The sequence below is a fragment of the Pleurodeles waltl genome, chromosome 8 (genome assembly GCF_031143425.1).
Source record: "Pleurodeles waltl isolate 20211129_DDA chromosome 8, aPleWal1.hap1.20221129, whole genome shotgun sequence".
Classification (NCBI taxonomy): Eukaryota; Metazoa; Chordata; class Amphibia; order Caudata; family Salamandridae; genus Pleurodeles; species Pleurodeles waltl.
Genome location: NC_090447.1, coordinates 1118717359 through 1119005716, shown reverse-complemented (window position 1 = coordinate 1119005716; position 288358 = coordinate 1118717359).

The following is a 288358-nucleotide window of genomic DNA, read 5'->3' as shown; positions in this document are numbered from 1 at the left end:
AAAAAACACTTGAAACAGATAAAATAAATGTGGTGCAAAACAAACGTGATGAGTGCTCTAATCTCAGCCCGAGCTTCTTCCCTATGAATGAGAGAAAGGGTGGAGGTAAGGATGGATGAGTGAAAGGGAGGAAGGATGGATGAATGGATTGATAGATGTGTGAACAGGTAGATGAATGAATTATGAAAGAAAGAATGGATGGATGAGTGAGTGAAAGCATGGATGAGTAAGCTAAAGGGTAAATGGATGGATGAAAAGATTGAAAGGGTTGTTGAATGGATGACTGAATGGATGATGAGCGAAAGGATGGATATAAGGATGGGTGAGTGAAAGAATGGATGAATGAGTGAGGAGAGAGAGATGCCTGGATCAAAGGATGGATAGATGGATGAGTGAAAGGGCGAATGGATGGACGAGTGAGTGAAAGGATGGATGGGTGAAAAGGTAAATGGATGGATGAATGGATGTGTGAGTGAAATGGTGGATGGATGGATGGGTGAGTGAAAAGGTGGCTGGATAGATGCATAGATGAATGTGTGATGGATGTTAGGATGGGTGAATGAAAGGGAGGATAGATGGCTGAGTGAAAGGATGAATATATGAGTGAGTGGAAAGATGGATTGATGAGTGAAAGGTTAAATGGATAGATCGACAAGTGAATGGCTGGCTGGATGGGTGGACTGAGTGAAAGGGTGGATGGATGGATGAGTGAAAGGATGGATGTAAGGAAGGATGAGTGAAAGGATGAATGAGTGAAAGGAAGGGTAGATGGATGGCTGGATGAAGGGGGGACAGATGAATGGTTGAAGTGGTGAATTGATGGAGGAAAAAGTGAAAGGGAAGATGATGGATGAGTGAGTGAAAGGATGACGACAGACGAGTGGATTGATGAGTGAAAAAGTGAATGAATGGATGAGTGAAAAATAGGATTGATGAATGGATGAATGGTGTGAATAGATGAGTGAAAGGGTGGATAGAGAAGTGAAAGAGTGGATGATGAATCGAAGAAAGGGGCATGGATAAACAAAAGGGTGGATGATTGAGTGAAAGGATGGATATGTTTAATGTAGCAGCGTCATTAACCCCCCACCCCCTTACCAGCTAGAGTAGGGATAGTGTTGTGATAGGCCTCTTCTGTCTGCAATGTGGCACACATAGGCCCATAACTGATGTGAAAGGATGGATGGATGGATATGTGAGTGAAGTAGTGGATGAGTGGTTTAGTAAATGGGTGGAAGGATAGATGCATGGATGGATGAGTGAACAGAAGGATGTAATGATGAATGAGTGAAAGGAAGAAAGGATGGACAAATGGATGGATGGATGGATTGGGATAAGGTGGATGAATGAATGACAGGAGAATGGATGGATGAGTGAGTGACTGAAAGGATGGAAGATGAGCAAAAGGGTAAATGGATGGTGGATGGATGAGTGGAGTAAAAGCTGAATGGATGGAAAGGTTGAAAGGGTTGATGGATGGATGAATGAATGGATGTATGCATGTATGAATGAGTGAAAGGATGGATGCAAGAAAGGATGAGTGAAAGGATACATGAATGAGTGAATGAAAGGATAGACTGATGGCTTGATGAGCGTGGTCAGATGGATGAGTGAAAGGAGGGATGGATGGATGAGTGAATGAAAGGATAGGTGAGTGATGGGGTAACTGGATGGATGTGTGAATGAAATGGTGGCTGGATGGAGAGTAAAATGTGAATGATGAGTGAAAGGTTGGATGGATGAGTGAAACGATGGATGGATGGATGGCTGAGAGAAAGCATGGATGGATGAGTGAGTGAAAGGATGGATTGATAAATGAAAGGATAAATAGATGGATCGATGAGTGGATGGCTTGATGGATGGATGGACTGACTGAAAGTGTAGATGGATGAGTGAAAGGATGAATGGATGGATGGAAGGATGAGTGAAAAGATAGATAGAAGGATAATGTGTGAAAGGATGGATGAGTGAAAGGGAGGATAGATGGATGGCTGAATGAAAGGATGGACAGATGATGGGTGAAAGGGTGAATACCTGAATAAGTGAAAGGATGGATGATGGATGAGTGAATTCATGAGTGAACGGATGGATGAGTGAAAGGGAGGCTGGATGGATAAATGGAGTGATGATGGATGAGTGAAAGGGTGATAGATGAGTGAAGGAGTGGAAGGATGAATAGATAAAAGGGGATAGATAAATGTAAGGTTGGGTGACTGAGTGAAAGAATGGATATTTTTGATGTATAGGTTTAAAGATAAATGGACAGTTTTGAATATGGATGGGTGGACAGATGGACGGAATGGCGAGAGACTGAATGTTGGATGAAAGACTGAATGGATGACAGAATGCAAAGTGAAATGGTGATTATCTTGGGTGGTTGGAAGGATGAAAAGATAAATGGATATATGCTTGGATGGAAGAGGCAAGCAAGCTCTTCTGTTGAGGGTATTGAAAGACTTCATTTACTTGCTTGGTGCCATAAGAGCTTTAGTACAAAATGGGGCTATTTTCATTTTGTGGCTACTCCCTTGGCTTACTGTACATAAAGATCCCCACATCTCAAGGGAGATCTCTCTGCTGTGAAGAGAGTCATCACTCCCTTCTCATCATTGAAGTTTGTTGAGCACACATCATGTTTTGTGTGAATGCCTGCCAATTATTTTTTGATCAGAGAAAACAGGCTCCTAATGTGAGAATATGTTTTCTCTTAGCAACATCTAGAATGCCCTTATGTGCCGGAAGCTTTGTCCTTCCACTTGGGGGCCATTCAACATTTTCGTGCAGGCACAAATTAGTGTCAGTAGTCCTGCCCTAATTAAGGCAAAATGGCCGCCTCTGCAACCCAGAGGTCCTAATGAAGTCAGACTGCTTGGTCAATGATTAGTACTGCCTAAGCCAGCAGAGGCTCTGCCAACAGTAATCTAGTGATTTCTACAACTCTAAATAGTGCAGATGAACCAGTGAATTTCACGAGGTGGGAGGACCATTGGTTTATGACATTCCTCTCACTCTTCTAAGCCATAAATAAGACCCTGAGGGAACTATTTAGAGTTTGGCAGACACTACACCATTATGAAAGGCATAGAGGGGCACAGCCTGACACATTTAGTGTTCTCCAGACAGTTAGAGATCTCTGTTCCTTTACAGGAGCAACTTCCACACTGGCTCCTCTGAAAGCAGTAAAGATGTGATGTGTGGGCATAATGTTCAATGCTTCTGCACAGCAAAGTTTTGTGATTTTCAAAAATACACTCCCAAAATAATTGGCCCTGACACAGTGGTAGTTTTCTCGCTGCACATGGTGGTCATCTATGTGTTTTTCCTGTTCACAACTGGAAGGAAATTTGTGCGTCAGAACATCCACCCTAAAAACGTCACTCAGGCCATCAGTCATAGTTATCCTCACCTTGTGAAAGCATGACAGTTCTCCTACCTCTAAATAAAGTGAGGACAATTAGATTTTGACATACACAGTACTGCATCACATTTGTGCAGAGTAATATCAAAATATTTCCCTAATCTTCAAGTTTGGATAAGTTATTATTAGTTGCTAAAAAGACAAAGTACACACATTGCCATTATTACTAGAAATCTACAAAATGTTAGTAATGTATCATCACTTCCTTTTCAAATTATGTTTTTGTACTTACAAAACTCATTTACAAAATTTACAAAGGCAGTACAATGTTTGCCTCTTTTGTTTTGGAGGCAAGAATGCACCACAGGTATTTCTGTAATTTGTGTCCCATCCCTGACTTACATGTAATGTACACTTGTATTTCAAGGCATAGTTCCCAAATTCGTGAAGTTTCTGAGTAGGCTCCAGGCGTAAAATGGGCTTCCTGAAAGGAACCAGGCGTATGTGGGTTACACTTAAGCAAGGACTAAACAAGGTAACCATGGAGGTTTAACTCACACCTTAGAAGTCAGATATATCAACTCACCAAATACAAACTGTGAATTAGGCCCACGCTGTGCAGGTTTTTGTCCGCTGCTCAACACCCTCAGGATGCGGTTCCCACAACTTCTTAAGTGTCCAACTTAAATTAAGCATGCGCGTGGAGCACGCATTTCAAACAATGCAATATGCTACCTTGTTCTTTATATCACAAAATGATCTGTCACTTGTCATAATACCGTTTAATAATATACCAAACATCACAACAAACTATCATCATTACTAACACTCTTAACAGTCTGGTCCGCTTGCTATTGTCAATGCCTTCAAACAGTTTTTTCCATGTAGATCTAATCTATGGCATACTTTATCATTCTGAAGCAAAAATGTGCTGCCCCCACCTTTACCTAACTAATATTTGTGAGAGTTGAACTATATAAATATGATCCATCACATGAACAATTAACGATGTAAGCCTTTGGCTAATAATTAAGCTTTTGTTTTTCTTCAGCTTCATGTCAATTGTAAATTTTATTCACACCTAAGGCCGTCATCATATACTTGAATTTTTGTGTGGGTGGCTAATCGCCACTATCAGTGAATCTATTAGTCGTCTGTGGATCCCAGAAACGCCTGCTGGCATATCAGTTGGCTGAAGAACACGAGTATATATTGTGAAATGCTCTTGTACTACCACGCTGGTTGTTCATAAGTCTTTTCAGCACATAAATCACATAAATGTACATTACTATGGTAAGCCAGACGGAGTCTTATCACATCTGCGGAAGAGAAAGTGAAACTGAGTTTCACTGAAATTCAACAAATGCTGTGAAATAGAAGGGTTAACATTTCGGTCCAACATTGAGAGTAGGATGATTAAAGGAGTCAATTATGAGGGCAGAATAATCGAAAAGGATGAAAAGGATGAAGGTAGGGGGAGTTGGATAGTAAACAAAATATACACTGGGACTATTGTGAGGAGACACGCATTTCTTTTACCAGGAATAAAGTCTAAGTCATCAGTCTACTCGTACACAATTACAGCTAAATGAACCTTGCCACGGCCGAGGCTTGCATGGCTTCCTAATATTCACGGAGTTACATAGCATCCACCGAGAGATATTGGTATCAAAGAGCCCGAGCAATGCCTTGTTCCTAGATGATACGTTGAGCACCTGTAGAATAGGTAAATGCCCTCCCCGCCCCCAATGCATAAGAACCCTAAATTATGAGCTGCTTTGAAAAATTAGGGTTTTGAATAGCGATTATTAACTAGGCTTTCACTAGATCTCCCAATCTGGCGCTGGATTTTGTTAAAGTAGCAATCGTTGTGAAAGTGACAAGAGACTTAAGATCAAAATCGCTGCCAATAGAACAGTGAGTCAATTCAGGTAGATGAATAATGTGCTGGGATTTGCTATCGCTATTCCCTGTTAAGGTCTAAATGTGTATTAACAAATTCCATAACAACTACGGGCAATAACTAATAGAGTAAATCTACACAGAAAATAGGTGATTGTATTACACCAAGAACATTAAATCAAGACGGGACTTGTCATCATCATTGTGTTAAAACACATTTTAGAGTCATATCAATTGATTGTTGCTGATAAGGCTCGTCTGCTTTCCTTTCCACTTTCTCAATATGTCATACTTTGAGACATAAGAGACATTACATTTGCAGTTGTGTTGGTCTTTTTATAGGTATTTTTAGCACCTATTTTCTGTATTTGTCAGGTAATAAATTAATACACTTTTACTCAACAGTCCTTCCTTTTAAACTAGGAAGCGGCAGTCACAGGAGACCCTTGCTTACAATGCTCGAAGTAACAGAGCAGAGAAAGGAAGGCTTTCATCTTAATCAACGTCTATAAAAGAAAAGCTTACACATCAGGGAATTAGTATGGAGCTTGTAGAAGCTATATTAAGAGGCACTGCGGGCTAGAACACAATACACATAAATTATTCTTATGGAAGAGCTTATAATTGTATAATACGTGGGGTCTGATTACACAGACCACTGTGCTTTGAAGGCAATGTGTAGGGATTCCACGAGTGGCTAATTGGAAAGCAAGGCTATTGTTAAGGACATTATATTCACCTGTATGAATGTATGTAGTGTAGAAAATATCTTGAACAATTTCACTGCCGAATGCATGCATATATTTTATTTTGTAGCAGGTGGGCATGACTCTTTAGTCATGAGCTTTAATTAGATATTTGTTTGGAAAAGAACATTGGGTGCCCAATTACATAATATATATAAGGTGGTGTATGAGGCATTGTGCCCCCATTTTCTGCCCTGGGGCACTTTGGTACTACCGTTGGAGTCAGAGAAATGTGTGTGCCACCTTCTGTTAAATGTATTATGTCAGCACCAATTGTGCACTGGATATTTCCCAGAAGGGTGTTCATTGGAGTGTATTGTGGTGTGACTTAGCAATAGGGACTGAAAAGACCAAGTGGCGGTGGTGGGAGGATTGGACCTAAGAAACTTAAATGACAGTAACTCAGTGAGTTGGAGTCATACTAGAGGAAGAAGGGTAAGCAGACTTCAAATGGAGCTAAACATACATTTGCTGTTTCTGGAACTGGATTGCAGTTAAAGGGGGGCTCTATGACTTCAGAGTGAATAAAAAGAGGTAAACAAGTGAATTATACAAGAGACAGACTAATAGAGGTAGGATAACATTTGGAAATATTGGGCCCGATTTAGAAACTGGTGGATGGGTTACTCCATCACAGCAGTGACTGATATCTAAATCTCATAGGATATAATGGAATTTAGAAATTGACTGAAGGATATCCATCACAATTGTGACAGAGTAACTCGTCCACCAATATCTAAATCAGTCCCATAGTCTCTGAAATCTTTATTTACCACAGGGGCACAGGTGGAGGCAATCAGTGCTAAACTCAGAAATAGAATGAGGGGGGGCTTGCCAGTTCACATATCCAAATAATTAAGGATCTGTAAAGGTTTACCATGATTTCTTTGACACTTTCAAAGGCAAAACAAAAGAAGGCATCTTTGTGGTGATAGGTTGATTGAAAGGCAAAAGCTTACATAAACATTTTAATGAAACATCTTTCACGTATTGGTAGTCTTCACTGGCCATAATACTACAGAATCATTATAAGGGAAGCTTTCCTGGTATGATCCACAGACATAAATTTTGGTTGTCTGTAAATCACTTTCAAGAGCAAATCAGTGATAGTTGGTCAATTTACGATGAAAGATTCCAAAATATCTGAGGAAAGCACCCAGATTTCGATTGGGGTATAAGGTAGTTAGCAGGGGCACCAAGGATAGACCTTCAATGTTCTTTGAATTCAGTCCTTCTGGGTTGAGAGGAAGAAAGAAAGCTTAAGGAGAAAAGGGCTGTGTTTTCAGTATGAATTGGAAGTGTTCAACAATTATCTTCCTGCCACAATGCAACGCGTGTGGTGGGTATACAAGGTTGTAGTGCAAAGGATGGCTGTCAGGATAGAATAACTTAAGAGAGAAATGGACTAAAAAGGATAATACAGTAGTTGGAAGTTGGTACTATTAGGGCAAATATAGAATCACCTAAATCAGCACGGGCTCTATCTTCCCCTCTCATTGTTCGTAAGCTTAGTATAATGTTCTATCTGAATATCTGAAGAAAAAGCTAATTTCCTCTCAGAGAGTTTTGCGTGACATCCAGACTATCATTTAGAGATGCCTGCAAGAACTCTCAAATACAAACCGGAAATCCACTAGGTAGCACATTCAGGTTTATGCCCAAAAACTGAAAAATAGATTGTCAACAGAAGGAAGTACATTGAGCTGACTAATTAGCTCTAGTGCACATTAATTTTCCCTTTTTAGGACTGGTCTCAGTGGAGTGAAAGAGTATGTTTTGGGTAAAGCTCATCTCTCATACCCTGAAGATAATTTGCTGAACTACTTTATTGAGAAAAGCAGGTACTTTGCCATGCACGTGTTTTGAATTGCTATATAAGATGAGGAAAGAAAAGGGTTTACGTGCCTAACTTTTAAAAGAATATATCAAATTAGGCCTTAGTATGTTGCTAATCCACTCAGACAACAAGCTTCTAATTAAATTCTTAGCTAAGGATATTTTCACCTTTAAATTATCCTTAATATTGGTTGTGCTTAAGAAACCAAATGCATTATTTGAATGGTGGGCACAAGTATTCAATGATGCTTTCCTCATTAGTGGTAAAGATGTAATTATTTCTAGAAGCTGGTTAACTGCATCAGTGGTGAAGGCACAAGCATTGCTAGAGTTGGTTAGCTGCTTCACCTAGCTGCTCAAAAAGTTGTGTGTGTTACTGAAGCCAGAAATGTGTGAAGGTCTTAAACACAGTTTTTGTTTCTGTATAGTGAGCTGGACACAGCCAGATTACAATGAAGATTCCCACAGGTCAAGGTGGACACATTTAAGGTAACAATGAAGTAGCAATTAGTATTAAATAAGTTGGCTAAGGTCCAGGCACAGTTGATGACAGGAGAGTTGATGTTTTCCACCTTTGGCATATATATATGGAAGACTGGAAAGGGAGCCAGAGGGTTTAATGCACAAGAAGCATACCCCCAACAGAACAATTGAAACAAAGTTAATCTGAATGTGTGGAATTAATTTACAACTCGCTTTTCAAATGTCTCACTGGTGCAAACAGGTCAAGAGAAAACTACACAGGTATGATTTGCAGCATTTCTTGTTGTGCAAGTATCAGAAATTAATGATGGCGTATAATGGTGGCTGGGATGGTGGAAATAGATTGACTGACAACTCATAATATTGAAGTTATGGAGGTGTTTAAAAACCTAAGTTTCATAAATACTGTATGGGCAGGTGGGTGATAGAAAAATGTAGTGTGACATCTGGACAGTGGAACAAACCCCTAAACAAGAACATATCAAACAGCGTTCACCTATCAGTTTAGCTAAAGGGATTCATTTTATCTTGTCTTAATCTTAGCATTCTGTTTTCAGACAATTTCATGTGAGGAGGCAAGAACGGAATAGCGAATGTCTTGTCTTTTAAATTGAATGCATTCAAGGAGCTTGTGGCAGAAGTAGACCAAGACATGAGAGTTTGAAACTCTTGATTGAACCTCATGAATATAAACGTATAAGATAGGTAGATAAGATTTGAGCATAAATTACTCTACATAGTAGTTCACAACGTGGTGGGGCACGCTCAAGAGTCAGTAAGTTGATCCCATATAACAGCGAAGTAACTCTGAGACAGTAATGGAGGCCATGAATAAGGGTTGCTTGCGCTCTTTTCTTGCTTATTTTATCCCACTGTGCTCACATCTTGACCACATTTGACAGTCTAAGTGTAAATGCGCATGTGGTACCCAGGCAGAATTAGGAGACAGCTAGCTCCTTATTACGTAGCTTAGGGGCCATTCTGGCAAACTCTGTCAACTACTGCTAGCCCAGGTGTATTCATAAAAATTATTAATGAGTGTTCATGTATTCTGAATAAGGGGTTTGTGTAAAAAATATAATAATGTAGAAAAATAATGCACACATTTGAAAATGTGATTCCAAAGAGTGGCCACCAATGTTCACAAAGTATACTTACTAGTAGATTAATATTGCGAAATGTTGAATATATGTTTGTTTAATGTAGCAATATGTCATATTAAAAGTTATGCATTATGCTCTAGCTTTCTTAATTGTAGGCCTTAATTTAGCGAGTGTCTTGACCTACTTGCCAGGCCTCATGTGAAAGCTGTATTTCTCAACATTTAATAAATGGCTGTCCTAGAGAGTTAAACTGTGATTTTCATTTTGCATTGTGCAAATGTGCTCACAACGGAAGGTTCTCATGAGAACCAAGTGCTAGAAGATGCTGTTCTTGCTAATGTAACATTTTATGTTTTGTGAGACTGACTTTCAAAGGAGGAGAACAATGGAGGTACTGACTGGATTAGAAGCTGCAACAATATTGTTACCTGACAAGCCAGATGATGAGGACATTGCAGGACAACCAATCAACAACATGTGAACGGAGTAATGGTAGAATTCATAGATTTGGAGTTTTAGTTTTATTGGACAAAATGTGAACATGCGATTAAATGACCAATAGGGATTTGGGAAGTAGTTTTAGTAGTTTTTAATTTAGTGACACTGCACTGAGAAAGAACCCAGCATTCTGCATTTTGCCACACAGTCATTGCCCATTTCCTTGCTGACCGAAAGGTCAACATTTTCTTGTGCGTCTTGACAAAAGACGTGTTTAACTTTAATGCTTAAAGACTTTGCGTTTTCTGAATTTTGATGCTGACTCATGATTGCCTTGCTGATCGACTGATGTCCTGAGGACGAAGACTGACTCTGCTTGCTGATCCACACTGAGGATAGGTATTATGAATGAGACTGTTGACTATTATCCATATTTGCTTTCCCTTTCAAGGTACCAGCTACACTATTTTGATAGAGCCATAGTGAGATGTTTTTCCAAATTTGTGTTGCTAAATTGTTTTGCATGAAGCTCAACATGCTGATACTAATCTGGTGTTAGTTAAGGATTCTCTCTAATGAATTTGTGTTAAATATTTGACGAATTACTGTGCTAAATTCGAATTTATGTAATCACTCTGACACAGTTGATTTTGTTACTAATTTGCACTGTAACCTTAGAATGTGTTGTAGTACAATCCTTGACTAGATTATGTTTCCTCCGCCGCTTTCGACAGCCAGTATGGTTTCTGTATGTGTTTCATTTTGATATTGAGATTAATCTGCAAGACATTAGCATTGTCAATATAGGGAAATAAATGTTCTAACTTTTACCAAAAGGTGTGGTTATTCATGACTGAAAGGTCATGGTGAGTGATAATTACTGACTCCATTGATTATTGATGTTATTGATTGTTGTTGATTATTGACATTGTGTATTGGTTATTGATTATGTACTGGAGCTATGGTAAGAACATCTTAATTGCGAGTCAAAAGGTTCATTGACCTATTCGCGTCCCCATGTAAGTTTACTTGTCAAGGTCAGACACGCTAACAGAGATGGTAGCAGACTGATGGTTAGTCTCACTAAGAGCTTATCGTAGACGTCCGGTACAGAATAACAGGTGTTAACAGTGTTGGTAAAGAGAGGTGAAGGTTGTCTCTTTAGAAGCCCATGGTAGATGTCCAGAGATAGTAACAGAGGTGAAGGTTCATTACTATTGAGATTTGGATTTTATTCTTCAATGATGATAATTGCAGAGAAAATGATGTTCCCTTAGGTCCAGAAATGACTTTCCCAGAAACCTGGATCCTGCTAATGGTTGTTTGAGGGTGTTCTCTGCATTCTATTGACAGTGTGCATGAGGTAGGTTGTGCTTGCACAGCTTATGCAAATCGCAGGTGATTTGTGAGGCTTGTGAGGGTTTAGGGAGTTTGCGTACTCCAAATGAAGTTGTAGAAGGAGTGTGCGTTCTCCGCAGTGTGGGAGTAGGGAAGTCATCAAACTTCATATGTGTGTGGCGCTTTGTGCTAAAAAATTGTCCACATGGTTGTTGATGTACAGACTCTGCGCCAGGCATAATGTATGCAAAGGGGGCGTTCCCCAGTTAGGGGGGCTGGAAAAATGGCACAAGGAAATCTCAGAGATTTTCTTGCACCAGCTTAGTCAGCATTTTTAACTCTTGCTTAGAGCATTGAAAACAATGGACCCCTATGTACTTTGCAGGAGTAGCGCCAACATTTTAGCACTACTCCTGCAGAGTGCATCAATAGCATCAGGAATTCTGACCTTATTGCCCCCTACCCTGTGCAATGGTGTGCTGTATATTAAATACGGGACACACCTGGTGCGGTAGGGGGGTGCTATTGGGCGCAAGGAAAGCAGCGCCACTTTTCTTAAATCAGCCCTCCATTGTCTTGGTAGTGCTGCTTCTTTTAAAGAACTTTGCATTCTCAAGGCTAACAGACCAAGACTTTAAAAAACTTTGAACCTTATCAGAAGTAAATCTCTGACCATTTCCATGGTGGAAAAGAGTTAAGAGGGAGGGGCTGTGAATTGCCACAGGTGCACATCATGGAGGACGCTGACAAACGTTTAATGATTCTCCATGGCTTGAACGGGTTTTTTACATGTGATTTTATGCTGTTGCAGTTAACTACCCCATAGGAGTATATGGATTCAAACAAGGTTTCACATGCTCAAATGACATTTGTGAATTGGGGCTTAATAGTGCTACACTCAAAAGATCTAGACCAATACATATCTAGGGTTTCTACCTACTGCAGTTTCCCTGTGTTTTTGAGAAAATATTGAAATGTTCACTTCTGCAGAATAAGTCATAAAAAATTCATGAAACTCTTTTGCCAAATATTCGTTGTCCAATGGACTACCGATAAATATGCTTCCCTGCCCCACACCTATGTGTTTCATATAGTGAAATGATCTAAATAAATGTGGTTTTGCTATGTTTCTCTACAGGTTGTGTATTTTCCAATACAGAAGATGAGGTAAACCATAATGGTTAATCAATCGAAAAGGTATCTGATTGAGAAATACTAATTCACAGTCTGCAGTGACATGGCCCATTGCAAAATACACATTACATTTGCCAGAGCAGGAAGACAAATGTAAATTTGACCATTATCTGTTATTTCTGGTGAGACAAACATAATAATATCCATTAATTGTACAGCATATTCTGTATAGCTTTTCAAGAACCCTCATCGCTTAGTAAAGCAAACAGATATGAACAGAGAATGATCTAATGAAAATATCTTATTTGTTAAAGTTCAATACTGCATTTCCTTGTGAAGAAGGTAAGTTTGTGTAAACCATGGCATTGGGAAGTGTTTCTGTAATACCCAAACAATGAGGGCCTATTCACAAAGATAAATGTACACATTTAGATTTACTGTTATGTGAACTTACTCTTGCACTTAGGTGTAAATCTGCACTTTTTCACTATTCACCATTTCCAAGAGTAGATTTACACCAAAGTGCAGACTTACATCCACATGTTTAGTTCAGGGTTTGGGACATTCAGGACAGCATTTATAAATTTAAAGCTATTGCTAGTAGCTTTTCACACACAGGCGAGATCTCAACCATTGAGGTGGAGACATCACCTAGGGCAAGAAGAGGAAAAAATAATAATTGTTGTAATTATTAAAACAAATATTTTAAATATTCAATATAAAACAAAAATGTAAGTTAATTGAATATTAGCATTACCTAGAACTAATAAAATAAAGAATTACAGGACAGTAACTCATCAAATTAAACATTCATTAAATAATTACATTTTTTAAATGTGATAATTTAATTTATACTTATTTTTTAAAACAAAAGTTTGAAATACACCCTCATTTGCATTATATATAATTAATATTTTTATGACATTTAATTATGTTTTATATTAATGTAAACTATTATAATTTTTATTAGAAGTATGAAAGTTTGAATTAGTCATTTAAAAATCCAAGTTAATAATTGTTATAATTAATAAATTGTTGTATCTTTAATTCAGCTTAACTATTCACACTAAAAACAATGTTGCATAGATTTAGTTTAAGAGCTGAAATGATTAAATCTAATTTAGTGTGCTGTTGTTATTAGGTTTCAGTCTGGTCTGCAATCTTAGGTCCAGAGTTAACCAAGACCTTTTGTTTAAAAAAAATAAAAATATAGATGCTATGCATTCTTACACACAGGAATTTTCAGTAACTTCTGATCATCCATTGGTCTGCTGTAGAGTCATTCACATTTTGTTTCTACCAACCAAAGCATATAGCATAGGGCCCGTGTTCAGCTCTCTTCAGGCATTGACTTAACTGACTGCATTCTGCTCTTCCACAATGTGCACATCAGCACCTCAGTGTTAGGGACTGCTAGTAGAATGGGTTCTTTCACATACAAGATGCATTTTGGCTTTTAGGCAACACTTGTTTTCATATAATGTGTGTCTTCATATTAAAACCATTCACCACCATAATAAGACCTGGGAAAGCCAAAAGGCTAGTCATAAACACTGTACTGACTGGCTTTGCCAATACTTGTTTTCCATTAGAGTGAGTGGCAATGTGCTAGACCTATGCCAACTACTGTTTTGAGAACTTTCAGCTGTAGTAACTATTAAAGTGTAGTTTGGTCATAGCAATGGGCTTCATATTTTGGAGGAGGGTGTTTGAGTTTGCATGTAGCTCTCTAAACCCCTCCTTATCCCTCGTCTAAAACCCACCCATTTAGAACTAAGGACCTCATTATGACTTTGGCAGTCTTTTCCAAAGAATCCCTAAGCTGCTGCAGCCAACAGACCGCCAGTGCTATTTGTCTGCTGACCGTCATATTAGGAGTTGAGTTAGGACTTCCACCCATTTATGGGTGGAAGTCCGACTCCGTTGGTCTGGCTGATGGAGTTGAAAAGGCCGTTGCATCACCAGCACAGCCACACCAGCAAGACTCCACACACCGTATTATGAGCTGTAATACGGCTTGATGGAGGCTTGCTGGTGTGGTGGTGCTGGTGGTGCAAAACCGCCAGGACCCATCACCTCCTGGACGACCAGCTCACCGGAAAAGGTAAGGTGATCGCCCAAAAAGGTGGGGGATGTGTTGGGTGCATGTGTGTGGTGTGCGCGTGTATGTGTGCGAATGGGGGTGCCTGTGCACATATATGTGTGTGCAAAAGGGGGTGTCTGAGTGCGTGTATGTGTGTGAATGGGGGTGTAAGAGTGCATGTTTATGAGCGAGTGAGTGGGGGTGCATGTGTGGAAGTGTGTGAGTGACTAGAGTGTCTGTGTGAAGTGTGCAGATAAGGGGGGTGTATATGTCAGTGTGAGAGCGGGTGAGGGTGTTGGAATGGCTGTGTACAGTTGGGGGTGTTTGTGAGTGCATGTGTGCGTGTGTGAGTGAATGTTTGTGGATATGGGCAGGTGAATGAGTGTTTGTGGATGGGGATATGGGGGGTATTTGTGGGTACATGTGCGATTGAGTGCGTCAGTGCGATTGAGCGGATGGAAGTGGTGAGTGGGTGTATATGTGTGCATATGTTTGTGTAAGTGGACGGGAGGAGGGTGCATGTTTGTGTGAGTGAACGGGGACAGTGGGTGAGCACGTGTATGCGGTGCAGGGGAGAGCGGGTGAGTGCGAATATGCAGTGCAGTGGGTATGGGGAGAGAATGTATGTATGTGGTGCAGGGGGAGAGGGTGTGAAGGTATGTATTTGCTGGGGGGGTCTGGGGAGGGGGTGCGAATGTTTGCAGAGGGGGTGTGTATGTGTGAGTGGGGGGGTGTGCATGTCAGTGTGAGAGCGGGGGGGTTGTTAGAATGGATTTGCACAGTTGCGGGGTGTTTTAAGTGTGTGGATGGGTGGCGGGGTGTTTGTAAGTGTGTAGACGGGTGGAGGGGAGTTTGAAAGTGTGTGAGGCGGTGTCTGCATGTGTGTGGACATGTTGGGGTGAGTGTGCTGGTGACAGGAATGAAGATTCCTGTCTCCAGGTGCGTTACAACCTCGGTTTATGTGGTGAGGTGACAGCCACAGAAAGCCTAGCGGTTTGCAGCATTGTAATACGGCTGACTGGGCTGGCGGATCTCACAGCTGGGTGCGTTGGTGCAACAGCACTGGCGGGCCAGGCGGTGTTGTAGTGGTTTGGCTTCTGCCAAACCCCACAACCGATAATGCAGCGGACTTTACCGCCGGGTTCGCAACGGTAAGACTGCCACAGCGAGGCTGGAGGTCTGATGACTGCCGGCCTTGTAATGAGGGCCTTAGTTTTCCACATTTTTCAGCCACTCCCCTGGTCTCTTCCACATTAACATCCAAAATGCACACATAGGTGGGAAGAGATCTTTGACACATGGTGGAGACCTTTGCACAGGTAAGAAAGAGAAGCAGAGGCAGAGGTCCGAATCCAAAGTTTTTGAATATTATTCTGTTGTACCTGAGTGTGTGAAGTACATGTACAATACTACTTTACGTACTATGTACTACTTTATGTAGCCCACATACTGTAGTAGCTGTTTTCTCATGACATCTCAGTTTGGAAAGATGTTCAGAACTTGCCCATTACATTCCTTAACTCTCCTCAGTCATATTACAGAAACATTACACTGATGAGAATAAATAGGACAAAGTCTGTTCACAATCTTTACTGTTTCTGGCATAGGCAGTTGATTAAAGTGATTTTTTCTAGAGTACATACAACAGAAGGCTTTTTGTGCTATGGCAAAATGGAGAAACCATCTTGTGAATGCCTATGAAAACACATAGGCCCTCATTGTGACATTGGCAGCAAATGCCGCCTACCGCACAGCGACGGCCGCCAACATACCGTCCATGGCATTATGACCATAGACAGAATTCTGCCAGAAGGCTGGTGGAATTCCATCTACCGTCATGGTGGGAGACGGCAGTAAGGTGGCACTGCTGCCAGCACCAGCGCCACGCCAGCAAAACACCGCCTATGGTATTGTGTTCCATGATACGGCCTGGCGGTGTTTTGCTGGCGGACGCTGCTGATGGCAGCAGCACCACGTCCCGTCTCCTGCCGGAGGACCCCCTGCAAGGAGGTAAGTCGGGTTCTCCAACAGCAGAGGGGGTGGTGGTGTTGTGTGGGTTTGTGGGTGTGTGTGTGACCTTGTGTGAATGTGTGCTTGCGTGTGTACTGCATGTGTGCATGAGTGGGTGTGAGTTTACGTGCATGTTATGTTGTGAGATTGCATGTGTGTCTGGATGTATGTTCATGAGTGTTGCTGTGAGTGTGAATGAATGTGTGAAGGCTTGGGTGAGTGTGTGTATGTGTGTGTGCATGGGTGTGTATGTATGTGCGTGTAAGTGTGTAAATGTGCAGGGGGGTCAGGAGAGGGAGGGAGAGAGTGGAGGAGGACTCTGGGGAGCAGGAGGGGGTGGGGGAGACCCCTATTAGTACTAGGGAAGGAATTCCCTGGCACTGATAGTGCCTACCACCATGGTTTCAGTGGATGTACAAAAACCACTCAAACCATGGCGGTGGGCGGGGTCATAATGCCAGGGGCAGCCTCCAGCCCGGCATTCATTACCGCCGTGGCAGTCGGTGTGGTACATGGGCGGTTTGGTTTTAATGTCATAATAGTGAAGGTAGGTACCGCCAGCCTGTTGGCGTTAATACCTCCACTATACCAATGACCGCCAGGGTCGTAATGACCCCCATACTGCTTATATAAGTTTAAGTAAGTTAAAGGTATTTTAAGAAAAAGCTATGAAACCACATTGTTTTTAAAACAATCAGCAAAAACTAATTTGAGAAGTATTTGCTACCTAGTATTAAAAACGAATCAAACTGATGGTTGTCACTGTGTAGTTATAATTAGGACCTGGTTTCCATAGGAAATTATTTTTTTGTTTTGCTAATAGCTTTGGTGCTGTTAGGCAAATCTTCACAAAACTTTCCATAAAAAGTCTTATTCCTCTCACCTCAATCATGGAAAGCTTCAGGTTGGTCCATCAAGTGGGAGCCTCGAAAAGGGGGGAGTTCCAAAAATGCATTGTACCCATGCAATTTCCCATCGGAATTTTAAACAGTGCTAAACTGGCTGAAAGGAATTACAACAAATTTAGCAGAATGATAGATCTTTACCCAGAAAGTGTATTTTTTAATTTGGTATAAATCCATTCACTATTTTTGAGAACTTAAGGTTCCAAATGTATAGATATTTCAGGCTGCTGTAATACTGTGGGACTGGCAGATCAAAACGTATGATTTGATTGGCTGACATAAACATCTACAAAGATGTTTAGCAGCCATTTTAAAACTTGGGGACTCAATCCTCCTCTTGTCATAGGACTAAAAAAGAAAAAAGAGAGAACACATGGGGGGCAGGGCCTCTTTGGCCTTTCTCCGTGGCTAGCAGGCTGTTGCCATTTTAGATTCAGCTACTTAAAGTTGACATTTCCTTTCTCCTTTTGGTAATAACCTTTGCCACACTTTTTTGTGTGGATGTGTTGTATGTTCATTTCTGTAGTCTGTACAGCTAGTTCCAGGGTCGCACATTTGAGAACATGATGTCACTTGTTTTCCTTCTAGGTGTGCTTCATAGGAGACAAATCATTTCAGTCAGATAATATGAATAAGCTGCTCTGCGTCTTTCTCTCACAGTGTGAGAAGAAAGCTTCTTTATGTTATAAACAACTTCCATGCTGATATTCAGTGAGAGGAGCATTTCCGTGCTGGGACTATCACAGAACCTTTGCGAGCTGCAAGTGAGATGCAACACTGGTGACTCAAACCTCCATCCTGCAAAGGAGGATAACGTATACTGACTTCAAGACACCTAACAGCAAGGTATGGGGTTTAGACCATCCCAACTGATCTCACAGAGGGCCCTCCATCTTTGTTCTCTTTAGTATAGTTTTCGATACAGATAGGAGTACACTAACCTTAGCATTAGCAAAAACTGCCATGGTTGAGTTGTTTATCTTATTCACCATTTTAAAAATGTTGATTAGCCTAGTATGTCTCATCTTGTTAATAATCACAGCAGATGCTTTTTATACAAGAATGAAACAATTTCAATAAAGTGCTTTTAATATCTTTTTTGTGTTTTACTTGGGTATGCAAGAGTAACTAACAAAGTGGTTAGCTCTGTTTCCACTTATTCCCTGGGAATCAGAGTGTCATGTTTGGGGTTGGCAACAACATCTTTCCCTGTTCTGTTTGGGGGTTGGATGTGGTACTGTGAGCAAGCTGAGATATGACAACACTTACTGATAGTATATGTGGACCGAGTCTCTGTATTGTGAAGTTCTTGTCGCTCTAATACACATTCCTGTAATATTTGTAGGAACGGTATAACATGCCGCCACCTACATTTTTAGATCAGGCACTTACTTAACTGGCCACATGAGTAGTTTTCCAGCATTTTCTAAGACTCCCTTTCACCTTTACATGGAGGCTTCTTTGGAGAATGGGATATATCCTCATCAGCTTCATAGCAAGCACCTATTTATGTTGGTAGGTTTTTTGCCTTTCTTTGAATACCATTCATTAAACATGGTGCTAGCAATTGTTAACCCTATTAACTGTAGGTGGGCAACAACTGCACATTTGTTTGCACATGGGCTTGCCATTGGCAGGGGAGATGTTACCTTCCTGGTTGAAGGACAACAATCTTATAAATGTAAAGTATTTTATTTCTGGGTTCATTTTCCTGCAGCTGATGCTAACGCAAACATTTCACACATACTCTGAAGCTGCATTACCAGGTCAATATAGACCTCATGAATATTTAGGAATACCATTGCCATTTTAGGAACTACGGAACTGGTTCCAAGGTGCTATTCCACATGCACTACAAAATGTAATACTCGGTCCCCTCAGCAATGATGGGGTGACCTGGCCAGTTTTAGCTGGCTACACACTGTGTACAGGTTTTGGACCATTAAATAATGCTGATCTCTGTGGTCTTTGCATAATTTGCATAGTTAGGCTGTATAGACATTTAATACTGTTCATTATGCATACAATAACAACAACCATAGCAAGGGCTGTTCAAGCTGTGCAGACACAGTTGGCTGTGCCTGCAGTTAGTCCAGTTACTATTAATGTCATTATGGGTAAAATACCCAGAAAACCGTAGGAAAATACGTTTTGGATTGTTCAAAAATCAAATCAGCTTGAAGAAGTGTTTCCCCATAGGGACCCCAAGATAAATGTAGGTTTCTCACAATGTGCCTATTACTTAGTATGGTTCCTCCAATTGAAGACTGCACCACTTGGGGTACAGTCTTTGCTGCCATATCTACTATAACTTCCGATACCCCATAAATTGCTGTTTATGCCTAAAGTGCTAAAACAAATTCAAAATTAAAAGTAGCTCCTACCCTGAAATTGAGGATTAATTTTTTGGGCAATTTTGCAACAGTATCCTCAATGAACTTAACTAATATTAAAGGTTTGGTAGCATCATTGGCAATACACCAATATCTTGTGGCAGTCATTCCTGCAGATCAGGAATGTTAGCTACCTAAAATAATTTATGAGACCTACGCTTCATTAAGTCATGAAATTTGGGAACCAGGCCTCGTAAGTCACAACTTAAAACAAAATCTGATTCAGATACCACCAAGCAGACATCTGTGTCTCCTAAAAAGTGCTGGGATAAAACAAATAAAAAAGAAAAACAGAAAACACAGATTGTATCATCACAACTGGAGGCCACTGAAAAACATTATAAATTGCATAACCATGACACAGTTAAACAGCCTGATAGGTATCAATATTCTGATACACATCCTTCTCATCCCTATCAAGATTCAGACAGTAAGTTAGGGAGAGTGGGATGAAGCAATCACAGACAGCAAGACCTACCAATGATTTCATTCAAGTTGAAACTCCAGATCAGCGGCTTAGCCCTCCAGACAGACTTTCTGATTTGGATATCCAAATAGAGGTTGATATACTGCATACTAGTGAATAATATTCTGGTCACACTTGTCTAATGCTTATGATATTCTCTGTCCGAAGTAGATTAGCCACCTGAGTTTGTTAGAGAAGTCCCACAAGGGGAGGAAGTAATTTTACCATCCTTCTCTAGTTGTGTTCCTGAGTAGGTTCAAGAAGCGTATGCCACAAAAATGGGCTCTTGTGCAAGCCTGTGAATTATATCACAATCAAGCAGGCTGGGCAAAACACGTCCCTTATCATGTGATACAAATAATCTCCAGCTCTAAGTGCAACTACAGTACCCTATTAAACATGAAGCAAAATGCCCTGCTAGGGAAATTCTAACAAAATTAGAATATCAAGGTGCCCCTGAACCTTGTGCCTTTCAAATGAATAATCTTGCTATTTCCAGTAGCTAAACCAGATCATTCCTATTGCATAGTCTTAGACTAGAAGCATTTAAATAGTCATACACACACCTTTGCAATACAAAACGCACACAGTGCAGCATTGATGAACAATATTGCTCATTAAAAATACAAAACAACATTGAACATCTCTAATGTTTTTTTTCTGTCCAAATGTAGCAACTGAAAGCAGAGATTTGATGGTGCTCCCATCCTAAGGTAACAGCGAAAATGCTGTCAACTTCTTCTTGAGTATAAGAACAGTCCAGGACAGTTTGCTGCCTGTGTGACATCAATTGTACAAGAGATTGACTCAGAAGCATTGTGATACGTTGATGATATTTAAACACAAAATTGGCCAGAGTGGATTGCATATTCCCAGGATTTGCAGACCATGGATTTTAATTTGACTTCCAAAAATCAAAAATTGCTTTTCTTAGTGTCCTATTCTTAGGATACAAATGATCAACTGAAGGCAGAAGCCTTGCACCACACGTGTGCTCTTCTACAACCCCCAACATACATACTATATTATGCACAAATGGATAAACTGTTGTACGACCTAATTCATCAAGCTTTTTCAGACAAACATTGGACCACAGAACACACTAATATTCTCACACCATTGCAAACTGACATGGTTGCATTCAAATGCTTACACACTTTTGTTAACAAAACAAATATAGTCATCTGCATCATTGCAGGTTACACTGGATTTACATATGTCACTTGTAATGAAGGTGAAATAGTACCAACTGCATATAAGTCACATTTATACTCTAATGCAGAAATTAGTTTTACATCAATTAAAACAATTCCGAATGGAGTCTGTTCTGAAGGAACTTCCATTGGTCAGGGGAAGTGCATGATTGTGGTTTCTCCCAATTTCTCCAGTATGAACATGAATACCCTGTGTCGACTGACATTTTGCCTCAGTGTAATTTTGTAACATATACTGATGTTTCAGCCCAGCCCGAGGTTGGCATAAACATAAGTACTCAGCAGCATGCACAGCAGTGAAAGGTGTCATAAAAGATGTAAAATTGAAGGCACAAACAACACAGAAAGATTGGGTGACTGTACTGCTCATCTGGCTGAATTGAAAGCTTGGGTTATGATACTGCAGAAAATGGATCCTGAATTCCTGACACTTTTAGTGTGTGATTCCTATTACTGTGTCCATTCATATAATGATGATTTACATTATTGGCACCTGAATGGATTCAGAGCCTCTAAAAGCATAAATCACTTAGGGAAAGGTGGTAGTACGAAAAGATGCTCTACCAAGGGTTCATGTAATACATACATTGAGTCATCAGTGTGCTAAAATACACATTGTAGTGAATTCACTGGCCGATGAAGCTGCTAAGGTGGCCATTCAAACTGTGCAAGTAGCTGAGATTACTCATTCCCATATGAAAGTTGATGATGCCATCATGGCTGCAGTCACTGCTTTGGGCAGTGGCACACCATTACCAAAAACATTTCCATCAAAATACCGCTATCTGTTCAGACCCCAAAATGTTCCTTTTGCCTGCATGGTGATCAATTGATACCCAATCAGGACCGCTGGTTAAAGCTAATAATAGCCACCCATGAAAGATTAGCATCTGCCTACACTGGTGTGGTGGCTAGAGATTCTCTAATACAGAAACACTAATGGTGGCTGGGTCTATACAAATATACTAAACAATATGTCCTCACTTGTGACATTTGCCAACAAATTAAAGGTTCCACCACTGCCCGCCCACCGCAGACACCCCTTCTAGTCTCTAATAAAAGACTATGATGTGTCTGTTTAGATCATTGTAGACCACTCCATTCAGATGGTGCCTTTAAATTTATTTTATTGTTTGTTGACCATTCTCTTGATTTATATGGGTGTGGCCAGAGCAATCGGCAGAACACTTGCAAGTCTTCATTGGTACATATGAAGCAGCAGCATTCCACTCAGACCAGGGACCAGTGTTTGCTGCTAAGCCTTATCAAGACACAACGGGGACCCTGGGTGTGGCTATGCATTATTCCTCTCCCAATTATCCTGAGGGAAACTTGATAGTGGAAAGGAAGATCTATGACTTAAAGATGTCCCTAACATCTAGAGTGTTATGTTTAGATCTAAGTTGGATCCATCACATGTATTGTGTCCAGAGAGCTTTAAAAAATCTGCCCAGAAGATTTTTGGGTAGTCGGACCCTATATGAAATCCTCTTTGGGGTACAGATTTATTTTCCAGAATTAGATAACCCTGGCACAGAGGTGGCTGTGCACTTTTACATAAATGAACATTTTGATGTCTGACAGGAATTACAAGCTTTCTGAGATGAGCAATCCATTGTTAATTCTAAACTTTCTACCACTGACTAAATCAAGGAGCAACCAAAAACTTCTGGCTGGATTCCTAAAGGTGGGGATGTGGTCTGGGAAAGGATTACTGAACTGAAGGAGTTTGGACCATCGTACACAGCTCTGGTGCCCGTTCTTGCTGTTCAAGGTACTCAAACTGTGGTTTTGCTACCACTTGCTGGCTTTAAAAAGAACCAACACTGTTCAATTGATTTAGTAAACCTCCATCATGTGTCCAGTCCTAAACCGTAGGCCACAGGGATATCTGGGCAGTTCTTTTTATCCTCTCCTTGCTCTACAAAAGATCCCTCTACATACATTGGGCAGTCCAAGTATATTTCTTCCCTGGAGAGGGTCTTCTGATGCTGAACATGCGTTCATGCCTGTTTCTACTGCTAACACAAGATATGTTTCTGACAGATGTAGACAATGCTTCTCTGTTACTATTGGTCACAAAACAAGCAGTGGCACAGCCAATATGTCTCGCTTTTGAAAGTCATTGCCTGCACTTGTGGATTTGCAATGTTTGCTGCAAATGCTGAAAGGCATCTGAAAATGTAAAAATATGTGTTTTTAATGTTAAACAAAATTGGCAAAAATAATATTAAAAAAGCAAATTGGGCAGCCCCAGAGCAATGATGTAGACGTATGCAAGCCTCATCACGTATGTATGCATTATGACACCGCAGAGCCCTTTTCTTTTTTACCTTTAATTTGCCATGTCTTGACACCCATCTTGAAGCAGTGAAATAAGAGATAAACATGTGTAAAAGTGCACTAGAAAGAGAGGAACAGCACAGCAGCAAGCTGCAGGCATGCAGCTCTCCAAAAAAGAAAAAACTCCCCAGACCCACTAAAACACCTTAAAATGCAATGGGATCAAGATGTGGGAAGCCTAGATGACGAAGAATGGGGAGAAGCACTGGCATCCTGTGGGGATCCGCTCCAGGTTTTGTTTGATACAACGAAAGGTCCTCCACAGAGCATACATATCATGTACTGTCAGAGACAAGATGGGCATGGTGCCCAACGGCTTGTGCCTTAGAGGATGTGGACTGGAGGGGACCTACATACACATTCTCTGGGAATGTCTGGAAATCAGGCACTGCTGGTCCTCTGTGTTGCATGCTTAAATGACTTCTGTGGAGAAGATTTGTCTCCCTCAATTAAATGGTGTCTGTGTCTACTAAATATATGAGAAGACACAGGTCTTAGGAGATTGGAGATCTATTGATAACTTTGGGCATGGTCACAGTGATTGCGAAGAGAAATATCACCATACTATGGGGGTTGCCACAAGCACCACTACTGAGAGGCTATAAGTGAGATATGGACTGGTGCATGCTGGCAGAAAGGGTAACTTATGAAAGCCGGGGGTGCCCACAGAGATGGAAGAAAGTGTGGAGGAAATGGAATGAGTACAAGGGCGGACTATGCACGGCTCTCCCCGTAATACCTTATCATAAGTTTGCTTCAAAGGACACTAAGCACACCGGTACCTACCTGAAGGAGCTCAACTTGGACATGGCACTTCCACTGGGTGGTGGTGATTGTGTCTTAAGAACTTATATTTCATTTGTGCCATTTAATTCTAGACAGCATTTGAAATGTACTGTGTATTTTTGCCAAGTTTCTAATAAAATGAATTAAAAAAACAAAAAAACAAGAAGTTGCTCGCCACCTAGTGGAGTAGAGGTGAGCAATACAATTTCGCTTGAAGGGTGCTGACCACACAAATCAAAGCAGGGAAGGGTGAGGAAGCAATGGAAGAGGGTAGAGAGCAACAAGAAAACACATAAACTCCCATGGAGAGACGATAGGTTTGGCTAGATTCACACATAAATAATTAGACTATTCCTGTTTTTGATAGAATGTTGGGGCTTGTAGCAATTCGTTGAAGTGTATTAAATTAAGTATTCGAACTGTAATGCTGCATGCAGTGGGTGCTGGGTCAGTGAGCATGTGGGGTGGGGACAAAGGTGGGGTTAAAAAAAAACAAAATATTCTCTATGTGTTTTTTTTTTAGTCTTTCACCGTCAGGCTATGCAGCTTAAGTTAAAAATAAATTTCAAAAAGTTGTTGCTCAGTGAGAAATGCATTATAGTGCATTATAAAGCCTCTATTCACTGCAAAGGCCTGTGTGTTATCAGAGAGCCACGAAATTAAATCTTGGTTGCCACAGTGGAGAATAGTGACTTGCATATTTTTCATGCTACAAGATCGCAGCCTGTTACATTAAGCACCGAAAGCATGTAAGTCATTATCTTCAACTTGCATTACACACAGCACAAGACAAACCACTACAAAAATGCACAAAAAATGTTTAAGATAAAATGGTGCTTTTAAAATATAGATTTTAGTAATACCCAAACTGTATGTAATGTATTTTTTTACATAACTGTCCCTTCAACACCTCGTCAGGACATTAAGTGCTATATAAATACAATTACAATTAAAAGCATGTGCTGCACAGCTCAGTTCACTCTGCATTACCACGCAAAAAGAATACATCTTTATCATCACAAAACTTTGAGTGATTCAATCAATTAAAGTTAGTATGGGCTCCCAAGCATCCTTTACATTTGCAGATTACGCTTTACATTTGCAGTTTACTCGTTGTGCACCTTTGCATTCTTTCCTGCAAGCAATCACCCTGGCAGGAACGCGTGTCTAGCTGTCTGCCCGGCTTCGGTTTCACAGCACAAGAGACTCACTGAATGACACTTCAGCTGAAACATTCAAACTGTCAGAATTAACCATCTCTGGAGGGTTATCTTTTTGTGAAAAGTAGGGGAACAGTGTTTCATAAATCAAGTATGAGCACATTGTGTCCCTCTAATCCCACCCACAGCAACCTCTGACCTGTGGTCTTATTTAACCCAGTATAAAACCAAGTCCATTCATTCTAAGAAAAAAACAGGACTGGATCAACAAGTCACACATGGACCTGGGAAACTTGACAGGTCTGCTTTAATGTGATAACACAACAGGCATGCAAATATACTATTTGCATTTGTTTGCATCTTGAAGCCACATCTATTGGCTTTGTCCGTGCTTGTTACAACTGCAAACAAACTGATTTTCAGCCAGATCCACTGGATTTTTTTTCTCGTTTGCTGTGCTTGATTTATTCAACAATTTGAAAAAAACACTTCACAAAAACCAAACATCTTGCTTGCTCCATTGACATCTCAAGTGACAGTACTTGATAAGCAGCCAATCGCTAACGTCCATGGACCACGTGGGTTAGTTTGATAATATGCTAATGGTGGAGCTTTGTCTTGAAAGTGGAGGTCTACTAAAACAAGAATTTGCAATGCAATGGGTTTCGTGTTTGCTTGAGTTAGAGCTATTAGCGTTGTAAGTTCCTAAGTGGAAATTTCTTGGCACACAAACTGAAAATAAAAAGTAAAAAAGTTGACATTAGCAAGCCGATTCAAAGGGCCGCAGTGAGCGCAAAGGAGAGAGACAAAAGGAAAAATGAGTTCGCTCGCAGTCAAAGTTATTAGCAAAAGTGCAATTGTCCATGTAACAGGGTTGATGGCCAAGGTGGTAACAAAACCGCCATAAGGAGGGACAAAGGTGAAGCAGTTACCAATAAAAAAAAAGGATTTTTGAAAGGCAAGCCCACGAATGAGTGATAGTGATGGGTGTGTGGTGGGCATGGTTAAAAGCCCAGATACATACCAAAAAGTTGGAAAAGCAGCGCTTGCGCTCTGCTATGCTCAACCTAATGATATGTTATCAACCACCTTTAGTCATCTACAGATTCTCCTTTGCCTCATACCACTCCTATTTTCACACAGACTGCTTCTGGTTACTTTGCTGACACTGACAATTTTTTCTTCATATTCTTCACACACTTCCTTGCATGGTGCTCCTGCACAATGGTTTTGGTTTAAAAAGACCGCTTTGATTCCTCCATGTTATTACCTTTGGATTGGTCTTTCCTTGTTCTTTCTTTTCACCTGGAAGATTGTACTGTAGAATGGAAACTATCTCCCTGAACGTTCTTCTCCACAACTGGTAGCTCATGTACATAAGCCCCATTCTTCCTCATATAAGGTCCAAAGAGATTGTCCCTTGTGAACATTACTGCATTTCCCATCCAAGTTTTTATTGTTTGGGCTACAATCCCATACAACATTTTTGGTCCCACAGAAATTTTACAAATCCTAAATGTTTTCAGAAATGAATTCATCATCCCTGGTCTGTCTCTGGTGATTGGGATGTCAAAACAGTCTCTAACATGTTAGCTGAACTAGAATCTCAAACAGTATTTGAAAATGAGGATTTGTATTCGAATTGTGTAAACTATGGTGAAATGTTTTGTTACATTTATTATGTTCATCATTACAAATATAGAGCAGCTGCACAAAGTGCTGCTTTTAACTATACACAATAGGAACACTGCTTACACCGCCTGCAGGGAGTCCCCAACAATGCTTGAAAAAGTTTACCTATTTTTCTCATCATGTCCCAACAATCACCATTTTGTTTTATTATACACTAACACCATCAGCAGCTAAAACAAATATAGTGGTACAAACACAATTGCTTTATTCTGATTTCTTTGTTTCCCAGTTGACACTGAGGGGGTAATAAGTATTGGAAAGAAAACATTAATTTAAAACCAATTTGAGGTAGAAGACACTGGCAGTTCCAGGGCATTGATGCCTTGTTCAGTGCTTGTTCGACTCCCAGACAGATGATATTTTTAAACAAAACTGTTCAGCAGACTATGGGGGTCAATACGACCCTGGCGATCAGCGATAATGTGGCGGTAAGAACCTCCAACAGGCTTGCAGTACTTACCTCAACATTATGACATTGGCTGGTTGGCTGAAGCCGACCAGCCAATGTACCACTCTGACCACCACAGCAGTAACAGCTGCTGGGCTGGAGATAGTCATCCCCAGCCCGGCAGCTGCCATTGTGCCGCCTGCAGGGATTATAACCCCGCCTACTGCCATGGTTTTCGTGGACATTCGTAATGCCATGAAAACCATGGTGGTAGACTATATCAGTGACAGTGAATTATTTCCCTGTCACAGAGAGGGGTCTCCCCCCACCTTTCCAGTTACCCACCCACCCCCCTACCTCTCCAAACACCCCCAACATCCATACCCCCTTCACACACACACACACACACACACACACACACGCATACACACACTCATTCACACATACATACATGCATGCATACATCCAATCACAGACACATCCTCACACACTTCCAAACATACACGCAGACACGCATTCACATTTCACAACATATATGCACTCACACGTCTGTACATGCACACACGCATTCAACACTCAACACACACCCGCATTCACGCACATACATACATTCACACACACACACAACACACCCCACCCCCCTCTCCTGTTGGAGACCCGACTTACCTGGATCCAGGGGGTCCTCTGGCAGGAGGTGGGACGGGGCGCTGCTACCACCAGTAGCGCCCACCAGCAGAACACAGCCAGGCCGTATTATTTGTCATGATACGGCTGACGGCGGTCTACTGGTGTGGCGCTGCTGGTGGTAGCAGCGCCACCTTACCACCATCCGCCAGGATGGCCACAGCCGGATTTCTGTCATTCTTGTGGCAGAAATCCGGCTGTGGTCATATTATGGCAGATGGCTGGTAGCCGAGGCAACGGTCTTTTGGCGGCCGTCGCCGCAGTGGTAGGCGATTTTTACCGCCATTGTTAAAATGAGAGCCTATGTGCCTTGGATTGGCTAACACTAAAAATGTAAACACACTTAGCATTCTAGCAATTTCATGATTAATTAAATGGCAGCAGTATGTTAACTGAATTTTTTTCAGTTTGAATTGGTTACAAATCTCTGGGGCAGGTTGAGGAAAGAGAATGTCGTATTCCCACAAATCTTGTCATTCTTGATTAACTGGAAACTCTGTCTCCATTTTAACTGAGTGTTACATAGCCATCAAAGCAAGGAACTAACATACTTTCATACAAAAATATGTGGTATATAGAAAGATCCCTAGTTTACCCAAAAAACTGTGCTGTAAAGAGTCAGACCCCTGTTCATAAATCTATGTATCTACAAAATAGACCTAGCTCCCCAAAACAGTGGAGTACTCTATGAATAGGGGTTATTGGGGCTGGATCAGGCCAGATTTTATAATCCAGGATGTGACAGAAGATTATATATTATCAGTTGTATTTAGGTACTACAATTCATTGGCTTTTTGGTATGAAAATGTTGGTCCATTGTAAGTATTAAGCATCAAATAGCACAATGGGCCCTGGACTAAAATATTGAGAGCTCCTCTCTGTATGGTATTGATTATCTTTTTCCTTTCTTATCTTGTGCTTCTATTGGACACTGTGCTTATATCTAATTATTATTTAAAGATTAAGTAAATCAATGTAATATAGTGCTCCGGTGATGGGTTTTGTTCTTACATAATATAGCACACTATCAACACATTATTAGACAACTATAAGCAGGCCCGTTAATTCATTATCCTTGCCTGTAAGCTTCAGTGTATTGAAATTATTAAACATCAAACTGCATATTGGTTCTTTAGAACAGAATATTGATAATAGTTCCATTCACCCACACTAAATGGGATAGAACAATAGTCTGTGCCTACAGTTATAGTCATTTTTCTATTGACTGCTATTGCCTGGTATTGTGTGGCTTGAAAGAGCACATTTTACTTGGATGTGATCTAGATTCCATGTTGGAAACATCTTATGGTGTATTGCGCCACCATCATGAAAAACATAATTCTGTATAGTGTTGCATGAATAGCTCATGATTTTGATGATTTCAATATCCCCCATTTAAAGCACAACTGGTGACTATTATTTCCACATTTTAAAATAGGTTTTGAAACTTTGATACATATTTTGTGGAGCTTGGGGCTAACTTTTTTCAACAAGGTACATTTGTATATGATTTACAATGTTTGATCAGGTTATATTGTAGAAGCGTCAAATTGGTTAGCACATTGTAATACAAGGTATAGTGGGAGTGCAATTGATTGTACCTGTTCATGGCTTGTGTTTCGAAAGTTGCATTTAACCCTGGAAAATACTGAAAATCATACAAACCAGGGAATGCATTAATTTGGGAAACTATAAAAGAAACTCGTTTCAAATTAGCTAAAAAGCTCTGATTTTGAATGTTTTGAATGATATAAATATATATTTAGCTTTGAAGTAGTAAAAGAGATTTCTTAGTTTTTTTTTTTTACCTCTTTACTTAATTGATGAAAATGAACTGCGATGCTCCATTGTCCGATAATATGAAGTAAGTGTTGCTGGCTCAATCAAGCGGTATTGGTATAACCAGTTTCTGTTTATATTTGGAATTGTGTATTTTAATGCAGAATATTTACATGTGTTTTATGGGCTATGAATTATATAAACTGTCTGTTATTTGTATATTCATTGTAGCCACTAAGAAGTTCATTATGAATGAAACATGTTGGCTGCAGGTGATGATTCATGCTTGTATCTCATGGAAGTTTGCTATAATACATGAACATTTTCTTTGAATGAAGGAATTTAAAAATTTGACACTTAAGCATCCAATTTATTGATAATTCTCTTATAATGGACATAGGTTTTCCTTTGAGTCAACAATAGTAATTGCATTAAGACTTTGGGGAGTGCTGGGTTGCATATTTAACATATACAGTTGAAGGGAATTTCATGTCCTCATTAAGGGGTTGGGGTAGAGGTTGTGGTAGTCGTCCCTTCCTTTGAATTTTTTGTCAATTTGGGCATTTTGGTCATAGCTGTTCATGCTGTTGTTAAGAGTGTTTTAACTACCATATATACATTTTTTGTTCAGCTAAGATGGAACTAGATGGCATATACTCCTTCCACTGCAGATAATCCTCAATATCAGATCAATGGTCTATGTGGGGAATGCATGTGTAAACAGTATATGACTTAATTGAAAATATACTTCAGTGTTTAAGGTAGAAGGGGAGGGTTCACAATATTTTTAGATAAGGCTTTAAAATTAAAGATATAAAGTTATGCTCTACCAATTTAGTGGAGATGATGGTAGTTAAGCCTGATTTGTTTCTTATGCTCACTCTGTAGTGTTTATTAGTCTAGCCACTGTGGAGAATGGTGGAAACATTATGCTGAAGATAAAAAGCCAACCTATGTGGTCTCTTGATGTACTTTAAAAAGTCTAGAATCTAAAGCAGTGTAGTACACCAAAAGGATTAAGAGGACTAATAACACAATAAAATTGTTTAAGGTGGTTAATAAGTTCTCTAAACCACACTGAGGTGGCCCCTCCACAAGAGCGGAGGAGCGTTCCCCGCAAAAAAAATGCCCCAAAAATGCCACCAGAACTGAAAAATAAAATGGTAATAAACTTTATTTTTTACCATTTTATTTTTCAGTACCACGTCCTGAATAGAGTGTCAGGACGGGGCAGGGCAATTGCTGTGAAGGCCAGCCTGACATATTTACTTTAACCTTCTCTAACCTGGCTGTCTTAAGACAGCTGGGTAAGAGAAAGCACAGTCCTCCAGTGCTCTTGTGAGCGCTGAGACAGGCTTCTCCCTCCAATCCTGAAGCTTATTTCATGCTGGTTACCAGCATGAAAATAGCACCAGGATTTGTTAGTGCAGTTTCTGGATCCTGAGTCGGAGCTTCCAGGAGTGCAACGAGAGAAGAAGAGGACGCCATGAGGAAAGCAGGACGCCGTCAGGTATGTGCCTTTTAAAAAAAGAAATATGATTATTGTACCCCCCTCGGTAAATACGAGCCAACCGCCACTGAAACCACAGTGCTGTGAAGTTTCATCAGAAGAAGGTCAAGAGATCTGTATGACACTACCATGCCACTTTCTCACCAACATCAAGTTGAGCCATGATTCTTTCCTTTGAAGGTCTTACTACTCGGCTCAAAACAGCATTATATCTGGTGAGCGCTCATTTTGCAATTAACTAAGCAGTAAAGATATAATTTAAAATGAATTCCTATTAACCCTCATTCAGCCAAATGTTTGGAATGGTTATAAATACCGTTGTTTCTTTTCACACAAATAAAATTAACCATTCCTTTTAGAAGGTGCTAGTTTCCCGAGGAATGGAAAAATACTAGAATCAAGACTCTTTCAAAAATACCATTAACCCCTCGGGTGCCTTGGACGAGGTCACCTCGTCCTACACCCGGGAACTGAGGGGAGCGCTAGTGCTCCCTCCCTGTGCTCCCCACCCACCCACCCAAGGCAGGGATGGAAGGGGAAGCCCTTCCCCTTCCACCCCTGACCCCCCCACTCCCCCTGTGACATCAGCGCACATCACGCGCTGACAATCACAGAGGGCCTCCTCCCAGAGTGCCCAGCGTGATCGAAAGAGAAATGCAAAGCATTTCTCTTTCGATCACGTGGGGGAGGCCCAGAGAGGCTTCAAAGGGAAGGAAAGGAATTTCATTCCCTTTGAAGTCTCTCTGAGCATTTCAAAAGCCGGATTGCTATCAATCCGGCTTTTGAAACGCCCACTTTTTTATTTTTATGAAATGGACATAAGGGCAAGGGTCGCTCCTAGGGGGGGCATTTTTTTGGAAGGCCTTTTCTGCCCGACCTGGGGGCAGATCGGCCTATTATTAGGCCTATCTGCCCCCAGAGGGGGCAGAAACCTCTAGGCACCAGGGATCTTTTTTCTTTTTTTTTTTTTTGTTTTGTTTTTTTTGGAGGTGGGGAGAAACCCCTTAGGCAAGGGTCACCTTTAAATTATATTTAGGCCATTTCTGCCCCCCTTGGGGCAGATTGGCCTATTTTTATGAGGCCAATCTGCCCCCAAGCGGGACAGAAACCTCTAGACACCAGGGAGTATTTTTTTTTTAACGTAAATTTCACGCAAGGGGAGCGACCCTCTAGGCAAGGGTTGCTCCCCTGGGGAGGAAATTTATTTTAGGCCATTTGACCCCCTTGGGGGCAGATCAGCCTATTTTGATTAGGCCAATATGCCCCCAAGGGGGGCAGAAACCAATAGGCACCGTTTAAAAAAAAAAAAAAATGTTTCACAGATGGGGAGCGACCCCTTGGACAAGGGCCACTCCCCTGGAGGGGAAAATTGTATTTAGGCGATTTCTGCCCCCTTTGGGGGCAGATCGGCCGATTTTTGCTACGCCAATCTGCCCCCAGAGGGGACAGAAACCACTAGGCACCGGGGATTTTTTTTCTGTGCCAATGTCACGCAGGGGAAGTGACCCCGTAGGCAAGGGTCACTCCCAGGGGGAGGGGGGTTGGGGGGGTGGTGGGGCAAATTTATTTTAGGCCATTTCTGCCCCCCCAGGGGCAGATCGGACTATTATTAGGCCGATCTGCCCCCAGGGGTGGCAGAAACCTCTAGACACCAGGGCAAAAAAAAAAATTTTTTTTTTTTGTTTGTTTGTTTGTTTTTTAGAGATGGGGAGCGACCCATTAGGCAAGGGTCGCTCCCCTGGGGGGACAAATTGTATTTAGACCATTTCTGCCCCTCTTGGGGGCAGATCGGCCGATTTTAGGTCAATCTGCCCCCAAGGGGGCAGAAACCACTAGGCACCGGGGATTTTTTCTTTGGCGCCAATGTCACGCAGGGGGAGCGACCCCGTAGGCAAGGGTCGCAACAGGGGGGGGGGTTGGGCGGTGTGGGGGGCAAATTTATTTTAGGCCATTTCTGCCCCCCCCGGGGCAGATCGGCCTATTGTTATTAGGCCGATCTGCTCCGGGGGGGGGGCAGAAACCTCTAGGCGCCAGGGCAAATGTTATTTATGTTTTTTTGTTTGTTTGTTTTTTTAGAGATGGGGTGCGACCCATTAGGCAAGGGTCGCTCCCCTGGAGGACAAATTGTATTTAGACCATTTCTGCCCTCCTTGGGGGCAGATTGGCCGATTTTCGGTCAATCTGTCCCCAAGGGGGCAGAAACCACTGGGCACCGGGGATTTTTTTTTTTGCCGCCACTGTCACGCTAGGGGAGCGACCCCGTAGGCAAGGGTCGCTCCCGGGGAGGGGTTGAGGGGGTGGGGGCCAAATTTATTTTAGGCCATTTCTGTCCCCCCGGGGCCGGCTGAGCTAGAGGCCAAAATTCACAGGTGGGCACTTTGCAAAAAACACCTCTGTTTTCTGTGAAAAAATGTGATGTGTCCACGTTGTGTTTTGGGCCATTTCCTTTCGTGGGCGCTAGGCCTACCCACACAAGTGAGGTACCAGTTTATCAAGAGACTTGGGAGAACACTGGGTGGAAGGAAATGTGTGGCTCCTCTCAGATTCTAGAACTTTCTGTCACCAAAATGAGAGAAAAAAAATGTTTTGGGCCACATTTTGATGTTTGCAAAGGATTCTGGGTAACAGAACCTGGTCAGTGCCCCACAAGTCACCCCATCTTGGATTCCCCTGGGTTTCTAGTTTTCACAAATGCACTGGTTTGCTAGGTTTCCCCAGGTGCCGGCTGAGCTAGAGGCCAAAATCCACAGGTAGGCACTGTTTTCTATGAAAAAATGTGATGTGTCCACGTTGTGTTTTGGGCGCATTTCCTGTCACGGGCGCTAGGCCTACCCACACAAGTGAGGTATAATTTTTATCGGGAGACTTGGGGGAACGCTGGGTTGAAGCAAATTTGTGGCTCCTCTCAGATTCCAGAACTTTCTGTCACCAAAATGTGAGGGAAAAGTGTTTTTTAGCCAAATTTTGAGGTTTGCAAAGGATTCTGGGTAACAGAACCTGGTCAGAGCCCCACAAGTCACCCAATCTTCGATTCCCCTAGGTCTCTAGTTTTAAAAAATGAACAGGTTTGGTAGGTTTTCCTAGGTGCCGGCTGAGGTAGAGGCCAAAAGCTACAGGTAGGCACTTTACAAAAAACACCTCTGTTTTCTTTCAAAAAATGTGATGTGTCCACGTTGTGTTTTGGGGCATTTCCTGTCACGGGCGCTAGGCCTACCCACACAAGTGAGGTATCATTTTTATCTGGAGACTTGGGGGAACGCTGGGTGGAAGGAAATTTGTGGCTCCTCTCAGATTCCAGAACTTTCTGTCACCAAAATGTGAGGAAAAAGTGTTTTTTTAGCCAAATTTTGATGTTTGCAAAGGATTCTGGGTAACAGAACCTGGTCAGAGTCCCACAAGTCACCCCTTCTTGGATTCCCCTAGGTCTCTAGTTTTCAAAAATGCACAGGTTTGGTAGGTTTCCCTAGGTGCCGGCTGAGCTAGAGGCCAAACTCTACAGGTAGGCACTTTGCAAAAAACACCTCTGTTTTCTGTCAAAAATTGTGATGTGTCCGCGTTGTGTTTAGGGGCATTTCCTGTCGCGGCGCTAGGCCTACCCACACAAGTGAGGTATCATTTTTATTGGGAGACTTGGGGGAACGCTGGGTGGAAGGAAATTTGTGGCTCCTCTCAGATTCCAGAACTTTCTGTCACCAAAATGTGAGAAAAATTTGTTTTTTTAGCCAAATTTTGAGGTTTGCAAAGGATTCTGGATAACAGAACCTGGTCAGAGCCCCACAAGTCACCCCATCTGGGATTCCCCTGGGTTTCTAGTTTTCACAAATACACTGGTTTGCTAGGGTTCCCCAGGTGCCGGCTGAGCTAGAGGCCAAAATCCACAGGTAGGCACTGTTTTCTATGAAAAAATGTGATGTGTCCACGTTGTGTTTTGGGTGCATTTCCTGTCGCGGGCGCTAGGCCTACCCACACAAGTGAGGTATAATTTTTATCGGGAGACTTGGGGGGACGCTGGGTGGAAGGAAATTTGTGGCTCCTCTCAGATTCCAGAACTTTCTGTCACCAAAATGTGAGGAAAAAGTGTTTTTTTAGCCAAATTTTGAGGTTTGCAAAGGATTCTGGGTAACAGAACCTGGTCAGAGCCCCACAAGTCACCCCATCTTGGATTCCCCTAGGTCTCTAGTTTTAAAAAATGCACAGGTTTGGTAGGTTTTCCTAGGTGCCGGCTGAGGTAGAGGCCAAAAGCTACAGGTAGGCACTTTACAAAAAACACCTCTGTTTTCTTTCAAAAAATGTGATGTGTCCACGTTGTGTTTTGGGGCATTTCCTGTCACGGGCGCTAGGCCTACCCACACAAGTGAGGTATCATTTTTATCGGGAGACTCGGGGGAACGCTGGGTGGAAGGAAATTTGTGGCTCCTCTCAGATTCCAGAACTTTCCGTCACCAAAATGTGAGGAAAAAGTGTTTTTTTAGCCAAATTTTGATGTTTGCAAAGGATTCTGGGTAACAGAACCTGGTCAGAGTCCCACAAGTCACCCCATCCTGGATTCCCCTAGGTCTCTAGTTTTCAAAAATGCACAGGTTTGGTAGGTTTCCCCAGGTGCCGGCTGAGCTAGAGGCCAAAATCTACAGTTAGGCACTTTGCAAAAAACACCTCTGTTTTCTGTCAAAAATTATGATGTGTCCGCGTTGTGTTTAGGGGCATTTCCTGTCGCGGCGCTAGGCCTACCCACACAAGTGAGGTATCATTTTTATCGGGAGACTTGGGGGAACGCTGGGTGGAAGGAAATTTGTGGCTCCTCTCAGATTCCAGAACTTTCTGTCACCAAAATGTGAGAAAATTTTGTTTTTTTAGCCAATTTTTGAGGTTTGCAAAGGATTCTGGATAACAGAACCTGGTCAGAGCCCCACAAGTCACCCCATCTTGGATTCCCCTAGGTCTCTAGCTTTCAAAAATGCACAGGTTTGGTAGGTTTCCCTAGGTGCCGGCTGAGCTAGAGGCCAAAATCTACAGGTAGGCACTTTGCAAAAAACACCTCTGTTTTCTTTAAAAAAATGTGATGTGTCCACGTTGTGTTTTGGGGCATTTCTTGTCGCGGGCTCTAGGCCTACCCACACAAGTGAGGTATCATTTTTATTGGGAGACTTGGGGGAACATAGAATAGCAAAACAAGTGTTATTGCCCCTTGTCTTTCCCTACATTTTTTCCTTCCAAATATAAGAGAGTGTGTAAAAAAGACGTCTATTTGAGAAATGCCCTGTAATTCACATGCTAGTATGGTCACCCCGGAATTCAGAGATGTGCAAATAACCACTGCTCCTCAACACCTTATCTTGTGCCAATTTTGGAAATACAAAGGTAGTATGGTCACCCCGGAATTCAGAGATGTGCAAATAACCACTGCTCCTCAACACCTTATCTTGTGCCCATTTTGGAAATACAAAGGTTTTCTTGATAGCTATTTTTCACTCTTTATATTTCAGCAAATGAATTGCTGTATACCCGGTATAGAATGAAAACGCACTGCGGGGTGCAGCTCATTTATTGGCTCTAGGTACCTAGGGTTCTTCATGAACCTACAAGCCCTATATATTCCCGCAGCCAGAGGAGACCAGCAGACGTAACGGTATATTGCTTTCGAAAATCTGACATTGCAGGAAAAAGTTACAGAGTAAAACGTAGCGAAGAATTGCTGTTTTTTTCACCTCAATTTCAATATTTTTCTTTTTCAGTTGTTATTTTCTGTAGGAAACCCTTGTAGGATCTACACAAATGACCCCTTGCTGAATTTATAATTTTGTCTACTTTTCAGGAATGTTTAGGTTTCTGGGATCCAGCATTGGTTTCACGCCCATTTCTGTCACTGACTGGAAGGAGGCTGAAAGCACAAAATTTTTTAAAAATGGGGTATGTCCCAGTAAAATGCCAAATTTGTGTTGAGAAATTGGGTTTTCTGATTCAAGTCTGCCTGTCCCCGAAAGCTGGGAAGCTGGTGATTTTAGCACCGCAAACCCTTTGTTGATGCCATTTTCAGGGAAAAAACCACAAGCCTTCTTCAGCAGCCACTTTTTCCCATTTTTTTTTAAAAAAAACAAAATTTTCGCTGTATTTTGGCTAATTTCTTGGCCTCCCTCAGGGGAACCCAAAAAGTCTGGGTACCTCTAGAATCCCTAGGATGTTGGAAAAAAAGGACGCAAATTTGGCTTGGCTAGCTTATGTGGACAAAAAGTTATGAGGGCCTAAGTGCGAACTGCCCCAAATAGCCAAAAAAAGGCCTGGCACAGGAGGGGGAAAAGGCCTGGCAGCGAAGGGGTTAATGACAAAGCTGATCTTGCGGATCATCAGGCAGGCTTTAAGGCTTTAACATGGCGCTGGGATTAGCATATTAGTTATCACGTACATACTAATATTCATGCAAGACAATGGATAAATTAAATTCTTGGTCTTTTGTGGTTTATCAGTCACCTTTGCCTTTGATACTGTGTCCCTTCTGGTGCTTTAGGAAAAGACATCAGGATCGAAGATGAAACGCACAAGTGGCTGACGTCATTTCCTGGAGCGTCATAGGCAGTGATGTTCTCACGGCGTAGATCAGAGTTCGAGAATCTAGTATGTGACGTGCTTTATTGCGGATGATTGCGGATTGCCTGATTGCGGTGCTGTTTAATGTGGCACTATCTCCTTCATACATTACTGCTTTAAGACTCATGGGACTGCCCTCAGGAGGGACCTCATCAGATCCCACAAGTTTGTTTGCAATAGATTCAAAACAGATTTTAATACCTTTCCCCGGATGAAATGTACACAGCAAAGGAACAAAGGGACGACACAATTCATTTTCAATGAACAACTTTTAATTCTGGGAGAAACAGAAACTCCTGTTTTCATTAGCAGAAGAAATGCAGCTGTGATGAGAGCATAGTACTTTCGCCTGTCTATGCGTCTTAGGCTTTCTAATGATGTATTTGTATTTTTTTTATTTCTGTTACCTGAAATAGCATTTTCAAAATGTTTCTTTTGGTATTCTCTGTAACTTGGAGTGCCTTGAGATGGAGGACGCTTGCAAGGGCTACTATGTCCTTGTTAACCTATCCCCCCACATGGACTTGCAATTTTAGCATGTAATTTTACCAAAATCGATTTTATGCAAAACTACATGTGAATATTGCTCAAAAATTCATGCAATTTTCCCAAATGCAACATTTTCACTTGCAATAAAATCACATTTGGACATGGAACTGTGCCGAAGAGTGTAACATGGAAAAAGACTGGCAAAATTACAAACACACGACTCTCAAAGTCCTGGATTCCCGTTTAGGAGTCATTCACTTGTTTAACAAGCTTACTGTGACCAAAATGAGGATGAACTTGACTGGAGAAAGTACACATCAAATGTCTGTTTTAGACACTATTATTTGCATAGAAATGTTATTTGACATCATAATATTTTTTTCATGCAGTGGCATAACTGCAATTGATGTCTCCCCCACAAAATGTGAGGATGGGGCTCTTAGTCTCCCACATCTCCCACATATTCATTGGCACCCCAATGTCCAGGAGGACTACCCCAATACGAGCCCAATTTATGAAAGAGTTTAAGACACACTTCTTTAAAGAACCCTATATCAAATAACTTAACAGTTCACAAACCAGCTACCTCTCCTATCACTCATTAGCTTTATGCTTGTCTTTTACTCTGTGCAGTGATTTGTTGCATTTTGGCTAGGTTTATGCTACAGACATTTCACATACAGGCATACATGCATGCAAACACACAGATGTAGACTTGAGCACCTCCACCCCCTCAAATGAGGGGATGGAAACTCCAACAATTTATGGGTGAAGCCCACAAATCTTTAGCACTGCAATACACAGCCTACTCATAACTGTATTTTAACAAAGATGCTTTGATGTCCTGCTCCATTTCACACTCAAACCACTCGAGTCCTGCTCCTGCCAAACTCACACATGACCTGATTCTCCTCTTGTGTTACACCCACTCCTCCAACCCTTCCCCTGACCCTTCCCCCAACCCAAGCTAGTCCCTTCTCCTCCCTAAGACCCACCTTTCCCTTCCCCCAGGACCTCCATCCCTACCTCCCACCAAAACCCTGTAGCAGTCAGACCACCCATGTCATTAGTGATAGCCACCAAGAGCACCCCCAGAATGCTCCCGCCTAGCTACCATCAAAGCTATACCAAAGAAAAGAGAAAAGAGCATTTCTGACACAAAGTGCCAGCAAGAAAAAAGGGAAAGATATAAAGAGACACCAAACACTAAACAATAATACATCCATACAAATAATTAACACCTAACTAAACCTCCCCAAAGCCCCCATTCAATTTAATTCCAAGCATAAAGACAGAAATCACAAAAAAGACAATTCATCAAAAATGGAAAATGGAAAAATCTAAGCTACTGGAGCTCTCGACTCCCTTGGAGAGATCATTAAAATATTCTTTAGTTTTAACCTCTGATATGTATATCTAAGTCTTACCCTTGAAATTGAACTTCAGTCAGGCAGGGTACCCCAAGAATGCTTCACCCCCTAGATCCTGAAAAGATTTAATGAGTTGTCTGAGCCATCACCGCCTTTCCATTGTGATGTGACAAAAATCATAGCAAACAAAAAAGTTTGCACTTTGTAGCTCCGTTTGGCATCAGGACAGGTTTTTTTTTTAAATCACTGGTCTGAATAGAAAGTTCCCAAAGTATTCTAAGATAGGTCTAGGTCTAGCAGTTTTCCTCTCCTGTTGCTTCTTAAGCATTAGTGGGAAGAGATGAACTTATTGAATCTCCAAGTTCTTGACTGCTCTAGGAAGTCCCCCTTCAGGAGATCCAGCAGAAAGGCTCTGATGTCACTGCCATCCACTCATTCTGCAAGCCCCAAAAATCTCATGTTATAATGTCTTTGCCAGTTCTCAAAGTCTTCCATTTTCCAGAGTTTGTCTGTTAACTGAGAATCATGAGCATTGGCTTAACCTTTAATAGCAACCACATCCAGCTCCAGTGCAGAAGTCTGGTCTTCTAATGAGGAAGCTCCTATTCCAGTGCAACGTTTATTAACCTTTTAGATAGCCCCTTGTTCTTTTTTGTAGCAAGCATGTACCAGTAACTATCATTATGAGTTTCTTCCTGATGGTGCTTTATAAAGATAAAGATGGACCTGAGAGAGGGTTCCTCGATTCCCATTGTGGGGGTCGAATGTTCTCACTCTAGTAGAGGCAATGTCTGTAACTGAAGTTGATCATCAGGGGGAATCTGCTGAGTTGCGGAACAATCCCACTTCAAGGCCCAAAAGTTGTGGGTCCCTTTTCCCTCCTCAACTCTGCTGGATTGATTGCCCTCGTTCAGCTTCTTTAGGCATTTTACTCATTAAGTTGTAGCAGTAAGGCCGTCAGGTGCGTTGACGAGCTGGTCTCTGAAACCAAAGACTGCAGATCATCATCTAGGTATACGATCCAGAGAAGTCTGAGCCATCTGTGAGTGAGATAAATTTGTCAACCACATCAAGAGGAGCCTTCATGATTTTCCATCCTCCAGCTTTTACCCCAAGGGAGCAAAAATCAGTCTCAGAAGAGGCAAATATCGTAAGCCCCTCAGATGCCACTCCTGATTCAATACTTCTTCTCGCATTATCAAGCTCCAGCTCAAAGGGGGTGTTAGAAATGGGGTATCTAGTTGGCAGAGGTATACCCCCTTGTCCAAGAAGGGACCACAATCTAAGTCAGGGTAATCACACACAATACAAATTATCCCGTGCCCACCCCCTAATAGGTTGGCACTGAGCAGTCAGGCTTAACTTAGGAGGCAACGTGTAAGTACTTGTGCAATAAATCATACAGTAATACAGTGAAAACACCACAAACATACACCACACAGGTTTAGAAAAAGAGATCATATTTGTATGAATAAAATAAGGTAAAAACGACAAAGATCCAGTAAGCACAATTTGAAATATCCCTTTTGCAAGATTTGAAATAGTTTTAATTCTTTGAAATAAACTGTTGTCTCTTTGTTACACACAGGACCTGGTATGTGTAAAAAATAATGACGTGCAGAGACCGCAGAGGAGATGCATGGAAAAATAAGGTGTGCGTCGGATTTTCCGGCATGACACAGACGATGTGTTGTTTCTTTTCATGCTACAAGTGGCTTACATAGTTTTTCGGTGCGCAGTCTTTGTTCCTCACTGCGATGCAAGGATATTTGGACGCCCAGTGACGATGCAGGGAAAATCCTTGCCGTGCTGGAAGAAGGCACAGGTTCTGCATCGATCCGGTAGGCGATGCATCAAATCTTTTATCGCACCGTAGGCGCTGCGTTGAATTTCCATTCAGGAAGTCAGGCTACATCATTACGGTCAGATGTGTGGCGATTCCTCAGTTGCAACGCTGGCTTTGCATCGTTTCCGGCAGGCGTTGTGTAAATTTTCGACGCACAAGGAAGTTCTTTGTAGACTTGAAGTCTTTTTGGCCCTGAGACTCCAGAAAACAGGGGCAAGCTCAATCCAAGCCCTTGGAGAGCACCTTTGGGAAAGTCAGGGTCTTTCTCAGCAAAGTCAGAGGCCAGCAGGGCAGCAGGGCAGCAGGGCAGCAGGGCAACAGGAGTGCAGCAGTACTTCACAGCAAAGCAGTCCAGATGAGTCCTTTGGGCAGCCAGGCAGTTCCTCTTGACAGAATGGAGGTGTAGGTCCAGAAGTGTTTGAGTTGGTGGGGTCAGGATCACAGTTTATATACACACAAATACCTTTGAAGTGGGTGAGACTTCAAAGAGTGGTTTTGAAGTGCACAGGTTTCCCTTTCAGTACAGTACTGTCTGCCAGGGTCCCACCAGGGGGTTTGGCAGTTTATTATGTGAGGGAAGGCCACTAGCCTTTGAAATGTAAGTCTCAGGCCCTCCACCCTTCCAGCCCAGGATGACCCATTCAATATGCAGATGAGTGCAGGTGTGACTGAGTGTCCTGTGTTTGTGGTTGTCTGGGTGCATTGCACAAGGGAGCTGTCAACCAGCCCAGCCCAGATGTTGAATGGAGACAGGCTGTAAGGCACAGGTGTTTTTTAAGTCCACAGAAATGCTCACTTTCTAAAAGTGGCATTTCTAAAATATTTATATAAAATCCAAACTCACCAATAAGCAGGATTTTCTATTAACATTCTGGTTACCCCTTTCAGATCAGAATCTACCACTAAAAAAGTATATGAGGGCAGTCCTAATGCTAGCCTGTAAAAGGAGCAGGCCTCACAGCAGTGGAAAACACATTTAGGGGGTTTTCGCTATCAGGACATATAAAACACATATGTACATGTCCTGCCTTTTACCTACATAATACCCTTCCCTCTGGGTTTTCTAAGGCCTACCTTAGGGGTGACTTATATGTAGAAAATGGGGAGTTTAAGGCTTGGCAAATACTTTTGAATACCAAGGCGAAGAGACAGTGAAACTGCACATACAGACCTTGCAATGGCAGGCCTGAGACATGGTTAAGGGACTACGTATGTGGGTGACACAATCAGTGCTGGAGGCCCACTAGTAGCTTTCAATGTACAGGTACAGGGCACATGTAGTGCACTTTACTAGGGACTTATAAGTAAATCAAATGTGCCAGTTGTGATTGAACCAATGTTACCATGTTGAAGGGAGAGAGCAAATGCACTTTAGCACTGGTCAGCAGTGGTAAAGTGCACAGAGTCCTAAAACCAGCAAAAACAGTGTCAGAAAAGTGGAGGGACACAGTGAAAAAGTTGGGGGATGACCATCCTAAGACTGTTAGGTCTAATGAATGGTATGAGTATCAGCTGTAGGTGTCTCTGAGTCCCCTTCACTAACCTGTATAAAAGGCTGTAAAGTATCTGCACGTTCTTGTCCCCAAAAGGCTTAAGGAGCCACAGAAAATCCAGAATCTCCAGAGGGTCTAGATGCCTCTCTTTCATGAAGGCACTGCCTCGAGCGTCCCTTGAGGAAATTGGGCCTGTCTCCTGATCAGAGGCAAGAGCTCTGCAAATGTTAGTAGAACCAGATGCAGCCTCCTTTTACCCTTCCTTTGCCTCACTCCCAACCAGCACCACCATCAGTGTCGCCAAATGCAAAGGTTGCAACTAAAAAGTCTGGCATTGAGCGCTGTGGCTGATAGTGTGGCGTCCTTGCTGAATAATTTCCTGCACTGGATCCTTTTTTGCTGCTGCTACTTGAACTTGAGCTTCAGGGTCCTTGCAAGAGCTCACCTCCACTTTCTGCACTCTTGCACTACCAAATTCTGCTTTCAGGCGCTCATGTCCTGCTAGCCGCTGTAAAGGCGCTGCGCTTCTTTTTTTTGGGTGGCATCGTCTTTCCACAAGCACAAAGTTGGAGACTACCAAAACTCGGACCTCTCAGTCTCGGATAGCCTGCTGATTTTGTCCCAGCCATGAGCAAGCGTAATTCTGCATGCCGTGCTGGCTGGGACCACCCTTCCTCTTTCACACCGCAACTGACACAAGCAGCTGGAGCTAGGAGGGAGCCCTTCAACAGACACATGGCAGTGGTCTAGTTGTGTCTACACTGCTGATTCCTTTGGAAACGTAGGTTTTTTCCTTGGGCATTTACTCTTCTGAGGGATATGGCATACATGTGTTCTGGGTAAATACATTTATTAATGGTGTTATGTGACATTATCTAAGAAACCATATCAGTCCCAGTCAATATCCAGACAAGGGCCTTATCAGTAGAAGTACTAGACAGCTCTTCCTGTGATTGAAGACTGAAGGTGTATGCTGCATTCTTTTCATTCACTTACTCTGAACTACTTTGTCCCTGTGTGACGCTCTTCTTTAGAGTTGTATACACTCATTTTACTCTGGGGACATATCTTCAGGGGAGATTGAGGGATCAACCTTCAAATCAATTGCATCTCGTTCACTCAAGAGTTAGGTTTATTACTAACAGATTGGAAGGCCCACCCCTGGCATGGATTTGGATATTAATCCAACATAAACTGCTCTCATTTGGATCCCACAGAAAATGATTTCTTTGATCCTTGAATCCTTCAAGCCACTTTGATCTAAAATAGATTGTAGTTTTTATTCAAATGCAATCATTTCTAGGGAAGAATTGGCATCTCCTAGCACAACGTTTGGGCGCTAGGAGAGCACTCTGCTATATTTTCTCAACACATGCAGTCACGACCTACTGCGTTGAGAAAGCTGCAGCTTGAGTAGAAAATCCACTCAAGTGGTAACAAAACCAACTTTATCTGCAGCTCACTCTGGTGCCCCGCATGGTGCAGTTCACACTGATTTCTCAGCACAGAACAAGCTCCCAGCATTTCTTGTTTATGTAGCTGACTTCCTCCTGTTTATGTACTAATCTTTTCTTCTGCTTGGTTGTGCTGTCAAACTCCCTTAAATTTATTATATCCTGTGGACTGATACTGTAAGACTAAGGCACTAGGGGGCAGATTTATGAAAAGTGGTTCTACACCTAGTGCAGCGCTACTTTTCTTGCACCACTTAGCGCCCCCCTAACGCCACCATGTGTGTAGTCAAGGATACTAGCATCATATTTTTTTACGCTAATCTGGTGCTTTGCAGGAGTAGCGTAAAAAAATATGACGCTAATCCTGCAAAGCGCTCTGAGGCCCATTGTAACCAATGGGAGCTTCTTTTTAACGCCTGAGATGAAAATGATGCAAAGAAATCTCGTGGATTTCATTGCGCCATTATGTCAGAACCCCTAGCACCGAAACGCTTGGTGCAAGCATAATGTGGTGCAAGGGTTTACAAAGTGGAGCAATGCAAGCATTGCACCACTTTGTAATTATGGTGCAGTGATTTTGGCCTTTCAATGCCATATTAGTGTAAAAAAATGACGCTAATGGGGCATTAGAATGCTGCTAGGCCCACATAAATCAGGGCCTCGATTAGGTAGTCTACTGTAAAGATTGCAGAGTCTGCAGACCCAAGCAAGCTCTTTCTGTTTCTTGTTCATGCTAAAATGACAAGACAATGGCCAAGGTTTTGGTGAACCCTTCCCCAATGTTGTGTTGTATTATCCCAGCAGTTCTGATGACAGTGCAGAATGCCAGAAAGGTAGCATTAGGACTGTCCCATTTTCCAAAATTGTCAACCAAAACCAAATTATATGTCCTTCATTGAACAACTTATTCTACCCCTTCATTACACTTCAAATGACTCACAGTCATCATCCTATTTCTGCCCATCAATTACGGCTGGTTTGACTACTGGCTTTTCTAGCATTGTTAACTAGCGAAATGCCCAAAGTTATATTTTAGATGGGAGAGGAGATACTGGAGACTCAACAGTAAGCAGATGCAGCACGGTTCAATTCAGCACTGCAGTGTTGGCTGTGCAATGTGTATCTGCTTTTGTTAATGTAGCATTTTACAAAGCTTTCAATGGATTGCAAACCAAAATAAAAACAAGGTGTCTTTCTCTTCTCTCCCAGTACCCACTCAGCCATCTCCTCTTGTACTGCCCTCCTTTATTTGGTCCTAACTTCTGTCCAGATTGAAAAAAAAACATTTTTGACATGAGCCCACTGTTACGGCCTGGACAAGTGGTTCATACTTCATATGGCTTCAACGATTTTCGCCTGTTCAAATTTGACATTCATCATCTTCAGTTTCAGCTAAAGTGACTTACAAAGCCTAAGCTACATCATCATTGAACCGCCCCTCCCTCCCAGTATTCTATAGCAAAACCTCTACCTCACACACCTAGACTTTTCCCTGTACCTTAGCCTGCTGCAGCAGACTAAGGGCCTGATTGAGAGTTTGGCAGAGGCGTTTACTCCTTCAGAAATGTGACAGATATCCCATCTGCCATATTACGAATTGTAATATGGTGAATGGAAATCTGTCATCTTTGAGAGAGAGCAACCCTTCAGCCAAACTCTAGTCCAAATCAGTCCTTAAGTCAAGTTTCCTTTCCTTTTCCTTCCCTTACTGCCAAGTTAATGTATGTTATTTAAATAATTTGTGTTTGAGGGAGAGGCAAGGAAGTAAAGTGGGATTAAATGTCTGTGATTTCATGTTTTGTGGTTGGGACACACTGTTACAAGCATGCCCAAAATATCTATATATTCCGTTCCTATCCCTATACTGCAGTCCATTGTTTCTCCTACCATCTAATTAAGCCAGACAGGATATTTATTATCCGCATGATATGCATGACATGTGTGACATATAATCACCATCTGCTTTTTTTGTAGTCAGGCTAGAATTAAAAAGCATTTGGAGAAAAGCAGGGCCCTTGGAATCAACAATAATTTCTGTTCATTTTATCTGACCCAGCTGCAGACTGCAGAGAGTAGCAAATTAGGAGTGTACCCAATGAGCTAGCTAGCACGCTTCAAGTCATTTAGCACAACAGCACTAGAATAGAATACTTGTACTCCATAGGGGATGATGCATCATTCTTTTTATTTTTTGCATGCAAATGGCCTCATTATGACTTGGTGGTCTTTTGGCAAGACCGCCACGGTGACGGCTGTCAAAATACCGCCATGTTGGCAGTCATCTGACCACCATATTACAATCCACACCGTGAAGACTGACAAAAAACAGCCAAAATACCGAAACTGCCAGGACACTGTTGGGTGGGAAGGAGGCAGTTCCACCACCACCACTGCCAGCCCAACACAAATCCGCCCACCGGATTAAAACACACAAATCACTACTGTGGTTCTTCCATGGCGTAAAACCATTGGCAGTGCAAGCCGATGCAGTCAGAAACTGCCACTGACAGAACACAACACTACAATGGACGGATTGAATACCCCACAACTAACACACATCAGCACTCCAGACACACCTACACACACCACTATATAACACTCCCCCACACAATCCACAGTCCTTTGCAAAAAAAAACTCAATATTGAGAAACAGAGAGCAGGCACATACACAGAGAGAGCACCCTAACACTATAGGCACACGCACATCACACGCATCACACACTATGTAAATCAACACAATACACACACAACGATGACACATATTTCACGACAACTGCCCATCCCTCAAAACTCATCACCCATACACTATCAATCACCTAACACTGCACCCTTCCATACACAACACCCCCTCTCACCGTCAACACAATCACAACCATGTCCCCACAAAGGCACCCACGATTCACTGACGATGAGTTGAAGGGCATGGTGCATGAAATTGGCAGGGTAGAGCCACTACTGTTTAGAGCACAGGTCCAGCTAACATCAATTGCCAGGAAAATGAGTTATGGCAAAGAATAGTCGACGCATCCAACTCAGTGGGCTGCCATCCATGCACAAGGGATGACATCATGAACAGGTGGAATGACCTATGAGGGAGGTGCGTTCCATGGCATCAAGACACCAGATAGCTATGCACAAGATTGGCGGCAGGCCCTCACCTTCTCCCCCAGAGTTCACATCTTGGGTGGAGAAGGTCTTGAAGATACTGCATCCAGAGGGCCTAAATGAAATACCTGGTTGACTGGAGTCTGGTAAGTACCCACAACATCAATGTCACACAATTGTTGTGTCCTGCATGCCTCCTCACCACCCAAATATCCCTTAATTCACTGATTGTTCCCCTACATCTACCTGCCAATAACCCAGTGTCCCTCTCCTGAATGCCACCACTCCACACAGTCCTCTGCTCATTCAGCCCTTGGCAAGGGCACAGATACCACAGCTTAATCCTTCAGTATGACTCATACAATGCACCAAATAATTTATGTGAAAACCTACAATGTGCCCATCACGTCATATTTCATGCATCTATGAGTATTGTACTACCTACACCAACTAGATTGTACGACTGAGGACCAGTACATGGCCATGACAGTAATGCAATGACACACCACAATGGCGACCAAGGCTGAACTCAGCTACTGCTCAGTGACAATTCCAAATGGACATTGACCCATATCCCCAAGCCCATAATGGACTGACCCTGTTTTGGAAAGTAAGATGCCAGATGGGACATCATGGTGCACCCACTCACACCAACAAGGCCCCGTACAACATCAGACTGGCCTACCTGAACCATTGCATCTCTTTCCATAACCACGCCAGACCCCTCCGCTCCGCCCAGCAGGTGCTAGCTGCCATCCCACGCATCCATAAAACTACCGCCGGAGGAAGATTTTTTGAATACCTCGCAGCCAAGAGCTGAAACAACCTGCCCACGCACACCAGAGAAAGCCCATCTCTCACCATCTTCAGGAAGAACCTCAAAACATGGCTCTTCGATGAGGCCCAGACCCACCCCCAGCACATTAAGACCCTCACTGGTGAGTAGTTGCACTTTACAAAAACTGATTGATTTATTGATTGAATGTGCAGCCAAATTGTGTGACAACTATCAAGCCTGAATAATCACAAGGTACCAGAGTCGAATAGTTATGGCAAGTATCAGATAGTAATATAACCCATCAGCAGTGTCATATGTGCTAATCATTAATGACAGCACCCAACATGGAGTCTGGTACTCATGTCACAGACTTGTATGTATTACCAAGCTATGCTGTGCAGCATCTGTCATTGTCATTGCAGGGAATCATCGTAAGCCACTGTCTGCATCTCACAAAGAGGGAACCAAACACACTTACTCAACTGTACTCTGTGTCTCACTCCATCCACAAGTAACCCTGCCATTGCCACCATGGAGAGGATTCCAGACGCTGCCAGCCCTCCTCAGGAGGAAGGCCCCAGTGGAGACAACACTCCTGGATGTCTGGTGACGACCTAACTGGCCCATCCAGAATACCTGATCAATCAACGACTCCTAGCCTCACACTGCCAACATCAATCCCTCCCACCCTGTTGCTCGACATCACAGCCCAGAAAGCGTCCCAAACCTATGTCCCAAGGACTGTTCAATTTATTGTGTGCCCCACAGTACAGGGACCTGAGTCGGACCTTAAAACCCAAGACAATGATGGTCCTACTAACACTGGGAGTGGGCAACAGTAATGTACATTGACAGATGGCAGAGAGTGTGGTTAAAATACATAGTAACACCAGTCAAAAGTCTGTTGCATCATCTGCAATTAGAGCAAGACAAAAAGTACCATGAGGATGGAAGGCAAGATGACAGAGTAAGCACACATACAGGTAATCAACTCCATCGCTTTTGTAGTATGACTCCCATTCAAGGTCACCCAGATTGGATCTATACAGCACCAGGCTCTGGCCCTTCACAAGATCCATTGAACAGGCTATCTGTCATGTACCCCTCTCTGAACTGTACTTAATCACTATTTACTACTGACAAAGTATACTTCAAGCCTTAGGTAGCAGAACCTCAGATGAAAGCCACACCCAGTAGATGGGAGGAGATGGGAATAGGAGAATGCAGGTAATTCTGACCTAAACAGGTGAGTTCATTTGTGAAAAGAATGTTGGAATCAGTTGTAACAAAACATGTTAGAGGTGAACCACTAATACTGTAGACCTTGCATTATAACTGTCTGCTTCCACTACTTACACATAGGCATTAGACATCATTACACCACCACATATGCCAAAGGTCAGGAGGTGTAATATCAACTACCCACTTCTAATTGTGCACAGACAAGACTTGAAAAGGCCCACCCCACATACCTGTATATCACTGGAAGTACTGATTGATGAGCTCTGTCCTACAGTCAGCTGCTCCTTCTTCCTCTGGCTTTTCATCACCTTCCATGTCACCATGTGCAGCCACACGTACAGCTGCCTCACCATCATCAGGTAGCAATGGTATCTGACGCCTCAGGTCTAGATTGTTGAACATGCAGCAGGCTACGATGATTTGGCAAACCTTGTGGGGCGAGAGGGTTAGACTGGGACCCCGAAAAATGGGATTCACATATTTGGGAATCTATTGATTGTTCAAATTCCAGTGATGAAGAAGTTAAAAAAGATGGGGGCCAGTATGAGCCAGACAAGCCAAAATTGGTTTGCCCACAGCCAATATTTAGACAAAAAATACATGGCACTCCACAGAATCCGGCTGGATTTGAGATGCACTCCCTAGAAGATTGCACTCAGCAAGAAGTAAATTATATTATAGACAGATTCAAGCAGAGATCTGGGGAAACATTATTTACATGGATGGTGTAATTATTTGGCACAGGAGCTTCTGGAGTAATGTTAGATATAGAAAACGCTCCTACGTTTGGTACTCTTAGCACCGACCCCATAGTATAGGAGCAGTTCAGGGGTTAACAGGGTAACCAACAGATCAACCTACTGTAGCTAGTAGTTGTGGGGTGTAACCAAAAGTAGCCTACAGGATTGGATTGGCCACCAAATGGCAAGCCCTGGTACACCTTAAGAGATGCAATGCAAAGAATTAGGGAGGAGGGAATGAAAACTGGTATTTTCCTGAGTGATGCTCTCCATCTGTTAGACGGACCACTCTCTGTATCAGTGTGAAATAAAATCACTTGCCTTGCTCCTTCAGCTTACAAGCACGTAATATTGACTCTCTTAATTAATCAGACCAGACAGGCAATGAAAGATGTGCTGGAGGCAGTTTGCGAGTTGGGAGAGCTTGGAGATTGGATAAACATGAAAGAGTCGCACAGATAATAACAGAGTATCTATGAGAGAAATGTTTATGGCATTACTGAAGGATGGTGTCAAGAAGCAGATTGATGGGATGGATACTAAAAGCTTGTGGGAGATGTACCGCAAGAGAGGGCTTGACAGAAAGGAAGGCAGCAGGAAAGATAACAAGCAAGATAATAAACAAGTGAATCAGGGCCAGCCACAGATGCAGGAGGATGGAAAAGAAAGGGAAAGCAATGTTTCTTCACAAGGGACAGAGGAGGAAGATTTGGAGAGTGAGTGGTTAACTGCTGAGAGCAGGGAATGAGAGTAATCTAGTTGCAGATATGAAAACATATATCCAGACCTGACTCGGGCAAAAGTTGACAGGTTTAAAGCAGATTAGGAAACAGGCCAAGCTCTGGGACAGGGATGGGCTTGTAAAGATAGCACACCCATTGTTGATTTAGAAATACACTGGAAGCACAAAAATGTTCAAAGGGTCCAAGCATTAGTCGACACTGGAGCGGAGGCCTCTTTAATTTATGGAAATCCAAAAATGTTTACTGGTCAGTCTTGTGCCATCACTGGGTTTGATGGAAAACAAACCCCTGCCGTGCAGACTACTGTTCAGATAAAAATAGGAAGAACACCAAAAAGATAATATACTGTTTTGATTGTGCCCCTCCTGGAATATATACTAGGAATTGACATTCTAAAGGGGATGTCTTTATCCTTGGATGATGTTTGTTATCAATTTGGATCAAAGAGATACATTTCAGTGGCAGCAATGAGGGTGGGACATCTGATGATGTTGTGAAGGTGCCCCCCGCAACCAAGGTGATTAGTTTGAAATAGTACCATATTCCAGGAGGGCATGAGGAAATAAGTAAGACTATTCGGGAGTTGAGTGAGGCTGTTGTGATAGCTCCAGTCACCAATGAATGGAATTATCCTCTGTGGCCCATGCGCTGACCATACGAGCGCTATAGAATGACAGTTGATTATGCAAGTTGAATAAATATACACCCCCTGTGACTGCCGTGGTTCCCTACACCATCACTTTGCTTGAAAGAATACAAAAACATAATGGGACCTGGTATGAAACCATTGATATTGCTTACGCTTTCATTTATATACCATTGGCCCCTGAGAATCAGGAGCAATTTGCCTTTTCACATGGAGTAAGACAATTCCGGATGTTAAGAATTCCTCAAGGCTGTGTACATAGCCACACCATCTGTCACTGGCTGGTGGCAGAACACCTGACATTCCAGGGGTGCAATTGACCCATTACATTGATGATGTGATGATTCAGGGAGAGACACAAGAACAGGTGCAGACTCAGTTGGACCGGGTTGTGGAACTCTTGTAGAGCAAAGGGTGGATGAATAATCCAGATAAGACACAGGGACCCTCTTAAAATGTGAAGTTTCTGGGAATTAATTGTCATCAGGGACATAGAGAAGTGTCACTGCAGGCAAAACAAAGGATCTTAGAATTTGCCACTCCCAGCACAAAGCAGGAGACACAGCGATTCATTGAAGTTTTTGGAGACAGCATATCCCTCACTTGAGTCAGATTTTGGTCCCTTTGTACAAAGTGACATGAAAGAAACATGAGTTTGAATGAAAAGAACAGCAGCAGAGTGTGTTTGACTTGCCAAAGAAGGCAATTCAACCGGCTTTAGATTTATGGCCAGTATAGGAAGGAGACATTTAGTTGCATGTAACCGTTCAGGGTCAATATGCAAATTGGAGCATGTGTCAAAAACAAAGAAGAATGAGGGTACCCCTGGTCTTCTGGACTAAAAAAGTTACCTGATGCTGGAGAGAGATATACTCCCTTTGAGAAACAGTTACTTGTTTGTTACTGGGCTCTAGTGGATACTGAGCAAATTACCCTAGGTCATAATGTAATTCTGAGACCTGATATTCCAATAATGCAGTGGGTGGTGAGTTCACCTAAAACTCACCGCACAGGACATGCACAAGAAGCTAGTATTATATGTTGGAAATGGTACATACAGGGCAGGGCCAGAGTGGGACCAGCAGGGACAGCAGCTTTACATGAACAGGTGCACCAAGCCCCTGTGCAGGATGGTGGGAGGGTGCACGAGGTACCACAGATAAAAGAGTCACCAATGAGATGGAGTGAACCATTTGAATTCTTGTCCCCTGAGGATAGGCAGCATGTAAGGTTTTCCAATGGTTCAGCCAAGTATGTTGGAGCCAAAAGACATTTGAAAGCAGTGTCATAAAACCTAGTCACCAAGAAGTTGTTATCTACTACAGGAGAAGGGAAGAGTAGTCAATATGCAGAATTGTATGCTGTGTATCAGGCACTGAACGAAGATTTACCTGGGACTTGTCAGATTTGTACTGATTCTTGGTCTACCGCCAATGGGTTAGCCACCTGGATTCCCACATGGCATGCACACAGCTGTCAAATACATTCAAAGGAGGTGTGGGGCAAAGAGTTGTGGCAAGAAATTTGGGAAATACTAGAGCACAGTACCATTACTGTGTATCGTGTAGATTCCCACTGCTCCACCAATTCACTAAAATGATGGTTCAATTCCCTTGCAGATGACAAAGCCAAAATCTCAGAGGCAGAAGTGGCGACACATGATTCTGACTTGGTGGGGATGTCTAAGTTGATGCACCAAAAATGTGGACATCTGGGAGAGCAGAGATTAGAGGGATGCACATTCTCCTAGTATTGTTAAAAACTGTGATCATGCAATGTCCTATTTGTCAACATACACAACAGGGATCTGTCCCGTAAACAGTCACAGGTCAGTTGGGGAGAGAGAAATTACCGGGGCAGATATGGCAAATTGATTACATTGGGCCACTACCGATTAGTCGCAGGTGTCAATATGCTTGCACAGTAGTGGACACTTATTCTGGTTACCTGATTGCCGTCCCTTGTAAATGTGCCACTCAGTACAACACCACCAGTACTCTAGACTTAGGGGGTCATTCTGACCCTGGCGGTCATGGACCGCCAGGGCCAACGACCGCGGAAGCACCGCCAACAGGCTGGCGGTGCTCCCATGGGCATTCTGACCGCGGCGGTACAGCCGCAGTCAGAAACGGAAAACCGGCGGTGTCCCGCCGGTTTCCCGCTGCCCTGGGGTATCCTCCATGGCGGCGCTGCAGGCAGCGCCGCCATGGGGATTCCAACCCCCTTACCGCCAGCCTGGCTCTGGCGGTTTTGACCGCCAGAACCTGAATGGCGTAACGGGTGTCGCGGGGCCTCTGGGGGCCCCTGCAGTGCCCATGCCACTGGACACTGAAAATCGCCAGTGGCTGAAAATCGCGACGGGTGCAACTGCACCCGTCGCACCCCTTCCACTCCGCCGGCTCCATTCGGAGCCGGCATCCTCATGGAAGGGGTTTCCCGCTGGGCTGGCGGGCGGCCTTCTGGCAGTCACCCGCCAGCCCTGCGGGAAACTCAGAATTACCGCGGCGGTCTTTTGACCGCGCAGCGGTATTCTGCCGGCGGGACTTTGGCGGGCGGCCTCCGCCGCCCGTCAAAGTCAGAATGACCCCCTTAATGTTATATTACAGAGTCCCACTCCAAGTCCAGAGTGACAAAAGGTCACACTTCAAAAAAAAAATTGGTACAAGATTGTTGTTTAAAACACAATATTGAGTGGATTCATCACATTCCATACTATCCACAGGCAGCAGGACTTATTGAGAGAATGAGTGGCTTGCTGAAAGCTCAATTACAAAAGCTATCTGATGGAACTTTGAAAAACCGGAGAGGGCATTTAAATAAAGCCCTCCAAATTTTAAATACCAGACTACGACACATGCCGAAACACCTCTAATGCAGATGTTAACCCTAGAATTACAGATACAGCCCCAAGTGACAACTAACACCACCATGTTTTGGGAAATAAAACCAGGAGACTTAGCTCCTTACCCAGCCACACTATAATCTGAAGGTCTTGATCTACATGCCTTAAAGGCTTACACATTGAAACCAAGAGACATGGCACTCTGTGAAACAGGTGTTGGAATACAGAGTTCCCGGGAGCATTTCAGATTGATTGCTCCCAGATCTGGGTTGGCACTCAAAGGCATTTAGGTCTTTGGGGGGTGATCGATGCAGTCTACCAAGGAGAAATTAAAACTATTCCCCTGAATAGTGGAGACACTCACTTGATAATACAATCTAGAGATAGAATTGCTCAGGATGTCATAATTCTAGTGTATGGAGGAATAATGAAGAACGCAACTGCCCCAGCCCTTCTTACAGTGCATGGGGAGGAAGTTTTTGGCTCAACGGACAAAAACCCTGGTGCTAAGGTGTGGGTAGAATCCCCAAATCATCCTCTAGAACCAGCAGAAATCATAGCTAAGGGCAAGGATAATGTTTTATTGATCATGAAACCTCGAAAGGAGAGGTGGGAGCATATACCAGCTGACAAATGTTATTTGCGTGAATTATCATACTTGTCTCTTTTACAGATCATACTGCGAGGTGTCTGTGTGCGAGCTGTGCTACGTGGTCTCCCTTTGGCGTGTGCATGTAGGGTCGGGCGGGACCAAAAGGCCTTAGCTCCGAAATGATTGACCGATCACGCCGATCAGCACCTTTATTGCACTTAACCAAAAATGTTTGGACTCATCTTGCATGGGTCATACTCAACAGGTTGGATTTCTGAATGGCAACCATGCAAAGTATGGTAGGTGACATATCCACATGTGTGGTGGCCATTCCTACTCTTTTTACTTAAAATTTTGAATGCCACTAACAAAGATGGACACGTTCAGGAAGGATATGTGTTATCCCATTTTGGTCCCTATGAGTACTATAGATTTTGTCAAGAAGTAACGGATGAAAAGTGGGACAACTTGACCCAAATGATTACTTACAATATAACCACGGGCGATGTATGTTATGAAATGACCTGTGATTCTCACAAAATTGGCAAATTTACTCAACTGCGCCTAGAGGCTACAACGGAGTCTCCTCGGCAGATCCTGTGGGAACAACAAACTCTATGTCACTACCTAACTGATGAACATTGCAAATACATGAATAATTACATGTCTTGTCTTCACATTGTGACTGCTACTAGTCACATCAAGCATGTCAAACTACCTGTGGGATGATTATTCTCTTGTGGAAATACCACCTTTACATACAGTCCTGCTAATAAAACTGGTGGACTGTGTACCTTTACACAATTAGGATTCATGATGTTTCTATTTCATTCTGTACATACTCGCTATCCAATGGTAACAGTTCAATTAGGTGAGAGTTGTGATTCTGAAATTCAATTATAATCTAAATTAGAATATATGAGCTTAAGTCTTTCTATTGTAGGAGTTCCAGGATTAGATGTGTATAATACTTGAGTTATTAACAAGTTAACATGTTTAATGGTTAAGAAAATCAACAATACTTCCATTACTTTAGTGGAATTATTGTTAGACATACGAGGTACTAGAAAGGCTGCATTGCAGAACAGGGCAGCTATTGATAATTTACTGTTAAACCACAATCATGCTTGCTCAGAGTTTGAAGACATCTATCACATTTCAATTAATCTATCAGACCATTCAAAATCCATTCAGTCCTGTATTGGCACTTTACATGAATTGGTGAAAGGAGTAAAACAAGATGTGGACAAAGGGTGGTGGGACTGGTTATTTAATTTACTGGCCGATTTTGGGTAATTACGCAATATTTCAAGTAAGATACTTGTAGTGATTTATATTATAATAACACTATGTTGCTGTGTACAATGCATACCTAACCTGCTTACAATGTTTAAACCAAAAAGGGTTAATTTTAGACCAGTATGTTATGGGAGTCACTGGTCAAAGGGTGGAGTGTAATGCTATCTGCATTTAACAACTGGTTCCATCTTGACCACTGACTCCATTTTGTGCTTAGCTTAGCTTCAAACACCGTCACATTGGTGGTGCAGGTATTTTTCCACGGACAACTTGCTAACATGTTTTAGCTTTTTCTCACCAGAGAAGGGAACCTAACATGGGGGAGGAATACAGATAAGGATGTACCAGGCTGAGAATGTTTATTTTAGAGTAGGGTAAGCTTGGTCTTGGAAATACACCATTAGATCTAGCCAGTCTCTATCGTGTTTTTTCAACACTGACCTGGTATGGCCAGCACTTGAATTTCACCACTTACTCAAAGGGAGTGGGGTTTGTAGAACCTTCCTCATAAGTTTGTTCATATATAAGGTGGGGAAGCTTGACAGCTGGGAGAGAAGTAACTCATCTCTGGGAATGGATGCATTCCCCAGAGAGTATTCTCATCAGGGTTGTTCTCTTTTGTCTTGGTTGTCAAGGGTTCTAAAACTTGAAGTTGGCAGACAAAGGATGGTGTTCGAGTTAAGCCCAATGGGGATGCTTTTTTAATTCTTATGCGGTGTGCATGCATGAATACATAGTCACTGTATATATGTGTATATATATATATCTATCTATCTATCTATCTATCTATCTATCTATCTATATATATATGTTATATTCATTGTTGGGGTATTGCATTTTCTTTGTTCATTATTATTCTACTCCTGTGATTATTTTAAGAGTTGCACGTGTGTTGCTCATGTTATTATTTCCGTTTAACTTGGAAAGTGGTTTAATAAATTCATTACTCAGACTAAGAGTGCTACCTTCTTTGCATTCCTTTTCACTTCATTCCTTGTCGGTCTGAAGTAAAGCAGAACAGGGCCACATTGAAACAGAGTTCCCCTGGCAGGGCTGGTTACCTCACAGGTGTCAACAGTCAAGGAAGGTTTGGCTAGCCAAAGTAACCTGTGAAAACAAAGGTATGAGTAATCGAATTGAAGGTTCAGCAAGTGGGTAGACAGTGATGACAGGTCATATTACATATTAACACATTACAGTGCTTACTTACGAACCAGCCAGACAGTGTGGTTGTACCATCATATGTGGGACATTGCTGTTCCACATAATGTAAAAGTCATGCACTGATCCCGGAAACTTAGCTGTCACTTGGGAGATGTGCTAGTCTGCCAGACACACCACTTGCACGTTGATAGAGTGGTAGTTCTTCCTGTTCTTATACACCTGTTCATTGACACTAGGAGGAAACAGGGATACATGGGTGCCATTAATGGCCCCTAGCACAAGAGGAATTTGTCTCATCTGATAAAAGTCCCCCTTCACAAAGGGCATATCCACTCTTTAGGGAAATCTGATGTAGCTGTCCAGGTGTTTCAAGAAAGCACACAGTACATCCCTCAACACCAGACTGAACATGGACTGAGACATCCCTGCTGTTAAGGGGACAGTATTCTGGAATTACCCTGTGGCCAGAAAGTGTAGCACTGACAATACTTCAATGATGGGAGGTATGCAATAGGAACTGAGATTGCCTGGCATCAGATCTGGTTCCATCTGTCGACATAGGTCCATGATGGTTGAGATTCAGACAATAGGTCTGGATGACATGCCTGTCCTCCATGGTTGCCAGGTCTACCAGTGGGCGGTACACTGTTGTTGTCTCATTTGCCTCATGGCAAGATATCTATGTATAGAGGAGAGAATGTACAATGAGTCATGCAGTAGGCACACATCAGCAGCACATGGAATAGTAGCAGACACCTAACATGTGTAGGAGTTGCGTAGCAGTGCTGAAACAATCAATACGGAGCACAGAAATGCACATCATACACTGTAATTGTAGCAAATATGCAGAAATGTGAGTCAGTTTGAGCATATGACATATGTGTGGGTGACTGTGAAGTCCTGCACTGATCACACATATGTAATAAAATTAACGCATGCTTATCTGATGCCCATGTACCTCAGAGTACCTACACAGAACTATCCACATATATTCATGCTCAACACATCATATTATCATAATTGGCCCATTCTGTATAACAAAAATGAAGTCACAACATTGGGTGACACAGACATCAGGACCATTAGGTGTCTGACGCACTTATTTAAGCACATGCATTGACTACATGAGCCCAAAATGGCAGGCACCTGACCTACTGTTCTGGACATTTGGAAGTGACCTAAGTCCTCCGGCGGAAGTCGACATGGCGGTAGGCGGTCACAACCGCTGTGCAGCTTGTCATAGGTTTACATTGCTGCCTATGGCAGACTGTGACTAATGGCGAAGACCGCCGGCAGTGACGTTCCTTTACGTGATGGACATGACCGCCATTTTCTGCAGTCTTGTTCACTTGACTCTAGACACTGTTGCTAGCATGTTCACTACATGAGCTGCTGTGTACGGCCTCTGGGAGCCATTGTGCAAAGTCCTGCAGGTGATAGAGCACTTACCTTCACACAGGAAGAGCTGGAGAAGCTGGAGGAAGAGATCCTACCCCTGAATGGACAACTATATTGGGTACCAGAGGAACCGGTGAGTCTAATACCTCTGCCACATGTGTTTGTTAATGTGTGAGACGGTGAGTCGGCTATGTGAACACTTGTTGGAGTAGATGCATGCATGTGGCATACCACACAGGGGTGTGTGCTGAGAGGTTGGGTATGTGTGCTCACTTGCTGTTACAGTTGTGCAGTGTCAACTCCTGTTGCTATGGGGCATATGTACATGACTTTCTCATTTTGTCTGTGTCATCCATACAGGTGAATGCCCATCAGAAGAAAGAGATCTGGCGTGCCATCGCCAAGCAAGTGCAGACCCTGGAGGTCCACAGCCGGCAGAACCCCTATTGTCGCAAGCAGTGGGAAGACCTGAGACGATGGGCCTGGAAGACTGCGGAGGCCCACCTGGGGATTTCCTGCCAATGAGGGAGGAGTGCCCATCAGACCATGACCCCCGCTAATGGCTAATGGTTCTGGTTGTATGGTTTTTGCTGTCTCACTGTGGCTTCAGTGACATTTTAGTAGGTGATAAACGTTTGTAGACTAGTGGGAATTAGTTTGGCCCCACCTTGGCAATGTAGGAGATGTGAATCTGGCATCATGGTTAGCTATGCGTAAGTTTTAGACTCCTTTATCAAGACATAATTCTGACTGCATGTAGAGATGCTCAAATGTCAATGCCACATGTGTTGCACAAACCTGCCATTCCTATGGATGTGAGCTGGTGTTTCACCATACCCATTGACTTTAACCTGGTCCATCCACCTGCATACGAGCGTTAGTGGCTCCAAGGTGTCTGACCACTCCCAGCTGTGCTGATCACCTGTTGTGTCAACTGGATGACTTACTTATTTGGTACAGGGTCAATACATAACTAATACTGGGTTTGGTATGGACTACATGTGAGCTGTCATCTCCATTACAACACAGTTTTGGCCTGTCTAGGACAGTACATATCTGTGTTTGTTGCTGTACACCCATTGTCTGTTCATCTCCATTCAATGGTGTATGTGAAGGTTGCAACAATAGGACATTCTACTTTGGGTGTTTGATTTGTGGATTTAGACTCATCATGCTCATCCATGTGATTGACATGTGGATATTTCTTCTCTGTCCCAATAGGTTGGTTCTAGAGGAGGTGAGTTTCTTGCCAGAGTTTGCCTTTTACAATATGCTATGTCAATGCGATGTATGGCAATGCCCGGCCAATTCCTTAGCAACCTGGGTAATATGCTATCTACATCATGTCTCAACTTGCAGTCCCCACAACCACAGACAGTCACCCATCCAGCACAGCATCACCCACAGCCTCCACCCCCTTCTCTCAAGACACATAAATGGCCACATTCAACCCAACTGACACCCAGCACACAAAAGCATTCCTCGCACACACATGCACCCAAAACATCCACCAAGGCACCTCCTCTGAGCACTCTTTCTCCCTCCACTCCCAAACCCTTTTGCCATGACTGTCCCTATGTGTCTAAGACGTTTTTCCTCTCGAAGTCGAACCTTTTCCCTACTCCTCTCCCACACTGTGTGACCCCCAAAAGATTAGTTTCCCTCCCCATGTCCACCCCTGCTGCCCCCGCTACTACCCATGCCCATTCCCCTGCTAATAATTTGGCACCTCCAAAGTTTTTCAAGCCCTCCCCTAAGCCCCCCTCCGAAGCCCAACCCACCTCCACCTCCCCTAATCCCTGAGATGCCAGCCTGCCTGCCCCTTTTATTCCTTTACCCGTGGAGGTTGATTAGCAGTCAGGAGTCAAGTAGGGGCACTCTAATATGTCATCTGTGCGTAGTGCACAATCTTGTTTGGACTGGCCTAAGGGCAAAGTATTATTTTACACAATTATTTATTTATATATTTAAATTTTTAATATACATTCACCTGGGACGCCCATTATTTGGTCCCAAAATTCCATCTTTGTCTTGCCTTTCATGCCTCATGGCTGTCATGGTCTTGCCTGCTTCCTTTTGTGTCTGAGTGTGTTTTGTGTGTTGTGGTTGTGCTACCAGTTGTGTCTGGGCTACTTGTGTGGGTGTGTGCTTTGCGTTTGTCAAGCTATGATGGTTGGGTATAGTGTGTTGAGCACGTATGTGTTTGGGACATTCAATTATGTTGATATTGTGTGTTTTGTTAGTATTGGCATTTGTTATGGGGTTTGTGGTGTACCCTTGTGTAGTTGTACTGTATGACTGCGTGTGTATGTTGATTGATATGTCCGAACCGCTGTGTGACGTGTGTGCATGGTATGATGTATGGCTCATTGTATAGCTGTGTGATTGTGTGTCTTAGTACAATGGTGTTGTTACGTTGTGATTGTATGTATTGTTAGGTGGGGGTGTTGTGGATTGATGAAGGTGCATATGGGGTGCTGGGGTTGTTGTGCAGTTATGTACTTTGCAGATGTTGTGTGTTGTTGTTCTTGACAGTGCCAGTGCTGTGTGTGTATGTCTCAGTGTGTGGTTTGGTATAGTGTGTGGGCCGTGGTGTGTACCGAGTCTGTGCGTATGTGTATTTGGGTGTGTGTGAATGTGCGTAGCACTGTAAGAGTACATGTATGTACCGCCATCGCCACCTGTACCGGATGTGTATGTTGTGTGTGGCTCACAACTGTGGCATTATGTGACAGTGACAGGTAAGTGTGTGTACTCTGGAATCATTGGGCAAAGAAGGGCAGCGGGAAGACGTCTAGTTCAAGTTCCATTGCGGCTCCCGACGAGTATTGTATTCCTGAAGTTGAGTGTCTCTGTTTATACTGTTGGTTTTCACCACGGTTTCCGTGGTGGCGCCACAGGGCGGAAACATTGGCAGCATGCAACTTCATAATCTGTCTGGAGGAAACATGATCTCCACTGGCCTGAAGGTGTCTCCCGCCGTCCGTGGCGGCCCGACTGCACTGGCATTGCTGACAGTGAATTGGCTATATTCTGTAGTGTAGCCCATCATGGCCATATTTTTGGCGGTCTTCTCCACCAGCCTGTTGGCGGTACAACCGCCAACATGGCAGTCTTGGAAACTCCAAACTTGTAATGACCCTCAAAGTGTCTGTGTGGTTTAATTGTTTTAGGAAATCCATTACCAGAAAAATAAATCACTCTTTTTTACATTACATTACTGTTGGACCTGGCCCTTTTTACAGAACTTCCAAACTTTTTGCCTCCTTCCTCCTATTTTTTCTGACCTGTTTTTGTTGGATTTAGGACTCTGGGCACTTTACCACTGCTGACCAGTGCCAAAGTGCATATGCTCTCTGTGTAAATGATGATTCTGATTGGTTTTCCACGATTGCCATATTTGTTTTACTGGTAAGCCCTTAGTAAAGTGCACTATGGGTGCCCAGGGCCTGTAAATCAAATGCTACTAGTGGGCCTACAGCACTGATTGTGCCTCCCTCATGAGTAGCCCTGTAACCATGTCTCAGACCTGCTACTGCAGTGTCAGTGTGTGCAGTTTTAAACTGTCAATTCGACCTGGCAAGTGCACCCACTTGACAGGCTCAAACCTTACGTTTTACTACACTTAAGTCACCCCTAAGATAGCCCCTAGGTAGCCCCATGGGCAGGGTGCTGTGTATTTAAAAGATAGGAGAGGCACTTGTGTGTTTTACGTGTCCCGATAGTGAAATTCTGCCAAATTCTGTTTTCACTATTGTAAGGGCTATCTTTCCCATAGGTTAACATGGAGACCGCCATTAAACATTTTTGTAGGAGCTGTTTCCCATTGGGAGCAGATAGAGATTTGGAGTTTGGGGTCTTCAAACTCACATTTTAGAAATACATCTTTTGGGAAAGGTGTTTTTTAGATTGTCTGTTTGAAAATGACACTTTTATAAAGTGAGCATTTTCTTGCTTAACCGTTCTATGCCTCTGCCTGCCTGTGGAATCCAAGTATGGGTCAGACTGACAGTTGGGCTGTGAATTCCCTCTAGACAGTGACACAAAGGGAGCTGGGGTGTAGCCTGCATATCCTCATGAGTCTCCTGGGCTACAGTGGGGAGGGAGGAGCTGACAGCTGCACCTGAAAGAGCTGTGCCTGTCCTCACACAGTGTAGTCTCTGACCCCCTGGATTGTGTCTGGGGCCAGGCCTCGGCAAGGCAGGATCTTGTGAACAACAGAAACTTTCCTTTGAGGTTTGCCTACATCAAAGGCCAGAACTGATATAAATAGTGGGCCTAAAACCTCAGACTTTTAGAACACTTCTGGATCAAGAGGAACCTCTTCCAAGGAGAAGAGCTGAAGAGATGGAGGAGGAGTACTACCCCTTTGCTGGGTTGCCCTGCAGTTGCTGCTTCTACCTTAAAGAGGACACAGACTGGACTTTGCTGTGTATCCTGCTGGTGAAGTTTTTCCAAGGGCTTGAACTAGAGCTTACCTCCTGTTTGAAGTCTCAGAGATTTCAAAGACTTCAGCTTCATCTGCCTACAGCACTGGGAACTGTGTGTTTTGTGCTGCAACTGAAGAAAAACCACCACCACACCATCAACCATGGCACTTCCTGCACCCTTCCCTGATGATGCCACAAGGAGCCTTGCCCTGCTTTCCACCACAAGCCTGGTCTCACCGACGCCGCTACCTGATGTCGTCACTGAGCCGCTGCTTGAACCATGACCTGAGAGCCCCATACTCCATATCACCTTGCTCACTCAGCAACCTTGGTATCCCCGATGACGACGCTCTATGCTGACATGGATACTTCTGCCTGCACCATGACCAGAGGACACTGCTTGTGAGGTTGACAAAGCACCGTCCTGCATCGCAGCCCTGGTACACCGAAGCCAGCGCCATCGACACCAGCATCATCAAAAGATGCCCCTCTCTGCACCGCGACCCGTGGGTGCAGCACGGAGCCCACTGTGTGTTGTACCTCTAGCTTGGGACTACTGACGACAGCGCTTCAACAAAGACAATTCTGCTGCCTGCTCCATGACCGGGAGACACCACACGTCGCACTGTCCTGCTTCACACCACAGCCCTAGTGTCACTGACACCAAAGGACGCCATCACTGAGCCACTGCCTGCACCGTAACCTGTGGGCACCGCACATCACATTGTCCTACTTTGCACCACAGCCCCGATGCCATCAACGCCAGCACTCCTGACTTTGTCATCAACTCTGAATTCGATCTGCACGTGTGTGACTTCAAAGGCCTGACGACCCCTGCACCGACCACCTGGACCGACGCCTGCCAACCCTGCACTCCAGACCTCATTGTGAGGATCACAACGCCTTACATTTCCAAGGTACTGTTTGCGGGTCTTCCAGACACCGTATCAGTTTTGTGACTCTCCGGTTGGCCTGAACTGTTGGATTTGCTGTTCACAACACCGTGATAGCACCAGACAGAGCTATCAACTTCATGGAACTATATTTTTAAGTTAGTTCTTGAAAAAATCATATCTTTATTACTGTATGTTGGATTTTTCTCGCTTTGATCTTATTTTACACAGATAAATATTGTCTATTTTTCTAAAACTGGTGTGGTGTCCTTTTGTAGTATTTTCACTGTATTACTGTGTGTTATGTGCAAATGCTATGCACATTGCTTCTGAGATAAGCCTGCATGCTCGTGCCAAGCTATCAAGGGGGTGAGTTGGGTATCCCCTTGCCTTGACTAAAGTGAGGGTCCCTAATTGGACAGGGTGTAAACTGACTGCCAACTTGAGACCCCATTTCTAGCAATTATGCTGCCTCCTTTCAGCCAATCAGTGTTTTTCTGAGGCATGTGTTGTAATCAAGTCCTTCTCTGTGGCTGATTTTCCCTATCATCACATAAAAAAATTCCAATGGCCCTAGGGAGCAGCAGCAATGTTCTTACACTGTGCCACTATGTATTTTAAAAGAAAATGCACAAACATTATTTCTAATTTGTCTTTTTTATTATTGTTTCTTCTTGATTTAGCTACTCCTGCTGGTTCACCATCACCACCGACCTGGCAGGAGTTTGAGGTCTGGATCTGGCATCAGAGGCTTGAGGCCACCAGGGCTCATTACCAGCAGCTGGTGGATGAGGAGGGATGGCACATGCTCCTGCTCCTAGACCTGTGCCCAGTTCCACCAGCCAACCAGCTATGCCTCCAGTCTCCAGGCCACACCAGTGCCATTGGCAGCATGAAGCTGCGAGTCCTGTTCCCATGCTAGCCCCCCTTCAGACCGGCTCTACCAGCACTGCATGCTGTGCGAGCTGGCACAACTGGGCCATCAGCTGGCATGCCTTGAGGCCTACATTGATAATCTAGAGATCCTCATAGAAAATTCCCTCTTTTAGCCCATTTTTAATTTTTGTTTTGGTGGGGAGAGTTGTTGTGGGTGGTGATGATGGGTATTTGGGGAGGGCATTTGTCTTATGGACATTGGACACCTAATTTGGATTTTATTTTGGATATTGGTTGGGTATGGGGAAAGATATGGGAGAGGAGTGGGTCTGTTGTGGGTGGAGAAGGTGGGTTTTACATTGCATTATTTATATTTTATGTTTTAGTAAAGGGGAAATGTTTATAATCCACTTTCTGTCCATTTGTTTTTCTATTTTACTTTTTAATCTATTTCTCTAAGTGTATGCCAGTTAGGAAGGTTTGCTGCAATCTCCTGTATTGCCTACAGAAACAATCACTTATCTCATCTGCAGTAGAAGTTAGTTACATACTAAGTAAAGTAGTTCACTTCACCCCATAGTTCTCTTACCTGAAAAGATGAAGTGATGGTTGGTGGCTGCTCCCTCTGTCAATCTTCCAAGTTGCAACACCCTAATGAAGGGTTTCCCAATGTGCATTTTTTATAGTAGTGGTAGTGCACTTACAAGGTCAGCATCAAAGTGAGGTCCTACTCCCACATGGGTGATCTCCAACTGTAAGATTAATGAAAAGGCTCACCGGCAACTAAACCGGCAACTAAACTGAAATAAAAAACTAGAGTTAATAGGTTATGCATATACATTTTTACTGAAGCCTTAAAGTCTGAGGACAAACTACTACCCCATGACACATCAAATAATACCTTATATCAAAAGCTAGCAATAGTAAATTATTCTGAGCAATGGTGAGCATGGAATTTTAAAACCAAAGTTATGAAATCCTCAAGTCAAGTAAATTGTACTCAAAGTCTGTACTCTTCAATCTAAAAGGTGAAGTTGTTTATTTACACATAACAAGGGTCTGAATAATGATGCTGACTTTGAGAATTGAGGTTCTTACTTACTTATGCATGGTTAGGTCAGTGAGGCTGGTATGGGCTACTGCGCAGGTAATAGAAAACCCCACACTGAGTTGATGTTGCATTTAACCACAGGCGCCCCACCAAGTGTGGGATCTATTTGGCATAAATTAATTCACACCTCAATAAATCACACAGTCCAAGGGAAGAAGGTTAGGGGTTTGATGAATAGATGGGAAAGAGGTTTTGGGGAAAGGCGTGATAATGACAAACAAAAAACAACAACAGTGTTCATCAGGGCGATGAGTAGCACATCATCATTGTTAATCTGTTATGGAAGGAAAGAGTATGACATAGTTTTAGCAAATGCCATGCAAACAGCACTTCTACCCCAGAGACCCAATGTATAGATGTCTAAATGTTCTGTCATCTAGGTTTGAAACAATCACATTATAGAGGAGTGAATTGAACCCACCCAGTTCCAAACAAAATGATTGTTAAAATATAAAAGGATACTGTATTGCCAAACTGGGTGGTGCATCTGCATTCTCCTCGTAATGTCTGTCATTCTTGGGTGCCTGGAGTGTTGAGCTCACCTTAGCCTTTCATTCATGCAGGAGAGGAAAATGTCTGTGGATTGTAAAACAGAAATTGTATTTCAGGGTCAAGAAGAAGGATACAAGGAAGGTAAGTTTCATGAGGAGAGCATGAAGAAGACTCAGAGGCAGGGTAAAAAATAAGGGGACTCAGAGTTTCACTTGTGCCACCAGAAAAACACACACACTCATAGTATTTTCCAAATCAAGGCACCTCTCCCCATTCCACCTAGCTGAGTATTAGGCCTCAGAGACATGGTTTCCATTTAAAGTCAACAACTCCCTTCTTTTAGCTGTTGTTGATGAGGTAGGCCTGCCCTGAGTTCTTCCATTCCCATCCTGCCTTGAGTAACTCTGTCCCTGTCCCGGCATGAGCAAGATAGACATATATTGCACTGCTGCTGACAGAACAGGTAGAGAAACAGAATTGCCGTATGTTGTGTAGATTTGTGTTTGTAAACTAAAGTGACAGATCTGGTGTCTAAAGAACCCAAAAAAGAATTAGACCATACAGGTAAATATTGGATTAGTATGTTTGTAAAGGCCAATCAACTTTAGGAAAAGTTATCACCCATTAGGCACCAAAGATCGATCACAGTTTCCTATTAATTGAACACCCTCTCTCACTGTCTGCCACCACATAAATCATCAATCGTCACATACAGTCACTCACTCCCTGTTGCAATAGTTGTTCTTCTTCCAATCCAATCATGGGCAGGTCAGGTACACAACTGAATCTTTGACACAGGTAACACTTTGGAACTTGGTATTGGTACTCTTGTTAATAAATTATCTTCTGGGGCAGCCCTGTTAAGTGTTGCAGATAAAGGATAAGCATGAGGGGAGGCAGGCATTGTCTCAATGTCATAAAGGTATTTTGGAGGCTTCTTCTCTGCACACTGGTCCAACTCTAATATGGCCATATACGTGACTAAAAATGGTGGGGCAGCATACAATTAAATACGACACAAACAATGTTCCACTAGCTCCTTTTTTTTGCAAAGAAAGAAGTTCAACGATAAATATTTATAAAGTTCTATGGTGCACTGGCATAATCAGTCCAGGAAGTAGAGTTTATCCTCAAACTCAGGTTGTTCACCCAGAAGTTGGTCAGCTAACACACTTGGGGCCAGATGCTGGAAACACTTTGCGAGTCGCAAATGGCAAAATCTGACGTTTGCGACTCGCAAATGCGTGTTTCCAATGCAGAAATGCATTTTGCGAGTCGGGACCCACTCGCAAAATGCATTTCAGAATCGCAAATAGGAAGGGGTGTTCCCTTCCTATTTGCGATTCGTAGTGGTATGCAATACCATTTGCGACCGCATATGCGGTCGCAAATGGTGTCGCAGTTACCATCCACTTGAAGTGGATGGTAACCCACTCGCAAATTGGAAGGGGTCCCCATGGGACCCCTTCCCCTTTTGTGAATGGACCCAAAACAATTTTTTCAGGGCAGGTAGTGGTCCAAGGGACCACTACCTGCCCTGAAAAAATACCGAAACTAAAGGTTTCGTTTTTTTTTTTAAGTGCAGCTCGTTTTCCTTTAAGGAAAACGGGCTACACTTAAAAAAAAAAAACTGCTTTATTTAAAAGCAGTCACGAACATGTTTGCGAGTGCCTATAGTCGGTATGAGGCCGCAATTTGCGACCCACCTCATTAATATTAATGAGGTGGGTCTCTGCGACCCCATACCGACTCGCAGACGGTGTCTGAGACACCGTTCTGCATTGCAAATTGAGACTTGCAATTTGCGAGTCGGAAGGACTAGCAAATTGCAAGTCGCAATTTGCAATTTTCCTACATCTCGCCCTTGATTCTGACCAATCACCCTCCTCCTCCCCCTTCTCCTCCACATGTGGTGTTTTGGGAATGGTGTGATCAAATGGTAGGAAATGTTGGTTCATTTTGATCATGGTCAATCTCTGTACATTTTGAGGAAAGAGACTGGTCTTTCTTACTGTAACAACTGTGCCAGCTGTACTGAACACATGCTCTGCAGTTACACTGGCTACAGGGCTAGCCAGATACTTTATTGCCAACCTGCTGAGCTCTGACCATTGGTGGATCTTCCCATGCCAACACACCAATAGGGTTTGATCCACATACACCTCTTTTTTGGTCACCCAGATACTCCTGGAACTGTTAAACACTAACTTGTTTGTCCCACAGAGACACAGTATTGACCAAGCTGCTTATTTCCAGTTTCTAGGCGTACGTTCAACCTATGGTGTACCTGTTAGGTTCCCCTTTCCTGCTTTAGATGGCTCTCCCTCTCTCTAGGAATTTTTGGGAAATGATGAGGATTATCTTAATGTATTTGAGGTTCCCATGGATATCTTGTTTGATGACTTGCTGAGATTTCCTAAGACGCTGACTCACTCAACTCCATAGACATTTAAAGAAGTAACAAATAATGACATCAAATTCTCAGGTAATTATGTTTGCAGACATGGGTTAATTTACACACTGTACTTAGAATTTAAAGGAACACACATTCGGTGCCTTTTGATCACACTTAAAACATATGGTTAATATCAAAAGATGACTGTGCAAAGTTTGTATCACTCTGGTAACATAGGGATAATACAGAAATATCACAGTGCAACGATTGCAACACTCTGGGAACATAGGGTTAATATCAAAAGATCACAGTACAATGTTTGTAACACTCTGGGAACATAGGGTTAATATAAAAAGATCACAGTGCAATGCTTGCAATACTCTTGGAACTTAGGGCTCATACCAATAACACAAGCGATTGGTTTTATCACTCTTACATCACAGCGTGAGCAAAGCAATGAAACTTTCAGGCCATTCACAGAATGTTCTGTATCCTCAGCACCAATTATGCAGATGTCATATTAAACTTAGCGATAATAAACATATTCACAATACATCGTTTTTATGATAACTGCATGAAAGAATTTCCTTTTGCAATATATAGCAAGCAACAATGATAAGTGTTACAACGCGACTAGCTTAGAGCATCCCAGTGATGTTAAACACCAATTATGTGCCTTCTTAGGTGCATCGTGCTCCAAAACATCCACTTTCAAATATCAAGTCAGCAAGTGTCAAGTATTCACAAATAAATAATTTTCGAGCACGCGCAGCTCGTTACTGCCTATTTAGTACTCCATTCTTTTGATCTCGTCAACTCCTCAGAAGCGTTATCCAGGATACAGGACTGCACATGCTGATCAAACATGGAGAAGCAGAGACTCCTTCTCTGCAGTTGGTGACCCTTACAGCAAGCAATTCACTCGGGCCGGGTGCGGTTTAAATACCTGCTGCATCCAGCCACAACCAGTCTGAGTCATAGGGAGTCACACCCAGTCTGAGTCATAGGGATGCTGGAGGCTTGAGCAACATATGTCCTAACAAGCATTGGTTCCAACAAGCATTGGTCTTTTTAAACAAGCATTTGTATCTGTAAAACATTATTATGGGGTTACAACAAACATTGGTCTCTGCAAAGGCAGATGATTGGCTTAAGAGCTCTTTACTGGAGCACATCTAGGTTTGCAGGCCTGGCACGAACATCCTCTGAAGTGTCATTGGTGCTGCCACTTGCTCAACCTCTTTTGCCTTTGACTCTGCACTGTACTTAAGACCGGCCACTGTAGAGGTTGGATATGATTCGTCTGTTGCTGTTGCCTGTGTTCTTGCTGCTGGTGTTGGCTGCTGTGATTAAACAAAACTGCCCTCTCTGGAAGTTGAAGGCAGCACCCCAGAAATGTGGAGTGGGACTCTAAGTTCCAGCCGTTCTTCTTCCTGGTGCCCGGCTTCCTCAACAATCCACATCTTGTCTTGTGAAATCTCCCCTTCAGAAAAAGGAATGAGACTGGGCAGAATTTGTTTGTAGTGTAGATCAAGTAGACTGGCACATATGTACTCTTTGGATGAGATGATGTCATTTTGCAGCTTTGTATTACAAGCCAAGTGAAAGATAAAGCTCTCAACCAAGGCATGTGCTTTCGTTCACACCTCAGGGAGCGAACGTTTCAGACACCTTCTTTAGCTGATCCTGTAGCAGATGCAACAATAGGACAGCTTGGCCCATTCCATGTTTCTCCTTGCTAACTTCCAGTGTGAAAACCTTAATAAGGGGCAGCATGTGTGTCAGTCATTTGACCAGGCCCCATTTGTCTGCATCCATGGTCATAGCTTTCCCAATGGCATCCCCTCCTCTTTGAATGGCAGTCATTGATCTGTCTGTACTGCTCAAACAGACATTGCAACATATAATTGGTGAAGTTCTATTGTGTTGGCACCACCATTATCAGGGCTTTGACTGCTACTTTCTTAGCAAGCCTGAATAATCCTCAAATGATTCCAGGCTTTAAAAGAATGGCTGAAATGCGTGCAGATTCATATGCAGGTGGTCAGTATGTTGCTGACTATGGCCCTCATTATGAGTTTGCCTGGCGGCGAGGCCACCCACGAAACTAAAACCACAGAGAGACCGCCTGTGCGGTCCAAATATCGCCAGCCCTATTTGAAGTTCACCCCAGGGCCAGCATGCAGAAACAGTGTTTCCGCCTGCTGGCCCTGCGGTGAACAGGGCCTTAACATTGCAGTCAGCTTGTAATCGAGCTGGCGGCAATGTGGCAGTGCAGGGGGTACATCAGCACCTGTTGTGCATTCCACTGCCCATAATTTGGGCAGTGGAATGCATGACAGGGCTGTGCATGGGGACTACTGCACTTCCCATGCCAAGTACCCCCGACACCCTCATTCCCCCAGCCTTTCCATGGGGGTGGAATGGTATGGGGGTTCATAATCTGCAGCAGTGCTGCCCTGGTGGATTACAACCGCCGGGACCGCCAGGCTAACGGCTGACGGCAACCTGGTGGTGTCGGCGGTCCGACCGTGGCGGCTTCACCACGGTCCTAATGTGGCGATCAGACTGCCACGACTGCGGCAGTCCCAGCGCCACAGTGAGTCTGGTGGTCTCAGGACCAACAGGCTCATAATGGGAGGCCATAGTCTTCTTTTTTGAGACAGTCTTTTATAACCAGGTTGGTGCAGTGCACCAAACACAGGACCTTGAAATAGCCATTGTCTGCCATGGCCTTGACTATGTTACTGCCATTGTCTAAGGCAACAGATGCAATTTGGAGACCAATGGGTCACAGATATTCAGACACCTTGCTGTTAAATTCTTACCAGATGTTTGCAGCTGTATGTGATTTCTTCATGGCAAACATGGCTACTGTTGCATGCCACTGAACGCTCTTAAAACTTTCCTTGGGGCCAAGACCTGTAGAAAGCTTTTGCTTTACCCCTGCAAAAGAGATCCAGTGTGCAGTGATGTACATGTAATTAGTTGCCTGACAACTGGTCCACATGCCTGTTGTCAGGTGGATAGTGTGGACAACACTTTGCTCCACAGCTAGTCCAACCAATTGCAGCACTTCCTGACGCAGTGCTGGAGCAGCAGCTCTGGCAAAATAAGTATGACTTGGCTGCCACAAATTCTAAGAATCCCACTTCCTTCCACAAAATAAAAAGGGAGTATGTCCAGTGCTAACATTTTTGCTAGCTTCATATTGTACAAATGAGTGGTTGGGTGTTTGGTGTCACATGGTTGTAATAATAGCCTGGAATTTCTTCTTTTCTTGTAAGAATAGCCTGGATTTTCTTCTTTTCTGGGGCCGCTGACACAGGCGACTTTCAAGAAGTAGGTGGTGGTAGACTCGATGTGTAAGGTTTCTGAGGTGGGTGATTCAGGTGCTGGGGACAGGGCTGCTTGTGTGCCATCACCTCCCACCATGATTGAAATTGTAGCTGATATTTCCTGGCTCTCTTCACCTTCACAACCACGTTTAGCAATTTCTTTGGGGAGCTCCTCCCACTGGATTGTGTGATGTTTTTTCGTATGTGTCATTTGGCCTCCAGTGCCATAATGTGAACAAGGCTTAACTCGACAAACACTTGTGTGGCAGATGGGGCATATTGCAATGTTCTCCTTCTGTTTGTGTAAAAAAGTCTCAAATTGGGGAGGAGTACTTTCTTAGTGGGCCAATGCCTAAAGAAGATCTGGAGTTAGGTGGGTGTGTCATTGATTGCTTCTCTGAAGGGTATACTTCTACTGAGATAGAGGTTGGTGCAGGTCTCAGCTGGGGCTTCACAAATATGGGAGCTACTTCTGCCACATTCCTCGTAACAGGATGAATAGTAATGTTGCCAGCTTCCACAATGACTGGCTCATCATTATCATCCTCCTTATCATCCCCTTTCATGATTCCAACGCTTTCAGAAACTTTTCTTTTCCTTTGCCTCTCCTGGTGTCTCCTGGACTCTGTCGGAATACACTCCATGTCCCTATCATTTTCATCAGAAGTGATGCTTGGAGAAGATGATAGAGTAGTACCCGTCCTTTTCCTTGCTAGAGATCTGGGATCCAATGATTCCAAAAGAGGAGGTTCTTGCTCAGCAGGAAGCTTGACCTCCTTTTCTGCTCCAACTTCAGGAAGATCTCCTATTACTAGCAGCGGCTGCTGCCCACTTTGCTCTGTTTCCTGAAACAATTGTATACTACTTTGAGAAAGGGACAAATCAAATTCAATGTCAATGCTCGTTGGCATCGCCATGACTGCAGTGGCTGCATCATTGACAGACATGGTCTTCAGTTTAGATTGGGGTGGTGCTGTTGATGTGAAAGTGCTGCTCCAAGGTTCCTCCCCGAAGGCCAGTGGCAGGCACCTGTCTCCTAAAAAGGTAGCGGGCGGCATGCCACTGGTGGAAAGCTGCTCCTTCTCACTGATCTCTTTTCTGGGAGCAACTTTTTTTGGGCCCATCTTAAAACTCTCAATTGGCAGTGCAGTAAGCTGCACAAGCGAAAGTGATTGGAGGGCTGAAATCACTGTACAGACCTTACGTTTGGCAGTACTGCAGGTGATGTCTCTTCTCCTCTTGTGCACCTAAAAGCAACCAAGCAAGAAACATATCTAGTATGTGGTTGGTTACTTATGTAATACATAACATTGTAAAGTCAAATCACACCACCTTCCCATAGAATTTCATTTCAAATCAGACAACACTACCTACAGATATAGCTCTTTGTTTTATCTCCATTTATTTTAAAGGAGACACCTGTGGTAGTCAGAGAGGTGCATGGGGAAATGGAATAATCCTTTAAAAAAAACTATGGATCAAGGTGGTCCAGGAGAATTGGAATAATTATTAAAAATGAATGATGCTGCTGATGTGTCTGCAGTGCATCGAAGTCAGGGTGTCCAGTAGGAAATGGAATTATATACCAAAAGAAACTGAAAGTTGTACCGCAGCTGTGCACCTGTGGATGGATCAAGGCAAAATGTGCAATTAAATAAAATCAATTGAAAGAATAAAAACATAATAACAAAACATCTAAAATAAAAAGTAAAAAAAAATACAATAACATTTAGGAAATTATAATTAAAAAAATATTAAAATACAAAAAACACAATAAAACAATTAAAATAAAAATATACATTAAAACATTAAAATAAACATTTAAGTAAAAACATGATTAATAATTGCCAATGTTTATGTGGGAGGATGAGACGAAAGAAACCTATTGTGAAGAAAGGAAGTACAAAATAAAAATTGCAAAAAAGAGCATGTGATAATATAAACACTGTTCATCCAAATCATACTCTTAGTATACATATACTACAATAATCCCCAAGTATATTAATAAACTGGAATCACATACATCCATGCAAGCCTATAGCAAAGGCACACTGGCTGGATGCACAAAATGGCTGCCAGCCACATGGTCAAACAACAACAGAGAGCAAGGAGGCATGGGGACGAATTATAACATGCAAGCCCATGGAAAACATTCACTGGCTGGATGGTCAAACAATAGCAGTGAGCAAGGAGGCAAAGGGAACAAAAAACACATGCAAGATTATGGCAAAAACACACCTGCTGGATGTACAAAATGGCGGCCAGCCACGTGGTCAAGCAAAAACAGCGAGCAAAGAGGAATGGGGAACAAAGAACACATCCAAGCCTATGGCAAAAATACAGTGGCAGGATGTACAAAATGGCTGCCAGCCCCATGATCAAGCAACAACAGTGAGCAAGGAGGCATGGGGAATAAAGAACACATGGAAGCCTATGGCAAAAACATACCTCCTGTATGCACAAAATGTCTGCCAGCCACATGGTCAAGCAACAACAGCAAGCAAGGAGGCATGGGGAGCAAAGACCACAGGCAAGCCTATGGGAAACCCACACTGACTAGATACACAAAATGGATGCCAACTACATGTTCAAACTGTAACAGCGAGCAAGGAGGCATGGGGAGCAAAAAACACACTCAGGCCTATGGACACAGACTGCACAAAATGACCCCTGGCCACATGGCATGGAGAACAAAGACAAATGGTGGCCGATGAGACACACACACTGGCCAGGAAAAGGAGGCAGGGTGCAAAGCAGACAGTGAACATTGAAACGGTGCTGGCCAGGAGGGTCCCTGCACTCGTTCTCCGCCAGCCTTTTCATGGCAGTAAAACTGCCATGAAATCGCTGGTGGAGAACAAAGTCACAATCCCAGGGCAGCGCTGCTTGTAGCGCTGCCCTGGTGGATTAGGACAACCATGACCACCACACCGCCGCAACAACTAATCAGAGCGATGCTGGCGGTCTAACCGCGGCACAACTGCCACGGTCATAATGTTTTGTTCGGACTGCCACATTTGGGGGGCGGTCCATATGCCACCGCGAGTCTGGCAGTCAAGAGACCGCCAGACTCGTAATGAGGCCCTATGCAATCCATGAAGGAGAAGCGTGGCTTGTAAAGGAGTCTATAATCAATAGTGGCTCTATCTCGAGGTAGCAATACATGAGATTATGAAGCAAACTTACCATTGAAATTTGGGCTTTGTGAAGTCAATGAGGTGTAATAATACAAGACAAGTTAGATGAACTCTTGTTATTTCTACGTTTTGTTACAACATCTCATAATATTCTAGAAACATTACAGAGTAAAGATAATGCTCTTGCTCACCCTATTAATGAAAGATCATCAGAGGGAGGTGTTCTACTTATGTTTCAAATGCCTAGTGATGAGGTGTTAAACAGGTGCAAAAAATGAATTCAAGAAGCTGCAACTATGAACAAGGAATATTAATGAAAAAAAGTTTGTCTTTTTATACTAGATAAGAAATTGAAAAGGCTTGTTTTTGACTAGATTCATGACTGCCTGATAGCAACTTGGAAATATGCAAGACGGAGCTCATTTTGAAAAGCTTTGGATAGCTTACTGGTACACAGGGTGTTTCTGTTATAACAAAGCATATTTTATTTTGGTTTTATTTGCAGAAAAGGAATGTGTTAACTCCCTACTTAGTCATTGGGTTTTTCTCCTTTCAATTGCATGTGCGTTTTTCAGCCAGATTCAAGTCCCTCTAGCTTGTTTACAAAACAGTACCATCAGTCACATCCTTACTTCAAAAATTACTTTAATTCCAGATGTCTGATATTTCTTATTTAACTAATTCTAAGGCAGCTTACAAAACATTCCATGACAGACACTAAAGACCGACCCATAGATATCAAGTTAATTTTGGGTTCCCTTCTTGGTTTACCTATTCTTCATGTTTCTCCCGTTGTAAGACTCCAAAAACTTTGTTACCTGTTAGGACACTTGTGAAGATATTTAATTTTGGGACTCTGTTAAGGAGATCTGACAGCATCTACAGATTCAGCTCCTGTGGGGTCCTGGGACATTTACAGGTGTCTGCAGGGGCTCAACATTGTTCTGAAGGATTGGTGAGTCATTTAACAGGCTTGTATGGAATATATGTTGTCTTCTGGGCAAATTAATTTATTAGTGGTGTTATTAATTTATCAATAAATATAAATAATGTATTTCTGTTTTGAAGAAAACCTGTTGTTGATTGTTTTGGTTTATTGTTTTGGTTGTTTATTGTTGCATATTTATCTATTTTTTGGTTTGGGAATTGTACTATGTTTTTTCTTGACTTGGCATTGCTTGAGCTTAACTACATTTCTCTTTGGAATTGCCTGCTACTTGTGTCTCATCGCAGGGTTTTGAACAGATTCTCTACAAACTAATGGTGTGATTTAAAGTTTGCTGGATGTGATGATCCATCACAACCATGACAGATGTCCCAATTGCCATATTACAAATGCCATAGGTTATAATTAACTTGTAATAAGGTGAACAAGATATCCATCATCTTTGTGATGAAATATGTCAACGCTAAACTGTAAATTAGGTCCTACATTTTAGCCTAACCATTTGGCAAGGGCACCCCTTTCACAAATTAATTTGCCACTTTCTGACGTGTAGGCAGCAGGATGGATCTTACACACTTTCTCTATATCATGGAGGGAATTTATATTGATTAAACAATTGAGTTTGCTCTATACTATTTTTTAAGGGTATACAAGTTTTGAGTTGAAACTTTTTGACTTGCTTCATATTTTTCATGTTACAAATTGGGATCCTCCTTGATTCTACTCCCATCTTCGGCTTGCACTATTCATGTGAAGTAAATTTTAAAGCAGCACCCAGAGTGCACAAGTAGTAGCAATTTGGAGAGTGTTTTCTTGGCAGGCATGTATTTGTGTGATGGATCAAGTAGGGTAGCTTTTCAAGAATGAAGTCTTAGTTGTGCTTTCAAAGGACACAACCATGTGAGTGCACATTAAGTGCTTGACATGTCTGACAATGTATGTATTTAGGTCAATTAGCACTGACCTCTTCCATACATTTGTGTTCCTTTTGCACATGTTTCAGTGTATGTGGCCCTTTATAGAGCTACCTTTTTGCCATAGTGTCATTTAGAAAGGATCGCTATACTCTCAGCTCCATTTTAGCTATCCAATAAAGGAAACATTTTTTTATTTATTTTCCTAAACACATTGGCCCTCATTATGACATTGGCGGTAAATCCCACTTACCGTCATGATGACTGCCGCCAACATACCGCCGCCGCCGCCTACCCATACTATGACCCACACATAGCAAGCCTTCACCATACAGGCACACACATAAGTATGCCAGCCCAAAGGTCAGTGATAAAAGGGCGGTACCAAAACCCACACTGTTACGCCAACTGAACTACGCCAACAGCATTATGACCCACGAATCACCGCGGTGGACATTCAAAGACAGTAAACCATGAGCGGTACATACCGCCGCGCTCTCAATGGACACCCACAGACAAAACAACACCATATTAAACAATTCAAACAACACACACCTGATACACATACACACACCACACCCACACCACTATAAAACACCCACCCACAATACCAACAACCCTTTACGACTATCAAAAATTGCCATTAGAGAGAGATACAGCAAGAGCACCCACACAACCAGAGCAACAGAACACCATCACCCATACACAATCCACGCACCTCACAGCACACACCCCAACACACCACCCCACACACCCTCACACACACCACACACACTACACCCATGGCACCACAAAGACACCCCAGGTTCTCAGAGGAGGAGCTAAGGGTCATGGTGGAGGAAATCATTCGGGTAGAGCCACAGCTATTTGGATCACAGGTGCAGCAGACATCCATTACTAGGAAGATGGAGTTATCGCGGAGGATCGTGGACAGGGTCAATGCTGTGGGACAGCACCCAAGAACAAGGGATGACATCAGGAAGAGGTGGAACGACCTATGCGGGAAGGTGCGTTCCGTGGTACCAAGACACCAGATAGCAGTATAGAGGACTGGCGGTGGACCCCTACCCTCCCCCACAACTAACAACATGGGAGGAGCAAGTCTTAGCAATACTGCATCCTGCGGGCCTGGCAGGAATAGCAGGAGGACTGGACTCTGGTAAGTCAACTCTTTACTACTGTCACCCCCCTACCTGCATGCCATCATATACCCCAACCCCTACCCTCACCCCATCACTCCACCACTTCACATACACCCCAACATCACAACCCACCCATCCCAATACCAAGCCCTGTCTGCAACACCAATGCATGGACACCCATCCCAGACCTGCATGGACACCCATCACCAAAGCATGCACACTTGAGACAATCACCTAGCCAACCAAATCACCACACACAAGCCTAAGCTGCCAGGGCAAACACATTCTAACAGGGCAACACACCCATGCACAATATGTCACATACAGAAACTATAACACTGCATTTACATCCCCACAGGTCCCCCACACAACGTCACCGGAGAGGAGGTGCCAGCAACATCCAGTTCCCCCACAGAAGAGGCCCACGGTGATGACAGCAGCGCTGCACACCTGGATCAGGATGACCAACGTGGGCCATCCGGGACCTTCGGACACTCGGTCACCCAGCCGTAGTGCCATACCACCACAGAGCCTCCCCCCTCAGGAAACACCACCCAGCGGGCCCATACCTCTGTCCCCAGGACACATCAATCAGCAGTGTGTCCACCACTACAGGGACCCCAGGACACCCCACAAACACAGGACCATCAGGGACCTGGGGTCAGTGGCAGTGGGCACACAGTCCAGGAACAGAGGCACAGGACAACAGGGAAGCTGGGGGGACTGCTGTGCAACAGGGGGAGGAAAGGCCCAGGGAACTGGCTCTCCACAAGGCACTCACCAACATCCTGGGAGCATACCACCATTCCCAGGAGATGATGGGCCAGATACTGGCCAAGTTGCAGGAGACCCAGCGCCTGCAGGGGGGACAGTACCTGGTCACTATTTCAGTGGTACCTGGTCACCATTTCATGGTGGCCAACACCATGAGGGAGGCAGTGGCACACCAACGGGCCCCTGACACTAGCCACACCGATAAACAGCCCTCAGGAGGCCCCGCCACAGGAACAACAGCCCACCAGCACCCCACCCCCCTGCAGAAGGAGAACTACCCCAGAAACGGTCCCTGCAATCCAGGCAGAAGCCAAAGACAATTGCCAAGACCCCCGCCAGGAAATAAGACTCTCCTGAATGTCACCCTTGTGTCCCACCCTATCACCCTGTCCACCTTGAACTGACATTGCTCCCCTTCATATGCTCCCTTGGAGAATGCACCTGTGATACAAATAGACTGGGCTCTATCCTGAACTTTCCTCCACCATCACCCCATCCCATTGCACATCCCCCTCTGCTTATTAGCACTTAAATAAACACCCTTTGAAAAAACTACAAGTATGGAGTATGTCAAATCATTTAACTATGTATTCGTGTAGCAAGGTTTAAACATTGCAATTCAACTGTACAGCAATGTTTACATAGGTATGACCTGGAGTTTGCTGCAGTCAATACACCAGGATCCAGAGTGGGGCACAGACATCTGTAAATAGACATGTCAAAGGGTACAATAAGGGGTCATAGTAGTGGGAATATCAGCCTGCCAGTGAAAAATTACAATTCAAAACTGCAATGGAAGGTGATGTTACAGTGTCTTACCTGTGTGTTACTGGAAGTACTGTTGAATGACTCATGTTCTATTGTCCACATCCTCATCCTTTGCCTCCTCTTCGTCACCGTCCACAGGCTCCACCATGCCACATGCCCATCTCCAGCCTCACCCTCCTGCAGAAAAGGCTCCTGGTGACATAAAGCAAGGTTGTGCAGCATGCAACATGCCACGATGCTCTGGCACACCTTCTTGGGTGAGTAGCACAGGGAACCACCTGCTAGATGGAGGCACCGAAACCTGGCCAAAGGTTCATTCTATAATTCTTCTTGTTCGCCCATGTGCCTCATTGTATCATTCCTCTGCCCTTGTCCTGGCATTCCTTGCTGGAATCAGTAGCCATGAGAGGTTAGGGTAGCCAGAGTCACCTGCAAATACCGAGGGATAACAGTAAGCCAGACACTAACCCTTAGAGCCAACCCAATACCCATACACCAACACATACTGGATGGGGACCATGGGCTCACCTGTTAGCCACACCTTGTGTCTCTGGAGTTGAGCCATCACATATGGGATGCTGCTATTCCTCAGGATAAAGGCATCATGCACAGAACTAGGATACTTTGCATTGACATGGGATACGTACTGCTCCACCAGGCACACTATCTGCACATTCATAGAGTGAAAGCTCTTTCGATTTCTGAACACCTGTTCATTTTTCCGATGGGGGGGACAAAGGCAATATATGTTCCATCTATTGCCCCAATGATGTTGGGGATATGTCCCATTGCATAGAAGTCAGCTTTCACTTTGGCCAAATCCTCCACCTGGGGGAAAACAATGTAGCTGCGCATGTGTTTCATCAGGGCAGACAACACTCTGGTCAGCACATTTGAGAAAATTGGCTGAGACATTCCTGCTATCAAGACCACTGTCACTTGGAAGGAGCCAGTTGCCAGGAAATGGAACACTGATAGAACTTGCACAAGAGGGGGGATCCCAGTGGGGTGACAGATAGCAGCGATCAGTTCTGGCTCCAATTGGGCACACAGCTCTTGGACTGTGGCCCTGTCAAGTCTATAGGTGATGATAATGTGCCTGTCCTCCATTGTTGCCAAGTCCACCAGGGGCCTGTACACTGGGATGTCTCCATCTAATTTTCAACCGTCACGGTTGTAATCTAGGGTGCAAAAGGATGAGCATCTGGTCAGTACTCAACATTTCCTAACTGTACAGTGCAATGCAAGTTGTGACAGAAACAGTACGTTGTTCTATAGGGCAAAATGGTGCCTATGTGTGCTGTGACGTAGTTAGGTGCCATGGCCTGCTGCCCCCTGAAATGGCACCTGCCTGACCTGTTGGGAGGGACATGTGGAAATGAGGTAATGCCACTGACGTTGTGCGCCATTGCGGGAGGTGGTCGAGTACTGCCGTGCAACTCCTCATTGGTTGTCATTGGGCCCTGTGGGTTACAGTAGCCAATAGTGATGTACGCCGGTGGTGACGGTACACACCGCCGCAGACGTGACCGCCATTTCCTATCTGTTCTCTCACTTGCTACCTGACCTTCAACTGGAGAGGACCTACACCGCAAGTGCTGCTGTGAACTGTGTCTGGAAGCGACCATGGCTCAAGTCACTGGGGAAAGGGCCCCTGCCTTCAATGCTGTGGAGTTTGAGAGACTGGTGGGTGGTGTCCTACCCGAGTACCGATTGCTTTATGGGCCTCCAGACCAACAGGTGAGTACACTGTGAGCACGGTGCATGGGGCCATGTGATGGCCTCGTGTAAGGGGGGGTGGTTGAGGGGTCTTGAGCAGCATGCTACATGTATGGTTGGCAATGTATGTGTATAAGGGGATGGGAGGGATATGGTGGGCTATGAGTGTAACAGGCTGGACGGTATGACTGATACCCTTTTTCTATGTGTATTTCCTCAGCAGGTCTGCGACCATCAGAAAAAGGGTTTATGGTGTGCCATCGCCAAGGATCTGCGGACCCTGGGTGTCTACGGCAGGCAGAGCACCCACTGTCAGAAACGGTGAGAGGACCTGAGACGCTGGGCTGTGCTGGACAGCGGAGGCCTAGCTGGGGATGGCCTCCCAACGAGGAAGGGGTGCCGGTCGAACCCTGACCTCCCTGGTGTTACGCATACTGGTGGTGGCCTATCCGGAGCTGGATGGGCGTGTGAGGGCATCACAGCAGCCACAAGGGGATGAGTACAGTTTCCCAAAATATTACTTGTGCGTGGTGGAGTGGTATCCGGGTGCGGGATGTGGGCCTGTTGGTGCCCCTAGGCCAGGCCGGACATAGCAGGGTAGGTTCCATGTGGAGCAGGGGCTGATGAAATCCACCTCCAACAAAGCTAGTGGGCATCCACTACTGGGCATAGCTCTGTGGGTTTCAGGTATGCTGCAATTGGGGTTAGGTCCATGGGCTGGTGACTAGCATTGTGACTGGTAGTGCTTTTCCTAGCACGTAGGCCTGTGTGTGAGTGTGTTGTGTACACCAACGGTGGTGTTGTTGCTTCCATTGACCAAGTGTTTCCTTTGTCTCTTCCCCCTCTTTTTGTTGTGTCATCCTGTCCTTATGTGCATTAGCATCATCTGGTGGAGGAGCAGAGGCACCGGCAATGGAGGGAGCTGCATCCCAAAGGGCCCAGGAGGCTAAATCCTCCGACGGTGAGGGCACCAGTGGGACAGAGGGCGAGGGGAGCACCATGGTGGAGACAGGAGAGGTCAGTTGTGAAAGTGATACCTCCTCCAATGGAAGCTCCCTAGGGGTGGATGACAGCTCTGTGGCCACCCCAACTACATCTCAAACCGCCACCCCCATACCATCACCCCCCTCCCAGCAGCCCCTCAGAGAGTTTCCCGTGCCCACTCACCCAGGAGGGTGGGCATCTCCTTCGCCCCAGGCACCTCAGGCACCTCAGGCCCTGCCCAGATGGCCCTGCTGCCCTGAGTGAGGAGGCTATTGACCTCCTGTGATCCATCCCTGTTGGGCAGTCAACCATTGTGAATGCCATCCAGGGCCTAGCAGGGCATTTGCAACAAACAAATGCATTCCTGGAGGGCATTCACTCTGGCATGGCGTCCCAACAGAGATAATTCCAGGCTCTGACCTCCTCCCTGATGGCAGCCATTGTCCCTGTCTCTAGCCTCCCCCCTTCAAATTCCTCTGCCCAGTCCCATTCCCCTGAACCCCAACCTAACTACACAGGCAGACCAGCATGCACCCAAGACAACACACAGGAGTGGCTCAGGCAAACACAAGCACCACACATCATCCCACAGGCACTCACACAAACACCATTCAGATGCAGACACACCAACGTCCACCGCCACCACTGTGTCCCCCTCCTCTTCGTCGTCCACCTCCCTTCCAGTAGTGTTTACACTCACACCTGCATGCACTACATCCACTACCACCATCATGCCTATCACTACACGCCCCTCACTGGCAGTCACCACCCCCACATCCATGCACACATCCCCAGTGTCCTCTCCAACTGTGTATGTGCCCCTCCTCCCAAAGTACACAAACGCAAGAACTCAGACACCCAACAGCCATCCACCTCACAACAGCAACCAGCCCATGCACCTGCACCCAAATACAGCAGACAGACACCTCCAACCACCACTCCCTCTTCCTCCACTCCCAAACCTTCACGGTCTTCCCGCCCCAGTGTCCCTAAGAAGCTTTTCCTCCCCGCCATTGACCTCTTCCCTACCTCCCTGGTCCTTCATGTCGGGTCAGGGTGGGCAGAACCCAGGCTAGCACCTCAGCCACACAGTCCAAGGCTACAGTTCTCTCGGCCGCAGGTGTAAGCGGCTCCAAGGAAACACCCATCAGCACTGCCAGTGTGCCTGCACCAGCTGAAAAGGGGAAGGACAAGAATGTACCACCAGCTGCCAAGGGGAAGGGCAAGGATGTACCACCAGCTGCCAAGGGAAAGGAGGCACCACCACAGGGCAAGGAGGCACCACAACGAGGCAAGGGTAAGGAGGCACCAACACATGGCAAGGGCAAGGGAAAAGGGCCTGCCACTGCAGGCAGGAAGGATAAGAGGCCTGGTGCTGGGTCTGAATCTGAGCACACAACACCAACCATCGCACTTCAGCTGTCCGAGGCTGCAGGGAAAGGGCTGGAGCCTTCCCCCATCACTGGCAGCACCGCCACCAGCACCACTGCCAGCATCAGCCGCCCCAATGGGCAGCCATCCGAAGCTGCAGGGGAAGGTCTGGACCCTCCCCCCACCACTGGCAGCCCCGACACCAGCACAGGCACCAGCACCGCCACCAGCACCGCCACCGGCACCACTGCCGGCATCAGCAGCCCCAGTGGTCATCTGTTTGAGGCTGCATGGGAAGGGCTGGAGCCTCCCCCCACCACTGGCATCCCCGACACCAGCACAGGCGCCAGCACCACCACCACCACCAGCAGCACTGCCAACATCAGCAGCCCCAGTGGGCAGCTGTCTGAGGCTGAAGGGGAAGGTCTGGAGCCTCCCCCTACCACTGGGACCCCCAACACCAGCACCGGCATTGCCACCACTGTGCAGCTATCGCCGCTAGCGGGCAGTAGGTAGTCCTGCCTCCATGGACTGTAGTGCATCCTGACCACTGCAAATCGTGTGGGTGTAACACCCAGGTGAGTGACTGTGCCTTGCACTTCCCAAGAGCTGCATCACAGGGCACAAGACTCCATCCAGAACCAGTGGAAGAAGTCATCCATTCACCCCATCCTTCCCAGGATGAACTCCTGAATCAGTGGAAGAAGGTATCCACTCACCCCCTCTTTGCCAGGATGAAGCACACTGGGCACAAGGCCCCCTCCAGAACCAGTGGAAGAAGGCATCCACTCATCCCCTCCTTGCCAGTATGAAGCACACTGGGCACAAGGCCCCCTCCAGAACCAGTGGAAGAAGGCATCCACTCACCCCCTCCTTGCCAGGATGAAGCACACTGGGCACAAGCCCCCCTCCAGAACCAGTGGAAGAAGCCATCCACTCTCCCCATCCTTCCAAGGATGAACTCCAGAACCAGTGGAAGAAGCCATCCACTCACCCCATCCTTCCCAGGATGAAGATCACTGGGCACAATGCCCCCTCCAGAACCAGTGGAAGAAGGCATCCACTCACCCCCTCCTTGCCAGGATGAAGCACACTGGGCACAAGGCCCCCTCCAGAACATGTGGGCAGACCACCCATTAGAGAGACCGTGGCTTTGCACTCCCCAGGACAAAGCAGTGGGCAAACCACCCACTTGAGAGACTGTGGCTTTGCACTACCCAGGACCAAGCAGTGGGCAACCCACCCACTTGAGAGACTGTGGCTTTGCACTACCCAGGACCAAGCAGTGGGCTAACCACCCACTTGAGAGACTGTGGCTTTGCTCTACCCAGGACCAAGCAGTGGGTTAACCACCCACTTGAGAGACTGTGGCTTTGCACTCCCCAGGACCAAGCAGTGGGCGATCTACCCACTTGAGAGACTGTGGCTTTGCACTCCCCAGGACATCGCACAGGGCATGTAGCCCCCTCCAGGAGCAGTGGTATTGTAACATCTTCCGGCTGAGGTGCCCCCCATTCCCCGTCCCCCTGAGGTGCCTGTGTATTTTCGACCTGATGCCCCAGCTGTGTTCGCTCCATGTTGATGCAGGAGTAAGGCGGAGCCTTGGCCTATGTGATGTGGCCCTGTGGCCCACGACAATTCTGGACTGGGCAGTCTCCCTACATTTGAATATATGTAAAGACTGTTTTGATTTCTGTGGATGTATTTCTATCTTTTTAGCTTATTACACTCACTTTAATCACTTCCTTTTGTCCTTGCAATATTCCTGAGGGGTACGGGGTAAAAATGTTTTATTGCTGCATCTGTTTGTGTGTATGGTGTTGGGGGTGGGGGTGTTGCGTGTGTGTGTCACTCTCTTGTTCCTTCCCCCTCCCCTGTGTGCTAGGTGGCAGTACTCACCATGGTCGTCGTCGCCAGCGTTGGTATTCCTGGTGTAGGAGGAGGTAGACCAGCATGGGAAACACCTGCAGTTCGAGCTCCATGGCACTGTGTTTCTTCCCTGAGTGTCCAGAGGTGAGTTGTTCCCTTCTGTGTACTGTTTCCGCCGTGCTTTTAATGTCGTTAGTACCGCCCCGGAAAAGGTGGCAGATGGGCCAGTTGTAATACCGTGGGCGGTACATTGTCTTTCGCCTGGCTGTTGGCGGTTACCGCTGCAGTGCTTGTTGCTACCGCCGTGGAGGTCGATGTGTTAAAGTGGCTGTCTGTGTGGGCGGTCTCCGCCGTGGTCAAAATTCCATTTTTTTTACCGCCGGCCTGTTGGCGGTATTACTGCCGCTTTATCACCGACCACCAGGGTTGTAATGAGGGCCATAATAAAGTATCAGCGGCGGCTGCCGCATAACTCAAGGAGAGAGGCAGGGGGGTATTGGAGACGAGGTAAAAATAAAAACAGAAAAAAAAACACTTACCTTTCCTCCGAGCCTGCCACCTCCTGTTGCCTCGCGCTCCTCTTCTTGTGGTGTTCCAGCATTTACTGCTGGACACCAGCACAGGTTCCCCAGCAATCCTGGCACTGCTTTCATGCAAAACCTAGCATGAAAGCAGAGCCAAGGTTGGTATGAGCAGCAGTGACTGTCGCTCAGACACAGCCCTGTGATCTGTGCAGTTTCTCCAGCCCAGCTGTTAAACACAGCTGGACTCGAGAAACCTAATTGTGAATGTGTGTTTGGCTGGCCAAACACACATGCGCACTTAGGTGCACTCTCCCCTCCTCCCACCTCCCACCTACCGTGGCCCAACCCAACCCCTCCCTGCACTGCTGGCTGTGCCAGGATCAGAAAAATAAATTGATAGTAAACTATTGTTTCATTTTTCTGCTTCTGGCTCAGCCAGTGGGGTGATGCTCCTTCGCCATAGCGAAGGAGCCGCCCCTGTCAAGGACCTGTCACAGTTTATATAAATCTCATTCCTAGCTACAGCATGAGGGATGAGAACCTTTCTGTTTTTTCAAAGCCAAGTATTTTTTATCAAATGTTTTGCTTCTCTCAAAAAAGGTGAAAAGAGAAGACAGTTTAGTATGAAGGAGCAAAGCAATCTTATGATACAGGATTCCAAATGCTGATGGATTATATTTCAAATTTGATTTATATCTGTATTGCAGACGTTTTCCTTGGGGCTCCAGATTCTGCTAATTATTGTTCAGAACTCACCAGGGTTCAACTTGACAACAGTTCCATGTGAGCGGCACGAAATCACGCAGAGTTGGAAGAGTGGAAGCATAGTAGGTGACGTGGATTTTGGCGTCCAGATCACTCCTTCTGAGTTTCCAGGGAGTCAAAAACGAAATTGGCGGTAATTCTTGTCAAATTTCTTTGCGACATATTACTACCAGCAATTAGAGTTACATGTGTGAACGTACATGGAGCGCGTCACCAGCACTCAGGGGGCAGGAAAAAATTGGAACTTTCTAAGATAAGCTGTTATTAACAAGAGGAATAACACGCAGTGTGCGCTGGCCACTGAGAGTTGTAATATGTGTGCTATTTTTATGTACATTTTGTCGATCGGCATTGTAGCTGAAATAATTGTTCCGTGAATGCATACAAAGAAGCACAGGTGTGGAATGACCTACCAAGGGAGCTGTTTGAGCTAAAACACTAAGGTCTCCCAAGAAACACCGTGATTGCAGCTTCTGGCACCATTGTGTGTGAGAAAGAAAGCACCTCAGAAAGATTAATGTATTATTTCTTTTTGGGTTTTGCAAAATAGGTATTTATAAATCGAAAATGCTGCTTGCAATTATAGTTAGATAACAAGGTGGCGCGGGAGACTTGTATTTTTATTGTGGAGCTGACTGAGATTCGAAGCACTGCTGCATTTCCAGTGTGCTGCAGACAGGCGTTAGCACACAAGCAAATGAACGTGTATTTGCACACTATCAGGTGTGTATCACTGAATTCTGTGACGTGGTGCCCCGAAATATTGCCTACAGTAGGCCTTGAACAATGAGATGAACGCGAATGCTGGAAATGCCTACATGGATAAATCTATTTGAAACTTATGAACATTCAAGCCAGAATTTAAGGTTGAGTGATTCAAAATTCAAAATTCAAGAAACTTTTGTAAAACTGTCTGAACCGGACCCTATTACTGTCACTTATTTAACCATGGAATCTCTCAGGATGTTGAACGGATACTGAACATGGTTATACTGAAAAAAGTGGTTCTACGATATCAAAGTGAATGAGAACACAACATGATACAATACCATTAAAGACAGAGTATCGGTGCAGTAAGCATGAGCACGAAGGCACACACACATCCAAGTACACGTTCTTGAACACCCTCCTACCCTCCACCGACAAGAGGGAGTCCCTCTTCCCATTGGCGTAATGCAGGGACATCTTTAGGATTTTGGGGGCCCTGGGCCAAACGTATTTTTGAAGGCCCCTATTCACTAAAGCTTTGAATTTATGATCCGATTTCAGCTCTTTCATGCTTTCTTTGGACAAGTCACTGACGGTGCACGGGTTCAGTCGTCAAAGTTCTTAATGTGTTCTTAATGTGTTTACATCTAATATTCGGGGATAGTGAAGTGTGTTTTCAATATTGTAACACAGCAGCAGCTCACTAATATGCACATAATCTCTGCTACAGCTTCTCATTTCTCTTATGTGATGTTTTGATCTGAAGTGGATATTGCATGAAATATAAACACAACATTTCTCTGCAATATGTAATAGACTCTTGTACATCACCCAGATTAAAAATATATTTAAGGAAAACCGTATTTAAAACAATATGTTTAAGAATTATTCCAGGTCATTATGACCAGACTCTGCAGAACAGAGCTGGCTCTATAAGGGGGCCCCCTGAGAGGTTTGGGCCTAGCTGGGCTAGGGCCCACTTTGCTGGTACCTAATAATGTCTCTGGCTTGATGAAACACGATGGGGCTCCCTCCCGAATATGGAGGGGACCTGAGACACTCATATTGCATAAATATTCAAGCATTGGATTGAAAGCCTCCCAGAAAAATGAGGGCTGTCCTTCACTACAGGAGTTGCAGGGCCCAGTGTTATGCCCCTACCTCTCCTCTGGCCCGAAGTGCTTTTGGAAGGGTACCTCTGCCTAGCACCCTTGGAATACCTGCTGTCTTTGAAGACATTGGCTTTGACTTCACGAGGAGCTGAGGCCAATGCTGCCACATGGTTTCCACTGGGCTGACTGGCGGAAACCTCTGATATCAGAGATTTTCGGTAGTCAACCCAATGGAAACCTTGTTATAGGACTGGGTGGGAGACTGCCAGCTCCACAGAGGTCTCCTCTGCACAGGTTTGGCGGTCCGGGGTTTCAAACCCCCAGACCCGTAATGTTCCCTAAGTATGGTACACTAAATATTTCCAAAGATTTCTTTCAGTGGTTAGTCCGTTTGTCGTTGGTGGATTTTTTAAATTGTCTCAACAATTTGAGTAAGAGTCCAAGGTTGTGGCTTATAATGATGTATTCCCTGAGATGACCTCTTTATCCACCACCAGAACCCCAACAAACTGGAAGTAGTTAGCAGTTTATGGTGTCCAATTTTTACTAGGAACCACACTCAATCTTCTTAATTTATCTTATTTAGCAATTCATAGGATTAGATTTATTTGAAATCATACTTAAACTTCCAAATTCTATTGTTAAAAAACACAGTAGTGATGTATTTATAAACACACCCAAGCTTCCTATGTGCAAACAGAATATATGACAGGAAGATATGAATATTTAGTTTGGAATGTTTAGGTTTAGCTTTGTTGAGCTACTTTATGTCAGTAGATTATTAGTAATTTCAGACATCAGTCTGTTGCATACAACATAGTGTTTAGATTATTTTTTTCACTGTTGTCTAAGGTGCAACATTACATTTGTCTATATGCATTTATGTATGTGGTACTTATGTTTTGTGTACATAGGCGAAAGATTCTGGAGCTATGTACAGGGTACAAGGCTAGACACAGTCATAGCTTGATTGAAGGGGTAGCTATTTTCTAACAGCAAAGTGGACTGCATTGTCATGTATTGTTAAAGAGTTGTATGGCCAGTTCCTTCCTAAACTGGAGCAGATATTGGGCAGTTGTGATGGATATGGGGAAGATGTGCTGGATCTTGGGTTCATGGATATAGAAGGCCTGTTGTCTTGTCTTTTGTTTTTTTGCACTTCTTCTTCTCCACTCTGATGGGCAACTGGGTGGAAGTATGATGAGAGCAACTGAAGATGAAAAACAGCTCAGCCAACTAGACAGCTTTGCCTCTCATAACAACTTTGGAGATGATGCAGCTGTTCATTTTTGAGATGGTGTGAGCTGGCAAGGGCAGCCAGTGAAATTCCATCAGGTAGGGGTGTTATGGTAATAATTTCTCAGGTCCTTGGTGAGGCTTGCTGCTACATGTAAAATGATCTTAAGGGATGCCTTTGTAGAGCCATGAAGCCTGTAGAGAAGGACATTGACACAATCCTGATGTGAGAATATAAGGGTCTGAAAGACAGCTCTGATGTAATTTTCTGGAAGTAACACTTTTAATATGGTTAGTTAAGAGCTGATATCAGGCCATCTTAGTTTTCTTAACTTTGTGTTTCCCGTGGATGTACTTGGTGTCCAGTGACAATCTAAGATACTTGCCATGGGAGGAACATAAAACTGATGTTTAATAATTATAGGCACAAGCTGATACATTTTTAATTCTTAAGGATATTTTACACTTCTGAATTTCTTATTAGATTTAATCCTGAGATATGCACAGCCTGTAGGATTTGTAATTATCCAACAGGAGGCTGTTTTCACCTGGCCTGCAAATGCTATGAAATTAAAAAATATTGGACAGATACAGCAGACACAATTACAAGAATAACCAAGACGTCATTTGAAATGGTGCCACTAATGATGATGTTAGGTTTTGTTGGAAGGTTGCATAAAGCATTTTAAAAATTGACTGCAGTAGTACTAGTCCTAGCCAAAGTTTGAAGGAAAGGTCCTCCTTCTTAAGCAAATTAATGAGTTAATGAAACAGCCATACATATTCTTGCAGCTCAGACATTTATGAATCTCCCACACATCAGTATGGGCCTAATTATGAGTTTGACGGATGGGATAACCTGTCCGCCAAACAATAGGGTGGCTACTGCCATAGTGGAGACCACCCCATCGGACCTATTAGGAGTTTCCCACTCAGCTGATGGGCGGAAACCGATGTTTCTGCCCATCAGCCTAGCTGGAAACAAGCGCCAATGCTGGAAATTGAGCCGGCGGCAATGATGTCGCCTGCAGGATGCTGGGCAGGGGGAAAACTGCACTGCCCATGCCAAGTGCATGGGCAGTGCAGCCCCCCGTGGCCGCTGCACCTGTTCTCCTCCAGCCTTTTTGATGGTAGTAAAGTCGCCATGGAAAGTCTGGCGGAGAACAAGCTCATAATCAGCAGGACAGCGCTGCATGCAACAATGCCCTGGCGGATTGCAACCTCCACCCACTGTCAACCTGTTGGGATCACCAATCCCAGCGGAGACGGCTGAACCCTGCGGTTTGACCACCAGGATCTTGATGCAGCGATTGGACCGTGACATCAGCGGGAGTCCTGACGGCCATCAGGAGGCTGGCAGTCTTAAGACTGCCAGCGTTGTAATGAAGCCCTGTATGTCCCAAGGATATTTTGGAATAATTGTGGACCTTCCTTTCTTCATTAGAAACAGTCATGGAGCAAAGGCAATAATAAATATATACCCCAACTAACTAAATCTGATGATATGTAATATGAAATGGATGGATACATAGACTAGTATACCATCAGGAAATGATCCCGCTTGTTGTATTTCTCTTTACTGTTATAACTTGTAATATCTGTATTTATGTTGGAAATGTGACAAATAATAATTCTTGTGGAGGAATTGGGGTAGTACTGAGTTTTTGATGTGGAAGATAATTTCCAAATGTTGTTGCTATAAATAATGAATAAAAAAAACCTTTATATGAAACTATAAAACACCATGTTTGAATTTTGCTAAACTATACTTAAGTAATGGAGTGTCAAAGCCCAGCTCACCTGAGTCCTTGTTCAGTTCTGATGGAGGTTGAAGACAATCCGACCCCACCCTGAAACTGCTTGTTCCAGCACACTAGTTTTTTAAAACAGTGCACTAAGAACAGAAGCTCAAGGGAAGGGGGGAAGTGGATTAAATAAAATAAAGAGACAACAGCGTTCTTGCGTTTCTACTGTTGAAGTGCTGAACAAATCTGCGGCCCTCTCTGACTTCGGTAGAAACTGGTGCCTAATGAAACATAAACAAAGAACAGATAAGTACATCCTATTCCTAACTGGGTTCCTGACTATCCCTTTATTTATTAGAAATTTTCTTCTAAAAGTACCTCTTGGATCCTGGTCTCTAGTTTCCAGGTTTGGAATGTGTTACTGCTCTGGGATGTGCTTTCTATTACTCTAAAGCTTCTAAAACATTAAACAAATACCGTTATCAGAATTATCAATATCAAACATTCATCTTAATATAACTAAAGCCTAAATTGCCAATAGCAGACTCACTTTTCCCATATTTCCAGAATCTTTTATAAAACAAATACTGTACTTTTACGTCAAAATACAGCATGTAATTTGTGCAAGTCCTTGATTTACTGTTTGCCTTGCTGTTAATGGTTTCCACGGTTTGATTCTTAAAAGTTCCATAAAAAAATGTTTGCTTCACAAAGTTCCGCAAAGTATTGTTGTAACAAAGAGTTTGAATCACAATGTTCGTGGAAGGTATCTTGTTTCAAATTGTCTATACACGAATCCAGAAATTGTTGTCAAAGTTCTTTCAGGTAATAAAAGTTTTGCACTTACTTGTTGCTGGCAAGAGATACTGATCAGTCTAACCTTGTCTTCTTTCTCTTTTGCAGGTTGCTTGTAGGAGAGAGGCTGAGGCAAGGAGGAACCGGAAACCGGAAGAAGGAAGAGCCAGCAGCTGCGCCCATTGAAGCCAATGAAAGTCTGTAGAGAGCAGGAGTGCCAGCGCCGAGGGATCTATTCCTCAGGTAAGCGGGAAGTAGACGAGCACAAGCACTGGGCGAGGCTCGAGGGCTGCCTTTTATAGTCAGGGCTGGGTGTGGTCCTCACATGCTGCACATGTTCTTGAAAGGTGTGCAGAGCTGGGTGTGGTTTGAAGAGCTGGGTGTGGTCCTCACATGCTGCACATGTTCTTGAAAGGTGTGCAGAGTTTCAGTTATTATGCAAATGAGTTAAATTAACACATGGCCTAGGGAGGAGTGTTTTAAAGAAGCCTTGGTAAAAGCAAGGCCCAATGTGTAAACAAAACAGCACATTAAACAACATACACAGAAGCCTAGGGGGGGGGGAAGGTGAGATAACAAGAAAGGCTTTCAATAGTAAGTTTAAAAGGGAGCTATTACAGAACCCACTAGTGCAGTGAGAGGGGACATGCTCTTTGCTGTGCACAAACCCTAACAGTTGCCCCCCTCAAAGGCCCTCCTACAGGACGGGGTTTTCCTGGATTTTTTAAATAAAACCGTCTAATCATCTGTGGGGCATGTACATATGATGCTGGTTCCCATGAATTCTCAGATTCATCATATCCTTTCCATTCTACTAAATAAAACAGATGTCCACTAATTCTTTTTGAGTCTTTTATGCTTTTCACTTCATATTCTAGATTTCCCTTAATTGGTATGGGTGGAGGTGGTGGTTCAGGTCGGGTTTTTGGATTGTACGGCTTAAGCAAGGACACATGGAATGTAGTATGTACTGGATATTCTTTTGGTAAATCTAATTTTACTGTTACCGGGTTTACTATGGCAGTTATACTAAAGGGTCCAATGAAACGTGGTTGCAGCTTTCGGGATCCCTCTATGTTTAGGTTCTTTGTGGAGAGCCATACCTTGTCACCGATTTTATACATTGGGGCCTCAGATCTGTGTTTGTCTGCTTGTCTTTTCATGCTTTCCTTGTACTTTAATAAATGTTTCCTGGCTTTGTCTTGTATGTCACCTAACCTTGTTAGTCTATCCGTTACTGTAGGTAACAGAGAATCTTCTAACAAAATGGGTATAGCTCTTGGATGATACCCCTGCAAGAAATAGAATGGTGAGCAAAGTAGAGCTGAATGCTCAGTATTATTATAAACAAACTCCGCTACAGGGAGAGCTTCCAACCATTCACTAGAATAATCAGCCAATAAACAACGTAGCGTTTGAAGTAAGGTTTGGTTCAGTCGTTCAGTCTGTCCATCTGTCTCTGGGTGGAAAGCAGTGGATAATGCCACATCTATTTTCAGTTTTTTACATAATTTTTTCCAAAATTTAGAGTTGAACTGGCTCCCTCGGTCTGACACCACTTTGCTTGGCAAACCATGTAAACGCACAATTTCCCTTATAAAAATATCGGCAAATTCTGCCGCCGTGGGTAATTTCCGTAATGGTACAAAATGTGCCATTTTAGATAAAAAATCCACTATAACCAACACTGTTGTGAAAGATTTTACAGGTGGTAAACCTACAATAAAGTCTACGCTCACAGTGTGCCAAGGTTGCTTGGGTGTTGGCATTGGTATTAACAAACCGTCAGGGGCCTTATGAGAAGATTTATGTCTTGCACAAATTGGACAGGTAGTGACAAATTGCTTAATGTCCTTTCTTATAGTGTCCCACCAAAAGTGTTTTTGCACATTTTCCAGGGTTTTTACCCAACCAGGATGACCTGCCAACGGTGAGGCGTGATGCCAAATTATCACCTGTGTTTGTAATTCAGAGGTGGGCACTAACAGCATGTTGTCGTGATACAATAAACCTCGTTGTATTGTATTATGGGAATCTTTTAACCAATCCTGAGGTGCTATTTGCATGTGTGCATTATATAGATCTGTGATGAAATCCTTCTGTTGTACTGGTGCCAAAAACTTTTGGGGAGGAATAATGGGTTCTCCTATTTTATCTTGTTTCATGTCTGAAGTATGTCCGTATCTAGATAACACATCAGATTGAATTTGTTGTGCACCTGGTCTATAGGTTATTACAAAGTCAAATGTGCTAAAAAAAATTAACCAGCACATCTGACGTGGTGTTAGTGCTTTAAGTGATACAAAAAACTGTAGGTTCCTATGGTCAGAAAAGATTGTAACTGGGTACTTGGCTCCCATTAAATGGTGCCTCCATTCTGAAAAGGCTACTTTGATAGCTAGTAGTTCCCTTTCAGCCACAGTGTAATTTTGTTCAGCTGGTAATAACTTTTTGGAATAGAAGGCTATAGGATGTAACTGGCCATCTACTGCATCTCGTTGAGAGAGAACTCCTCCTAAAGCTACTTGTGAAGCATCCGCTTCAACAAAAAAAGGCAAGTCAGGATCAGGATGTTTCAGAATTGGGGCTGAAGTGAACTTTTGTTTTAGGAGTTGAAAGGCGTGTGCCGCCTCATCAGTCCAAAGAAATCGTTGCCCTTTCCGCAACAAGGTAGTTATTGGGGCCGCAATGTCTGCGAAATGTGCAATAAACCTCCTAGAAAAAATTGGCGAAACACAGAAATTTCTGAATATCTTTTACAGAGGATGGTTCTGGCCAATCAGCAATAGCTCTGATTTTCTTTACATCCATAGTTATTCCTTGAGGTGACAGGCAGTATCCTAAAAAGTCCACCTTGCTGACATTAAAAGTACACTTTTCTAACTTAGCAAAAATATGATTTTCTTTTAACTTTGATAATACTGCACGAACATGTTGGGTATGTTCTTCTGAGTTCTTAGAGTAAATGAGGATGTTGTCTATGTATACTATGACACAAACGTCCAGGAATTCGTGTAGGACCTCATTTATAAAGAACTGAAAGGCCGCAGGGGCATGACATAACCCAAAGGGCATTACTGTGTACTCAAATAAACCAAACTTTGTCTTGAAAGCTGTCTTCCACTCATCCCCCTCTTTTACTCGGACCAGGTGGTAAGCTCCCCACAGATCTAGTTTAGTGTATACAGTAGAATGTCTTAACTGATCCAACAACACAGGTATTAGAGGAAGAGGATAATTATTCTTTATTGTAGCCTTATTTAGTCCTCTATAATCGATACACGCGCGCAGGGATTTATCCGGCTTCGGGATAAAAAAGAGTGGAGATGACACCGGAGATGTGGAATGACGGATGAACCCAGACTGTAGTAGGTCATCTAGGTAGGTTCTTAAGTATTTGGTTTCTTTGTCAGTCAAAGCATATACTCTGTTATTAGGTAAAGGGGCCCCTGGGATAAGATCTATATGACAGTCATAAGACCTATGTGGGGGCAGCACACTAGCCTTTACTGGATCAAAGACGTCTTTAAAGTCAGAATATTCAGGAGGGAGACTTGGTTCATCTTGTATAACACTAGCACAGTGTAATACTGTGCTCTGTTCTGTACCTGCTTCTTGATAGCAATTGGTTCTACAGAAAGAGGAATCCAAAGTAACATTTCTGTTCACCCAATCAATTTTTGGGTTATGAGTTGTTAACCAGGGTACCCCGAGAATCAAACCAAAATTAGGAGTATCTATCAGATCAAAGCTAATCACCTCTGTGTGCCCGTTCTGACAGACCATAACAAGTGGACTTGTTTGTTTTGTGATTAATCCAGAGGTCAATTCTGACCCATCCACTGCACATACTGCTTCTGGACAAGGCTTTAGGCACATAGGAAGTCCTAAGTTTTCAGCTAACTTATTATCCACAAAATTTCCTGTCGCGCCTGAGTCCAGTAGGACAGGGAGAGAATGCCTCACTTGGGTAGTAACAATTAAAACGACCTGAATTATGAAATGTCTAGGTATGTGCGGTACCATGAAGGCTGCAGCATTAGAGGTTTGATTAAGATGTTTTCTCGAACAAGTAACCTCTCCCCTTGTCGAGCTTAATCGTTTCCCGATTCAGTTGAGGAGGTGGAGGAAACAGCACCCTTTCGTGGATTTTTAGGCTTTACTGGACATTCTCTGGCAAAGTGACCTGCCCTTCCACAATATAAACATAATTGAAGTTTTCTCCTTCTTTCTTTTTCCTCTGATGTGAGTGAACCTCAGAGTGTCCCTATTTGCATAGGCTCAGGTTCAGGGAGTTTATTATCTGGGTCTTTCTTCTCGTGTCTAATACAAATAACCTTGATTCCAGTTTGTATTTATCTCCCTTTCTTTCTCCTAGTCTATGTTCTAATTTCACAACTAAATCTACAAAGTCCGAATAGTCTTCTGGCAAATCAACGATATGAGCCAGCGCGTCTTTTAACTCGTCTCTCAAACCTTTATAGAAAAGGGAGACACGCTTTTCTTCTGGCCAGTGTGTCTCGGTGAGTAAACGATTAAAACTAGTGAGATAGGTCAATAAATCCTTGTTACCTTGTTTAAGATTTAAAAGCTCATTATCATTTGCCTGCATGAAAGTGTGTTTTGCAAAAAGGCTGGTCATGGTATGTTTAAATTGATTCCAATTATGGAGGATGGGATCATCTCTCTCCACGAAAGGAATTGACCAATTGGCTGCTGTGCCACCCAAATAAGACAAGACGAATGCCACTTTCGTAGCATCAGTAGGGAACTGTTGTGGCTTACAAACGAAGTGTAATTGACATTGATTGATAAAAACATGGAATTTGTTACTATCTCCATGAAAACGTTCAGGTGCTGCTAAGGGCACAGCATTAGGAACATTAACAGTGACCTCAACTGGGGGAGGCAAAGTTGTATGTTTTGATGGCGCCCCTGTCTCTGAGGAGGTTTTAAACAAAGGCGTAAAAGCTGTGTTCCACTGAGATACCCTAAATTTATCCCTGCTTAAATCCTGTTTTAAAGAGGTATTCTCCATCTTTAATCTCTCTATTTCCTCTTTCATATGTTGCAAGATGCCAGACACTAATTCATTATTAGCCATGTCCTCATTTAGGGCCTGCGCCATATCCGTGACGTCAATGCCCTCTATTTCTTCCCCGATATTCATCTTCCACCAGAACTGAATTTTTTTTTTTTATTTAAGGCTTGTGCTTCTGTCAAAGCCCAGCTCACCTGAGTCCTTGTTCAGTTCTGATGGAGGTTGAAGACAATCCGACCCCACCCTGAAACTGCTTGTTCCAGCACACTAGTTTTTTAAAACAGTGCACTAAGAACAGAAGCTCAAGGGAAGGGGGGAAGTGGATAAAATAAAATAAAGAGACAACAGCGTTCTTGCGTTTCCACTGTTGAAGTGCTGCACAAATCTGCGGACCTCTCTGACTTCGGTAGAAACTGGTGCCTAATGAAACATAAACAAAGAACAGATAAGTACATCCTATTCCTAACTGGGTTACTGACTATCCCTTTATTTATTAGAAATTTTCTTCTAAAAGTACCTCTTGGATCCTGGTCTCTAGTTTCCAGGTTTGGAATGTGTTACTGCTCTGGGATGTGCTTTCTATTACTCTAAAGCTTCTAAAACATTAAACAAATACCGTTATCAGAATTATCAATATCAAACATTCATCTTAATATAACTAAAGCCTAAATTGCCAATAGCAGACTCACTTTTCCCATATTTCCAGAATCTTTTATAAAACAAATACTGTACTTTTACGTCAAAATACAGCATGTAATTTGTGCAAGTCCTTGATTTACTGTTTGCCTTGCTGTTAATGGTTTCCACGGTTTGATTCTTAAAAGTTCCATAAAAAAATGTTTGCTTCACAAAGTTCCGCAAAGTATTGTTGTAACAAAGAGTTTGAATCACAATGTTCGTGGAAGGTATCTTGTTTCAAATTGTCTATACACGAATCCAGAAATTGTTGTCAAAGTTCTTTCAGGTAATAAAAGTTTTGCACTTACTTGTTGCTGGCAAGAGATACTGATCAGTCTAACCTTGTCTTCTTTCTCTTTTGCAGGTTGCTTGTAGGAGAGAGGCTGAGGCAAGGAGGAACCGGAAACCGGAAGAAGGAAGAGCCAGCAGCTGCGCCCATTGAAGCCAATGAAAGTCTGTAGAGAGCAGGAGTGCCAGCGCCGAGGGATCTATTCCTCAGGTAAGCGGGAAGTAGACGAGCACAAGCACTGGGCGAGGCTCGAGGGCTGCCTTTTATAGTCAGGGCTGGGTGTGGTCCTCACATGCTGCACATGTTCTTGAAAGGTGTGCAGAGCTGGGTGTGGTTTGAAGAGCTGGGTGTGGTCCTCACATGCTGCACATGTTCTTGAAAGGTGTGCAGAGTTTCAGTTATTATGCAAATGAGTTAAATTAACACATGGCCTAGAGAGGAGTGTTTTAAAGAAGCCTTGGTAAAAGCAAGGCCCAATGTGTAAACAAAACAGCACATTAAACAACATACACAGAAGCCTGGGGGGGGGGAAGGTGAGATAACAAGAAAGGCTTTCAATAGTAAGTTTAAAAGGGAGCTATTACAGAACCCACTAGTGCAGTGAGAGGGGACATGCTCTTTGCTGTGCACAAACCCTAACATGGAGGAGGTTTAGCAATGACAAGTTTTAAGCTACGATATTTTGCCTAATTTCTTAATATTATTTCTATGCTTCATTTTCTTAAGGATTCAGGTAGCATTAGACATGGAAATTCCATTTATGTAAAAAGTGTGAGTAACTGGAGATTGATTAACCTAATTCTTAGAGCGATCCAATTGTCCCAAAACATTCAATTTAAGTCCATTATTTCTTTGGTTAGAGGGGAGCCAAACATTACACGCAATTCAAAATACCCCTCAAGCATGCTAAACTATTCTACTTGACTGTAAAAGGACCCTTTCCACACATTAGATGATTCAGTATTAGGAAGGGGCGTGTTCAGGGTGTCCTTTCCTAATACCAAATCTAAATAGTATGTATGATTGTTTTGTTTTGTGCAATTAGGGAATCGCAATTCTAACTATACGTACACATGGCCCTAGATTCTCAAGCTGTGTTATTGTGATGTGTGGTGTGAATATCAGGATTGAGGAGGACAATCCAAAAAAGTATTTTTCGCTCATTGACAGATCGTTAATTCCTCATCATTAGAAATCTATACACAAACTCATTTTCCAAAAGTGGCATTATAAAACTTATTAAGTAAAAACATATTTTCATTTCTTCGGATAGGTTTAACAACTACATTTTATGACATATGTCAATTAGTATGTGATTCATAGGCCCTGGTTTAAGATTGATTTAACCAAGTTCGAAGTAAATTGTGTGTCTGTCTACTAAGTTGCTAGAGGATGGTTATGTTTTTGCTTCTCTGTATTATCTGTTAAGATTCTGACATTTATTTCTGCTCTGTAATTAAAAGTATCAATTAAAATTAGCATGCAGCAAGACAGGCGAAATACTTGTGTAGCTAGTGGGAAGTTATGGTTTGAGCTAGTTTCGCATTGAAAAGATCATGGGGGTCATTCTGACCCCGGCGGCTTGACCGCCGGGGCCAGGGTCGGCGGGAGCACCGCCGACAGACCGGCGGTGCCCCGCAGGACAGCCGCGGTCAGATGTGGGAAACCGGCGGTCTCCCGCCGGTTTCCCGCTGCCCTGCAGAATCCTCCATGGCGGCGGAGCGCGCTCCGCCGCCATGGGGATTCTGACACCCCCTACCGCCATCCTGTTCCTGGCGGGTGCCGCGGGGCCCCCGTAAGAGGGCCCCACAAAGTATTTCAGTGTCTGCTATGCAGACACTGAAATACGCGACGGGTGCCACTGCACCCGTCGCACCTTCCCACTACGCCGGCTCAATTCTGAGCCGGCGTCCTCGTGGGAAGGTTGATTTGCCCTGGGCTGGCGGGCGGCCTTTTGGCGGCCGCCCGCCAGCCCACGGCAAATCCCAAAATACCCTCAGCGGTCTTTCGACCGCGGAGCGGTATTTTGGTGGGGGAACTTCGGCGGGCGGACTCCGCCGCCCGCCGAAGTTAGAATCACCCCCCATGTCTGCTTTGCTAGTAGCTCTAGCACCATTCGAAACATTTAGGCACATCTTTCTAATCAAATAGAATTAGTGGCTAAGACTCGGAATATCAAGTTTCCTTCAAATTCATCCAGTGCGAGAAAGATATGACAGGGGTAATGGGGATGGGGAAAAAGAGCAGAATGAAGAAAAGGAAAATTTTCAATTTAAGTCCCAGGGGAAACTTTAGTCTTCATTATAGCAAAAACAGCAAAAAATACAGTTATATGAAATTTGACATAAAGCTAGCCTTTATACTGAAGTGTGCCTTTTCTTGGTTTGATGCAAATCAATTCAATCACTTTTGATAAATTCATGTTAAAAAGGTGTTAGGAAGGTTTGAAGAGTTTATTTTAGAGACATGTGGGCCCTTAACTCGCAGGCAGTTTACGAGCCTAGGCTTGTTGTTAGAAATGGGGTCTTTGGTTGACAGTCAGGTTACCCCCTGTTCAAGCAAGGACCCTCACTCTAGTCAGGGTAAAAGAGAATAACCCTCAGCTAACCCCTGCTTACCCCCTTGGTAGCTTGGCAGAGCAGTAGGCTTAACTTCAGAGCGCTAGGTGTAAAGTATTTGTACCAACACACACAGTAACTTCATGAAAACACTACAAAATGACACAACACCGGTTTAGAAAAATAGGAAATATTTATCTAAACAAAACAAGACCAAAATGACAAAAATCCGACATACACAAGTCAAGTTATGAACTTTTGAAGATTAAACTCAAAAATAGCGCTTAGAAACAAAAATGCTTCGATGAGATGTTAACATGGCGTCGTGACGGAGTCGTTCCCAACAAGCCGACACCAGCGGCGCCGGACACGGAGTCGTGTAGACCCCCTAGTACAGTACCTTTGGTGAAGAGTGAAAACAAGCCGATGCGCGAAATCGGGAATCGCGGCGTCTGTGCGAAACGTTAAATCCGTGCACTTCGAGCGGCGTCGGTCACGACGTGGTGCGGCGACTTCCACGGAGTCGCGGACGTCAGCGGGGCTGCGGCGGCGTCGGGCCTGCGAAGAGCGTCGCGTTCCAGCAAAGGTCACAGCGTCAGGTGCAGGCGGCGTCACCGGATTCAGCAGCGGCGTCGGTCCGAAGTCGATTTCCTTGGATTCCACCAGCTTTCCTTTCAAGGGCCCAGGGACTGGATAGGGCACCACTTGTCGGGCAGGAGTCTCTCCAGAGACTCCAGATGCTGGCAGAGAGAAGTCTTTGCTGTCCCTGAGACTTCAAACAACAGGAGGCAAGCTCTAATCAAGCCCTTGGAGATTTCTTCACAAGATGGAAGGCACGCAAAGTCCAGTCTTTGCCCTCTTACTCTGGCAGAAGCAGCACTGCAGGAAAGCTCCACAAAGCACAGTCACAGGCAGGGCAGCACTTCTTCCTCAGCTATCAGCTCTTCTCCAGGCAGAGGTTCCTCTTGGTTCCAGAAGTGTTTCTAAAGTCTGTAGATTTGGGTGCCCTTCTTATACCCAGTTTAGTCTTTGAAGTCACCTTTCTTCAAAGGGGACTCACACCTACTTGTGAAATCCTGCCTTGCCCAGGCAAGGCCTCAGACACACACCAGGGGGTCGGAGCTAGCATTGTCAGAGGCAGGCACAGTCCTTTCAGATGAGAGTGACCACTCCACCCCTCCCTCCTAGCAGAGATGGCTAATCAGGAAATGCAGGTTACACCCCAGCCCCCTTTGTGTCACTGTCTAGTGCGAGGTGAAAAACAACCCAACTGTCAAACTGACCCAGACAGGGAATCCACAAACAAGGCAGAGTCACAGAATGGTTTAAGCAAGAAAATGCTCACTTTCTAAAAGTGGCATTTTCAAACGCACAATCTTAAAATCAACTTTAATAAAAGATGTATTTTTAAATTTTGAGTTCAGGGACCCCAAACTCCACATGTCCATCTACTCTCTAGGGGAATCTACACTTGAATCATATTTAAAGGTAACCCCCATGTTATCCTATGAGAGAGACAGGCCTTGCAACAGTGAAAAACGAAGTTGGCAGTATTTCACTGTCAGGACATATAAACCACATTACTATATGTTCTACCTCATCCATACACTGCACCCTGCCCTTGGGGCTACCTAGGGCCTACCTTAGGGGTGCCTTACATGTAAGAAAAGGGAAGGATTAGGCCTGGCACGTGGGTACACTTGCCAAGTCGAATTTACTGTGTAAAAATACACACACAGACTCTGCAGTGGCAGGTCTGAGACATGATTAAAGGGTTACTTATGTGGGTGGCACAATCAGTGCTGCAGGCCCACTAGTAACATTTGATTTACAGGCCCTGGGCACCTCTAGTGCACTTTACTAGGGACTTAACAGTAAAACAAATATGCCAATCATGGATAAACCAATTACATACAATTTACACAGACAGCATATGCACTTTAGCACTGGTTAGCAGTGGTAAAGTGCTCAGAGTTCAAAAGCCAACAGCACCAGGTCAGAAAAAATAGGAGGCAGGAGGCAAAAAGATTGGGGATGACCCTGCATAAGCAAAAAAGTCCAACACTTGTAAACTTTCTATAAACCCAGAATTTAAAAAATAAATGATTCCCATCGGATATGAGAACATTTTTTCCTGTCTTCAAATGCAAGTTTGTAATACTAAATCCTCGTTTGCAAACCTAAGCTTTCTGATTGGTTAATCATAACAAACATTTTGTTTGCCTTGAAAGGATGCAGGACTCAGAATGAAGGCCAAACCTTTCAGTAAGCCCCTATTGTGCATGGCTGCAAGGGGTGGACAGTGAACGGTGGTTTCAGCACATGACCTGGTCTTTAGGCTTAGTCCTACACTCTATAATGGCAACCATTAAAGGAGGGATCCACAAGTCGTATACATTTTGTCTCCAGGCATTGCTTGCCATCTGTTGTGGTTTCCACCCATTCAAATCCTTGCTTCTGCTTTGCAGAAATTGAGTTTGATGCCTCATTTCTTGAAGGTATGTCCCGGTGTTCACAATCTCTAGTGCCTCGAGCAAGCCTATGCACATACATGCAAGGCTTGGGTAGAAGGTGATAGTTTTCACTATATCCCTGGTGTCCTCTAAGCTGCCAGGGCAGCTCAAAGAGACCAGAGCATTTCCAGAGTCCACCATGCCAGAAACACTTGCTGGTTGGCCATGACTGAAGGTTGTAGGGGATGCAATTGGTCACTCCTCAGCCTTTTAGAGCTCCACAAAACCCTACTGTCTAGCAGCTTTTTCAGGACAGGAAAATGTTATGTGCAAAGACTGCTGCTGGCATTTTTCACCTAAGGTTTCAGTCCCATGCAGCATGCTTATGCACTGCAGATGGTGCTGGGAATGAGCAGGCCCTTTGCCTGGTGCTTTGAGTTACCTCATGCTGCCATACTACACCTTTCTAGGTTGAGGATCACTGAAAAGTACCCCTTCCCCAACCAGCCAACACAAGCAGTACCTGCTGACCCAAGGTTCGACCAGCTTGCCCACAGTTGTGTCTCATTAAAATTGCAAACTCATTCAACCATGTTTCTACTCCTCATTTGAAAACTTGGTAAGCTAAAGAAGCCAGTGCTGTGAGTCCATGTTCCTGTGTGAGGGGGAAGAGGAAGCTTTGTACATCCAGTCATTTCTGATATGAATAAGGCTTCTGGATGCAGTTTACATTGTGTTTGATACTATAGTTTACTTTCTTGAAGAGGCTTTTGCCTTGGACCAGCAAGGTGGCCAAGATTGCTGACATACTAATGTTGTGGTGATCATGTGGCTTTAAATAATTTATCAGCCAGCAAACGTTTTAAAAGTGCAGAAACTTACTGTCACGCAGCCTACCCAAGCCTTGCTTCAGTGCAGTGGCCTAATTTCCCTAAATGTAGATTCAGTGACAAATCCTTTACTCAGCCTTATCCAAGGTAATGTAAAGAGCACCTATCTGACGTCACTTTTGCTAAACATTAACATCACCATCATCGCCCTTTAACTCTAGGAGTGGCCTCTGTGTACTACATTTATATACGTCACCAAATGCTCACAGTCTTCATTTTTTAAGGATGACTTTTGACTGCAAAGCTGTCATACAGATCTACTGCTAACAATAGACAGAGAATGGGCTTTGGGTCCAACCCTTTCAACAATTGGCTTTATTCAAACAGCCTTTTTCAGCCATTGATTAAAGACTTTGTCAATCACTTGTTGGCTCATACTATTGGAGTATTCATCTCTCACTGAATGCTATTGGTTGTTTGAGCGTACCCTTCCATCTCCACTTGAGTGTATAGATTACCTTGCACGAGGAACTATGTTACAATGATATCCCTCTATGTCCCATCCTGATGCCTCCCTCCAATATGTTTCACTCTAATGTGCTAATGCTGCTTGTGCTTTAACTGTAAACGCAGACCTATTGGCTTAGAAGATAATTGTATGACATTTTTCAAAATATACTAAGGGAGAATTTTGAAAATACATTAAGTGACCAATGTCTTTGAAGGAAGCTCCTTAACTTTAAGCAGAGACTGCCAATGTATAACTTTTCATTAACAGAAATTGCTAGAGGTGAGTATGGTTAAATCAGTGTAGTAAAGTGTAAGCAAAACTTTTTGCTAAAAACATATTACAATTCCCTCATAAAACTTTTGTTGAGGTGGGGTTGTGGGTAAGACATTCATTCTAAAAATGTCGAAATTTACCAATAATTGAAAATGATACAACCCTAACTTGTCCAGATGCACTGCTTATGATTTGGCATAAAATGGTACAGATATATCAAATGACAAATGTGAAATGTGTGATACACAGTGCATGCACTTAAAGGAAGAACAATAAATGATTAAACTAGGCCTGGGCGAAAATTAAAAGATTTTGGTGTCATTTGTGTAATTTGAGGATTTTTTGCATTATCCTTATTTTGATAAATTCCCCATATTATGCCATTACATGTCGCATACGCACACTGCTGTTTGTGTCAACATTATAGGGCGGAAACAAGAGAACAGCGTGGGCAATCCGAGCAAAAGTGGCTGTTACTTGCGGCAATTGCGTTTTTGTGATATTTTTTTCGGCGTGAATTGGGTACTAGCGTAAACAATTTACACAAGGATGCCTTTCGCACTAAAATCCACTGCTAAATGAAGTAAATGTGAAATTACGTGCTAACACATGACCTGGTAATTACCTTTCATGTAACTACCAGGCAATTACTTTACATGTAATTACAGAAAAGCAATTAAACAGGACTAAGCATAAGAGAGGTAAAATGACACAGCATTCATTTAATATCCAGAGGAATAAGGGTAGACATCTTAGACTATCTGAAAAGAACAAAATGCTCGTTTAACAGATACTAAGCAAAAATGCGCTCTGTGTACATGGGAGGGGACTGAGAGGAACATGGCCAACTTCGCATAACGCCCAATAAAGTGGTGAAGGGCGAGAACTCAAAGTGTATTTCAACTCATTTAATGTTAGTATAGCACACGAGAATAATGTATGTGCCAGATGCAGGAAGGTGGACATAGTGATTAGAGTAGGTCTGAGCTTTCCTGTCCATTGGGCACCAGATGGAGGCATGGTCTGAGTGGTTTCGTAGTGAAAACAGTGTTATAGGCAGTTTATATGGTATACTCAGTTCAAACGGCAATGGGTGGTGAGGAAATGTAAGCAGACATGTTCACATTATGTTCTTATGAAAGTGATAGTGGGTCAGCACAGACTAGAGAATAGGATTTTAAGGGCAGACATCAGCATAAAACGAGTTCATTTTAGATAAATGGAATTGACAAAAGGTACAAGTAGAAAACTGAAGCAAAAGGCAGATAGTGTAGAAAATGAGATTGCTATTGTTAAGCCAAATGCTGCTCCATTTCTCGTGCTAATTACCAGCACCATTGTTATTTACTGAGCAGCTGCTTTGCTTTTGTTGAAATGCAAGCCGAAGCCAGGGTTTCCAAAAACAATTTCTACACTTACATTAATTCAAATCTGAAAAGCTTTTTGTGCACTTAAAGATTACAATTCTAATTTAGTGCAGGTGCTGTTGTTTTGCTGATGTGTGTTATTCAATCCCGTTGATAACTTGATGGTGAAAACCTGCAATAAATAGCTCATAACCTTGGTTGCTCCCTGTAGCATAATTCACAAACATGGGTGAAACTGAGACCTCGTTGGGGCTCAGGTGCGCTTCTCTTCAGGCTCACATGCTCTCAGGCGTGTTATGTGCAGACTGTCATTGTATTATTAGTAGTCGTCTTTCACACTGAGCCAACAAAAAGAATCTACCCGACGGTAAGGGGCTAAGTCACAAAATCATTTGCAGGAGCTTAACTAGATAATCTCATAAATACCTCTGTGCAATGGTCTTGTAGTTTCTAGTACGGAAAAATAAGATAATTTGTTTTTCAGGTGTGCCAAAAAAGTGATCTTTTAATAAAATAGCAGCCTAAACTGAAACATTTATTTGGGTTAACAAACATTATTGGGATGGGTAACAAAGACATTTCAGAGTATGTGAAGTTGCACTACAGGAACACTACTTTATGTATTCACAAATGCCTTTGTAAATTGCTCCCTTTGTAAATAGGAAACTAATTCAAACGAGATTCTTTAAAGAAGAACTTTTAAGGTGTTACATAAGACTACTGGATGTCTATTGCAACCTCACTGCAACCCCATGCAATATACATCTGTGCGGGAAAAACATTATAGTTTATGTTCCTTGTCGAATCCTTTAGCAATGGATAGTAAACTCAGGAGCCATCCTGCTTCGAGCGTATTCTAACTAGTCCTAAACTGAAGATCACCCAAGCCAGCCCAGCAGGGCTCACCCTCTGATGGCAATCCCCAAGCTGAGATCCTCTATGAATAGATACCTTTTGGAAAGAGGAGATTCTCTTATTTTCAACAACATCACAACATCAAATTTGTGCTTGGAGGGCTGAGTTATGCCCCTGAGGACCGATGCAAGTGAAAGTAAAATTAGCTAATCTGCTTACTTCATTTTCACTTTTACATTAATTACATAATCACCATGTCATACGGGGCTGATTATCATTAAAAAAGAGCATCCTGGGACTGCTGGGGCAGCTCATATGACTGCATTTTAAAGCCAGAGCTAAAAATCCATATACATTATTGATTGCCCTCCTCTCACCTGTGCTGCTGCCAGAGAGAAATGCCATAAATCTAGCTATCTACTTTTTTTGTAGAAGCAAACAACTTCTGCCTGATCAAAACATGTATTTCTGGTTCCCAACATGTGGACGGAACCAAAGCCCTTCTCCCGGTGATACTCACATAATTGTCTGGTGACAGCTGTACAGTCATGCTAGATCATAAAAAGGAAATTCTCTTGGTGCCAGCATCAGATTAATTCCTGCTCTTGGCATTTTGACATGACTTTATATTCACTAGTGCCTGGTTTGGAATCTATTTGCCATGGAGATCACAGTAACATGTCCAAGATGTTAGAGGACATACATTAAGTACTCCTGCTCCAAAGTTAACCACATTAGGAAAAGTGCTGGACTATTGAGGGTAGTCAGATTTGCTATTCCCAATCCAAACTTAAAGACTTTGGCTAAAGTGTTGGACTTTTTGGGGTTGGAGTTACCATTTAAACCTGACATGAAAATGCTGGCCTTTGGTTGGGATATGTTTAGTATTCCCATTCCAAACACAATGACATACAAAAAGTCTTGGACTTTATGAGAGCCACTTTTAATATTTTCTCTAAAGTGCTTCTCTTTATAAAATACAAGTAGTTAATTATGCAGAAATCTGAAATTCTACACACTGCGATCATATGGAAACACCTGATACACAGGTCTGAGTATTAAGTGCCTCAAAGAGGGTCAACTTCCTCTCTGAAATATACAGCCCATATCCCACTGTCTCTGTCTCAGGGTATTCAGGGTTCAAGGCATAGCTTTTAATAAGGTGCAGTGTGCTCCCTACAATTTCTATTAGCACACACAGCCTGTAGGCCATAAGGTCCAATTGAACCTCTTACCCATCCTTGTTTGGAGGGGCACAGGGCTTGGTTCACTCTGTGGTGGGAGGGTTCACCAGCGACAGATGAGACCTACACCACATGGCATTTGGCAGTAAAGTTGGATGTGAGCAGATGCCAGGTGAGCAGCAGGTCCTTCTGAAGGCTGTGGCAGAAGCAGGTACTTCTGGTGGTGGTGGTCTTATTGGTTTCAAAATTGGTTAATGTAGGTGGGATCAGATTCTTCGGCAAACCTGGTCCTGGTATGCCAGTTAACCTCTTATGGTCTACACACTGAACCTCCCAGAGTGAAGGGAGGTGGCAGTCCTCTTCTATCTGTGCTTGGTTCTGGTCATGTTGGCATTCTCCCAAGTGCTGTCCTGGAATTTGACAGAAGTCACTTGATCAGGCATTGGGTTCTTCGGTACCTCTGAGGCTAAGCCCTATCTTTGGCATATAGTGCCACAAGGCAATGGCCTGGAATCTTCTGAGCAGGGCTGCCCTAAGACACTTCTATACAATTCAGCATCCTCTGCTTACTATGGAGCATTTGAGGGTACCTCAAGGCTGGTAGTCTTTGCTTCTGGGAGACTGCACAACACATATTATAAGTGCTGTTGTCACAGTATCGACATTCTTGAGAACACACTTGCATGCCATAACCAGGCACTTATCCCTGCTTCAACCAGGCCTACCAACATATTTCTGCAGTGTTGCAGCTTCTGCGGCAATGCTACACAGACATATCAGCCTTCCAGATCTTGTTAGTCATGTTTGATGGAGTGTATCTGTTGTATGGACAGCTACATCAGGTGCAATTACTATAGTAAGCTCCTCCTGCAGGGTTGTCACTTCCTTTCCTTTCCTTTCCAGGTCTCCCTGCTTCTCAGGCTAAGTTTAACAAATACTCCTGCAGATCACACTGCAGGTGATCAACTCTTGGTAGTTGGATGTTAGACGAACACCAGCCCTTGGATGCATGGTAGTCCTCTAAATACTTTGAGGATTGCCTCCTCCTTGATCAAAGTTAATTTGGAACTGATACACCACATGGATCAGAAGCTCCTGCTTTAATAAGACTGAGGATGTGGTTTCCAAAGCTGCTTTCATTGAACCGGGTTAGATTAGTTTCTGTGTAATGTGTCCTGAGAAGGCCATATTCTTGAACCAGACGTTATCTTCAGAGATGCTGTTTCGAGCATGGAAATCTTCAGGTGGATCACACATGAGGGAATTGCAAAGAGGTTAGAATAACCTACACCCTAGCTATTTAAAACCACTTTTTAACACAGATCAGGAAAGAGAACGATCATCTCCCCTTCATCCCTGACAACACACACTGCAGTCCTCACCCTTCACCCACCTGCCATCCACCAAATACAATAAAGGAAGACTCTTAGACATTGGGCTTCTGGTTGGTTAGAGTATGATCACTGTACTGGGGGTGAATGTTTGACAATGTTCAACATTCCGTCCATCACTTGTTGTTTTTGCTTTGTCGCCCTAAGTGGGAAGGGTATGCCCAGACGTGGGTCCCGTGCTTCCCATGCCACTGGATTCAAGCTAGCCTGGCTGATGAGGGGTGAAACCCCGAAACCGGTCCCAGGATGCTTGTTTCCAGTCCAGGGAAGACCTGGCCTAGCAGTTCAGGCTGGACTGTTCCCATGGGGAACAGGGTCAAGACTGATTTGCATATGGCTGGGTCCAAACTGGAATGGCATGGGCAGCAAAAAAACGATGGATTTAGGCCCAGATCACTGTACTGGGGGTGAATGTTTGACAATGTTCAACATTCCGTCCATCACTTGTTGTTTTTGCTTTGTCGCCCTAAGTGGGAAGGGTATGCCCAGACGTGGGTCCCGTGCTTCCCATGCCACTGGATTCAAGCTAGCCTGGCTGATGAGGGGTGAGACCCCGAAACCGGTCCCAGGATGCTTGTTTCCAGTCCAGGGAAGACCTGGCCTAGCAGTTCAGGCTGGACTGTTCCCATGGGGAACAGGGTCAAGACTGATTTGCATATGGCTGGGTCCAAACTGGAATGGCATGGGCAGCAAAAAAACGATGGATTTAGGCCCAGATCACTGTACTGGGGGTGAATGTTTGACAATGTTCAACATTCCGTCCATCACTTGTTGTTTTTGCTTTGTCGCCCTAAGTGGGAAGGGTATGCCCAGACGTGGGTCCCGTGCTTCCCATGCCACTGGATTCAAGCTAGCCTGGCTGATGAGGGGTGAAACCCCGAAACCGGTCCCAGGATGCTTGTTTCCAGTCCAGGGAAGACCTGGCCTAGCAGTTCAGGCTGGACTGTTCCCATGGGGAACAGGGTCAAGACTGATTTGCATATGGCTGGGTCCAAACTGGAATGGCATGGGCAGCAAAAAAACGATGGATTTAGGCCCAGATCACTGTACTGGGGGTGAATGTTTGACAATGTTCAACATTCCGTCCATCACTTGTTGTTTTTGCTTTGTCGCCCTAAGTGGGAAGGGTATGCCCAGACGTGGGTCCCGTGCTTCCCATGCCACTGGATTCAAGCTAGCCTGGCTGATGAGGGGTGAAACCCCGAAACCGGTCCCAGGATGCTTGTTTCCAGTCCAGGGAAGACCTGGCCTAGCAGTTCAGGCTGGACTGTTCCCATGGGGAACAGGGTCAAGACTGATTTGCATATGGCTGGGTCCAAACTGGAATGGCATGGGCAGCAAAAAAACGATGGATTTAGGCCCAGATCACTGTACTGGGGGTGAATGTTTGACAATGTTCAACATTCCGTCCATCACTTGTTGTTTTTGCTTTGTCGCCCTAAGTGGGAAGGGTATGCCCAGACGTGGGTCCCGTGCTTCCCATGCCACTGGATTCAAGCTAGCCTGGCTGATGAGGGGTGAAACCCCGAAACCGGTCCCAGGATGCTTGTTTCCAGTCCAGGGAAGACCTGGCCTAGCAGTTCAGGCTGGACTGTTCCCATGGGGAACAGGGTCAAGACTGATTTGCATATGGCTGGGTCCAAACTGGAATGGCATGGGCAGCAAAAAAACAATGGATTTAGGCCCAGATCACTGTACTGGGGGTGAATGTTTGACAATGTTCAACATTCCGTCCATCACTTGTTGTTTTTGCTAGAGTATGCACTTAAGCCAGGTAGATCCCGCCACTCTAGTCTGGGCAACTAAGTTACACACCAAAGATAACCCATGCTCACCCTCTTGGTAGCTTGGTACAGAGCAGTCAGGCTTATCCCCAGAGGTCATGTGAAAAATGTTTGTGCAACATAATCACACCAGTGACAAAATAAATACACCATCAAAAGAGACTCCAAGCAGGATTATATAAAAAAATTGGTTTCTATTGTATATAAATCCCAAGACCAAAAAATTCATATAACATAAATATTGTGCATATTGTGCAGGGAGTAACATAATACTGGTTATAATGATAATGCAAGAACCAAACTGGTATACATTATGCAACACCTCAACATGAATCATACATACAGTGCAAATTAGGCAAATACAGAAGCAGGATTCATGATCCTAGACATTACAGGACCCAAAATAACATCCATTCATTATGTATGAGCCATCTTTACTTTGCAAGGCCAGTGTGAATTCCAAATAGTTTGCCTGTAATATCCTTACTCTGGGTGTACCCGTTAACCTGGATAACATAAGGCAAAAACGGCAGATATAACAGAGAAACACCTGTTCGCCTGTTATCCGTGTTGCAGTAGTTTCCTCCACTGTTGCATGAGTCCCTTGGTATCCTGCACAGGAAATTAAGCAACACATGTCCCTAACTCTGCGGAGTGCAGTTCTGTGAAGCAGAAACTGCTAGGGTCTGACCTAGGCCACCAGAATGCCTGATCATTTTTGCGCGAAGCCCCGGGGCAGGGAAAGCCACACATTGGACATGGGGATGCTGGACAAAAAAGGCATGTGAGGGCAGGACACAGCCTATACAAACTTAAGTGTGCCCCGCCTTCCTCTCTCCAAGGCCAGGAAGACTATCAGTATGCACAAGGCTGCAGATGCCTCTCCTGTCACACCCAGCCCCTCCTGTGTTGTGGCTGTCTGAAAGTATGAACAAAGTGTAGCTGTCACTCTGCCCTGGACGTGGATTGGAGTCAGGTTGCAAAGCATACAGAGTTATAAGCACAAAGAAATGCCCACGTTATAAAAGTGTAATTTCTAAAATAGTGATGTACTACCTTTCCAAACCTACCGAACAAGCCCATGCTACTCCTTTCAGATCAGAAATTACCACTTAAAATTATGTAAGGGGAATTCCAATGCTAAAGAGAGGAACAGTCCTCAAAGTAGTGAAAATGAAACGGGTTGTTTGTCACTACCAGGACATGTAAAACATAAAAGTATGTGTACTATCTTTTATATACACAGCACCCTCCCCACAGGGTTATCTAAGGCCTACCTTAGGGGTGACACAGGTGGAGCCTTGACAAGCAGTTTGAAATGCCAAGTCAATGTAGCAGTAAACTGCACACACAAGCAAGCCCTGCGGTGGCAGGCCTTAGACAGTTTTGAAGGACCACTTCTGTGTGTGGCGCAATAAGCTCTGCAGGCCCATTAGTAGCATTTAATTTATGGGCCCTGGGTATATTGTATCCTGCTAAACAAGGGACTTACAGGTAAATTAAATATGGCAAACAGGTGTAAGCTAATCATAACATGTTTAGGGGAGGGAGCACATGCACTTTAGGACTGATTAGGAGTATTAAAGTGCTCAGAGTCCTAAAGCCAACAAAAAAAAGGGTACAAAAATATGGAAGGATAAAGGCACAATGTTTGGGGATAACCCTGCAGAAAGGGCAATTTTCAACAAAGACCAATTAATAACACTCTGGATCAAAAAGGACCTTAACAACCTGTAATAGTAGGTCTCATTTTTCCTCACTTCAGTGTCAACTATCCCACCTCCCATCTCAGGAATGCAAGCAATGCCCTTGTGCCATCTGGGTAAGCAACCTCAACACCATCTTGTACAAGTGCCCAGGCCAGGGGGTTCCAAGATGAAACCCACAGGCCTGTTTCAATCTAGATCATTCCAACTCACATGTATTGCTCTCTAGTACACCACATGCTCATTGCTCAGGATCTCGGTGCAATGATTTCTGGTTCCTCATGAGCAGTGAAACTTTCAGATGAATGACCTAATAGGATCACATTCATATGTCTCAGGTAAAAAAGCCTGTTGACTATTATCATTTACAAAACACCAGCACCATTGTGCTGCATATATGAAAGAAATGACGGGGACAGTAGTCCATTTTTCAATAATCAGGGGTTGCCATATGCACCATCGTGGATGCATAAAAAGACAAACACTAAAACTTTAGTAATTAAGGGAAGGTCTACGTCTTCTGACACACCCTAGATTAGCATGCGGTGAGTCCAACAATCCAAAAGCCAGGATTACATATTCTCGTATTTCGAGCCGTTCATCATGTAGGGGTATTACCATGCCAACAATTCAAAAATGCTTTTTTATGTGTAAATTCACAGCACACAGTAAAAGGAATTGAAACTTGCACTGGGGCACGAGGTGCAGGTTGAGCTAAGAGCACTTTAGCCTCTGTGGTGCTGCTCTTCCAAAAAGGTTGCAGCACAGACGGACTACAGAAAATTACAAGACCCGGCTATCACCACTTCACAAACTCTACTCTATTGGCTTTTGTAGTGAGGCAGGAGTTTCATGGGTGTTGGGCATTCATTAAGTGGTTGCAAAGGCTGCACGCCTCCCACCCCACCACCCAATCAGCGGTGAGTGTCGCTTTTGAGAGTGGGTACAGCGTATTTCATAGTGCACCTATGATAACAGTCTTCTGTGCTGTGAAACTGCCATCGTTGTTGACAGCATCACTCATAAAGTGCTGTGTTGGGGTGCGTCAATGTGAGAAGCTTAAGGAAAAATTACTCCAACTGTCCCTCCTGTGATAATGATAGCACACGATATTCCCAATGAAGAAATGTAAATGATAGAATTGTAAGCCGTAAATACATGGCTAGCATGTTCACAGACCAAAATAACTGTCCATGACTGATGACGTCCGGCAGAAGACCCTCAGTATTATTGTGAATAAAGCAATTTTTATCCTACGTGTCAATATCTTGTCCCCATACTAAGACTTCACATCATGTTCTTAGCAGCCTGTGTATCTACTAACACCCATTGCCTGGAGTTTCTAGTGACTCTTTGTGTGTGGCTCATTTCTATATATGCATGATTTAAATATATTAAAACAAGCATTTGCAAAGCCAATAGTTCTCGCTATGTTAACCTGTTGGTATTGGCAGTGTTTTTTTAAAGAAATTGTGTGACATCTGCAAAAAAAGAAAAAAGTGCTGTTTTGTGACTGCCATTGTAGTTGCTTTTTGTGCTGATCCATGCGTTTGTGATGGTGTAAGCACACATGTGTCACCAAGAATGTGCATGGCCAACTAATGGCGCATGTATCATTTTCTTGTGTTTTTTTCTGATCCAAGATGAATGGCACTTGGATTGTTAAATGCAAGAGAAATAAGGGTTCTTCAACTTCAAAAAGTGCTTTTTGAACTGTGAAGTGGCCCAACAACAAATGGCAGCTGATAGGCACTCCAAAAAAATAAAATGGAAAATATATATGATCAATCAAGATTACAGGGGAGCAATGGATGATCAGGTGGGGTGAATGGATGAAAGCAACAGGTTAATTGCAAGTAAAATGTTGCAACAGGCATGCTAAAGTGCTGTATGGAATGTAGGGCAGCTGGCTTCAACTAGCAGCAGCGAGGACCTTTAAAAACAAAATAAAAATAAAAGTATTTTTTTTGTCCATGAGGGGTTGGAAGGCAATAGAGGAGGGTGAAAGGGAGGCAAGGAGTAGCAAGGAAGTATATGCACTCTGAGGAGGGCTTAATGATGAATAAAAGGAATTTCTAACATGTGAGCAGTGGAAGGATACAAGTCAACCAATCAAAAAGATGGTAAACAGCCTGTGATCCGGGGGAAAACACAAAAAGAGGAAAGAAAGCCATTGCATAAGAAGCAAACAAATGAGAATGACTAAAACACCAACAAATGGTAAGTGGTGAGTAGGTTCTAAGCTTTCTATAATCTATTGATGTGGTCGACAAAAGGGTTTTGCCTACAGACAGCTAAGAATTATCTCATGGGCAAGACATAAAAATACTTGTAGTGTTCGCTGTCTGATGTTGTTCCCATTACATTTTCCAGTGTCCTTCTCCATCATATACTGGTTTCTGTAGTCTAGTCTGAACCAACCATCAAATGCCCTTGTGCTATATGTTACACACTTAGGCCCTCATTCTGACCTTGGCGGTCGGCGGAGAGACGGCGGTCGGACCGCGAACAGACCGGCGGTATTAAAAATGGCATTCTGACCGCGGCGGTCCCCGCCGCGACCGACCGCCACTTCTCCACTCCGACCGCCACGGCGGTCATGACCGCGGGGCTGGAGTTTGCGCACTCCGGCCCGGCGGTCGTCCCAAGACCGCCAAGGGTATTATGACCCTGCCTACCGCCGCGGTTTCTTGCGGGCGGGAACCGCCGTGCGAACCATGGCGGTAAGCACTATCGGGGCCAGGGAATTCCTTCCCTGGCACTGATAGGGGTCTCCCCCACCCCCCACTACCCACCCGAGTCCTCCCCCCACACCCTCCACCCCCCTGCCACCCCCCAGAGGTGGTACGAACCCCCTCCCCACCCCCACCCCGACATGCACATACATGCACCCCGACATGCACACACCCCCAACATGCACATATACACACCCCCTACACGCACATACACAACGGGGACACATACCCGCACACATACATGCAGACATGCGCACCTGCCGAACAGCACACATTACCCATAGACACAGCAGCACCCCCCGCCCGCATACACGCACTCACACACCCCCTCTACACACTCACACGCACACCCCCATGCACGCCCACATCACACAACACCCCCCCACCCCCTCCCCTCACGGACGATCAACTTACCTTGTGCGTTGGTCCTCCGGGAGGCGACGGGAGCCATGGGGAGGTGACCGCCAACAGAAGACCGCCAACAGAAGACCGCCACACAGAAATGTGGGTCGTAATTCTGTGGGCGGTGTTCTGCTGGCGTGGCGGTGGAGGTTGACCAGTCTCCACTTTCCCGCCGACCGCCAGTGTGGCTGCTGGCGGTTTTCCGGCGGAACGCTCCCAGCGGTCAGAATGCACACAGCGGCATACCGCCGCGGTCGGCGGTCTTCACCGCGGCGGTAACTCGGCGGTCTTGCGAAAAGACCGCCAAGGTCAGAATGAGGGCCTAAATGTTCAAGATGTACCAGCTAAAATAACAATACTCACGGTGAAGAGGTCTACTGCTTTGCAGAGCTAGATCTGAACTACAGCAAATACTTGAAAACTATAGGCCAAATTTAAGACTTTTCTTGCGTCCCTTAGCGCCCCCTAACACCACCATCAGTGCGCCATAGCTAAGATATGGCACACCATGGCAGTAGTTAGGGAACTAGTGTCAACATTTTTGATCCTAGTTCGGAGCTTTACAGGATTGGCGTAAAAAAGTTTGACGCTTATCCTGCAATGCCCATTGGAAACAATGGTGTGCCTCCTTTTAACACCTGCTCTATGCAGGTGTTAGAGGTGGCGAAAAAAATGATGCAGAGAAATTCTTTGTGCCATTTTTTTGTCCCCCCCTAATGGGGGAATGTCCCCTTTGCATACATTATATCTGACAAAAGCATAATATACACAAAGGGTTACAAAGTGGTGCATGCATTGAACCACTTTGTAAATTTGTTGTGACGATTTTGGTTTCGTTTGGCCACATTAACATTAAAAAAGTATGCTAATTTGTGCAAGGAGGTGCTAGAGGCTCTTAAATCTGCCCCTGTATATTGTCACCTAATTTTTAACAGACAATAGTTAAAAGACTTTAATTAAAATCTGCAACAACTGTTTTTTGGAATTACTTCCGAACAGGAAGTGCCTAATTTACCCAGTTGGAGCCCACCGACAGGCCTTCGAAGCATCATCTGCAAAAGAAGAGCGTGAATAAGATTCTGGTCTGTATTAGCTGTCAGCAGGGTCTTTTCGTTTGGTGTATCACTTGTGCTTTTAGAATCAAACACCTAACCACACTTTCGCTTGGTTGGTAACATAGCCTGTCCCAGCAGCATATTGTGGAGATGTTCTCTAATAAGCACAGATACTCTGCAGGCATTAGACAGTGCTCAATTCATAGCAGGATATGTAATTTTCCATTGTCTGAGTGTGCACACATTGGAGCAGCAAAGGTACATGCCCTGCAGTCTCTTCAGTAATGACTACAATGTAGCTACTCCATGACAAACAACATAAATTGCACTTTTGGGCAGAGCTCATGTATTTTTATTAAGGCCATAAATGCTGTTTTTGCAAACCTGTTCTGGGCAGGTCATTGCATACGATGAAGGAAAATCCTGCCTTTGTTTGCTACGAAACAACTGTTGTGCAGCTCCCCTGTTATCTGAACAACGGGCGTCTCTCTGCAAATTGCAACAGCATTCAGCCCTCTCTGCACACTGCAGGCAGATCTGAGGATGTCAACATAACTAGGTACTACACCATCAAAAGTACAGAAATAGAGGGCACTAGTGCAGACCCACATTGCGTTGTGCTGGTCCGTCTATCTACCTCTGTCGCTGGGATTTCCTGTTCCACCTCCGAGCAAGGGAGCGGTTCTCCAACAGGTGTTACAGAATGTTATAGCACCTCTTGCGGTAGAACACAAAGAGGGTCATTCTGACCCTGGCGGCCGGTGGCCGCCAGGGCCACCGACCACGGGAGCACCGCCGACAGGCTGGCGGTGCTCCAATGAGCATTCTGACCGCGGCGGTTCAGCCGCGGTCAGAAGCGGAAAGTCAGCGGTCTCCCGCTGACTTTCCGCTGCTCATTGGAATCCTCCATGGCTGCGGAGCGCGCTCCGCAGCCATGAGGATTCTGACCCCCCCTACCGCCATCCAGTTCATGGCGGGAAAGCCGCCATGAACAGGATGGCGGTAGGGGGGGTCGCGGGGCCCCTGGGGGCCCCTGCCGTGCCCATGCCAATGGCTTGGGCACGGCAGGGGCCCCCGTAAGAGGGCCCCAAAATGTATTTCACTGTCTGCCTTGCAGACAGTGAAATACGCGACGGGTGCAGTAGCACCCGTCGCACCTTCCCACTCCGCCGGCTCGATTACGAGCCGGCATCCTCGTGGGAAGGTCGTTTTCCCCTGGGCTGGCGGGCGGTTTAACTGGAACCGCCCGCCAGCCCAGGGGAAAACTCGTAATACCCGCCGCGGTCTTTTGACCGCGGCGCGGTAATTTGGAGGGCGGGATCCTGGCGGGCGGCCTCCACCGCCCGCCAGGGTCATAATGAGGCCCAAAGAGTCTTGGCATCCTCTTTGCACTTTTCCAAGGTGTCCCCCATGGAAATCAGGCTAAAAACATAAACCGCCTCATGATTGCACTACATATTTTACCTAAGTTTGGTGGCGTATTGGCCCGATCAGTGGTTCATAATTACAACATAGACTTGGCCCAGCACGATTACTCTACTTCACGTGGTATATACTGCATGGTAAATGAAGCTATTCCATATGTTCAGTTCTCAGTTCAAAGTTCGGTTATTCGGCGTTACAAAGCGTGCCTCGTTGCCCTTCCTGCGATATCAACCCGTGAGCACTGCAGGACAAATCGTGATAAATGTTATTTGAGCAGTTTGTGTAATGAGTTTTAATATTATCAACAATCATGCAATACTTCAGGATGTTAACATTTTACAAGATAAGCAGCCACTTTTCATAAATATCTATTTTGCATGCGTAGCGCAGCAGTACTTTCGAGGAGCTGCAAGTGCTTGGCGTTCAGACATGCACGCGCTCAGAAGCATTATCATCATGTTTTCATATAGAACTGGAAGTTCGGAGGATATACGAAGAGAACATCGATGAAGAGATCTGCTTCTGGGAGTCGAAGGTTTGATTTTTTTCAGCAGGTGGATGCATTTTATTATGCCATTGATCATATGTCACCAGGAATCAAAGCAGAGTGATAGGCGTTAACAGCACAGTGACAGCAGGCATGTCTCTGAGCTCAATAATGTATAAGGCTCTTGTGGGCTCGAGCTAAGCATTAAGTATCGGTAAAGAATACATTCTTCATGGAGCCGTCAATCCATTGCTCAGATGCTCCACCCCAAATACATGGCACAACGTGACCTAACGTTTTGACTTCTGTGGACCCCCACTGAATCCCTACTGGAAGCTGGGGATCCCAAATTACCAGTTTCCACGATTTGAACCCCAACCCAATACATGAAAATATAGAAGCAAGTGCACATCAAATAATTTACACTATGAAATAATGTATTTAATTCATAAACAAAATCATAAGCAGAGATCAAAATATAAATTAGATTGTTAGGTAAATCAAAATGTTGTTTTATTTTTAAAAGAAGAAGTGATGTTCTGGACTCCAACATATCATATTGCCTTTATTGCTCAAAATGCTTGCTCCATTTTTGTTTAGGTTTACCAGCGTTTCAATTGGGGCTACCAATCGTCCATAGTCCTTTTTTTTCTGTATATACATTGCTCACAGAAATCAAGATAAGGAAATCAATTTAAATGTTATCCTACATTTTCAAATTCTTTCACACAGGACGTTTTAAAATCTTCAATGTTTCTTGCAGTAGAATGTTCACCGATATGCTGACCTTTCTTGAGAGATGAAAAGAATCCGTTCTCCTTCTGTTTTAGAATTTTTTCAAATTGAAAGAACATATTGGAAGCGGTTCATGTAAAAATTTCAGCTCCCCGTACAGGACCCCTCCTGAAATGCAGATTGTGCTGCAAAATGACTATGACACACACCATAATGAATGTAATGTGTGTCTAAATAAATATGATTCCTGGCAGGGTGAATGTGACTGGAACCGAAACAAATATGACATTTTGTAGAGTACCTATGCTACTTAGTGATTAACATGAATAGTACACACTTCAAATTGAATAAGAGACATACTGACATTTATGTCAATCATACTAACATAAATATAGCCCGCACTGTAAACAATCTAGCAATCATTGAAATGACTACAACAGTCATCGCAAAGAATAGGACTGTTGTTGAAATGGCTGACATATGCCAAGAGGAATATGACATACACTGAAATGAATATGTCAGATTGAAATAAATATGATACAGAGATGAATATGTTATATTCAGAAAAGAATATAATGCACATTAAAAATAATATAACATACACTGAAATTAACATTATATGATGCAATGAATATGAATCACATTGAAATGAATATTACCCAGTTTGCAATGAGTATGAAATATACAGAATTAAATAGGAGATAATTTGAAATGAATGTGGCTTGTGTTAAAATTAATATAGTAAAATTTATATAAGCCCCATTGAATTGAATGTGACATGCCTTCAAATGAGGATGACCAAAGCTCATTCCTTACTTCTTGTGCCAGATTGCTTGTCCCTCACACTTCACAGGCTCTCTTGAGGCTCTGGCCTCAACCCTCGGTTATCATCCCTCACCTCTCAAACCCCATTCTGTACCTCGCTTCATTCACTTACTATCCTACACTTCTCCTCTCTTACTCTTCATCCTTTACTCCTCACTCATTACCCCTTGTCTTTCAATCACCTTTCACACTCATGTCTTAATATCTCACTCACCATTTCTTAATCTTTAACTCTCATCCCGTACTTCTCATTTCTCCCTTTTCTTCCCTCACCCTTCATCTTTGGTTTTGTGTTTTTACTTTTTCGTCTTCATTTCTCAACCTTCAGCCTTCACTCCTAATCACTCAACCTCACTTTACACCGTTCACTAGTCCTCTCTTGCTTGTCATACCACATGCAACACTCCTCATCTCTCACTTGTTACTCTTCATGCCTTACTCTCAGTCCTTATCCACATCATCACCCCTTAATTTCTGATCTCTATCTATCATCCCTCATCATGACTCATCTTTCACTAATCTCTAACCTTTAGTCCCCACACTGTGCCTATATTTCCTGTGATGAATCAATGAGTGTTGTCTTCCTTAAAACAATTGTTTTGTGCTTGTTGGACATTACAGTGTATGCAAATACAACCCAAGCCTTCATCATGCATATAATACAACACACTGACCTTTATAACTGTGTGCGTGGCATTACATAACACACCTCAACCACACATTCTTGTGGCATGTATATATGTGTGTATGTATGCATACATAAAGATATATACATATGTGTGCATACACTCATATGTATAAATGTATATATGTATGCATAGACATAGAAGTGTGTGTATGTGTGAGACATATACTAGGTGCTCACTTGTGTCTGGATAAAGTTATACCTCTCTGGAGAGCTCTAATAAGAGTGAAACATGTGCCAGGGATTGCCTTTATTCATTACAGGCTGGCTTAGATGATATTTTCCAATTCAAAGTTGGGATACAGTGCCTGGAATGGTAAAAGAACTATGTTGTTTTGGCATGGGTGGCACTAGCTAATCCTATGCTTAAAGACTTTGCTGCAAAAATGGTAAAAAAAAAAAAAGGTTGTCTCTTTCTGGCTTGGTGTGGATGGAACTGGTCAAATCTTATGCTTAAAAACGTTGCTAGAAAAATGTACATTTGAGGTGAGCAGATTCTGGTTGTCGATTATGTTGTATGGTGCTCCATGGAAAGGAACTGCTCTCTAATCCTGAAACGATAAAGATACATACATGTGTATGTGTACACCATATCTATGGATAGATTATATATTACATCTCTTTATTGTCTAAGGAGAAACACCTTTTTTGTACCTTACCTCCCTTTACATCTACCCACTTCCTAACCCTAAAATCACCCTCACCTCCCTTTACCTATATCCACCCCTAAACTCAAAAATTATCCTTACCTCGTTTTACCTCAATGGTATTGTAGGATGCTCCATAGAAAGGAGCTGCTCTCCACCTAAACTTGGGAACTACCCAGAATTTCCTGCTTAAAGATATACACATATGTGTACTGTTTGACAAATGTAGAAATACAGATTTGTATTGTAAATGGATGCATGTAATGGATGTGTGGTGAAGGCTGGTTCCTTGTTTTTTATTTCATTAAATGTGTGTTGAATTAGTTTTAGCTATAGCATTTTAGTCCATATCATAACCTTTCAGAATATGTAATATTCATCTCAATATGTAATATTAATTTAAAAGCAAATGAGCATAGGTTCAATACAAGGCACATTCGTTTAAACATGGTTTGTGTTCATTTTGATATGTGCTTTATTAATTTCAAAGCGTGTTACATTTACCTCACATAGGGCCCGATGTATCAAACATTTCTGCGATCACAAACGGCCCAGCGGGCCGTTTGGATAGCAAAAATGCATTTTGGTATGTAACAAGTCCACTTTGCGATTCAGTAATTTGTCACCGAATCGCAAATTGGATTTGTGACTACATACCAATTCGGTATTAGGAAGGGGTGTGTCAAGGGCATCCCTTCTTAATACCGAATCGCAGAGGAATGTATGATTGTTTTGTGGCCGTGAATGCGGTGACAAAACAATCGTAGTTACCTCCAATTTCAAATTGGTGGTAACCCATTTGCAAAGGGGAAGGGGTCCCCAAGGGACTCCTTCCCCTCTGTGAATGCATGCAAACACATTTTTTAAGAGCAGGCAGTGGTCCCACGGACCTCTACCTACTCTTAAAAAATGAAAAGAAAACTTTTCATTTTACATTTTTAAATGCATCCCATTTTCCTTTAAGGAAAATGGCTGCATTATAAAAAAAAAAAGATTGCTTTATTGAAAAGCAATCACAGACATGGTGGTCTGCTGAGCCCAGCAGGCCACATCCCTGTGATTGTAGCCATTCGCAATGGCTAGCAAATTGCCACCTACCTCATGAATATTAATGAGGTAGGTCCATTTGCGAGCCCTTGCGAATTGCAGTATAAAACTCCTGGAGTTTCATACATTCCAATAGCAATTACTTAATTGCGATTGGCAAAACATCGCAATTAGGTAATCGCTACTGTAAAGAATGATACATCTGGCCCATAGTTTCATATTCATTTAAAAAAATGTCATATTCATGTTAATGACTGTTACATTAATTTTGATGTGGCCCATATTAATTTCACCAGGTGTCATATCCTGTTCAAAGTGGTTCATATTCATCTCAACTTGTTATATTCCTTTCAATAAATATCATATTCATTTCAATGGATGTCATATTCCCCTTAACACTTGTCAAAAATAATTTCAACATAGGTCATATTCATTGCAATATATCCAATATTAAATTTGAAGTGAATCAAATTAATTTCAAAGCATAACATATTCATTTTGACAAGTTTCATTTTAATTTCAACATTAGTCATATTCATTTTAAGGCACGTTGAATGAAGTTCAATGGGGCTCATATTCATTTCAATTCATGTCATATTAATCTTAGCATGTGTCATATTCCTTTCAATGGCTATCTTATTCAAACACCTAATATTAACATGAATAATATCCATTGCAACACATATCATAATCATGTCAATGTGTATCATATTACTTTCAATGCAAGCCAAATTCATCTTGATAAATATCATGTTCGTTTTAACATTACACATATTCATTTTAAAACATGTCAAATTTATTGCAATGAAGCTCATTTTCATTTCAACTCATCTCATATTCTCATTTTAACATGTAGTATATTCCTTTCAATCAATGTTATATTTATTTCAATGGATGTCAGATTCATATTAGCACTTGTTATATTAATTTCAAGATACAACTTATCCATGTTAACATATGGATTTGAATATGTATCATGTTCATTTGAATACATGCCATATTCATTTTTACAAATGTCATGCAAATTTCAGCTTTGGTCATACTCATTTAAAGGTATGTCAAATTCAACTCAATGAAGCTTATATTATTTATTCATTTAAATCATCACCTATTTATATTTTTATATCTCACATTCATTGCAATCTGGGTAATATTCATTTCAATGCAATTCATATTCATTGCAACATGTGTAATGTTTTGTTATTTTCAATGTGCTTTATATTGTTTTCAGAATAATATATAATTATTTGGGTACTTTATATTCCTTTCAATCTGTCATATTAGTTTCAATGTACATCATATTCCTTTCAACGTATGCCATTTTCCTCTTGGCATATGTCAGTAATTTCAAGAAATGTCCCATTCCTTTTGATGGATATTTTATTTGTTTCAGTGATTGATTTAATATTTACAGTGAGGGCCATATTTGATTCAGTATGATTGATATATATTTCAGTATATCTCGTATGCACTTCAGAGGGTGAGATACGAAGTAGCATATATACTTTGCTAGGTTTCTTTTTTTTTTGGTTCATGCCAGAATCACTCTGCCAGATATCATATTTATTTTGACACACATTACATTCATTCTGGTGTGTGTCATATCCATTTTGCAGCATGCCATGCATTTCAGGAGGTGTCCTACATGGGGAGCTGTAATGTTGACATGAATGGCTTCCCATAATAACGGGCTCTTTGCTACCCTTGATTTCTCTCTTTCCAACATGAAGTTATCCTATAAAATCCATGGCAGCCTTTGTAAATCGCTGCTACCATGTATTTATATAAAGTAGTGCACTTCTAAATGCGGTAAGTAAAAAATATTTCTGAGGGATTTAGATGAATGCACTGCTCTGGGGATGTTAATTGTTCTTCATATAAGAAAATGACAGAGGTAGAGAAGGGACTGAAAGCAGAAAGGGAGCATGAGATACTGACCCTCAATGTAACACTTACAATACAGGTTACAGTGGAGTATTGTCAGACATCTGATATCTGTGAAAGAAGTAAGGGCTTAGAAAAAGTCAGAAATTGAAGAGAGATTATATTTACTAGTCCACCTCTGAAAGTGTAGAAACTTTCTCTAATAGCTGGAGGCACATTGGACAAAAGAAAATCAAATGAAAGAAAGCTAAGGCAAGAGGAATCCTGTAACCCAAACTAAGAGAAAATTCACAGTATATGTTAACGTTACCCAGTGGAAACATTTTCAAATAATTTATGATATTTGATGGTTAGTAGTTTGCAGAATCAAACCAAGGTGGTTTCCATGTGTTCGGTCAAGTATAATCTCATTTGAAGTGCATGTAGGGATGTGAAAACAATCTCTTATCTGAATGCAAAATGTAATTTATTTAATTCGATTTTTTAATATCGTATTTTTGTAGAACACACAAATACCCTAAAAGCCTGGTGCCCTGTTGCTAATCTTGAGTACACATAACAGTGTACTATGGAATGAAGGGAGTAGAACGTTCATTCTGACAGGAATAGATGAGTTTTTAACAGCTTAGGAAAAGTCATAAGGTTTATAGTTGATTGCAAAAAGAAGGGTAGGGAGTTTCAACTCAGAGCAGTGCTGGTATTGCTCATTTAAATATTGTGTTGCTATTTTTGGTTTTGAGGACCCTCACCTGTATCTCATTGAATTACAGGCACATACACAAAATGTGTCATGCCCCGGTCATTGTACGCAGTGTGCAACCCACACCTCATTCAGCGAATACTCCTTAGCTCTAGGTCCCCAAACAGTATAGACTTCACCCTCTCCTCCCCATCTATTAGGCCCTGCAGCAAAATTGTGTGCTTGGCTCTGACCCTCCCTCAAAACTTCTCTTCCCCGCCGACATCCAAGGCCTCTGTTCAGGAGTATAGCATTTTCTATAAGGCCACACACTTCCTGAAATATTGTGAGATCTAGGGAAAGACAGACATCTTTGGTGTGGTACTATATGCCCATCCCTTCACGCCTTGCTTGACTTCAAGAATTTCACAGAGAAGGGAGTCTCTCTCGGTGCTCCTATTTACCTTGACCAAGTTGTGGATCCCATTCCAGGTCCAGTGATGCCTCTCCTCACTGCACCTTCCTGCACTGCCCACAGGCATCCACAACCTGTCCCACTGAAAAAAGGCAGATTAAATATGGCAACAGTGCAGTAAGGTGCATTGTTGTGCAACAACTAAAAAACAAGTTAACAGGACAATAAAAGTTTAGTGCATTAATCTGAGACTAAAGGTAAAAAAACTTGTGACTTAACAATTCTGCACATACCTTTGGTACCATGACCACTACTAATTGAAAAGAATGCATAATTTTTGGAGCACAAAGATTGCATATTAGGTGAGCAAAGAAAATGGCTACTGAGTATAAAAATATCATGTTGTGAGTAAGCTGCCGCCGACAAGGGATGCAAGGAGCTGTCACCAGTGACAGTGTCATGCAGTGGGGTTAGAAGGCGATGTGCCAGGCCAAAAGGCAGACAGGCGAATCTGTTGCACCAGTTCCGACCCATGCAGTAGTGGCAATGCAGCGGTTCTTATCCACAGCAGCGGCAAAGAGTCAGTTCTACTCTTGCAGCAAAGAATGTGTCGGTTCTGCTGGAGCAAACACCTTAAGCCCACTTCCAAGTAACCAGGTCTGGGGTAGCACCGCTTGGCAGGACAGTCTCACAGATGGCAGAGTCCAGATACAAGAGCAGGGTGGTTGAAAGTCTTTTATGTCCCTGAGACTTTAGATCAGGAGGCCAGCCAGCTAGGCCTTGGAGTTACTCTGGGGTCAAGTGATGAAGGACCAGTCCTTCTCACCCAGGCAGTGGAACAGCAGACAACAGGACCGCACAGCAAGGCAGGAATCTAGCAAAGCAGCAGTCCAGCAAAGTAGCAGTCCTTCTGCAGCACAGCAGTCCTTCGTCCTGGCAGACTTTTTTTAGAGGTCCGGTAGAGTACTGATGTAATGGTGTCAGAGGTCTAGCACTTACACCCATTTGGGCCTTTGAAATGGGGGCCACCTCAAAGACAGGCCCTTGAAGTGCACAGAGGTCTTGCCCTTCCTGCACTGACTCCATACTCACTACAGGGGATTATGCAGCCTTTTGTGTGGGGCAGGGCATAGTCTATTCAGGTGTAAGTTAGGATGGGTACATCACATCCCTCTCATCCTGCCAGGATAGCTCACAAAGTCACACCTAAGCTCCCATTGTGTGTGGGTCTCAAGGAGGAATACACAAAGCCCAGCTGTCACCCGCCCCAGACATGCGATCAGAGACCGGCAGCAGGCTCCAAATGGTTAAAATAGGAAAATGCCAACTTTCTGAAAGTGGCATTTTCAGAATTGCAATTTAGAATCTCAGTTTACCATGAGTTTGGATTTTAATTTGTGATTCCAGAGACATCGAACTTGAAAAGTCTATCTCTTCACAATTGGGAATTACACTTGTAAAAAGGTAATCAAAATGCTATCCTATAGGAGAGATAGGTCTTGTAGTAGTGAAAAACGACTTTGGGAGTTTGTTTACTACCAAGACATGTAAAACTTAAAATTACATGTCCTGCCTTTTAAATACATTGCACCCTGCCCTCTGTGTTCTTCAGTGCCTACCTTAGGGGTGACATATGTATAAAAAACAAAGGTTTGAGCCGGGCAAAAGGGTTACATTGCCAGGCAAGCGTGGCAGTGTAAAACTGCACACAAAGGCTCTGCAGTGGCAAGCATGAAACATGGTTATGGGGTCACTTAAGAGGATTGAACAAACAGTGCTGCGGGCCCACAGCTAGCTTTTAATTTACATGTCCTGGTCACATGTGGTGCACTTTACAAAGAACTTATAAGTAAATTAAATGCGTATTGAGGATTAGCCAATACTACCATGTTCAGAGCAGAGAGCACAAGCCCTTTAGCACTCACTACGGTAGCTCTGTAAACATGTTTACACCTGCCACTGCAGGGCCTTTGTGGGCAATTTTACACTGCCATTGTGACCTGGCAAGTGCACCAACTTGCAAGGCCCAAACCTTCTTTTTTTAATTAGATATAGGTCACCCCTAAGGTAGGTCCTAGTTATCCCCAAGGGGAGGGTACAGCTTATTGAAAAAGTTGGACAGGTACTTTTAAGTTTAACATGTCCTGGTAACGGAAAACTGCTAAATTAGTTTTTCGCTACTGCAAGGCCTATCTCTCCCATTGGTTAACTTTGGGGTTACCTTGAAGCACCCTTTAAGTGTAACTTTCAATTGGAAAAAGACAGGAATTTGGAGTTTGGTGTCTCTGGACTCACAATTTTAAATCACAACTTTTGGTGAAGTCAGATTTTAAATTGTAAGTCTGAAAATGCCATTTTTAGAAAGTTGGCATTTTCTTACTCTAACCATTCTGAGCCTCTGCCCTGCCTGTCTCTGAGTACACGTCTGGGGTGGATGACAGCTGGGCTTTGTGCATTCTCTCTGGACAGTTTTACACAAAGGGAGCTGGGGTGACATTTGCATCCTGATGGCCCATCATCGGGCTGACAGGTCTTCTTAGGCTAGATGGGAGGCAGGAGCTACCATTGATGCCTAAATAGGGCTATGGCACTCTCACACTAAGGACGGCATACCACCTGTAGAGTATCTCGAGCCAGAGAAGGAAGGGCAGGGAACTTGTGGTCTTCAAAGGTCTCTTTTGGTATAACTACTGGACCCCAAACCCCACCAATTCAGTTTACATTTGGGTTTTGATGAGACTCTGCCAAGAAGTGGAGCTGTGCTACTTGAAGGGACTGCCACTTTGCCAGCTGCTCTGCTGTGTTGGTCTGCTTCCTGCTGTTTTCTGTCCTATGAGGCAGGACTGAAACTTTGCAACTTGCTCTGCTGTGCTGGCTTGCTGCTTGCTGTGTCTTGCAGTGAGAAGGACTCATTCTACTCCACAACATTTTAACCTAAAGTAACTCCAAGGGCTTGTTGACTTGCTCCTGTTCTTGGAACCCTCAGGGCCATCAAAGGCTTCGCTATTCCAATGCTGCCGTGGGACTCTGAGTCTGCAGGTGGAAGTGACAAGGTTCTGTGCCACCTCAAGCAAAGGATTAAGCACTTTGATTCACGCAAAACGAGTGCTTTGTTCTGCATGAGGCAAGTGCTCCAACCTGTGGGAGTCAGTTCACTGGGGAACCCACCATAAACTCCCCAAACAACAATGGTCCATGCTGCATGGATCTGCACACCGTGGAGGAGAATTAAATACCTCAGTGCTGCGCACCGAGTAACTACAAGGCACCCGCACCCTGACGAATCGTCAGGGTAACACCAAGTGCAGTGAAAACATCATTGCCGCCCCAGCCACTATCAGCCCAATCAGAACAACTTGCTGTTGCCTGACTGAGGACATTGCCATCTTGGAAGCTCCATCCTTGAGATCAGCAATGCCGGAGGTTTGCCCCAAACCAGCTGGCTCATGTGAAGGTACTATTGCATGTGAACAGACCAGAGTTGTCCCTGTCAGTTTTGCTTTGCTCTTTGCAGCCCACTGCATCAAACTCATAGTGATTTTCTAAAAGCACTACTTGCATATCGCTCTACTATAGAGATCATTGCCAAGTCCCAGCAGAACGATAAATACCTGAATAGAAGTGCATACTTGCTCCTGAAACTATTATAATGTTCATACTTTGAACGCCTATATCTTGACTAATATTCTTTATTTCTCTAAACTGGCGTGGAGTCTTTATGTGGTGTTTTCACTGTGTTACTGAAATTTGACTATTGCTTTATGCACCGCTTAAGTGCTCTCTAAGTTGAGCCTGACTGTTTTGTGTAATTTAGGATGTGTATCTGACTTACCCAGACTATAATCTTGGTCTGTACTTAAACAGGGTTATACCTCTGCCAAATAGAGACCCAATTTCCAAACAGTTGAAATTCTGCAAGGTTGTGCTTGAATGCAGGAACCTCACAAAGCGGGGCTAGGCTAAGATAAGGATGGCTAAATTCTAGAGCGCCCACAAGCCTGACTTCCCACAATTCTAAATTAATGTAGTATTTGTCAACTTTTCTAATCCATGGAGCAGCACTTGCAGCTGAATGGATCTAATATAGTCTAAAACCGGGAGAAATTCTATGCATCGATTGGACCCTCCCCCATCTCAATGGTGATCCTGCATGGTTAGTGGCCCCACAGATGCTTTGACAGCACACAAACTGTTAGTGAGCGAGACGACCAGAGGTTCCCATTCTCTGCTGAGGTGCTGGTTCTGCTGGTTGCCTTCTCCCATACTCGACCAGTAATACTCCTCCCTGACATCCCCGCTGAACACCACTCTGCATGCAAAGACTACAGATGGCAGTAATTTCAGCTGGGGTGCCAAACCACATTTACTGCAATCAGAGGAGGGGTTTGTGTGATACCTGCACTGCCTCTGCCAGTCTGCGAGGTCAGTTAATTGAAATACGCCAACTATGCCCCGGTGACGTCACTGTTTCCCTGGGGCTGCCATGTTGTTTTTTCCTGCATCATTTTAACTGGGATTCCTATCGTCTAGTGGCCACAGAAATGATTGCATTCTACTTCCTATGTCACTGCCATTCTTTTCTTTAGAAGTATCGACTGTGATTTACAAGGCTCTACATCCTTTACTGAGAAGTATGGCTAGGTGACCAGGCTGTCTGTAATGGGCTCGTCCCCAGTGATGGTAATTATTGTGTCACATTGCAGCAATATCATACCTCGGATGCCTAAAGCCAAATCATCCCAACAGCTTCTGTTCTGAAGTGGTCTCCGAGGTGCCACAATGTCTCTGAACTGAACATCAGAGAAAGACAAGGCGATCACTACACTGGAATAACTAATGGTAGAACTGAAAAGCAAAAAACTTCTATAGATGCGGCAGGAGCCTCTACTGCATCCACCAATACTGTCATCAAGGCCATGCAAGAAAAAATTGTGCCAATACAAATCACAGCTGCTTACCCCAGACCATAGATTTGGAGCACAAAGTTTACAGTACACTAGATTGGGGAGTATGAATGCTTGAACCTTAAGAGAAAGGTTTTGATTTATAAGATCACAGGAGAAGGAATAATGTTCGCATTTTCAGCCTCCCAGAAGTGGCAAAAGGAATTGACATAATTGCACATCTAACAGATATGCTCCCTAAATTACCCGCTTGAACTTTCATCCACCAGTTGAATTTCACAGGGCACACAGGCTAAAACTAAGGTGCAATTCGGCTGAAAGGTCCCCGGAGCCTATTATAGTCAGTTTAATAAGACACCAACAAACTAAGCAATTTTTGTATGCATCCAAAAAGAATGTTCCATTTACACACAATGGCCATAACATTGCAATAATATCAATGCAATGCAATAGTGACAATGGAGATTGTTGCTGTACCGCCAGAAACACCTCCCCAACCTGCAGCCAATCATACCACCCACACCAGTCCTCAACACGGTATGCAGCACAGGCTCCCTTACAAGGGCAGAGACAAGCCACGAAATTGACAAGGCTGATGCCCTCCATCCTTCTAGGCATAAATCAAAATTTCCACTGAAACCGGATCATGATAGCGCGTAACTGACTACATACACCGCCCATGTCCCAACAACGCTGGAAGAGCTACAGGAGAATCTTTTAGTCTTCGACATGCTCTTTTACATGCAGCAGGGCTTTGCTTTGAAGCATAGCTTACCAGGTTACATTTTACCGATAAGTAATTGTATTTTCACTCTTTATTGCTTCATGACACTCAAACACCTTCCTAGTGACTCTGGCGTTAGAATGAATTTGGATGATTTCTCCTTCTCCTTTCAATAAAAGTAATTTGTTTGGGCACCTCACCAGTCATGCACAGATGTAGTTGAGCAATATCCTTGACTTCGCTCTCTATTTTAAACAATGCATTTAATAGTAGCATGATGTTTGCCACTGATCAGCTGTCGATTTGGTTCCTTTACTTTTTTAGTTTGAGTCTCTTTATTGGCATTTTATAACTATACAACACAATTATACTAAAGGAAACGAGAAATATACTTCGTTGGTGCAAAGCAGCATGAGACATGACTCAAACAAAATATTTTTGCAGACATCAGTACATTGATGTACATAATTGAGTCGGCTTGTGAGGCTTGTGCTTGCTATAGTAACAGATCCATTCTCTTTGATACATATATAACCATAATAATGTGACAACACAACTTAATCGACCCTTCTTCATAACGACCCTCCAACCCTTCCCCTCATTCTGCATCCTGGTGTGATACCGCTTCCAGCACCAAACACTAGTAGCCTCAAGCATTCTATACACAAAAGCGCAACATACTCATCAAGAATAATGATTATGGCCCGTTGCTTCATCCTGTGTGTCTTGGACTCTCACTTCCGTCTCAGCACTAGTGCCTGTCTCATGTAATGAAGTGGAATGTAAGTCTGATAAAATGGTATCCCAATAATTAGCAATGGGGTATTTCAGCAGCCCAAGAGTGTCTTCCCTGTGTAAAGTAACACTTTCCACTTGTGTCCAATTGACCATCGATCGTTCCCACTTACTAACCAGTGAGGGCTCAGAGGATTTCCATGTGAGGATAATGAGACATTTAGCTACTATGAAACTAAAACCCAGAAAGTGGGAAGTAACCCTATGTTTCTTTCTCCTACAGTACAATATTAGGGGGCATACTTCCCACTTATGCAAATCTAGGCATTCAGTGCAGGCTGTTAAGCTTGTTGTGATACCAGACCAATATGCATGCAAATGAAGGCAAGACCAAAGCATGTGTAGCAAATCAGCATCTACCTGATTGCAGTGGGGACAGACTGCATCTTCTCTATTATAGAATCTATTGATGTTAGCCGGCGTAGGATAAGCTCTATGAACTATATAAAGCGGAGTAAGTTTAAATCGGGCATTGTTTAGCACATGTTTAGGGCCTCCTAATAAGGCAGCCCATTCCTTCTCAGTGCAAGGGTGTTTTAAGTCTGCCTCCGAGCACTGCCAGAGACTGAGGAGTTGTGGGGCAGTGTGAGAGTGGAGCGAATCAACAAACCAGCATATGAGGTGACTGCCCCTCTCTATCACATATAAATATTGGATCATAAGATGCATAGGCAGTTCTGTGGTCATGTCCTCCAATGGTGTCCAAGTGTGGCAAATAATTATTTATGAAGCAAAAATTAACCAGGGGGAAGTCCGTCCTCGTGCATTAACATCTCATAAGCAGCTAACGTGCCTTCTCTATATAGGTCCCCCAGTGTATGTAGACCCACAGTGTGCCACAACATCAATTCTGCAGATGATGTGGGCTTCCCTACCCTACGCATGCCCATTAGTGCTAGCCCCGACGTAAAATGGCAGGAAGGTTCTAACAAGGAGAGGACGTGGCTGTGTCTGACAGATGAAGGCTCACCAGCCATTTAGCAATCCATTGCATTTGGGCCACAAGGTAGTATTACTCAAAATGAGGAGCAGCTCGACCTCCTTTGTCTGTAGGTGAATAGAGTTTTGTCAGTGCTACTCTGCATCTAGATTTATTCCAGAGAAATTCTCCGACCTGTTGATCAGATGTGCAGAAAAATGAAACAGGTATATAAATGGGTAGGTTGGAGAAGAGATATAAAAGGCAGTTTAAGACCACCATCTTCAACAATGACACCAGCGACAGCGTGCGCCAAAATACAATTTGGGCTTACAGAGACGAGTGACGTTGCCTTCTAATAGATTTGTCATAGAGTGGTACACCTGCATCCCCAAATACCAGAATGTATGTTTTTGCCATACCTATTGTGTCCAATCTATAATAAAGCATGGATCAGAGACATCAGGAAGAAAAGGGAATAGACGTTACTTTGTCCAGTTTACATGCTTTACATGCAATCCAAAAATGGTTGCAAAATCTGCTAGGATTGCAGCAAATATGGTAAGAATGTTGTGCTTCTCATTGATATATGATAGCCTGCCATCTGCATATAATGAGATAATGTATTACAGCACCCAAAGTGATACGCAGTTTGTCCCATTTTGAGGCATTGCCAGCACTAGTGCTTCAATCGCCAGTGAAAACAGTAAGGGTGATAACGGGCAGCCCTGTCTTGTTCCTCTATGTACGCCTATGGTTATCTAGCACGAATGGCCCCATCTTGACCCTGATCAGGGGATTGGTGAATAAGAGTTTTACTAGTCTGAGGAAATGGTGGCCTATGCCATATCAAGACATCACAGTAAAAAGATACCTCCATTCCAAGGAGTTGAAAGCCTTTTTTAAGGTCTGAGACCTAACAACCGACCCAAGGCCACGTTTGGCGAGCACAAGTCATGACTCTAAAAAACAGCGTAAAACTCAGGGAGGTATTACATGTGGGGACAAAGCCATTTTGATCTGTGTGAACCAGGGATGGGACAAGAGGTGTCAAATAATCTGCAAGTATCTTCACCTGAACTTTATAGTCAGTGTTGTGTAAAGCTAATGGCATGTAGGAGCTAACAAGTACCAGGCCTTTGTTTGAATTTAGGTAAAGAGATGACTGTTGCTTCTTTCTGGGAAGCAGACAGAGTACAGATACTAAGGACCTCATTATACCCTGCCAGCAAGTGCAGGGCCAAGTGTGATGTTTAAGTTTTGTAGATATCCGCTGGCAGACCGTCAGGTCCGGGAGACCTACTGGAAGTCAAAGCCTTGATTGCATCTTTAATATCTACCAAAGTAATAGGCACATCTAGTGCCTCTGGCTGGTCCATGGTAATGCAGGGCAATGTCAGGTTGGCAAGGAAGGAACCGCAGGCACCAGGGTTAGCTTTCATTGATGACTGATACACCTGTGTATAATGGCATGTAAGTTTGTCATGTATAGCGTGCTGTGTGTAGAAGAGTGAACCTGTTGCCGAATGTTTTGCAGTTATAGGCAGTTGAGGCTGTTCCTGGTGAATAAGTCATGCCAAAAGTCGTCCCGCTTTGCCTGCTGTGGCGTGAGTGTGGGCTGAGTGTGCAGCATAATTTAAACATTGCAGCCTTTCTAGCAGTGTAGCGTGTTCGCTCTGTGCCTGTGCCAGTGCAATAGGGTGTGTTCTACCCTGGATACGTCACTGTTAATGAGTTGTCTCATGTTTCCTTGTACCCCCAGACATTGCCCCTGCAAAGCCAATTTAAACACATGACATTCTATCAATTTATTTGAAGCTGTACCAATGCTTTCTTCAAAGTAGCCAGTAACAGCCCCAAAAGAGGCTCAGAATGGGGGATATTCCAGTAGTGCAGGCTGTAGATGCTAGAGAGGAATGGAGGTGGGGGCGCTCACCCTTGTAGTTGTAAGATTTGGGGAATATGATCTCAGCGCGTACGTCCCATGTACTCCACCTTTTTGCTAGAGAGAAGCAGCAACCCCGTACCTACCAGCCTGTCTATATGGACACGTAATTTGTGAGGTGCAGAGTAGAAGAAATATACCTTTGTGTTTGAGTTAGAAAAGCTCCACATATCAACAATTTGCAACCACTGAAGCCAATCTGCCAACATTTGCACGTTGGAGGTCGCTATTATGAGAGATAGTGGTGGGAAGGAGCGATCAAGCATGGTGTCTAGTATGCTGTTAAAGTTCCCTTAAAGAAGACACCAGAGGTCCCTCCATTGCGATAGCATAGTTGAGAGGGCACTAAAAAAGAAGTCTGATCTAGGTTTGGGGTGTAAATATAACCCACTAGAACTGAGCGGCCACCTAGGCGGCTCACACTATGACATACCTACCCTCCGAAATTAGTAAGGTGTCCTCTACCACAAATGGGGTTCTAGGTCTAATCCAAATTAGCATCCCCCGGTCACAGGTGGATTAGTTAGTAGCAAACACCTGCCCACACCAGCGCTGCTGTAATTTGGAGCTTTCTATGTGAATGAGATCTGTCTTTTGTAATAGCGCAATATGTGTGGAGTGGCGTTTCAGGTAGGAATAAACTGCGTAGCGCAAAATGCATGCCCCTCATGTTCCATCTAAGTATATTAAAATGGGTTATGTATGATGGTAAGCATTGTCTACTCTGTGGACACTTTGCACATTGCAGCTAAAGTGTGGCTGAGTGCATTGTCTATAAGAAGCACCATCATTGGGAAACTGGGCCAAGGAGGAATCATGGGTCATAACTAAAATCATTCAAACTTTAAACAAAAGAACAGGAATAACAAAAGATCAGAGAGACAACATAACTCCACCAAGTTCATAATTTCAACTCAGCAAGAGTTAACCAGTTGTGTGACTGATGGGGTTAGGCTAGGCAGTCAATGAAGGAGCATCCCACACTGTCTATGAGTTACCTTTAGGAGCCCATGAAAATGGCAGATCCTATGACGTCTGTCCACCAGAGTGTTTGTGAGAGCTAGAGAGATTACCCACCATCTGGTCCAGTATCGGCTCCCCTTCACTGTCCCCCACCACTCTAAGAGAAGATAAGCAGTTTAATTGAACAATACAAGAGAGGGGCACATCAGTGCATGCTCCTGCTGCCCTGCCGGGAATGGAAAGATTCAGCAGTTAAGCACTACAGTCTTCAGATAAGCTCATCAGATGTTTGCAGTGTGACTTCAGGTAGTGTTGACAGTCTGCTTTAGAGGGCTATGTGGTAAAAGAGCTGTCCTTTCTGCTGGATTTATCAGTTCCGTCTTTCAATTCTTAGTCTCGGTCTTGCTCACGCATCGCAGCAGTGCTCTGCAAAGCTTGCCAACTTTAACAAATGACCTGCTCCAGGTCAGGCACAGCTCTCATCCGTGCAGAGTGTCATGGCAGGGATCATTTGCTGTGTCATCCTAAAAGTGTTCTAGTTTGTGTGGCTATGGTAGGTCTTGCAGTGCAGTCAGCAGCTGTATGTTACATCACTTCCAATCAGTCCCATGCTTTTTCAGGTGTGTTGAAGAAGTGTGTCTTACCCCCTGCTGCAATAGGCAGTTGCAACAGATATAGCAAGTCGAACAGAGAGCATATTGGATGTCAAGTTCGCAAAATCGAGGCTTGGCTGCAAGAAAGGAACTGCATTGTTTCTCTTCCGTGAAAGTGTCGTCTGGGAAAAGCAGGACCTTTGCATTATTCACCACAATATCCTGTGGTTTGTGTGTCTCACACAAAATAGTATCTCTGTCTCTATGGTGTCGTAATCAAAATAAGAATGGTCTAGGGTTAAATCCTGGTGGTGGACTGCAAGCTGGAACTCAGTCGACATATTCCACTGAGAAAACTTGTGAGAAAATGCCTTGAGGTAGCAGCGGCATCTGATCCCTCCACACCCTCCACAGTCCTAATACACTAATGCTGTTATGTTGTGAGCAGCCCTCTGCATCCTCCATACGGCCCTCCAGTATCTCCATTCCTCTGCCATCAGGAACACAGCTGAGTCAATTTCACTGTTTTTTGTTAGGGCTGGGTGTAGCACTCGGAGTTGTACTCCACAGAATTCCACGGAGTTGGTAAAAAAAACATGAATTCCATGGAATTCCATGTGCAGCGTAGTGTCGCCTGCCTGGCCAAATATTTATCTGATCTCGGAAGCGCTAAGCAGGGTCAGGTTGGTCTGACCCTGCTTAGTGCTTCTGAGGTTGGGCTTCAAGTAAGTATGTACACACTTCCCTTGCCAAGTGCCTGTTGCTCACCTGGTCTCCAGCTCTCCCTGCTGGCCTCCGCAACCCACTCTGTACCCCCGGGACTCTGGGGGACAAGCTCTCTCCGTGGAGTTTTCACTGCACATTTCCTTTTTTCCAAGCACAGGCCCCCTCCCCATCATATATGCAAATAATGACATTACTGCATATGTTGCGGGGGGGTCAGTGCTTGGAAAAATGAAAACTTTCAATCAGAGCTCCACAGAAAAGAACCTGTCTCCCCAGAGTTCCTGAGAAAGTTCATGGACTCCGGGGAGACAGATTCTTATTTTCTGTGGAGCTCTGACTACAAGTTTCCTTTTTTCCCAAGCACAATCCCCCCCATATGTAAACAATGCCCTGGCCCAGTACCCCTGGATCACATAGAGACACTGCCCTCTGTCCCTCGCTCCCTGGCTGCTGAGGACAGTCAAAGGAGAGAGGCCTGGAACGGGAGCTGGTGTAGTGCAGCCTGTGCCCACATAACAGTTAATTAAAGTTAAATTATAAACTAAATTAGAGGAGGGCCATAGCAGGAGAAATATTAGTTATCCGCTGAATCAATAGCTATGTCTGGCCAGGAAGGAAGCAGTAGCAAGTGTGTCAGCCATTGTATGATGTTGCAGTATCTAAATAGTTAGGTGTTTCCCAATAGCGAGCACTCATGAAGTCTAGGTTGAGAAGTCAAGGGAGACAAGGTGTCAGCGTGTGATAGGTCTCAGGCCCAAAGCAGCCTCCTAAGCAATGCCCCACTTGCTTTCATTGCCAGCTTGCCCAGTCACCTGGTGTCTGCCCTCTGCAGTCAGAGCCAGGAGTGGTGAGTGGTAGCACCCCAGAGTGGGCAGGGAAGCCCAGGCCACTGTGATCCAAAACCCCACAGACAGAAACTGCAAAAGGGGGGAAGAAGGAAAGTCAGGAGGCCAGCGCAACATCTGTTCCTCCGGGTTCAAGTCTGGTAAATTCCTCCTGCGTGTAGCATCCTCTGGCGGTTCAAAGGCCATCACAGCCTGGCCAAAGGCATCCCCACAGCCACTGTGCCCACCCAGTAGCCGGGATCCACACTTCACTTATGGGCTGCACTTCGGCCATCTCAGTTTCGGGCAGCAAGGCAGGCTTCACTGCAGGGAGGCACAGTGACCCAAAGACTCGTGACCCTGGACCTCAGGAATGGGACAAGGTTCTCACCTATTTCATTGCCACAGCTTGGCTCCTCCGGGCAAGACCTGCAATGTCGCAGCTGCAGGCCTTTTCTTAGGCCACAATGGTCGCTGACTGCACCTCTGTCATTTACTCTCCCTTGGCTGCGATTTTGCACAGTATGACAGAAGGGAGGATGGATGTCACAGATGGGAGAATCATGTCCTGGAATGATGGGCTCCTGGTAGGAGAAATGTTGGATTAGCAGGATGCAGAGAGAAACTCATTTAGAACTCATCTGCCACGTTGGCTGTGCAAGCCATGCCCTTGGTCCCTTATCAGGAATGGTCTATCAACATTCACTAAACGCAAATATGTACTGACACATCTTGCATGCAAAAAAAAGCTGATTTCGTTCTCTTGCAAGAGACTTAAATCTCTGCTGCAGAATCAGAGAAACTAAAAAGAGTCTGGGTAGGAAAAGTCATATGTGGGCCTATGGCTGTCCAAGAGCTCAGCACAAGTGAGAAAGTAATGCGGAATACTGGAAGAGAGGCATAGCCATACTTCTCCATAAAGAGTTAAAGCAAGGATATTCAAAGCATCAACTGACGCAGGAGCCAGGTTCACCTTTGCAAAACTCTCCATTCAAAAACGTATACTGGTGGTGGGCTCTGTACAAGCTCCCAACTTGAATCACAATTACTTTTTTTTCTAAATGAATTAGTAATGCGCTGATCTGGGCCAAGGTTGTGTACTTATTGCTGGAGACTGGGACATATCTATTGAGATGATTTTGGATTGATCAGGACGGCCTGATTTTATTAGTAACTCAGATCAACATATAATTAAAGATCTGATGTCAGGCCATGGTCTAATAGATCTGGGGTGCCTACAACATCCTACAAACAGATAATATACCTAATTGTTCTGCCGGTGCAGAACTGAAACACAGATTGTTTTTTTCCCATATAAGTGCACATCTATTACTCTAGATAAAGGCAGCAGGACTATCTGTTCATGGGCAGATTATCATGCCAAAATCCAATACCTGGTGAATTAATATAGTTCAATACCTCCACCCACAATAAATAAAACAACTATATGCTCAGATGCAAGAATATTTTGACACCAACACTGAGTCAGTATCATTATTGCAAAGTCTATTGGTGGCCTGCATATCATCTGAGGCATGCTGATGATAGATACAGAAGCACACAAATTGAAGACATACAAGCACAGAGATATGTTGGAACAAGAGATCCTGATTCAAGAACGATCTTGTAGACTGGCGCCCACAGGTGAAAGACTATTATGGGGCTAATTTACAAGCCCCTAACGCCACCAAAGCGTCACTTTTAGCGACACTCTGGTGGTGATGTACACTGGCCCATATTTACATGGCGAGGCTATGCCACTTTTTGTGGCTTTACACCGCCTTGTAAATATGTGCCCTTCCAATGCAGTTTTCTGCTGCAGAGAGGCATGCAATGGATGTTGCTGTGGGTGTTTCTCCACAACACCCATTGCTTTTGACTTTGCCGCAGGTTCACAAGGAATCGTAAATCTGAAGCAGCTCCAAAAACTAACGCCACCCTACTAATAAATTCTTCTTTTTCTCCTCGTTTTTTCTTTTTCTATGTATTCTGCAGCACACATAGAATGAGCAAAAGGTCATTATTGATTGTTTATGTGCAGGAATGTGCCCCTTCCTGCACAAAAACAATGATTCAATATTGACAACATGCTACTTCTCTGTGTGCTGCATTCTGCATAGAAGTGCCATAACGCCACTGTAGATTGTTTATGTGCAGGAAGGGTGACCTCCCTGCACATAAACAATCATTCCGTTCAATGCAGACACCCTTGCACTATGGTGCAAGGATGCCTTCATTGGAGCTGGCAGCTAAATTTAGCACCAGCGCTGGGGGAAACACAGGGGTGTGCCGTATTTTTTTTTAAACAAGGCGCATCCCTGCATTTCAGAACTGATGCAGCACAGAACTTCCAATTTTGCGGCAGTGCCAGTTCTATGGAAATATGCCCCTTTGTTTATTAAAGGGAAAATATAAACAAAATACTTTGTGCTCTTAAATGGCAGAGAAAGCCTTATTTTGAGTCTGTTGTGACTATTATGAGCATGGATAAAAAGCAGAATGCCTATTTGCAGTGCAACCAAACCGAAATGAATGTACTGGTTACGCAGAGCTCTTCTGGGGAGCTATCAATGAATCCCTTGGACACTACTAAAGAGTTTGTGGCCTATTATGCTCAACTCTGTAACTCAGAGCAAACTGACAACAATAAAGAGGAGGAATCCTGTTTGGCTCGAGTACAGTAACAGCTGTTAATGCCTCTTTTAAGTGGGACACTAGAACTCAACACAACTCCAAAACAGATATTGGAAGCCATCAAGTCCATGCCCTGGGGTAAGCACCTAAAGAGGACTTTCATATCATCACTGCCAAAACGTCTCCTCAACTCCTCGCTAAAGTTTTCGACAAAGCTACAGAAACTGAGAGATGTCACAATGAACTTAATGAGGCTTGCATATCACTTATTCCTATGCTGGAAAGAGACCCACTTTAATACATGCACTACAGACCAAATTGATTTTTGAAAAGCCATATGAAAATATTGGCAAATGTACTTGCCAGTCGGCTATAGCATGTTTTTCTGCCTTTTATCCATAAAAACCAGGCAGACTTTTTTTTTTACCAGGCAGGTCCTCCAGAAACCATCTTCAAACTCTTCTTCATCTTTTGTGGCAATTGAAAACTGAGGCCCCTGAGAAGCTGACCTTGTACCTTGATGTGGAAAAAGTCTTTGATCGGGAGGAGTGGGTTACCTCTTTAGGATGATGTCCTGCATGGACTTTGACGCTAATCTTTTAGGATTTGTGAATTCTCTATGCAGAACCAACAGCCCAAGTTAACTGCAGTGGCTTCCTTTCAGAACAATGGCAGATCAGCACAGGAACCAGTCCTCTGTCTACCCTTCTGCTCTTGATCACCTTGACAACCCTGGCAAATCCATTCTGAAATAACACCAACATACACAGCATACTAAGCACAGCAGGAGAGCAAAAAATGATGCTATATGCCGACAATGTTCTACTTACTATCTCCAGTCTCAATGAATGGTTTCCAGCAGTCATGACTACCATTACACAGATCCTGTCCTTTTCTGGTTATCAGTACAATTGGTCTAAAACTGAAGCCATGTCAATGACTAAAAATGTGATCATCCCTGCACTAGCATGACTCCTCTTCAAAGGGTTGCCACAGAGGTTGAAATACTTAGGATTTTTAGTCAGTGATAACTTTCATTTTCTGGTACAAGTTTGAGTTGAATGGATTTATAGAGTGCATGGCTACCCGAAAGCTTCCCAGTGCTTGGGAGGGAAAATTAAACTTAAGCAAGATCTATGCTGTGAACAGGAATGTCTTCAGCTTCTTCCGGAATGTAAATTCTGATTGTTCCTGCCAGAGATCCAGGGGAAGCGAATTCCAAAGATACGCAGTTTTAACTAAGAAAGAATCACCTCCCCAAGTTACCTTTTTAAAGCGAGGTATGGTCACCAGAGAGGCAGGTGAAGACTTAAGTGCCCTCTGAGGGACGTAGGGCGTGATACTCTTCCTAAGAAACAAGGAACCTTTATTTTGAAGAGCTTTTTGTGTCATACAGATAGCCTTGAAATTGATCAGTTGCTTAATTGGGAGCCAATGAAGAGAAGCCAATGCTGGTTTTGGGTCAGATGTGCAGTTATTTAGAATTTGCAAAGCCTCTGATTTGTTAAATCACAGAATTTGCGAACTCTAAATGACTTGCACAAATGTACTGAGCCCATTTAGCAAATCTATATCTTGTTGCTAAATTGCTAAGTGGGTTTAGAAAATCATAAGGGATTGCTTTTTGGAAGGGGCATGTTTAGGGTATTCAATCTAAACAGTGATATTCATGAGGTAGGTCAATTTGATACTAATCACTAACTAAAAAAATAAAAGTTTCATACATTAAGAAATGTGATTCCCAATTAGCAATTTGGAAGAAATCGCTATTTGAAAATCATTTTTCTTAATGTTCATACATCTGGCCCAAGATCACATTTTGGCACTGACTAGGCAAATGCAGTGGTCTTCCATAAAAGGAAGAGCCTACAACTCTCCTTTTGTGAGAGGGTACAAACTACTAAAATGAGAGTAGCACCACACTTTAACTATGTGATCGACATGCTCCTTCTACCAGTCCTAGGAGCAATGCTAAGATCTATTGATTACAAAATCAAGAAACACATGTGGGGAAATGGCAAAACCATGATAGCAATGTCAAAATTGTATGCAGATTCTAATTCCAAACACCTTCCATTTCCAATGATACAGAACTATTGTACTGCATTTCACTTGTCACAATTTGCCTATCACTTTCCAGATAAGCCAGAAAATCTAGACTGGATCCTCATTGAACATTCACTTCAATGTACAGTGAAAGGTGTGCAAGTGAAATATAAACAACGTAAGGAGCCCACAGAACCTGCCAATCCACTACTACAGCATTCCTTACATATATAGAACATGCAACATAAGGCACTCACACAAAACAGTTTCTTTCATCTTGGAGTACCACTGTGGTATAACACAGAAGTGCTGATTGACAGACTGGCCTTCTACTGGGAGAGATGAGCCTCCAAGAGTATCCTCTTGATCAAACACATATTCACTGAGGATGCTGCGAAAGATTTTCCAGCATTATAGGCAGAATACAGGCAGAATACATTCATGATAACCATCAACACTGGAGGAACATGCAACTGAGAAGCTGTATCGAATGCAAATAGGAACAATCCGCATCGCTAGCCTTCACTTCTATTTTCCATGACTACCGGCTTAATGTGGAGCTCAGAGGAAACTTACATTGGCCATTTATACCTTGATCATTGATGAACTATACTCAAAGCTGGGCAGACAACATCTGCATAATTTGAGGTCCAAACAGTTTTTGAAGATGACAAATGGTCAAACATCCTTCTAATGCACATCAGCACCTTGTGTGATGCCTGGCTGAATCTCTGATCCCCTTATAGACTTCATGAAGCAAACTTTGCCCTGTGGTCAAACAGGAGGAGACACTGTCCACATTCTTTGGGCTTGCTCAACTGTTGTTAAATACTGAATTGAGATATGTAACATATTGAAGCAAGAATACACTTTGTCCTTCAACAATAGGTGTGGAAATACTACACAACATGGACAGTATAAATTGAATAAACAATGATGAATGGAGGTGGATGGCTTTGTCACTAGCGAATGCCAAAATATGTATCCTGAGAAAGTGTAAATCACAGATTCCTCCGAAGGTCTCTGACTGCTCTGAATGTATGATTACACTTTCTGCCTTCGAAAAGTCGATTTACACAGATAATGACTAGCTATCTGAATTTGAAGATATTTGGAACCCTTTCCTAAAACTCCTTTCGCCATTATATGGATTCTTCCTGCAGTTGATGTGAACATCCCCAAAAACAATTTCCTGCTGAGAATGGCAACTTTAAACCTGCTGGTTTCTGCTTTGATGTTATGGGAGTCTAGACCTACTGTGTATTTAACATGAAATATTCCTGCGATGAGAAGGTAGAATGTGGGATCCAAACTAAAAAGATGCAGTTGATGCCTTCCTTTAAGTACTTCCCTAATTCTTGAATGTTGTGTTTTGTGTCATAGGGGTCCCTTCAGGCACAACAAAACTCAGCCCTGCAACACAGGAACCCTTGCACCCATGCTGCAAGGAGGCCTGTGTTGGAGGGATCAGTGTTGTTGTGCAGGAAAGGACACCTTCCTGTACAATCACTTAGGCAAGAGGTGGTTGCATCTTACTATGGGTGGGTCAGGATATAGCACACTTTATAAGAGGTGAGAAGGAGAATACCTGTTGACAGTTGTTCAACTTACATCACTCTTGCAAGATTGTGACACACATTAAAAGCTAGAGATCTGGCAATGCAATAGATTCCGGTTGTTTCCATGGGTTTTTCATGGGAACACTCCAGGCAACACCCATGCCACGCAACTGTCATGCAGTGTAATGCATGAAAGGGGTCTACAAGCAGTACACAAAAACACACAGAAGAGGGCTTGGAGTGGACTAGGAAATGTGGACTGCCATAATGTGCCAAAAGTGTGTTCTAAAAATTGACACCCTGGTGGCACATTGTACCGCTAGGGGCCCATAAATGAGGGACCTTTTGCATGGCTCTGTGCCATCTAAGTGATGCGTCATGCTTGACAACATAAAGACTTAGGCCCTCATTACAACCCTGGTGGTCAAAGACCGCCAGGGTTGTTTTGGCGATCGTACCGCCAACAGGCTGGCGGTATAAATCGCCATATTTTGACCGCAGCGGTAGCACCGCGGTTGCACCGCCGGGACCGGTGGTTGTCCGCCATCGTTGTCCCGGCGGTTATAATCCACCAGGGCAGCGCTGCCCTGGGGATTATGACTCCCCTTCCTGCCAGCCTGTCCATGGTGGTAGAGACTGCCATGGAATGGCTGCCGGGAAGGGGAGTCGTGGGCCCCTGGGGGCCCCTCCACTGCCCATGCACTTGGCATGGGCAGTGCAGGGGCCCCCAGGCACAGCACCACCCTGCTTTTCACTGTCTGCTGTGAAAGCGTGATGGGTACAGCTGCACCCGTCGCACAGCCACAACATCGCCAGCTCCATCAGGAGCCGGCTGCAATGTTACGGCCAACATCCCGCCGGCCCAGCGGGGATGTTGTAATGCGGCCGGCGGGTTTGCGGCTGCATAGGTGGCCGCTCGGCGGTTCCTCCGCCGGCCGCCAAGATTGTAATGAGGGCCTTAATGTGAACAGCTAACACAGATCAACATTGACATATTTACATCTCCTTGCAGAGGATGATGCCATTACTCCAAAGCATTAATTCTGACAATCTCCAGGAGATTCTGGGTGCCATCCATACACCATCTACGGACACAAGGAGGACACTGAGCATTGCGGGTTCCCCAAATGAACCACACAATACACACCACCTGGCACCTCATCCACAGCCATGGACTCCCAGGACCTAGACACCATCATCCAAAATACAGTGGTAGGAGCCCAGCGGGAGCTTGCACAGCATGTGCGGGTGAGGATTAAGACCATGGCAGGCAGATAAGCGGGAGTCCACCGGTGCCTCAATCCAAATAAGGACAACTCTGCTGCCATCAAAGGGATCCACTCTCTGCTATGTGGACTCCAGCATTCCATGGCTTGCATAGCCGGTGTCCTGAGGCTGAGGTTCGAACAATTGCCCTCTCACACTGGCACCAGCATGATTGACAACAGGCTGGGGGCTCTCCAAACTATCCTATAGTCCATGCAGTGGATGCTGGACTCCTTCAGTGACAACGTGGCTGCCTACCACCATGACATAGCTGCTGTGTTGTGAAACCAGCAGTACCTTCTTGCTGCAGGGATGCCTTCCATCTTTCCACAGATCACAGCTGCTGGGAACTTTGAATCCACATCTTCAGCCCCTGATGTTTGTATGTGTCTCCCTCAACTTTAACACCACCACCATCCATGGCACAGGAGGCACCGCATACATCCAAGGATGAAGATGTGGAAGGAACATCATTCACACAAAACACCACCAGGTAGCTACAGACTGTGCACATGACCAATTTCTCTTTTGCTGTGTGCTGAAGATCATGCCAGTGTTACAACATCTATCAACGTCCCCTCTTCACTCTCCCACCATTGACCAATCATACATGTGAACTGTTATCCTGGCCAATACCTACCTATTGGCACTGTGATCACCCCATCACTGATGCATTTCTCTTCTACACATGTCTCATGACATCACCCCTCCCACTGGACTCTCCCTGGACTTCCAATTATTCAGGATGTCTAATGCGGTTAGTCTCCTGTGTAATGTAGAGTACAACCAATAATATAATTTCACATACTAATAAATTTCTTCTAAGCATCAATTGTCTTGAATCTATGAGGCAGTCAATGTGTGAACCTTATGCATTGTATGAAGCATATACACTGAGGGGCCTATGGCCCTCATTCTGACCCTGGCGGTCTTTGACCGCCAGGGCGGAGGACCGCGGGAGCACCGCCGACAAGCCGGCGGTGCTTCAATGGGGATTCCGACCGCGGCGGTAAAGCCGCGGTCGGACCGGCACCACTGGCGGGGTCCCGCCAGTGTACCGCGGCCCCATTGAATCCTCCGCGGCGGCGCAGCTTGCTGCACCGCCGCGGGGATTCTGACCCCCCCTACCGCCATCCAGATCCCGGCGGTCGGACCGCCGAGATCCGGATGGCGGTAGGGGGGGTCGCGGGGCCCCTGGGGGCCCCTGCAGTGCCCATGCCACTGGCATGGGCATTGCAGGGGCCCCCGTAAGAGGGCCCCTAAATGTATTTCACTGTCTGCTGCGCAGACAGTGAAATACGCGACGGGTGCAACTGCACCCGTCGCACAGCTTCCACTCCGCCGGCTCGATTCCGAGCCGGCTTCATCGTGGAAGCCTCTTTCCCGCTGGGCTGGCTGGCGGTCTGAAGGAGACCGCCCGCCAGCCCAGCGGGAAAGTCAGAATTACCGCCGCGGTCTTTCGACCGCGGAACGGTAACCTGACGGCGGGACTTTGGCGGGCGGCCTCCGCCGCCCGCCAAGGTCAGAATGAGGGCCTATGTGCCATAAAGAATTGGACAGCATGGTGCCACAAGCAATGTAACTGTGCTGACCTTTGTCATAACTAATGCGCATGTAATACTATATGCAATTGGATAATGACCAACCATGTTTTTGTATAGCATTAGTGCATAATCATATGCAGCTGTCTAGTACCAATGCAGACACACCTGCACCATATAGCAAGGGTGGCTGTGTTTCAGGGCTTGGAGTCTTATGATCAGGAAGTCTTCCTCCCTGCACATATACAACAGTGAAAGCCCCTTGCTCCATCTATGTAAGTGGTAAAATACAGCACACAAACAATAGGAAAAAACAGCCTAAACATCTGTCTGTCTCCGTGTTATCCCATGCAAACGATACCCCTGGGCTGAAGTCATAGTTTGGGCACTGACTCAGGTATACATTCCATTCTAACTATGGATGTTGCATTGGTAGGCCCACAGCAACACCCATTGCATGTCCCTCTGCCACAGAAATCTGCATTGGGTGGGAGCCATGTATACAGTGCAGTGTTAAGAAATCCAAATCAGCCTCATGCCATCCTTAAAGATTAGTGAAAGAGCACAGTGCCACTGGAGTAACACAGATAGGGAATCTCTGGTGGTGCTAGGGACTTGTTCCTATGACCCTGAGAACTTGCCTAAATGATGTGTGTGGATTTGTGACATACATAAAGTCAAAAACACACAGACTGCAACATGAATGAGGTGACTGATAGCTATGTGAACAAGCAAGTTGAACCTGAGTATCCCAAACATGGCATTTGGCAGTTAGCATACACGTAATGTGATAGCTGACAGCAATCACAGCACAAGTGACTGGGCCTAGCAAGGATGGTAGCAACAGGAAAACCATTGACAGTTCAGATAAATTATGCAATAGTAAGAATGTGAGGGACAGTCACAAGTGTCTCAGTCACAAAATCTAGATGTAGGGTGAGTGCAATTACAACAACATGATGACAATGCAACTCACATTACTGAAAAATACAGAGACATGATGTTTGAATACCTGTCCTGGTATGTGTGTCCATTCACATCCAGAGTGTCACATACATTGCTTAAATATGTCTGAAGTTGCAGTTGTGACACCATTGCCAACCTGACAGGAACTTGACAATAGGGATATATGTAGAACTTGCAAAAGCATGTGCCTAACATGACCTGTGCATACATGCTACCACCTACACGCTAAATGAGAATGCAGACCATATATTAGGAATAGCAAAATGATTTATTGAATAATAAAACTAATCCTAAAATCCTAAGTAACTAAACTACCTAAACTAACCTAAACTAGACTATCTTAGCCTAACTTATCCGAAAACTTTACTCATCACTACTTATTCTAAACATATGACGCCACATGATAAACATCAATCTGCTCCACCCCACTAATATACATCTAATGACAAGGACAACAGTTACTAAAGCTAAACCTTGACTAACTAAACATATGGCCTAAACTATAATATCTTTTTTTGTCCATTTTTTTAACATTTTTATTTTTTTTTTGTATTTTTTGTATTTTTTACATTTACCCAAACACCTAACCAAATACAAATAAAAGATACCCTACACCCACAGCCCAAAGATAAACTAACACTAAAAACTACAAACTAACCTACATTATGCCAACTTAACAAACCCTAACTAACTGCATAATCCAACTATATAGATGCACATTACAAAATGAAAGGAACATGCTGAGTTAGTGTCCACATGTCCCCTCAGAGCTTTAACATATGTGCTTTAAGTTCTCAAAGCAGGGTCAAAATCTGCCCATCCTGCTGGTCCAACCAGGCAGTATGGTATTTCTGGTCAGCCAACTCCGTACGAAACTCCTGAAAATAGAGGGGCTCCACATAGGTTTGTGCTGCAGTTGTTGATGTCGCTGGATCAGTTGATGGAGCTGAGATTGAGGTCCTTCCCCAGGAGGAGTGGCACTTCCTGCAGCCACAGGCCTTTCTGCAGCATGGGTGGTGGAGGTGGATGGTTCCTTTGCTGGCACCCCTTGAGCAAATGCCTTATAGGCCCTCGAGGCATGCTCCCAGTCGCATCCTCCAGTACCCCACGGTAGCTTGTGAGATGTGGAGGTACCTCTCAGCCCTCTTTGCAACTTCACGCCTCTGGAATACATTCATGTTTGCAGCTGCAACATGAAGTGGACATGTCAGTCAACTGTATATTTTGGCAAATGAACCACACACATGCAATGGATACACCATCTGCAGATGTAACACATTGGCCAGCACTAATCAATATAACATCTTGAAGGGTGGGGGGGACATACATCTGCACACAAACCAGAAAATGCACATTGCCCATGGTATCAAGACTAGCTATTATTGCACAATTACTTTCGACATTTTGGAAAATCGTTGAAGTTCCATGTCACCATTGAGTAAGATTGTCATACACATCATACACATCAGCCATGTGACCATGCAGCTTTATACTCATCATGGTGGTTTGTTCATCAATGTACCTCATGTTTCTGCAAGTGACCTCAGTTCCATTAACATTTAACTAACTCATTTGAGGAAGTACTGCAAGTACAATGTGGCCTCACAACAGGACAATATGGAAAGTAAAGATGTCGGGACACATTGCTAAATGGTAAACTGATTGTGACAGATATCATATGTGAAATTGTAGGGTGGTGCAGTCATTCATGTCACACAGAGGATGATGCCACTACTCTCATATTGACACAGGTCACTACCAGCTGAGTTGTTGCATGTCTTGATGCATAGTTTCTGAGTGACTCGTTTCTTCACACTATGCTGGCCATTGGTTGTAAATGTATCCCATACTATGCTCAGCGTGTTGCATAACGGCACTCAGCAACACCACCTCATATGTGGGTGTATGCATGTCCCACACCACATCTGCACAGGGATCGTTGTACAGCACAGGCTAATGCTGTACATTGGGTGTCAAACATCACATCCTGGACAATATCTGCATCACCACAAGTAGATAATGCTGTGGTTCGTCGAAGGTCAAATGGCAATGTAGTATTGATATCCGTATGGCCAAACCTACATGACAAGACATGTGAGGATGACATAGGTTAGAAATGTTGCAAGCTATGACTCAGATAATGGGGCATCACACCACATTGGTGGTTGAAATTTGGTCATGTCAAGAGGCATATGTACAAGACCCTTGCGCCGCAGGTGTGTCACTTTATACGCATACAAAATGTGATGTAATGGCAGCGCTAGTGACTTGTAAATAAGCCCCTAAGTGTGGTATGTTGACCACTGACCTGCTACTATTAGTTGACTATTCACATGGTAATGCATTACACCATAAGTAACGTTGCTCAGTGATACGTGTGGCACACAGATCAGTGACATGTGTAGTCAACAATATCTAGCAACCCTGCACACATGTGTTGGACCCTTAACTTCTGCCACATGACCATACTGTCATCACCAATATGAGACTCATGTACCATGTCCAACATTTCCATGTCCTTTGCTACACAAGTTGCCACCAGTGCAAGCATTTCATGAAGTGCACAGCCTAGACACATCTTCAACGAGACAGTACATAGCCTGGTTGAGCCTACTATGTTTGTGGTAGCGTACATGCACTTGGTACATGGCATTGCATACAACATACAACTGCACATACAACACCTGCACAACACATTACACATACAGATTGTTGCTCACTAGTTGCCTCAGGGTTTTTGAAGCTTTCCACCTCTTTCATTGTATATGGTTGGGGTCTACCTGCAAGGCAGAACATGAGACAGGGCACTGTGAATGTTGCACTATGAAGACTATGGACAAGTACAGTACATCAGACATAATTTGCCGATATACCTATGTTGATAAATGCTCAATAATGGCATCTTACATGTCTCAGTGACATACATTAGTAGGACAGGCTGACATGTGCACATATGTGCAGGAACCTAACATAAATGTCACGGCTACATTGTTAATTAAGTGCAGATGACTTCACACTGCAAACTTTTTTAAAGATTCGTAATTGTGATGCCATCCTGAACATACATGACTCACAGAACACACTCCATGACTGCCTTTACCCCTGTGTGATTTGTGACATGAATTGTATATGACCATGCAACATACAATAGTAGCTAGGCATTTAGTGGACATGGCCACATATTCCTGGTAACCATGTACTCTTCAAAAATGACACAGTATTGTCGGCATTCTTGTACAACAGAAACAACTGAATTAAGTGGCAAAATCCAGTGTACAAGGACAGGACCAAGCATTAGTCTCCTTAATGGTGCAGTCTTGCATTTGTCATTTTTGCTCTTTTTTACACCAACACTGTACTTGCAACCCTGCCCTTTGCCTTAACTTACTAAAGTAGGCACTATGGCCAACAGACATGGATCCGCAATTGTAAAGCAGTAGTCAATCAAAAGGTTTGTGTACTCACCCACAGTTTCTCTGACCTTAATCCCACTGTGGTCCAGAAGGTCCTGCTTCCTGCTGACTATGTCTTCCCAGTGATGCTTTTGTTGCCTGTCAGTCCGCTCCACCTTGAAGATCCGGTTCATCTCAGAGAGGACCTTTTCCCATCCTCGCCTAGTTCCTTTAGCCGTAGATCACTCTCCCCACCCATGGACACCATGTTGGGCAGGTAATGGAGCACCTGCCAAATTAAACCGCCTAACTCCTCAGTGCTGAAGTGATGTGCCCTTTCCCTTCCAGACATTCTGTAAGACACACCTTCCATACCATGAACCCCAAAACAAAATAACACAAACAACCCCCAAGAAACCTAACAAACAATACTACCCCAGAGACAGACACCCAACAATACCATGACAACACTATATAAAAGACTAAAGGACAGAATAATACAGAGGTCAGGGACAAAAATAGGACAGCAGACAGCATAACATTACACCTCAACCACCACTCTCTCACAGAGATCTCCAAAATACCTCCTCTCACCATGACAGATGAAAGCACTGTAAAAGAAAGTGAAAGTAACTTTGCAGTTCCTGGTGTGCATGGTAAATCCATTGTCTCACTTCCTGTGATGATGCATCACATTTTTGAGAATGCATAACTTTTTTTTATGTTACGTACCTGTGCGTGGTTTTTTATGTTGCATGACGAGGCTACATTAGACAGTTCCAATGCATGGTATGTGTCATTTTGGGTAGATGCAATGCCATAAAAAAAAACATGCAGGTGGCAATGCGTTGATTTTATGACCCCAGACATGTAAAAAATACTAAAATGTATGGTGTCCTTGGCAAAATATATATCTACATTTGAGCTGTCATGTGTAGTATTGTGTTACTTGTGGATATGTCAGGTCAACATCCTCCTCAACTTCCATGTGTTTAAGGTATGTCTTGTAAGTGTACATGTGTGATGGTACATACCTTACAAGGACCAGATAATACATAGGCCACATTTTCCATGAGTCATGTCAATGTGAGATTCATAGGGTGGCCATATGTGCCACCAATGGGACACATTTAAAATGCCATTGCACACATTTTTACCTCCGTAGTGTCATACAAAGTTACACTACGGTGGCATTAAACAGGGCCTCACCATGCGCCATATATGTTTCAAATGACACAATTCTAGCATTGTGCCACTTTGTAAACCCAGTGGGACACATCATACCTGTGTAAGGTATGATGTGTACAAGATGAGCATACCCCCGGAAAGTAACTAGACGTCTTTGCACCATTCTTGCCTCATTTTGCAATGAATGGCCACAGCAGGCCTTAGACTGATTCCCATGCTATGTACTATGGGTTTTCATCAGCTTTCATCACCTAGTGCAACATTTTTTGGTGGCAGTCCAGCAAAGCACCAGAACTGCGTCCATTGATTTTTGGTCAGTTGTGCTAAATACTGCCATGGAGTACTGGATTTGAAATACAGCGCTACCATGGTGTTGTTAGGGGGTCGCATGGCAATCCTATAAAAGTTGCTCATCATAGCCACTGCATCAGTTACTTGTGAATATGCCTCTATGTGTAGTCACCTTAGACCATTTATTAGTTCACACCCAGGTTTGCTGTGGACTGAGCATGGAATGTGGCCAATACACCCACATGTTGGACTGCACACGTGACAGACAATTTTTGTTTTGTCCCAATGAACAGACGGCAGGCTGTCACGCAAGGGGTGGTGGTGTTTAAATTGCATGGGGTTAACAAATGTGGTGGTGTAATTGTCAACCCACTTGCTTGACAGGAGCTTCACCACACCTTGCTGTCTTGCTATGTGTACAACATGTTTTCTGTAGGTGTATGTATGTGGATGTACTTGCTTTTTTGGGATCTGACTACACAGATAGGACATTAACACTATTTGTGTATCCACACAGCTTAGGATAAATAACCAATGTGTTAGACATGTTCACTAGCATGATAGCCTTCCTAAGTGTATTTCCTGGAATGCATTAGATTTTCCCTAGATTGTGTCCACCTGACCCACCCCATGACAGGGCATTTGTGTGTGAGTCTAATGTATGTCCAATGGAGCAGACATAAGTCTGTCATGCAAGATGGACAACTTACAGTCCCCATGCTGGCAACTGTTTTGATGCTTAGGACAGATATGTGCCATGGATGTGTTTGTCATGCCATGCATGTTGTTGGTTTGCATTCTTCATGTGTGCTTTCCTCTGCCTACTAGAGTGGTATGTCTGGGATATCAGTTCAACAATCTTCATGATCCATTTTGTAGTCATAGCTCTCCTTCAGAATAATATCTTTGCTCATTTTAGAGACTAACACGTTACCCTCTGTAAATGCATTTCTACACTTTGTAAGTGTTAAGAGGTTGTTTCCCCAAACACCAGGAGCTATGATGCATCTTAGAATTTGCCCATGCACACAATTGTGGGCCACACAGAGCCTGGGGCACCTGGGGAGGGGCATTAAGGTTGCATTTTGTGACAATGTTTTTCCACATACACTTTGACAGTGCAATTCCTCACCATGTAGGTTTACATATAGTTCCCTTCTAGCACACATTGTGCATAGCAGAGTTGCAATCAGACTCGGATGGCAGGCTACACATCAGTGCACACTAAAGTGCATGTTTCCAAATATACATCTGCACTCCTCTGTCCTATTATGTACTAGAGTCTTTCAGGATGTTGATGTCAGCCTTGCCCTATTATCTACTAGGGACTTATAGGGGATTTCTGTCAGTCTTGCCCTATTATCTACTAGGGACTTAAAGGGGGATTTTTGTCAACCTTTGCTAATTTTCTACTGGGGACTCACAGGAGATTTCTGTCAGCCTTGGACTCTTATCTACTGGGAAATACAAGAGTATGCGATTAGGAACTGTATTTGAGCCGTTGTTATTTTGGCACTCTATTTGTAGAGAGTGGGACAGGGATGTGTCTGTAGACCCAGGGTACATATATTGTCAGTTTAAACATACATCAGTCATACTTCTTTGTGCTATGCAAACACACAGGTTGACCTACTGACAGTGTGACTGGAATGTCAAGTGGCCACCACAATGTGTGTGTTTCTGTTTATAGTCTTACATATGTACATCATTGTACTGTGGACTAATATGATGGAATTGTTTATACATACTCACCCATAAAAGCCAGATGGTATTATGTAGGCTTCAATTGTCACATTGCTAACAGTGTTTGAACAATTGGTATTTGGCACTCATCTTCCTCATCCTCACTGTCCTGTCCTTCATGAATGTCACTGTATCTTTTCAATATAATATTTGCCAATGAATTTTGAGTTTGCTACAGGGCCCTGTTAACTATTGATTATCCATTGTATGCTGGATGGAAAACTGACGTCCACACACATCTCTGTATTACTGACCCAGCACAAGTTTCTAAGTCACCTCCACAAAGTGGCTGTACCAGCTCAGTACATGAGTGTCTCAGCTGTCATTCAATATGTCTGTGTTTAACATGGGAACTCACACACAGCTGCTTCCAGTATCCTTTGTGAGATGCACAATGAGTGTGGTTTAATTGTATGTGTACTCCTGACATCTAGGGAACACACATGCATGTGTAACTATGTCCTTGTCCAGATTGACAGATTGATTTTGTCACAGGAATGAGTGATGCAATTACATTTTCAGACATATATGGGAGATGAGTACTTATTTGACTGGAACAGGCCTAGACATACTGCTGCTGTGTCCTCTATATGTCAAACAATATTTGTCATGCATGTGTGTGTCACTGAGGGATATGTTTGGATGTTTCCACCTGTGCTTGGGACATGAAGACATAGGCCCTCATTCTGACCCTGGCGGTCGGTGATAAAGCGGCGGCCAACCCGCCAACAGGCCGGCGGTCCAAAATATGCAATTCTGACCCTGGCGGGAACCACCAACACAGCCCGCCGCATTAACACTCCGCCCGCCACGGCGGAACAAACAAACAGCGCGGCGGTCCCCGCCAACAGCCAGGCGGCAGACAATGTACCGCCCACCCTATCACGACCCACCAATCCGCCACCTTTTCCGGGGCGGGAGCACCGCCGATAAAAACACGGCGGAAACAGACTACGAACGGGAAAACGCTCACCTCCACATACTCCACGCGAGATTCCGGCAGTATGGAACCCGAGTTGCAGGTCATCCCCGCACTCCTATACCTGCTCCTGTACCAGGAGCACGCCCGGCGGCGCGGAAGACATCGGTGAGTACTGCACCTACGACACAGGGGAGGGAAAAGATTACCGGCACACACCCACCCACCCACACCCACTACAACACACACATCAATTCATTCCCACAGATCACTGTCACAACCCACAAACCCCCCCCTTCCGAAATAATGCAAAGACCAAAAGAAGAGATCTCAAACGGGCAGATATATTGAAAAATGGACAGCAGTAATCCAAATAAATAAATAAACTATGTACAAAATATATACAGCTACTAAATGTAGTCCAACCACTGTCCGTGGACCACAGGGGTCCTGAGCAAAGGGGCAAGGCCCAGTCCCACGACAAGAACTCCACGGAGAGAACACTGCAGGGGCATCAGAAAGAAAAAAGGACAGGCACCTCAGGGGGAAGGGAAGGGGGGGCACCTCAGCCACTTGAGTACACGACGCCAGATCCACGAGGGGACTCCATGACCATTGGCCATCCTGGGGAGAGCAAAGCCACAGTCCAAACAGTCCATACAGTGGGTGGCCTGCCCACTGGGCCATCCTGGGGAGAGCAAAGCCACAGTCCAAACAGTCCATACAGTGGGTGGCCTGCCCACTGGGCCATCCTGGGGAGAGCAAAGCCACAGTCCAAACAGTCCATACAGTGGGTGGCCTGCCCACTGGGGTCCATAACAGACTCCACTGCCACTGGAGGAGGCATGTTGGCCAGAGGACATCCTGCAGCCCTGCCCGAGACAGATCCTGCCCTGCCACGTCTGCCAAAGGGCCAGCGGTTCCTGCCTGGAAGGGCCCAGTTCAGCGGTTCTTGCCTTGAAGGGCCCAGTTCAGCGGTTCTTGAGACGGCGGTCCCCAGCGGAGCGGTGCTGGAGACGGCGGGGCCCAGTTCAGTGGTCCTTGCCTTGAAGGGCCCAGTTCAGCGGTTCTTGCCTTGAAGGGCCCAGTTCAGCGGTTCTTGCCTTGAAGGGCCCAGTTCAGCGGTTCTTGAGACGGCGGTCCCCAGCGGAGCGGTGCTGGAGACGGCGGGCCCAGTTCAGCGGTTCTTGCCTTGAAGGGCCCAGTTCAGCGGTTCTTGCCTTGAAGGGCCCAGTTCAGCGGTTCTTGCCTTGAAGGGCCCAGTTCAGCGGTTCTTGAGACGGCGGTCCCAAGCGGAGCGGTGCTGGAGACGGCGGGGCCCAGTTCAGCGGTTCTTGCCTTGAAGGGCCCAGTTCAGCGGTTCTTGAGACGGCGGTCCCCAGCGGAGCGGTGCTGGAGACGGCGGCCATTCTATGGCCTACTGCTCATTGCCTGGTGGTGCCCTCCTGGGCAGCGGGGATGGTGCTCCTTCAATGCCCACCTGGGCTGTGGGTGGTGGGGCCCTCCTGGCCAGCTGGGCTGGGTCCTCCCTGGGCAGCGGCTATGGGGGTGGTGGGCTCTCCCGGGGCAGCTGTGCCGGTTCCTCCCGGGGCAGCGGCTATGGGGGTTGCAGGCTCCTCCTGGGCAGCTGTGACGGGTCCTCCATGGGCAGCAGGCCTGCTGCCTGACTTCTCCGCCTTGCTGCCCTTGCCCTCCTTAGTCGGGAGTCTGTGGCCCTTTCCTCCCTTTGGAGCTGTGGCTGTTGACGGTGGCTGGCTAGTGTCCTGGGGGGATATCGAATCCGGGCTCAAGCGGCGGCCCTTCCGCCTTCTGCTCCTCTTCCCAGGGGGTGGGCTGGCTGTCCCCTTGCTGCTGGGCGAAGATCCAGACCTGCGGGCTGGTGGGCTCCAATACCCCTGCACCCTTGTCAAGGGGGCTGCAGGGCTGGTGGTGGCTGAGGTGCTCTTTTTACCCCGACGAGAAGGAGGGGGGGGGCTCAGGGTCAGGAAAGAAGGTAGCAGTAGAGAGATAGATTTTCTTGGGACAATGGAGAGTGGTAGGTACAGTGGGTATGGGAGTGGAGGGAGAGGATGTGGTTGTAGGCGAGACAAGTTTGCTGTCTTTGGGTGCAGGTGCAGGAGCGGGAGGCTGTCGTGAGGTGGATGGCTGTTGGGTGGGTGGGTGGCTGCGTTTGTGTGGTGTGGAAGAGGGGGTGACAGACACAGTGGGAGAGGACACAGGGGACGTGTAAATGGCAGTGGGGGTGGTGACTGCACGTGTGCGGACTGTAGTGGAGGGTATGCTGGTGATGGAAACACTGGCTGATGGTGAGGTGAATGAAGGTGTGAGTGTAGACGTCACAGGGAGGGAGGAGGGAGACGAGGAGGTGGGGGTCACAGAGGTGGTAGTGACTGTTGGCATGTCTGCATCGGAATGTTGCTTGTGTGAATGTCTGCGTGATCTGTGGTGCTTATGTTTGGATGAGCTGCTCTTGGGTGTTGAGGTGTGTGCAGGCTGGTCTGATGGTGTGGGTGGGACAGGCAGAGGAACAGGAGACTGGGAGGAGGGAGTTAGTAGAGGGAGGCAGGAGACAGGGACAATGGCTGCCGTCAGTGCTGAGGCCAGAGCCTGGAACGATCGCTGATGGGCAGCCTGACCCGAATGAATGCCCTCCAGGTACGCATTGCTGCGATGAACCTCCCTCTCCACCCCCTGGATGGCATTCAAAAGGGTAGTCTGCCCAACAATGAGCGTTCGGAGGAGGTCAATGACCTCCTCACTGAGGGCAGCGGGGGTAACAGGGGCAGGGCCTGAGGTGCCTGGGGCGAAGGAGATGCCCGGCTTCCTGGCAGAGCGGGCACGGGGCGAACGCTGAGGGGCTGCTGGGAGGGCGGAGATGGTGCGCTGGGTGGCGGCTGTACCTGTAATGGCGGGGGGCACGGATGGTGCCACCCACGCAAGGGAGCTCCCTTCCGAGGACGTGTCCGTGTCGCTGCAGGGTCCAGTCGTCCCCGTTGTGGAGCTCCCCTCGCCCTCCGTCTCACTGGTCCAGTCAGACTCTGTGGCATGGCCCTCCTGGGCCATGTGAGATGCAGCTCCCTCCTGCCCCGATGCCACTTCTCCTCCGCCTGATGATGCTGATGCACACAAGCACAGAAAGACAAACAAAAAGGGGGGGGAGAGAGAAATAAAGAGATTTTGAGTACATGGATCACCGGTACAGTTAGCGGACATGACAGACACAGATGCCCCCTGCACTAAGTTGCGCACTTGGGGTCCGCTACGCATTCCATGGAACATGCCCTACACGCCTAGAGTTGACAACTGCACCCATGGATGACACGGCCCAGGGATGGCTGTACTGACACACTACTGAGGGTGGTGGCTGGGGACACAGGGGCTTACGGGGGTGCCCAGCCTACAGATATCGCCCTGGCCTAGGGGGACCCAGAGCCCTCCTCCCCCACCCAGACACCTCCACTGCGCGACAACAGAGTAGATAATGCTTGTACTCACCCCCTTGTGTCTGCTGTGCTGCCCTCACGCGCCCATCCAAATCAGGGTAGGCCACCGCCAGGATCCGGAACATCAGGGGGGTCAGTTGACGGCAGGCACCCCGCCTACGTTGGGAGGCCATCCCCAGCAGAGACTCGGCGGTCTTCTTGGTCCCGCGGCAGATGTCCTCCCACCTCTTGCGGCAGTGGGTGCCCCGTCGATGGTGGACCCCCAGGGTCCGGACTTCCTTGGCGATGGCACGCCAAATCCCGATCTTCTCATGGGCGCGGACCTATGTGACACGTACAGGGAGGGAGAAATACCACGTTCAAGTTTGTCTGCATTTTCGTTGCCAGTGGCCCAACGCCCCCCATCCCCGCCAGGCCCCCCGCCAGGCCCCCCGCCAGGCCCAACATGCCCCCCATCCCCGCCAGGCCCCCCGCCAGGCCCAACATGCCCCCCATCCCCGCCAGGCCCCCCGCCAAGCCCCCCGCCAGGCCCAACATGCCCCCCATCCCCGCCAGGCCCCCCGCCAGGCCCAACATGCCCCCCATCCCCGCCAGGCCCCCCGCCAGGCCCCCGCCAGGCCCAACATGCCCCCCATCCCCGCCAGGCCCCCCGCCAGGCCCCCAAGCCAGCCAGTGGCCCCAAATCCATATTGAATTAAACTCACTTGTTGGTCTGGAGGACCGTAGAGTAGCTCATACTGGGGGAGGACCCCATCCACAAGTTTCTCCAACTCTTCTCCAGTGAAGGCAGGGGCCCTTTCCCCAGGCGCAGCAGCCATTGTCCCTTCCAGACCGAGGTCACAGCAACACTTGCAGTATAGGTCCTCTCCTGTGAAAGTTCAAGTCGCGAGTGAATAAGTAGATAGAAAATGGCGGTCACGCCCGCGGCGGTGCATACCGCGGCGGTGCGTACCGCCACCGCCGGCGCTCTTCGCCATTGGCTCCTGAAACCCATAGGCTTCAATGTTAACCAATGCGGCTTCGCGCCGCGGTCTTCGACCGCCGACCGCCGCGGTGTGCCACGCCAGCGCATTGACCTCACATCCCATTGTCACACTTCACAGGTCAGGCAGCCGCCATTTCGAGGGTCCACATGGCTCAATTTCAACTGCGTCACACAGGCCTAGGCCTTGCATAGCCACTCAGACACGCCATTCACTGCATAGAGAATCGTTTACTGTGCAAGCTGTGAGTACGTACCTGTGGGTTGCTTGACTCTGTGCTCCATGTTGTCCTTCCTAGGCACCGTCCGCTGGGTTTGGCGAGGAGACGGATGAATCCTCGCGTGTACCGACCGCTGGTGGACCTGTCGACAATGGAAGAACGCCACATTATCCTGACCTACCGGCTTGACCGTGCCACTATACATGAACTGTGTGCCCAGCTGGAGCCCGACCTGATGTCCCCCATCCGCCAACCCACAGGGATTCCCCCTCTGGTGCAGGTCCTGTCAGTACTCCATTTCTTGGCAAGTGGGTCATTTCAGACAACAGTGGGAATTGCTTCTGGGATGTCTCAGCCCATGTTTTCGAAGGTGTTATCCAGAGTGTTGTCTGCCCTGATGAAATACGTGAGGAGCTACATCATTTTCCCTGAGGTGGGCAAATTGGCTACAGTGAAGGGTGATTTCTACGCCCTTGGACATATTCCCAACGTCATTGGTGCCATTGATGGGACCCATGTGGCTTTGGTTCCCCCAAGAGACAGGGAGCAGGTGTACAGGAACAGAAAAAGTTACCATTCCATGAACATCCAGGTGGTGTGTTTGGCTGACCAGTACATCTCGCATGTAAATGCCAAATTCCCAGGGTCAGTGCATGACGCCTACATCCTGAGGAATAGCAGCATCCCTTACGTGATGGAACAGCTGGAGAGACACCGTGTATGGCTATTGGGGGACTCTGGGTACCCCAACCTGTCGTGGCTACTGACCCCAGTAAGGAATCCCCGGACCAGGGCAGAGGAACGGTACAATGAGGCCCATGGGCGTACTAGGAGGGTGATCGAACGCACCTTTGGCCTCCTAAAGGCCAGGTTTCGGTGCCTGCATATGACAGGGGGATCCCTAATGTACTCACCTAAGAAGGTGTGTCACATCATCGTGGCCTGCTGCATGCTTCACAACCTGGCTTTGCGCCGCCAGGTGCCTTTCCTGCAGGAGGATGGTCGAGACGGTGGTGTTGTGGCAGATGTGGAACCTGTGGAGAGTGACGAGGAGGAAGACGACGGTGCTGAAACAGACAGCAGGGACAGAATCATTGAACAGTACTTCCAATAGGACACAGGTAACAATTCAAACATAATTTAGTAAATGTGAACTACTCTCCTGCATCTCTGCTGCCTGTCTATTTGCCCCAGTGTATGATGACTGAGTTGTGGCTTTTCCCTCCCTATTTCAGATCTGGGGTCCCCACTACGAGTCCTGTGCTTCGTTTCCCCATGGACTACAGCTTTGTGGCAGCTGTTTGTTGACTTCACTATGTACAAGGACATATTTGCAATGTCATGTCACTTACAATATTTTGAAATCACAGCCAGACTCCAGATAGTTTTGTGCAAAATAGGTGTTTATTTCAGTGCTCAAAATGGGATGGGTGGTTTCAAGTGGGTGGGGGCTATGGTGAAGGAATGTCCATGGCAGAGTCCAGAGTAACAGTCACACAGGTGCATTGTCCAGAGGCCTGTGGAGAGATGGAGCATGGGCAGTTCAAGGATGGACAGGGTGACAATGTGGGACAGTGGGCTGACCTCAGGTGGTATCCTTTGCTGGCGGGGTCTTGACATCCTACTCTGTCTTCTTGCGAGATCTCAGGGCCCTCTTGCGGGGTGGTTCTTCTCCTGCAGGAGGTGGGGGTCTGGTGGGCTGCTGTTGTGCGGGGGCCTCCTGTCCACTAGCGCCGGCGGAGGTGGTTGGCTGTTCTTGGGCCAGGCTAGTGGCAGGGGCCCTTTGTTGTTGTTGAGTGTCCGTCCTGGTGTTGATGAGGTCCTGCAGCAGCCCTACCATGGTAACCAGGGTGGAGGTGAGGGCTCTGATGTCCTCCCTGTACCCCCAATAGTGTTCCTCCTGCAGTACCTGGATCTCCTGGAACCGGGCCAGTACCGTCGCCATCGTCTCCTGGGAGCGGTTGTATGCTCCCATGATGGTGGTGAGGGCCTCGTGGAGAGTGGGTTCCCTGGGCCCGTCCCCCCCCTGTCGCACAGCTGCCCTCCGAGTTGCCCTGTTTCCCTGGGCCTCTGCCCCCTGGCCGGTGTGCCCACTACCACTGCCCCCAGGTCCCTGTTGTTGTTGGGGTGGTGGGTTATCCTGGGTGCCCTGTAGTGGTAGACACACCGCAGATTGACGCGCCCTGGAGACAGAGGCATGGGCCCGCTGGGTGGGAGCTGTGCCGGTGTTCCCAGAGGGGTTTGGGTCTGTAGTGGCCTGTGCCTGTGTGAGGGGAACCGACTGTCCAGAGGTCCCCGATGGTCCGGGCTGGTCATCAGTGTCCAGGTCGACAGAGCTGCTGTCATCGCTGACGGCCTCTTGGGTGGGGGGTGTGGAGAATTCTGGGCCCTCCGTGGCGGTGTGTTGACGGTCGGGTCCTGCAGGGGTATAGAGGTATGGTTATAGTTTCAATGTGTGGCATATGGGTGTATCTGTGGGTTCCCGTGTCCCCAAGTGCTGGCATTCGTGTGTGGGGGCTTTGGTGAGGGTGGCTTGTGGGGGGGATGTGTATATGCATTGGGCATGCTTTGGTGATGGGTGTCCATGCTTAGTGGACGCATGCAGGCCTAGGTTTTGGGATGTGTGGGTTGTGATGGTGAGACATTGGCAGGGAATAGGTGTGCTGGGGGTGGGGGTGAGGATGGTGGTGGGGGTGAGGATGGTGGTGGGGGTGAGGGTGGGGGTGAGGATGGGGGTGGGGGTGAGGGTGGGGTTCGAGGATGGGGGTGAGGGTTGGGGTATGATTTGGCATGCAGGTGGGGGGGAAGCAGTATTGAAGCTTCAACTTACCAGTATCCATTCCTCCGCCGACTCCTGCGAGGCCGTCAGGATGCAGGATGTTCAAGACTTCCTCCTCCCATGTTGTAAATTGTGGGGGTTGAGGTGGGGGTCCTCCGCCAGTCTTCTGCACGGCGATGTTGTGCCTGGATACTATGGAACGCACCTTCCCCCGCAGGTCGTTCCATCGCTTCCTGATGTCTTCCCGATTTCTGGGGTGCTGTCCCACAGCGTTGACCCTGTCGACAATCCTCTGCCATAGCTCTGTCCTCCGGGCAATGCTGGTGTATTGGACCTGTGTGCCGAAGAGCTGGGGCTCTACCCGAACAATTTCCTCCACCATGACCCTGAGTTCTTCGTCTGAGAAGCGGGGGTGTCTTTGGGGTTCCATGGAGTGGTGTGTATGATGTGTGGGGTGGAGTATGTGTAGTTAAGTGTGTTGAGTGTGGTGGTGTGTGTTGTTTTGTGTGTGGATATTGTGTGGGTGATGGTGTAGTGTGCCTCTGTGTGATGGTATTCTGTGATCGCTGATGTGTCTCTCTGTGCTTCTTTCTGAATTTTTGGTCGTAGGGGTTTGTGGGTGATGTGGGTGTGTGTTTTATATTGTATTGTGTGTGTGGGAGTGGTGTGTGTATGTGTATCAGGTGTGTGGAATTCAAATCGGCCAATGTGGCTGAGTTTTGTTCGTTTGTGTGTATTCTGACCGCGGCGGTGTGTCCCGCCAATGGAAAACCGCGTTTGAAAGACCGCCGCGTGGATTCGTGGGTCGTAATGGCATGGGCGTATTTCTGTTGGCGTGACGGTGGAGGTTTGGTCACCTCCACTTTTCCGCCGACCGCTGGTCTGGCGGTCTGTTGTGGCTGTCGGATTTTCGGAGGTTTTGCTGCTGCGGGTCAGAATGACCGTAGCGGGTTACCGCGACCGCGGCGGAATTATGGAGGATTTCTGACCGGCGGTAGGAGCCTTTTACCGCCGAGGTCAGAATGACCACCATAGTGATGTCACATTACTGACATTCACCAAACGTTGTGGGCACTTGCTGCTCTTGTCATACCAGGGGCTGACATCTGGATAACATTCCTCACAGGGAGTGACATTGTGGCTTCTGTCAAATTTCAACCAAACAGACCTGTGTGACAGATATGTGTCAATGTGACATGTATGTTACACTGGCATAGCAAGCATTACACCTATATATTCCATTCTCATTGTTTTGTGTGTTGTTGTATGGTGTTCCTGAGTATGTTCCTACTTGTTTACCCACTGTTATGGGCTAGTCTTAATTTCCTAAATGTGTATGATTTACAGTTGCGTTTGCATGTGACAGAGACTCCAAGACACTTGCGTGAATAAGCGATTTATTTACAAGTTGTTTGTAAGTAAAAATTTAAGTGTGACATTCAGGACAAAAAATTGTCAACAATGTATGCACGCCTGCATGCCCCAGCATTGGTACATGGTCCTTCCCCACCCTGAGGTGGGTCATCATTGTCGTCATCCTCTTCCCTGGGGTCCTCCACCTGATCCTCCCTGGGGACATTAGTCTGCAGACATATGTTGTGCAACACTGCACAGACACCAGTGATCTTGAACACCAGTGGTGGTAAGTACAGGAGCCTCCCTCCTGAGACCTCTAGGCATCGACATTTTGCTTTGAGAATGACAAATGTACGTTCAACTGTATTTCTGGTGCAGACTAGCACAACATTGTAGTCCTTTTCACTGTCTCTATGTAGCTTTACATAGGGTGTCATCACCCAGGGGTGATGCCATAACCTTGGTCAGCTGCAATGGAAGAGGAGAGACAGTGTGAGACTTGCACGTCTGTTTGGCAACAACTGGCCTTGCTTAGTATGTGTTTGTGAAGTAGCGATACAGACTTGCTTCTGGTGTTATGTGGTTTCCTATTTCCATGAATGATTGTAGTTGTATGTGATAATGCACCTCTCAGTCAAAGATACAGGCTTAGGGGCTTGCTGATGGTGTTAATTGTGTGGCATGACAGTTCACCCATGCAGGATGTGTGTTATGTTGCACGTACATGTATCCAATAACATGGGACCTGCCAATGAGCCATGTTGTGTGAGTTATGTCTTAGTTTGTGTTAAGTGGGCCATGAGACAGGTGTTGTGCCCTGTGTGTTGCATGTCCCCACCCCGACCCTCATGGACCTTGTACACCTCCTTTGCACACAGAGCTGTTCTCCATATTTTCTGGCAGTCATGCATGTGTATGCATAAACATCATGCAAAGTCTGGTATAGCAGCTTCAGATCTATTGTGAGGTCTGCAGCAGATTTACAAGGCCCTGTGGCATATGGTAGGGCATGAAATTTATTGCTGCACTACCCTGCACCACCGTGAAATGCCAGCACTACACCAAATCCACCAGATGCAGTGAATTTCTGTCCTCAGCTCCTGCACTGGCACAGATTCAAGTGTAAAGCTGCAAATGGACACCATAGCACAAAGGTGCACAGATGCCTGTGTTGTGGCTGTGATTGAATATATACAGGGAGATGTTCCTTTCTGCACATGACCAATCAATGATGTTATGTTTTATTCCTATGTGTGCTGCAGAAAGCATCAGACGTAGGAAGATGTATATTACTTCAATTAAATCAGGTATTTCTCCTGCCAATGGGTGGAGTATAGATTTTAAATGCTGCATTATGTTCCTATTTTTTCGTAAATGTGGGGTAGTGCAAAAAAGCAATGGGTATTGTGGATAGAACACCAACAATAACATCCATTGCATGTCCCTTCCACGCAAAGTGCTGCGTGTGAAAGGGCTATATTTACAAGTTGGCGTTAAGCCACAAAAGTGGCTTGACGCTGCCTTGTAAATAAGACACAGTGTACAACACCACAGTAGCGGCACAAAAAGTGATGCTACAATGGTGATAAAGGCTTGTAAATGACTCGATAAGGGCCATATCATTAGGGCATGGTGCATTGCTCCCAATGTGCCTGGTTTCATGCACCCCCCTTGCCCCTTCTAACTACACCATGGTTGTGCAGAATTTACTATATGGTGAAACATGGCTGTCATTACTAAGACAGAGTCAGAATGTTTCACACAGTTATGGTGCTTTAGCTGGAATAGTGTGAAAATGATTTGGATGCTATTTTAGCAAAGATCAGGGAGACCCAAAGATTATGGTAGGGGCATCACTTTTATGCCTGCCCGAAGCTGGCATTTGACCTAAGCTTAATCTATTGCACAGTAAAATCCCTGTGCAATTTTTTTCAGGCATCCCTGTGCAGTCTTTACATGGCACAGAAGTTTGCAAAGTGGCACAATGCATGCTTATTGCTACTTTGTTACATGACACGGGTAAATGGCTGCCTTAACACCACTTTAGAATCATAGACATGACACTAAGTTGGCTCTAAGACAGCACCAGGGTCATATATATGTGCCCCAAAGTGATGTGTGTGAAGGTGTGGCATTTACAAGACAACGTTAGGACACAAAAGTGACTTGACACCACCTGGTTAATGCAGAGTGGGCATTGCTCCCCCAGAGCATCAGTAAAAGTGATGCTCTGGTGGTGCAAGGGTCTTGTAAATAGGGCAAAAGTGTGGATGATGTGCATTGTATTTGTGGAGTGATGCATGTTGCATATGTGTTGATGAGCAGTCATCTATGAGTGACTATCAATGTCTGCACTGTGTGTTGTGTTCATTGTTTGGCCCATGTGTCTTATGTATTGTATGTGTTATGTGGTGTCTGCTGGCTTACCTACAAGCAGGCCATTTCCGTATTGTCCATCCTGGAAACACTGATTGATGATTGAGTGCCTGAAGATGAAGGCTTCATTAACGCTTCCAGGACATTTTGCTAGGGCCTTTGTGAAGAGGCACCGATGGTCCACAATGGCCTGCACGTTTATTGAATGTGCATACTTCCTGCTGTGGTGCAGGTGTTCCGTAGCAGCTGCAGGGACAAGTTGTACAAGTGAGCAGCCCCTGGCACCCAAAACATGAGTAAACCTAGTGTTGGTGTAGAATCCTTCTTTGATCTCCTGCTGGAGTTGTTGGGTTTGGGGGAAGAAGAAGTGGTAGAGAGTTAGGTGGATGATGGCATCCAGTTCAGTAAGCAGGAATTATGAGAAGGAGGACTGGGATATTCCACCCATTCGTGCTGCAATCGTTTGGAAGGACCCAGAGGCCAGCATGTACAGTACAGCCAGGAGCTTTGTGAGGGGTGGAATGTTGGTTTGCCTTCCTGATCTTGCCGGGGAAATTTCTTGGAGCAGCCGGATGATTTACCCCCGCTTCAAATGGTAATATCTAGTGATATCTTCTTCTCGGACCCCAAAATTTGTTGTTCTTTGCCGATATATACGCTCCTGGGCTGCCTTTCTGGTTGCTGTAATGGTGATGGTGAGTGACGCGGTGGTACTGATGGTTGCTGGTGTTGTTGCTGGCGTCGTCTGTGGGTTCTAAGTTGAAGCAGCAGCTGGTCCATGGTGTTCTGTGGGTTGGCAGGATATTTTGTAAGTGTTCTCCTTATATACCTATGCCTATTCATCATTTTAGCGCCTGGTGTGGCAGGCGTTTAAAATTTTGATGCTAATGCGGGCTAGCACCATTTTTTCTTAACATCTTTTTTTTAATAGGCTTGTAGATCTGACTCTAGAGGTCTAGCATCATTTAAATGCCTACCTTGCATATCATTTTCAGTTAATGACGCAAGGTGAGACGGTGCTCTTAAAAAACGACACAAGCATTACAAAAGTGGTGTTAGACATGTCTAGCGCCACTTTGGAAATATGGTACTGGGTTTGTGCCACCACTGGCCCAAAAACTCCTTGTAAATCTGGCCCTTCATACTTAGAAAAAGAGGAAAACAGGATGGGCAAATTACTAGAAATGTGAAGGGGCCTAGGTAAAAGAACTGTTTGGGATTCATCAGCACTAAAGTGGGAAGAAAAATCTCAGATTAAAGATACAGTAGGCAAAACACCATAGACTTTTCCATCTTTTATTAAATAAGTCAATAGTTTTTTGACATCTCCAGTTCTAAGTGAGAGGGATCCAAAAACAGAAAGCTGTTCCAGCAAATAATGATTTGAGCCTTTTAGATTCTAGTTTACAAAATAATTTGCTTCTAAGTTTATCACTGTGTGTGCTGGATCCAACTATATTACTGCCTATGAAAATATTGCCATGTGGTACATAGCATCAGTGGTTCCTCACAAGGTAGTGTAGTCCTTGGGATTATTTGGTTCTCTGGGAGTTGAATTATAATTAGTGGTTGCTGTTTGAAGTTAAAACATATAGCCACAGTGAAAGTCTTCTGGAAGAAATGTATACCTTATATGTGTGGACAGAAAACTGCTGATGGATACAGTTTCCCTGCAATCACACAACCTCAGATATCATCCAAAGAAAATGTATGTCATAAAAGAACATTTCTAATTAATAGACTTGGTTGGGATTCTGATTATGCCAGAGTAATCTGAATAGTTTTTGTAATTCTGTGTTACTATGACATGGAATTAGTGATAATAATGAAATTACACCGGCTTGTATAATTAAAAGGAATTTGGAGGAAAATTACTACAGCGAGAGCATATTTAGTGCACACAAAGGGTCGCTCATGCAGGCTATTCATGAACTGTTGAATTTATCACTATTTCTTAGCGCACAATGGATCCTTGAGTTCATTTTGAACACAAATATGAATTTTGCACTAAGAAAATAGTGCTAAATTCTGAGAGTAAAGTGGGGGGAATCTAACTCTAAGGGCGCATTTAGCAAACATGAGTGGCTGCTCTCACTCCATATTTATGTTCTCTAGCTTTTAGTACTATTTCTTAGTGCAAAATGCATCCTCAAGTCCATTTTGGATTTAAGGTGAGATTTTTGCATAAAGAAAATGGCATTAAATGCAGAATTAGTCTTCTCACGTGATTCTGTGAAATCTGGTGGAATTTTTTGAGTAATTCTGCAGGATTACACTTCACAGAATTATGCTTGTTATGCCCATCCCTATTAATAAGGTCTGGCTCTAGGCATTAATTATATAAAAAAATATAATACAAAAAAATAAATCCAGAGGAAATTCACTTTTGGTTAACTCCTCCAGCCATTGGCTTCCAAGTGTTTGTCATTGTTTGGATCGGCTGGTCACCAAGGTTGTGACATTTTAAGTATATTGTGCAATTTGTGTTAGCATTAGCTTTCAGATATGAGGCATCCAGCATACTTTTGCTAGACTGCAGATGCAGCAGGGCATGTGACTTGTAGTAGATGGCTAGTGTGTGTTTTTCAACACATATTGGGGCATATTTAAGAGCCCCTACTTCCACTGGTGCATAATTTTTAGTGATGCTACCATGAAGCTATGCACTGCACTGTATTTACAAGGTGGCTTTAAGCCACTTTTTGTGCCTTAACGCCACCTTGTAAATACGGCCCCTTCACATGCAGCACTATGCGTGGAAGGGGTGTGCAATGGGTGTTGCTGTGGCCGTGACACAGCAACACCCACTGCATTTTGACCTTGCCCCAGATTTACAAGTTTTCGTAAACCTGAGGCAGTGCCAAAATCTAACGCCACCCCAGGGGTGGCGTTAGCATGGCACAACAAGGAGAAATGCTTTCATTTCTCCTTGTTTTTTGCGCTTTCTATATGTGCTGCATTCTGCAGCACACATAGAAAGAGCAAATCAACATTTAAGGTTGTTTTTGTACAAAAAGGTGTTCTTTCCTGCACAAAAGGAATCTCACCCTCAACGCATTCATTCTTGCACTATGGTGCAAGGGTTGGTGCGTTGGCACATGGCAGCATATTTAGCACCAGCGCAGAGGGAAACACAGGGGTGTGTCGTATTTTAGTAAATATGACTTATCCCCATGTTTTGAAAACGACGGTGTGCGACGCTACCAAATTTGGTGCAGCGACGTGCACCGTCATTTTCTCTTAAATCTGGCCCTTACTTTGCTGGAACAACAGAATTTTAGCTTTTGCATTTATGAAGTGATTGCTGTTGAATGCCTTAGCCAGTCACTACATGTGACAGAAGTGTACTCCTAGAGAAGTCAGTTCAAAGTCAAACAACATAACAAATAGCATCTAATACCAGTTCATAATGTATATGAGTTAAAAAGATGATAAACAAACATAGAATTTATTATTAATTACAAAAATTTAAATAAAAGATATTTCAAATTCTGAGGCTTTTAAACAAACTTCCACAAACCACATAAACAATGATGCAATGATGACTAAGTCACAAATTCTGTTGACACAATCACAATATTTTTTTAATGAATAAACCTATTTCAAAAGATTGCTCATAGAATAAAACTACTTACAACAAAGTGAGCATGAAGCCAATATACAGATTTGCAAAAACTGCCGGAAGCAGTTATACCAAGTAAATGTTTTGGTTCTTTACACTGAGCAATTTAGTAACAACTTTAACCATGGGAGACTTGACCGTAGAAGTGTGGGCTATGCTTTGACCAGCAATAAACCAGTAGGGCAGAAGTGAACTGGCTCCCTTGGAGTATAAATGAAGCTTTTATCTCATCGTGATTGGAAGTGCCAATATGTGATGCATGGATTACAACCACTGAGACCGCCAGCTGCAGGCTGGCGGCAACCTGGGGGTGTCCTCGGTTTGACCGTGGCGGCTCCGCCTTGGTCATAATGTCGGGGTCAGACCACTACCTTGGTGGCAGTCTGACCGCGACTGTGAACCCCTAAGTGTCTTACGATCAATACACATAGATTATGTAAACCCCCTTCTTAAATTTCAGGATAATACATTTAATGGATATCACTTTTTAATATGGGTGAAATACACAATTTTATTCATCTCATTTCACTCCTTGTTTCTTTCACTTATGTTCTGAAGATTTTACTCATATTCAAGAGGTATTTGCCATCAGGTGTGATCTGATATATGTTCAATGCTGAAATACACCCTTCAAATATTTATTATTTTCCATGCTTACCACTATATTCCTTACTTGATAGAATATGTTGAGCTTTTCTACCATTTCTCTTACTGGCCATTACAAAACATTGTGCATGTGCATCTATAAATAGAAGGGGTTGCCAACTAAGTTTTGTTTTATTTTAATAAATCTGATTCAAAGATGGCCATCACAGGTGCACATGCATCCACAGAAGGAATTTTTGAATGAGGTTTGTTGAAAAAAATCTAAATGTCAAAATGCATTCAAATATGGCCCCCGTAGATGCACACATGCCCATTTGTGGTCATAGTTTGCAATATTTTGCAATATATTACAAAATGCTATTCCAAGTTGGCTGCTGCGTGCTAACTCTTGGTGGCTAGCTAGAATCGCAGAAAGCTTTGTCAAAGTCAACAGGATCCACAGCTTGCTTCCTGACTTTATGGAGATAATCTATATGGGCTTCATTCTTTTTTTTTATTATTCTTTCCTGCCAATAGCTATTTTCAGGGCTCTGCAGCTTCTCATGGGTAACCAAATGCTTCTCACAACCGTCCAAGTAAAATATTGCTGATCCAAGATTTTTCCCTTCAACAGATCACCTTAGACTGAGTCCATCCTCCTTGTATTACTCCTCAGGCTAACTATAACTATATATACAGTACTCAACCTATATTGTTTCCAAACCAAGTCTTCTTTGCTTTCATGCCTGATGCTTATATGAATTGTTTATTCCCACTGGTACCAGACTCTGGAAATTTTACTACATGAGAGGCTGAAACTCTTAGTCGTGCCACAGTCAGGATCCCTGCCTTCTACAGAAAGAGCAGTGATAGGAGTGTTGCCTGTTGGTGATGTCGCCAGGAGGCGCAGAGGGTTACAACAGGCCATTTCAACCCAGCTAATCCCCAGAGTGGCCCTCTTTTTCCCCCTTCATCTCATCCATTGCTGTAGCTGCAGTGGCTTGTTAATGAGCCTTCCCAGCTGAAGACTTCAGGTAAGTGAGCTGTGCTTGGGGGAGCGGGCGCAGACTAGGGGGTTGCCACTGCATAGCCACCATGCATGCATGCAAGTGGGATGGCATTTTTAGCATGCCGGTCTGATGGTTCATGCGAGTGCACGATTGGGGGCTGGTAGGTGCCTCCACTGTGCAGCATGTCTCGCTCATGTTTTCATTTTTTCATGTTTTGCTGGTGATTTAGCAAGCTGCTGGTAGTGGGTGAGTTTAGGGTGGCCACTGCCTGGTTACCGGTTGCATCGTTAGGTCAAGCATAGCAGTGCATAAAGTGCTGCTTTTCTGACGTATTGTTATCTATTTGGGCTTTTAACCACGCCCACCTGAGGCCTATCACTATCGCTCATTCATGAGCTTGCCCTTCAAACATCCTTTGTTATCATTGGTAAATGCTTTATGTGTGTCCCTCCTCGGGGCGGTTTGGTTACCGCCTTGAACATCGACCCTGTTACATGGCTAATTGCACTTTTGGCCATATGTTTCACTGCGAGGGAACTTCTTTCTCCTTCATGCTCATGGTGTGGCGCTTTGAATCGGCTTGAATCGGCTCGCTTATGTGCAAATGTATTACTTTTCATTTTCACATTATGTGGCAAGAAAAGTCTGTTTAGGACTTTACAACGTTAATAGCTCTAACTTGAGCAAATGCAAGACCCATTGCATTGCAAATGCTTGTTTTTTGTGGCCGCCACTTGCAGCAGGTGAGTCTCAGGGAGGCTGCAGAATGTTTATCTTTGTTTCTTTGGCTGTGAGGGTATTTGTTGTGCTGCTTGGAGCAGGTGAGTCTTGAGCAGCCGTGATCTTTGTATTCATCATTTCTTTTGGGTGTGGGGCTGAGGGATTAGCATTCCGCCCGGGAGCAGGTGAGTTTCCTGTTGGATGCACCATGTGCAGTAATGTGTGGGGGCGAGGGGCCCAACAATGGTCTCAGCATCCTGCAACTCTGGAAGGCTGAGATTGTGGATGATGCCAGAGAGCACAGCATCTAGATTAGCCGTAGCCGCAGGGATTTTGCTTTCTGGGCAGCCCACATGACGGCGGAATGCAGCAGTCAGTACAGGCAGACCATAGGGTCTCGTCTAACTTAGTTCTGGCCACTGCAGATGTTCTGCCTCCCCATCCCGTCGGTGCCCGGCCTACCGGTGAGATTCCCTGGGGATGTGGGGAGGCTCTAGGTTGTTGGGATTTTTCGGATCATTTGGGAGAGCTCCCGATTTTTTAAATAGGGAACAAGGTTCGAGCCCCAGTGTGAGCTCAGCATTCTGTGATTCTGGGCAAGCAACTTAATTTCTTGTGCCTAAAAAACTGACCTTTTGAAATGTAATCTGTTGTTCATGTAGTGTGCAGCAATTCCCTTGCCAGCTTTCGCACTACATAAAACTACACAAAATGGCTTGAGGCCAGCACACATTGTGGCGCTAATTAAGTCTTCGGGCATCCTTGCTGTTGTTTTTTTTCTTTTCTTTTCTGCAGTAGGTGGCTAATGCTAACATGTCAATGTTTCTCTCCCCTACATAGTGTACTTAGGAAGCATTCCAATACTGCAATACTCTCAGTACCATTGATCTTTGGATTCACAGTGTGGGAAACTAACCTCTTTTTGCCATGTTACCCCCAATTTCTGCCTGATGTCAGTGTGTTTGACTGTGTCACTGGGATCCTGCTAACCAGGACCCCAGTGCTTATGCTCTCTCTCCTCTCAAATTTGTCACTACATACTAGTAACCCAGTAATTCATCTCAATTGGCATACTGGTGCCCTCTTACAAGTCCCTAGTATATAGTACTTAGGTACCTAGCGCATTGGGGATCCAGGGGTTCCCTATGGGCTGCAGCATTACTTTTGCCCATGCAAAGGCTTCTACAGGACTGCCATTGCAGTCTGTGTGAAATAGTGCATGCACCATTTCACAGCCATTTACACTGCACCAGGTCACTTATAAGTCACCCATATGTCAGGCCTTCCAACCCTGATGTCTGGGTGCAAAGTACCTGTGTGTGGGGTCACCCCTCCACTAACAGAGGTGCCCCCATGTCATCCGGGACCATTTTCCCAGACTTCGTGAAGGCGGGGATGCCATTTTACGAGTGCGCTGGACATAGGTCAATACCTATGTCCAGCTTCACAATGGTAACTCCAAATATGGCCATGTAAGGTGTCTAACAAATGGGAATTGTACCCCAATACTGATTCTAGTATTGGTTTTACAATTCCACACACTTTGGGGGCTCCACAGTGGATCCCCAGTACTGCCATTCCAGCCTTCTGAGGTTTTACAAGCAGCCGGAGCTGCTGCCACCTCACAGACAGGTTTCTGCCCTCCTGTTGCTTGAGCAGCTCGAGCCCAGAATGCAGAACAAAGCATTTCCTTTGGGAGAGGGGTGTAACACCCTCCCCCTTTGGAAATTTGTGTTACAGGCATGGCAGGGTTCTCCCAGAGCCTCTGGAAATGCTTTGAAGGGCACAGATGGTGCCCTCCTTGCATAATCCAGTCTACACCGGCTCAGGGACCCTTAGTCCTTGCTCTGGCGCGAAAATAGACAAAGGAAAGGGGAGTAACCACTCCCCTGTCCATTCCCACCCTAGGGGTGGTGGTGCCCAGAGCTCCTCTAGAGTGTCCCTGGGTTTTGCCATCTTGGATTCCAAGGTGGTGGAGCACTCTGGGATCATCTGAGTGGCCAGTGCCAGCAGGTGACTTCAGAGCCCTCCCCTGATAGGTGCTTACCTCTGTAGCTGACCAATCCCCCTTTCAGGACTATTTAGGGTCTCTCTCCTGGGTGTTTCCTCAGGTTCGGATTGCAAGACTCCAGCAGGAATCCTCTGCATCCTTTACTTCACCTTCTACCAATGAAATTGCATCTGGACCCTCCAGGAACTCTACAAACTGCAACGAAGAAGCAAAGATGACTTTTTCAAAATTGTATCTTCAGCTCCTGCCAGCAAGTGCAACTTTTTCCAGGTGGTGCATCCTCCGAGGACTGCCTGTCTTCAGCCTGCACCAGAAGAATGAAGGAATCTCCCTTTAAGTGAAGGAGTCACTTCCCTGCTTCAGTAGGCATCCCTCCGCAGCTACGACTGGTGGCGTGGGATCCCTCTCCTGACAAAGTGCTTAGATCCATCAACACAGGTGGTAGACTGAAGTTGTCCCAACGATCCTAAGGTCCAGCTGTCCAAATTTGGTGGAGGTAAGAGCTTGCCTACCCACGCAAGACAGTACGTCCGTGCACCGCATGATTTGCAGTTGTCAAAGATTGTGTGGGACCTACCACAAAGTTCACAGCACAGCTCCGGCCCCCAGCACTCCTTTCTGTGACGCACAGCTTCCTGAGTGGTTCTCCGGCAGCATAGGATTCCATTGTGTCATGATGCATGGGCCTCCATTCGCACCTTCTTTGTCCCCGTGCTGTGGGACTCCTTTGTGTGCTGCCTGGTCTCCTGCGGGCTCTTTGAATTGCTGAGAGCCCCATCTGTCTCCCTCTCCTGGGTAGAGGCCATCAGGTCCCTCCTGGTCCCGGGCTGCACCATTTTCTGCTAACCGCAAGCTTTGCATGTGCAAAGGCTTGTTGGTGGAATCCAGTAACGCAAACCAGACTGCAATCATCCATCTGGCGTGGGACATAATCTGCACCAACCAGGAACCCGCATCCGTCTTCTTCATCAGTAGTTATTCTTTTGCACCTTCATCCGGGTTAGCAGGGGCTCCTGTTCTCCCTGGACTCTTCAGTGCTTCTTGGGCTCGGTCTCCTTCTTTCACAGGTCTTCAGGTCCAGGAATCCAATGTTGGTGTCTTGCAGCCTCTTCTGGTTCTTGCATTATCTTCTATCACATGTTCTTGTGTTTTCTAGAAAACTTAGGGGGTCATTCTGACCCTGGCGGTAATTACCGCCATGGCGGAGGTCGGCGGTAGCACCGCCAACAGGCTGGCAGTGCACCGCTGGGCATTCTGACCGCGGCGGTTCAGCCGCGTCCAGAAACGGAAAGTCGGCGGTGTACCGCCGACTTCCCGCTGCCCTTGAGAATCCTCCATGGCGGCGGAGCGCGCTCCGCCGCCATGGGGATTCTGACACCCCCTACCGCCATACGGTTCCTGGCGGTTCTCCCGCCAGGAACAGGATGGTGGTAGGGGGTGCCGCGGGGCCCCTGGGGGCCCCTGCAGTGCCCATGCCAATGGCATGGGCACTGCAGGGGCCCCCGTAAGAGGGCCCCACGAAGAATTTCAGTGTCTGCTTTGCAGACACTGAAATTCGCGACGGGTGCAACTGCACCCGTCGCACCTTCCCACCCCGCCGGCTCCATTCTGAGCCGGCGTCCTCGTGGGAAGGGTGTTTCCCGCTGGGCTGGCGGGCGGACTTTCGGCGGTCGCCCGCCGGCCTAGTGGGAAAGCCAGAATGACCGCCGCGGTCTTTTGACCGCGGAGCGGTCTTTCGGCGGGAACCGCTTGGCGGGCGGCGACTGCCGTCCGCCGCGGTCAGAATCACCCCCTTAGTGTGTTTTACTCCTGCTTTCCTGGGCTGTGGGGTGAATTTTATTACTTACCTTTAGTGTTTTCTTATACTCTCAGTGCCCCCCTACACTTGCCTAGGTGGGGAACCGACTTTCGCATTCCACTATTTTAATATATGGTTTGTGTTCCCCCTAGGCCCATTGTAACTTATTGTGATTTTCACTATTTGCACTGTTTTCTAATCGTTTTTATAGCTATTTCTGCATTCTAGTGTATATACTGGTATTTTGCACATTGTGTCACTAAAAATAATGTACCTTTAGTTTTTGGAACTCTGAGAATTTTCTTTCATGTGTATAAATATTGTGTGACTACAGTGGTATTGCATGAGCTTTGCATTTCTCCTAGATAAGCCTTGGCTGCTCCTACACACAGGTAAGGATAAAGGGCCTCAATATTGGGTGGCGTGGGCATACGCCCTTGTGTATCTTCCTGGAAGGTGTGGGGCGGATGCCAACCACGCAGGGTACCATGTTTTCTTTTGGCATGACAAGGGTTATGTGAGTCTGTTCTATGTTAGGTTGCCACTCATTCACCTAGTTTTTCTTCCACTCAGCATGGCCCTAAAATGCATGCACTCTTCCTGAGACACCCCTGCCACAAAGGAGAAATTTCACTCTCTTAGCGAGCTCTGGAAGGTGGCGAAGCTCCAAGGCACTGACTTGGCCCTCCAGAAATTGTTGGAAGGAGTGGGGAGGGATCAGCAGCCATCCATGACTCTCCCAAAATGGCAGAAGTAGATCCTGGTGCGCTACAGGGATGTCCTTACTAATTCAAGGAGTAAGGTCAATTTGCAGCTTTTTATTTTTTGTGAATCTCTCTAGCCAGTAACAGAATAATTTTTTTGGTCAGACAGCATGTTTGCAGTTATGGCGATTAACAACCAGAGCCCTAGATGCTACTTGTGTTGCGGTTGCTTAAGATCCTTAACTGCAGCTGCTTTACACATAATGTGCATTTCTCTGTCAATCATGTCCTAGGGGTAGATAATGCATAGCTGATGCTTTATCCCGTTCTAAAATGGCACAATTCAAAGCTTTGTGGCTGCAGGCAGAAGAGGTGATGTTGGATTTCCCAAAGGAATTGTGGAGGCTTGGTGTCTCTTTGCCCCAAATTTAATTGCAGCATCAGTGGCACCTGGACAAAATGTATGCTTGTGTCTGCTTGGCATGTGCACAATTTATCCTTTAGCTCAAGTGATGTGTCTGAGCGATTTACCCCACAGGGTGTTTTGCATTTCCTGACTAGTAAGAGAGCTAGTGGTAAGTCACTAACAATAGTTCAGAGGCAGATGTCAGCAATCACCTTCTTCATAGGGCTGAGAGGTATTAGGGATCCAACTTCAGGCTATGGAGGGCCATCAAGGGATGGGAGCCGCTGTTTCAGCTTTAGAGGACAGCAGGAGGCTTGATGATGTAGCCAGGCCATCACATATTGTTGGTGTTTTGCATCAGGTCTGCTCGTCCCATTTCGAGGTGAGGTTGTTTAGTCTTGCCCACTTGATCGCCTGTTTTCAGGCCTTTAGGATTATGTTGGTAGCCTCACCAAGATAGGTCAAGGTTCCGTGGTTGACGTCTCTGATGTAATCCTGTCTGGGGGCTCCCTTTGCATGAAGGTCAGAAGGTAAAAGACAGTCCCACTGTGGCAAGGGACATAGGGGCACCTCCACACAGCTTCAGGCACCTCTTATTGCCCAAATGCCTTAACACAGGAATTCCTGCAAGTTCGTCCCACAGGTGATGTACCAAGCTCCTGGTGCATGTGGATGGTACCCCACTGGTACCAGGTGGAAATCTGCATGTTTCAAGCCCTATGTTCTGGCTCACCTGGCCTAGGCAGCGGCGGTTGTGTGATAAGGTCCCACTAGCCCCAAGTAACACCTTTCTGTCTCTTTCCACAGCCAGCAGGCGATTGCCAATGCATGTGTGTAAGTGTGGTCACTCTTTTGTTTGCAAAGCATCCAAACATTTTGTGGCTTCAGACTTGAGAGGGCCCAAATGGATGCAGGATTCAAGCATCACTGATATTCTTATCATCCATGTGGGGGGAAATGATATTGTCCCACTGGGGAGGCAAGTGATAAGGAAGAAAAATTGTTCTCAACACTTTCTAAAGTAAGGAATCATTTACTGTTGGATGCGATCTTGTGGGCCAAAGTTATTCCATGGTTATTCTGGCCCAGGGAGGCACCCGTCAGGGCTATGAACGAGTCTGTGAAGAAGGTTTACCATTCTATGCAGAGAATCCTAGAGGGCTCCTCAAATGGCATGGTTTGGCACAATTTACTCCATTTAACCAGGACGGAGTTATTCCACACCAATGGGGTTCATTTATTTTTCAGGGGTACAGAGCTTTTCACCCAGACCATCTTAGGGGCCATTGTTGATATTTGCCAGTGCTGTTGGGGGGAGAGTGAGTTCACCTGTAATCTCCTTTGCCTGTGGCAGTGTCCCTGGCAGCAAAATAACAGGGGATACCCAAGAATTGGATTCATGGACTGGACTGATCCCTGAGCGGGATGCCACTTTTGTGCAGGCACTGGGCTGGCTGGAGGGAGGACTGACCTGTTCATGGTTGTGGATCCCCCAGCCCTACCCTGCATTGTCTGGTTTCAAAGATTTGAGGGCTGCGTCTGTGATCAGGCACCACCGGAGGCCTTGAATGCTATGTGGTCCCCTGGATATGAGTTTGCTTGGTGCCCCTCTGGGATGGAGGGAATGTGGAGAAGTTAATACAAAACTTTGCTTAGTAAGGCCCATATTTATACTTTATGATGCAACCCAGCGCCGCCGCTGGTTTATGTAAAAAATGTTACCGCCATGCAGGCACCTTATTTAAGGAATGACGTTAGCCAGTGCTGCAGACTGGTCAGAGTAAAAATGACTCAAACCAGGCAGCGCCAGCATAGGGGAAAATGGGGGTTGTGCGTCAAAAAATGGTGCAAGTCAGGTTTGAGGCAAAAATAATGCCTCAAACCAGACTTGCCCCATTTTATGATGCACAACCCCCATTGAAATAACTCCTGTCTTAGCAAAGACAGGAGTCATGCCCCCTTGCCCAATGGCCATGCCCAGGGGACTTCTGTCCCCTGGGCATGGCCATTGGGCACAGTGATATGGAGGGGGGCCCAAATAAGCCCCCCCAAGCCACTTTAAATTTTTTTAAAAAATACTTACCTCAACTTACCTGTACTTACCTGGGATGGGTCCCCCCATCCATGGGTGTCCTCCATGGGTGGGCGAGGGTGGCAGGGGGTGTCCCTGGTGGCAGGGAAGGGGACCTCTGGACTCCTTCCATGGTCAGAGACCATAGAAGTGAGCCTACAGGTCCCTTAATGCCTGCCCTGACCCAGGCATTAAAAAACGGCACACATCAGGCTGTGCGCCGTTTTTTAAGGCCCGCCCTCTCCTGTGTGTCAAAATGACACAGGAGTATAAATAAGGCGCACAGGCCTTAAAGTCATTTTTTGGGCTGGAACGCCTACCTTGCATGTCATTAATGCAAGGCAGTTTCCTGCATCCAAAAAATGACTCACACAGAGAAATTTTGATGTCCGCGGGCTCGGGGGTCAAAGTTTAAATATAGTGAATGGTTTGCGCCGAATGTGCGTCAAAAATTTTTACGCACATTTGGCGCAAACAGAGTATAAATATGCCCCGAAATGTCTTCTTTGTAATTGTTCATGGATGCCCCTGGGTTAGACCTTGGGAGCTGTATCAAGATGAGGCCTTCTCAGCACAGCAGATCTCACATCAATGTAGTTAGACCTGACAGCCTTAGGATGGTCACCCCTAACTTTTTGCCTCCCTACCTCCACTTTTTGGACACTGTTTTTGCTGGTTTTAGGACTCTGCGCACTTTACCACTGCTAACCAGTGCTAAAGTGCATATGCTCTCTCCCTTAAAACATGGTGACATTGGATCATATCCAATTGGCTTATTTAATTTCCTTATAAGTCCCTAGTAAAGTGCACTATATGTGCCCAGGGCCTGTAGATTAAATGCTACTAGAGGGCCAGAAGCACTGATTGTGCCACCCACTTAAAGAGCCCCTTAATCTTGTCTCAGGACGGCCTTTGCAATTGCTATGCGTGCAGTTTCACTGCCAATTTGACTTGGCATTTAAAAGTACTTGCCAAGCCTAAAACTCCAGTTTTTCTGCATATAAGTCGCCCCTAAGGTAGGCCCTAGGTAACCCCTAGGGCAGGGTACTGTGTAGACAAAAGGCAGGATATGTAGGTGTGTAGTTTACATGTTCTGGTAATGTAAAACTCCTAAATTCGTTTTAGATTCTGTGATGCCTGCTCATTTCATAGGCTAACAATAGGGCTACCCTCACATACTTCTTGAGAGGTAGCTTCTGATCTGAAAGGAGTAGGAAGGTCATATTTAGTATGGCCAGAATGGTAATACAAAATCCTGCTGACTGGTGAAGTTGGATTTAATATTACTATTTTAGAAATGCCACTTTTAGAAAGTAGGCATTTCTCTACACTTAAATCCTTCTGTGCCTTACAATCCACGTCTGGCTAGGTTTAGTTGACAGCTCCCTTTTACATTCACTCAGACAAACCCCAAACGCAGGATGCATATTGAATGGGTCTTCCTGGGCTGGGAGGGTGGAGGGACACTTACATAGGAAAGTAGCCTGCCCTCACACAAAGGACTTCCACACCCCCTACTGGAACCCTGGCAGAAAGGATGGAACTGAAAGGGGACCTTGTGCACTTCTAAGCCACTCTTTGAAGTCTCCCCCACTTCAAAGGCACAATTGGGTATTTAAACAGGGCCTCTGCCCCTACCAACTCAGACACTTCCTGGAGAAGAGAACCTGAACCAGAACCTGCAATCTGCTAAGAAGAACTGCCTGGCTGCCCAAAGACCTCCCCTGACTGCATTCTGAGAAGGACTACTGCCTTGCTGTTGCCCTGCTTCCTTGCTGCTCTCTGGCTGTGCTGACAAGTGCTCTCCAAGGGCTTGGATAGAGCTTGCCCCCTGTTCCCTGAAGTCTCAGTACCAAAAAGAGTTCATTCCTGGAAGAAGAAATCCCTGGGCGGCACAGCCTGCCAGAAACGATGCACAGCCTGCAATGCGGTGAGAAAATCACCACGCCGAACGGGAACAACGCAGCCTGACTTCGCAAGGAGGGGATCGACGCAGTGCCAGTGTAGCGACCGGAAATTCTACTCACGGCCCACTGGATCGATGCACAGCCGAGCTAGAATGACGCAGCCTGACTTTCGGAGAGGAATGGATGCAGTGCCTGTCGTGCAGTAGAATTGTCGACACAATGACCACCGGATTGACACAGCCCCTGTGACTTCATCTTACCAGCATAGGATTTCAACACATTGTGCCTGGGGCATCCGAAAACCCCGCAACATGAAGAACACCCAAGTCCGAACGCCAGAAATCGACGCAAAGCCTTCCCAGTGTGAAAAATAAATGACGCATCGCCATGTTCAGCTTGAGAAATCGACGCACACCTCCCTGTTTTCCATGCATCTCCTCCTCTGTGGTTCCTTGCGGAGATTTTGAACGCAAACCAGGTATTTTGTGCTTGCAGGAGACATTTGTTGCTTTTAAGAGACTAAAGATACTTTATATCATTTGTACAGTGATATTTCAAAATATACTTGTTGCATCTTAATTGTTTTGACCTGCATCTTACCAGATAAATATTATATATTTTTCTAATCACTGTGTGGTGTATTTTTGTGGTGTTCTACTGTGTTATTGCATGATTTATTGCAAAAATACTTTACACATTGCCTTGTAAGTTAAGCCTGACTGCTCAGTGCCAAGCTACCAGAGGGTGGGCACAGGATAATTTGGATTGTGTATGACTTACCCTGACTAGAGTGAGGGTCCTTGCTTGGACAGGGAGTAATCTGACTGCCAACCAAAGACCCCATTTCTAACAAATGTGTTTCTGAAGTGGCTTAAAAATGTGAAATATGACATTTTGTCTGGCGCATCCTTCTTGCTTCTTGTTCGACTTAATGCTTATATTTTCTTGACTGTCTTTACCAATGAACAAAGTTTTAAAGTGTCTATGCGAATAAAAGTCTAAGCTGTGGACGAACCTCAAATTAGGTCATTTCTTTCTTTAGCATTTCAGTGGGGAGCTTAAAAGTTGGGTGGACGGCGAGTTGCACATTGTGCGTGTACTACAAGTTCCTGTGGATGCATAATCTTCAATAATGGTACACCTCCACTGAGCGACATGAAAGGTAGTTATAGTTAGAGGTACAGACACTAGAAAGAGATGCCTAAGAAATGCATTTTCCATCTGTCTTTCCAGTTTTGGATGGGCATGTTCCCAAGAATAGGTGTGGGTGGGAGGCGTTAAGGAAATAGATCATGACCAGGCTACTTCTCTTGGAAGAAATGGGAGAAAGGAGCTCCCAAAATATATGGGAAACGTCGGTGTATGTTTGCATTTATCACGTTCGAGAACTAGTTGACAACTGAAAGAGGAAAGAGACCCCTGATACAAATGGGGTCTCTGGTTGGCAGTCAGTTTGCACTCTGTCAAGCAGAGACCCTCACTCTAGTCAGGACAATGGTGATGCACACTTAAAATAACCCCTGCTCACCCCCTTAGTAGCTTGGCACAAGCAGTCAGGCTTATCTCAACGGCAACGTGTAAAGTATTTGTACCAACACACATAGTAATACAGTGACAACAATTCAAAATGGGCCCAACACCAGTTTAGAAAAATAGCCAACATTTATCTGAATCAAGCAAGACCCACACAACAAAAATCCAACATACACAAGCAAAGTTATGAATTGTTAAAGATTAAACTTCAATATAGCACTTAGAAACACAAATTCTTCAATTTGGTAATATTACAGTGTTGTGACGAAGTCATTACCAAACATCCAACACCAATGGCACTGGGCATAGAGTCACAAGGACCCCCAGGTACAGTACCTTTCAAAAATTAGGAAACAAGCCAGAGCACAGAGTCGGGGATCAAAGCGTTGCTGGATCTGGTACGTCATTGGATTCGAGGATGCAGAGCAAAGGAGTGGAGGTGTCGGTGTAAGGCGTTGAGCCCTTGCTGGAGGAGCTGTGATGAGATGGCATTGGTGCAAAGTGTCAGTCCCTTACACTTCCGGCAGAGTCAGATGACATGGATGAAGGTGACACAGCAGTTCGGGACTCACGGAGTCGTGGACTTCAGCGATCCGGCAGAAGCATCCTTCCGGGCATTGTCCGAAGTCGGTACACTTGGTTTTCTTGGGTTTTCACCAGCTCTCACTCCCAAAGGCCCAGACACTAGAATAGGTACCACCTGGCAAGTTAGAGTCCACAGCAAGTGAACCCAGAGGCTGGGAGGTGAAGGATTTGCTGTCCCTGAGACTTCTTAATAAGAGGCAAGCTCAGTCCAAGCTCTTGGAGAAACTTCACAAGCAGGATACACAGCAAAGTTCAGTCTTTGCCCTCTCTAAGGCAGAAACAGCAACTGCAGACAAACTCAGCAAAGCGCACACAGCAAAGGGGCGGTACTCCTCCTACAGCTCTTCAGCTCTTCTAAAAGTCTGGGGTTTTGGGGTCACTACTTATACCCCATTCTGCCTTTGAAGTAGGCAAACTTCAAAGGAAAGTCTCCGTTGTGGACAAGATCCTGTCTTGCCCGTGCCTGGCTCAAGACACATACCATGGGTTAGAGACTGCATTGTATGAGGACAGGCACAGTCCATTCAGGTGTGTCAGCTCCTCCCTCCCCACTCTAGCCCAGGAGACTCATCAGGATATGCGGGTTACACCCCAACTCCCTTTGTGTCACTGTCTAGAGGGAATTCACACCAGCCCCTAAGTCTGACCCAGATGTGGGATACACAAGCAGGCAGAGGCACAGAATGGTTTAAGCAAGAAAATGCCCACTTTCTAAAGATATAACAAAGATCATATTCACGTGATACTCACTTAGAAACAATTATTGTATTGTAGCAGAGAATTGTCTTGCTACTGATTTAATCATTCAACATATTTTTTCAAATGAAAACAGTGTTTTTTTGTCATAACCATCATGGTTTTGTCCACTAAACACCATTACCAAAGCATATGAAACATTATGAACTTTTGTTATTTTAAAAAACCATAGTCAGGGCATAGGACATTCCTTGTGTAATCCAAATGGAACAAAGTAGTCGGGAAAAATAAAGAAACAGTTCACCCCAAGTGAAAACCCACATCCAAAACAAAGTAGAAAATAGCTGATCTTTGGTGTATCTCATGAGAACAACCATTGTTACAATTCTGATATATATAGTCAATACAATGGTTTACCTTCATTCAGAGCAAAAGAAGTCTGTCTCATTTAGCTGTCGATGACATTTCAACCCTAAAGAAGAGCACCAGGGTCTCATCAGGACAAAAAATGACCTGGGGAATGGTTGTTGTTTATAAATGGGTTCATTCAGGGACCACATGGGTGTAGAAGTATCTAGAACAGATGTAAGATGATGGTGCCAAAATGTCCAGCTTGCAGTGGTGCTTAATACACCTGGAATAACTAAAAGGTAGCCATAAGCTTATGGGTTTCTGGCCAGGCTGAAACACGACCAGAACGGCATTCTGGTCATACCAGCGTTACATGTCCTCCTGGCCTCCTTCTAGGTTCTCCTGAGCGAGTCTCCTGAATTGGGCTGTCTGGTTTCTGAAGGCCACCATGTAACTAAACACATCCGGGGGGGATTACTCAAGGTCTTCTCCAAGCCCTCCTTCACCAGACTCAGAGGTTCCCTCACAGGGTGGCCATACAAAAGTTGAAAGGGGCTAAAACCAAGTCCTTTCTGTGGGACCTGTCTGTAAGCAAACAGATGGCATGGCAAGAGGACGTCCCACTTACATCTCAGGGGTTCTGACAGAACCATAATCATGCCCTTCAGGGTCCGGTTGAATCTCTCAACCAAACCATTTCCTTGGTGTTGGTGAGGAGTGGTGAACTTGTAGGTCATCCCACACTACTACCACATAAGTACATACGAAGTTGGTACCCCTGGCAGATACCACCTCCTTGGGGAACCACATGTGGGTAAAAATCCACATCAATGCCTGGCCCACCACAGGGCCTGTCATCAACCTCAGAGAAATGGCTTCTGAGTTCCTTGTGGCATGGTCCACCAAGACCAGGATAAACCAGTTGTCCATGGCTGTCTTGGGATCCAGAGGCCCCACAATGTCAATGCCCACCTGCTCAAAGAATGTGGGGGCCACAGGGAAAGATTGGAGGGGAGCCTTACATTACCCTTCACTCTTGCTACTTTCTTGACAAGTTTGAAAAGACCTACAATATGGATCCGAGTGCCTGCCCATTTTGGGCCAGTAAACGTGGGTGACAATCCTTTCAAAGGTTGTGTCCTCAGCCAAAAGTCCTGCCAAGGGCACATCATGAGCCAAACCCAGTTGGAAGGCTCTGAAGAATGGTGTACCACCACCAACTTTAGACTCACTATACAGGAGGCCATCCTCCCAACAGATCCAGTGTGATCCAGACTCTTTGCCAGATGCTTGGTCCCTCCAGGGTAGGGCATGTCTTCTGTGCCTCACAGAATTCTTCACTGGTAGGGCCCCCTTGCTGCAGCTCTGGCACCTCTCTCAGTTCAGCCACCTGTTCCCCTGTAGGCTCAGGGGCGTCGGGTTGCTCGGGTTCAGCCTCTTCCCAAACCATGGGAACTTCTGGGGCAGGTTTCCTGCACCCTTTGCCCTTCCTCTGTCTGGCAAGCATCTGGGCCACTCTTTCAGGATTCAGGGCCACTTGATCACCCTGACGGGCTGCCATAGACCGGGTGGTCACACACGCCCACCCAGACAGACCCAACATCTCCAAGTGTGCCTGGTGTTCCACCTCACTCCAAGGGGAATACCCCAGGTCTTTGCCTAGCAGACAATCAACAGGCATGGTTGGACTTACTGCTACCCTCAAGGAGCCTGAGACCCCCCCACTCAAAGGAAACCTGTGCCACTTTATACAGGCACTCTGAGTTGTCTACCGCAACTACTTGGTGAAGTACATGGGGAACTACCTGCTCTTCAGATACCAGGTGACACCTCACAGTAGTCACACTGGCTTATATGGCTCTCAGAGCCCCCACCCTCTGTCCATTGATGGTCACCCACTGCTTGTACTTCTTAGTATTCTCAGGCATGAGGGTCCTCTCATGTGACCCACCTGAACACATGCATAGCACTTGCAGGGAACATTCTCTGCTCGTTTCTCTGTAGAGACCTATGGTTTCTTCTCACTGGGGGGCTGGGAACTAGGTTTGGACCCTTTAGAGAACTCCCCCTGTTTACCCTTACCCCCCCCACTTCTTGTTATGGGGACCCTGCCCACTCTTGGCAGAGTCTCCCGCATACCTCTTTTTGACCCTGGTGCTCTCCCACCAGTTCGCTTCCTGAGCAAGCTTTTCAGGGCCAGTCAGCTTGCTGTCAATTAGGTGCTGACGCAGCTTTTGAAAACAAAGACTATACAAGTGCTCCCATGCAATCAAATTGTACAGCCCCTCATAATCAATTAGCTTTCTGCCCTTCACCCAATCAATCAGTGCCCTGCAAAAAGAGTCAACACACTCTAACCAGGTTTGAGAATCTCCCTTCTTGTAAGACCTAATCTTCTCTTTGTACTGCTGAAGAGTAAGACCATACCTAGTGAGTAGGGCATCCTTCATGCTAGAGTAGGTGAGTCCCTGAGGTCCCTCTAGGGCTGTCAAGGTGTACCTCCCCGTTACCTCAAAGTGCTTCCACAGACTCACCCCCCAGTGTACCTCAGGGACCAAGTTCATGTGAAGAGCTGATTCATACCCCTTAAACCACAGATGTATGTCATCCTCCCTCTTGTAATCTTTTACCAGGTCTTTGGGGATGTGCACTCTATTTTCAAGGTACGCTGGGGTATTGTTGCCACCAGCTGTGCTGGACCTGCCCTTCAGATCCAGCTCCTTTATACTCAGTTCCTGAACAAAGATCATGTTCTTTTCCTCCATGGCAAGTCTGTTTTTTCCCTCCTCCTTTTCGACCCTAGTCAGCTGCATCTCCCTTTCATGCTGGAGTCTGAGCTTCTCCATCTCCAATTGGTGCCTCCTGATTTACCTCCTGTCCTCCAGTTCCTCCTGGGTCAAGCCTTTAGATGAAACACTGCTGCCTGCCCTGGCGGCCCTCCCTCCAGGCAGGTCAGGGTTGTTCAACACAACATTTTAGTGGTCATTATGACCTTGGCGGTCAGGTGAGGCCGGTGGTAATGACCACCAAATAATGACCATGGCAGTGATCCTTCCCACAGACAGCAAATGTACCACACCAGCTGACAGTGCAGTACGACTACTGAACTTGGCGGTAGCCGCCTACAGACAGGCGGAAGACAAGGATCCACCCACCATATTATGACATAGCACACCGCCAGGATTCCTGGGGTGGTAGCATCAACACCAAAAGCCTGGCAAAAACACATCATATAAAAGGAGGCACTCACCTCCAGGGACACAGAGGAGTCCACGGCCGCCATGGAACCTGAACTGCAAGTCTTCCCGATGCTGTACCACGCCATGGCTGTCCTGGAGCACCAACGCCAATGAAGACGACGACAGTGAGTACAGCTACCTAGAGCATAAAGGAGGGAAGGAGGGGAGAGTGACACACACACGCACAGCACAGACCATACACATACACCACACACCCAGAACCAGCTGCAGAGTAAATCGATGGTAACAGTACCCAGGAGCAAAAAAAGCCAGGACACATACCTCTGTTCCAACCACTGTAATCATGTGGGATGAAAATCCAAAATCCAAAGACATAGACAACTGCATATTTACATGCAGGCCCAAAGGCCAGTTCAAAGTCTCTAATGCCCACAGTGCAAAGTCCAAGCCCCACCTTGACTCCTGACAACATCAGGACTCCACTGTTCAGGGGCATCATGTTGGAAATAGACAGGCACTTCAGCGGGCAGGGGGTATGGCAGGTGGGTGGCTTCTCATTGGGAGGAGGCTCCTTGCCCACTTGTTCTGAAGGGGACTCCTTGCCCACTGGTTCTGGAGGAGGCTCCTTGCCCACTGGTTCTTGAGGGGGCACCTTGCCCACTGGTTCTAGAGGGGGCTCCTTGCCCACTGGTTCTGGACGGTGCTCCTTGGCCACTGGTTTGGGATGGGGCTACTTCGTCTCAGTTTTGTGAGGGGCCCCCTTGCCCTTAGTTTTGTGAGGGACCTCCTTGACCTTAGTTTTGTGAGGGGCCCCCTTGCTCCAAGTTTTGTGAGGGGCCTCCTGGGCCTTAGTTTTGTGAGGGGCCTCCTTGGCCTTAGTTTTGTGAGGGACCTCCTTGACCTTAGTTTTGGGAGGGGCCTCCTTGGCCTTTATCTTGGGAGGGGTCTTCTTGGCATTTGTCTTGGGAGGGGTCTCCTTGGCCCTTGGTTTTGGAGGTGGCTCCATGGTCTTGTTGTCTGTTTGGGATGGGGCGGCACTTTAGCCCTCTGTTTTGGGGGCGAAGGAGTACCCTTGGGGCAGGGGACCAATGTCGCACTCATGTGCCCCTTATTGGCAGCTGGAGACTTTAGGGGTGGAAGAGCATCAGCCTGGGTGCTTGAGGTACTGGGCTGGGGGGTAGGCCCTTCCTCTTACAGGCAGGATGGGGGAGGGGGAGGGAAGAGGTCAAGACGGGCAAGGAAAAGCTTCTTAGGGCCAATGGGGTGGGATGTGGGAGGAGGGATGAGAGCGGAGGTAGAGGGAGTGGTTGTAGGAGGAGGAGGTGTGCTGGACTTGGGTGCAGGTGCATGGACAGTGTGCATGTGTGAGGTGGATGGCTGTTGGGGGTCTGAGTGTGAGCATTTGTGTGTCTTTGGTGGGGCAGACAGGGTTGGGGAAGTCAAACAGGAACGTGTGAATAGATGTTGTGGTGGTGTCTGAAAGTGAGGTGGGTGTGCTGCAGGACACTGGAGCTGTAGTGAGTATCTGTTGCTTCCGTGATCCTTCTCCGACTACTCTCTCTCTAGTGGTTTCTGTTGATTTGTACGAAACAGGGAGGTTGTGGAGTGTTTTGTTGATATTTCTGCTTCATAGGTTTAGTAATGGACTTGTGGATAATTTTTATATATACCATTCCCCTTAGCCTGCTCTTCTTCATGGTAATGTTTTTTATTTGTCTGCGTTGGCATGCCGATGTTACTTCTCCCTACATGCTAAGGGGCAGGTGGTGCCCGGGATGCTCTGGCCAGAGGGGGGGTGGTAGGTGTCCACCCCAGTGCTAAGGGGCAGGTGGTGCCCAGGTGTTGTGGAATGGTAGTTTTCCATTCCAGTGGAGCAGGCAGAAGGTGCCAGGCTCTTTCATGTTTTCTATTCTGTTCCCTACCATATTGCAGTCTGTGTTCTATGTTTATTAAATGTTGGAGTAAAAAATTTAGGGTGTGATTCACAAAAACTGAGAAAAATGTGGTGATAGAATTGCGGTGTGTATGGATGAAAGTGACTTTGATTTATGAATGCATGGGTAGAAATGAGTGGTGTGCTGTATGATTTATTTGAGTGCATGCATTTGGACTTTAAAAGACAGGAGAGAGGACTGTGACAGTAGGAGGCATTCGGAGGGGTATATTGACATTTATGAAACCTGTCTGATTTAAGCGGCTAGGATATCAGGACCCAGGAGAACTAAGTGACTGCCCCACTACAGTGCACTATCACCACCCTGCACTCACATTACACTGGTACAAGGGGTGGGACCATTGCTATCTGTCAGGGCAAGGTTTTGTTGTGTCCCTGTGTCTTTTGTTTTCTTGTTATATGTGAGTGCATGGGTTGTTCACAGCTATTGCTTTACCTGTGTGTCACCTGCCACGGATCTGATCTGGGTTCCAATACCATACAGCCGACCCCTGCCTTAGGGCAGGATAGCAAGGGTGTGGTATTCTTACCTTTCTCTCCTTACTTTCTGTCATCTTTTCTAAGCCGTAAGGATGCCGGTGGTTGCCGTCACTAGCACCTTTGGCACTTTACCCTTTCCAACTTGTGCACGCTTTAGGTGAACACGATTGTGTGCATCGTGGCATAAATGGAAGAAGGTTTTCGGCTTCACTAATACTAAAAGCGGTTGGCAGTAATTATCTGAGTGGATGAAGAGTCCCCTGTTTATCCCCTGACGTGTCATTGGGTATGAGCAGTGGGTGCAACCTGCCGACACCTCTGTGTTCCCTGATGTGATAGTAATTGTCTTGTATTGAGCCAGTTAAGGGAGAGTTAGCCATGGGGAACCCTCTTAGTGAAAACGATTTAGACGCACATCAACCCTCTCCTCCAAAAGACAGTCCTGCATACCAAGTAGCTATTAAACAAGGCCTACACGCATTACTATTCCTAGACAAATGGCATAGACTGACAGCCAAAAGACCTGATTTACAGTTTCCAAAAAAATGGCACCTATGACATGAATAAAATTTCATAATTAAGACAGATGCTGACCCTGAAAGGACGCAAGGTAAGGGGATTAGAATTATCGTTTATGGGGACACAGAATGACAGATTACGTAAAGGATAACGTACACAAGGAATTATTAGAATTGAAGGATGGTCGTTATATTGCGAGAAAGAGGAGTGACAAGCGAGAGGAGTGGAGAGATAAAACGCTTGAGGTGGTGGGGACATTCCCATGTGTTCCTGTGGTAGGTGCACCACCACAGGAAGACAAGGTGCAGGGAATGCTGGAGGAGGAAGAAGAGGATCCACTCATAGAACCTCATAATGGGAAGACTAGGGGGAAATAAGACAAGGGCCGAGGGGATGGTGCAAAGTGCGAAATCAGCAGCAGGGGCAGATCCTCCAGAGCTATCCTCAGCTCAGAAGGCTGCAGCCCGTGGACTGGTGCAGGGCTTAGTAAAGGAGGAACTAAAAAAAGTGGATCTGGAAGAGTAAATAGACCAGCAAATGCTGCGGGAGGTGAAAGAGGAAGTGGAACATATCGCACTAAAATTAGATACAGAGAGTGAAAACGTACTCGTAGAATTAGAAATGAAAAAGAAAAAGCCGAAATTATTGAAAACACATTGGAAGCAGCAATTTGGGGATACCTCGGGAGACAGTTTCAGAGGGATACCAGAGCTACGTAAGATCATTTGGGAGATATGTGTTTTCACTCACAATACGAAGTACAACATTGATCTTATGAACTCGCCTCATGAGGAAAGTTTACTAGGAAATAGAAGGGGCAGCAAATCTGGAAGCCAGTCGCAGGGAGGGTCACCGTATATCACACCAAATAACTCTCCCAGCACACAAAGAAAGAATATGTTTCTAAAATCTGATAGCACAAAGTGTCACGCCTTACTCACAGACCTCATTGATGGTAGGAAAAAGGTGGCAGATTTAAAAAGGCACACTATGAGGGCATATGGGGAAGAATTACTGGCCTTAGCACGCGCAGAACTAATGGCCCAGGGACCAGGAGTGCATAACAAATATACACAACATACAAACAATACGAACCCCCTGCCCGTAGAATACAGGTGGGACACCTCCCAGCTGAGTTTTACAGGGGAGGAATTGAAATGCTGGAGTGATGACAAAGTGTATGAAAGATTGGAATATGCTATACTAAAATTACAACATTGGAAGAAATTGTTAGAAGTGTTACAGACAGCGCAGGTGCTAAAGGACCTAGAGAAAGGAACAGAAAAAGTAACCCAAATGCCCAAAGGTACATCTGCATTTCACGACATCACACTTGTACGAGAAAGGGGAAGTGACTTCTGATGGCGGTGATGCCTGCAAGGTCCCAACCCCTCCAGCATTGATGCAGATATTCTGTGTGTTGAAGGAGAATAATAGGATACAATGCTGTGTTCCAAAAAATACTGGATGTATACAGGTGTAACATGTGTTTTCTCCTGACCTTTGGATTACCATTTGTTTGGTGAAATAGCTTGTGTGAATATTCCACTGTTACTGAGTGTCATTGTTATTTATTTTTTGAGTGCTGATTTCCGTTTAAGAGTGTACTAGTATATGTGATTAGAAGGGCTATCCAATAGCATCTATTTGTTCGTACTTATTAAATGCCTCAGTGATGGACCTTTAGATACAGGGACAGTATCAAAATATTAATATAATGTTATCAGTAGATCTACAATGTCACTTCCGAATGTATGTCCTGTGTTACACTTTCACTATAAGAGAAGGACTTGATGCATTGATTATACTCTTGACTATACAATGATGGTTGGCTATTACTACTAACATGTTTTTCCAAATTTATTACTGCATATTATTTTTTGAAAGTATAATTAGAGAAGTTTATGTTGCGAGTGTGAGGCAGTGATGAGAGGGAGAGAAATTGTATTTCTGTGTACAGGTTTATGTCATGTTTCGATATACCTTTCTTCTTTCAGAAGCATGTGGTTACACACAGAGTAGAGAGCCTTTCCCCCCAAGTACCTCGATTGGGTTTTCCTTTCCTGATTAAAAAAATAAAAAATAAATAAATAAAAAATAATAATAATAATAACGAAACAAACACATTTTTAGATGCATATTACCCCTAGCTCCACTAGGGAGTAACAGCCATGTTACGATAGTTAGGATATGAGTAACAGCTGACAGGTGGTACAATAGACTGTGGGATTAGGTGTGCACAAAGAGGAGGGGTGAAATAATTTATTTAATTTAGTTATCCCATAAATCAGTCAGATATGTCCCTTTATAAGATTTTGTGCTTCTGCTGAGAGGTTCTGGATTGATGCACTACCACTTGCTTCATTGGTCAAGAGAGGCACCCTTGACAAAGTTGTCAAACTGAGCACCGACTGAAATACTGTTTGACTGGCCTATGAACATGTCTGGTGCTGAGAAGTTATTATCTGATAAGACATTTTGACAGCAATTTGCACTGCCTTCAGCATTAGGTGCTGCAGGCCCTTCCTGGCTAGACAACACTACCTGGACATGGTCTCCAACATGGAGATTGGGCTTGGGTCACCTGTAAAGTAGGAGGGACTGACCTCCTGGATCCACAGCTCTTACACAAAGAAGGTAGCGGAACATGGACATTCGCAGCAGCAGAAACGAGTGGAACAACTGGTGGACCCACCATCACGGTAGAGTCTCCGTTCAACAAGGGCTGTTCGTGCTGCACGCCTCCAAGAGACCGAGGGTGTGAGCGGGCCCTGTTTGGTTCTAATACAAAGTAATCAAGTTATCCTTTGATGCCACACTGAAGGGGTACCACCGACTGTGGCACAGCTGATTGCCATTCCATGGTACTGTAACTGCAGGCTGTTGACTCCGGGAATGGGGGCCCTCTACAACTGCAACATTTAAGGATCTCTTCACCTCCTCCAAAGAGTATAACTGCAAGGACTATGGGCACCGTCAACCTCATCAACTGTCAACTTCAACTTTGCAACCTTCATCTCCTGCAGTTCTAGCTGAAAGACCTCATTAAACGTTCAATTCTAGAGTACCTGTCCTCCATTCTACAATACCTTTTGCCTCAAGTACTGGTGACCTCTGGGGCAAAATATAAGGTATAGGAAATTGATCATTTTGAAATTCTCTTTTGAAAATTCAATAAGGCAACAATGTCCGACACCCCTTCAAGGCCCACCAAGAAATAGCCATGGGCACTAGATTTTTTTTTTTTTTTGTGCTACTTCTCATGGTGTCTGCTGATTTCCCACGGATCACCTTTACTTCAAATAGGAGCATTAAATGATAATGAGACTTTGAACATTAAAACGTTGAACTTCTTTCCCAAATTATCAGCAGAAGTAAGTGCCACAGAGATGAGCAAAGATGCTTTGGGGGACAGAGAAGAATGTTAAATTGAAAGTGGAGTATGATGCAAAGCTAAATATATTATGTCATTTGATGTTTGCGCACACCTGCTCCAACAGTGCTTAGTAACAAAAATAAAATAAAAATACAGAGTAGTACCGTACATCACCTTTACCAACTATAGCTGTGAAAGACATAGAACAGCATCAACATTCCATTTCCTGTCAAATAAGAGTTGTCATTGATAATAATGCATAATATCAAGTACAGGTGTAGTGATCATAATAGGAGGAATGGGTTGTTGTTAGGTTAAGACTGACAACATCTACAGCAGTTAAGTGTGAGGGTCTCACATCCTGGATTCATAGCTCACACACCAAGAAAGCTGTCGGACCAAAGGATGCCCAGCCGCCACCTACAGTGCCCATGAAAGTTTCACCCTCACAGCAGGAATACAACCTTTGATCAACAAGTACCACCAGACAACACTGACAGGACTGCTCGTGCTACACTCCTACAGGAGTCAGAGGGTGTAAGCAGGTCCTCCAGTGAACAAGTACATCATTTCAGAACTGCTTGTGCTGCACTCCTACAGGAGTCAGGAGGTGCAAGCGGATTCTGCAGGATCTCTTCATAGACTACTCGTGCAGCACGCCTCAGAAGAAGTATATTGACATAAAATACCTGCAGGAGTGGTTTCAAGTGCTAGTAACCTCTGACACCACCCTGTAAAATATACCAGTGGAGCATATGAAGGCTACAAGATTGAAATTTCAGAAATCGGACATTGAGGAAATTGTTATGACACAGATACCATGATGCCAAGAAGAAGAAAAGAGGAGAAGAAGTGGACTATGGTAATTAGGGCAATTTGTACCCCGATACCAGCTATAATTATCGCAGCGATGTTGATAATATATAGAGGAGACATAAAGATACCTTTTCTAGACCAAGAACATTATGAGAACGAACTTGTGAAGAATGCAAGCGTGGGGAACAGTAGTTCAAAAGTAGTAGCTGCAATAAAACTTCAGGTTTGGACAATATACGGAATGGCTCGACAGGTTTGTCCATAGGTCTCACTGCCCCAAAAGGAATATTTATAATATGTGGGTCGTCTGCATATTTTAGATTACCAGCAGGTTGGCAAGGCACCTGCTACCTAGCATTCGTGTTACCTCAAATAGTGCATGTAACAGAGTTGCCACAAGATAAAAAGAGAACACCTGGGAGGGTACGCAGAGAGAGGACGTCCACATGGTTGGAAAAGTTCATGGCAGTGCAGGATGTCATCGAGATGCCATTAGGAATAGCACATTCACAATATCAAATTCAGGGGAAATAAGGAAGGTAGAAGAAGGAGCGAAGAAAGTGGAAGATGGGACAGAGGTAGGAGGAATGCTGGAATGCATAGCAGCATGGTTCAGGGGTTGGGGTACCTGGTTGATAGAAGTTCTGGTGATAGGGATAGTGGCATTGATCACATTGTGTGTGCTGATACAGGTTTGTCCGTCCTTCATAGCTCTACTGTTGAAAACAACCTGTCGTAGGAGCCACAAAGATTACCCTAAGCAAGGGTACGACGAAATACAAAGAGAAAAGAACTGGGTCCAAATGACGCCAATACATCAGGACCTTAGAGGTTGTCATTGAATATCAGAGGGCGGAATGTGGAATCGCATTTGGTTCTTCACCAACTTGGGCCTAATGGGCCCTGTGATACACAATGACAATTGGGCCTATCTCTGTGGGACAATGTACAACTAACACAAACTATGCTTACTGATATGTTTCTGATATTGCCTGAAATGCACTATATTGCATGGCTTACCATTAGAACAGCCACCATGAAATATCATTGTCATTGCATGCTAGCTGAAGCAGTCTTCCTTCTTGAAGATACCATTTGTGTACGTGCTGTTCTCAGTTCTGTCATAAAACTTATCATGCGATATTAGACAGGTAGGACATATTAGGTAACTTCCTTGTCTGTGCTTCAATTTACTATATATGGTGCGTTATGAAGAATTGACTGTAGCACCTTTGGCAATAGTGAAGAAATTATCATACGTCAATGTCAAGGACCAATGAAATCCTCAATTCTGTTTGTGGTTTGATATTATAAAAGATGATGCATTACTTCCTTATTCAGACTGTTCGAGCTTGACTTATGCTGCTCAGTCTCCATGTACATGTATCTGTTGTTTCTAAATAAACCTTTTTGTCTACCAGGAAGAGCTGGCTAGCGGTTGTTTGTATCCTGAGATGGGTATCTAATATTTCTGCTTGTACAGTAGTAAATGTTGACTCAATAGTGTCGAGTTCTCCGGCTACTCTAGTGAGTCCCTCAGAATGCAGGATTGCCAAGACTTGCTTGTTCCATGCTGCCAGCTGTGGGGGAGGAGGTGGGGGTCCACCGCCAGTCCTCTGCAGGGCAAGCTGGTGCCTTGCTGCACTGGAACGCACCTTCCCCCATAGGTCGTTCCACCTCTTCCTTATGTCATCCCTTGTGTGTGGATGTAGTCCCACGGCATTCATCCTGTCCACGATCCTTCACCATAGCTCCATCATCCTTGCAAAGGATATCTGCTGGACCTGTGCTACAAACAGCTGTGGCTCTACCCTGACTATTTCCTCAACCATGACCCGTAAATCCTCATCAGTGAAATGGGGGTGCTTTTGTGGGGACATGGGTGTTGTGTGGTCTGTGTAGGTCGTGTAGAGGGTGATGTGTGATGTGGTGAGGTATGTGGTGTTTGGTGTGTGTCGGATGAATTGGTAGTTGTGATATGTTTGTGCAGTTCTCTTTTGGATTAGCGTTGCAAAGTGTAGCTGTGTTGTTGTGCTAGCAAAGGATTTTGGGTGATGTGGGTGTGCGTTTTATAGTCCTGTTGGTGGGTGGGTGGAGTGGGTGTATTTGTGTCAGGTGTGGACTTTTTGTTCTGGCCAATGTTGGCTTGTTTTGGATTTGGTTAGCCATATCCGCCAATGCGGTGTTCACCGCTAATGGTTTACCGCCATTGAATGTCGCTGTGGTGATTTGTGGGTCATTATTTGGAGGGCGTAGTATTGGTGGCATAACGGTATGGAAGGTAGTTCTGACAGTTTATCAGGGACTGTGGGTCTGGTGGATTTGTGTTTGTGGCTGTTATCTGTCGATTTTCTGTGTATGTGTCATAATCTAGCAGATGGATGTTCACCTCCACATTGGTATGTTGGCGGCAGTCACCGAGGTGGTATTCAGAATTTACCGCCAATGTCATAATGAGAGCATATGTATGCTCTGCACCTCCTCATCCACAATAACATCCTTCTCTTCTGTGTGCCCCCCAGCCTCTTTTGCTGCCAACCAGGCCCTCAGTTCCTTTTGCAGCTCCTCTTTTCCTCTTTCTTAGCAGAGCTTCTGTTTGGACATTTTAATTCCCTACAAAACTGCTTGAGCTGAGACACGGTGTACTCCTCCAGCTTCTCTAAATGAAACACCACATTTGTAGCAACTGCTTATGGCTCCCCAGACTGAGACTTGCTTGTGGTCAAGGCTCAACAAAGATGCAAAGTTCAGGAAGGCAAGAAAAATCCAAGAATAGGGAAAAAATAACAAAATCCAATAGAAACACAGTATGTGGTTGCATAATTATCTGTAATAAAACAGTAGTGTACACAAATCACTGTATGTCAAGTACAAATACAAGTTCTATCCCAACTGTTCACTACCAATGTTAAAAATGGGGTCTCTGGTTGGCAATCAGTTTGCGCTCTGTCCAAGCAGGGATCCTCACTCTAGTCAGTTAAATGGAGGATACACACTTAAGGTAACCCCTGCTCACCCCCTTGGTAGCTTGGCACAAGCAGTCAGACTTATCTCAAAGGCAATGTGTTTGTACCAACAAACACAGTAATACAGTGAAAACACTACAAAATGGACACAACACCAGTATAGGAAAATAGCCAATATTTATCTAAATCAAACAAGACCAAAACAACAAAAATCCAAAATACACAAGCAAAGTTATAAATTGTTAAAAATGAAACTTAAATATAGCACTTAGAAACACAAATGCTTCACTTTGGTGATTATGGCATCATGACAGAGTTGTTCTCAACAATCCGATGCCAATGGCGCCGGGCATGAAGTCGCACAGATCCCCAGGTACAGTACATTATGAAAATGAGGAAACAAGCTGGTTTACGGAGTCGGGGATTGAGGTGGCGCTGGATCCAGTGCGGTGTTTGTTCCGTGGCTGCAGAGCAAAGAAGTGGAAGCATTGATGCGCGCCACCAGGTCCTTGATGCACAGCTGTGGAGATGAGGAGGCGTCTGTGTGAAGCCTCAGTTCCTTACACTTCCGGCAGAGTTGGCAGTCACGGAGGTCAGTAACGCAGCACTTCAGGGCTCATGGAGTCATGGACTTCTGCCGGGCCGCTGCGGCGTTGGGCCTGCGGAGTCATTCGGGGTCGTCACACTCCAGAGGGTAAAACAGCTTCAGTTGCAGGTGGCAGCACGGGATCCAGAAGCGGCATCCATCCGGCGGTCATCCGAAGTAGGTGCACTTGTTTTTTCATCAGGGTTCACTCCCAAGGGCCCAGAAACTGGAATAGGCAACACCTGGCGAGTTAGAGTCCACAGCAAGTGAACCTAGAGGCTGGTAGATGAAGCCTTTGCTGTCCCTGAGACTTCTTAACAGGAGGCAAGCTCAGTCCATGCCCTTGGAGAAACTTCACAAACAGGATACACAGCAAAGTCCAGTCTTTTCCCTCTCTAAGGCAGAAGCAGCAACTGCAGGCCAACCCAGCAAAGCACACAGAGCAAAGGGGCAGTACTCCTCCTACAGCTCTTTAGCTCTTCTCCGTGGCAGAGGTTCCTCTTGATCCAGAAGTGTTAAAATATTCTGGGGTTCTGGATCCACTACTTATACCCCTTTCTGCCTTTGAAGGAGGCAGACTTCATAGGAAAGTCTCTGTTGTTGGCAAGATCCTGTCTTGCCCAGGCCTGGCCCAGACACACACCAGGGGGTTGGAGTCTGCATTGTGTGAGGACAGGCATACCCATTCAGGTGTTAGTGTCAGCTCCTCATTCCCCACTTTAGCCCAGGAGACTCATCAGGCTACACAGGCGCCACACCAGTTCCCTTTGTGTCACTGTATAGAGGGAATCCACAGCAGCCCAACTGTCAGTCTGACCCAGTTGTGGAATACACACGCAGACAGATGCACAAAATGGTTTAAACAAGAAAATGCCAACTTTCTAAAAGTGGCATTTTCAAACTGACAATCTAAAAAACAACTTTACCAGAAGATGTGTTTTTAAATTGTGAGTTCAGAGACCCCAAACTCCTTATCTCCATCTGCTCTCAAAGGGAACCTACACTTAAAAGATGATTAAGGCTGTCTCCATGTTAACCTATGGGAGAGATAGGCCTTGCAACAGTGGAAAACAAATTTGGCAGTATTTCACTGTCAGGACATGTAAAACACATCACTACATGTCCTACCTTTAACATGCACTGCACCCTGCCCATGGGGCTACCTAGAGTCTACCTTAGGGATGCCTCACATGTACAAAAAGGGAAGAGTTGGGCCTGGCAAGGGGGTACACTGCCTAGGTCGAATTGGCAGTGCAAGACTGCTCACACAGACACTTCGGTGGCAGGTGTGAGACATGTTACAGGGCTACTCATGTGGGTGGCACAATCAGTGCTGCAGGCCCACTAGTAGCATTTGATTTACAGGCCCTGGGTACCTCTAATGCACTTTAATAGGGACTTAATAATAAATCAAATATGCCAATCATGGAAAAGCCAATTACACATGCAGTTTTCACAGAAAGCACTTGCACTTTAGCACTGGTCAGCAGTGATAAAGTGCCCAGAGTACCAAATACCAGCAAAAACAAAGTCCAGCACTCAGTCAAAACATAGGAAGCAGAGGCAAAAAGACAGGGGAGACTACGCCAAGGATGCCAGGTCTAACCCCTTTTGATTTTTTTCCTTCATGAATCTTTCTTAATTTGCCACATACATGACTGCACAGGATGTACACAATATTGCTTTGGCACAGATACCTGCTCACCTTTGCCATGCTTCTGTTTTTAAAGGAATCTGACTTTACTAAATATCTGCTCTGTGCACAAATTGTTTGCCCATGTGAACTGTTCATCAAGGGGGCACTCATAAGACTCTGCATATGACCAGTTAAAGAAATGTTTCCTCTCCAAGAGGGGACCTTCATGTTGTGAAGTGGAAGTAACAGTCTGCAACCGTTTCTGGGTCTTGTATTACACAGAGAGCTTAGCCTCTTTCAATTGCATAATTGTAGTGGCTTAGTTGGGTTATTGTTGTGTAAAATGAAAAAAACGGCTGTCTAATCTGTCATGTCTGAGTTCCAGGTTAATAGACAATCTTCATGTAGTAAAAAAGGTACATTCTGCTACCAGCTAAGATGGCTGTTGATGGCCTTTAAAGATGGTAGAATGCCATTGTTGTTCTAGTAAAGATGATGCAAGCAAGAACGTTCTTCAAAGTAAAAAACTGATATTCAACGGGGATACAACAATGTCTTTCTACAGCAGTCCTTGGTCAATTGTCCATAACCGACCAAACTTAAACCATAGAGGTGGCAAGTAGCACTGCTGGATAAACAGCATGATTAAATCAGTTTCAAAAAGAAGTAATATCAGACGAACTCAATGACTCAAAATAAACAAAATGACAAAAAAGTAATAGGCTGCACAGCAAACAGTCAAAACATTTTACTATTGTGCTCAGAATAACCATAACATTCTCTATAACAAAATACAATGGTGGTCATTACAGCCCTGGCGGTCGGTGTTAAAGCGGCGGTAAGACGGCCAATAGGCCGTAGGTAAAAATTTTGCAATTACGACCGTGGCGGAAACCGCTAACAAAGACAGCCACTTTAACACTCCGACTGCCACGGCGGTACAAACAAACAGCACGGCAGTCACCGCCAACAGACAGGCAGAAGACAAAGTACCACCCACAGTATCACAACTTACCAATCCATCACCTTTTCCGGGCGGATTCACCGCGGATAAAAACACGGAGGAAACAGGATTCCGAAGGGAAAACGCTCACCTCTACACACCCCACGAGGAACTAGGACACCATGGAGCCGGAACTCCAATTTCTCCCTGCGATAGTCTTCCTGCTCCTCTACCAGGAGCACGAACGCCGGTGGCGAAGACCATGGTGAGTACTGCACCTACGATACAGGGGAGGGGGGAGGGAAAAAACAGGGACGCACACACGCAACACGCAACACCCCCACCCCCACCCTCACCCAGTACAACACACACAATAATACATATTAATACATGATAGTTACACCCCCCCAACCCCCTGGAAGAATGCAAAGACAAAAGGAAATGATTGTAACCATTGTAATATATTAAAATCAAGTACGCCAAAATATATATATACACCATTAACAAAATATACACCAAGCATAGAAGTCCAGGCAGTGCTCCAATTAAGTCCATGGAACACTGGGCCTACACGGTATGGGCAAGGCCCACACAAGATCCCCGACCATGACGGAGAGAACACTGCAGGGGCATCAGAGAGCAAGAAAACAGGCACCTCAGGGGGTGGGAAAGGAGGGGCACCTCAGCCGGTTGAGTGCACGACGCCAAATCCACGAGAGGGCCACATGCCCACTGTTCAATCCTGGGGAGTGCAAAGCCACAGTCTCTCAAGTCTCTACAGTGGGTGGGTTGCCCACTGCCATATCCTGGGAGTGAAAAGCCACAGTCTCTCAAGTCTCTACAGTGGGTGGTTTTCCCACTGCCATATCCTGGGGAGTGCAAAGCCACAGTCTCTCAAGTCTCTACAGTGGGTGGGTTGCCCACTGTTCCATCCTGGGGACTGCAAAGCCACAGTCTCTCAAGTCTCTACAGTGGGTGGGTTGCCCACTGCCCTATCCTGGGGAGTGCAAAGCCACAGACTCTCAAGTCTCTACAGTGGGTGGGTTGCCCACTGCCATATCCTGGGGAGTGCAAAGCCAGTCTCTCAAGTCTCTACAGTGGGTGGGTTGCCCACTGCCATATCCTGGGGAGTGCAAAGCCACAGTCTCTCAAGTCTCTACAGTGAGTGGGTTGCCCACTGTTCCATCCTGGGGAGTGCAAAGCCACAGTTTCTCAAGTCTCTACAGTGGGTGGGTTGCCCAATGTTCCATCCTGGGGAGTGCAAAGCCACAGTCTCTCAAGTGGATAACAGTCTCCACTGGTTCTGGAGGGGGCTTTGTGCCCAGAGTGCTTCATCCTGCTAAGGACAGAGGTAGTGGATGGATCTCTCCACTGGTTCTGGAGGGGGCATGGGGCCCAGAGTGCTTCATCCTGCTAAGGACAGAGGTAGTGGATGGATCTCTCCACTGGTTCTGGAGGGGCCTTTGTGCCCAGAGTGCTTCATCGTGCTAAGGACAAAGGTAGTGGATGGATCTCTCCACTGGTTCTGGAGGGGGCATGGTGCCCAGAGTGCTTCATCCTGTTAAGGACAGAGGTAGTGGATGGATCTCTCCACTGGTTCTGGAGGGGCCTTTGTGCCCAGAGTACTTCATCCTGCTAAGGACAGAGGTAGTGGATGGATCTCTCCACTGGTTTTGGAGGGGGCATGGTTCCCAGAGTGCTTCATCCTGCTAAGGACAGAGGTAGTGGATGGATCTCTCCACTGGTTCTGGAGGGGCCTTTGTGCCTAGAGTGCTTCATCCTGCTAAGGACAGAGGTAGTGGATGGATCTCTCCACTGGTTCTGGAGGGGGCATGGTGCCCAAAGGGCTTCATCCTGCTAAGGACAGAGGTAGTGGATGGATCTCTCCACTGGTTCTGGAAGGGGCATGGTGCCCAGAGTGCTTCATTCTGCCCGTGACGGACTCAGTAGCGTCAGTGCCCTTGGCGCTCATGGGCCAGCGTTGCTTGAGGCAGCGGTGCCCTGTTCAGCGGTGCTTGAGACGGCGGTGTGCTGTTCAGCGGTGCTTGGAGCGGCGGGCTCCTTTGCAGTGACTCAGCTGCTGGCGGTCCTCTCTGTCCCAGCGGGGCTTCTGCTGGTGGTCCTCTCTGTCCCACGGGGCTTGTGCTGGCGGTCCTCTCTAGCCCAGCGGGGCTTGTGCTGGTGGTCCTCTCTAGCCCAGCGGGTTTTGTGCTGGTGGTCCTCTCTGTCCCAGCGGGGCTTGTGCAGGCGGTCCTCTCTGTCCCAGCGGGGATGATGGCTTTGGCCTCCTGGTCAGCGGGGATGATGGCTGTGGCCTCCTGGGGAGGGGGGATGATGGTGGTTTCCTCCGCTGTGCTACTCTTCCCAGACTTTCCTGCTTTCTTGTGGCCCTTACCCACCTTGGAAGGTGTCGCAGCTGACTCCACACTCCCACCGGGACCCCTGGGAGCGGCTTTGGTGGCTGGAGTATTCCCCCTCTCCCGCCGGGCACTGGCCAACTTCTGATGCTTCACTGGTGGGGGACTGTCTGTGCTGTGGCTCCGTGCCACAATGGCTGCCCTGGTGGCCGATGCACTCCAGATTCCGGTGACTAAAGGCACCACTGGTCCCGGAGATGTTGTGGCTGAGGTGCTAGGTTGGGACCTGGAGAGTCGGGCCCTAGGAGACGGACAGGGTGGGGGAGGTGTGGGAAAGAGGTCAAGGTTGGACAGGAAAAGTTTTTGGGAGACACTAGGACGGGTTGCTGGAGGGGGTTTGGGAGTGGAGGAAGAGGTTGTGGTTGTAGGAGGTGTTCGTTTGCTGACATTAAGTGAAGGTGCATGCGCTGGAGGCTGTCGTGAGGTGGAAGGCTGTTGGGTGGGTGTGTGCCTGCGTTTGTGTATCTTGGGAGGGGGCGTCACAGACACACTGGGAGAGGACACAGGGGACGTGTGAATGGTAGTGGGGGTGGTGACTGCACGTGAGCGGGGTGTGGTGGTGTGTGTGCTGGTGATGGCAGTAGTGGCTGTAGATGTAGTGCATGCAGGTGTGAGTATAGACGAGACTGGGAGGGAGGAGGGAGACGAGGAGGAAGGGGACACAGTGGAGGCAGTGGATGTTGGTGTGTCTGCATGTGTGTGATGCTTGCGTGAGTGCCTGTGGGATGTGTGGTGCTTATGTTTGCCTGAGCTTCCCTTGTGTTTTGACGTGTGTGCATGCTGGCCTGTAGGTGTGCTTGTGATAGGCTGGGGTACAGGGGATTGGGTTTGGGTTTGGGTGGAGGAAGTTGGAGGGGGGAGGCTAGAGACAGGGACAATGGCTGCCATCAGTGCTGAGGCCAGAGTCTGAAAAGCTCGCTGAAGGGCTGCCTGACCAGAATGAATGCCCTCCATTAATGCATTTGTTTGTTGCAACTGCCTTTCTACACCCTGGATGGCATTCAAAATGGTAGACTGCCCAACAGTGAGGGACCTGAGGAGGTCAATGGCCACCTCACTGAGGGACCTGAGGAGGTCAATGGCCACCTCACTGAGGGCAGCAGGGATGACTGGGGCAGGGGCTGAGGTGCCTTGGGCGAAGGTGATGCCCACCCTCCCGGGTGAGCGGGCACGGGGCAAAGGCTGAGGGGCTGCTGGGAGGGCGGTGCTGGAAAGGGGAGTGGCGGCTGTACCTGTAGATGGGGTGGCACAGATGTTGCCGCCACCAAAAGGGAGCTCCCATCAGAGGACTAGTCTGTGTCGCTGGTCTCAGCTCCTGTCCCCGCCGTGGAGCTCCCCTCGCCCTCCGTCCCACTGGTGAAGTCCGAGTCCGTAGTGTGGCCCTCCATGGCCATGTGGGATGCAGCCCCCTCGTGCTCCGGTGTCACTGCTCCTCCGCTTGATGATGCTAATGCACACAAGAACAGGGAGACCACAAAAAGGGGGGGGGGCCACAGAAGAAAGACATGTTGAGTGCATGCATTACCGCTACCGTTGGCGGACACGACAGACACAGAAGCCCCCTGCAGTACGCCGCGCTCTTGGGCTCCACTGTGCAATTCCTCGGAAATGGCCTACTAGGCTATGAACGACATCTGCACACATGAATGACACAGGGTCATGACTAGGTGTACTTGGCACTCTACAGAGGAGGGGTGGGGTGCCACCTGGCCTGCCTTACGGAGGGACCTTGCCTACGGAACTCGCCCTGGCCTAGGGAAACCCACAGCCCACCTCTCCCACCCAGACACCTCTACTGCGCGCAAAATCAGCAGGATGAGAGTGTACTCACCCCCTTGTGGCTGCTGTGATGTCCTCAAGTGCCCATCCGACTCTGGGTACGCCACCGCCAGGATCCTGAACATCAGGGGGGTCATGGTGCGACGGGCACCCCTCCCACATTGGGAGGCCATCCCCAGCTGGGCCTCCGCTGTCTTCTTGCTCCAGCGACGAATGTCCTCCCATCTTTTCTGGCAGTGGGTGCTCCGTCTGTGGTAGACCCCCAGGGTCCGGACGTCCTTGGCGATGGCACGACAAACATCTTTTTTCTGGTGGGTGCTGACCTACATGATTTGTACAGGGGGAAGAGAAACTTATTACCAACTGCACCGTCACAGTCATTGGCCCCCATCCCTACCCTTGCCATGTGGCACATGCACTCAGCGTTGTTTCATGCACGCCGCACTCTCCCCCCTTCCTTCTTACATCCACCCCTCTCCACACAGGCATAGCCCATACAGCATGCTCCCAGTGTACTTACCTGTTTGTCTGGAGGACTGTAGAGTAGCGTGTACTGGGGGGGACCCCATCCACGAGTTTCTCCAACTCCTCCGATGTGAAGGCAGGGGCCCTTTCCCCAGACGCTCGAGCCATTGTCTCTTCCAGACCGAGGTCACAGCAGTACTTGCAGTGTAGGTCCTCTCCTGTCGAAGATCAGGTATCGAGTGATTGAACAGATAGAAAATGGCGGTCACGTCCACGGCGGTGTGTACAGCCACCGCAGGTGTACATCGTCATTGGCTCCTGGGACCCATAGAGTCCAATGTTAACCAATGCAGCATTGCGCCGCGGTCTTCGACCGCCTACCGCAACGGTGTACAACGCCAACGCAGTTACCTCCAATTGTCCCACTTTAGAGGTCAGGCAGCCACCATTTCAGGGGCCCATGTGAGGAGATGGTGGCATCCTCCAGTGTACCAACCATTGGTGGACCTGTCGACAATGGAGGAAAGACATGTGATCATCACATACAGGCTTGACCGTGCCACAATCCAGGAACTGTGTACCCAGCTGGAGCCAGGCCTGATGTCAGCTATCCGCCATCCCACAGGAATCCCCCCTCAAGAGCAGGTGCTGTCAGTGTTCCATTTCCTTGCAAGTGTGTCATTTCAAACAACAGTGGCCATCGCATTAGGGATGTCCCAGCCTATGTTTTCCAACGTGTTGTCCAGAGTGTTGTCTACCCTGCTGAAACACATGCGGAGCTACATTGTTTTCCCTCAGGTGGAGGATTTACCTACAGTGAAAGGTGATTTCTATGCCCTGGGACATATCCCCAACATCATAGGTACCACTGATGGGACACATGTGGTTTGGTCCCCCCCCACAGGAGAGAACAGGTGTACAGAAACCGGAAGAGTTATCATTCTATGAATGTACAGATGGTATGTTTGGCCGACCAGTACATCTCCCATGTGAATGCCAAGTTCCCTGGCTCAGTGCATGACGCCTACATCCTGCGGAATAGCAGCATCCCTTATGTGATGGGTCAACTCCAGAGGCACCGTGTGTGGCTATTAGGTGAGCACATGGAAGCTAGTCAGTGGGAATGGTTGTCTGGGTCTGGGGATATCCCTCCATGTTAGTGTGTGTCTAACAGTTGTCCCTCGCCATTTGCAGGTGACTCTGGTTACCCCAACCTGTCATGGCTACTGACCCCAGTGAGGAATCCTAGGACAAGGGCAGAGGAACGCTACAATGAGGCCCATGGGCGAACTACGAGGGTGATCGAGCGGACCTTCGGCCTCCTGAAGGCCAGGTTCTGGTGCCTCCATATGACAGGTGGATCCCTATTCTACTCACCAAAGAAGGTGTGCCAGATAATCGTGGCCTGCTGTATGCTTCACAACTTGGCTTTGCGATGACAGGTGCCTTTTCTGGAGGAGGATGGTCCAGATGGCGGTGTTGTAGCTGCTGTGAAGCCTGTGAACAGTGAAGACGAGGAAGCAGAAGAAGAAGACATAGACAACAGGGACTCAGTGATCCAGCAATATTTCCAGTGAAACACAGGTAAGAATACAAACCTGCCTACTACAAGTACTTGAACACTACTACCTCTCTACTGTCTGTCGTTTTCACCCAGTGTATGGTCACTGAGTTGTCACTTTCCCTTACGATTTCACAGATGTGGGTCCCAATGTGTGACATCTGCTTTGATTCCTCATGGACTACAGCTGTGTGACATAGGTATGTTGCCATTACAAATGAAAGCTTTTTGCCACAGTAATTGCTAATACAGTATTCTGAAATCACAGATAGACTCCAGATTGTTTTGTGCTTTAAGGGTGTTTATTTTAGTGCTCAATATTGGAGGGGGTATCAAAATGGTGAGGGGTGATGGCGGAGGAATGTCCATGGCAGAGTCCAGTCTATTAGTCTCACAGGTGCATTGCCCTAATGGGCATAGGAAGTGGAGCTGGGGCAGTTTAAGGATGGACAGGGTGACAAAGTGGGACAGTAGGATGACATTCAGGGTGGTCTCATTTCTTGGCGGGGGTCTTGGCATCGTTCTCTGTCTTTGTCCTGGATCTCAGGGACCGTTTGCGAGGTGGTTCTCCCTCTGCAGGGGGTAGGGTGCTGGTGTGGTGGTCCTGTGGCGGTGCCTCCTGTCCACTAGTGCCGGAGGAGCTGGTGGGTAGTTCATCGTCGAGGCTAGTGTCAGGGGCCCCTTGTAGTGCCACAGTGTCCCTCCTGGTGTTGAGTACTTCCTTCAGCACCCCTACGATGGTGCCCAGAGTGGAATTGATGGCTCTGAGTTCCTCCCTGAAGCCCAAATACTGTTCCTCCTGCAGGCGCTGGGTCTCCTGAAACTTGGCCAGTACTGTTGCCATCGTCTCCTGGGAGTGGTGGTAGGCTCCCATGATGTTGGAGAGGGCCTTGTGGAGAGTGGGTTCCCTGGGCCTGTCCGCCCCCTGTCGCACAGCAGCCCTCCCAGTTCCCCTGTGTTCCTGTGCCTCCATCCCCTGGACCGTGTGCCCACTACCACTGCCCCCAGGTCCCTGTTGTTGTTGGGGTGGTGGGTTAGCCTGGGTTCCCTGTAGTGGTGAACACACTGCTGATTGACGTGTCCTGGGGACGGAGGTATGGGCCCGCTGGGTGGGTGCTGTGCTGGTGTTTCCAGAGGGTGGAAGCTCTGTGGTGGCCTGTGACTGTGCGAGGGGAACCGACTGTCCCGAGGTCCCCGATGGGCCGGGCTGGTCATCTAGATCCAGTTGGACAGAGCTGCTGTCATCACTGTGGGCCTCTTCTGTTGGTGGTGTGGACATGTGTGGACCCTCCTGTCCGGTGACGTTGGGTAGGGGTCCTGCAGGGGTATAAAAGGATGTTTATTACATCTGTGTGTGCCATGGTGTGCAATGGGTGGGTGACCGTGTACCCCAGTGCTTGCATTCCTGTGTGGGACCTTGTGTGATGATGGTTTAGGTGGGTGTATGGGTATGTGCAGTTCCCATGCTTTAGTGATGGGTGTCCATGCTTTTTTGTTGCATGCAGGGCTTGGTGTTAGGATGTGTGGTTTGTGATGTTGGGACATTTGTGAGGAGTAGGAGTTATGGGGGTGAGGGTGAGGGTGGAGGTATGTGATGGCATGCAGGTAGGGTGGGGGGTGTAATAGTTAAGATGTAACTTACCAGAGTCCATTCCTCCACCTACTCCTGCGAGGCCCTCAGGATGCAGAATTGCCAAGACCTGCTCCTCCCATGTTGTTAGTTGTGGGGGAGGAGGTGGGGGTCCGCCGCCAGTCCGCTGAACCGCAAGGTGGTGTCTTGAGACCACGGAATGCACCTTCCCCTGTAGGTCGTTCCACCTCCTCCTGATGTCCTCCCAATTTCTTGGGTGCTGTCCCACTGCGTTGACCCTGTACACTATTCTTTGTGATAGCCCCATCTTCCTTGCAATTGAGGTGTGCTGCACCTGTGCTCCGAATAGCTGTGGCTCTACCCAGACGATTTCCTCCACCATGACCCTGAGCTCCTCCTCCGAGAACCTGGGGTGTCTTTGCCGTGACATGCGGTGGTGTAGGTGATGTGTGGGGTGGTGTGTGGGGTGATAAGTGTGCTGATATGTAGTGGTGTGTAGTGTGAGGTACGTAGAAGTTATGTGGGTGATGGTGTTGTGTGCCTGTGTATGCTAGTATTGTTGATGGTGGTGTCTCTCTCTGGCCTTCTCTCAGTAATTGTGGTCGTAGGGGTTTGTGGGTGATGTGGGTGTGTGTTTTATATTGTAATGGTTGTGTAGGAGTGGTGTGTGCATGTGTATCAGGTGTGTGTATTTTGAACTGTCCAATGTGGCAGTGTTTTGTAAATGTGTGTGTATTTTGAGCGCGGCGGTGTGTACTGCCAATGGAATACCGCGGTTGAAAGACCGCCACGTGGATTCGTGGGTTGTGATAGTGTGGGCGTATTTCTGTTGGCGTGGCGGTGGAGGTTTTGTTTTCGCCAGTTTATCACTGACCTTTGGTGTGGCAGACTTGTGTGGGTGTCTGAATTTTGGCAGATTCCGTGCTGTGGGTCAAAATAGCTGTGGCGGATGTCTGCTGCCGTGGCGGTGTGTTGCTGGTCTTCTGCACGGCGGTAATCGGCTTTTACCGCCAATGTTGTAATGACCGCCAATATCTTAGATGTGAAAAAGCAGAGTGGGGTACGGGTCAAACTGAGATATGATTGAAATTGACTCAATGTCAAGTGCACCTCTAAAGAAAGTGAAATGACCATCAGAACAATCTGGGGTGAAGACCATCCCCAAAGCATACATTGTTTAACAAACCTTTATGGCACAACTGCAACGAAGCAGTGACGAAACTTGAGGTGGCCCCATGCAAAATACATGCCCCCCGCCCACTCCCCCTGACTCGTTCAGAGGCTCCCAGGCCAGGGTACTTTGCTGGGGGGCCCATCGAGTTACACCACTGCAATGGAGAGCTCCAATGATGACTTGGGGCAATTTTTTAGATGGGTGGCCGCAAGGCATTGTGGCACTGTTATGCGTCTGACAGTAAAGCATATCCCTGCTCCACTCGCGCAAAGATCTTCACTGATGCCACAGAGTCATCAGCGTCATAAGACGGCATTGAACCTCTATAGAGGGGTTTAGTGAGGCAGACAAATGTACACGCCTTTATCTTTCTCTGTTAAAATGAGTGCAGCGGCGGAATATGTGTTAAGAAGTAGTTGTAGGAAAGTACCATCTTGCCTGGCATGTTACCCCCATATTTCACTGTATATTTGTTGTTTTAGTCTATGTGTCACTGGGACACTGCCAGGCAGGGCCCCAGTGCTCATAAGTATGTGTTCCCTGTGTGATGCATAACTGTCTCACTGAGGCTCTGCAAACCAGAACCTCAGTGGTTATGATCTCTCTGCTTTCCAAATTTGTCACTAACAGGCTAGTGACTAAATTTACCAATTCACATTGGCATACTGGTACACCCATATAATTCCCTAGTATATGGTACTGAGGTACCCAGGGTATTGGGGTTCCAGGAAAACCCTATGGGCTGCAGCATTTCTTTTGCCACCAATAGGGAGCTCTGACAATTCTTACACAGGCCTGCCAGTGCAGCCTGAGTGAAATAACGTCCACAATATTTCACAGCCATTTACCACTGCACTTAAGTAACTTATAAGTCACCTATATGTCTAACCTTCACCTAGTGAAGGTTGGGTGCAAAGTTACTTAGTTTGTGGGCACCCTGGCACTAGCTAAGGTGCCCCCACATCGTTCAGGGCAAATTCCCCGGACTTTGTGAGTGCGGGGACACCATTACACGCGTGCACTGTACATAGGTCACTACCTTTGTACAGCGCCACAATGGTAACTCCGAACATGGCCATGTAACATGTCTAAGATCATGGAATTGTCCCCCCAATGCCATTCTGGCATTGGGGAGACAATTCCATGATCCCCCGGGTCTCTAGCACAGAACCCTGGTACTGCCAAACTGCCTTTCCGGGGTCTCCACTGTAGCTGCTGCCAACCCCTCAGACAGGTTTCTGTCCTCCTGGGGTCCAGGCAGCCCTAGCGCAGGAAGGCAGAACAAAGGACTTCCTCTGAGAGAGGGTGTAACACCCTCTCCCTTTGGAAATAGGTGTGAGGGCTGGGGAGGAGTAGCCTCCCCCAGCCTCTGGAAATGCTTTGATGGGCACAGATGGTGCCCATCTCTGCATAAGCTAGTCTACACCGGTTCAGGGATCCCCCAGCCCTGCTCTGGCACGAAACTGGACAAAGGAAAGGGGAGTGACGACTCCCCTGACCTGCACCTCCCAGGGGAGGTGCCCAGAGCTCCTCCAGTGTGTCCCAGACCTCTGCCATCTTGGAAACAGAGGTGTCTGTGGCACACTGGACTGCTCTGAGTGGCCAGTGCCAGCAGGTGACGTCAGAGGCTCCTTCTGATAGGCTCTTATTTCTCTTGGTAGCCAATCCTCCTTCCTAGGTAGCCAAACCTCCTTTTCTGGCTATTTAGGGTCTCTGCTTTGGGGATCTCAGCAGATAACAAATTCAAGAGCTCATCAGAGTTCCTCTGCATCTCCCTCTTCACCTTCTGCTAAAGGATCGACCACTGATTGCTCAGGATGCTTGCAAAACCACAACAAAGTAGCAAGACGACTACTAGCAACCTTGTATCGCTTCATCCTGCCGGCTTTCTCAACTGTTTCCAGGTGGTGCATGCTCTGGGGTAGCCTGCCTCCTCTCTGCACCAGGAGCTCTGAAGAAATCTCCCGTGGGTCGACGGAATCTTCCCCCTGCAACCGCAGGCACCAAAATACTGCATAACTGGTCTTCTGGGTCCCCACTCAGCACGACGAGCGTGGTCCCTGGAACTCAGCAACTCTGTCCAAGTGACTCCCACAGTCCAGTGACTCTTCAGTCCAAGTTTGGTGGAGGTAAGTCCTTGCCTCCCCACGTTAGACTGCATTGCTGGGTACCGCGTGATTTGCAGCTGCTCCGGCTCCTGTGCACTCTTCCAGGATTTCCTTTGTGCACAGCCAAGACTGGGTCCCTGACACTCTAACCTGTGGAGCCCAACCTTCTGAGTTGTCCTCCCGCGTCGTGGGACTCCCTTTTGTGACTTCGCGTGGACTCCAGTTCACTCTTCTTTCAAGTGCCTCTTCAGGTACTTCTGCGGTACTACCTGCTTCTGTGAGGGCTCCCTGACATTCTGGGTGCCCCCTCTGTCTCCTCCTCCAAGCGGCGACATCCTGGTCCCTCCTGGGCCACAGCAGCACACACAAACCTCTACCGCAACCCTTGCAGCTAGCAAGGCTTGTTTGTGGTCTTTCTGCATGGGAAAACTTCTGCAAGCTTATTCACGACGTGGGACATCCATTCTCCAAAGGAGAAGTTCCTAATCCTCTTCTTTCTTGCAGAACTCCAAGCTTCTTCCAACAGGTGGCAGCTTCCTTACACCCTCAGCTGGCATTTCTTGGGCTCCTGCCCACTCTCGACACTGTCGCGACTATTGGACTTGGTCCCCTTGTCTTACAGGTACTCAGGTCCAGAAATCCACTGTTCTTGCTTTGCTGGTGTTTGTTCTTCCTGCAGAATCCCCCTATCACGACTTCTGTGTTCTCTGGGGGTAGTAGGTGCACTTTACACCTACTTTTCAGGATCTTGGGGTGGGCTATTTTTCTAACCCTCACTGTTTTCTTACAGTCCCAGCGACCCTCTACAAGCTCACATAGGTTTGGGGTCCATTCGTGGTTCGCATTCTACTTTTGGAGTATATGGTTTGTGTTGCCCCTATACCTATGTGTTCCTATTGCAATCGACTGTAACTTTATATTGCTTGCATTACTTTTCTTGATATGCCCTGCATAATTTTGGTTTGTGTACATATATCTTGTGTATATAACTTATCCTCATACTGAGGGTATTCACTGGGATACTTTTGGCATATTGTCATAAAAATAAAGTACCTTTATTTTTAGTACTTCTGTGTATTGTGTTTTCTTATGATATTGTGCATATGACACCAGTGGTATAGAAGGAGCTTTACATGTCTCCTAGTTCAGCCTAAGCTGCTTTGCCATAGCTACCTTCTATCAGCCTAAGCTGCTAGAAACACCTCTTCTACACTAATAAGGGATAACTGGACCTGGCACAAGGTGTAAGTACCTCTGGTACCCACTACAAGCCAGGCCAGCCTCCTACATTGGTTGTGCAGCGGTGGGATAACTACTTGTAGCTACTTACCACTTTGTCATTGTGTACTTTTCATAAGAGAATAATATACAAAACAAGTTCAGTGTATGTACACCTAACCAAAAAGTTTTGCTTTTCTCCTCTTAAACCTTTTACCAAGTTCTGAAAAGTACTCAAAAACTTCTAAAAGTTTCTAAAAAGTTAGAAAACGTTTTTTTTCTGTTCTTTAAAAAGTTCTGAAACTTTTTCTTCCGTCTCATTGTCTCTAAACCTTTTGCTATCATGTCTGTGGTAGACTCTACTCTTAAAATGGTCAATACTACTTATGACAATTTGAATTACAAGAGCCTAAGGAGTCTCTGCTTAGATAAAGGTTTAGTGATAGGAAAGAACCCTACAAAAGAGTTTCTATATAACATGCTTATTGTGAATGATGATTCCCAAGAAGGCACTTCAAATGAGAGGTTAATAGAAGGTTCCCATTCTGACTCAGGGGATCTCCTTAAGGGAGGTGGGGAGGGTTCTGTTCCAGATCTGCCCCCTAGCAGGACACCTAGTAATGTTGGTAGTAATGGAGGTTCCCATCATAGTTGTGGAGTCTTTATTCCTGGAGGCCAAGTTATTAGGGTTCAGTCAGTTAGGGACAGATCCCCCTCTGTTGTCTTCAATTTATCTTCTGTGTCCAAACATTCCCAACCCACCCACCCTGCAGACAACATGTTAGAAAGGGAACTCAAAAAGTTGAGGGTTGAAGAGACCAGACTGAAGCTTAAACAGCAACAGCTGGCCTTAGATAGGGAATCCCTAGACCTGGAGATTGGGGTTAGGACCCCATGGTGGCAGCAGCAGTATTCCTGATAGTAATCCTGTTAGAGAACATGATTCCAGGAATCTGCACAAGATAGTCCCCCCTTACAAGGAGGGGGATGACATCAACAAGTGGTTTGCTGCACTTGAGAGGGCATGTATGGTACAGGGGGTCCCTCAAAGGCAGTAGGCTGCTATATTGTGGCTATCTTTCAATGGAAAGGGTAGGGATAGGCTCCTTACTGTTAGAGAAAGTGATGCTAACAATTTTGCAGTTTTGAAGGATGCACTCTTGGATGGACTTGGCTTAACCACTGAACAATACAGGATTAAGTTCAGAGACACCAGAAAAGAGTCCTCACAAGACTGGATAGACTATGTTGACTGTTCAGTGAAGGCCTTGGAGGGGTGGTTACATGGCAGTAAAGTTTCTGACTATGAAAGCCTGTATAATCTTATTCTGAGAGAGCATATTCTGAATAAGTGTGTGTCTGACTTGTTACACCAATATCTAGTGGACTCAGATCTGCCCTCTCCCCACGAATCGGGAAAGAAGGCAGACAAATGGGTCAGAACAAGAGTGAACAGAAACGTCCATACAGGGGGTGACAAGGATGGCAAGAAGAAGGATGGTAAGTCTTCTGACAAGGGTGGGGACAAAAGTAAAACTGAGTCTTCATCAGGCCCACAAAAGTCCTCTGGTGGGGGTGGTGGGTCCATATCCTCTTCCAATAATCAAGTTAAAAAGCCTTGGTGTTATTTGTGTAAAGTCAAAGGCCATTGGACAACTGATGCCAGTTGTCCAGAGAAAAACACCAAACCTCCCACTACCACAACCCCTACTGCAAATTCTAGTGCCCCTAGTAATGGCAGTGGTGGTGGGAGCAAACCTACTAATAGCCAATCCAAGGGAGTAGCTGGGCTCACTTTTGGTAACTTAGTTGCGGTTGGTCTTGTTAGGGAGACCACAGAGGCTGTGTTAGTCTCTGAAGGTGCCATTGATTTGGCCACCTTGGTTGCTTGTCCCCTTAATACGGATAAGTACAAGCAACTTCCCCTAATAAATGGTGTTGAGGTTCAGTCCTACAGGGACACAGGTGCCAGTGTTACCATGGTGATAGAGAAACTGGTGCACCCTGAACAACACCTACTTGGTCAGCAGTACCAAGTGACAGACGCTCATAACAACACTCTTAGCCACCCCATAGCTGTTGTGAATCTCAACTGGGGGGGGGGTTACTGGTCCAAAGAAAGTTGTGGTTGACTCAGATTTACCTGTAGACTGTCTACTAGGGAACAATTTAGAGACATCAGCTTGGGCAGAAGTGGAGTTGGAGGCTCATGCAGCAATGCTGGGCATTCCTGGGCATATTTTTGCTTTGACAAGGGCTCAGTGCCAAAAAGCAAAAAGGACAGGGTAACTTGGATCCTGGAACAATGGACCAAGTGCTCCCTAAAGCTAGGGGTAGCAAGGGTAAATCCCTACCCACTATCCCTCCCTCTACAGATGATTCTCTTTCTGAGGAAGAAGAATTTCCTCCCTGTGCAGAACCTTCACCAGATGAGCTGGCAGCAGACACTGCTGAGCTTTTGGGTGGAGGGGGGCATGCCAGGGAAGAGCTGAGTGTGGCACAGCAAACCTGTCCCACAATAGAGGGTCTCAGACAGCAAGCTGTCAAGCAGCAAAATGGGGATTTCAGTGACTCACATAGAGTTTACTGGGAGGACAACCTCTTGTACACCGAGGCAAGGGACCCAAAACCTGGAGCAGCCAGGAGATTGGTCATTCCCCTGCAGTACAGAGAGTTCCTCCTAACTCTGGCACATGACATTCCTTTGGCTGGGCATTTGGGCCAGATCAAAACATGGGAAAGGCTTGTCCCCCTGTTTCACTGGCCTAGGATGTCAGAGGACACTAAAGGTTTTTGCTAGTCTTGTGTGACCTGCCAAGCCAGTGGCAAGACTGGTGGCACACCAAAGGCTCCCCTTATTCCACTACCTGTGGGTGGGGTCCCTTTTGAAAGGGTAGGGGTTGACATAGTTGGCCCCCTTGACCCACCTACTGCTTCAGGCAATAGGTTTCTCTTGGTGGTTGTGGACCATGCCACAAGATATCATGAAGCAATTCCTCTATGGACCACTAGAGCTCCTGCAGTGGCGGCAAAAGCCCTCCTGGGAATCTTTTCCAGGGTGGGTTTCCCAAAAGAGGTTGTATCAGACAGGAGTAGCAACTTTATGTCTGCATACTTGAAAGCAATGTGGAAGGAATGTGGTGTAACCTACAAATTCACCACTCCTTATCATCCACAGACTAATGGACTGGTAGAGAGGTTTAATACAACTCTCAAAGGTATGATAATGGGACTCCCTGAAAAACTCAGGAGGAGATGGGATGTCCTGTTACCTTGCTTCCTTTTGGGGAGGTACCCCAGAAAGGAGTGGGCTTCAGCCCCTTTGAACTCCTCTTTGGACACCCTGTAAGAGGTCAACTAACACTTGTGAAGGAGGGTTGGGAACACCCTTTAAAAGCTCCCAAACAGGACATAGTGGACTATGTACTTGGCCTAAGATCCAGAATGGCTGAGTACATGAAAAAGGCCAGTAAAAACCTTCAGGCCAGCCAAGAGCTCCAAAAGCAATGGCATGACCAGAAGGCTGTTCTGATCCAGTACCAACCAGGACAGAAGGTTTGGGTATTGGAGCCTGTGGCCCCAAGAGCACTCCAGGACAAATGGAGTGGACCCCATCTAATTGATAAGAAAAAGGGTGAGGTTACCTATCTGGTAGACCTGGGCACTGCCAGGAGTCCCCTTAGGGTTATTCATGTCAACCGCCTAAAACCCTACTATGACGGGGCTGATCTCACCCTGCTCATGGCAACAGATGAAGGACAGGAGGAAGAGACTGACCCTCTCCCTGATCTCTTCTCCTCCACTGAAGAGGATGCTTTAGTGGAAGGAGTAGTTTTAGCAGATTGTCTGACTGCAGAACAGAAAGACAACTGCATAAATCTCCTTGGACAATTTTCTGAACTCTTTTCAACTGTGCCAGGCACCACATCTTGGTGTGAACACACAATTGATACTGGAGACAGCTTGCCTGTCAAAAGTAAAATCTATAGGCAGCCTGACCATGTCAGGGACTGCATAAAACAAGAGGTTCAGATAATGGTTGATCTAGGAGTGGTTGAACCTTCTGAAAGCCCATGGGCGAGTCCTGTGGTGCTTGTACCAAAGCCTCACTCAAAGAAGGAAAAAGAGAGATGAGGTTTTGTGTAGACTACAGAGGTCTCAATCAGGTAACAAAAACTGATGCTCACCCTATACCCAATGCAGATGAGCTCATAGATACACTGGCATCTGCCAAGTATCTAAGCACCTTTGATTTGACTGCAGGGTATTGGCAGATCAAATTGGCTGTGGATGCTAAACCTAAAACTGCATTTTCAACTATAGGAGGGCACTACCAATTTACAGTGATGCCCTTTGGTTTGAAGAATGCACCTGCCACTTTTCAGAGGTTGGTGAACACAGTCCTGCAAGGGTTGGAGGCTTTTAGTGCAGCATATCTTGATGATATAGCTGTCTTTAGCTCCACCTGGGATGAGCACCTGGTCCACCTTTGGAAAGTTTTGGAGGCCCTGCAAAAGGCAGGCCTCACTATCAAGGCCTCAAAGTGCCAGATAGGGCAGGGAAAGGTGGTTTATCTGGGACACCTGGCAGGTGGAGAACAGATTGCATCACTTCAGGGGAAAATCCAGCCAATCATGGATTGGGTTCCCCCTACAACTCAGACCCAGGTGAGAGCGTTCCTAGGCCTCACTGGGTATTAAAGGAGATTCATTAAAAACTATGGCTCCATATCAGCCCCACTTAATGATCTCACCAGTAAAAAGATGCCTAAAAAGGTATTGTGGACAGCTAGCGGTCAGAAAGCTTTTGATGAGCTCAAACAGGCCATGTGCTCTGCACCTGTCCTAAAAAGCCCATGCTACTCCAAGAAATTAATTGTTCAAACTGATGCATCTGAATTAGGGGTAGGGGCAGTCTTATCACAACTGAATTCTGAGGGCTATGATCAACCAGTTGCTTTTATCAGCAGAAGGTTGACCCCTAGAGAAAAGCGTTGGTCTGCCATAGAGAGGGAGGCCTTTGCTGTGGTTTGGGCACTGAAGAAGTTGAGGCCATACCTGTTTGCCACTCACTTCATTGTTTAGACAGACCACAAACCTCTACTTTGGCTAAAACAAATGAAAGGTGAAAACCCTAAATTGTTGAGGTCGTCCATATCTCTACAGGGAATGGACTATACAGTGGAACATAGACCTGGGAGTACCCACTTCAATGCAGATGGACCCTCCAGATATTTCCACTTAGACAACGAAGACTCATCAGGTCATGGCTAGTCTTATTGTCCTTCGTTTGGGGGGGGTTGTGTAGGAAAGTACCATCTTGCCTGGCATGTTACCCCCATATTTCACTGTATATATGTTGTTTTAGTCTATGTGTCACTGGGACCCTGCCAGGCAGGGCCCCAGTGCTCATAAGTATGTGCCCTGTATGTGTTCCCTGTGTGATGCATAACTGTCTCACTGAGGCTCTGCTAACCAGAACCTCAGTGGTTATGCTCTCTCTGCTTTCCAAATTTGTCACTAATAGGCTAGTGACTAAATTTACCAATTCACATTAGCATACTGGTACACCCATATAATTCCCTGGTATATGGTACTGAGGTACCCAGGGTATTGGGGTTCCAGGAGATCCCTATGGGCTGCAGCATTTATTTTGCCACCCATAGGGAGCTCTGACAATTCTTACACAGGCCTGCCAGTGCAGCCTGAGTGAAATAACGTCCACGTTATTTCACAGCCATTTCCCACTGCACCTAAGTAACTTATAAGTCACCTATAAGTCTAACCTTCACCTAGTAAAGGTTGGGTGCAAAGTTACTTAGTGTGTGGGCACCCTGGCACTAGCCAAGGTGCCCCCACATCGTTCAGGGCAAATTCCCCGGACTTTGTGAGTGTGGGTACACCATTACATGCGTGCACTGTACATAGGTCACTACCTATGAACAGCGTCTCAATGGTAACTCCGAACATGGCCATGTAACATGTCTAAGATCATGGAATCGTCCCCTCAGTGCCATTCTGGCATTGGGGGGACAATTCTATGATCCCCCGGGTCTCTAGCACAGAACCCGGGTACTGCCAAACTGCCTTTCCGGGGTCTCCACTGCAGCTGCTGCCAACCCCTCAGACAGTTTTCTGCCCTCCTGGGGTCCAGGCAGCCCTGGCGCAGGAAGGCAGAACAAAGGACTTCCTCTGAGAGAGGGTGTAACACCCTCTCCCTTTGGAAATATGTGTGAGGGCTGTGGAGGAGTAGCCTCCCCCAGCCTCTGCAAATGCTTTCATGGGCACAGATGGTGCCCATCTCTGCATAAGCCAGTCTACACTGGTTCAGGGATACCCCAGCCCTGCTCTGGCGCGAAACTGGACAAAGAAAAGGTGAGTGACCACTCCCCTGACCTGCACCTCCCAGGGGATGTGCCCAGAGCTCCTCCAGTGTGTCCCAGACCTCTGCCATCTTGGAAACAGAGGTGTCTGTGGCACACTGGACTGCTCTGAGTGGCCAGTGCCAGCAGGTGACGTCAGAGGCTCCTTCTGATAGGCTCTTACCTCTCTTGGTAGCCAATCATCCTTCCTAGGTAGCCAAACCTCCTTTTCTGGCTATTTAGGGTCTCTGCTTTGGGGATCTCAGCAGATAACGAATGCAAGAGCTCATCAGAGTTCCTCTGCATCTCCCTCTTCACCTTCTGCCAAAGGATCGACCACTGACTGCTCAGGACGCCTCCAAACTGCAACAAAGTAGCAAGACGACTACTAGCAACCTTGTATTGCTTCATCCTGATGGCTTTCTCAACTGTTTCCAGGTGGTAGCCTGCCTCCTCTCTGCACCAGGAGCTCTGAAGAAATCTCCCGTGGGTCGACGGAATCTTCCCCCTGCAACCGCAGGCACCAAAAGACTGCATCACTGTTCCTCTGGGTCCACTCTCAGCATGAGGAGTGTGGTCCCCGGAACTCAGAAAATCTGTCCAAGTGACTCCCACAGTCCAGTGACTCTTCAGTCCAAGTTTGGTGGAGGTAAGTCCTTGCCTCCCCACGCTAGACTGCATTGCTGGGTACCGCGTGATTTGCAGCTGCTCCGGCTTCTGTGCACTCTTCTAGGATTTCCTTTGTGCACAGCCAAGCCTGGGTCCCCGACACTCTAACCTGCAGTGCACAACCTTCTGAGTTGTCCTCCGGCGTCGTGGGACTCCCTTTTGTCACTTCGCATGGACTCCAGTTCACTCTTCTTCTGAGTGCCTGTTCAGTTACTTCTGCGGATGCTGCCTGCTTTTGTGAGGGCTCCCTGACTTGCTGTGTGCCCCCTCTGTCTCCTCTTCCAAGTGGCGACATCCTGGTCCCTCCTGGGCCACAGGAGCACCCAAAAACCTCTACTGCAACCCTTGCAGCTAGCAAGGCTTGTTTGCAGTCTTTCTGCGTGGGAACACCTCTGCAAGCTTCATCGCAACGTGGGACATCCCTCTTCCAATTGAGAAGTTCCTAGTCCTCTTCTTTCTTGCAGAACTCCAAGCTTCTTCCAACAGGTGGCAGCTTCCTTGCACCCTCAGCTAGCATTTCCTGGGCTCCTGCCCACTCTCGACAATGTCGTGACTATTGGACTTGTTCCCCTTGTCTTACAGGTACTCAGGGCCGGAAATCTACTGTTGCTGCATTGCTGGTGTTTGTTCTTCCTGCAGAATCCCCCATCACAACTTCTGTGCTCTCTTGGGGTAGTAGGTGCACTTTACACCTACTTTTCAGGGTCTTGGGGTGGGCTATTTTTCTAACCCTCACTGTTTTCTTACAGTCCCAGCGACCCTCTACAAGCTCACATAGGTTTGGGGTCCATTCATTGTTCGCATTCCACTTTTGGAGTATATGGTTTGTGTTGCCCCATACCTATGTGCTCCTATTGCAATCTACTGTAACTTTACATTGCTTGCATTACTTTTCTTGCTATAACCTGCATAATTTTGGTTTGTGTACATATATCTTGTGTATATAACTTATCCTCATACTGAGGGTACTCACTGAGATACTTTTGGCATATTGTCATAAAAATAAAGTACCTTTATTTTTAGTACTTCTGCGTATTGTGTTTTCTTATGATATTGTGCATATGACACCAGTGGTATAATGACACTACAATGCCTCAACAGTTGTATAACAAGGATACAAACAGTATCAAGAACAATGTTACACAAACAGAGGCATGTTCATCCTTTAGTGCCAAGCTACATGTGTTTTTTAGCAATGTTTCACATCATCGAAGAGTAGATGTGCTCAAATATGGGAAGTCGCAGGCCAATAACATGCTTCAAGCCAGACCACCGTGAAGGTGATGAGAGTGGAGAAGATCTGATCAGGCTCCTGCGTCATAACTACCACAAGATTTGCATTCATGGACATGGTGGGAAGGTCACCTTGTATAGTGAAGAACGAGTCACGTCTAATGCAGGGGCTCCAAAATCACATGCAAATCCAATGCAAATCCCTCATAGTCCATGGACAATAGTTTAATGAAATACAGAAAAACGGGAAGTGAGTGTGCGTATTTTGCTATCATTGAGTCTGAGGCTTCTGTTGTTTACTATTATTTCTGAAAAAGGAAACATGACTCAGTCATTACTTTTAACACATTAACAGTTTTGTCGTATTCCAATAGTTAATACTGTAACACATTGTCACTTATGTGATTTTTTAGTGTTATTTCGCACTTGAATGGCTCACAATCTGCCGTCAGAATGGCACCACGGCACGTTCTGGTAGTCTGCAGTATGACTTTATATTTTCTTTGCAAACTTACTCGGATCCAATTTTGTTGATGTTTGTATACTACTGGCAATAATATTTACTGAATGTGCAATTGAATTCAGATACGATCACTTAACTGGGGAAAGACAGCCCCGTTGAGAACGTTCACATTTTTCTTATTTTTGATTTTATTCGCTGCAGCGAAAAAAAAATTCCTGGTGAAGAGCCCCGATCCCCACATGCCACCTGGTTTCTACTTGTCATGTTCCCCTTCACATCCTAAAAGGGGACTAATCCCAGAACTTTTCAGGAGTAAATCTTCTACTTCCTGGCTGGGAGAGGAGTTTGTGAATGTCCACAAGACCATGAGTTTGTGGGCTTTCACAAACTTTCAAGGACGACCATGCCTTATTCGTCCCACTCGCCACTCTTGACAAAGCATTACTACAGCGTAATTGTACGCTGTTGTTGTGTACAATTACGCAGCAGTAAATTAATGTGCATCTTCCCTGTATCCTTTATTGGTACCGGAAACGATTCATTTTGGATGTCATTGTGGGCGCATGGCCGAAAATGGCTTTGAGTATGAGGCCCCCTCTGCGTTAAGTATCTACTGCTCCTGGCTGTCTTGTGTTGAGTCCTATTTGAGGCATACTCTTTTCGACCTGAATAGAACTGCAAGGTAAATGTCGTAATAGTTTGGGGTGAAGCAGAGCATTGCATCTCTCTTTTATTCAGTGTTCCCATCCACGTGCTCCTTCATCAGAGAGGTTTTGTCCTTTTTTTTTTACGAAATTCCAAAAAATATTGAAGTAATGTTTTGTGAAAGTGAAGTTAATAAACTATAATAATAGAGTGTAATCATGCCAAGCTAAGTATTTCCTTAAGATGCTCTTGATGCATAATTGTATAATGCACCCTGTTAAGTGCACCGAAGGCAAGCTTTGGACTGCTGAGTCTGCTCAAAACATTTGCCTTCCGCAGAAAAAAACCGCTCTTTAAAGCCTAGTTTCGTTTATTAGCAGATCTAATCCCAATTAAAAATAAATGACATGCTGTATGGAACTTGAAATGGAGACTATAATCCCATTACAAATAAGAGAATTGTCTGCGTCCACTTCCCTCTAAAGAGGGATCAGGCCTCCCTTCTTATTGGAAATTCTTTAAAATCGCGGTTGAAGTCCTAATCCATCACGTGACGCTGATGTCACTCTTCCAGTTCGCACGCGAGCTACACAATACTGGAATTAAGAGGAGTCAAAAATAGCCATCTTTTCTTTTCACATCACATTTGCATTCGTCCAAATGCCAGTCTTTGTGCCCATGCTGGTTCTCATGAGCGTGAAGCAGTTGCCTGCTTTGGACGCTGAAATACAGAATGGATATTCCTCCGAGACCGTGCAAAGGCCCTTTGAGATCATAACAAGGACATTTGGCTCTATTGTTGGATGTCGTTGTGGCTTTCAGTGGAAATATTTGCACGTCAGGGGATTATGGGCCACATGCTCCCCTTTCTTGATATGAACCAAATCTGGTTTGTCATCCCACCTGACTGTGACCTGTGTGTTGGGGGGTTCATCTCTTTAGTGATGCTGTGCCAGCCCTGGGTGTGCTGTACATGGCTGCCAGTGCATGAACAGAGTGTGATTTTAGTGTCACAGACCAGTTAGCTGTTAGTAATCCTGAAGACTGATTTAAATGTACCTGATACTGCTTTTGGGGTTGTAGATGCACATGCTATTGAACGTGTCTCATAGAGTAATTTCATAACTTACAATTCAGGAGAGGTGACCTCACATCTCAGGAGAACTGAGATGGCTGCCATAGCTCTCAGTGGGCAAAGGCAATGAATTTCACTTCTTCTGAGTAACACGAGAAATATATTAGAAGAAACTGGGATGTTTCGACGGAATATCGGAACCCAAAAATATTTTGGAACAAAATATTGTGCGAGAACATCATGGACAAAAATATTGTGATGGTAAGGTTCCATAAGTGAGTAAAGGTTTGCTATATGTAACTTCACTTATATGTACCTTGACGACATATAGATTTTCAAGGTACATAGATGTATAACTAACTAAAAATAGTAAAACTATACTTATCTATTTGCAATTACCTTCTTGATATTTTGGTCCTTGCTATTTTTGACCCGCTATTCTGTCCACACAATATTTTGGGTTCTGTTAGTCTGACAGTGCTCCAAGACTGCAACAGTGTATCTTCCAAACCTAATTTCAAGACAGTAGCAGATGAGAGTTCAGTGGTCAGTCGCCTCACGCACTCTGTTGACTCCAGGGCACAAGTCCTAAGAAGAAGAAGTGGGGGGACTAACTAAGGCAGTATGAAAGTGACATCATGATATGTGAAATCATATGTGATATTACAGGAAGTGGCATCACGGTCTTTGACCACACAGGAAGTGACATCACAAGAAGTGATATCTGATCTTAGGACCTGCCACATTAGTGGGTCTATCATGAGTAAATTTGAGTGCATTCAAAGAGTTAACAAATGAAAGCTGATCAGTAATTACGCTTGTGACTTGTGTTCCTGTCTGAAGGAACTAACAGCTCAAACGTGGACGACGTTTGGTGTCTAATTAACTAGAGTAGAGAAGCTACTAAGTGCTACAAGCTAGGCAGACTAAACCTGGCACCAAGAACAAAGCATGATTCTTGCATTGCATTGAGAATGCTATAAACTTTAATTGTGAACATTAAAACTATAATATGTATTAACCTACCTAGCATACCACCATTGTATACATTGAACTTTTAGCCCACTTCGACCATTATCACAAAAAATGCAAGTTGAAAACTGATTTGGTACTCACAGCATAGCAATCAATATTCCCTACAAAAGATACAGTTATAAGCTAATATTCTGCACCATATATTAATTCAGACATTATGGATCATGCTCTATTGCCACAGGATCTTTAACCATAAGAAATGAGCAATTAGTGAGAGCTTTTACATCTTTGAATCCCTAACATGTGGGTAGCAAAATAATTTTAAAAATTGTAGTGTATCTGGTATCTTTGTTGGGAGGGGCATTAGGATCCATCTTCCAAGATTGAGGCCTCATTACGACTTTGGCGGTCTTCGGGCAAGACTGCAATGTGAAATGCTGCCACCATACCGCCAGTGGTGGTGGTACAGCGACCGCCATATTACGAGTCACAAGGAACACACTGCCCAAATCCAGCCACATAACCAACACAGCCAGGCCGACCAACAGCGAAAGAGTGACTGTCCTATCTCTGGGCCGCCATGTTGACACCATTCCAACCACCCTATTACGAGTCAGTTTTCACCACAGTGGCACATGCACATCGGTAAACCATTGGCGTTTCAAACCGCAGCGGTACAAAAAGGCAACACCAATAGTAGCCAACAGCACATAAGACAGTTTGAATACCCCACACCTGAAACACATAGCACATCCCATACTCTACAAACACCCTCACATTGTACAATTTGAACACACCACAACCCACCAGCACCCACATCCAAATACCCCCACATCACCAATGACCCCGCAATGCACCCTGCCCACACAGCCCCCCCCCCCCAACAACATGTCACGTCAGAAGCCCCCACGGTTCACAGACAATGAGTTGTGGGTCATGGTGGACAAGATCGTCAGAGTAGAGCCACAACTGATGGGAGCCCAGGTCCAGCAAACATCGTTGGCCAGGAAAACAGAGTTATGGCAGAGGATTGTAGACAGGGTCAACTCAGTCTGCACCTATCAACGCACAAGTGAGGATAACAGGAAGAGATGGAACGACCTCAGGGTGAAGGTCCGTTCCATTGCATCCAGGTATCAGATCGCCCTGAACATGACTGGCCTTGGGCCCCACCTCCTCCCCTTGACTTAACATCCTGGGAGGAGAAGGTCTTGGACACAATGCATCTGGAGGGCCCTACTGGTATCATCATAAGTCTTGACTCTGCTAAGTCAATAATACCCCCCAAGCACAAACCACTCCTGTCCAGCATGCCTCCACACCACCCACCACCAACCACTCCCCAAGCCATCCCATCCCACACTACTGCACCCCCAATCACCCCACACACCTCCCCTGCATGCCACACAACCCTTCTCCCACCATCCCCACACACTCACCCCCTAATGCACGGATAACAATCACAATGTGAAGATCCACAATTCCCACAATGCATCACTCCCCACACATCAAAAAACTCACAGTCACACTTGAACACCTGCGTGGACAACCATACCACAGCCCACACCTACTGGTTGCTACGACAGTGTCCCAGCACATGGCAATGACAGCAATGCCAACCACCATCCGCAACCCACCATGGCACAATCCCTATAACCAAATCAATGTCTGCAGTGCTGCAGCTGTCATTGCCATCACTGGGAAGCAAGTCGAGCCACTGCATGCACCACACCATGAAAATGACAACTACACATCCACATACAAACTCTCCCCCTTTTCATCCACAGGGAATCCTGCCACTATCACCCTGCATAGGATGCCAGGGCCAAACAGCCCTCCTGAGGATGAAGGCCCCACTGGATATCTGGATGGGGACAACTTGCCTGGGCCATCTGGATGGCTGGTCAGTCCACACCCAGCAGCCCCACACTGGACACACTGGACTCCCCCTCCCATGTGGCTACAACACTTCAACCAGCCCCTCCTCCCCAAATCTGTGCCCCAGGGACATCTCAATCAGAAGTGAGCCCCACAGTATAGGGGCCAGAGTCAAGGTCATGCACCCCAGACAATGAAGGGCCTGGTGCTACTAGGAGTGGGCACACTGTGCCAGGGGCACAGGCACAGGGGGCTGGGGGATCTGTGGTCCAAGGGACTCCCCAAGTCCGGGGTGCATACCGCCAAACAGGCCAGGCAGCAGTGGCAGATCCACAATGCCACCATGGCCTTCATAGCAGGAGTGCTGAAGGAACTCATCACCATCTTGCGTAAGTCCACCTCCCACCAGCAGGCCCATTCCAATAGCCACATCTCATCTGAGCCCTCCATATCAGCAGCAGCTAGTGGAACGGAGGCTCTGCCCCAGGACCTGCAGGATACCAGAACCTCTCCCCCTGTAACTGAGGAGCCCTCAAGTAAGCAAGGACATCCAACCAGATATCCTGGCGTAACTGATGCCTAGACCAAGACCACAACCAGGAAGTAACCCTCTCCTGAACATTCTCCCTTGTGTGTCATTGAGACACCCTGTTGACTGTACACTGTCATCTCTCCGTTGTCCAAAGGCCACCATACTGGACTTTGACTACCCACAGCTAGCCTAAGTAATCTAATGATCCCACCCGCCATGACCCCACTCAACACCCCTTGCACTAGTCCCTCCCAAATAAACACCATTGAGCACAGTTACTGCCTACCTCTTTAATTGTCATGAGTACGAAAGATACTGCCATTACACTTAGCAATAGGCCACTAACCTCCACTTAGGTCCAGTTAGGTCTCAGTAAATTAAACCTAGCTCAACCCTTGGTAGCTTGGCAACTAGCAACAAGGCTTAATTTAGGAGACAAAGCGTAAAGCATTCAAATATCACAAAACAGTAATAAAATAAAACACAGGAAACAGTTTAAAAATCCAAAACCAATTTATAAAAGTCGGAAATATTTTTAGCTTTAAAATGACACCAAAACGAATAAAAGCGGATAAGGGGAACTGGAGATATGAATTTTAAAAGAATTAATGCTTTCTAGCGCATAGAAACAAAAAGCGGCAATCTGGTCATCTTGTCGTACCTCGACCGGGGCAAAGTCAAAATTTAAGGCCGACCGTGATGGAGCCCGGCTCAGCTACAGCCCGTGGGAGGCCTTGGTCAAAAGTTTACCTTAGGACTTAGTTGTTTTTCTGGAGATTTTCTTCAGCGGGACCAAGTCGCCAGTCCAATCCGACTTCCTGGAATTCTTCCTCGGATATGCGTCGGGGGAACCTTCGGTGGAGATTTTTACTTTTGGACGTAGTCGTTTTTTCGAAGTGAAAATCCTTCAACCGGGGCAAACCTGAATCTTGATCAGACGTCCTTGGAGCCCACATCGGATACACTGCCTGGGAGGTCTGGTCAACTTCCAACTTTCGGACTTTGTCACTTTTTGGGGGATTTTCTTCACCGGGATGAAGCTGCAAGTCAGGTCGGGTCACGGTTGAGGCAAGCTGGCAAGAGTTGCCGCGGTGGGTCGGTCCCATTATGGAGCTTTTTTCCAAAAGTTCTCCAAACTTCTCCAAACTTCTGGATCTTCTTCCAGATGTTCCTTTAAGGGTCTTTTGAGGTCCACAGCTACCCCCAAGGTTACAGAAGTTCTGAGATGCTCCTTAAGGGTGTGGACTACAACTCCTAGAATGCACCAGGCACAAACTTCTTTTTGGTCACCGGGCAGTGGTCAGCTGGTTGGGTTCTTCGGGAGTTTGTGCAGGGGACTAAGGTTAGTAAGTTTTCACCTGTAGCAAACAGGGAGTCCCTCCCTGAACCAGTTGAAGCCAGGCAAAGACCTTCTTGCGGTGAAGCCCAAGAATGCAGCTGGTGCAGCCCTCCAGAGTGCAATGTCTAGGTGCAGGTCAGGGGTCCAGCAGGGAGGTCCTTCTTCTTCTGTAGTTCTTCCTTGTTGGAATCTGATTGGGATCTGAGGTGTGGTTGCAGGTCTGCCAGTTTTATCCTTGCTCCTGGGTGAAAAACAAGGGGGTCCTGGTTCTCCAGTCAGGGGCAGGGTCTTTCCCTCTGTGATGACCACTTCCTGGGAAGTTTGACAAAAATAAATCCCAGGGAGCAAAATTCCTCAAAAATCCATCATGGCTGAAAGTGATTTTTGGAGGTTACACCTGGCTGAGCCCACCCACTGGTGTGGCTAAAAATCCTAAACACACCCCTCTCCTGCCCTCTCCTAATCTAATCAAGGAGGCACCTAATTGTCTGGGTTTGCAGGATATGAGGGTGTTGCTGGGTTGCACCAAATGTCCTTCCCTGCCTCTGAAGACCAGTTTGGCAGCCATCGCCCCTTCCTGCTTCCCCCTCTGCTGAGGGGAGATCGCCTCCCCAGGCACCTTTTTTTTTGTGTTGAGCCAGGCCACTTCACACCTCATCCAGGTAGCCTGGCTAGGCTGCCAGAAGATGGCCAATCAGAGCAAAGCAGCAAAAACACTGCATGGCTGAAGCTGGCAACTTTTCAGGTAAAGTTTAGAACTCCTTACCTGAACAAGTTATATTAAATCCCACAACTGGAAGTTGTGGGATTTATTATAACAATTAATTTGATACCAAACTTGTTGTATCCGTTACTTAAGGGGACTTTTAAAATTAAAATAAAGTCTCCCCATTGTAGCCTATGAAGGCCATTCACTACAATGAGGGAAAAACGAATTTGTCTGTTTTACCTCACCAGGGCTTATAAAACCTTTTTTAATAGGGCCCTGCTTATAGTTACATGGCACCCAGCCCTAGGGCACATAGGGCACACCTTAGGGGTGACTTATATGTAAAAATAAGGTAGTTTAAGACTTTGTAACTACTTTTAATTTCAAAGTCGAATTTGCTTTAATTTAAAAGCAGCAAGCAAGGCAGGCCTGCCTTTAAAATGACACTGGGCACCTCAGCAGTGCACCAATGGGGGCACTACCTATGATGGGATCCCTAGAGCTACATACCCTACCATATACTAGGGACTTATAGGTAGGTTGATTTTGCCAATTATAATTAGCCTACTTTACATATCCACTTTACACAGAGCACTGGCCCCGGGACTCGTAAGCAGTACCTAGAGCACAGCCAAGAGTCAGTAAACACCAGTACCTGTCCAAAACATTTGGGGGCAAAAAGGAGGACTTTCCTACTTCCTACCAATGTATGTGAGAGTTACAGAAGGGGGAACAAAATGCAGCAAGGACTACAGTGGAGCAGGCAGTGGTTGGAGGTGAGATGAGATGGAAAGTCAAGCCCCAAACCATATGGTCACAACAAACACACATTCCCAAGACATACCTCCCCAATGGTCCCTCCCTCATAGAAAACATAGCCAGATGAGAGGCAGTTCCCACTGACACGAACAGTAATGTTGCACACCCTCCCAATGTCGACTACCAGGATAGAATGCAATAGAGAGGAAACCACCTAGTGTAGCACACATATTGCACTGGATCTGGCAGTTCAGGGAACAATAGTCATCTGCATAGATTATATGAGTGCAGCAACACAAGAGCAGGCTGAGAATAGCACTGACCTGTGCACAGTAAAAACACAACTCATGGGCACATATAACCCAGCGAGACACACCACCTGCACATTGGTGGAATAGAGTTATTTACGGTTTCTATACACTTGTTCACTGATCCTGGGTGCCACCAGGGCAATGTGGGTGCCATCTATGGCCCCTATCACATGAGGGACATGTGCCAAATCATAGAAGGCAGCTTTGACAGTGCCCAAATCAGCATGTTGGGGGAACCTGATGTAGCTGGGCAGATGTTTTAGCAGGGCACATAGTACATCCTTCAGGACATTGCTGAACATGGGCTGTGACATCCGTGCTGCCAAGCCCACTGTAATCTGGAACCACCCAAAGGGAAGGAAGTGGAGGACTGACAACATCTGTACTGTGGGAGGGATGGCATTGGGATGGCGAATGGCAGGCAACAGATGTGGCTCCAGTTCCATGATGGTCTGACAATTTAGACGATAGGCCTGAATGACGTGTCGCTCTTCCAGGGTGACAAGGTCGACTAGGGGCCTGTACACCAGAGCATTCCTCATCCTCAACCTTCCATCGTACCTGGGAATAGGAGGGAGTAGGAATCATGATGTGCAGCATTGACTGTGTGGACGTAGCTGTGCACAGGTCACCAAATGTCACCTACGACGCACCTTCAATGCACCCTCAATACACATTGCACTTGTAAAATGGCAACCACCTGTCCTGCATGCACAGGGCAGATGGAAGTGAGTTCATCCTGCTGCCGTAACACATCATGGCGGTAGGCGGTCATAACCACTGTGCAACTCCTCAATGGTTAACATGGTTGCCTTTGGGAGACAGGAGTCAATTGTGATCGCCTCCGGCAGTGATGGGGATGTCTGCGGCGGCCGTGACACTATTTCATGTGCTCATGCTCACTTGTCTCTTGACACTCGTACACAGAAGACCTCCACTGCATGTGCTGCTGTGTTCTGACTCTGGTAGCCAAGATGCCACATCCTGCATGAGATAGGGCCCCAGCCTTCACCCAGGAGAAATTGGAGAAGCTCGTGGACAGGGTCCTACGCCTGTATTGACAGTTGTGTGAGGCACCAGAGCAGCAGGTGAGGCCAATGTCACTGTCCTGTCTGTGAATGGTGCATATGGGGCTGGGGGCCTTGGGACGAGGCAGTGTGACTGGAGAATGGAAATGGGTGAGGAGTCTGAGGGTACATGGATTGATGACATGTGAGTGTGGTAGTTAGATGTGTGCTGTCCACTGGTGTCCCTGTGATGCCACTCTACATGAATTTGTCCTTCTGTCTGTGTCACCCATGCAGGTCAGCACTCATTAGAAGAAGGAGATATGGCATGCCATGGCCAAGCAAGTGACCAACAGAGCGACCGCTGCAGAAAGGGGTGGGAGGACCTGAGGCGCTGGGCCTGGAAGACAATGAAGGCCCAGCTGGGGATGTCCTCCCAAAGAGGGAAGGGTGCCCATTGGACCCTCACCACCCTAATGGCCCGCATTTTGGCGGTGGCCTACCCTGAGGTGGATGGGTGCTTGAGGGCAGCATAGCAGCCACAAGGGGGTGAGTACACACTCTCACTTACAATATGTGTTGCCATAGTGGCTCTGGGTGAGCACTATTGGGAAGGGTTAGCGTGGGTACTAGTTTGATTCATGTCCACTAGGGATATTAGACAACCGGGCAGGATTGTCATCATAGATGTGTGGCCATGCCATGCAGTCAGAGAAAATAGGGGCAGTTACCTCCAATGTAGTATCTGTTTTGTCACCTACTACCAAGATGAGCTAAGCAGCTCATGCCAACAGGATCATTGCATCTGGGGTTTCAGGCCATTGTAATCAGTTCTTGCCAACCAGTGTGTCAGGGGTGAAGTAGAGTCCTCACTCTGCTGTCATGTACTCTATGTGTAGTGAGATAAGGTGGGCCAAGACGTCACTGTGCAATTTGACAATGGCCTAATAGGCATGCCAACTACCCACGCAGGATTCAGTTGGTTTGGTAGTCCAGAAAGTGTGTGTCTCAACGGGCATGGGAAGTGGGCAGATAATGAGCAGGTGTGGCGGGTATACTTCTCATCATGTACACGATTGCATCTGTATCACCATCAGCGGTACACATGTGCATTGCTGTGGTTTCCTCAATGGTGTTCCTTTGTTGTAGCTTGTGTAGGTCAGGGCATGGAGTGTCATGGCATCAGAAGATGGTGTAGTTACTCTGTGTGACTGTTATTGACCGATTGCACCCTGTCTCTCTCCCACCCTCCCTCCCTCTCCTCCTCTGGCTTTGTGTGCATCAGAATCATTTCATGAGGAGAAAGGGCACCAGCAAGTGGGGAAGTTGCAGCCCACGGTACCAGGGAGGCTGATACCAGCGGAGCCGAGGGGGCCACCGGGACAGGACAAGAAGAGTGCCACGGGGGAGGCAGGATCGACCACTACATCTTCAGATTGCTCCTCTAATGGTGGCTCCCTGGTGATGGGCCCATACCTGCATCATCCTTGTCTGCCACCCCCCTTACCAGAACAGCCCTTCCTGTAGCTCCCGACCCAGTTGCCCGCTCACCCAGGAGGGTGGACATCTCCTTCACTGCAGACACTTCTGCCCCTGCCCTAGTCATCCCCGCTGCCCTCATTAAGGAGGCTATTGACCTCCTGAGGTCCATCTCTGTGGGCAGTCAACCATCGTGAATGCCATCCAGAGACTGGCATCCAAGATGCAATTGATCACTGCATTCCTGGAAGGCATTCACAGTGCTCTGGCTGGCCTGCAGAGATCATTTCATGCTCTGCCCTCCTCCTTGAGGGCGGCCAGTGTCCCTTCTTCTTCTGTCCCCCCTCCAGCTACCTGTTCCCAAACCCACATCCCTCTCCCCTAGCCTACAAGGCACACTTACTGACCCACATGCATCCACATCAACAGACAAACTATGCAAGGACAGACATGAGCACCACAAATGCCACCACCGCCATGCACACAAACCACATGCAGATGCAGACATGCCAAAATCCACTCCCTTCATTGACTCCCCAACCACCTCCCCTTCACAGTCACAACACCAATTACACCTGCAGTCACCACCTCATCAGTCCCAGATGCAGCTACATGTGCCCTCGCTGCCACCCTCACCACAATATCAGACCTCCTCATACATGCACCCCATACACCACATGTGCACACACTGTGACAATCAACACCCCCACATGCAGCACATTCACTCTACTTGCAGACACCACCCCAATATTCAGGCACACATCCCCCCTGCCACCCCTCTGCATCTCCCCCCCTCCTCCAGTACACATAAACTCCCACCCAACAGTCTGCTTTGAATTATAATATTGTAAGTTTGCCAGGTTTCCCATACTGTTGTAATGTCATAAGTTTGTCAGATTTCCCATGGGAGTAAAACAACTCTTAAGTCACACATCTTCCTCAGGGCACCAAGCAAAGACCAACAAATACAATTCAACCAAAAAGGACCTCAAAGAGGGCGGAGAGCAGCCTGTATATTTTAGTAAAGGGGCCTCAAAGATAAGGGTCCAGGCCAGAGAATTGGTTAACCAAAGAGTACTATTTCAGAAATGATACATAATATTAAAGCAACTACTCCTATTAGGCAACAAAGAGTCCACTAATGTGGACAACATCCAAAATTTCACATTCTTTGTAGGTGACTAGTCATTCGTCACAATGCATGAAAGCACCCAAGAGATCAGCTGTTGAATTTCTAGGTATGGTTCAATCAGTAACCTCCCCACAAGAACCGGTGGGATAGCCTGCTGCCCGCACTGACAGCAAATGTGAAGTTCCTGTGAACTGACTCTTTGTGCTACAGCAACCTCTAGTGTTGACCGGCAATGCGAGATCTGCATTTTGAGCTACAAAAGGAAAAGCCTGTGGTGATGGCCAATGCAGTGCTCCAGCAATGGCAACCCATATCGCCAAATAGGATCTTTATGTTACGGCAATGGCGGCCCTCGATGCCTGGCCTACTCTTCACACTACAGCGTCTACCATCTGTGATGCTCTCTCTGTTCATTGCAGACTCCTCCATTGCAAAGTGGACTCTTCAAACCAGATGTTGAGAAGGTAACTTTCTCAGAAGGACTATCCATGTTCCTGTATCAGCCCACACTCCATTGTAGTCGGCCTGAACTTGTGATTTTCCTTTGGTGTAGCATGACCAGATGACCGCGAGTGGCACTTTGTGCTTTTAGGCACTATACTTACCTAAATATATGAAATTGCATACCTCTGATTGTATTGATTTGATTTTAGTCATTTTGTCCTCAAATTGTTTATTAAATTATTATTTTTTCTTAAACATCTTTTTATTATTTTCTGCACAGATATTGACAATCGATTCTATAATTACAGTAACAGGTCTTGTTGATCCGTGATAACATATTACATTAATAACAACATAGGTCTCCGTGCATTTCACAGGATTCCTCTTCTTTAATGTGCAGCTGAGTCATAAGTTATAAATGAAGTTATGAACAGTAGTTTGGCGGATTTCGTTATCCATTTTTCAAATTTAGTATGTGACGGTGTATATCATGTAATAGTCCCTGCTATGATGTATGCTCCAATTGTGTATTTGTTACTTCCTTGTGGAACGCATGTGGCCTGAGCTGTTCCTCACCGAGGCCAGTTGTGAGAGTGTGCGCTCCCGCGTTGTATTTGGAGCCCGATGGCATTTCCTCCCTAACCTCGTGGTTTTGACCCCTGCTGTTACATGGGTCAGTATCAGTCTGTTTGTGCGTTCACAGTGGGTGTATTCTGTGTAACTATTTCCCGTATATGCAGGCCTGTGTATGGGATTTCCTCTTCCCACGGCCTTATGATAATGTCGGGTTTCATGGTGGACGGTAGTAGTTTTTGACCTCCAATTTAGTGACAAATGTTTCCCAGACATCACATCCAGTGTGTGTCTGACCCTTGTCTAATAAATTGCGTAGTACATGATGTTCTGTTTGTGCCCAAATCAGTGTCAAGGCTGGCCATGTTTTCAAGTCTGGTGCCTTAGGGGCTTTCCAGTTCATTGCATTCAATCTTTTGTACATTATGAGTGCTAGGTCTGCGAACCTATGTATGTGTCTGTGCCGTTTTTCCCTTATCCTAACTCCCAATAAGCAGGTGCCGGGGTCCAGCAGGAATAAATGGTCCGTCATCTCAGAAATGTCAGTCACTAACCTCCGCCACTCCACCTCAAGGGGACCACACTCCCAAACCATGTGATAGAAATCGGCTGACGGGGAGCCGCAGCGAGGGCAGAGAGGGTCAGAACCAGGGAACATACGCCTCAGCCGAGCAGGTGAGAGGTACGTCTGGTGTGTATAATTGAATTGCATGTATCTGAACCTGGGGTTTCTAGACACCCTTCGGGCATGTTGCAGGGCTTGTGACCACTCCTCGGGTGAAAACTCGTACGGTAGAACAGCGTTCCAACGGCTCCTTACGTTCTCTAATCCAGTTTCGGGAAATCTGTTTAAGATTTTATATAAATTTGTTATGACTTTAGTTTGAGTGTCATACATTTTCAAATTTGGTTTGGGATTTTTCTTATGTTGTGTTTCAACTTTATCACTGTTTGTGTTGTGTGCTGCATAGATACTTTACACACTGCCTCTAAGTTAAGCCTTAATGCCTTTGTGCCAAGCTACCCGAGAGTTAAGCACAGGTTAATTTAGTGACTTTTATGATTTAACCAACAAGGATTGTGGTTGTTGTTTGAGAAGGTTTTTTACCCCCCTCAATCATTAACCCAAATTTACCACACCCATCTAGTGGTAGAATTACACGATGCAAAAGCAGGAAACCTGGAATCAATGCTGGCTTTCTGCTTGACAAAATCATTGGACCCCGGGCAAAAATATATCTTGTGTTAAATTTAATAGACTACAGTGTTGTTCTATGTACAATAGGACCCTCAATAAAGTCGACACCACTCTGTCAGCAATCTCTGCTGGGCTTCTTTCTTCCTGTCCACGTGCACTGTGTGCTAAAGCTCCAACAGAAAGCAAGGAGCAGGTGGGCAAAAGCAGGTCTAGGGGCTCAGGAACAAAAAGAACAATATTTTGTCTGCCTGCATTTTAAATTGTATGCAACAAATATTAATCTTCTGGCTTTCTGATGTGTTGCATTCTGGGAGAATCACAGAGGGGACATTTTTCTAAGTTGTTCCTGATGATTCCTTCCAGGCTTCTGACACTGGGAATGCTGTGAAAAAATCCCAGAGCAGATGGGAGGTGGATTTGAAATGGTTTTCCTGCCTTGCTTCTGCCTCATGCATAATCCTAACAGCAGTGCTGGTATTGGAAACAACTCTGCTCCAGGAACACATAAATTGGGAGTCAAGCTATTGTAAGGAAAAGATTAGGTGGATTCACAAGGGTAGAGTCATAAAAAGCAGTCTGAGCGTCAACTTATATATTTATTTTTAATTTTTAATTAATGGCACCTAGGAGAAACACAACAGTAAATCTATTCTGTGTTTAATCTGTCGCAAATTCTGCATTAAAAAATATCTTATGGGCTTTGGGCACTTACAGCAGATATCTTTCAATGCTCAGTAAACCTCAGGGAATACTACTATTACTACTACTACTACTACTACTACTACTACTACTACTACTACTACTACTAATAATAATAATAATATTAACAATAATATAATTCTAGAGGTTAATGCACTTGCTGGGGAGATCTATGTTTTGTCAAGTCACGACTCATAAAGTAGCATAGAGGGTTGGTGTGTATTCTGCAAAGCACATCCTGTAACATACAGAAGACACATCTTCATTTTATGTAGGTAGGTAAGTCTGTTCCTGATCCTTTTGTTACTTACAGTTCAAAAATTGTAGTCCTAATATAGCAGAGTGAGCTATGAACAAGCATCAAGGACCTGCATGCAAATTGTAAGGATTGGGTTTAGCCAGTTTTCCACATAATTATGGTTTTGGAATCCATAATGGAATCCATCATCTGCTGCATACTTGCCCAATTTTAACAAAAAAAGTTATTCTAGCTGAAACCGATCAAAAGATATTAAACATGTGGCATCATATGTTCTTGTGCAGTGGAAGACCCTTTGCAAATGCTGACTTGCCATCTTTCAGTTGTTTAATGCTGTATTTGGGTGTTAAACTAGTACTAATAAGGTGAAATGTTTTCTCAAACAATGTTAACAAGTATAAAAATGACGAAATAATGAAGTAGTGTAATTACAAAATGTAACACATTACGCTGCATAATTTGCATTTTCTTGCCAAATAATTGAGTCAACCCTGTGGCAAAATTTGGCCTCTCTGCAGGTGCATAATTCCAGTGACACTGGTTTAGTCTTAATTGCTTTTTCCCAATCTGCTGTTATTATAAAGCTTCTAAAAGAAGTTCTTTAGGTAGTAAAACAGTCATATTAGTACAGACAACCCAAAGCACTGTGTTACATTTGAAATCCTGACTTTATGTTTCTCCAGGCCATGCACTCTTGACACAATTTCTACCAGTAAAGGCGATTATAACTCCTACACCTTGTAACCCTCATTGCCTTTTGTAACACATCCTGTACATTGATTTACGCACATGTGATTTATTGTCAATGTATAATAATGTGTGTGATGTAAAGTGTTCTGACACCCTACATAGGGATGTCTGGCGCTAAAAAAAACGAATTATAAAAATAGTGGTATATAAATTGTTATTTGTGTAAATACTCATCCAGACTGATACATCTGACATTCTTAAAGTGCATGCAGGTCAAATGTATACAGGGACTGAACAAAGTGAAAAACATTCCTCCAGATCTTAGTTCCTTTTAAGTACTTGTAAAGTGACACGTTCTTTGCTTTTGTTCCCCCTCCTTTGTATAGGCATGGAGATGTTGTTGTAGTTTGGACTCTTGCTCTGGGCAAGACTGCTGGTTCAAGGATGACAGTACTTATGTTTGTAGGTGACTCTGCCTATCCTACAACAAGCTGCAACTGTCGTCCCAACCCTTCCGGCTCGCTAGCAGTACCTCAACAACAACTCAAACAGTTAAAGGTGATTTGTGGCAGCCTTTACGCATGGACTCAGAAGTTGACATCTCAGGGAATGCGGTGGTCAAACGCAGATTACCCCTTTCTCACAGATATATCATGTCTCAACCGAACACAGGCAATAAGGAAGATGCAGTTATGTTTCAATAGTTTTTATTTAATACAATACGGTAAATCGTATGGGCTGCAATGATTACGATAATGAACAGTGCAAGAGATAGAATTGTAAAAACGAGGGTCATGATTATGAAGATCCACACCATCTTGTATTAGCATAGAAAGACATAAAGGCGGTCATTACAACATTGGCGATAAAAGCCGCTCACCGGCGTGCAGAAGACCGCCAACACACCGCCGCGGCCGCGGAAAACCACCACAGCTATTATGACCCACAGCACAGAATCCGCCAAAATTCAGACACCCACACAAGTCCGCCACACCAAAGATCAGTGATAAACTGGCGAAAACAAAACCTCCACCGTCACGCCAACAGAAATACGCCCACACTATCACGACCCACGAATCCACGCGGCAGTCTTTCAACTGCGGTATTCCATTGGCGGTACACACCGCTGCGCTCAAAATACACGCACACTTACAAAACACAGCCACACTGGACATTTCAAAATACACACACCTGATACACATACACACACTACTCCCACACACCCAATACAATATATAACACACACCCACAAACCCCTACGACCAAAATTCACGAACGAAGGCCAGAGAGAGACACCACCATCAACAATATTAGCATCCATAGGCACACAACACGATCACCCACATAACTTCCACGCACCTCACACTACACACCGCTACATATCAGCACACTTATCAACCCACACACCACCCCACACATCACCTACACCACCCCATGGCACAGTAAAGACACCCCAGGTTCTCGGAGGAGGAGCTCAGGGTCATGGTGGAGGAAATCGTCCGGGTAGAGCCACAGCTATTCGGATCACAGGTGCAGCACACCTCAATTGCAAGGAAGATGGAGCTATGGCGAAGAATAGTGGACAAGGTCAACGCAGTGGGACAGCACCCAAGAAATCGGGAGGACATCAGGAAGAGGTGGAACGACCTACGGGGGAAGGTGCGTTCCGTGGTCTCAAGACACCACCTGGCGGTTCAGCGGACTGGTGGCAGACCCCCACCTCCTCCCCCACAACTAACAACATGGGAGGAGCAGGTCTTGGCGATTCTGCATCCTGAGGGCCTCACAGGAGTAGGTGGAGGAATGGACTCTGGTAAGTCAAATCTTAACTATTACATCTACCCACCCTACCTCCATGCCAGCACATACCCCCACCCTCACCCTCACCACCATCACTCTAACTACTCACAAATGTCCCTACATCACAACCCACCCATCCCAACACCAAGCCCTGCATGCAACAACGCATGGACACCCTTCACTAAAGCATGGCCAATGCACATACCCATACACCCCCCTAAACCATCATCACACAAGGTCCCACACAGGAATGCAAGCACTGGGGTACACGGTCACCCACCCATTGCACACCATGCCATACACAGAAGTAATAAATATCCTTTTATACCCCTGCAGGACCCCTACCCAACGTCACCGGACAGGATGGTCCACACATGTCCACACCACCAACAGAAGAGGCCCACAGTGATGACAGCACCTCTGTCCAACTGGATCTAGATGACCAGCCTGGCCCATCGGGTATCTCGGGACAGTCGGTTCCCAACACCCAGTCACAGGCCACCACAGAGCTTCCCCCCTCTGGAAACACCAGCACAGCACCCACCCAGCGGGCCCATACCTCTGTCCCCAGGACACGTCAATCAGCAGTGTGTCCACCACTACAGGGAACCCAGGCTAACCCACCACCCCAACAACAACAGGGACCTGGGGGCAGTGGTAGTGGGCACACGGTCCAGGGGTCGGAGGCCCAGTAACACAGAGGAACTGAGAGGACTGCTGTGCGACAGCCCACGAGGCCCTCTCCTCCATCATGGGAGCTGCCACCACTCCCAGGAGACAATGGCAAAGGGACTGGCCAAGTTTCAGGAGACTCAGCGCCTGCAGGAGGAACAGTATATGGGCTTCAGGGAGGAACTCAGAACCATCAATTCCACCCTGGGCACCATCGTAGGGGTGCTGAAGGAAGTACTCAACACCAGGAGGGACACTGTGGCACAACAAGGGGCCCCTGACACTAGCCTGGACGATGAACTGTCCACCACCTCCGCCAGCGCTAGTGGACAGGAGGCACCGCCACAGGACCACCACACCAGCACCCCACCCCCTGCAGAGGGAGAACTATCTCACAAACGGTCGCTGAGATCCAGGAACAAGACAGAGAATGATGCCAAGACCCCCGCCAAGATATTAGACCACCCTGATTGTCATCCTACTGTCCCACTTTGTCACACTGTCCATCCTTAAACTGCCCCAGCTCCACTTCCTATGCCCATTTGGGCAATGCACCTGTGAGACTAATAGACTGGACTCTGCCATGGACATTCCTCCGCCATCACCCCTCACCATTTTGCTACCCCCTCCAATTTTGAGCACTAAAACAAACACCCTTAAAGCACAAAACAATCTGGAGTCAGTCTGTGATTTCGGAATACTGTACTAGCAATTACTGTGGCAAAAGCTCTTTCACTTGTAATGTCAACACACCTATGTCACACACCTCTAGTCCATGAGGAATCAAAGCAGATGTCACACTGTGGGACCCAGATCTGTGAAATCGTAAGGGAAAGTGACAACTCAGTGACCATTCACTGGGTGAAAACGACAGACAGTAGAGAGGTAGTAGTGTTTAAGTACATGTAGTAGGCAGGTTTGTATTCTTACCTGTGTTTCACTGGAAATATTGCTGGATCACTGAGTCCCTGTTGTCCATGTCATCTTCCTCTGCTTCCTCGTCTTCACTGTCCACAGGCTCCACAGCTGCAACAACACCGCCATCTGGACCATCCTCCTGCAGAAAAGGCACCTGTCGTCCAAAGCCAAGTTGTGAAGCATACAGCAGGCCACGATGATCTGGTGCACCTTCTTTGGTGAGTAGAATAGGGATCCACCTGTCATATGGAGGCACCTGAACCTGGCCTTCAGGAGGCCGAAGGTCCGCTCGATCACCCTCGTAGTTCGCCCATGGGCCTCATTGTAGCGTTCCTCTGCCCTTGTCCTGGGATTCCTCACTGGGGTCAGTAGCCATGACAGGTTGGGGTAACCAGAGTCACCTGCAAATGGCGATGGACAACTGTTAGACACACACTAACCTGGAGGGATATCCCCAGACCCAGACAACCATTCCCACTGACTAGCTTCCATGTGCTCACCTAATAGCCACACACGGTGCCTCTGGAGTTGACCCATCACATAAGGGATGCTGCTATTCCGCAGGATGTAGGCGACATGTACTGAGCCAGGGAACTTGGCATTCACATGGGAGATGTACTGGTCAGCCAAACATACCATCTGTACATTCATCGAATGATAACTTTTCCGGTTTCTGTACACCTGTTCACTCCTGTGGGGGGTACCAAAGCCACATGTGTCCCATCAATGGCACCTATGATGTTGGGGATATGTCCCAGGGCATGCAAATCACCTTTCACTGTAGGCAAATCCTCCACCTGAGGGAAAGCGGTGTAGCTCCGCATGTGTTTCAGCAGGGCAGACAACACTCTGGACAACACGTTGGAAAACATGGGCTGGGACATCCCTGATGCTATGGCCACTGTTGTTTGAAATGACCTACTTGCAAGGAAATGGAGTACTGACAGCACCTGCACTTGAGGGGGGATTCCTGTGGGATGGCGGATAGCTGACATCAGGTCTGGCTCCAACTGGGTACACAGTTCCTGGATTGTGGCACGGTCAAGCCTTTATGTGATTATCACATGTCTTTCCTCCATTGTCGACAGGTCCACCAATGGTCAGTACACCGGAGGATGCCGACATCTCCTCACATGTCCCAGCGGATGGTGCCTATGAAGGACAATAGCGAGCACAGAGACAAACAACTCAGAGGTACGTACCCACAGCTTACACAGAACACCAATCATAATCTAAAAAGTGGCCTGTATGTGTGTTGAGTCTAGGCCTAGGTATGTGTGACGCAGTTGAAAATGAAGCCATGTGGGCCCCTGAAATGGCGGCTGCCTGATCTGTAAAGTGGGACAATGGGCTGTGAGGTAACTGCGCTGGCGTTGTACACCGTCGTGGTAGGCGGTCGAAGACCGCAGCGCAATGCTGCATTGGTTAACATTGGACCCTATGGGTCCCAGGAGCCAATGACGATGTACGCCGGCGGTGACGGTACGCACCGCCGCAGACGTGACCGCCATTTTCTATCTGTTCAATCACTCGATACCTGATCTTTGACAGGAGAGGACCTACACTGCAAGTGCTGCTGTGACCTCGGTCTGGAAGAGACAATGGCTCGTGCGACTGGGGTAAGGGCCCCTGCCTTCACGTCGGAGGAGTTGGAGAAACTCATGGATGGGGTCCTCCCCCAGTACACACTACTCTACGGTCCTCCAGACAAAGAGGTAAGTACACAGGGAGCATGCTGGATGGGCTATGCCTGTGTGGAGAGGGGTGGATGTAAGAAGGAAGGGGGAGAGTGCGGCGTGCATGAAACGAAGGTGGGTGCATGTGCCACATGGCAAGGGTAGGGATGGGGGCCAATCACTTTGACAGTGCAGTTGGTAATAAGTTTCTCTTCCCCCTGTACAACTCATGTAGGTCAGCGCCCACCAGAAAAAATATATTTGGCGTGTCATCGCCAAGGACGTCCGGACCCTGGGGGTCTACCACAGACGGAGCACCCATTGCCAGAAAAGATGGGAGGACATTCGCCGCTGGAGCAAGAAGAGGGCGGAGGCTTAGCTGGGGATGGCCTCCCAACGTGGGAGGAGTGCCCGTCGGACCATGACCCCCCTGATGTTCAGGATCCTGGCGGTGGCGTACCCGGAGTTGGATGGGCGCTTGAGGGCATCACAGCAGCCACAAGGGGGTGAGTACACTCTCATTCTGCTGATTTTGCGCACAGTGGAGGGGTCTGGGTGGGGGAGGTGGGCTGTGGCTTTCCCTAGGCCATGGCGAGTTCTGTAGGCAACGTCCTTCCGTAAGGCAGGCCATGTGGCACCCCACCCCACCTCTGTAGAGTGACAACTACACCTAGTCATGCCCCTGTGTCATCCATGTGTGCAGATGTCGTCCATAGCCTAGTAGGCCATTTACCAGGAATTTAACAGTGGAGCCCAAGAGCGTGGCGTAGTGTAGGGGGATTCTGTGTCTGTTGTGTCCGCCAACGGTAGCGGTAATGCATGCACTCAACATGTCTTTCTTCTGTCGTCCCCCCCCTTTTTGTGGTCTCCCTGTTCTTGTGTGCATTAGCATCATCAGGCGGAGGAGCAGTGGCACCGGAGCATGAGAGGGCTGCATCCCACATGGCCATGGAGGGCCACACTACGGAATCAGACTCCACCAGTGGGATGGAGGACGAAGGGAGCTCCACGCGGGGACAGGAGCTGAGATCAGTGACACGGACTCGTCCTCTGATGGGAGTTCCCTTGTGGTGGCGGCAACATCTGTGCCCCCCCATCTACAGGTACAGCCGCCACCCCCCCTTCCAGCACCGCCCTCCCAGCAGCCCCTCAGCCTTTGCCCGTGCCCGCTCACCTGGGAGGGTGGGCATCACCTTCGCCCCATGCACCTCAGGCCCTGCCCCAGTCACCCCTGCTGCCCTCAGTGAGGAGGCCATTGATCTCCTCAGGTCCCTCACTGTCGGGCAGTCTACCATTTTGAATGCCATCCAGGGTGCAACAAACAAATGCATTACTGGAGGGCATTCATTCTGGTCAGGCAGCCCTTCAGCAAGCTTTTCAGACTCTGGCCTCAGCACTGATGGCAACCATTGTCCCTGTGTCTAGCCTCCCCCCTCCAACTTCCTCCACTCAGACCCAATCCCCTGTACCCCAGCCTATCCCAAGCACACCTCTAGACCAGCATGCACACACATCAACACACAAGGGAAGCTCAGGCAAACATAAGCACCACACATCCCACAGGCCCTCACGCAAGCATCAGACACATACAGACACACCAACATCCACTGCCTCCACTGTGTCCCCCTCCTCCACGTCTCCCTCCTCCCTCCCAGTCTCGTCTCCACTCACACCTGCATGCACTACCTCTACAGCCACTACATCCATCACCAGCACACCCACCACCACACCCCGCTCACGTACAGTCACCACCCCCACTACCATTCACACGTCCCCTGTGTCCTCTCCCAGTGTGTCTGTGACGCCCCCTCCCAAGATACATAAACGCAGACACACACCCACCCAACAGCCATCCACCTCACGACAGCCTCCAGCGCATGCACCTTCACCCAAAGTCAGCAAACGAACACCTCCTACAACCACAACCTCTTCCTCCACTCCCAAACCCCCTCCAGCTACCCGTCCCAGTGTCTCCAAAAATCTTTTCCTGATCAACGTTGACCTCTTTCCCACACCTCCCCCACCCCGTCCGTCTCCTAGGTCCCGAACTAGCACCTCAGCCACAACATCTCCGGGACCAGTGGTGCCTGTAGTCACCGGAATCTGGAGTGCACCGGCCACCAGGGCAGCCAGTGTGGCACGGAGCCACAGCACAGACAGTCCGCCACCTGTGAAGCATCAGAAGTTGTCCAGTGCCCGGCGGGAGAGGGGGAAGACTCCAGCCACCAAAGTCACTCACAGGGGTCCAGGTGGGAGTGTGGAGTCAGCTGCAACATCTTCCAAGGTGGGGAAGGGGCACAAGAAACTCAGCAAGTCTGGGAAGAGCAGCACGGCGGAGAAGACCGCCATAATCCCCGCTGCCCAGGAGCCCACCACCAGCACCAGCCCAGCTGCCCAGGAGGCCACCGCCAGCACCAGCCCTGCTGCCCAGGAGGCCAGCACCAGCCCAGCTGCCCAGGAGGCCACCGCCAGCATCAGCCATGCTGCCCAGGAGGACACCGCCACCAGCCCTGCTTCCCAGGAGGCCACCGCCAGCACCAGCCCAGCTGCCCAGGAGGCCACTGCCAGCACCAGCCCAGCTGCCCAGGAGGCCACCGCAAGCGCCAACACTAGCCCTGCTGCCCAGGAGGCCACTGCCACCAACCCTGCTGCCCAGGAGGCGACCGCCATAATCCCCGCTGGGCCAGAGAAGACCGCCAGCACAAGCCCCGCTGGGCCATGAAGGACCGCCAGCACAAGCCCCGCTGGGCCATGAAGGACCGCCAGCAGCTGAGTCACTGCAAAGGAGCCCACTGCTCCAAGCACCGCTGAACAGAGCACCGCCGTCTCAAGCACCGCTGAACAGGGCACCACCGTCTCAAGCACAGCTGAAGAGGGCACTGCCGTCTCAAGCACCGCTGAACAGGGCACCGCCGTCTCAAGCACCGCTGAACAGGGCACCGTCGTCTCAAGCACCGCTGAACTGGGCACCGCCGTGCGCACCGCTGAACTGGGCACCGCCGTCTCAAGCACCGCTGAACAGGGCACTGCTGTCTCAAGCACCGCTAAACGGGGCACCGCCGTCTCAAGCAAGGCTGGCCCATGAGCGCCAAGGGCACTGACGCTACTGAGTCCGTCACTGGCAGGATGAAGCAGAACCAGTGGAGAGATCCATCCACTACCTCTGTCCTTAGCAGGATGAAGCACTCTGGGCACAATGCCCCTTCCAGAACCAGTGGAGAGAGCCATCCACTACCTCTGTTCTTAGCAGGATGAAGCACTCTGGGCACCATGCCCCCTCCAGAACCAGTGGTGAGATCCATCCACTACCTCTGTCCTTATCAGGATGAAGCACTCTGGGCACCATGCCCCCTCCAGAACCAGTGGAGACTGTTATCCACTTGAGAGACTGTGGCTTTGCACTCCCCAGGATGGAACAGTGGGCAACCCACCCACTGTAGAGACTTGAGAGACTGTGGCTTTGCACTCCCCAGGATTGAACAGTGGGCAACCCACCCACTGTAGAGACTTGAGAGACTGTGGCTTTGCACTCCCCAGGATTGAACAGTGGGCAACCCACCCACTGTAGAGACTTGAGAGACTGTGGCTTTGCACTCCCCAGGATTGAACAGTGGGCAAACCACCCACTGTAGAGACTTGAGAGACTGTGGCTTTGCACTCCCCAGGATTGAACAGTGGGCATGTGGCCCCCTCGTGGTTTTGGCGTCGTGCACTCAAGCTGCTGAGGTGCCGCCCCTTTCCCTCCCCCTGAGGTGCCTGTTTTGTTGCTCTCTGATGCTCCTGCAGTGTTCTCTCCGTCATGGTCATGGATCTTGTGTGGGCCTCGCCCATACCGTTTGGGCCCAGTGTGCCACTGACTTAATTGGAGCACTACCTGGACTACTATGCTTGGTGTATATTTTGTTAATGGTGTATATATATATTTTTGCCTACTTGCTTTTAATATATTACAATGGTTACACTAATTTCCTTTGGTCTTTGCATTCTTCCGGGGGGTTTGGGGGTGTAACTGTGATGTATAAATATGTATTAGTGTGTGTGTTGTAGTGGGTGAGGGTGGGGGTGGGGGTGTTGCGTGTGTCCCTGTTGTTTCCCTCCCCCCTTCCCCCTCCCCTGGTCGTAGGTGCAGTACTCACCGTGGTCTTCGCCGCCGGCGTTCGTGCTCCTGGTAGAGGAGCAGGAAGACTATCGCAGGGAGAATTTGGAGTTCCGGATCCATGGTGTCCTCGTTCCTTGTGGGGTGTGTAGAGGTGAGCGTTTTCCCTTCGGAATCCTGTTTCCGCCGTGTTTTTATCCACGGTGAATCCACCCCGGAAAAGGTGGCGGATTGGTAGGTTGTGATACTGTGGGTGGTACTTTGTCTCCCGCCTGTCTGTTGGCGGTGACCGCTGCGCTGTTTGTTTGTACCGCCGTGGCGGTCGGAGTGTTAAAGTGGCTGTCTTTGTTGGCGGTTTCCGCCATTGTCGTAATTGCTAAATTTTTACCACCGGCCGGTTGGCAGGCTTACCGCCGCTTTAACACCGACCACCAGGGTTGTAATGACCACCAAAGTGTATCATATGTCAGTGTACCCTATCACAATAGGCCTAACCTTGTAGAGGAGATGCCCCTTGCCCTGACTCCACTTCAAAGAATTGTACCTGCTTCACACACAAAGAAACATAACACTAGGCCGACCCTTTCCTTTGTCCCGTTAGACAGACTGGAGCCAAACTCAGGGAAGAGGGGAGCTCTAGCTAGAACATGTTTGGGAGTGGGTCAGGGATTGCCCCCACACAAAGGCTGGTAGTGGGTCTAAAGGTGGCCCCCTCAGAACCTCCCATCAGAACACTTTTGGACCTAAGAAACATTCAGAAGAAGGACTGCACGGCTATCTGAAGAAGGAAAACTGGACTTGCTTGCCTTGAACCCAGGATCCCCAGAAGTGACTCCAAGGATAAGCTGATCGCTATTTTCTCCTGAAACTTTAAAACTTCATAACTCTGGTTCTACTGCTTGCATTTTTGTTGTGTCTGTGTGCTTTATTTCTTAAAGTGGTCTCTATTTTTTTTATTTATTTAGGATATTTCTTGTGATGTGATCTTACTTTTTTAGTTTTGAAACATGCTTTACATATCACCTCTAGATTTAGCCTGACTGCTTTTGTGCCAAGCTACTAGAGGGTTAAGCACTGGTTTATGTAGCAACTTTTGTGGTTCACCCTGACAGGGATTTTTTAAATTATTTAAGTTGGGCTCTCACCCTTTTCAACTAATAACTCAATTTCTTACAGTAACCTTTTGTCTGAATCTTCTCTTATGTTTGTGACTGTGTCTCTGGTGGCAGTCAAGTGGCCTGCATAATGGTGTAGACCTCAGTAGCTGAGGATGCATTCTGAAGGATTCAGCTGAGCATAGGTTGGTTGTCCCCTCAAGAAGATTCATTTTAGGTTCCATCTGGTTTTTCGGCCAGAGTTCTTGTGTTTATGCAGATCAGTTGTGGATCTCAGCCTTTAAGTAACTGTTAAATGCACGTAGGGACTCCACCGACGCTGGCAGACCTTATTTACTGGGCACGGAGTGGAGGGGAGGGACTTAGAAAAGCTCCATGGGATTCATGTCATTAAACAGCCACTATGAGACAAGCATATGCAATGCACCTTTCAGAACAGGAGCCTGTGAAATTATGTGATACTTGTTGCTGACACCGCTCTGCTGCTTGGCTGGTAAAATGGTTCAAATGTGTAGAGGCTTTCCTGATGTAAAAAATATGACCGGTTGTTGCACTGTGCCTATGAATACATCTGTTGCAAGTGCTATGACATCTCCATGATACCAAAGCGTGATAGTTATTATTGTGTACAGGGCAATAATATGAATGAAAGAAAAACTCAAATTGCACATATGCCAGTGAATGGATGTAATAGTAGGTTGGGGAATGCCCACTCCTAAACCCCATCGCAGCCAGAGGGATTTTGTATGGATGCTATTGTGTGACAAGCAAATGTGGGCCACCCTTCCCAATTTGCACCACATCCTCAGAAACAGCTGATGTTCTGTTGATGTTCTGAGGAGAGACTCTTTTGGGCTGATGTCACATCCAGCACTGGTTATTTATTTTAACATCATTTGCATCTGGCTGAACGTGGTGATCATTGCACAGTATTGCAGCAGTTGCAACAGCAGTATGCGCACCTTCTATGATAAACTGGGTGGCATGTTCGACACCCGGTGACATTAGCACAGTTCAGTCCTTAAGGAAGTTTTGTCCCTTGCAATGGAGGATTTAACACAGGAGCCTAAGAACACTTATTTGACTAGTATGAATGTGACACTGAGAAACTGCCCGCATTTTCCTTAGCTCTATTGTGATAGCCGATGCCCTGCTGCTTGATAGACGCCATTATGTTTCCGATGTGAGATATGACCGAACAGACTGCACTGCTTCTGATATCTTTAACCTCTCTCTCATACCTGTCAGCACTAAGAGAGAATTCTCAAGTTGGTAGATCAACGTTTGTAAATTCATATTATTTATCTCTCTTTTCCAGGCCTTTTGTGCCTTCCTCACAAGAAGATTGTCACCTGCAATGATATCAGATTTTTGGTTCCTGTCACATATATTCCATTGGGGCCTGTACGTTGGTCTATACAAAATGCACGTATTTTGGAAGCGTTTAGCAATATATGCTCACTGTTTTGAGGGACATCACTTGATACTTTGCACTGTGACATCACTATGTGCGTATCTTTGCTTAATAAATGCGTTCAAGCTTCAAGTAGGTGTGCAGGCCGATTTTTCTTTGACAACACATACATCTGGTATATCTGGCAGTGCAATGGTCCCTCAACACAGGACATTCAATTTAAAAATAGCAAAAACTCTTAACTTGAAAGCAATAATCGAGCAAACTTACAGGACACAGTGAAACGTACGTTACATATATAAAATTAGAGATCCGTACTTGAAATGCCATTTGGAAGATGTCTGGTGCAACAACAGACACAATCTTTGCAGTTATAGCATGTTTATCCCAACAAACACATGCAGTAACTAGCTGTGTTACACATCTGAGCAAGCTGTCTCACCATATTAAATTGAAGATGAAAGACATGATAAACATGTAGCCTCAGCAATCTAGTTCTCTGACACAACTACATCACCTATTCAAAAGTGAATAGTGCTATACATACGTGTGCGGTATGGATTTAATGCAAAGGCTCTGCTCACAATAAGCCATCAAGGGTGTGAGTCGTGAATATTGCAGACAGGATATTGAATGATCACAGTACCATGATCAGAATATCAAGGGACAAACTATAATTATGTTTCTCCCTTTCGTTCATCACCCTTGGCGTGCACACTCACTGTACCACCTCAATGTGGTGTCCTATCAGTTCTCTTTTTGACATCTCCTTTGTCTTTGTGCCCACCCAGTAACAAGGCACATGCACAGTGGCAGCGTGTCCTCATTTTCATGGGGTCACCCCCTCCCCCCATGTAAACAAGGGAACACATGAAGCAACAGCATGATCTGTATTATAGAATGACCATGCAAGCATCTGCGACCCCTCCGGTAATACCAAAGTACTCTGGGGGCCCAGAAAGCAGACACCAATGCTCGCTGTTTCCCTGTGGCACGTGGTGTAATTTGGACCCAGATTGTAATACTGAGTCTGATTGGCTTAGTTTTTTCTCAACCTTCAGGTTCATTCAATGTCGCTTTTGCCAAGTAAAATATATTCTACTTGCATGGTTTGTAGTTAGGCTATTTCGTTTCCAATAAGCTGAACATATTGTTTTCAAATAGGAACATCAATACTAGGTTACATTTTGCACTAACAAAGATAAAAACATTTCTAAAAGTGACCTTGTGTAATGTGTTATGTCATATGAGCAATGGCAATGATCCAGATCTAAACAAAGAATGTATTTAGCACAAACAATTATGCTGTTGAATTCTATACAGTTCACATACTTACATGTATATCCTTTCATGACCTCTGTCCTGAACCAAATGTAGTCAGTGTGTGCTGCCTCAGCACTCTATTTTTATATCACCGAAAGTCTCCTTAGAAACATAGACATTTAATTTCCTAAACGACCTTCAATATATTACTCAGGACAGTCTTTCCACATTATTTCTTTTTTTTGCATAAATCTAAAGCATACAGCTAAAAGCAGCCAGCTAATTCCTATTTTTAGGAGTATAAATATGCATATTTAGTCCAAGGTGAAGAGACAAGATTAAACTAAATCATCACTTGTTAAGGCATTGAGCTTTATAGAGCAAGCTTCAGTGTGTGTAATGTTTGTACAAATAGCTTGGGAAGAAAAGCTTGAAGTGAATAAAGGAAGAAAAACGATGACCTCATCCTGAAATCCATATTCAGAGAAGGTCACATACAAGGGCGAACTGCAGGAGCTTGCACATCAAAAGGCAGGAAACAAAAATCAAGATGCATTGTATTGTATTGTATTGCGTTGCATTACATTGTATTGTACCGTATTGTAGCGCATGCATAGAGTTTCTTACCACTCAATGAGGCTCCAAAGTGTATTCTGTATGCCCCAGTAATAAGCTAGTCAGCTTGCAACATATTGCTGAAACAGTGTGGGTTCAGTGTGTAGCCTATGTGTATCTTGGTGGATGTAATGTGTGAGGGTTAGAAGCGTGTTTTAATAGTGCCACAGATGGCTCTTAGACATGTTTTTGCATCGAGGTGAATGAACATAATATATAATATGGTACCTGGTACATGAATGATGTATAACGCTGGTCACTGAATTGGAGAATTTGTTCCAAAATGTATCACATAAAGTTCACCAATATTCAATGTTTTCTGCAACCATTTCTTGTCACCCATCTCAGAATTTGCTGATCAGACGATAGCCGGATAATCAAATACTCATTGGTCATCGTGGCGTGCTAACATGCTACAATCAAATGTGAATGCTGAAGTGCAGCCATGCTTTCCTTGTGTATGGTTCAAAATCACCATTTTAGGTGTATGCTCCTGTGTAAACCAATATGTATGTGCTTTCCTAGTATTTTAACTACCTTTACTTATCAGCTGCCTTTATTTATTAATGCGCATTCAACGTCGCTTCTGGAGGGTAGAAGGACTGTTCCTCCACCAAGTACCACCTCTTCCCTCATCCCATGGCTCATTCGTGTTGCTGTGACAACATGTATTATTGTGTGATTAGGCAGAAAGGAAACGAATGCATGCTAACTTTAAAGCACATCTCTGTAAGTAGTGGTGCTTGTATTGTGTGAACCTAGGTTGGTAGCAAAGGAAGACTGAGCTGCAAACACAATCCTGAGAAATAATTTGGTATCATCTCAAAAGAGGTGCAAGCAGTTTCCTTTCGTTTTTCCATGATAAGTTGTCCCTTTTATTCATTTCTGAATCCCAGGAGGAACTGAGCAGCTTTAAAGTCAGTATTTAATGATTGTTTATGTACAGGACGGGACACCTTCCTGCACATAGACAATCATTAATGGCCTTTGCTCTTTCCACGTGTGCTGCACAATGCAGCACACTGATAAAAAGCAAAAACAAGGAGAAATAAAACAATTTCTCCTCGTTGCGCCATGCAAATGCCAACATTGGGGTGGCATTAGTTTTTGGTGCTGCCTCAGATTTATGTTTCCTTGTAAATCTGGGGCAGTGTCAAAAAGCAGTGAGTGTTGCATGGGTACGCCCACAGGAACATTCATTGCACGCCCCTCTGCCTCAGAAAACTGCACAGGGGTCTCATATTTATAAGACGGTGTTAAGCCACAAAAAGTGGCTTAACGCTGCCTTGTAAATATGGAGCAGGGTGTAATGTGGGGCCCTAGGCCCTCATGCTGGTAAATAAGGGGACGCAGACACGGTGGTAGGGTCGTACTGAACTGGCCTCAGGCATGTGCGCCCGGCCCCTTTTATTGGCAGGGTCACCTGACTGGTGACGCCTGTGTTGGGTGGGTGTGGGTTATACAAGTAAGACCAGCCCTCAGCAGAGTGGCTGACAGAAACACTAGAATGAGTCCAGCTGGACTCTACATCCCTCCCAAACTTTATTGAGGAACCAAACAAAAGTCCAACCTGTAAAAGAAGCAATAACAAAGCACCACAATCAGTCTCTCGACCTCGAAAAGGCAGACTGCAGAATTGCAGTGGACATGGTGCAGCTGGGAGCACCCGGACACCTCCGCACGAGTCCATAATTTAACCAGGTACAGCTGGGCACGAACACAGTGTGGATGAAGTCCAGATACTTCAGTCGCTTGTCCACGACCTCACAGTTCGCTGGATATTGTCGATCCGGTCCTGCCTGGGCTCATGTGGTCAAAGTCTATTTACAGTTTCTGATGCGTGTGCATCTGGAGCAGTGGGGATCCACTGTACACAGTTCTGGACGGCATTCTGACTCTGGAGATTGTCTACCTCCTAAGACTGCAGATGACGTGACGGCCTGGGAGTCCAGCGGCAGAGAAGCGGCAGTCTTCCCTCTCGTGCCAGATCTCCATCAAGCAGGAGTCTCCTCGAGGCCCTTTCACGGGCTTCCACGGAACTGTGTGGACTGTGCTTGCCTATCTCAGGCCCAGCAAAGACGTCTCAGAGGAACAGCCTACAGGACCACATCCTAGTCCCGCATGGAGCCACAAGGGTTGTTGATGCAGGGTCCGCTTGCTCGAGCCATCCGGATTCAGGTGCTCTGGCCATAGTGCAAAGTCTTCAGGTGACCAGTCTCTTGATATGAGACCTCCGTGCTTCCGGATGCCTGACGTGGAGCTGTCTCAGATGCATTCTCTCAGCGATATTCCGCTCTCACAGGAATTTGTTGGAGGCCCTTGTCCCTGGATTGCGGCGGGACTGCGTGGGCTGTGCGGGCCAACGTCGGCCACGCCAAAGGAGTCATGCTGGTGGGGGCTGCAGGTAAGTTCAATTTTATTTATTTTCTCACTTCTCTCCCTTTTCTCTTCCTCTTGTTTTTTCCTTTCTGTCCAATTTTTTTTTTTTAACTGCACAGCCTCGTTTGAAGAGGCATGCAGATGGCAGGACTTCAGTGAGGTGGGTGGGGGCTCCGGGCACTGTTTTTTTTCTTCTCTCTCTCTTTCTCTAGGTGCCTGTGAGCACTTTTATTCATTGGTTGGAGGTGGGGGCGCGGCCCTGGGCACCTGGGGCTTTGGTGCGTGGATGCACCATTTTATTTCAAGTTCGTTTCGGTGCGTGTCTGCACCTCATGCTGTAATTCCTGCCGGGACAAGGGGGGGCAGCCCCTGGGCATTTTCCATTCTTCTTTGGTGCATGCCAGCACCATCGGTGATCTCAAGTTGCGGCCGCAGCAGTCCTCCGTGCTGCGGCCGTTTTCCGGCATTTTTTTTGGGGTGGGGCGGCCCTAGGCATTTTCTTTGGTGCGCGTGTGCACCATTATTTAAAATGAAAACGGGGCGACCGGCCGGCCACAATACTTCTTCCCCTCACTGCGCACGGCGCGCGACAGCGCCAATTTAGAAGGACCAAGGGGGGAAAACGGCCCCGGTAATTTTCTTTTTTCCTTTGTGCCGATCGCACCATGTTCTCCACACGCGGCCGCAGCAGCACGGGACACGCTGCGGACCGCGTTCTTTTCAGGGGGCGACCGGCCCCGGCCATATTTGGCACATTCTCTTCTTTTGTTGTTTTTTTTTTTCACGGCGCGCGACAGCGCCATTTCCCCCACATACCGCGCGGACCCAGCAGCTTTCTCTCACGCTGCGGGCCGCGCTGCGTCCGACTTTTGGGGGGCGGGTGCGGCCTCATGGCATTTTGTTTTCTTGGGCTGGGGACAACAGGCCAGCGCGCTTCGTAGCGCTTTATTTTCGGCGCCCGCAGCCGTTTTTGCAGTGCTGCGGGACGCGCTTATCAGCATCACTCACCCCCTTCTTTTACTCCAGTGGGACTGGGGCTGCGACGGCTTCACTTTTCCTCTTTCCTCCACCCATTGCTCCGTCGTAGGTTCATGTCTGCAACCACGTGGGGTTGCAGATCCCACTCGTCGCCATTGTAATGTGGGGCCCTAGGCCCTCATGCTGGTAAATAAGGGGACGCAGACACGGTGGTAGGGTCGTACTGAACTGGCCTCAGGCATGTGCGCCCGGCCCCTTTTATTGGCAGGGTCACCTGACTGGTGACGCCTGTGTTGGGTGGGTGTGGGTTATACAAGTAAGACCAGCCCTCAGCAGAGTGGCTGACAGAAACACTAGAATGAGTCCAGCTGGACTCTACACAGGGCACAGAACCACCGGACCGTCACAAAAAGTTATTCTCCTGTGGCGCAAGGGGCTTGTAAATATGCCCATAAAGATCTAATCAGTGCTTTGTGCGACCCTTCTGACTGTAAGTGCGCAAACAAAACTTATAAATACAATTTCACCTAATGTCCTGGTAGTACCACAAAGTACGGATCGAAGGCTAGCAAAGGAGTTGAGTTCAGAGATGGAGACAAGAATAGAGATTATGAAAGCTGGGAACATGAGAAATTGAGAGATGCAAACATAGAGATGTAGAAAATGAAATAAAAAAGTTAAGTAAGGGAAAAAGGAAAAAGCAAGGAAGAAAGGAGGAATAAATAATACAAGGAGTAAGAGGAGGAAAAAAGACGATGTAAAAGGGGAAACAAAGGATTGAAAAAAACAAGAAAGCAAAGGAACAGGAAGGGGAAAAAGAAAGCCTAAAATATTTATCAAAGAGAAAATGAAGAACAAAAAGGAAAATAAAGGCATTTTTTAAAAATAAATGTCCTTAACATTCCCAAAGATTGTATCTTTAAACAAAGGTTTCAGTCCTGAAATTAATTATTTTGTCACTGTGATGCGCAGTTTGTACTGCATGCTGATGTTACAGTGAAAAAAGTGAAATCAATCTTCATTCCTTAATTTTGATCTGTGCTCACGGGAAGCATATCTCTGCCTATTTTAATTTGTTCCTCTTGCGGGTTATGGCCCACCCTCAGAAGTGCCTTTTTTATCAAAAGTGGTGCTGGAATGTTATGTGGTAGGAACTTTGTAGACAGAATTTTCATCACCCAAGACGTCTCTCAGGACGTGTATAGGCATAAATGATTCCTGATGTTACACCCCATCTGAAGAAGATGGGCATCCGATATTGACTGCTAGACCCCACAACAATGTCATCATTAATGTGAACAAGACAGTTGTGCTCATGGCACACAAACATACTTAGAATACTTCTTGGTCTTCGCCCTTCTCCTCTTCTGCATAAAAGACACTGGGGGTTATTCTAACTTTGGAGGAGGTGTTAATCCGTCCCAAAAGTGACGGAAAAGTGACGGATTTACCACCAGCCGTATTACGAGTCCATTATATCCTATGGAACTCGTAATACGGCTGGTGGTATATCCGTCACTTTACCGTCACTTTTGGGACGGATTAACACTCCTCCAAAGTTAGAATAACCCCCACTGCTATTTAACAGAGTAGTGTATGTGATGTGATGCCATCCAAATATGGTTAGAAATTGATGTAATGAAACTTCCAAATGTCCAATGGAGGTTACACATGTCCAGAAACAGACTCCTGGGCGATAAAAAAAAAAGCTGAGGTTTTTCATTCACACATACTTGGAGGACAATGAGGGAACAGTTTCCTCTTACATGACATTACGAGCAGCAGGCAAAGACTTTATACGAGGTGAAATATGCAAGATTTCGAGCATCACAAATGTGACCCGGGCAGGCATTTTCCTGCCCCATCCATCAAGAAATTCCCCCTCAAACTGTACCATTAGTCCCAGAGCCTCTTCCCCAGAAGACCAGCAATCTTAAGCCTCATTTCCAAAACATTAAACTCATTGCCTAATAGAGAAAGTTGAACTCCATCCTGTCAAAAATGAGAAACATCATCCTGTATATCATCCTGTAATATCTCCTTGTATGCTAGAACTGAAATATCCAATTGTTTGCAAAAAACACTCCTCTTTCTGTTGACCTTCTTCTGTTGCTTTTCTATGGCCCCAGTAAATCTTCGCACCTCAACAATACCTTCTGGGCACCAACTCAGTCCACAAAGTATATGTGCCAGCCCACTTCTCTCTAGTCCTTAATAAGTCTACATTCATTGTTTCAACAACCCAATTCCTGATAAACGGATTAAATCATTCCTTCCTAGATGCACCACCAACAAGACCGGCAAAATCCAGAAGCTAATCTTTTAGATAGTACACCCAGCAGCTCACCCCGTCTCATGCCCCTCCCCCATCATCAAACGAAAAGACAAGCTCCATCCAGTCCCAACTGCTGGCCAAAATGCCTCAATTCAACATGTTTCGCCGCCCAACTTATGAATGAGTGCCCAACTATCCAAACTGTGGAAGTGCTGCTGTTGGAACCTGCCACACAACCTGGAAAGAAAAAGAAAATTACCCAAAGGATATGCAACTAGCTCCAACATATGGCAATTGATTCAAACATCAAGCAGACTTGCACAAACATAGCATTAATACCATGGTGACCTCCAATGTCCCATGTTCATGATACCAGTGTCAGATGTGCCCGACCTCCTAGATTCAGGAGCTGCTCCTATACAAAAGGCACGTGTTCCATAGTCTCTGGGGGAAATCCACAACTTACCAAGCACCATAGTCAAAATGGTTAATACCTGAAAATAATTCAGTTGCGACCCATCCTCATGAATAAACACATCTCGAATCTGCAGGCAGAAAGTGAGAAAAAGAAAACTAGCAATCCATGGGCACATCGGGGGAGCTGCCAGTTGCAGAAGAACTTCTTGTCCCCTACCTAATTGATCTGTTTTGGATCTAGCCAACAATAAACTGATCCCCTCCTCACCCATCACAACATTAGAACACAGCAAACCTTCTTTCCCACTCATACCCAACAATTCAGATACACGAAAAGCACTGTAAAACATCCAAGACATGCAAAAAGAATACACCACAACTTTCCAGGGCGAGAAACAAATCAGCCCCCAACTCAGCAATGATATCCCACAGTAACTTACCAGAAATCAGTCATCTCCTGTCCACCCTAACCCCACCTTTCCTTGGCCAACCCACAACATTTTTTTTTACAAACTTCGCCCTCCATCGGATCATAGCTCCAAAAATGACTTACCGTAGGAAGAGACCCCTGACATCTTACCCAATATAATCACTGCTGATAATACTGCATCAATCTGCATCATAATAAAATGTACCACATCCTCTCTTCTGTATAACAAAGCCAACAGGCCATCCACCCTCCTAGATACAATAAAATGAGCAAAACCAAGCTAGGCCTGAGCACAAATCATTTGAGTTGACAATGCTATGGATTGCTGAATCAAGTACAACAACCTCGGTCTCCCAACAACCAGAGAACCCATGACATCAATGTGTTTGGTGCATCCGCTCCCGGTGCAAGCCCACAGAATCTCTGCTACTGCCAATGAGATAGCACATCAGCAATATAATTTTTAACACCCGGAACATATCTGGTCTTGAACATAATATTAAACTTCAAGCATCCGAGAAGAAAAATCCTCAGCAGTTTCAAAACATTCTCATTACGTGATTTCTAGGAATTCACCAAATTGACCACAGTTTGATCATCCACTTGGAAGACTACATGCCTATGAGCCAATGTTTTAGCCCATAACACCAGAGCACCACTAATGGAAAACACTCCAAAAAGGCAATACTATATATGTCTGACTTCCACGCCACTGGCAAATCCTCTGCCACCCAGTGGCCATCGCAAATAAATCAGAAACCATGCGCTCCTGACACATCTGAAAAAAACATGCATCTGCCACAACCAATCTTCATCATCGCTCCACATAGTCACACCATTGAAATAGTTTAGAAAGGAAATCAACATCCTGAGGTCCCCCAACATACTGGTGCATAATCTTATCCTGTGGGGTGGCAAAGCAGCACCATTAACTGCGAAACCAAGCTGCCTACAAAAAGCACGTCCAAACCTCATCACATGAAAAGCAAAGTTCATATGACGCAAATGAAATTGAACCTGTCTCAAGTTCAACTTGGACTTAGTCACAGCCTCCTCCAATGAGAAAATGTACTTCTGTACTTTGTACACAGGTAAACGCACCTCCGTCCTCTAGGAATCCAACTTGATCCCCCAGCAATGAATGGATGTGCTAGGCCCCTCCATCTTCTCCGGAGCTAAAGGAACACCCAGCTCCACCATGGATGCCTTAAAAAGCTCCAAGCTCTCCAAGAGTCATCAGAGCCACCTCTTCCCCCCCAAGAGAAAATCATCCAAATAGTGTGTAATGTGATGCACTCCACTCTGGAAGTGAAAAAAATGCTGCAAGAAAGATCTGAAAGTCTCAAACAATGAACATGATACCGAGAAACCCATTGGCAACATCCTATCTATGTAAATAGAACAATTAAACAGCAAACCCAACAACGAAAAAAACATCCGAATGTACTGGCAAAAGCTGGAAGGAAGATTAAATATATCAGATTTTGCCATCTCCGCTTCAACCCCTCAAGACTTAACCAAAGCAATGAACACATCAACAGAAGCATGATGCACCACAGAATCCTTCTGGGCTCTAAAAATATTTATAGATTCTCCTGTGGGCCAAGACATGTGATGGATCAATCTACCTTCACCCTGCTATGTCTTTGATACCACACCCAAAGGAGAAATGGTCAAATCCGGCAAAGGGCAAAAAGTTAAAAGGCCTAACAATCCTCCCCTGATCCAGTTCCTTATCAAGCTTGGCCCTCACTACTTCCGGATTCTCCAATGCAGAATTTTTGCCCATCCCCAAACCCTGGGCCCTTGATAACAAAAACTAAAACCACCCAAAAAAACCAGTACAAACACTTAGCTTCTTCCTCCTTCTGACAGAACTGCAACCAGTAACTTAAGATCTGAAACTTAAAAGGAGTAGGCTCCTTTTCCCACCACCTGTTGCATCTGACTTCTTCCCCTATCCCCCCTCTGCCTGCATTTCCCTACACTAAGCCCCCCAGAACCACTGGACCAATGGATACTCCCCCCCGCAATTGGAACATTCATGCCTAAATTTACATTGGAGGTGTGTACATGCCCCTCTATTAAAGGACCAGCAAGAGGTTTGGGGAAACTGCCCTCTCCTGAAACTCCCCACCCCAAATTTGGTGGGGTGTCACTGAAAGAGCCTGTATTGCAATTGCAAACCACTAGTAGTGTGGACCACTGGAACATTCTTAGCCATGAAAAGCCATTACATCCAAAGCACATTATCTATCTCCCCCACTCTTCTCTGGATTAATGACTAATCTGGCCCAAAATTCGTCATTTTACCTTAACCAACCAAAACCCCCATAATCCTACTGTGCCTCTCTGCACCACATCCATATGTTTGAAAAGAACAACACATCGCTCCGGATGTCACTCACAATACATAATTGCAAATATTAGGGAGGCAGAAGTTCAATTCTCTATAGCAGTGGGCACCTTTGGCATACGTGCAAGCTTCAACTCTCCTCTTTCAAGCCCTCTTTCGCTTGTACTTTCCTGTTCAACAGCTTGAAAACATCCACAAATTCCCCCTTACAGATTGGGAATGGCCATTTCTGCAGGGTTTTCCCTATCTTTTTGCTTCTGGCCTCTTGTTTTTAATCCTGTGCTGAATTTCGTTTTTGCTGGTATTAGGACTCTGGGCACTTTTACCACTGCTAACCTGTGCTAAAGTGCAAGTACTCTCTGTCTAAATGGTATTGGTGATTGGCTTGTTCATGTTTGGCATATTGGATTTACTAGTAAGTACCTAGTACATTGCACAGTGTGTGCGTGCCCAGCGTGTGTAAATCAAATGCTACTGGTGGGCCTGCAGCACTGAGTGTGCCACCCACAAGAGTAGACCTGTAAACCTGTCTCATGTGTGCCACTGCAGTGTCTGCGGCACAGTTTTAATTGCCAGTTTGACCTGGTAAGTGCACCCACCTACCAAGCGCAAACCTTCCCTTTTACTACATGTAAGTTACTCCTAAGATACGCCTAAGACAACTCCATGGACAGGGTGCAGTGTATTTAAAAAGTAGGACATTTACTGGTGTGGTATACATGTCCTGATTGCGAAATACTTCTAAATTTGGTTTTCACTATTGTAAGTACTATCTCTCCCATGGGTTTGTATGGGGATTGCCTTGAAACATCTTTTAAGTGTAATTTAGCATTGGTAGCAGATAGAGATTTGGAGTTTGGGGTCTCTGAACTCACAATTTAACAATACATGTTTTGGTGAAGTGTTTTTTTTTTTTATTGTAAGTTTGAAAATGGCACTTTAAGAAAGTGGGCGTTTTCTTGCTTAACCATTCTGTGCCTCTGCCTGGCTGTGGAATACACGTCTGGGTCAGGATGACAGTTGGGCTTGTTGTGAATTCACTCTAGACAGTCACAAAGGGAGCTGAGGTGTGTCCTGCATATCCTGTTGGGTCTTCCTGGGCTAGAATGGAGGGAGGAGCTGACACTTGCACCTCAATAGGGCAGTGCCTTTCCTTACACAAAGCAGTCTCCAACCCCCTGGAGTATGTCTGGGGCCAGGGCAGGAAAGGCAGTGTCTTGTGCATTACAAAGACTTTCCTTTGAAGTTTGTTCTCTTCAGAGGCACTATAGGCCCTCTGAGTCCACAGCTTCAGAACACTTCTGGACTGTGGACATTCTGCCACGGAGAGGAGCTGGATGCTGTAGGAGGAACTGGCACTCTGCCAGTTGCTTTGCTGTGCTGGCCTGCTGCTTGCTGCTTCTGCCCTGGGAGTGAAAGGAGTATACTCTGCTTTCTACATCCTTCTTTCCAAACTTCTTCAAGAGACTGAAATGAGCTTGCCTCCTGTTAAGAAGTCTCGGGGCATTGAAGACTTCATCTGCAAGTGCTTCTGCTGAGAGTCCTAACTTTCCAAGTGGTGCCATATCCAGACCCTGGGCCCTTGGAAGTTGAAGCTGATGACCTGAAGAAAAATCGATGCACCGAGCCATTGCGGCAGAAAAATTGACACAGTGACTGTACAGTGGCTGAAAAATCGACGCAACTCATATCTTGGGCTGCAGATTCAACACATCTCCTATTTGAGCAAGGATTCATCTTTGCTGTGCATCTGAATTTTCCACGCATCACCACTTGGCGTAAATTTCTTCATCGATGCTGCACCACAGTAAGGATTTCATACATAGCCTTTCCTGCCAAGAAAAGAATCAATGCATCACCAACCCGGCAGGAAAAGAATCAATGCATTTCCTGTCCGGAGGGAAAAGATCGACCCATCGATTGTTTTTCTGATGCCTCGCCTCCTTGGCGGCCCGCATTATCTTTGCTTTTGACTCATCTATAGTACTGTGTGTTATAAGGATGCAAGCATTGATTTTTCAGAATTAAGACTCTTTTAAAACTTAAAAAGTGATATCGCTACTTGTGTGTGTTGGATGTTTGTCATTTTGGTCTTGTTTAGCTCAGATAAATATTGGCTATTTTCCTAAACTGGTGTTGCATACTTTTGAGGTGTTTTCACTGTGTTACTATGTGTGTGTGTATACATACTTTACACATTCCCTCTGAGATAAGCCTGACTGCTTGAGCCAAGCTACTAAGGGGGTTAGCAGGGGTTATCTTATGTGTGTGACTCCCTTACCCTGACTAGAGTGAGGTTCCCTTCTTGGACAGGGTGTAAACTGACTGCCACCTAGAGACCATATTTCTAACACAGAGCTAATCCACCATCTGCTGGGTGAGATACATCCCCAAAGGCATTGCCCCCCCCCATATAAGGCAATTTCTTGATCTTTATACTACCCCAAAACACCGCCATCATCTTTATCTGCCTTATCACTTCCTGTGTTTGGATCCCCGCTTGTCTTACCATCATCCTTTGCATCATTTGGTTTGTCAACTTTATTCCCTCACGCAGTCATTTGTATCACCTTGTCCTTACCTCAGGTGGCAGGTGTCACGTGGCTGTGTTTTAACCAGACTATTTCCCACTGCCATGGACACCACCCCAACAACTTTGGGCATGCCCAATACCTTAGGCTTTCTCAGTCTTTACTTACCTCAAGGAACCGATGGACGATGCTTCTGATTCCTCCTGGTATTCTTCACTCCCCCTGTGTCGCGCTGGTCTGGCTTCTGGACCACCTTCTGAAAAACACAAAACACCAAAACTCCTCTGGGTTTTAAATGTCCTCCCACCTCTAGACACCGCAGTCATCACTAAAGGAGCATTAACTTCCTCCTACAGTATTTAAGCTTCCTACAAACAACCCTCCTTGTCATGATTTAACATTTCGTCCTCACTTGACTGCTCTTTGTCATCAGCATCACCCTCTGGTTGCACCGCAGCATCAACGGGCTCCTGCGATGTCAAGCAAGTCACTCTGGAACCTGCTCGTACTTTGGACCAGTGCTCAGAAGGTGCTCTGACCCCCCACCTTACATCGCTGGCACCTGAAACATTGCGCTATTGTTGGCCATTCTCCTCTAAGTCACCCAGTTCAAAACAGTTGTCACATGCCAGCTTACTAAAAGCCTGTCTAGGCTGAAAAAGAACTTTACCAGCCTTTGTCTGATACATAAGACCTCCCCTCTCCATACAAGGTAAATCTATAACCTTATACTAACAGTTTCCTCCACTGCCACCTACGCTGACCCAGTGCACCTAACTGACTATTGGCTTCATGAAAAGCTCCATTATCCACTGTCCACCTTTGCACTTTATTTAGCATGAGACTGACCCAGCTGAGGACCAAGCCTATCTCCCCCAAGTCCCCAATGCTGCAATCATGAAGTAGGCTGGAATGTAAAGTAAAAGAGCTAATGGCCAATGTCTCTTCCTCCCACTCTCAAGAGGCGCTCTGCACGCTTCTCAAGGTGAAATACGAACTCAACAATATTTATGTACTGCAAACACGGAACCTGCTCCGTTCCAGCAAAAAAAGGCACTACAACAGGACTAAACAGGTGGTAATACTGTTCGCCATGCAATTGAGGCAGCAAGAGAACTGCCATTCCATTCTGGCAATTTGAAACTCCTAGAAGTCACCCTGACTTATTCTATTAAAATTTTAGATATGTTTTTTGACCTCTTTACAGCCCCCTACTTCTTGGAGTGCTGAAATGTACAAGTTGAAACAGACAAATTCATGTTGAATATTAAAATCACTAAGTTAACACACAACCAGATGCAAAGTCTGGAGGATGACACTACAGCAACAGCATTAGGAGATCAGTAGTATTACAGAATATTGACAACAACAATATCGAATGAAGTAAATCTTGTGTCAAAAAATATATATAGAGTACAAACCAGACTTAAAATACAAAAACATTAGAAATTCAACAGTTATATTTTAACCTTAAATTTGTAAATTATGTATCATCTTTACATTTCTTTAACTTTATTTATTGTTTAACTAAACATAAAAGTTAAAGTGCACAACAGTTTGCATTTCTAAACGTATACCTTTCATTTATAATCTATTAAACACCTTAAAATTATTATAACTCGAGCACCTCTACACACAGTGTGTTCAACTTTTATTTTTTTACTTTTAATAAAACGTTTTTGGAATCGTAGAATTTACTGTCATTGAGCAGAGTTTTAGTAAGAGGAGTGTGGTACAGTGCAACATCGAAAAGTGTATTGTTGTAGATTACAGTGTCTTCGAGTGGAGTGAAGTAGATAAAATATAGTACAGTGGAGTGGCATTCAGTGGAATAGCATATAGTGGAGTGGCGTAGAGTGTAATGGCGTAGACTGGCGTGTTTTACAGTGCAGTGTGGTGGAGTGCTGTAGAATGGAAGGGCATAGATTGGAGTAGCATACAGTAGAATACTGTACAGTAGAGTGGCAAAACATGGAGTGGCATAGAGTGTAGTGTGGTAGAATATAATAACATAGACTACAGTAGTGTAGAATGCAGTGGCATGAAGTTCAGTGGTGTACATTGGACTGAGGTACAGTGTAGTGGCATACAATACAATAGTGTGGAGTGGATAGTTGTAGAGTAGGGTGGTGTAGAGTGGAATAACCTATAGTGAAGTGTCATACAGTGTAGTGTTGTTCAGTGGAGTAGCACATAGTGGAGTAGTGTACATGGAGTGCTATACAGTGGAGTGGCATTGAGTGGAATATTGTAGGGTGTAGTGGCATGAGTGGAATTGCATACAGTAGAATAGCAAAGAGTGAAGTAGGATAGAAGGGTCTAGTGTAGAGTGCAGTGGCATAGACTGGAATGGCATAGAGTATTTTGGTGTACAGTGAACTGTTGTACAGAAGAGAGTAGAGTGTAGAGAGGTACAGTGTAGTGGTATACAGTAGAATGGCATAGAGTGGAGTGGTGTAGAGTGGAGTGGCATATACTGGAGTAGTATACAGTAGAATGGGATACACTGGAGTGAGGTAGAGTGGCGTGACATAGAGTAGAGTGGCATAGAGTGGAACAGTGTAGAGTGGAGTAGCGTACAGTGTAGAGGCATGGAATAGAGTGATGTACAGTTCAATAGCATACAGTGCATTGTCGTAGTGTGGAGTGGCATGTAGTGGAGTGGCAGACATTATTGTTACATAGAGTGGAGTTGCATATATTGTAGTGGTATAGAGTGGAGTGGCATAGAGTGATGTAGAGTGGAATAGTGTAGAGTGGAGTAGCGTACAGTGGAGAGGCATGGAATAGAGTGACGTACAGTGCAATAGCATACAGTGCATTGTCGTAGTGTGGAGTGGCGTGTAGTGGAGTGGCAGACAGTATTGTTACATAGAGTGGAGTTGCATATATTGAGTGGTATAGAGTGGAGTGGCATAGAGTGATGTAGAGTGGAAGGGTGTACAGTGGAGTGGCGTACAGTGGCATAATGTATTAGAGTGGAATAGAATAGAGCAAAGTGTTGTACAGTGGTGTTGCACAGTAGCTTAGAGTGTATTGGCATATAGGGGGTGATTCCGAAGTTGCCCCACCAAAATACCGCTCCGCGTCGAAAGACCGCTGAGGGTATTTTGGGATTTGCCCTGGGCTGGGGGGCGGCCGCCAAAAGGCCGCCCGCCAGCCCAGGGCAAATCAACATTCCCACGAGGACGCCGGCTCAGAATTGAGCCGGCGTAGTGGGAAGGTGCGACGGGTGCAGTGGCACCCGTCGCGTATTTCAGTGTCTGCATAGCAGACACTGAAAAACTTTGTGGGGCCCTCTTACGGGGGCCCCTGCAGTGCCCATGCCATTGGCATGGGCACTGCAGGGGCCCCCAGGGGCCCCACGGCACCCCCTACCGCCATCCTGTTCCTGGCGGGAGACCCGCCAGGAACAGGATGGCGGTAGGGGGTGTCAGAATCCCCATGGCGGCGGAGCGCGCTCCGCCGCCATGGAGGATTCTGCAGGGCAGCGGGAAACCGGCGGGAGACCGCCGGTTTCCCGCATCTGACTGCGGCCGAACCGCCGCGGTCAGAATGCCCTGCGGGGCACCGCCGGTCTGTCGGCGGTGCTCCCGCCGACCCTGGCCCCGGCGGTCTCGGACCGCCGGGGTCAGAATGACCCCCATAGTGTAGTAGCATACAGTGGAGTTGGGTACACTGGAGTGTGTTACTGTGGACTGGCATACAGTGGAATAGCATAGAGTAAAGTGATGTTCTGTGTAGTGGCATAGAGTAAAGTGGTGTACAGTGCAGATTTGAAGAGTGAAAAGGCATAGAGTGGAGTGAGCTACAGTGAAATAGAATATGCTGTAATGGAGTAGAGTGGAGTGGCGTAAAGTGAAGAGGAATAAACTGTAATAGTGCAGAGTGGAATGGCTTATAGTGGAGTAGCATAGAGTAGAGTGGCATCGAGTGAAATGAGGTACATTGCAGTGGCCTACAGTGGAATAGCATAGACTGGAATAGCATAGACTGCGTGCAGTGTAGTGGCACAGAGTGGAGTTTTTTAGAGTGGAATATTATAGAGTGGAGTGTTGTGGAGTAGAGCATCTATCATAGGGGGTCATTCCGACTCCTGCCGGCGGCGGTAACCGCACGCCCGGCGGGAGCCGCCGAATGACCGCACCGCGGTCAAATGACCGCGGTGGTCATTCTGAGTTTCCCGCTGGGCTGGCGGGCAACCGCCAGAAGGCCGCCCGCCCGCCCAGCGGGAAACCCCCTTCCACGAGGATGCCGGCTCCGAATGGAGCCGGCGGAGTGGAAGGGGTGCGACGGGTGCAGTTGCACCCGTCATGATTTTCAGTGTCTGCCACGCAGACACTGAAAATCTATGTGGGGCCCTGTTAGGGGGCCCCTGCAGTGCCCATGCCTGGCTGGCGGGAACGGGTGTTGTGGGGCCCCTGGGGGCCCGTGCAGTGCCCATGCCATTGGCATGGGCACTGCAGGGGCCCCCTAACAGGGCCCCACATAGATTTTCAGTGTCTGCGTGGCAGACACTGAAAATAGCGACGGGTGCAACTGCACCCGTCGCACCCCTTCCACTCCACCGGCTCCATTCGGAGCCGGCATCATCGTGGAAGGGGGTTTCCCACTGGGCGGGCGGGCGGCCTTCTGGCGGTCACCCGCCAGCCCAGCGGGAAACTCAGAATGACTGCTGCGGTCATTTGACCGCGGTGCGGTCAATCGGCGGCTCCCGCCGGGCGTGCGGTTACCGCCGCCGGCTGGAGTCGGAATGACCCCCACAGTGTAGTAGCCTACAGTGAATTGTCATAGGGTGGAGTGGCATATAGTGGATTGGTTCACACTGGAGTGGCGTAAAGTGCAGTGGTGTACAGAGTCATAGTATACAGTGCAATAGTGTACACTAAAGTGTCATACATTGGAGTAGCATAGAGTGGAATAGCGAGTGTGTAGGGTCATGAAGTGGAATTGTGTACAGTGGGACCATGTGCAATGGAGTAGAGTTGAGAGCAAGGGCGTACATTATTTTGGCATACACTGGGGTATTATAAAATGAAGGGGCATTGAATATAATAGCATACAGTGTATAGCTGTAGAGTGGAGTGGCACAGAGTGGGATGTTGATCAATGGAGTGGCATGCACTGGACTAACATAGAGTGGAGGGGCATATACTGGAGTGACATACAGTGGAGTGGAGTAAAGTGTAATAGAGTAGAATGGGGTGGCGTAGAATGGAGTGGTATAGAGTGGAGTGGCATACAGATGCATAGTGAAACAGACTTAGTAAGAAAGTGTGTTAAACGATGTAGGTGTAATATGGCAGGAAAATGTATTATTGGTGTAAATTGCAATTTTTGGTAGTATGTGTGAATAGTGCAAGCAGTTTGAAAGTTATAATTTTAAAAACACGTAAATATTATGCTGTGGTATACTCTGTTTAGTTCAGGGTTTATAAGTGGTCCATGTGCATGATAAGGCAGTATGTGATTGGCTAATGGCCAAAGGTAAAAGGCAAACAATTTGTTTCTAACACACTATGGGCCTGATTATGAGTTTCACAGAGAGGGTACCACTGTTGAAATGGTGTTGGTTTCCATGTCCACCAACTTGGTGGTCTGCCCACCCAAGTACAAAGCAAGAGTGTGCACAGACGAAAGACCTTCGCTGCACCGCCATTGCCGCCAGGTAATCCCGACTGCGTCGATATAGGGCAATGCCTATGTCAGAGGGCCAACTGCCAGTTTCCCTACCAGCCCAATCACAATGCCGCTCCCCGCCAATGTGATGGTGGCGGCTAGACCTCCACACCTGAGCTGGTGGAAATGGACGGATATAAGGCAGAAACTCACCTTTATTCATCTGCACATGTCCTCTGCCACCTTGGAGCCAATCGTACAAGTCACTGCTGCTGTTGCTTGATGATATCCAAAACCCATGCAGTCATCAACACAACTGGTAACTCACAATCTTACCTGTTCCCTTTGAACAGATGCACAGGCAGGTACAACCTCAGGTGGATGGGGGTCCTGGGTCAAACCTATTTTTTGGGTTCCTGTTCGAAACAGCTTCCAAAGTATGATCCCAAGTCAGCTCTTTGATGCCCTCTTTAGCCAGCTCACTGACACTGTACAGGCAAACTCTTCTAAATTTCAAATGTGTGCACAACTAATATTCAGGGATAGTGATGTGTGTCTACAATACTGTAACCCAGCAGCCGGTCCTACCTAACATCACAGCAAATAACCACAGTGACACCCTACAACTTTTCACATGCTGGGTCCTATTTTGAGAAAATAAACTTAAATAGGGATGCTGCCTGAAACAGAAACACACCTTCTCTGCAAGAATACTGTAACAGACTCTCACACATCAGGCATATCAAAAATACATTTTGTAAAATCTGCCAAAGATGTATTGCAAGGTCATCATGGAAATGCTCTAGGTAGAACACGGTTGGCTCAATCGCGGGGCTTCCTGGGCAACAGTCCACTTTGCCCATAACTCAAAACATCTCTGTGCACAGGCCCCCTGTTTTAAAGTATACCAAGGGCAACCAATGGCATCATCAAGTGCCATGCATCTGTGTGCAATGTTAAAGTGCAAGTCATTAAAACCAACACATCAGTAATGGCATTCGTCACATACAACTCAAATTGGTGTAAGTTACATACAAAACAATGGACACATCGCAAAAAGAAGACAAAAAAGCATGCCAACCAACCACCCTCCAGGTGTGAATAAACAAATAACTAAATTGCACACATTTTGGATACATTCCATAGACCCATCCCTGGAGCAGTTCCCCTTGATCTGTGTAAGTCCTGCCTTGGTCCCAGTTTCTAAATATATAAACCTGGTCATATTGATGACCAATTAGGGTGAAAATAACACGCCTGCAGTCCCTCATCCCAATTTATCAAAGCACGTCAATTATGTGTTGCAAGTGCCCAGCACCACAATGAATGCCTGCCCAGAAAAGCCCATCACAAAACATACCATTTCAAATTGTGCATGTACATAACAAAGTACTCTCTAAACATATGAATAGTATAGCCTGCCATAATTTGTATACACAATGGCATTGTGTCACAATCTGATGCAACATTGTGAGGTTCCCAAAACTGGCTAGGAAAGTAAATCAAGGACAATGTGTTCCAAAACAAACAGATCTTTATTTTTTCTTCCAAAACAACTCAGGAAAAACTGCAATAGCCAATGGCCAGGCCAACTATAAAGTGTGTGGGAACACTGCTGTACCACCAAACTTGTCTCAAAAGACACTGCCAGGGTAACCTCTGCAAAAAGGGGCATCCATTGGGCAGGACAGGCGCCTCAAAGCTCTAATTTTGGGGGGGATTTTGTTTTGGGAGGGGTGTCCTTGATATAGCAAGTGGTGATTTGGGAAGAGGAAGGGGTGGGCCCATGTTTAGAAGGGAGGATTTGGGAAGTGGAAGGGGTGGAAAACATTTTTAGGGGTGCTTTGGGACCTGCAAGGGGTGAATGGGTATATAGTAGGAGAATTTGGGGGTGGAAGAGGTGGTCTTGGGGGTGGAAGAGATTGGAAGTATCTTGGGAGTGGTGGTTTGAGAGGGTTTATATGACCAGGGAAAAGGAAAAATCTTCAATAGGGTACTTAGGAGTGGGGATGGGAAAGAGTGGGGTCTTGGAGGGAGAGGTAGTGGCTGTGTCTGATGTGCTTGGCTCTGGTGTGGGTATAGGTGCATGTGTGTCAGGTGTATGTGCTGCAAATATGGATGTGCCTTATATCCGTGGTGTATTTTGGGTACTTGATTGCATGTGTCTGTGTTTCTTAGGTATGTACAAATGTAATGGTAGATGCTGCTGCAGTGGAAGTGCTGGGTGTGGGTGTTGCAGATGTTGATGTGATGTGACAGTGGGTGTGGCTGAGTGTGGTGTGTGAATGGATGTGATGGTAGGTGGGGGTACATGTGGGTTTGGCATTGTGCTGGCTATGGATGTGGTGGGGGTCTAGTCTATGCATATGTGTACTATCATCTGTGCTGTCTGATGATATGATGGGTGAGTGGTACGAGTATGTGGGTGTGGTGTTGTCAGTGGTAATTGTGGATGGGATGGTGGTGGGGGTGTCTGTGGTTATGGTAGTGTATGTGGTGTTTGTCTGTTTGAATGTGTGCCTGTTCTTTGTGTTTGTGCTTATGTGTGGATGTGCTGCTTGGGTCTGTATGAGTGGGTGTGTGTAAATGTCTGTGTGTGCTTTGGACAGGTGTGAGAATAGGGTATTGCTATTGGTACGGGAAAGGAGCACTGGGAGGGACACAAGATTGGAGTACATGGGAGGCTGCGGTGAGTGAGGAGGCCAAAGCCTGAAAATACCTCTGTAGGCTAGACATTGCACTGTGATTGCCTTCCATGTATGCAACCATCTGTTGTAGATGGCTGCCTTGCTGCTGGATGTCATTCAGAATAGCATCTGACCCACAGAGATGTTTCTCAGGAGATCAGTAGCCTCCTCGCTCTGCACAGCAGGAGGGATAGGGGCAGGGCCTAGGTGCCTAGAGCAAAGAAGACGGCTCTCCTCTTGGGAGAGTGGGACTGGCCAACCCGGTTGTGGAGCAATAGGAAGGGTGGAGATGTCACGATCTACCCTTCGCTTACGGCCTTTGTCGGTTGGAACTGGAGGGCGACCTCGATTCTTGCAGGACCTAATCTGGCCAAGGTAAAGGCGGCTCTTTCCAGTAGCCACGGTGCTGCTGACAATGGTACATCAAACGCAGACTCTGCCCTCCAGAAGTAGTCCCAGAGGACAAAAAAAAACAAAAGGAAAAAAACCTCTATGACAGGAACTCCCTGTAACAGAAGAAAAAGCCACATAAAAATGGTATCAGGATGCCGTAATATAGGAGCTTGTGTGAAGGCACGTTTTAAGTTTTGAAATGCCATTTCAGCAACTTCTGTCCAAACAAAACTGTTCCATAAATTCTCTTTTTTAAGAGTTCATGTGATTTGGCTGGTTTGTTGGGCAAAATCTGTGATGAATTGATGATAGAAATTGGCCAATCCTAAAAAAACACTGGGTTTCTTTGATAGAAGAGGTGGATGGCCAGTCTAGGATGGCTTGAACCTTGTCTGGGTCCATTGAAATGCCAACTGGACTAATATGATACCCTAAATATTTGACCTCGGTCTTGTCGAATTCACATTATTCGGGTTTACAAATTAGTTGCTGTTGCCGGAGACTTTCTACAACCTGAAGTACATGCATGGTATGATGTTCCGGATGACTGGAACATATTAGGATATCATCTAGGTAGTTAATTACTGTTTGATTTAAAAGTTGGAAAACACTGAATCCATAAATCTTGGGAAAACAGAGGGAGCGTTGGTTAGACCAAAGGGCATCACACGATATTTGTAGTGACCAAAAGGGGTGCGAAATGCGTTTTTCCATTCATCACCTTCCTTTATTCGTAGAAGATGGTAGGCTCCCCTAAGATGTAACTTAGTAAATTTCTTTGTACCTCTTACTGCTTCCAAAATATCTTTTAGAAGGGGTAGAGGATACCGGTCCTTTATGGTGATCTGATTAAGTCCAGGAAAGTCTATACAGGGGTGTGTATCCATTGTCTTCTTAGGCACAAAAAAGAGGGGAGCCCCAGCGGGTGAAGAAGAGGGTGCAATTAGGCCACTCTGTAAATTTTCTTGTAGTTATTATTTGATTATCTTCTTCTTGAGTTCAGTAAGTGAGTAAATTCTCCCAAAGGGTACAACCGCATCAGATTCCAAGGGAATGGCACAGTCATATTCTCAATGTGGAGGTAGCATTCTTTTTGGGGGTTCTGAAACATGTCTGCATATTCCAGATAATGACTGGGCACTCCTTGGATACAGTTTCTGGAACAACCTACTTCTTGTGGTGGTAATAGCATTCTCTTTGGCGACCAGTACGTTCCTGATGAAAAGCAGTGGTGTTGACAAAATTGGGAAGAGAAATAGTTCTGGTTTCCCAGTTGATATGAGGATTATGCCATGGAAACAGGGTATTCCTAGAACGATTTTATGATTAGGTGAGGAGATCGGATCAAAAGAAACATATTCCTGATGTTTTCCAAAATGTAAACATAAGGTGGGAGTAGTGTTTTTGACAGGACCAGAAGCTAAAAGGGATCTATCAACTGTATGAACCTGTTCTGGAATGTCCATAGGTATTCGGGGAATTTTTTGTTCCATAGCCGATGTCCATCAAGATAAAGTTCTACTGGCTCCACAGTCTAATAATGCCAACGCCCTCTCTTCCCGAACGTCAGGTAACTGCAATGTAATAGGTAAAAGAAAGAGGGATGTTGTTTCTTCTTTGGAAGAACAAATAGAAGGTATCTCAGAGAATCTCGTCCCTTCCCTTCTCACAGAGGACAGGAGTTGGCGTTTCCCGAAGACTTCGCAGGACGAACTGGGCATGTACGAATCAAATGACCAGAAGCACCATAATAAAGACACAGTCCTTTTTGTCGTCTGGTTTCACACTCACTAGCATTTAAGGGACCACGAGCTCTGTCTATTTGCATAGGTTCCTCCTCGGTAGTTCCTCTAAACTCAGGTCGAGTCTCTTTGGGCCAGTGAATGATGGTGCGTGAGGTCCCTGAATGAGGTGGTCCACGATTCTTTCTCTTCTCCAGCCTACGTTCATTAAGACGATATTCTATGGAGAGTGCCAAGTCCATTAAACCCTTTAAATTTTCCACCATAGAGGAATGTACTAGTTCATCCTTTATTTCATCCTGAAGACCTCTACGAAAAAGGGTAACAAGAGTACGTTCTACCCAAGTAGTTTCTGCTGCCAGTTGTCTGAAGCGTGTGATCGATTGTAAGACGTCCTGGTTAGCTTGCTGGATGTCACATAAGGCTTCCTCAGTGGAGGACTCGAGTTCAGGACGTTCAAACATTTACTTAAAGGCTGTAACAAAGGCTAAATAGTCAGATAATCTGGAATCATTTGTAGATACCAAAGGAGTCCCCTAAGCTAACGCGGGACCGGACATGGCACTGATTAAATATCCTACTTTAGTCATCTTGCACAAACTGTGAAGGTTGAAATGCAAAATAGACTGTCATGGCATCAAGGAATTCATGTAATGTGTTGTAATCCCCTGAAAATCGTGGTGTGGTAGCAGAAACAGTGGGAACGTCTGTTGTTCGGGAGACCAAGGCTTGTTGTAAAGCCACATTTTCAGTTCGTAACTGTTGCAGTTCCCGGGCTTGTTGTTGGATGGTCAGGAATAACATTTGGTTTGTTTCTGCAGCAGCCGTTGGAGTGTCCTACATAATGCTTGATAAAAACAGGGTTTTAGGGCACTGCAATCTGTCACGATCTAACCTTTGCTTACAGCCTTTGTCAGATGGAACTGGAGGGTGACCATGATTCTTGTAGCTCCTGCTCTGGCCAATGTAATGGTGCCCCTTTCCGGTAGCCACGGTGCTGCTGACAATGGTACGTCAAAGGCAGTCCGTGCCCTCCAGAGGGAAAAAAATACTAAAAGGGAAAAAAAACTCTATGACAGGAACACACTGGAACAGAAGAAAAAGACATGTGAAAAAATGTCAGACTTCAAAGTCAAGAAAAATAACTGGAAGAAGGCTGGAATAAACAGGATTAAAGACTGGAATCAGAAGAAAACAACCAGAGCGTGATCTAACCCCTTAAATACCCCTGAACAGGAAGTGACATGCAGGAAAAAACAAAAACGCCATGTTAGATTGAAAAAGACTATAGAACAAGATAGATGAGGATGCCATATTAGAAAGGGAACCAGATGCATGGAGGTAAGAAGACAAGAAGAAAGGTTTGCTGGGAGAAAGAGAATATGGCCCCACTAGAGAAAAAGAAAGGAAAAAAGAAAGAAAAAAGGAAGAAGAAAGAAGAAGATAATGGCCCAAAAAGACAAGACACCAGATAAGTGAGGGGTGGGAGGTGCACAGTCCTAACTCTGAGGCTGCATTGTGCCCTGAACATGGTGAGGCCCGATGCCGAATCCTGGGCCCTGGATGATTTGCGGCTGGAAAAAAGGGCTGTGGCGAGCCCCGCAGCTGGGAACCGGTTCCCCTGCCCGGGCAGCGGAGGCCTGCGGCACAACAGGAGATTGAACTGGGGGTGTCAGAAAAGGGCGAAGTAGGAACAGGTCCTATGGGGTCCGCCACAACTCAGGAGTGTCCACTGGGGATACCTTGGAAGATAATGATGTCAAGCTTGTGTCCTCCATGGCACTCCCTACACCCACACAGCCACAAGGTTCCTGTTTGTCAGTAAAGTCATAACCAAAACCACTGTGGCCAGCTGCTTCCCCAATTATGTTGGCCCTGTCTCCTGCTCTTGCCCTGGATGATTCTGAAATGACACATGCCTGCACACACCTGACCAACAGATTCAAACACAAAACATTCCACAAAGTCACAGATTATCTGAGCTTCATAGTTCCCTTCATGGGCTTCAACATTAGCTTCTACACTATCCACACAAGCCTCTGAATTCAGCAAGCAACATCATGATGTTATGATGGGCGAGTCTTTCATCAATGTAGCTGTAATAAGCATTGTAGGAGAAATCATGTTCCCATGCAAAAGCTCAGTTCACACTGATGTTATTTTTTCCTTCATTCTTCCTCATATGTCCATTGTTAAGATATTAAAGTGAAAACTGTGCTGAGGTAGCTCTGCTACATATCACATGTAGCATAGAAAAGTAGGCTGGAGAAATTCAGGGCCAAAGTATTGGGAGATATCTATACTACAAATGCACACATCATGATAGTCGATATAGCCCTATGAACATGCCCAATCCTGCTTGCTACTGGTGACAATACCATTCTTAGAATACATTCCTAAAAGCCAATACACCTTTGAAGGTTGTTGTGTGTTAGTGAATATTTATGACATGAAGAGGTGGACACAGCCCTAATGGGATGGCACATCACAGCACCACTTAGTATTGCAAACAGCATACACTCACATATGATCATCTCAGTCCCTGATGCATAGCACCAGACCGTGAATGAATTTCGATATAGTATTGTAGATTAAACTACAACAGGGAAAGGTACACTGGGCAACATGTAGGCACTAATGCTGATGCCACTAGTGATGATTGCACACTCATGTTACTGTAGAATCCCACTTACGAAAGGAAAGTGCTGTCCAGTCACTACAGCAAAAGTGCACTGTATGCTATGCCACATGTAATAGGGCTACCATCACATGAGACACAGTAGTGAGGGAGCATCACTCCTTACACAATGAAGACAAGTAGCCTGTTTAGTACAATCTTCACATAGAACATTAAACCACATGAGGTGATTATGACTTTACTCAGTCATGTGTCTGCTCAAAACAGAAAATTGGTAGTGGACCAGAATCTGCTGGTTTCCGGGTCATAAATACATTAAGAAAAGCATATCATCATGAACCTTCTACCAGACCTACACAATCCAGAACTCTACTTCTGAACTGGACATGGCACACACCCAATCTTGATGTGGAAATGACTGACTGTAATAAAAAAGTTAGCAATCTAACATATACAACCCTGGCCAGAACTCACCTCCTTGAGGTTGCTGTTGAGCCCTCAACTGCCCATCAAGCTCCAGATATGCCACCACCAGTATGCAGGCCATTGGGGGGGGGGTTCAGCTTGTGGCACGTGCTCCATCCATGTTGGGAGGAATTTCATAGCTGGACCTCTGCGATCTCCTGGGTCCAGCACCTCAGGTCCTCCCACCTTTTCCTGCAATTGACACGGCATGACTGTAGACCCCCAGTGTCCACCTTTCCTGGCAATGGCCTTCCAAATGGTCCTCTTCTGATGAGCATTGACCTGTTTGGATACAACAAATTTGGATACGAGAGAGAAAAAGCAGTATATCATTGCAATTTATTGTATAGCTGACAATTTGTCCACAACTAGCACAAGCATAAATCAAAAGTTAACACATAATGTGTAGTTTTCACATGTTTTGTACAGATACATTTACAGCCAAGCCCATTGACTTGATGCATGCTTTCCACATAGCTTGGAACCATAGTATAGACTACATCCTAAGACTTAGGTCATAATGGAAGGGTTGGTCAGTGATGGCTTCCTCTCTCTGGTGATGTGTGGACATGTGGACAACTTAACGTAATATCATACTAATTCTGGTAGTATAAATTCAAAAATCAAGGCTGTGTGGCACTCTGAAGGGATCTGTGAGCTACTGGTAGCTCACAAACAACAGTTTGGTGAGCCCAGATTTAAGCTGAGTGATATGTGGGAATGTATCCCTACCTAACATCATCTTCAACTGCTTTCTACAGAATACATTCACAGATCATGCTGTAAAGGCCATTTATGTGTCTGCACAGTTAGCATGATCAGAATAGTAAATATATCATAGGTACCATGAGATGGATATATGCATAGATGTCTACATACACCACAAATGAAATCTAGGGCTTTCCACACCTTACATGTCACAATGTATAGTTCTGTACAATCTATGACATTATTGTCCCCTGTAGGGACCACAAAAATGTACAACAGCAATCAGACTTCACACTTTAGCTCAGGAGCACATTGTAGCCTGTGGGAATGGAAATGATGGAGTAAAACAAAATAACATATGTTTGTAAGCCAGTTACCTGTTCCTCTGGTGAGCTATAAAGCTGACCATACATGGGAAGGACCTCATCAGCCAGCAGCTCCAGCTACTCTGCAGAGAAGGCACAGACCCTCTCACCTGCTTGGCCTGCCATGATTGCTCCCAGTGTTTCGGGAGGCAAGTGAGGTATTGTTCAAACTGCAATGTACATGTATGCAGCGTACGCAGTCATTAGCATCTTAGGACACAGCCACTGGCCCTCTAACATCACAAGCACCAACAGGAACCTATGGCTGTGTTCATCGTGGACTCAGTAACCCACTGCATGGTCGACTTCCGCTGACAGCATCAGATGCACAATGTCCAAATATGCAAGGTCAGGCAGCTGCCATTTTAGCGGGTGAAAGTGCTGTATTGGTGAATGTTAACTGAGTCGCTACCATTCCAAATGAGGGGTTACATGTTTAAATATGTACACATCCAGTGACATTTACATTTGAATTAACCTTTCATTTGTCTAGTGCGTTAATCTGCATGTAAGCTACATTAGCGCAGTGTACACTGCTATGGAGGGTATTTTGTCCTAAAACACTTATTTATAAAAAAGGGGTGCAAATAATTCATCCATGATGTGTTATTTACACAGTAATGGCCAAGACACGTGTCAAAGCTACAATTGGGACTGGTGAGGGATGTTGCTCAATACATTGCTATATGAAACAGTTATGTACTGCCACATGAGTCTTGGCGAACTCTTTGCATTTCTTACTGTGTACATTGTGAACAACTTTCATATACTATTTTTAATTCACATATAGGTACCCTGGGAGAGGAAGAAGATGACAGCCTCCGGTGTACTGCCCATTTCCAGACCTTTTTCCATTTTGTTACGTTCAGACCATATAAGAAAGGGATATAATCCAGAAGTTTTGTTTGAATAGGCAACCCATACTGTATCTATTTCATCAGTTGGAGCCTGATCTCCTGCCTCAAAACACTAATCCCACATGTACCACACTAATTGTGAACGTTATGGCAGTATTGCATTTTCTGGCCACAGGTTCCTTTTAATACACGGTGGCAGCATGTGGTGGTATGTCACAACACATTTTCTGTCATGTACTAAAAGATGTGCTTTCGGCAATGTTGAGACTCCCAGAGAGCTACATCTAGTTCCACAGATGTGAGGATTTAGCCAATGAATGTGAAGGTTGGACTCTTTGGATTTGCTTGGCCTACCACATGTTGTTGGAGCTATTGATGGCACCCATATTGCCTTAGTACTACCACAATCCAGGGAACAAGTGTACCGTAACAGGAAGAACTTCCATGCTATCAACATTTAAGTTGTCTGCTTACATGATTTATATATCTCAAACGTCTGTGCCCAATTCCATGGATCAGCCCATGATTCCTTTGTCATCCTGAACAGCACAATATCCCAGGAGATGTCACAAGTACAACCAGAGAGGACCTGGCTTTTCAGTAAGTATGATCTGTCCTAAATCTGTGTAGGTAATGTCAGGTAATATAATTAGGAAGTGTACAACATATTGTTGCACTATTGTCTAACTTGCATCTAGGAGACTCAGCCTGTCCTTACTAGCCCTGGTTGTTGGCCCCGCAGAGGAATCCAACAATGCCAGGGAAGTCTGCTTCAATGAAGCCCATGGAAGGACAAGGCGGCCAGTGGCACAAGCTGTTCGGCTCCTGAAGGCCAGATTTAGATCTCTGGACAAAACTGAGGGAGCCCTCCTCTAATCACCCGGGAAGGTGTGTCAGATCGCCGTGGCCTGCTGCATGATGATGACAGTGGTGAAGATGAAGGAGCTGACTTGTGTCAAGATCTCATCAAAAACTTCTTCTCATGAGTGTAAGTATTTTTTCACATCATCACTTTGTTGCAGCAGGTCTTGATGTCAAGATAACAGGAGTATGTTAGGGGAATATATCAGGGAGGGCAAGCTCTGGGTAATCCAGGTGAAAGGTGTTTGTGAACAAGGTTATGACACATGGTCATTTTGTTCACGTTCCTTTGTTTTGCTTACATTTTTGTCATGGACTGTGTTCTCTAGGATTTGACTATGTGAATTGTCTTACATGGATAGTTTGAGAGCTAATTTTCTTGTTTTTGTCTGTTTTAGGTACTTTCACCATGGCATCATCATTTGGACATTTCAGAATTGTGACATTTGTGGGTATATGATGCTGTTTGGAAGTGCAATGGGGAGATGGGTTGTTCCTGTGTATGACAGACACAAACTTTGGGTGTACAAATCCTGTACCAAGATGGCTTGCACAGTGATAGGATGGAAGGTATGAGGACTCCACTGGACATGTTCTTTGTCATGTGGTGGTCCAAATGCAAAATGTGTGCCATCATGTGCTCCAACAAAATGTTGTGGTGGAGTCAAAACATGCTATTCTCCCTTCATATTGGCTAAATGTACAAAGCCATTTTGCATTTCTTAACGGTCCAAATCGCTATTTCAGGCTGTTAAGAATTGCAAAATTGACTTTCAGATGTACAAAGCTCTTTGGGGAATTGCAAATTGCGACTTCTACCCAATGGAAACAACAATTTGCGATCATCTGACTAGGAAATTGTAAATAATGATTCCTATTTGTGATTGTATTCAGAAATACAAGGCAGTTCCTAAATGCAAACTGGGCATTTAGGAAATGCAATTGCCACAAGCTTCATGTCAATGGTAACCATATGAAATTTAAAAAAGCACCCCAAAATGCTTCTGCTAAAGAGTAATAGAGCACACACATGCCCCTTGGGCGCATGTGTGCTCGACATGTGCACCACTATTTTTGGGGTGCATTTGGGGGCTTTTTCCCCTTAGCCATCCTTGGTTTTGCATTTCCTAAATAGGAAATTGCTATTTGGGAATTGCAAACCTGGCCCATTGTCACAAATGGCATAGGATTTCTTCTTTTTACATAGCATTTTGTATTTCCTAAATAGCGATTTCTATGAAGGCGATATTTAGGAAATTCAAAATTGCATCTACATACATGTGGCCCATTGTGAGTAAAGTGTATATAGATGCTGTCTCCTCAGTGTAGGGCAAAGTGCTTTTGGCACAGCATAGATATTTGTTGGTGACATTCCACCAGACACTGGAAAAATGGATTGGAATGATACTGTGGTCAGAAAAAGTAGTACTGCCATGTGTTTGTCTATTGGTGTTATTGATGAGGGATTCCCTTTGTGGGCTAGATGATTTAACACCAGCTGATGACATAGACCAATTTTATTTTGCCCATTCAATAGGATATTGTCAGATGTAGCCCCTCATTCCATGTTTTTAAGGTCTGAAAATACAAAATGTGACCACTGGCACAGATTATTGGTGTCAAGCATGTTTCTGACATAATGCCAGGCTACTTTTGGTGCAATGAAATAGAGATGGTATATGAGAACACACTTGTATGTATCTTTTGGTGCGACATGGTTGTGATCCAGAGCTAAACATTGTGTGCATCCAACATATCCATGCTTACACAAGTATATATTTATGCCATTGTCACGTTCATATGGAAGTACATAAATACATTGCTGGATGTGAGATATGCTACAGAAGGCAATGCATTTAAGACTAGTGGATTTATTTCAGTGAACAAGGAGAAAAGAAAAATTGTGAAAAACAAACAGGAAAACTGAAACATGAAGAAGTCAGTCATGGTGAATGAAACCATAGCTGTAGATGCAAAATAGTTTGAAGTCCAATCTCCAAAACACTACTGCCATCAAAAAGGTAGATATGTCCAGAAATAGTCCACAGAGTGAATGTGTTACACACACACTGGAGAAAACACGGTGTGATGTTTCTTGTTGCTGGTGATAGAGGTCTTGCCATCCTCACCTCCTGGTATTTTGCATGGATGTTCCCACGTTGCCTATGTGGAGGGAAGCCATAGCTTTTGGTATAGGGGTATCTGTAGGTGCTGCTTTCTGCGGCAGGGCCTCCCTTCTCGTAGCCCCAGCAGATGTTGCTGTCCCTGATGTAGTTGGACCACAGAAGGAGACAGATGGTGATGGTAAAGCCCTACACAGGTATGTGTGAATGTCCTGCAGCACCTCAATTAGGGAGCCCATGTTAGAGTTATGGGCCTCCATCAGACGGTGTATGTTCCTCTGAAGCTGCTTTGTCTCCCAGATTTTGGTGACTACCTGGCCCATCACAACTTGGAACTCATGATAGACTCCAAAGACCTGACTGATGGTGTCCTATGTGAGAGTGTCCCCAGTGGCCTACCTCTGCCAGCCCACAGTTACCCTACCATGATCCCTACCACCACAAGCCTGTGCCTTTGGCCCAGGGTGCCCACTCCTACTGGTTCCTGGCTTCTCTGTAACTTTGGTGGTCATTTTCACATCAGGATCCAGCACAGGGGGGGTACATGATGGTCGTAACCGTGCTAGGTACACAGGTTGTAGTGAATAATGTTGGCTGAGGTGTTGTAGATGGGGTGGGATGTGTTGTTGTGAAGCCAGTGACAGTCACTGTTGCTGTCTGCCCAGGGTGACCAGATGGACCAGCACTGTCATTCTCATCCAGATCATCATGAGTATTGACATCCCTGAAGGCTTGGCCTTAGGGTGGAGTGGGTGTCTCTTCTGTGTCCAAGCTCTGAGCAGGTTCTCTGCCAGATCGACCTGTTGTAAAATAGAAAATATTCGTATTGGTGGAAGTGTGGTATCTAAATCCTAGTCTTTTGAGACACAGTAATTAGAAACCGAGAAAAAAACAAAATAGGTAGAAATAACTATTGTGATATATCTCAGTGGTATTAAACTAGCTGACAAGACATTTGTAGATATTAAATACGTATACTTGAACTAAGCAGCTCATTAGATGTCCTGAGATGTTGTTTTTTGGAATAAGGGATAAACATGACATCTCCCAAACATTCAACACGACACAGCGGAGAGTTAACATGTGTCTTTGACCATTCCAAGGCCTAGCTGTATACAAAACAGGCGATCACACAATTTGGTTGCATATTTTTCATTAGTCATTATGTGAGGATTGTAGAGTAGGCCTGGGCAAAGTTTGTGGAGTTCTGCCCAATGGAACTCCGTGAAGTGATGAAAAAACTCCACTGTGCTATGCTGAGCTCTGCAAGCGGCGGAGTTTGGGTAAGCCACGCTGTTCGCACTGATTTTCACTGCCAGGAGTTGCTTCCACGCTGTAAAATCAGTGCGAATGGCATCACTCAGAGGGCTAAGGGGCATTAACTTCTCTCTGCCGCTTGAACAGATTTTGGACTACAGCAGCAGGTTCCTCAACCCAAGCGGCAGCTTTAACAAGCACTAGCCACCTGCTGCGACCGCCGGTATTCGGAAATCTCGCTCACGCTATCCAATATAGTGATTTCTCTCACTCACGCTCACCAACTTAACGTTGGTGAGCCACACAAAAAAAACAACTCCACTCTAGGTCGCTCCACTGAAGGTTTTCACAACTCCTTGCGAAGTGGACTAAATTCTTCAAATTCCACCGGCAGAGGGGACTTCTTCACCCACTCCTAGTGCACATTCATTGGGTTACCTGCAACTTCTAAGCTGCTGAGTTAGCTTCATGTCTTGTAAATATTTGGCCACACACTTGGGCCCAGATTTAAGAGGGTCTAGCACCATCTAATGACACATTAGCTTCATTTTTTTTAACAATAATCTGGCCTTAGCTGACCAAAAATGCTGCAACATAATTACAAAGTGGTGCAATGATTGCATTGCACAGCTTAATAACCCTTTGCACCACATGATGCCTGTCCGTGGCATAATACATGCAAGGGGGCTGAAATAAATGCACAAAGAAACCTAAGACCTTTCTTTGTGTAATTTTTCCCAGCATTTTTAACGCCTGCTCAGAGCAGGCGTTAAAAGGGGGCACACCATTGTTTTCAATGGGCCCCTATGTACTGTTCAGGGTTAGCGCCAAAATGTTGGCACTAACCCTGAATAGTACACCAATAGCATAATTTTTTTTAACTCTATTGCCCCCTACCCTGCGTTATGGTGCCCCGTATTTTAAATACGGTGCACACATGGTGGTGGTAGGGGGGCATTATGGGGGCTCTGAGGGGCGCAAGGAAAGTGGCAATGCACTGGGTGAATTGCCACTAAGTGCAGCACCACTTTTATTAAATATGCCCCTTGGTATGGTGTCACTCATTCCATCAACTGTTTCCTTTGAGGAGACCAGGACAACATAAAGTAAAGTAGGCAGAAATGTCTCTGAGTAGAGCATTGTATATGGATTGCTCACTGCATGAGGAATGAACATCAGTTTGTAACATACCTGTTCACAAAATGCAGTTGGAATGGACATATATTTATATATTGACACATATCATGGGTCCTGAAATTATATTTTTGTAACACTACACTTACAGACACCATTATGGCATGTGGATTTGTTGGATGCACACAATGTTTAGCTCAGAATCACAACCATGTCTCACCAAAACATACATGTCCGATATTTTGGGGATTGCATGTTAGGAAACTTGGTAGACAACACAATGCCAAAAGCTGAACTGGGAGCACACAAGACATTGAGGTATTGTGACAGTTAGTGAGATGTAGTGAGATGCAAAATACCAGACCCTACTCCCCCAGGTATTCCTGTAATACCTTCAGGATGTAGGGGCTGCAAGACCTTCTCCTCCCATGGAAACCATTTGATGGGGTGCTGGGAGGATCACCATCTGTCCTTTTGGCATCCAGGTGTTGTTTGGAGGCCAGGAAACGCACCTTTCCCCACTGGTTGTTTCACCTCTTCCTAATTTCCTCCTGTGTGCGCAAGGTGGTAACTACAGCAGTCACTCTCTCTACTATTCTAGACCACATGTCCCTTTTCTGACTAATAGTGGTATGGTGGCCTTTGGCACGAAACAATTTGTGGCTCTACTCTCATGATGATAAAAATGAATTGCTGAAAAGTGTTTGGAGAGTGGTGAAAGGGATGCAAAAAAAAGGCTTGCATTCTCTCACCAATATGTTGTGTCCGATTTGCTGTGCTGCTGTGAAATGGCAAAGTATCATGGTCTGGAATGGATGTGTTTTATAGTGTGATTTGCAGGTGTACCACTTGGCCAATGGACATCAGGTGTGTTGTATTTGTATCCATCTAATGGCCGTTGTTATGGTGCTTTGCCGAGCACGTATAGTTACAGCCTCCCACCATAGGAGAACCTCCGAAAGTCAACCACCTGTGCCACTGTGTTTTCGTTATCTGCTCTGTGGGAATCCGCGGCTCTGATGGTGACAGAGTATGAATAGCCAGTATTTTATTTTGCCACTTTGCAGGACGGACACTCTCTGTCGATGTGATTGGTAGTTCAGGCTGCATGCATTGTAATAGGGTGGCACAACGGAGTACTTGGGACACCAATGCGGCTGGATGTCAGTAGGGCCATCACTCTCGAAATCAGGCCCTTTGTCTGTGTACTGCATTTCACTGTGTTCTGGGTTAGTGTCTCAGTTAAATAGTAGGTTTTATTGTTGTTCCCTACCAATCACCACTTTACTAAAGTGTTAATAGGAAGAGAAATACATTTAGAATGTTCTATATAGTTTTACAGCAGTTTAGGAACTGTAGATTTTTTTTTTTTAAGTAGTGTGGTAATTTTTAGGTATTACAGCAGTAATTAGTAGACTTTTTACTGAAGAGTTTAATATGTAAAAAAATTGAAAATACACTGTAGTACGCAATATTTATAAAATATACGGTACTACAGTGTACTTTTATTTTTTTTAACATATTTTTATTTTGGATATGTTGGCACTCCCAAGTTAGCACAGCAGTACTCCGTACATTATTTTTTAAATATGTGGAAACTTAAAAATGTTTCCCCATTTCCCCTACCTATTACCACTGTAATAAAGTGGTAATGGGTAGGGGAAAAATATGAAACCTAATACTTACCTACATCTAAAGCGAAATGTAGAACAGAGGCAAAGTGTACCTAAAACCAACATAGCTGCCTTTAACTTTTGTCAAGGCAGTCATTAGTCAATTACATAATGGCTTGTCATTGCTTTGTACCGTGATACTCCCTTGAAATATCGCAAACTTTTGCAAAAATACTTCTGCCACAGATATCGCTAAGTTAAAATTCCTTATAACTTAAGAAATACTTACCCTACTTGCCTGTGGTACCAAAAAGGCTCATCTGTGTACAACAATATCTAATCCTGCCAACTTTCATGTGAATCTGTTCTGCCATTCTTGGCTAGGCGACATTAACAAATCTATGGAAAATGCATCAGTGAAAAAACAGGTTTTTACACCCCCCCCCCCCCCCCACTTTATCATCACACCCCCTTGACCAACCACTGTGAAACCTTGCATCATCTCCCAAAGTAGAAAGAAGAATAGTGTAGGAGGCTGGCCTGGCTTGTAGTGGGTACCAGAGGTACTTACACCTTGTGCCAGGTCCAGTTATCACTTATTAGTGTAGAAGAGGTGTTTCTAGCTGCTTAGACTGATAGAAGGTAGCTATGGCAAAGCAGCTTAGGCTGAACTAGGAGACATGCAAAGCTCCTACTATACCACTTATATCATATGCACAATATCATAAGAAAACACAATACACAGAGTTACTCAAAATAAAGGTACTTTATTTTTATGACAATATGCCAAAAGTATCTCAGTGAGTACCCTCAGTAAGAAGGTAATATAGATACACAAGATATATGTACACAAACCAAAATTAGGTAAGTAATAGCAGGAAAAGTAATGCAAACAGTATAAAATTACAATAGGTTGCAATAGGAGCACATAGGGATAGGGGCAACACAAACCATATACTCCAAAAGTGGAATGCGAACCACGAATGGACTCCAGACCTATGTGAGCTTGTAGAGGGTCGCTGGGACTGTAAGAAAACAGTGAGGGTTAGAAAAATACCCCACCCCAAGACCCTGAAAAGTAGGAGTAAAGTACCCCTACTGCCCCAGAGAGCACAGAAGTCGTGATAGG